This window comes from Carcharodon carcharias, chromosome 1 (assembly GCF_017639515.1).
Source record: "Carcharodon carcharias isolate sCarCar2 chromosome 1, sCarCar2.pri, whole genome shotgun sequence".
NCBI lineage: Eukaryota > Metazoa > Chordata > Chondrichthyes > Lamniformes > Lamnidae > Carcharodon > Carcharodon carcharias.
The window spans coordinates 226,516,445-226,743,481 of record NC_054467.1 but is presented as its reverse complement, the minus strand read 5'-3'; the positions used below and the strand labels follow the sequence as shown (position 1 = coordinate 226,743,481).

General features: G+C 43.3%; 3 protein-coding genes across 6 annotated transcripts; 1 reads left to right on the top strand and 2 right to left on the bottom strand.

The window, feature by feature from the left end:
* Positions 1-14,618: 14,618 nt before the first annotated feature.
* On the bottom strand, positions 14,619-72,098 carry nelfa (negative elongation factor complex member A). Its single transcript, XM_041199113.1, has 11 exons — positions 71,854-72,098; positions 35,349-35,520; positions 31,977-32,138; positions 30,655-30,744; positions 30,281-30,408; positions 29,157-29,226; positions 25,963-26,051; positions 25,287-25,398; positions 22,578-22,888; positions 21,094-21,193; positions 14,619-15,576 (listed from the first exon to the last, which is right to left on the bottom strand). The coding sequence occupies exons 1-11, from the start codon at positions 72,061-72,063 to the stop codon at positions 15,392-15,394; spliced, it is 1,629 nt and encodes a 542-aa protein (XP_041055047.1). The 5' UTR covers positions 72,064-72,098; the 3' UTR covers positions 14,619-15,391.
* On the top strand, positions 71,800-76,317 carry c1h4orf48 (chromosome 1 C4orf48 homolog). 4 transcript variants are annotated; one of them, XM_041199126.1, is made up of 4 exons: positions 71,800-71,877; positions 72,577-72,686; positions 74,599-74,687; positions 75,586-76,317. In XM_041199126.1, the coding sequence occupies exons 2-4, from the start codon at positions 72,590-72,592 to the stop codon at positions 75,655-75,657; spliced, it is 258 nt and encodes an 85-aa protein (XP_041055060.1). In that variant the 5' UTR covers positions 71,800-71,877; positions 72,577-72,589; the 3' UTR covers positions 75,658-76,317. The 4 variants fall into 4 exon arrangements, with proteins under 4 accessions (XP_041055060.1, XP_041055080.1, XP_041055071.1 ...); XM_041199146.1 differs by having other exon boundaries at positions 71,832-71,962; XM_041199137.1 differs by lacking the exon at positions 71,800-71,877 and adding an exon at positions 72,096-72,343.
* Positions 76,318-92,153: 15,836 nt separating this feature from the next.
* pstpip2 (proline-serine-threonine phosphatase interacting protein 2) lies at positions 92,154-225,869 on the bottom strand. The gene is made up of 15 exons (XM_041199672.1): positions 225,679-225,869; positions 195,535-195,635; positions 175,369-175,443; positions 168,098-168,132; positions 163,934-164,040; positions 138,682-138,744; positions 127,574-127,672; positions 120,248-120,293; positions 106,413-106,492; positions 100,389-100,487; positions 99,933-100,029; positions 99,359-99,431; positions 98,551-98,585; positions 97,688-97,750; positions 92,154-92,305 (listed from the first exon to the last, which is right to left on the bottom strand). The coding sequence occupies exons 1-14, from the start codon at positions 225,709-225,711 to the stop codon at positions 97,692-97,694; spliced, it is 1,002 nt and encodes a 333-aa protein (XP_041055606.1). The 5' UTR covers positions 225,712-225,869; the 3' UTR covers positions 92,154-92,305; positions 97,688-97,691.
* Between the last annotated feature and the right edge of the window lie 1,168 nt (positions 225,870-227,037).

The window sequence follows — 227,037 nt, the reverse complement described above, 5'->3', positions numbered from 1 at the left end:
CACAATGCTGGAAATACTCAGCAAGTCAGATGGCACCTGTGGAAAGGTCAAAAGAGTTAACATTTCCTGAAACATTAACTCCCTCTCCACAGACGCTGCCTGACCTGAGTATTACCAACAATTTCTGTTATTGTATAGTGATGTAAATGTGAAGTCACTCTCCTTAATTAGAACTGATTTAACATGAACCATCTGAGCCACAGTACAGAGTACCTTTGTTTGGAGGACTGGCCAAGCAAATGAGGAGATGGTGGTGTAATTGTAATGTCACTGGACTCTCAATCCAGAGACCCTAGCTAATGTTCTGAAGATAAAAGCAAAAACTGCGGATGTTGGATACTTACCTGGCAGAGGAGAGACCTTCATCGCGTTTCTGCCAGGGAAAGATCAACGAGCAATGGCTATAACCAGTCGAACTCCTTACTATGGGGTACCTAACACCATTCGAGTCATGGTGAAGGGCAGCGAGGAAGGAACAGTAATGGATCGGACCTTCTTCACCAGGAGGATCCTTTTCAAGCTGTGTGGTTTCGAGGCTGCAGAGATCTACTGCCTACAGGACTTCTCCAGCGCTGGATTTTTTGATGTGACGTTCAAGCAAGTGGCAGCTTGCGTCAAACTCCTGAAGGTGTTTGACGAGAAGAAAGACCTGCCAGAAATGAAGATCCTGACGGCAGAGCCGCTCTTTGCTCTGCCGTTGCAACGAGAACGGGTTGCGACGGTGCATCTTTACAACCCCTTCGTCCCTGTCGCTGACGTGCTCACCTTCCTTACCAGGTACTTCGATAAGGTTGGGAGCTGCACTGCGGTTAGAGATGATTTGGGGATCTGGACATGTAAACGCCAGGTTAAAGTCACGCTCAAGACCGACGGTAAGGGAGCCATCTTCCACCCTCCTTCCAGATTCGCTATCGGGGGAAGCTGTGGCTACCTTGTCTATTCTGGGCAACCCAAACTTTGTCGCTCATGTGGCAAGTCTGGTCATGTGGCAGCCAACTGCAGCGCCGTCCTCTGCAAGAACTGCAAACAGGAAGGGCACCAGACAAAGGACTGTAGACAGGCTAAGTGCTGCAACCTGTGTGGTGAGGCAAGTCACCTCTACAAGACCTGCCCCAAATGTTGCAGTACTTATGCACAGACAGCCAAAGCCAACGAGGGGGAAGCAGAAGAAATGCCTCGTGTCACTCCAACTACCAAGGCCCCCAGGGAGAACAACGGGACAAAGGAAGACACAGAGAAAGATAAGGTGGAGGAAAAGATTGGGGCAACAGACGGCCAATCAACAACACTGCCCCCTGAATCTCCCACTCCTCAATAGAGCGAATCAACGGAGGAGGAGGAGGAGGCAGCAGTGGGAAAGCAGCAGGGGGAGTGGCAGCTGGTGAAGAGAGCCAAAAGAAAGAAGGGGCTAAAAAGAAACTAAGCCACTTCCCAGACAGGAGGCAAGAGGCGTCTCCCATCCGACATGGATAACAAGAGCAGCAGCTCTTCGGACGAAGAAGGGCCAGGGCGTCGCCGACAGAAGAAGCGGTAAAACGCTAGGGAGTTGGAGGGTGAGACACCCGAGCTCCAGAGCATTGGAGACAATGAGGATACCAGCGCACCCCAAGTTTGCCCACAACCCGAAGAGGCCAGTGTTCCACAGCTCCATGAATCTGGGAACAGTGAGGCGCTCAGCGCACCCCAGCTCCGGGAAGCTGGGAGCAGCAATACCCCAGAGGGGGAGAGGATTGGAGAAGCTTCTCCAACAGAGGACATTTCAAACTCAGCTCTCTGCACAGACCCCCAGATGCCACCCGAGCAGAACACCACCAATGGGGAGGTTCAGGACGGTTTCCTCAGCCCATCCAAAGTGAAGCAATTTGAGCACACCACGGGCATGAAGGAGCAGACCAAAGGTCTGGAACTCTCAGAGACAACAGGTTTGGTAAGAGATTAAATGCTTTAAAATGGGTTTAAAGATTGTATCCATAAATGTGCGTAGCATTAAATCTACTACGCGATGTGTTGCGACCCTGGATTACCTTGCCAAGGTCAAAGCTGACCTGTTGTTTCTGCAGGAGTGTGCGATACCGCACCTCAGCTCCTACAGGCAATGGTCACGATGGTGGTCCCATGGGCCATCGATCTGGTCGGGAGGAAATGACTCTCGTTCCTCCGGCCTGGGGATTCTGCTGCGGGAAAACAGCTTCATCGTCTCCCAGGTTAAGGAGGTGGTGGGCGGGCGCCTCCTCGTAGCAGATGTAATGTATAAGAATGCTCCACTCCGGTTAATTAACGTCTACGCCCCGGCACAAGGGGCTGAGCAGCTGGAGGTTTTTCAGCAGTTCCCACTGCTGCTGGCAACCTCCAGGCCGGTCATTCTGGGCAGTGACTTCAACTAAATCATCGATGCGGCTGGTCGATCCGGCAGGGCTGACAGCAGATTGGATGCTACGTCCAGATCCCTGATGGAAACAGTTAAGGATGCCAAGCTGCACGACATCTTCAGCAACCCTGCAGATGGAGCGCAGCGTAGATACACCTGGTCGCGGCCTGACGGGTCCATCCGTTCCAGGATAGATTTCCTGTTTGTGTCCCGTGCATTCGCAGTCAGATCCACCGACGTCAAGCCGGTGTTCTTCTCTGACCACTGCCTCCTGCTGGCTGACTGTCACTTAGAGGAAGACCAGAGGGTTGGCAGGGGGGCATGGAAGCTAAACGTGCAACTGCTGACCCCAGAGAACATTGAGGAGCTCAAGAGGGATTACAAAGGTTGGAGAACCATGAAACCCCACTTTGAGTCACTGACACATTGGTGGGAAGCGATGAAGGGAAACATCAAGAGGTTTTTCATCCTCAACGGCACCCAGAAAGCTAGAAAGGAACAGAGGGAAATGTCCCGACTCCAGAAAAACATGCAGAATATGCTCCGGCTGCAGTCGATGGGGGTCGATGTCAAGGAGGAACTCCAAGAGGTGAAGAGCCAGCAAGCCTCGCTCTTTGCCTCGGAGGCCTCCAAGATCATCTTCCGTCCCAGAGTCCGCTCCGTGGAGCAGGATGAGACGTGCTCACGTTTCTTCTTCCAAAAGATACACAGAGAACTCTGTGATCAACAGCCTGAAGGAAGAAGACGGCTCAGTAAAGTCATCACAGTCCGACATTTTGAGGATCAGCAAATCCTTTTATGCCGGATTGTATGACGTGAAGTCCACAGACAGCACGGCCTCCTAGTCCTTCCTGTCCTCTATCACGGAGGTCTTAGACGACAGTACACGGGAGAGCCTGGACAAAGCGCTAACTCCTGATGAACTGACTGAGGCCCTTGAGTCCTTCGAAAAGAGTAAAACTCCCGGAAGCGACGGCTTGCCGGTGGAGTTGTATTCGGCTCTGTGGGACTGGATATGCCCGGACCTGCTAGAAATGTACGAGAGTATGCTCCTGGCCGGCAGTATGTCAGAATCCATGAGGAAAGGCGTTATCACCCTCAGCTACAAGCACAAGGGGGAAAAGGGAGGAAATTAGAAATTGGCGACCCATTTCACTGTAGAATGTGGACTATAAGATTCTGTCCAAGGTCATCGCCAATCAGGTCAAATCCGCTCTGGAATTAGTGATCCACCCTGACCAAACCTGCACTGTGCCGGGCAGGAAGATCTCTGACAGCCTCACACTGCTCAGGGATACAATTGCCTATGTACAGGACAGGGGTGTGAATACCTGCCTCATCAACCTGGATCAGGAGAAGGCCTTTGACAGAATATCGCACACCTACATGGTGGATGTGCTGTCCAAAATGGGGTTTGGGGAGGGAATTCGCAATTGGATCCAACTGCTCTACACTAACATCAGTCTCAATCAATGGGTGGGAATCAGATAGCTTTCCTATTAAATCTGGAGTCAGGCAGGGCTGTCCTCTCTCACCTGTTCTTTTCGTGTGTTGCATAGTACCCTTTGCTGAGTCCATCAGGAAGGATCCGGGCATAAGAGGAGTGACGATCCCAGGCAGTGGAGGCACTCAGGTCAAAGCCTCCCTGTACATGGAAGATGTCGTCGTCTTCTGCTCGGATCCGCTGTCAGTGCGCAGACTGATCCACATCTGCAACCAGTTTGAACTGGCCTCGGGAGCCAAGGTAAATCGTGGGAAGAGCGAGGCCATGTTCTTTGGGAACTGGGCTGACTGATCCTTTGTCCCCTTCACTGTCAGGGCTGATGGCCTGAAGGTGCTGGGGATATGGTTCGGAGGAACCAGGGAACCAGAAACTGGAAGGACCGAGTGTCTATGGTGAAAAGGAAACTGGGCATGTGGGACCGACGCTCCCTCTCCATTGCGGGTAAGAACCTGGTCATTAGGTGTGAGGCACTCTCGCTGTTGCTGTACGTGGCACAGGTCTGGCCCATTCCACACTCCTGTGTGGTGGCGATCACCCGAGCCATCTTCCGCTTTATCTGGAGGTCGAAAATGGATCGTGTCTGCAGGGACACGATGTACAAGCCTCTAGATAAAGGGGAAAAAAAATGTGCCCAACATCGCCCTCATAATGATGGCCACCTTTGTGTGCGGCTGCATCAAGCGGTACCTAGAACCTCAGTATGCAAACACCAAGTGTCACTACATGCTGAGGTTCTACCTGTCCCCAGTGTTGCGAAGGATGGGTCTGGCCACGCTGCCGTGGAACGCTCCAAGTAGTTGGACCGTGCAATACCACCTGTCCCTCGTGGGAAAATTTATGCAGAGAAACACCTTTGACCACAAGTCCATCAGGCAGTGGTCGGCACATAACGTCTTAAAGGCCCTGAGGGAAAAGGAGAGGGTGGATCCTGTGGGATGGTTCCCTGAGCAGACTGACAAAGAGATTTGGCAGAATGTCTCATCGCCAGAACTTTCCAACAAGCACCAAAACGTAGCTTGGCTGGTGGTGAGAAAGGCCCTCCCTGTAAGATCCTTCCTACACGCTAGGAGTCTCACCCCCTCGGCACTTTGCCCTCGAGGTGGCTGTGGTGGGGAAGAGACCGTTGTTCACCTCCTTGTAGATTGTGCCTTTGCGAAGAAGGTCTGGAGAGAGATGCAGTGGTTTCTGTTGAGGTTCATCCCGAGCAGTTCTGTGACACAGGACTCTGTGCTCTACGGGCTGTTCCCAGGGACACACACCGAAACAAACATCAACTCGGTGAAAGACGCTCTTTGGTCTGCCCAAAACTTGTTGGTCTTCCAGCGCAAAGAGTTGTCCCCGACCGAGTGTTGCAGACTGGCACATTCCAAGGTCCAGGACTACGTACTGAGGGACACAGTTAAGCTTGGGGCAGCCGCCACAAAGGCGCAATGGGGAGGGGTTGCTGCCTAAGACCTTTCTGCCACAGTGCACTGAGGGGCTGGGAACTGTTTAGAGCCCCTCAGGCTGTACAGCTTAAAATGAATGTCTGCCAATGATTGTAATATTCATTGTTTGTACTGATACACCTTGCGATTCATGTTGTAAAAATTGAACCTGATTGTATTTTTGTAATGGTGATTTTGAAATGGTTCGAAATGTTTTTGAAGATTTATGAATAAAGTATATTTTTGCAAAAAAAAGACTGGCCAAGCAAATGAGGAGATGGTGGTGTAATTGTAATGTCACTGGACTCTCAATCCAGAGACCCTAGCTAATGTTCTGAAGATAAAAGCAAAAACTGCGGATGTTGGAAATCTGAAACAAAAACAGAAATACCTGGAAAAACTCAGCAGGACTGACAGCATCTGGGGTGAGGAATACAGTTGACGTTTCGAGTCCGTATGACTCTTCATCACAACTAAGGAAATAGAGAAATGAGGTGAAATATAAGCTGGTTGAGGGGGGGTGGGACAGTTGGAGTTGGATAGGGGGCCAGTGATAGTTGGAGCCAAAAAAGAGTTTGCCAAAGATGTCACAGACAAAACGACAAAAGGGTGTTTACGGTGGATCCGAAGAACTTGGATTCATATCCCACCACGGCAGCTTGTGGAATTTACATTCAATTAATAAATCTGGAATTAAAAGCTAGTCTCAATAATGGTGATGGTGAAACCTTGTCAATTATCGTAAAAACCCACTAATGCCCTTTGCGGAAGGAAATCTGCTGTCTTTACCTGGTCTGGCCTACATGTCACTCCAAACCCACAGTAATGTGGTTGACTCTTAAATGCCCTCTGAAATGGTGTGGCAAGCCACTCAGTTCAAGAGCAATTAGGGATTGCAGAAATGCTGGCCTTGCCAGCCATGCCCACATGCCATGAAAGAATAAATTTTTAAAAATCACATGAATATTTACTATCTTCAGTATCAATGATGTAGAGTTGGGTTTTTTTCTCTCCCGAATTTTCTTTTAAACTTTCCTCATGAAGGCATCTGGGCATGTTCCACCCAGCATTAGATTAGCTGCATCTCCCCACAATTAAACATTGGGAAAACTAAAGCCATTATCTTTGACCCTACCGCAAACTCCATACGCCATTGGTTCCAAGACACTGTCTCAGGCTGAACCTAGGTATTTACAAACTTGACACCCTATTCATCCCCAACCTGAGCACCTGTCCCCTATCCTCTCCAACACCAAGACCACCTTCCTCTGTACCACTGTCCATCTCCAACCTAACCTGAGACCATCTGTTGCTGAAACCATTATAAATGTCTTTGTCATTCTAAACCTGACTATTCTAGTGCTTTCCTGACTGATTTGTCATGGTCCGTTAACTTCAGGTGCTCTATAAATTTCAGCTTATTTAAAGTCTCTCTCCTATTCTGCATCAGTTCCCTTGCCCTCATCCCCATCCCCATTGACCTACTTTGGTTCTTGGTCAACGGATGCCTCAAATTAAAATTCTCAACTTTGTGTTTAAATCCCTTTATGGCTTTGGCCCTTCCTACCTTTATAACCACCTAAAGCCCATCTCACTCTCCATTTCTCTGACTGGTCTCTCCTGCATTCCTTCACCCTGTGGCAGCTGAAGGCACAACGCCAAGGACCAACATTCTGAAATTCTCTTTCTAAAGCTCTCCACCTGGACCCTCTCCCATTGTAACATATACTTTGGTCACTTAATATCACTTCCTTTGGCTCAGCGATCGTTATTTTTTTTTCCTGAATACACTGCAGTGAAACAACTTGGGAAGTTTTATCACGTTGGAGGTGCTTATATAAACATAAGTAGTTAATTTTAAAATTGCTTTGCCTTGGGGAGGGGAAGAAACTTATTACTTACACTATAGATGATCATAGTTAAATTTATGTATTTCTGTCTAGCTTTTGGTTGAGTGATCACATCTTTGAAGCCATTGTACACAGGGAGCTTACGCAGCCAGATAAAAACAATGTCTTGCACCAAACTGATCCTGAACCAATATTGCAAGTTTAGTAGTTCTAAGCTTGAGAGAAATAAAACATAATCCTGATTGGTTCCATGTATAATTGACTGGCTGTTCTTTTTGAAATTTTAGAATTCTAGTACAGGCAACTCTGCCAGGATATTAAAATAGGCAGTTATGCTTGTGGTTAGATATCAGCACTAGTTTAGCATTCCTTAACCAAAGGAATAATGCGGTATACATAATCACAAAGTTATTAATAGCAAACTTTTAGCTGTTGAGCAGATGAATGACGTCATGCAGGACCTATCGATGAAAAACAAAATTTACAAACTTGATTTCTTTCAATTCAATTGTGTCCTCATTTTATAAACATCACACAGAAGCTGAATTCTCCCAATCCAGTTTGTGTTTTCCCTTTAAAACTATAGGACAAGTGGCCTATTTCATCCAGTTCCCTGTCTCTCTTTAATATGAGTCCAAGGTTTTTATACATCCTGTTTTCTGGATGATGTCCACAAAGCTGAAAGTTCTACACAGTCCCACCATTTCCCTTCAATCTCTTTAACCAACAGAAAAAGCAGCATTTCCTTCTAGCTGTCTGCTTTAACTCAATCAGGAGACTAAAGGGTCATATGTTCCCTGAATGATACTCTCAAGCTTTCTCCTTACCCAGCCTAGTTGTTCGCCTCTAGTTCCTGTTCATACCTAGACCGCTGATCATATGCCCAGGGGAAAAGACATAACTTCTAAAACCTTGGCAAACTTCTGGCAGTACACTAAGGATCAAAGGAAAGCTATGCCTTTCTTATACCCCACTGTTTGTGTGTTCAGAACCTATGGCGATCAGGGATCAATTACTCCCTACATGGTCAACTCCGTGAATCGGCAAAGGATGATGTCACCCTTCATGGGCCTATGAACTGTTTCAAATGCCCTTTTTGACTGTTATAAGACCTCTGAAGAGGCCTAACATTCCATGTGGTTGATAAGCATCAGCCAGGTGTAGCTTTACACTGTTTCTCACTCCCCTGACCACAATGATAACTGTGGAATCAGAAGCAGCTTCAAAATTCCCTTAGTGATAACTCTGTCAATGTCTTGATATTTATAGCTTTTTGTACCATTGGTATGTTTCCTGACCTCTTATAATTACAGGCGGTAGGTTTTTTTTATTACCTATATCCTATTTTAGGACATTTCATACTGAAGTGAATTGACCAGGTTTTCCTTGCTATGTTTTCACTCGCTTAATCGTTGCATTCCCACAAGGTTAAGTTTGCAAAATGGTCAATTTGACTTAATGTGTCATGCTTTATGTACATTCACGTAACAAAGGAGACATAACGGTAGTTATAGTATGCAGCCAAAAATTGATCAGTTCCATAATTTCAGGCTTTTCAGTCAATATTACACAATCAAATTTTTCCATTTGGCATTAGAAAGTTGGTCAGTGTAGACAAATAATTGTGACTTTCTCAATGCTGAATTTGCTTGAAATTTTAAACTTAAACTGAGGCTGTCTGCGTCATTGCTTTAGTAGACTGGAATGTGTATATATGAAGACATGAATCCAGTAGCTGAAAGTAATTACCAGACTCTGCTGATGATTTCCCACTTAGATTAGTGAAAGCTTACCAAGGTTGAGGATAGAAGGGAAACTGTTGCCAATTTGGAAAGTTGGGACTCATCCAGGATGGTCATCGGCATTTATAAATAAAAGCATGTAGTACAAAACCCAGGACATTGTGCTGAACATTGTGAAACACAAGTTTGGCTGCAGTTGGAGTCTTGTGTCCAAATCGTTGAGGGGGTGGGGCTTTAACAGAGAAAGGAGGTCAGTGCCACTGTGGGAGATGGATGAGGTACCTAGTATCACAGTTAGGTGCCCATCCATCAATGGTGAGCAGGGAGGTCCAGAGTGACCTCACATTGGCACACAAGCTGCTTGTCAGCTCTGCAGGCTCCTCTCAGTGCTCTCTGGATGATGGCAGCAGCTCCACTGCCGGTCTTAGTTCTTTCATTGGTGCTATGGCTTCTCTTCTGAAATGACAGGGGAGCATTGATTTGTACGCTCTATCTGCATTGCAGCCTGGCAAACCATCCCCTCTGGGGCACCTTCCAGGGCAATGTGAGGCATGGCTTTCGAACCTCGAGGCACTCAGGCCGAGCAGCCAGGTCTCACCCCCTGGGCCAGCACCAGTGTCAGTTGGCACTCAGACTCTAACATCCCTGAGTTCCATGGAGGGATGGCCAGCCCTTAACATTCCTCCACTCTGACCCCTGCCAACTCAGTACTCATCCCTGCTGAGCTGCACAATGTCGTGGCCACTGACCTCGGCTTCTACCTCCTTCCAGGCTTTTTTGGTCGGGTGCGGTGGCCTCCTCCTGCCATCCCTGGGTACTAGACTGTCCCGCCCAACACCGACCTCCTCCACAAGGACTGTGAAGCACTCATTTGAGAAACAAGGGGCCGAGTGCCCACCTGACTTACCCTCTAGCCTGACGTTGCCAGCCGCTAAGGCCAATGTTCAAATGAAATGGTTTCCTGGACAGACTCCAAAGATTTTCCCCTAGCAGCCTTCAGAGAGCTGCCTCTGCCAGTTTTAAAGCACCCACCGTGTTGTCATTGGACCTGGCGCCTGACAGGCTCCCGCCTGTTTGAGAAGACGTTTCACGCTGGGCAGACCTTAATCGGCACTCCAGCGTGAAATCACGTTTGCAACACAACAATGACCAGGAACGGATTCCATATCCACTTCCGCCCACTTGGCACGCACACCAAGTGTTCAGGCCCTCGTCTCAATATGAATTGTGGACATCGGTGGAATATGGTTACAGTCAATGGAAAGAAGATTCCATAAATACTAAGATAAAAGCAAAATACTGCAGATGCTGGAAATCTGAAACAAAACCAGAAAATGCTGGAAAAACTCAGCAGGTCCAGCAGCATCTGTGGAGAGGGAAACAGAGTTAATGTTTCAAGTCCATATAGCCCTCTCCAGAAGGGTCATACGGACTCCAAGTGTTAACTCTGTTTCTCTCTCCACGGATGCTGCTGGACCCGCTGAGTTTTTCCAGCATTTTCTGGTTTGATTCTAATTTGGTTTGATTAAATACTATTGGGTTAGAAGTTAAGATGGATGAGCAAATTACATAGGGGGCATCCTCCCCATACCTTATGTAACTACTACACCAGATAACATTGAACCACAATTACAGCTGCCTTGTATTCAAAGATTGAGAACAGCCCCAGAGTCTATCCATGTAACTGAAATCCCTCATCCTTGGAACGCTTTCACCAAATATTTTTTGTAATCTCTCCAAAGCCTTTAAGTATTTTCCAAAGTGCCGTGTCCAGATTTGGACACAAGACTCCAGCTGCAGCCAAACTTGTGTTTCACAAGGTTCAGCACAATGTCCTGGTTTTTGTACTACATGCTTTTATTTATAAATGCCGATGACCATCCTGGATGAGTCCCAACTTTCCAAATTGGCAAGTTTCCCTTCTACCCTTGAAACCTTGGTAAGCTTTCACTAATCTAAGTGGGAAATCATCAGCAGAGTCTGGTAATTACTTTCAGCTACTGGATTCATGTCTTCATATATACACATACCAGTCTACTAAAGCAATGACGCAGACAGCCTCAGTTTAAGTTTAAAATTTCAAGCAAATTCAGCATTGAGAAAGTCACAATTATTTGTCTACACTGACCAACTTTCTAATGCCAAATGGAAAAATTTAATTGTGTAATATTGACTGAAAAGCCTGAAATTATGGAACTGATCAACTTTTGGCTGCATACTATAACTACAGTTATGTCTCCTTTGTTACGTGAATGTACATAAAGCATGACACATTAAGTCAAATTGACCATTTTGCAAACTTAACCTTTGTGGGAATGCAACGATTAAGCGAGTGAAAACATAGCAAGGAAAACCTGGTGAATTCACTTCAGTATGAAATGTCCTAAAACAGGATATAGGTAATAAAAAAAACCTACCGCCTGTAATTATAAGAGGTCAGGAAACATACCAATGGTACAAAAAGCTATAAATATCAAGACACTGACAGAATTATCACTAAGGGAATTTTGAAGCTTCTTCTGATTCCACAGTTATCATTGTGGTCAGGGGAGTGAGAAACAGTGTAAAGCTACACCTGGCTGATGCTTATCAACCACATGGAATGCTAGGCCTCTTCAGGGGTCTTATAACAGTCAAAAAGGGCATTTGAAACAGTTCATAGGGACTTTGCCCATGAAGGGTGACATCATCCTTTGCCGATTCACGGAGTTGACCATGTAGGGAGTAATTGATCCCTGATCGCCATAGGTTCTGAACACACAAACAGTGGGGTATAAGAAAGGTATAGCTTTCCTTTGATCCTTAGTGTACTGCCAGAAGTTTGCCAAGGTTTTAGAAGTTATGTCTTTTCCCCTGAGCATATGATCAGCGGTCTAGATGTGAACAGGAACTAGAGGCGAACAACTAGGCTGGGTAAGAGAAAGCTTGAGAGTATCATTCAGGGAACATATGTCTCTTTAGTCTCCTGATTGAGTTAAAGCAGACAGCTAGAAGGAAATGCTGCTTTTTCTGTTGGTTAAAGAGATTGAAGGGAAATGGTGGGGACTGTGTAGAACTTTCAGCTTTGTGGACATCATCCAGAAAACAGGATGTATAAAAACCTTGGACTCATATTAAAGAGAGACAGGGAACGGGATGAAATAGGCCACTTGTCCTATAGTTTTAAAGGGAAAACACAAACTGGATTTGGGAGAATTCAGCTTCTGTGGGATATTTATAAAATGAGGACACAATTGAATTGAAAGAAATCAAGTTTGTAAATTTTGTTTTTCATTGATAGGTCCTGCATGACGTCATTCATCTGCTCATCAGCTATCAGTGTGCTATTAATAACTTTGTGATTATGTATACCGCATTATTCCTTTGGTTAAGGAATGCTAAACTAGTGCTGATATCTAACCACAAGCATAACTGCCTATTTTAATATCCTGGCAGAGTTGCCTGTACTAGAATTCTAAAATTTCAAAAAGAACAGCCAGTCAATTATACATGGAACCAATCAGGATTATGTTTTATTTCTCTCAAGCTTAGAACTACTAAACTTGCAATATTGGTTCAGGATCAGTTTGGTGCAAGACATTGTTTTTATCTGGCTGCGTAAGCTTCCTGTGTACAATGGCTTCAAAGAGGTGATCACTCAACCAAAAGCTAGACAGAAATACATAAATTTAACTATGATCATCTATAGTGTAAGTAATAAGTTTCTTCCCCTCCCCAAGGCAAAGCAATTTTAAAATTAACTACTTATGTTTATATAAGCACCTCCAACGTGATAAAACTTCCCAAGTTGTTTCACTGCAGTGTATTCAGGAAAAAAAAATAACGATCGCTGAGCCAAAGAAGATATTAGGTGACCAAAGTATATGTTACAGTGGGAGAGGGAACAGGTGGAGAGCTTTAGAAAGAGAATTTCAGAATGTTGGTCCTTGGCGTTGTGCCTTCAGCTGCCAAAGGGTGAAGGAATGCACGAGAGACCAGAGTCAGAGAAATGGAGAGTGAGATGGGCTTTAGGTGGTTATAAAGATAGGAAGGGCCAAAGCCATAAAGGGATTTAAACACAAAGTTGAGAATTTTAAATTTGAGGCATCTGTTGACCAGGAACCAAAGTAGGTCAATGGGGATGGGGATGAGGGCAAGGGAACTGATGCAGAATAGGACAGAGACGTGGATAATGGTTTCAGCAACAGATGGTCTCAGGTTAGGTTGGAGATGGACAGTGGTACAGGGGAAGGTGGTCTTGATGTTGGAGAGGATAGGGGACAGGTGCTCAGGTTGGGGATGAATAGGGTGTCAAGTTTGTAAATACCTAGGTACAGCCTGAGACAGTGTCTTGGAACCAATGGCGTATGGAGTTTGCAGTAGGATCAAAGATAATGGCTTTAGTGTTCCCAATGTTCAATTGTGGGGAGATGCAGCTTATCTAATGCTGGGTGGAACATGCCCAGATGCCTTCATGGAGAAAGTTTAAAAGAAAATTCGGGAGAGAAAAAAACCCAACTCTACATCGTTGATACTGAAGATAGTAAATATTCATGTGATTTTTAAAAATTTATTCTTTCATGGCATGTGGGCATGGCTGGCAAGGCCAGCATTTCTGCAATCCCTAATTGCTCTTGAACTGAGTGGCTTGCCACACCATTTCAGAGGGCATTTAAGAGTCAACCACATTACTGTGGGTTTGGAGTGACATGTAGGCCAGACCAGGTAAAGACAGCAGATTTCCTTCCGCAAAGGGCATTAGTGGGTTTTTACGATAATTGACAAGGTTTCACCATCACCATTGTTGAGACTAGTTTTTAATTCCAGATTTATTAATTGAATTTAAATTCCACAAGCTGCCGTGGTGGGATATGAATCCAAGTTCTTCAGATCCACCATCAACACCCCTTTGTCCTTTTGTCTGTGACATCTTTGGCAAACTCTTTTTTGGCTCTTTGGCTCCACCTATCACTGGCCCCCTATGCAGCTCCAACTGTCCCACGCCCCTCAACCAGCTTATATTTCACCACATTTCTATTTCCTTAGTTCTGACGAAGAGACATACAGACTCGAAACGTAAACTGTATTCCTCACCCCAGATGCTGTCAGGCCTGCTGAGTTTTTCCAGGTATTTCTGTTTTTGTTTCAGATTTCCATCATCTGCGGTATTTTGCTTTTATCTTCAGAACATTAGCTAGGGTCTCTGGATTGAGAGTCCAGTGACATTACAATTACACCACCATCTCCTCATTTGCTTGGCCAGTCCTCCAAACAAAGGTACTCTGTACTGTGGCTCAGATGGTTCATGTTAAATCAGTTCTAATTAAGGAGAGTGACTTCACATTTACATCACTATACAATAACAGAAATTGTTGGTAATACTCAGGTCAGGCAGCGTCTGTGGAGAGGGAGTTAATGTTTCAGGAAATGTTAACTCTTTTGACCTTTCCACAGGTGCCATCTGACTTGCTGAGTATTTCCAGCATTGTGTTCTCACTTCAGATTTCCAGCATTTTGCTTTTGTATTCAGAGCAGTTTGCACAGTTTCCATTAAATGATAACTGAATGAAGTCACAAGTTATTACAGTGGTTAAAGCAAAAATAGATGATTAAATTTCATTGCTGCTGTCTGCCACTCTGACACCAATGAACAAAGGTAACTCAGCTGCTTACTTGAAGAAAGAATTCTGAATGTATTAATTACGCATTGTATTTGCACATAATAAGTGAATCAATAAAATAATTGACTCCAGTTACAATGTAATTTTATTGTGCTTGGTACTGTACGTCCCTTAAGCTTTGACAGTTCAACCAGCTGCCTAAACACATGAAAACCAATTATGGCTGTGCATTCTTTAAACTGCACTTACTTTCCATAGAAAATCTAATTATTTTACATCTTACACTGTATGAGAGAGCACGCAAAAGAAAGAGTGAGAAACCTAGAATCTTTACAACTGTACAAAAAATAGAAAAATGTTGTTAAATCATGCTGCCTCTGCAACAAATACTTTACAAAACTCATAATATGACTTCGGGAAGGCATCAGATACCAGGAAATCGCCTGGCTTTCCAATGCTCTCCAGTTCAAACCCCGCTGTTAAAAGTGAACCAAATCTAAGCTGCTAAATGATCTCCACACAGTATTTCATAAATGACTAACCAACTCAAGGCTGTGGCCACGTGGTCCTCCTTTCAGCCGTAACTAAGGTCCACATGCTTTCCACAAATCAAAGAGTTTTCATGCTGGAGTTGTTGGTGTAGCTGGAGACTGGACCATCATTTAAAAAGACATTAACACCACAGGAGACAAAAAAAAACATCAATTGCAGGAAATCACTTCTCTATTCATCTCATCCCACTCTCTGGTGGCCCTAAATTCTGTGTCACAATCTGTTATATAGGTGCCCCCTGCGAATGTTTTAGAATTGTCTGTAAATACAATCATTGAAGCTCAGGTCAGTGGTAATCAGGATAACAACGTTGGATTTGGTCCACGAGTTCTTGGTCCTGGTGAACTCTCAGGACACATTTGTGATAGGCTTGTACTTCTTCAGTCTGGTCCATTGGCCTGTGGCATAGTTCATTTCAAAGACGGTGTCTACGAGCATTGTGGTGCTCCCCGTGCCATCTGCCTTTGGTAGAACTTCTGTATGTTCGCTCAGTTTGATTTGAATGATATCACCTTGCTCTGGACATGGATTCTCTGAAGGAATAAAATAACAATCAGTTTTGCACAATAAACCATTCTGAAGCAGAATATTAACAGAAGTAACAGTCAGAGTGTAGGTTTTCTCAATCACTTTGGCTATTTTCCTTCAATGTGAAACTAGAAGTACATTAAACTTTCTGCAATTTTTCCCCACCTTCCCCCCACCCAATTAATTTTCATCCATCTTGCTACAACTGTGGAAGGGGAAAATAAACATACATTTCATGTCCAACATTGATGGGAAGAAAAGTAGGATGAGCTATACCGAAAATTACAGATTACCTCAAATAGTTTGGGAAATAGAAAATAAGCCATGGATCTTGTTACCAATTACTACCCAGGAATCCTTGCCAGATTGTAGCGCATTCATAGGTTCACAAAGATATAATGTGGTCAAATATGATATCTCTCCAGCTGCAGGGGTTAAATGACTTGCTGGTACCAGCTAAGAACATGTACATAATGACAATCCAAGTCAGGTGCATAAATAGTCAGAAATCCCACATCTGTTATGGCACAGATGATGGTAAGCGCTGAGTTGTTCAAATCCCAAAGGGAACTTTGAAACAACTGCCACAACTTGTTTTGCAATTTGTATATATTTCGAGATGCGTGTCTTGAATTCAGTAGTAATAAGACCACCAAGTCTTATAGGTTTTTATAAAACTAGATTAAACATTTAAGAAAAATGATTTTTAAGCACATACATATGTCTACAAATTATGTATAACAACTTCTAAATCCCCTACTTAATCTGACTCCCAGTCACACTTTCATTAAGGCAACAGCAAGACATACAAATTTTAAAAGCCTAAAGCAAGGTGACACACAATACCCTCAACCAGTCGAATTCAAAGTAAGTTTTTTTTTAACTTCAGTTCTTTGAAGATAGCAGTTTGAGGCTTTTCACACCTGTTAGATCTTAGAATTCCTACCCTTACGCAAGCCTTCACTCCTTTATGCATATTTTCCCCTTTGAATGCAAGTTCCCATTGTTTCACTATGCCTTTCTGATCATAAAAATTTAGCATAGTACTCATTTTACCAGTAATCTTTGGGAAAAATAAGCACACTGTTTTCAAAGGAGGGGTGAAATGTGTTACATAGCCAGGTGAAGTTTAGAAACAATTTAGTCTAGTTTATTTAAAAATGCAAATATTCCTGAAACCTATGTTTCCCTACTTAACATTTCAAACCTAGCTCATCTTCTACCACATCAAAGCCTTCAGACCAACTGCCATTAATCCAATTAACTAATGAACACATGTGTGTACACAGACCACTATTTTACAATACATTCCAATAACATTGAGAATTATATATTCTTCATGACAGATCATTGTGTCACTTTTGCAGGCACTGGATATAACAAACCATTGAGTTAGTTGTTTTGCTCCCTACAGTGTAAAAGTGAACCCAACACCTTACTGGTGGGGGCGAGATTCTTTTGAGGGGATCAAACCAAGCACAATTGAAGATGATTACAATGCTCGAGCCATAGTAATTATAACAGAATAATATCGCCATGTTCCCTTCTCAAACATAGTTCTAACTCAACAGCGACTCTGTTCTCTGTACCTTTACTTCTCTCCCTGGCCTCTGACAATTACCTGTTCTCCTACTTGTCTTGTACTGGTGTCAGCCTGATCTTTGCACCTGAAGCCTCTAAATGTGACATTGTTTTTCCAACAGAACAAGGCCAGGGAGGATAAGATTGATCAGTTGTCAGCTTGAGTTTAGACTGGAATGGAACATAGCCAGTCAGACATGAGTGTTTTGTCACAACAGGCTAAATGATTTAAGAGCCAGGACATTGTCTAGATCTATAGTGGCTAAGATATGAGCTTATCTCATCATGAACATTTTGACTAAATTAATTTAAGGACATTAACAAGGATGATAGTAGCTAAACTAAGCACAGGTTATTTCAGTATTTTAGTTTTAACTGTTCTATTGCCAGCAAACTTAATTAAAATTGTATAAATACCATTTCTTCATAGGCTTTTGTTTGAACGTTTCTGACCTGTTCATCCTTACAATCGTTAACAGCCAGCCAACACTGAAGAATGGAATAAAACCAACCTTACTTCCTCTTCAATTTCCTCTGACTACATCCCTGCTTCTAATCCCACCTCTTGCTGTGTACTCACAATACCCTCTTGATCTTCCCCTCTCGGACGCTGAATGATCTGTGCTCAGCAAAGGACTCAGTTTTATCCCCTTACATCCGCACCTCAACTAATTTTGAGCTTGGCATTGTGTGAATTTTCCTTCTGTTACTTTCGCATCCATGCTCACTTCTTTGGCCGCCCCGCGACCAGCGGACCCTTTCACTCACCTCCAGTAATCCCCTTCCACCTGGACCCCTCCTTCTAGCCTCCTACCCCTGCTCTAGATCTTTGTATCAGGAACTGTTGGTGTGACATTGGTCATTTTAATTTCTCAGCTCCCCTCACTCACTCTAAGCTGTCTCCCTCTGAACTTGCTGCACTTCATTTTCAGGTCTAACCCTGACATTGTTATCAAATCCACTGACAAGGGTGCTGTTGTGTTCTGGCGTACCGACCTCTACCTTGCAGAGGCTGAGCGCCAACTCTCAGAAATCTCTTCCTACCTACCCCTGGATTATGACCCCATCATCAAACATCAAGCCATTGTTTCCAGGATTGTCATTGACCTCATCTCCTCTGGAGATCTTTGCTGTACAGCTTCCCACCTCATAGTCCTCCAGTCTGAAACATAATCTTTACAGTGCAGGAGGCATTCAGCCCATCGAATCAGCACTGGCTCTCTGAAAGAGCATTCTACTTCGTCTTATTCTAGTCATGCCTTATTCCCGTAACCCTGCACATTCTTTCTTTTCAGATAGCAATCCAATTCTCTTCTGAATACCTCGATAGAACCTAACTTCACCATCCTCGCAGGAAGTTTGCTTCAAACTCCAACCACCCTTTGGATGAAAAAAATTTTCCTCATCATTTTTACTCCTTTTGCCAATTATTTTAAATCTGTGCCCTCTAGTTCTTCATGCTCCATTGAGTGGGAACAGTTTCTCACTATTTACCCTGTCCATACCCAGCCCGCTTCTACCTCCTTCCCAATATCCACGCAGGTTTCCCATCATTTCAACTTGTCTTTGCACCATTGAACTTATTTCGACCTATCTCAATTCTATTTTTTTGCCCCTTGTCCAGTCTTTTCCACCTACACTCATGATTCAAAGAACAAAGAAAAGTACAGCACAGGAACAGGCCCTTTGGCCCTCCAAACCTGCACCAATCATATTGCTCTGACACCCCACGTCACTACAATAGTTTCCAATTTCCTGGCCCCAACTGCCTTCTCTTCACCAAGGACGTCCAATCTCTCTACAGTTCCACCCCCATCAGGTCGGTCAGAGGGCTCTCAGCTTCTTCCTTGAATGAAGGTGCAATCTGTCGCCATCCACCACTACCCTCATCTGCCTGGATGCACTTGGTCTCACATTGAATATCATGTTTTACTTCCCCTAAATAAAAGGTATTGCAATGGGTACCCACATGGGTCCTAGTTATGCCTGTCTTTTGTAGGGTATATGTAACATCCCTTGTTCCAGCCTTACTCAGGCTCCCTTCCCCAACTCTTTTTCTGCTACATTGATGACTGTATCGGTGACATTTTCTGCTCTCGCCTGGAACTGGAAAACTTAATTAACTTTGCTTCCAATTTCCGCCCTTTTCTCATCTTCACATGGTCCATCTCCAACAATTTCCTTCCTCGACTTCTCTTAATTCATTTCTTCATAGCTGTTGACTAATATTTGTTAAACCCACAGGTGACCATAGCTACCTACTAGACATCTTCACAACCTGCCTCCTTAGACGATTCCATTCATTCTCCCAGTTTCTCTGTTGCATTTGTGCCATGACAGCGCTTCTGATATGTCTTCCTTCTCCGTCAACCAAGGATTCCCCCGCAACACTGGTTGACAAAGCTCTCACAACTGTTTCCGGCCAAGTTCCTGCATTTCTTCTGTCACCTCTGCCCCTCACTGAGATAGGGGTCCCCTTGTCCTCACTTTCCACCCCAACAACCTCCACATTCAAAGAATCATCCTATGCCATTTGCAACATTTCCAGCATGATGCACCACCAAACACATCTCCCCTTTTCCCGTCAGCATTCTGAAGGGAAAGGACTGTCCCCACTTCAACACCCTGGTCCCCTTCCCACTGCACATTCCCTGCAACACCTGCCTTTTTACCTCCTCTCTCCTCACCGTCCAAGGCCCCAAATAGTCTTTCCAGCTGAAACACCAATTTCTTTACTTCTACTTCCTTCTATATATACTGCATTCGTTGTTCACAATGTGGTCTCCTCTACACTGGGGAGACCAAATGCAGATGGGGTGACCACTTTGCAGAACACCTCGACTTGGTCTGCAAATATGACCCCAAGCTTCCAGTTGCTTGCCATTTTAATTCACCACCTTGGTCTCATCTCACATTTCTGTCCTTGGCCTTCTCTAGTGTTCCAGTGAAGCACAACCCAAGTTCCAGGGACCACACCATCTTATTCGGCATTTTACAGTCTTCCGGACTCAACATTGAGTTCAACAATTTCAGACTATGAACTGCTCCCACTTTGATTCTGTCTTTTTGCCTTGTGCTGGCTTTGAATCTTGTTTTTCATGTTTTTGCTTTCAGGCAAGAGCTGTTCATTATTCTGGCATTTAGAAACACAGAAACTAGGAGCAGGAGTAGGACATTTGACCCTTCGAGCCTGCTCTGCCATTCGTTATGATCATGGCTGATCATCCAACTCAATAGCCTGCTCCTGCTTTCTCCTCATACCCTTGGATCCCTTTCGCTCCAAGAGCTATATTTAATCCTTCTTGAAAGCATACAATGTTTTGGTCTCAACTACTTTCTGTGGTGATGAATTCCACAGGCTCACTACTCTCTGGGTGAAGAAATTTCTCCTCATCTCCGTCCTAAATGGTCTACCCCATATCCTCAGACTGTGACCCCTGGTTCTGGGCTCCCCCACCATCGGGAACATCCTTCCTGCATCTACCCTGTCTAGTCCTGTTAGAATTTTATAGGTTTTCACTCACTCTGGACAAATGCTTTATCTTTATGACAACCATACCGCTCCCTTTGCTTTTTGTTCTAAGATATCTTTGTCATTTAATCTCTCCTGCCCTCAACCCTATCCCAGGCCTTCCCTTTTGTTCTTCCTCCCAGTCCCTCCCTTTGACTGCATATAACCCATCACATTTCTACCCTCCTTCAGTTCTGATGGAGAATCCTATTCGACTTGAAACATTAACTCTGTTTCTCTCACCACAAATGCTGCCAGACCTACTGAGTGTTTCTAGTACTTAATGTTTTTTATTTCAGATTTTGCAGTATTGCGTCTTTCCTGCTGTAGAAATGGAAACCTGGGTGGGGCCCATCAAACGTTACTGCAGCAGGAGTCATCATCTATGTGCAGGAAGTGGTGAGGATAGAAAGAAAAAGTTACAACATACCTCTTGACCCTGCCATAAACCCAAGTATAAGGGCCTTTTCTGGCCGGGTAACCTTGTTGGCAGTCTTGAACATTTCTTGGGCTGCATACATTTGGTCTCTCTATAACACACAAACAAAACAAACATTGATGAACATAACTGGAAAGAGCTAAAGCACAAGTCAACAAAATATTTAACAATAAGAAACAAAAAAAAAGATGGCGATCCATCTGGGTTGTCTTCTATCATCCTGGGACTCATAAATTGCAATAATGAAATTGTTGATTAATCACAGCAATCGATCTCTATCAATTAGTCTATAACAGGCCCAGACATGATACAAGGAAACCCAAGGAGAAATTGGGAAACCATAAACCCAAATGTCCAATTTGTTCCTTGTAAATATTCTATGTTTAACACATCATATCTCAAATTATTCATATAGTGCGTCCCAAAAGATCATTTTCTGAAAGCTACCTATCCAATATACATTTGTATGAATTAATACCAACTACTTCCACAATCTCGCTAGCAAGTCTGCTCCACAGATTGACCACACACTTACTGAAATAGTGGCCCTGATCTTGCTGGGGAGGGAGCAAGAGTACATGGTCACAGGGGTGGGGGGGGCGGAATCCTAGAACTCCTGAGGATGCCAAGGTCCTGTTGAATTTAATGGCTGAGCCTCATTAACATTTCTTTCTTCTATTTCCCATCCTGAGAAAGCCAAAAACAGGAGGCGATCTGATCCCTGGCAAGTGGGAGAGATCAGGGCCTGGTGGGGGTCTTCTCACACTCAAGACATCAAAGCAATGTAACACTCTTCATGTAAATGCATAAAATAGCTATGCTAAACTCTGACTCAATGATTATCATTCAACCGTCAAACATTTGTTAGGGTCCAGTAATCGGGAGGAGTGAAGGCAAGATCAGGGCTTTGGTGGGGGTGGACGAAAGATGGGAGTGGATGTAGGGTGTGGCGATTGTGGGAATTTGGTGGAGATCAGTGGGAGCTGAAGATCAGTCAGTCTCAGTAGTGAGAACAGGTGGCAATAGGCAGAAGGGAGGATGTAGGTTTGCTTGAGGGGCTCTGGAGAATACTCCTATGGGCCAGTGGCTCACAGGCAGTGCTCTTAGAAAGCTCACACCTTCTAAGGCTGGCTGCTTCCATCTCCAATTCACTGCAAGGTTTCCAGACCCCTGGGGAAGGAACAAATTTCTTTCCAGAGGAAGTGAAGCAAATTACCATTTGGCAACCTGGGGAATATTTCCAATAATCCTTGGAATACATTTTTCCCATTACTTGTCACAATACACAAAGTGGCAAGTTCAGCACTGCACAAATGTCCAACAGAAAGTCTAGACTGAAATGACTGCAGGGAGGCTTTAAAAAGGATATCTCTCAGTTGTTTTTCCCACTGGAATAGCAGCAATATCCTATGTGGAGACCAAACAATTAATTCATTCAATGCCTTCAAACGTTGCATACTGTACTTTCTACTTACTGTAAGGGAAAGACTCTTGCGAGGCTGCTGCTGTTGCTGCAGAGGTTGTGTCTGCTGCTGTTGGGTCTGCTGTTGCTGTTGGGTCTGCTGCTGAGGCTGGGTCTGTTGCTGTGTGGGTGTCGTTGCTGTTGTAGTCGTGACAGGTGCAGTACCTGGGGCAGTGGTGGTTGAGGTAGATGATGTAGTTGAGCTGCTATTGTAAATTGGTGGTCTTTGTTTGAACTGGCCAGGTAGACCGGAGGTAGGCACTGTTGACTCTTCTGGCAGTCTATTTGTCTGTAAAGCCTCCCGGACTGATCCAACAGTATTGGCTGCATAATAATCGCAATGGGGAGAAGAGGAGAAAAAAAACTTAGGTATAACACAAAGCTGCCATCTCCCAATAATCTCTTACTAATGTGCTACGAGCACTTCTAACCAAATTCCTTCTTTTATATTCTAATGTAACATAGTAACATTGAAACTAGGAGCAAGTAGTGGCCATTCGGCCCTTCTAGCCTGCTCCACCATTCAGAATGATCATGGCTGATCCTCTATCTCAACGCCATATTCCCGCTTTCTCTCCATACCCCTTGATGCCCCTAATATTCAAAAAATTATCAATTTCTTTCGTCAATATACTCAGTGACCCGGCCTCCACAGCCTTCTCTGTGGTAGAGAATTCCACAGGTTGACCATCTTCTGAGTGAAGAAATGCTTCCTCATTTCAGTCCAAAATGGCCTGCCCTGTATCCTGAGACTGTGGCCAGTGGTTCTAGACTCCCCAACCAGGGTAAACACCCTCCCTCCATCCAGTCTGTCTAGCCCTGTTAGAATTTTATATGTTTCAATCAGATCCCCTCTCATTCTTCTAAACTCTAGTGAATACAGGCCCAGTTGAACCAATCTCTGGGTTCTCCCTTATCTATTCTACTAGTTACTTCCTCAAAAAACTTTAGATTAGTTAAACACGATTTCCCATTCATAAACCCAAGTTGAGTTTGTCTAATCCTGTTAATGCTTTCCAAGTGTTCTATTACCACGTCTTTTATAATAGACTCTAGCATTTTCCCCACTACTGTTGTTAGGGTAACGGGTCTGTAATTCTGTTTTTTCTCTCCCTCCCTTTTTAAATAGTGGGGTTACATTTGCCACCCTCCAATCTGTAGAAACTGCTCCAGAGTCTATAAGAAGTCATAGAAAGGAATGTGATCCAACCGCTAGTCTTTTCATGTATTCTGCAGATTAAACATTTTATTTCATAATTTGTGCCTTCTATTTCCTCTTCATCATTTTATCGCCTGAAGTTGCAGGCATTTGCATAGAAGCTTGCAAAAAAACAAAAATAGGCAATTTGGTTCAATTGGTCCATGCTGGTGTTCATAGTCCACACAAGGCCCCTTTCACCTTACTTTGTTTCGTGCCATCGAAGTATCCAATTATTATTTCCTCCCTCATATAATTAAATACCTTCCCCTGAAAATGCATTTAGCTTTCACCACTCCATGTGAAGCAGAGTTTCACATCCATTATTCTCTGGGTAAAGAAGATCCCCTCCTATTTTCTTATTGGATTTATCAATGACTATTTCACATTCACAATCATTTGTTACGGACTGTGCACAAGTGGAAATGTCCTCTCCATGTCTAGCCTATTGAACCCTTTCTTCCGCTTGTTGGAAGAGCCTCAAATCTTTTCCACACCTTAAAGTCAGCTAAAATCAACTACTCAGTGGTATAGAGATGGAACCCACATTCTCCAATTGTCATGTATTACACTTAGCCTAATGCAGCTAATCCAAAGGATAACCCAGGTACAACTCCATGAACATTTGAACACAGACCATCAACTCCCTTAGTAATATTTCCCTACTATTATGTGGACAGCAATAAGATAGAGGCAGAAAGCAGAAAGGCTATTAAAAATTGAGATATGGTTGATCTTGAAATAAAATGCAACAAAGAGACATGCCCTAAATTGCAAAATTTTCTGCAGTTTACCTGTTCATATACTGTGTTGGGGCATGGTATTTTAAAAATATTAATTCTCAGGATGTAGGCATCACTGGCAAGGTCAGCATTTATTGCCCATCCCCAGTTGCCCTGAATACAACTGAGTGGTTTGCTAGGCCACTTCAGAGGGTAGTTACAAGTCAACAATGTTGGCGTGGGACTGAATGTTATGTACAAGCCCAGATGAGGCAAGGACATTAGTGAACCAGTAGTAATTTTAATGACAAATCTGACAGCTTCATAGCCACTTTCTCCAATTTTTTCTTTTAAAACAAAGACAAACTCCAATTTTCACATTCTCAAACTACTACGAATCACTTTGAATTCACCATCTGGATTATTAATCCAGACAACTCAATTGCTAGTTCAATAAAATGGTTGTGTATTAATTGTTCTTTAAATCAGCCTGTATGTCAGCTGCTGTTTTCTGTACAGCAAGATATTTTATTATCCACAAAATACGCAGAGCAAAACACTTGAGAATTAACCGCTAATGGGAAAAATTCCATCACTAATAGCAATTTTCTATCACCAATAAAATTAGACAAGCCTGTGAACAAATGGTTTCAATTACATTATGCTGCCTCAATCAGCCCACTGTGTTCCTTGTGCTATTTGTGAAACAAGTCAGCTTTTTTCTGAAAGTTTATGATGAATCCTTCTTGATAAAGTAATCAAATCAAAGATTGCCATTTCCTTCAAGTCACTTGGTATTTACCTTGTGGTGTTTCGGAGCTGGGAATGTAGGAAGATGATGGCACCATACTTGGTGTAGCAGGCAAATAACTAGTAGATGGTAGTGCATTATCATTATTCAAAGCACCAAGTTTCTGAAGGGGACACAAGGAAATATGAGAGAAAAACAACTCCAATCATTAAGGAGCACAAGCATTTATGAATGTGTGGTTGATTAAGAATTATGTTACTGTACATGGACATTTTCAAGGTCACAACCACTGAAATCAAATAGCAAGACAGGTCACCAAGGATCCTCCCAATTCTTTAATTTGCTAATCTTTGTCATTCAGCAATTAACTAGATTTGACATAAATTATACAGTAACAAGATATACTAACATTTAGCAGTGCCATAATATCTCAATGAACAAGCTATCCAAAATATTATAGCTCCGCTTGTCCCCAGAAAAAAGTGTTCAAACCCTCAGGCCGCCTATTTTGAATACCGTTAAAAATGACTTAATTTGTTTCCTCATAGCTGAAGTCTGCTCAGCAGTTCTAAACAGCATTAAGGAACTATGAAGTTATATTCTTAAATCAAATTGCTCATTGATATTTTAGAAATTATTCACTAACACAAGTGCGTCAATTAATTTCATGAACTAAAAACATCACAAGTTAGAATGATATTTCAATTCCATTGTGTGACCAATTTACCTGTGTAGAGACCAGTCCAACAGCATAATCTGGCGTGACACTATCAACAACTGTTTCTTCTTTGGCAGGTTTTTCTGCGACTTCAGCATCTATATTTAAAAATATATATTCAGTGAATTAACTTGTTCCAGAAGTGGATAATCTTAAAGTAAAATCACTTCTAAAGATTCAAATAAATATTTACAGCTTCTGAAACGATATACACTTAGTATACTGGGATTAGGCAAGTGTGAAAGTTAACCACTGTTGAAAAGGGAGTTAGCCATGCACATCAGCAGAATATCATTCACTGATATTTGGGAAGCAGGCAGGTTATTCTCAAGTCCCAAATGATGCGCATTTTCCTCTACTACATACAAGAGATTTTTGCGGCAGGGTGGGAGGAGGAATAAGGAGTTAGTATTTTATTCATTATGATGGATATCTGTGATAATGAGCAGACTTGTCTTTTGTAAGAATGTGAGTTAACACCACTCATGTATCTCAATGTACCTCGTCGTTTGTGGGATCAACGCATGGTGAATTAGAACAACTTTCAGTCCTGCTGAATAGGGACGCTTTGTGAAATAGGGCGAGATGAGGGAAGGTCAAACATTCACATCTTAAGGGTCTGGGGACATGTTGGTTTGGTCACTGTTCATTGTCCAAAGTGACTGGAGAGTTTTTTTTTATTCATTTACAGGGTGTGGGCATCGCTGGCTAAGCCAGAATTTATTGCCCATCCCTAATTGCTTAAGTAGACCATATAGCAATGGTAATTACAATATGCACTGCAGGAAATCACCAAGGTTTCTTAGATAACACCTTCCAAACCCACAACCGCTACCATTTAGAAGGACAAGGGCAGCAGACACATGGTAACACCACCAGCTGGAAGTTCCTCTCCAAGCCCCACACCATCCTGACTTGGAAATATATCACTGTTCCTTCACTGTTACTGGGTCAAAATCCTGGAACTCCCTCCCTGACAGCACTGTGGGTGTACCTACACCACATGGGTTGCAACGGTTCATGAAGACATTCTCAAGGGCAAATAGGATTGGGCAGTAAATACTGGCTTAACCAGCAATGCCCAATTTCCATGAAGGAATAAAAAAACGGAATCATCGTGAGAGATTAAGATGAACTTAAGTGGATCTTAGCTCCCGGTTATAAATCTGATGACTGATTGCGTATCTTTTTTTGATTATAGTTTAGACTTAATCTGCATGGAATGTAGAGATCAAGGGCAGAATTGGCATAAGTATTTTGTGCAAATCACTGTTTGTTGTAGTTATGCTGGAATGAAAGATGGTACTTCAGTTCTGAATTATTAACTCAATGAAGAATCACATCATCACATGGAATCATGTTGTATGATTTGAATAAGTACTCATGTTGGACTGTGTAACATGGGCTCATTAAAAATGAAAATTTGATTCTGCAGTTGTTACAACTGATGTCAGTCTATAAAGTAACAAAGCAAAATAGAACAGGAAAGCAGTCCTACATCTTTCATTTTGGCACTTAGGTATAGCATGGGTGGATGTAGAATGGAGCCTCCTCTACCATGTGTTACAATGGTTATAAATACAATTTTAAAAGGTACTCAGATGAATGTGTCATTTTTCAAAGCTAGTTTTTCTCAGCATGAGATTTGTTAGTTCAATGTAAAATTGTGTTAAAAGTATGAGCCTATGCAATTAAAGAACTTGGTTGAGATGCCCAAACTAATTTCAAGCAGGAAATTTACAGGAAGCAGAAAAGTGTTTGGATTGGATTTTAACCCAGAGACAAAAGAATAGTTTGCCATGCCACTACTTCACCTCTGATGCTACAGATTTTAAATGTGCAATCCTCCTACCTAGTATTTATGTGGAGCCTAATGTCACTCACGATGTCTCAAAATGCATCATGCGCAAGGAATTTGGAACGTGCTTAAAGGCTCATGCCAGGTATATCACACATAAAATTTGTCAGGGGAAATTGCAAAGACATTCTCATCAGTATTGGAAGATTTATGCGAACCTGGCATTGATTTCAGCTGCACCATCCAGTTACAGAATCAGTAAATCATATAGCATGTTTTGACAAAGGGACCCCAGATAAGTTCTGATAGAAGGAAAGTCCATATACTGAGGAGTACAACATTTTCCGAAAATGAAGGCTACCACATTTCCTCTGTGGATTTGAATTATATGATTATAACTTAATGAAATATCCCCACTCCATCATGAGGAGGTGGGGGGTGGGGGGAAGGGTGGAAAAACAAGAATCACAGAACAGGTGTTGGAAGACAATCGGGGGAAAAATGTGAAAGCAGGGCAGAAGAGACAGGTTTTGAGAAGGCATTTGAAAGGCATGAGGCATACAAATGTGGAGCAGGAGTAGGCCACTCCGCCCCTCAAGCCTGCTCCACCATTCAATGAGATCATGGTTGATCCGATTGTAACCTTCTGTTTATCCCCAATAATCTTTCACCCCTTGTTAATCAGGAGTCTATCTAGCTCTGCCTTAAAAATATTCAAAGACCCTGCTTCCACTACCTTTGAGGAAGAGAGCTTCAAACATCATAGGGCAAAGGGGCTTAGGAAGAGAGGTCCAGATTCTGAAGGTTCTGCCACTGGCATGGAAGTAAGTGGAGTCAGAGTAGCAGAGGATGAAAATTAATATGTAGTCTGAAAAACAAATTGCAGAGGTGAGGTACTACAACTTTAATACAAGGCCATGGAATGATTTGCAATCCTCAGTGAGGACAATGATATCAATCCAATGGAGGGCAAGAAGGTCAGTTGATCAGAGAGTAGCAATTACAACGAGACAGGTGTGAACGGTGGGCTGATGTGGGGCTTGAAGCGTGGCTTAGGGTCAAATAGATACCAAAAGTTATATCGTCTTGGATTTTTTAAGATGTCTGATTGGAAGTGACATTTTGCATGAAATAATTAAACATTTTTTTTTATTTTTAAAAAAGCCAACTTGTGTGCTGTTCTCCTGGGACAGGGCAACAGAATGATTCATTCATTTGCAGCCCTTGCATGACCTGTTGGCAGGCACTTAATGCCATAGCCCAGACATCTGTATAAGACTGAAATAGTGGGGGAAGACAGAACAGTGTCAGTTGAGACTGGAAGACAAGCTTTGCTTCCCACTCCAGTCTCTCTCACAGCACAGTTACAACTTAGCACTTTGCAGAAGAGTTAGATTTTACTAACCTAATGTCTTCCTTCTCCTTTTTGCTTCCCGACCAGCACCTACCATATCCAGCTCTGATATGTCCAGCAACTAGAACAGAACAGGAAGAGGGTAACGTTAATATTGCAGTAATGTTTGGGAATCTGGCCCTGGCAATTCATCCCAAATCATATAAAAATGTCAACATTTCTGACTGATAATCTTTTCTGAGTTCAGAAATCACTTTCTACATTGTTCAAGTGATAGAACCACTCACATTTGTTGGCAAGCATTGAAACCAGCCACCAAGTAACAAACGAGAGGCATTTCTCGTTTACCCATGTCCCAATTTATGAATGGCTGTAATTCAACACATTAACAGTAATGAGGTACCATGATTTTATTAGTTGAATGATTGCAATTTGCATGTTAAAGACAAAAAAAAAGAATGCAACTTCTAATAGCCATGACACTTTGTAGGATATAATTTCCTCGGGGACATATAAACAGATTAATACACATCAAATTGGCATTGATATGCATAGCGGCTTTAAATGAATGCTGTACTTTGTAGTCAAGACATGAAAATAAAATTAAAATTTTACCCACAACGTTTATAATTACAACAGGAACATTTTGTCATATTTGGAAACCTGGTAGCTGTTAGGGAGGAATGGATGGGACAGGGGTGTGGGTGGTGGTATGTGCTTAAGCACATTGATCTCAAAAAACAATATGTCAATCACTGTTCTTTTCAGTTATGATGGTAAAGCCCTAACGCTTTAAGCCATTTCAAGTGCAAGAAAAAAAAACACTTACTGAACACAAGAGACTGATTTTTCAAATAGAAATGAAAATTTGTGATTATTCCTGCAAGTATGGTAATATCAGTTGCTCAAAATTAATTCTTCCTGAAAAAAATTGAACCATTACATGGAGTAGTCCAAACAATGATTGATTAATGCTGTATAAAGATGGCAGCTCACCACCACCTTCTCATGGTCAATTAGGGATGGCGAATAAATGCTGGCCTAGCCAGGGACACCCACATCCCATGAACAAATATATTAAAAAAACGTACTTTAAAAGCCCAAAATACATGTCAAACTCATTAACAGAGACTAGAAACTGTTAAAAAAAAAACTCTGCAACTGACTAAACTTACCTTCACACCTCTCTCCTTGCGCATAGGTGTCCGGACAGCCATTGGTGTTCTGTTCGTTGATGGACTGAACACACTGGGAGTAGTCGGGCTCCGAAAGGGAGCTTGCTTTGGAATCCCTTTGAGGGGAGCTGCATAGCCAAATAGTTGTTATAAATACATGAAGCCATAAGTTCATTTTTAGAAAAAAAACAGCCTTTTTAGCTTAACTATTAAGTGCAAAATAAAGCATATTTTACAAAGGTGAAATGTTCAAACAAATACTCAACCTGAGGTAAGTGGCATCAAATTTTTACATTTTTCATCTACCATTTGATCAAGTCACATTATTGCATTGAAGATAATTGAACTGTATTCCAGTAACTATTAGTACATACTAGTGGTATCGAGTTTCTTAACCAAACCTCTCCCTTTGGCTAGAAAAGGCACTCCGGAGGTCTTTTTGAGCTGTTGTGCAGTTTCTGTTGCTGAAAAACAGTAAAATATATTTTATTGGAAATAATCTCCTAAAGGAGGTTAAACAGCAGAGATGGAGAGATGAGATCAGAGCAAATGAAAAACTCCTGAAAAATTAATCTAATCTCAAAAAACATCTTAGGCTGGTTATCGCTTGAATAACTTAAATGCGTCAACAAACTGAATCTGTAATTTTTGACAGAAGAAAAATGCAAAAATACTTTCTGTAAACAATGAAAACAAGACGCTACTCTGCCCCTTAACCTGAATGGTACATTACATGTGCTGTAAGTCAATGAAGCAGCATTTTCCATGCTGCTCTTTTAAAAAGAGAATAATTTTTTTCCCTAATTTTATTCACTTTTCTTCCTTCCCTTCCTGCCGATGTCATTCTTACTTGTGTACAGTACAGTAGGCACAGTCAGCTCCCCAGCACTGCGTCTAATTGGCCAATCTCCTTTTTGTTTATTTGCTCTTGGGATGTTGGTGATACATGCATAGTCATTACAGCACAGAAGGAGGCTATTCAGTCCATCAAGTCCATTTGTTGCTCATCCCCAGCTGCCCTGAAGACAAATTACCACCACAGTTTGGGCTGGAATCGTGTAGATTGTAGCAGGTCCCCATTTCCTGGAGGACATGGGTGAATCATTTGGGCTTTTACAAAAAGTTAGCAGCTTTTCACAGTCATTATTTTCTGGTGTTAACATACAAATGACCAAGTTTGCTGAATTCAATTTCACAACTTGCCCTGGTGGGAGTTGAACCACAAAACCTTGCGCCCAGCGTGAGCTTTAGGCAGTGAGACTTGGCAGATTATTTGAAGATGGTAGTCATCACACCAAAGCAGTATCATCTTCATCCAACATCCTCAGAAACCCATTTTCACCATAGGTTATGCATGGCAATTAGCAGCAAGTACCCTAATTGATTGTACCCCTCCACAGCTCAGCAGAGAGAATAAATCTTGAATCTTTTGGTTTACATAACTTAATTTTATATTGGGCATTGTGTGTAGACAATAGAGCATTAGAAGAGTATAGCTCATTTGTTTAACCAAAAAATATTCTTACAACCTTGTCTTTATTTTATCATAGCAATTTTTAAAATTTTATCTTCGTTTTGCTCCTCCCATTTATTTGATGTGTGGTGGGGGTGGGGGAGGCAGTTTATGCAGAGTTTCGAAATTGGATTGATTATCCAGAAATATTCCTGTAACAAATTGCAGTAATGAGTTGCTTACATTTTTGTAACAGTTCTGCTCTAAGTGTGGCACTTTTGGGTTTTCTTTTGAGTTGAAAATGCTTCACTGGGGGTGTGAGTGGTCCCACGAGGGTCGTCAGGGCATTTTTATTCAAATACTGGCACTCCAAAGGCAGCATAGCAGAGGCTTCACATTCATTAACTGATTAGAAAGAAAATGCACATTAAAGAAGAGACAAGACCCAGTGATGGTCAAAAACAACACACTTTGAATTGCAGTTCCTCATCTTCAAATATATGTTCAACTCCCTTTTAAAATAATTTATAAAGTCAGATTCCACCAATTTTTCCAGTACAACGTTCCAGTTTTCAGAAACTCAGTGGAAAATTTCTCCATTGCATCTCCGGATCTGTTGCCAAGATTTTGAATCTAAGCCTTCTATTATTGACCCACTCGCTAGAGAGAATTATTTTTTCTCTACCTATTCTATCAGATTGCTCATTATAACAAACAGGACTTAGGAGCAGGAGTATGCCATTCAGCCTTTCAAGTCTGCTCTACCATTTGATACATACTGACATATGAACATAAAAATTATGAGGAGTAGGCCACTCAGCCCCTCGAGCCTGCACCACTAATCAATAAGATCATGGCTAATCTGCTTGTGGTCTCAGCTCCACTTTCCTGTCTGCCCCTCATAATCCTTGACTCCCTGGTCTTTTTTTTTCATTCATGGGATGTAGGCTTCGCCGGCTGGGCCAGCAGTTATTGTCCATCCCTAGTTGCCCTTGAGAAGGTAGTGGTGAGCTGTCTTCTTGAACCGCTGCAGTCCATGTGGTGCAGGTACACCCACATTGCTGTTGGGGAGGGAGTGCCAGGATTTTGACCCAGCTACAGACAAGGAACAGCAATATATTTCCAAGTCAGGATGGTGAGTGACTTGAAGGGGAACCTCCAGCTGATGGTATTCCCATCTATCTGCTGCCCTTATCCTTCTAGGTGGTAGTGTTCGTGGGTTTGGAAGGTGCTGTCTAAGGAGCCTTGGTGAATTCCTGCAGTGCATCTTGTAGATGGTACACACTGCTGCTACTGTGCGTCGGTGGTGGAGGGAATGAATGTTTGCGGATGTGGTGCCAATCAAGCGGACTGCTTTGTCCTGGACGGTGTCAAGCTTCTTCAGTATTGTGGGAGCTGCACTCATCCAGGCAAGTGGGGAGTATTCCATCACATTGCTGTCTTGTGCCTTGTGGATGGCAAACAGGCTTTGGGGAGTCAGGAGGTGAGTTACTTGTCACACGAATCCTAGCCTCTGACCTGTTCTTGTAGAGACAGTATTTATATGGCTAGTCCAGTTCAGTTTCTAGTCAATGGTAATGCCCAGGGTGTTGATAGTGGGGGATTCAGTGATGGTAATGCCATTGAACACCAACGGGCAATGGTTGGATTCTCTCTTGTTGGAGACAGTCATTGCCTGACACTTGTGTGGTGCGAATGTTACTTGCCACTTGTTAGCCCAAGCCTGGATATTGTCCAGGTCTTGCTGCATTTGGACATGCTTCAGTGTCTGAGTCGTCGCGAATAGTGCTGAACATTGCGCAATCAGCGAATATCCCCACTCCTGGTCTTATTTTCGAAGGATGGTCGTTGATGAAGCAGCTGAAGATGGTTGGGCCCAGTACACTACCTGAGGAACTCCTGCAGTGATGTCCTGGAGCTGAGATGACTGACCTCCAACCACAACCATCTTCCTTTGCACTAGGTATGACTCCAATCATTGGAGAGTTTTCCCCCTGATTCCCATTGACTCCAATTTTGCTAGGGTCCCTTGATGCCATACTCGGTCAAATATCACCTTGATCTCAAGGGCAGTCACTCTCACCTCAGCTCAGGGAGTTCAGCTCTTTTGCCCATGTTTGAACCAAGGCTGTAATGAGGTCAGGAGCTGAGTAGCTCTGGCAGAACCCAGACTGGGCATCAGTGAGCAGGTTATTGCTAAGCAAGTGCCCCTTGATAGCACTGTTGATGACCCCTTCCATTACTGTACTGATGATTGAGAGTAGACTGATGGGGCGGTAATTGGCTGGGTTGGATTTGTCCTGCTTTTTGTGTACAGGATATACCTGGGCTATTTTCCACATATCCGGGTGGATGCCAGTGTTGTAGCTGTACTGGAACAGCTTGGCTAGGGGCGTGGCAAGTTCTGGAGCACAAGTCTTCAGTACTATTGCCAGAATATTGTCAGGAACCATAGCCTCCAGATGTTAGTAAGGAGGACTTTGCTGGGTCGACAGGGCTGAAATTGCCGTTGTAGCTTCTGGTGCCTAGGTCGATGCTGGATGGTCCGTCTGTTTCATTCCTGTTTTGTGGCTTTGTAACTGTTTGTTACAACTGAATGGCTTGCTAGGCCATTTCAGAGGGCATTTTAGAATCAACCACTTTGCTGTGGTCTATCAAAAATCTATCTAACTTGACCCAGCCTTCACTGCTTTCTGGGAAGAGAATTCCACATAATAACAACCCTCAAAAAAATTCTCCTTGTCTCTGCTTTAAAAAGGGAGACCTGCAGAGCTGCAGACCGGGATTCGGCTGGGTGGCTTATTTTTCAGCCTGCATAGACACGATGGGTCAAGTGGTCTTTTTTTGAGCCGTAAACTTTCTATATGATTCTATTTTTAAACTGTGTCCCCTAATTCTAGTGGCCCCACAAGAGGAAACATCCTCCAAGAGACCCAAGCAAGTCTCTTCAGGATTTTATATGTTTCAATAAGTATACCTCTCATTCTTCTAAACTATCTTGAAAACCTCTATTAGGTCACCACTTCTATAACTTTACACCCCAAAACATTTTAAGCAGCCAATGATAAGGCAGATCAATGTGATAAAACTGTACAGTGAAACCAAATGTTAATAATGCTAGTTCTAATTCGGCAGCTTTTGAGCAGTGCAATAGATCAGGTACAAGTGTTCCTATATTTAAAGTGCCATTCAAAATGATACGAGGTTTTGATAGAATAGATAGGGAGAATTGTGTCCACTGGTGGGCCAGTAACCAGAGGACATAGTTTCAAGATTATTGCCAAAAAATCTATAGTTAAGGCTGGAGGGGTGGTGAGAAATCTGGAGAATTTTAAAAATATATACAGCAAGTTATAAAAATCTGGAATGTACTGCCTGTAAGGAGTGAAAACAGATTAAATAGTAAATTATTGAAAGGGCATTGGATGTATACTTGAAAAGGAAAAAATTTGAACCAAACGCACTATGGCATCACTGCATGTTATTTTGTTTAAAAAATGTCCATCTAAAGCTTAAAACCATTTACTGCATTCTGACAGGCTCCTCTTTGGAAACAATTGTTTTGCTTTCCATTTTGGTAAATAATGGTCAAATTATGGGAATGTAGTAAGGTACCTTTTTCTCGGAGTTCCCCAAGAATTTCTTGCAGGTTCTGATTGTGTTCCTCAAGCTCAAGGTTGAGAGACCCAGTCTCAGGAAAGGTTTTTAGAATGTCTGCCACCATCTGAACCCAAGAGTCAGTATCCATTGCAGCAAGGTGAACAATTTCAGTCAGGGAACTTTTCATCTACAAAACAAGCAGAAAGAGACATGTAGTGACGAATAGTCAAACACAGAAACTAGACCACCCCGGGGCTCCAAGGAAAAATATTCTTAACATCAAAATAATTTTGAAACATTGACCAACTTGTGGATAGGTCTTATTGCAGGTTTCTCCCCCTCCTCCTTGTAAAGTTGCTGCGTCCTCATATCCTACAACTAGAAAACTGAGGCAAACTTGACCAGTAGGAAAATAAAGTTTACAGTAAATACAGAGACCAAGGCAATGGCTATTTGTCTGCTCTCAGCTGGCCCAAACAAAATAAACAAATTACATCTGAGAAAGCAGCAAAAGGCAGAAAACAGTATAATGAGTAAAAACCTTTTCAAATCAAGAAATAAATTCCTTCTCAAAAGGCTTACCTTCTTTCAGGTTGAAGAAAGATTTAGATTACGTTTTGATTAAATGCACTCCCACCACCGAATGTAGAGAAAAGTGTGGGTTTAGGGATCAGGAAGGGGAGCTTTAGTTTGGTGGGCTGAGGGGAAAAGGGACTTAATCTCAGTGACAAAATAGTCCACAAATTCCATGTGCTTGTTGTTGGACACAAGAGTGGAAGGAGTGGGGCTTAAGAAAACCATTGGTACTTCAGAAAGGAAGCTAGAGATTATCTTTGCTCAGTGGAATGATACTGGAGCAGTGAGCAGTTGGATAAAAGGAAAATGAGACCTAGTAGCAATTAATGTGGCCAAGCTAATTCTGGTTAAGGATGCCTAAATCAGCTGTGTGTCCAGATGTGCTCATCTGCATCCTTTGGACTTGAAGGAACAAAGCCAGGGAGGCAGTTAAGATTTTGCTGGGGATAAGGACCAAGTATGGGGGTGAGGGAATAGTTGAGCAGGCTGCAGCAGTGACCTCTGCTGGTAATTCTGTATTCGTACATGAGCCACACATCTAGCTTGTGAACTGGATATGTAGTAGGTTTACGCCGTCCAACTTATTATGTACTTACTATGAGGTGGGAGTGGCGCCGTGGTAAAGTCACTGGTCTAGTAGCCCAGAGGTGCAGGCTAATGCTTCACTACTGACCGAGCTGGCTAACTCCTAAAGGACATAGCTGCTAGACTGGGTGGGTCTGTGGCAGCTGGTGAGGGAACCGACAAGAGGCAAAAACCTATTTGACTTCAGCCTTACAAATCTACCTGTCACTGGTGCATATGTCCATGACAGTATTGGTAGGAGTAACCACCGCACAGTTCTTGTGGAGACAAAGTCCCACCTTCATATTGAGGATACCCTCCATCCTGTTGTGTGGCACTACCACCGTGCTAAATGCGATAGATTTCAAACAGATCTAGCAAATCAAAACTGGGCATCCAGGCAGTATGGGCCATCAGCAGCAGCAGAATTGTACTCAACCCAATCTGTAATTTCATGGCGCAGCATATCCCACTATTTACCAAAACATTCAAGCCAGGGGATCAACCCTAGTTCAAAGAAGAGTGCAGGAGGGTATGCCAAGAGCAGTGCCAGACATACCTGAAAATAAGGTGTGAACCTGGTGAAGCTACAACACAGGACTACTTGCAAGCCAAACAGTGGAAGCAGTATATGAAAGATAGAGCTAAGCAATCCCACAACCAACAGATCAGATCTAAGTTCTGCAGTCCTGAAAGATTTAGAAAATTGTGACTAATAAACAATTTCCTCACCAAGTTTTTTTTTTTAAACACCCTGGGGTGAAAGTCACCAGGTCTTGGAGACGTGCCTATCCTAAGTCTGACTATTTTCTCCATTACCCTTTGATGTTATGTGAGGTTCCCTTGTATCAGTAGAATTTTGTCCTCTGCTTCTGTATCCACAATGGATACAGAACACAGCTCTACTATTTTCCCTTTTTTCCCCCCCATTCATTCGGGGTTCTGGGCATCACTGGCAAGCCAGCATTTATTGTCCATCCCTATCTGTCCTTGAGAAAGTGGTGGTGAGCTGTCTTCTTGAACTGCTGCAGTGGTGTAGGTACACCGACAGTGCTATTATGGAGGGAGTTCCAGGATTTTGACCCAGCAACAATGAAGGAACGGTGATGTATTTCCAAGTCAAGATAGCGAGTGTGTTGGAGGGGAACTTCGAAGTGGTGGTGTTCCCATGGGTCTGCTACCCTTGTCCTTCAAGATGGTAGCAGTTGTGTGTTTGGAAGGTGCTGTCTAAGGAGTTCCTGCAGTGCATCTTGTAGATGTTACACACTGCTGCCACTGTGTGTCAGTGGTGGAGGGAGTGAATGTTTGTGGATGTGGTGCCAATCAAGTGGGCTGCCTTGCCCTGGATGGGGGTCAAGTTTTCTGAGCATTGTTGGACCTGCACTCATCCAGGCCAATGGAGAGTATTCCATCACACTCCTAGCTTGTAGATGGTGGGTAGGCTTTGAAGAGTCAGTGGTGTGTTACTCACCAGATTTCTTAGCTTCTGACATGCTCTTGAAGCCACAGTATTTAAATAGCATCTAGCATTCACGCCACACAAGTGCAGTCAATGACCATGTCCAACAAGAGAAAATCTAACCATCTCTCCTTGACATTCAATGACATTACCATCGCTGAATCCCCCACTATCAACATCCTAGGGATTACCCATTGACCAGGAACTGAACTGGACCAGCCACATAAATACCGTGGCCACAAGAGCAGGTCAGAGGCTAGGAATCCTGTGGTGAGTGACTCACCTCCTGACTCCCTAAAGCCTGTCCACCACCTACAAGGCACAAGTCAGGAGTGTGATGGAATACTTGCCTGGACGAGTGCAGCTCCAAAAACACTCAAGAAGCTTGACACCATCGGACAAAGCAGCCCGCTTGATTAGCGGCCCACCCACAAACATTCACTCACTCCATCACCGTCAACAGTGGCAGCAGGATGTACCATCCACAAGATGCACAGCAGAAACTCACCAAGGTTCCTTAGACAGCCCCTCCCAAACCCATGACTTCTACAATCTAGAAGGACAAGGGCAGCAGATAGATGGGAACACCACCACCTGGAAGTTCCCCTCCAAGTCACTCACAATCCTGACTTGGAAATATATCACTGTTTTTTCACTTGTCGCTGGGTCAAAATCCTGGAACATTTCCCCAACAGCACTGTGGGTGTACCTACACCACATGGGCTGCAGCGGTACAACAAAGCAGCTCACCACCAACTGGTGAAGTTTCACTGAAGGGCAATTAGGGATGGGCAATAAATGCTGGCTAGCCGGCAATGCCCACATCCTATAAATGAATAAAAAAGGACTAAGCCTGGATATTGCCCAGGTTGTTGCATTTGGGTATGGACAGCTTCAGTATGTGAGGAGTCATGAGAGGTGCTGCACAATCATCGGCAAATATCCCCGCTTCTGACTTTATGATGGAAGGTCATTGATGAAGAGCCGAAGATAGTTGGGCCTAGGAACTCCTGCAGTGATGTCCTGGATCTCAGATGACTGACCTCCAACAATCACAACCATCTTCCTTTGTGCTAGATATGACTCCAAGCAGCAGAGAGTTTTCTCCCTGATTCCCATTGACTCGTGTTGCTAGGGCTCCTTGATGCCATACTCAGTCAAATGATGTCAAAGGCAGTCACTTACACCTCACCTCTGGAGTTCAGCTCTTTTATCTATGCTTGAACCAAGGCTGTAATAAGGTCAGGAGCTGAGTAATCCTGGCAGAATCCAAACTGAGTGTCAGTGAGCAGGGTATATGCTAAGCAAGTGCTGCTTGATAGTATTGATGATGACCTCTTCCATCATTTTATTGACAATCGAAAGTTGAATGATGGGGCAGTAATTGACCGGGTTGGATTTGACTTGCTTTTCCTATACAGGACAGATCTAGGCAATGTTCCACATTGTTGGAAAGATGCCAGTGTTGTAACTGTACTGGATCAGCTTGGCTAGGGGCGTGGCAAGTTCTGGAACACTAGTCTTCAGTACAATTGTCAGGGCCCATAGCCTTTGCTGTATCCAGTGCCCTCAACCATTTATTGATATCACTTGGAGTGAATCGAATTGGCTGAAAACACATCTGTGATGCTGGGGGCCTTTGGAGGAGGCAGAGCTGGACCAGCTACTCAGCACTTCTGGCTTAATTTGGTTGCAAATGCTTCCACCTTGTCTTTTGCACTCATGTGCTGGGCTTCCCCCTCTGAGGATGGGGATATTTGTGGAACCTCCTCCCCCATTGAGTTGTTTCATTGACCACCACCATTCATGACTGGATGTGGCAGGACCATAAAGCTTAGATCTGATCTGTTGGTTGTGGACTCTTGCATTTGCACAAGCCTGTTTTTTAAGCCTGATAACTGTCATTTACTTCTTTCAAGTACAACCATTGCCAATTCAGGATACGTACTGGCCTTGCATTGTATCAAATACTTCCTGCCGTTGGGTTACTAATTAAATTGGCCTGCATTTTCATTCTTGTTTGTTGCCTCTTTGAGGGGATCACATGTCTTGGAGGGCAGTCAGGGACTGGTGTGGACATGGTGGGGACAGTATGTATATTGTCTGTCAGTGTTTGTATGTTTGTAATTCAAATCATTTTACTGTGGTTAATTTATTATTCCTTTTTTAAAAAAAATCTTTAAAACCTCGATTTCTGATTCAACCTTCGTACTCTCAAAACCCAATAACTCAATCATATTACGGCCACTATTTGCAGGACGGTCCCTTACTGTTATATTACTAAGCAGTTCTGGATTGTTACTCATGTCATACGTCCAGCTCCCTCGTCAGTGCGAAAACCTACTGCTCTGGAGAAACGTCCTGAATATATTCCAAAAATTCATTACTGTTACTATTTGAGCTGTTTTGCTTCTCCGAGTTTGTGAAAGTTAAAATTTCCCATAATAACCGTTGTTTTTTGCTACATGCTTTCCTGATCCATATTTATACATCCTTCAAATACATAGGAGATCTGTGGACAATTCCTATCAGAGTCATGTATTTGCTGTTCCATAATGATGCCTATTGTATTTACACTGCTTTTGAAAAAAACGTAATTTCTTATGATATATGGAAACAGACGGCATGTTTTGCAAAATCTGGCTGTTCTAGATATGTTACTGATGAAAAATGTTTGATGAGTCATTGGGTCTGTGTGTGTAAGTAGCTGCATGTAGTTTTTTTATAATTTTTCAAAATATAAACCACTAGTGGCCTTTCCATATGTCTCTACAACTTACGTCTCGTTGACAGACAGTAGTTTCCAAAGTCGCCAGTCTTCTAAGTATTCCAATCTTATTTTATTCCACATTAAAATGCTACAGGGATAATGTTCCATTGCAAATCCCAATATAATCCAATTCTTATGCAAATTCACAACTTTATGTAACTATCTACATTCCCTGTAGGCAGTGCCATGCAGTAATAACACTTTCCTCGTCATTTAACCCTGGATCCTGCAGACTACTGGCTGTACTGTTCTGAATATTTAGCCTGCATTCGCAGGCTCCCACTACTGGTGACTCTGTGGCATCATTTGCTTAGGTTCATGTGCTTTAAGGATTTTTGGCAGATTTCTAAAATACCTTTCCAATAGCTGATAGGCTGTTTGGCTCAGCTCCTGTTAGAGATATTGGCCCAAATATTGTTGGATCAGGGCATTATCTGGCATTGCACCATTAGTTAGACTTTATCCTGCCCCTTTCAGGTTAAATATTTGTGTCCTGTAATTTGTTGAGAACGCGTTTATAATGGTGTGCCAAGGGCAACAGGGCATCTGAGGCCTTAAGAGAACAAGAGGATCAATAACCATCTCCTTAAATAGTGAGATTTAAGAATTGGGGAAAAAATCGTAGGAATGACAGAGGAATGTGAATTAAAAGAAAAAAAAGACAGGACAAGAAAGTGAATGGAGAGGAAAAAAGGAGCCATAGAAAGGAAAAGCTAAAAAAAAACATTGAAATTCATTGCTAAAAAAAAGACATGCTGTCAAAGCTTTTCATCTTGCACTCATCAGGACTGATCACAAGATTACCAACAGTAAAGGGAACAACAATTTATACTGCATGAGAAGAGAGCACTGATTGGTCGGCAAGTAGACTCTTGATTGGTAGAAGCATTGCCATGGAGAATGCAGCAGAGAACAGTTAACTGCCAAGCTTTTGTTCAAATTCAAACCAAGCAGGTTGACTCTGATTAATCAAAGCATTGCCGCTGGGAATAAACTAAGGAATGACTGCCCCTAAGCTTTTGTTTAGTTGAAAATGGCACAATGCACGGACATGTTCCTTCTGTCTGCATAGGACAGGGCCTTCTCTGCTAATACCTGTGGCTTCTAGCAAGCTTAAATGAACCACGCTGCGAGCCTGACTGATAATCTTAAATTGGTTTTCAGTGTAATTCTTAGCGCAATCAGGATTGCTTAGAAAGTGTTGTCCAATCACGAAATCACATCTAATTTAATTGAATATATCTTATGACTATACTTGGCTATCGAATTCACGTGAGTAACACCAAAGGAGATTGACTGCACTGTAGCCTCTCCAGTCCGGAAATCTATTGTCTGAATTATTTTTTTTTTGAGTAAACCCAAGCAACTCATTGCAACGTTTTAGATCATTTAAGTATGATGCTTGGGAGTGGAAACATGGGAGATACAGTATTTTGGATAAGTAAAACAATGTTTATTGCTGCTTTATAATGTTTTACCACTGTTTTATATTTCAGGTAAATATTTACATTGACTGGCCCAAATTTTCTGATCAACTTTGGAACTGCTGTCTTTGACGATGATCAGTCAGAAAACCGCACACTTACCTGGTTTTCGTTCAGAGGGTCACAAGTCTTTGGAATTCTCTTCCTGAAAGGGCGGTGGAAGCAGAGTCTTTGAATATTTTTAAGGCAGAGGTGGGTAGATTCTTGGTAAACAAGAACGTGATAGGTTATCAGGGATGGGGGGGGGGGGGGAGGGGGCGGCATAGGAGAGGGTAGATGCGATGTAGATTTGAGGTTACTATTAGATCAGCCATGATCTTATTACATGGCGGAGCAGGCTTGAGGGGCTGAATGGCCTAGTCCTGCTCCTTGTTCGAACGGTTACGTTAAAAAGGATCTGACTTCCGATGCAGCAGCAAGAACCCATCCAGAAAGCAGCAAAGAAAATCAGTGCACAAGATACGCCTCCTTATTGCAGCAAGTTCAAATGACCAGGGTAAATGTTAGCAAACAGGTGAGTCCTGAATATTTGCGAACAGATGAGCGGGCAAATGGCGGCAGACCAGGTCTGGTCCAGGGGTGGGGGTGGGGGAGGGGTAGTGGTGGTTGCCAGGGTTAGTGCAGTCGCGAGGGAGAGTTGGGTCAGGTTGGGTGGGGTCAGTTTTGTAGTTACCCAGGATTTTTCAATCTCATTTCCTGGGTAGCTATTCAGGTAAATAAATCTGAACTGTCTGAAGTCTCAGACTCTAACACAGAGTTGATGGCTTTTGCGGAGGGTCCCAGGAAGCAGGGGAATTGCCCATCGGAACCTCAAACCTCCTGGGTAATTCTCACCTAGGCTTCCACAGGGTCACGACGCATGTCTTAGATCATACATTTGGTCTCCAACGAGCTGGAGACCTGAAGATCTGGGCCAGTTTTTTTTCCAGTTCTCAGACTTGTGGTTAGGCATTCAAATGTCATTCTATAATCCAGGAAATTCCAAAGTCCAGAAGTAATTTGGTCCCAAGCATTCCAGACTGGAGACGTTACAATGTATATCTTTTTAAGTTTCAAGATGCTGCTCCTAACAACAACCTTCTTTTCTGCCTCACTAACTTAATGAAAACTGGAAGCAATAAAGCTCTCTGCTGAAAGGAGCTTCACTGGGGGAAGAATTTTATGTTTGTAGGTTTGTTCCCTGCAATTTTACGCTGGGGTAGGCTAGACCTAGGCTGGCCCAGCTGCCCTTACCCCAGTTGAGGCCCTTACCGCCCAGCCTCTGTTTTCAGGCTGGCAGGTGCAGTTCAGGGCATAGTGAGGGGAGCCCAAAAAGCAACACTGTTCAAGCCTCGGGCTGGGGCAGGCAGTGGGGATTTGGGGGGGGGGGGGGTGTCTGCACCTCTGTCAATAGCCTCCTTTTAAAATTGGGCACCCACTACCCAACCCCCCTACCAGCAAAAAGGACCGGCCCCTGCAGATCCTTCCTCCCTGCCTGATCTCTCCACCAACACTCCTAACCCTTCTGTCCACCTCCTCGGACCTTACCTCCTCACCCAGCACTGAGACTCCCTAAATTTACCTGGTCCTGGGATTTAGGCTCTGGGGACTACTTGCAGTCCTAGTCCTGTCCACTGCAGCTTCTGGCGCTGCAGGAACTAGAGAGCTGCCCGCCAATCAGATTGGCCAACAGCTCTGAGGTGGGACTTCCTCCCAAGTTAGGGAGCAATGACCCACCTCGAGCCAATTAACTCTTGTTGGTGTATTAACTGGCTTTGGGGCAGGCAGTACCAGCGTGGATGTGTTCTCCGCTGACACCTTGGATGGCAGGAAAGCAAGTTCTCCGTCGTCCTAAAAATCTCGGCCTGAGTGAGAGTCTGACCAGTAATGCCTATGTCAGATCTGTCTTATTGGATCTCACTGTGGGCACCTAACAGCATAGAACATCGGTATGCCATTCATTACAAGGAAGGTCATGGATGAGCGAAGTCATGTCACATTCGTTACTTCTGAGCAACCACACATACAAACCTAATTACATTTTTGAAAGAAGATTCATAATTTTCTGTCAAAATACTCCCTATTTACAAGCAAATGCTACAGCAACTTTAGGTGAGAACAGATACAAGGTAAAAGAAGGAAATGCAAAAGTTACTGTCCAAAATGCACCACTCCACTGGTGGCTTTATGAAGACTGCATTTTGCCTTCTGCCTCATCATTGAATGATGTCATGTTTCTGTATTTGCATGGTGGTTACAAACTAAACTCACCACAGAAGGTTCAAGTCTTGCCATTTCAGCCCAAGTGCCCTTTTAACAATGGGAAAAATGTTAATTACTGTCAGGCAGCCTCTGGTACTGAAAATGACAAGCATGGAGTCACATTCCTTCAGGTTTTAGTGTTCGAGCTTTTAAAAATGTAACACTTTAAACAATAATAAACTTCCCATGTCCTTTATTTCTCTCTCTAAATCCAATCTTTCTTTCTCTCTTCTTTCTTGATCAGACATCAAGTACACCCGCTCTGCTTTATACTTCCTTCCTTGCTCTGTTAATTTCACAATTCTTCAATCCGATTTATTAAGGAGATGCTTGCCCTATTTACGGAGGTCCCGGATGCCCTGTTTTCCCCACTGTGCCATTATCAGCTGGCATATTCAGCCACTTGCCATGCAAATATGTAAAAGCATAGATGTGTAAGGGCAATCCTAACCAATGACAAAACTATTAGAATCCCTGCCAAGTCAAAATTTGGCTCATTATGGATAATGGAAACCTAGCTCAAGTTAAACTCAGACATGCACTTCGCAGCAGATAGAAGGAAAAAAAAAACAGGTTCATCTTTCATTAAGCACAGTTTATAAACTTAAAGCAAAGAAACAGAATAGATTAGATTATAATGTGATATCTATACTCATGATTATGAGACTACAGGAGCCAGCATAATTAATTGGAGGCAAATTAATTGAGGGATGAAAAAAATACTGAATAAAAGCAAGTGAATGCTGCAAAGTATTAAAGAATGGGTCTTCTAAATCACAGAATAGAAGGATTCTGGCTGTCTTTTATTTGCTTACAGTCAGTACCCATAGAGAAGACAAAAAAGACCCAGGTGGGTCAGAAAATGATGCAGCACAGAAGGCAGCCAATTGATTCATCGTGGCAATGATTGGTGCAGCAAAGTACGATCCAGGGGACAGAATAAATGCTAATCATATATTTCTTAATGTAGTATTGAAGTTGCCGAGAATAGATTCTATAACTAATAACCTATTAGTTACTAAGATAAGGCATCATCCAGAATCTTACAAAGTTGTCCCTATGCCAGAAATTCTATTTTCCCAAGGGGCACAATGCAAATGGGGAATTGGAAAGAGCCAAGAATGGAAGCTTGAAGCATTCCCATGGTAATCTAGTGGGGGGGGAGCAATAATTGTCACTAATCTGGTACAGAAATGATTGAATGTTTTTACCCTCAGTAAGTTGTGAGCAATTAACTATTTGATTAGCTTGTCAATGTTATGCGGCAGTTAACAAAAAAAACTCCTGGTACTAACCCCACTTTCTTTGGTTTACAGCTGCATCTCAAATTTTGGCAGGTGCTTTTTATATAAACAGAACATTGGCATTACTGGTTTCAGGTGTCTACTGAAACTCATTCAAACTATGCTGATTCCTGACAAAAGTATTGGAAATCTAAGTGGATGGTACAATCTGATGGGAGCTAAGGAAACAAAAATTTAGAATAAAGGTTTACAACAAATTTACATTCCTTTGTGGCACAAAAACCCAATAAGAAATGTAATCCAACCATGCCTAACAAGAGAAGTTAAAGATTGTATTAGATCAAAGGAAGAGGCTTATAAAGTTGCCAAAAAAGTAGTAAGCCTGAGGATTGGGAGCATTATAGAATTCAGCAAAGGAGGACCAAGACCAAGATATAAAGAAAGGGAAAATAGAATGCCAAAGTAAACTAGCAAGAAAGACAAATGTAGGCCCACTACAGGCAAAGATAGGAGAATTTATAATGGGAAATACTAAGGAATGGCAGAGAAGCTAAAATACTTTGCAGCTGTCTTTATGGAGGAAGATACAAAAAAACCCTTGAGGAATACCAGAGAACCAAAGGGTGAGCAAGAATGAGAAACTGAAAGAAATTAGTATTGGTAAGAGAGTGATACTGGAGAAATTAATGGGACTGAAAGTTGATAAATCCTCTGGATCTGATTATCTGCATCCCAGAATGTGGAATGAGGTGGCAGTCGAGAGAGTGAATGCATTGGTAATCATATTCCAAAATTCTAAAGATTTTGGATTGCTTCCTGCAGATTGGAAAGTAACAAATGTAACCCCATTATTCAAGAAAGGAGGGAGAGAGAGAACAGGGAACTACAGACCTGTTAGCCTGACATCAGTAGTAGAGAAAACGCTAGAATCTATTATAATGGATATGATAACTGGATACTTAGGAAAGAATGGGAGGAATGGGCAGTGTCAACGTGGATTTATGAAAGGGAAATAATGCTCGACAAACTTGTTGGGAGGTTTTGAGGATGTAACTGGCAGAATACACAAGGGGGAGTGGATTTGGTATATTTGGATTTTCAGAAGACTTTTAATAAGGTTTCACACAGGAGGTTAGTAAGCAAAATTAGATCACATGGAATCGGGGGCAACATATTGATATGGATGGAGAATTGGTTAACAGTTAGAAAACAGTAGGAATAAACGGATCATTCTCATGTTGGCAAGCTATGCCTAGTGGGGTACTGCAATGATCAGTGCTTGGGCCCTAGCTATTCACAATCTATATCAATGATTTGGATGTGGGGACCAAATGTAATATTTCCAAGTTTGCTGATGGCACCAAACTAGGTGGGGATGTGAGCTGTGAGGAGGATACAAAGAGGTATCAAAGGAAGTTGACAGGCTAAGTGAGTGCGCAAGAGGATGGCAGTTGGAATATAATCTGGATAAATGTGAAGTTATCTACTTTGGTAGGGAAAAACAGAAATGCAGAGTATTTCTTAAATGGTGAGAGATTGGAAAGTGTTGATGCCCAAAAGGGACTTGGGTGTCCTAGTTCATAAGTCACTAAAAGCGAACAAGATGATGCAGCAAGGATTTAGGAAGGCAAATGGTATGTTGGCCCTTATAGCAAGAGGATTTGAATACAGGAGTAAATAAGTCTTGTGGTTGTAAAGAACCTTGATGGGACAGCACCCAGAGTACTGTGCAGAGTTTTGGTCTCCTGACCCAAGGAAGGATACAGTTGCCATAGAGGGAGTGCAACAAAGGTTCACCAGATTGATCCCTGGAATGGCAGGATTGTCCTATGAGGAGACTGGACCTATGTTCTCTAGAGTTTAGAAGAGTGAGAGATGATCTCATTGAGCCATACAAAATTCATAAAGGGCTCAACAGAGTAGTTGCAGGAAGGATGTATACCCTGGCTGGGGGAACCTAGAACCAGGGGACACAGTCTTGAATAAGAGGTAGGCCATTTATAGATGAAGAGAATTTCTTCACTCAGAGTGTGGTGAATCTTTGGAATTCTGTACTCCAGAGGGCTGTGGAGGCTCAGTTGTTGAGTATACTCAAGACAGAGATTGTCAGATTTCTAGATATTAAAGATATCAAGGGATATGGGGATAGTGCAAGAAAATGGAAGATGTTCAGCCATGAACTAGTTGAATGGCAGAGCACACTCAAAGTGCCAATTGGCTTACTCCTGCTCCTATTTCCTATGTAATCACTCTAGATCACTGCAGGGTAAGGAAAAGATAATTACTGGCAATATTCATTTGCCATTGTGCTGAATTCTAGCTTTAACTTGTCATGACCAAAATAATAAGCAAATTCCAGCTCTTTTATCTCTTAAGAAACAAAGTTTGCTAAACAACTAACTCGTCCTTTACCACAACTAACTTGTCCTCTACGCTCATTATGCACTGTAAATTTGCTTTCACAAACTTTTTTATTTTAAGTATAAATAATTCTACTTATCCCTATATTTTTTAAGCTGAGTTTTCCTTCTTTGTTCAGCATTTTCCAGAATGGCTATGCAACTTGCTCCTTGGCCATAGCAGCTGGTTCCTACTTTCCTTTGCTTCCTCCTGGGAAGTGCTTAGATTTAATTTGCTGTCTCTAGATGACTCACTGCGAACTTCACCACGTGGAAAATCTCAGCTGTGAATTGGCAGCTCATTATTCTGCTGGGATATTATTACCATGATGAAAAGCACTCTTCAGTTTTCCCCAATTAGATGCTTGGATAGTTTGCAGTTATTGTGACTAATGCTAGTTTTTCAACTACAAACTGCCATTGGCTAGAGTGCTCTTATGGTTCGACTTCTGTCCAAAATTACCAAAGAGGACTGAATTATAATCACACATCAGATGTTATTTTGAATATACAGAAAATGCAGGCAGTATAAGATTAATTGACATATACTTAATTTCTGCCTAAAATATAGCGCAGCTGACACAATGAAACAAAAAATCTCTCCAATTTCAAAGTACAGTAAGTACTCTTTGCACAAAGTGTAGTTTCTGATATAATCATTTATCAAATACACTAAAATAATCATTTTTGACATTTCAGAGCAGGGGGAATATTTGCACATCACAGCAGTACAATTATAAAGGAGATTGAGCTGATCTCTAACACACCATAAATTAAACACAGAGGTTTGACTAAAAATATGTAAATATTTGGATTTAAACACATCTGTTGCGAGGCAACGGTTAACAGAAAGTTTAATTTGAATGATACGATCACCAAATGCATGCATAAAATCCAGAACAAGACACCAATTTTCCAAGTCCGCATTCCAAGCTCCGAAGCAGCACAGAAAGGATGGGTTCTCCCTCAATCTGATAAATTAAATAGGGGCACAAACATTATAATAAAAACAAAAAAACTGCGGATGCTGGAAATCCAAAACAAAAACAGAATTACCTGGAAAAACTCAGCAGGTCTGGCAGCATCGGCGGAGAAGAAAAGAGTTGACGTTTCGAGTCCTCATGACCCTTCGACAGACATTATACCCACTTTACTTGTCCCTGGCAGAGACTAGAGAGGAGGATTATATACATACATAGAATGGAACAGAAACGGGCTATTCGGCCAAACAAGCCCACCTCAGTCTTTATGCTCCACTCGAACCTCTTCTCATCTTTCCTCATCTAAATCTATCATTGTAGCCCTTTTATTCCCTTCTTCCCCAGATGCTTGTCTAGCTTCCCCTTAAATGCACCTATATTATTCACTTCAACCACTCCCTGTGGTAGCAAAGTTCCACATTCTCACCACTTTGAGTAAAGTTTCTTCTAAATTCCCCATTGGATTTTCGTGGTGTCTATCCTATACTTATGGCCTCTACTTATGCTCTCCCTCACAAGAGAAAACATTCCCTCTGTAGCCACTCTATCAAAACCTATCATTTTAAAGACCTCTATTAAGCCACCCATGAGCCTTCTTTTTTCATGAGAAAGGAGGTCCAACCTGAGCATCCTTTCCTGATATACAACCACATTTCTGGTATTATCCTTCTAATCTTCTCTGCACCCTCTAGGGTGCCTCTATATGCTTTTAATAATATGGCGACCTGAACTGCACGCAGGATCATTGCGTTGCATCAGCACCAAGGATAAATGATGAACCAGTAGACTGGGGCCCACAGAAATATTTCAGAACATCGTAGAATCTCTTCCAATCTTTGTGGTCTGCATATAACTGAAGTTTGTCTGCTTTCTGATTCAGTCAAGTGCCTTGCATCTCTCTTGAGCTTGCATTGGACAGTCCTGTGGGTGTTTCAGTTTCAGGCATCGTGCGATAGTGATGATTTTTGAGGTAAATGCAGTATCCTTCTTGAAGCCAGCTCCACAAGCATTCAGGCAAAGCTCCTGCAAAAATCAACATTGGTGGACTGGGTATTGTGTCCAGATGGTCGAAAAGCATCTTCTCCCACAAGGTCCAGTTTTCACAACTATCAAATGGTCAACATTCCAAGGGAGGACAAAAATGCTTCAAAGGACAGTCTGAAGGTCTCCTTGAAGTGTGGCAGCATTGACATTAATGACTGGGAGAAGCTTACTGTCAATCGTTCAAAATGGCAACAACTTGTCCATCAAAAGGGTTTGAATCACAACATCTCAATGATGAGCCAGAAAAGAAAAGGAAGCAAGCCCTACACTCTGGATCTTACTAACTTATGGGACATCTGTGATCTGAGGGTCAAGAATTGGCCTGTTCAGTTGCACGAAGACCCATGGCAGAAATTCAGGACCTTGAGTAGACATCATCCTCGAATCAAGGGACAGCTGCCACCGCTGTAACTGAAGGTCAATGCCTGCTCAAAAAGCTCACTGAATTCTTTCAGTCTATGTGGCAGCAAGGAACCATCCCACAAGAATATAAGATGCCATTTGTACAAGCAGAAAGGAACTCGCCAATCCTGCAACAATTATCTCACACCTCTCCATTGTTGGTAAATCCATTGCCAGAATCCTTCTGAACCATTTGGTGCAACATCTTGTCTAGGTTCTGCTGCCAGGGACACAGTGCTGTTTCAGAAAATGTTGAGGAACCACTGATATGGTGTTTTAAGTTAGACAGCTCTGGAAGAAATGCCAAGATCAGAACACAGACCTCCACACCTGACCAAGACCTTTGATACAGTCAGTCATGAGGGCCTTTGGGAGGTAATGGAGAAATTCGACTGCCCCGAGAGATTAATCACAGTAGTTTTACAGTTCCATGATGGCTTGCTCACACGTGTCCTGGATGATGGGGAGTGTTCTAAACCACACCCAGTCACTAATGGAGTTAAACAGGTCTGTGTGCAAGTGTCAAGCCTCTTCAGCATGTTTTTCTCTGTCATGCTTTCTGAGGCCTGCCATGATGGTAATCCTGGCACTGAAATCAAATATTGGATGGATGGGAAGCTATTCAATCTGAGACAACTCCAGACAAAGCCCAAGGTCTCCAAAGACATACCTTGTGATTTCCTGTTTGATGTGACTTTGCACTAGCTTCCAATTCAGAGTTGGACAGACAATGTAGCATGGATTGTTCTCCAATGCATACAACAACTTCAACTTGTGATCAGCATGAAGAAAACCAAAGGAACGTACCAGCCTGCTCTAGGAAAATCCTATCTTGACCCCAAGGTTTCAGTCCATGACCAGGATCTGTAAGCAGTGGATAAATTCACTTACTTTAGCAGCGCATACTCTCTCGAGCTGTCTATTGATGACAAGACACACACAAGAATGTAGCCTTTAGCAAACTTCGAACATCAGACTTGGGATGAAGAGGACTAAGTCCGTCAACCAAATCTGCTTCCACTACCTTCTCAGGCAGAACGTTCCAGATCCTAATAACATGCTGCGTAAAAATATTTTTCCTCTTCTTTTACCAATTACCTTAAATCAGTGTCCTCAGGTTCTCGACCCCTCCACCAACAGGACTAGTTTCTCCCTATTTATACTATCCAAATCCCTCGTGATTTTTAAAATGTCTATCAAATCAGACTTTTTTTATTCAGGTGCCTGTAAAATATTTTACTAATTTCTTTTATGTTCCTTGATAATTTACTTTCACTGTTCCTCTTTTGCCTTCTTGATTGTTTTTCTGATTTCTTCACCTTTGCTTATCATGCACTCCCGCACTGTCTACAAGCTTAACGTATGCCTCTTTCCTAGCCCTCAATTGTTCTCTTTATGGGCCGAAGGGCCTCTTCTGCACTGCATGATTCTGTGACAGCGATTGCAAACTTGAGAGTGTGCGAGCTGATAGGGCCAGGATTGACAAAAACAGTAAAAACTGAATTAATGGCTCTGTACCTGAATGCAATAAAACAGATGAATTGTCAGCTCAAATAGAAATTAATATGTATGACCCATTAGCCATTACAGAGACGTGGCTACAAGGAAACCAAAGCTGGGACCGGAGTATTCAAGGGTATGACACATTCAGGAAGGACAAAAAGCTGGGAAAGGAGGTGGGGTAGCTCTGTTAACTAAAGAGGGCATCAGTGCTGTAGTGAGAGAGGACCGTAGTTCTAAAGATCAAGACGGGGAATCAGTTTGGGTGGAACGAAGAAACTGCAAGGAGCAGAAAACATTGATGAGAGTTGTTTACAGGCCACCAAACAGCAAAGGTAATATTAATCACAGTATAAATCAGGAAATTAGAGGTGTGTGTAACAAGGGTAATGCAGTAATCTTAGGAGATTTCAATCTACATATAGACTGAGTAAACCTAATTAAAACTAATGCTATGGAGGATGAACTTTTGGGATATATGCAAGATGGTTTTCTAGAACAATATGTTGAGGAACCAACTAGGGAACAGGCTATTTTTGATTTAGAATTTAGTGCAATGATAAAGGACTATTAATAATCTTGTTGTAACAGGGTCTTTAGGAAAGAGTGACCATAATATGATGGAATTTTACATTAAGTTTGAAAATGGTAGAGTTCAATCAGAGACTAGGGTCTTAAATCTAAACAAAGGGAACTATGAAGGTATGAGGGGAAAATGGGCTGTGGTAGATTGGGAAACTATGTTAAAAGATATAACAGTCGACAGCAATGGCTAACATTTAAAGAACTAATACATAGTTTACAAGAAAAATACATTCCGTTAACGTAAAAAACCCAGCATGGAAAGTGTTCCAACCGTGGTTAATGAAAGAAATCAAGGATTACATTAGATCAAAGGATGAGGTGCATAAAGTTGCCAAAAAAGCCCCTGAGAATTGCGAGCATTTGAGAGTTCTGCAAAGGAAAAGATTAAGAAATGGAAAATAAAACGAGAGCAAACTAACGAGAAACACAAAAACAGACTGTAAAAGCTTCTATAGGTCAACCTGGCTACTTAATAAAATTATTATTTTTGCTTTAATAATGGACAATGCTTTACCCTGACTAGCCATGGCTCACACCAGAGGAATTTCTAACCTTCAGAAACCTGCAGGGACCTCATTATCTTTAGAGAGATGCTAATGCCCTCTGTGATACCAATGATCAAATTCCAAAGAAATGTACCCAGCCCCTTTACATAACCTCCCCCAAGCTGCCAGAACCTGCAATATTGCTGTGTGGAACTGAACTCAGCCATTTTATCATCTAACAGGTACAGCAGAAAGAGTTCTGTCCAGGTGAAGTGCCTGGTCCTCATCTACACTGAATTACTGGAACGTTGGAATTTCTATATCCGTGTCTTCAAGACTAATTCATCTCTACATGCCTTCTTCCATCGTGGAAGTCCTCGCTTCTGGAAAGATGGATCACCTTGCAACAATTTCAGCCTGCTAATGCCTGAAAGAATACATCACTGGACCTTTTGATTCTGGGCTCTGGACTCGTGTGAAACCATAGCTCTTATTTTTATCGTGGTCTTGCCCTATAACCCTTTCTTTCCCTCTCTTTTTATTGTATGAGTGCAAAAGGGACAGATGTTATGAAACCCCTTCCCACGTTTTGTGCGTATGTAAAATAAACCAACCCTCTTATTTTACCTTATTGCGAGTTTGTTGTGGGGTTACTAATGGAGGATTGGATCCCTCCAAACTGAAGGGTTGGGGAAAAAAAAGCCTCCACTTATAAAGGGGAAAAATCAGAAATGAAAAACACCTTTCTGTTTATGGACAGATATTGAGGGGGGGGGGGGGGGGTAGGAAATCAGGGCTGCTTACATTAATCCCACTCCTGTCCATAACAAGGTACATGTAAAAGAAAAGATTAGCAAAAACAAATATGAGCCCATTACAAACGGAGTCAGAGAATTTATAATGGGGAATTAAGGAAATGGCAGAGAAGCTAAACAAATACTTCATGGCTGTCTTCATGGAGGAAAATACTAAAAACCTCCCAGAAATAATGGAGAATCAAGGGACTAGTGTAAATGAGGAACTGCAAGATATTAACATCAGTGGAAATAAAAAGTACTAGAGAAATTAATGGGACATAAAGTAGATAAATCCTTTGTTGAAAGAGGAGGCTGTAGAAATAGCAGATGTATTGGTAGTCATCTTTCAAAATTCCACAGACTCGGGCGGTTCCTACAGATTGGAAGGTGGCAAATGTAACCCTAGTATTTAAGAAAGAAAGGAAGGAAGAGAGAAAATGGGGAACTACAAACCTGTTAGCCTGACATTAGTAGGGAAAATGCTAGAATCTATAATAAAGGATACGATAACTGGACGCTTGGAAAATAATGGTGAAATTGAACAGAGTCAACATGGATTTATGAAAAGGAAATCATGTTAATGAACCTGAAGTTTTTGAGGATGTAACTAGCAGAAAAGATGTGGGAACTGGTGGATGTGGTATATTTAGATTTTCAGAAAGCTTTTGATAAAGTCCCACACAAGAGGTTAGTAAACAAAATTAGAGCACATGGGATTGGGTGTAATATACTGGCATGGATTGACAACTTTTTTTAAAAAATTCACTCATGGGATGTGGGCATTGCTGGCTAGGCCAGCATTTATTGCCCATCCCTAACTGCCCTCGAGAAGCTGGTGTTTGCACCAGCTAAGTTTGCAGATGACACAAAACTAGATGGAAGTGAGAGTCATGAAGAGGAGGCAAAGACACTTCAAGGCAATTTGGAGAGGCTAAATGAGTCAGCAAATATTTGGCAGATGAAATATAATGTGGAGAAATATGAAGTTATTCACTTTGTCATTTGGTTGTATATTGAGTATTGCTGAAAAAAGACTGTCGAAGTTTTTCCTTTTGCACTCATCAGGAGAATCGCAAGAATACCAGTGACAGGGGAAGCAACAAATTGATACTGAATGAGAAGACAGTGCTGATTGATTGACAAGTGGACTGATTTGTAGAGGCTTTACCATGGATAATGCACCAGTTAATGGTGGCTGATGGTTAACTGCCAAGCATTGTTTGAAATTTAAACCTGGCAGCTTGACACTGATCAGTCAAGGCATTGTATTGAGGAATGAACCACCGAATGGCTATCACTTATTTTGTTTAGCTGAAACAGGCACAGCGTGTATACGTTCTTTCAATCTGCAAAGAACAGGGCACCGTGTATTAATAGGTGTAGCTTCCAGTACATGCAAACGTGCCAGACTGCGTGCACGACTGACAATCTTAAATTGGTTGTCTGTGTATTTTTTAGCACACTGAGGATTATTTAGCAAAGGCTGTCCTATCGCGGAATCACATCTAATGTTGGGCATGGTGTTTTGAGTTTTGCAAGCACGGGCTGGTTGAGTACGGTCTGTACCTTGCCCATTGCAAACAGTGGAAGGGATATGCTATTTGATACGATCCACCGGTCTTTGGGACTTTAGGCTTACATTCCTAGCATCAAACTGGCACTGAAATTCATATACCAGATTACTCATTTGTGTGATAGGTAGAACATCTTTTTGGCTTGACAGCAGCATCCTGTTAGTGGTGAATACACCTGGTGTTGCTACTGCATAGCTTCACCTGTTGCTCAAAAGTTTTGAGATACCTTGCCCTTCCAGGGTAATGTGAGGTAGACTGGGCAGCTTTTCAGAGCCGCAAGTGACAGCCTTAGGCCCGTTCAGCAGTTTGCGCCATATACAGAATCACAATTTTAACAGCACAGAAGGTCAGTTGGCCCATCGTGTCTGCACCAGCTGTCCATAGGACAGACCCGTTGCCCTGCCTTTTCCCCACACCCCTGCACATTATTTGAATAGAAACAAACATCTAATGCGCTCTTGAATGCCTCGATTGAACTTGCCTCCACCACACTTCCAGGCAGTGCATTCCAGATCTGAACCACTAGTTGTTGAGAGAGAAAGTTTTTTCTCACGTCACATTTGCTTCTTTTGCAAATCACTTTAAATCTGTGCCCTCTCGCTCTCGATCCTTTTATGAGAGGAAACAGCTTCTCCCTATCTATCCTGTCCAGTCCCCTCATGATCCTGAACACCTCTATCAAACCTCCTCTTAGCCTTCTTCTCTCCAAGGAGAGCAGTCTCAGCCTCCCCAATCTATCTTCGTAACTGAAGTTTCTCATCCCTGGAACCATTCTTGTAAACCTCTTCTGCACTCTCTCCAACGTGTTCACATCTTCCCTATAATGTGGTGCCCAGAACTGTACACAATACTCCGGCCAAGGTCTAACAAGCGTCTTATATAAATTCAGCATAACCTCCCTGCTCTTGTATTCTCTACCCCTATTAATAAAGCCCAGGATACTATATGCTTTAACTGCACTCTCTGTCTGTCCTGCCACCTTCAATAACCTATGCATATATACACCCAGGTCTTTCTGCTCCTGCGCCCCCTTCAAAATTTCACCCCTTATTTTATATTGTCTGTCCATGTTTTTCCTACCAAAATGCATCACCTCACGCTCCTCCGTATTGAACTTCTGCTGCCACCTGTCTGCCCACTCCACCAACTTGTTTATGTCCTTGTGAAGTTCCACACTGTCCTCCTTACAATTCACAACACTCCCAAGCTTCGTCTTACCTGCAAACTTTGAAATTGTCCCCTGCACACCAAGATCTAGATCATTAATATGTATCAGGAAAAGCAAGGGTCCCAATATCGACCCCTGTGGAACTCCACTATAAATGTTTCTCCAGCCCAAAAAATATCCATTGACCATTATTTTCTGCTTCCTATTTTTCAGCCAATTTTGAATCTATGTTGCTATTGTCCCTTTTATACCATGAGTAATAACTTTTCTCATAAGTCTGTTGTGTGGCATTGTATCAAATGCCTTTTGAAAATCCATGTACACCACATCAACAGCTTTACCCTCATCAATCTTTTCTGTTACCTCTTCAAAAGACTCCAGGAAATTAGTTAAACATGATTTCCCCTCTAGAAATCCAGGCTGACTCTTCCTCATCAACCCATATTTTTCCATGTGAATGCTAATTCTATCCCGAATAACTGTTTCTAGAATCTTGCCCACCACTGAAGGTAAACTGACTGGTCTGTAATTGCTGGGCTTATCTTTATAACCTTTTTTGAACAAGGGCACAATGTTTGCAATTCTCCAGTCCTCTGACACCTCACCTGAGTCTAGGGAAGACTGAAAAATTATGACTAGTGCCCCTGCAATTTCCACTCATTTCCTTCTATATCCTTAGATGCATCTCGCCCAGTCCCAGTGCTTTGTCAACTTTAAGTACCAATAGTCTATTCAACACTTCCTCCTTATCAATTTTGAACCCTTCCAGTTTCCTTATCTGTCACCATGACCTGCGTAGCATCTATCTCCTTGGTAAAGACAGATGCAAAGTATTCATTTTTCACATTCGTCCATGTGTAAATTCTCTTTTAGGTCCCCAATCGGCCCTACTCCTCCTTTTACTATTATATGCCTATAGAAGACTTTGGGTTTCCCCTTTATGTTGCCTGCCAGTCTTTTCTCATAATCCCTCTTTGCTTCTCTAATATGCTTTTACACCTCCCCATTGAACCTCCTGTGTTCCTCTTGGTTCTCAATTGTATTTTCTACCTGGCATTGGTATTCTTGTCCTGATGAGTGCAAAATGAAAAGCTTTGACAAAATGTCTTTTTTTTAAAGCAATTATGCACTTTGTTATGAAAAACAGAAATACAGAGTATTTCTTAAACGGTGAGAGGCTGGGAAGTGTTGAACTTCAAAAAGAGACTTGGGTGTGCTTGTTCATGAATCACTGAAAGCTAACATGGAGGTACAGCAAATGGTATGTTGACCTTTATTACAAAACGATTTGAGTCAAGGAGTAAAGATGTCTTACTGCAATTATTAGGGCCTTGGTCAGACTTCACCTGGAGTATTGTGGCAGTTTTGGTTTCCTTGCCTAAGGGAAGATGGACTTGCCGTGGAGGGAGTGCAATGAAGGTTCACTAAATTAATTCCTGGGATGGAGGGATTGTCCTAAGAGGAAAGATTAAAAAGGCTGTGCTTTTATTCTCTGGAGTTTAGAAGAATGAGTGGTGATCTCATTCAAACATACAAAATTCTTACAGGGCTCGACAAGGTAGATATAGGAAGAATGACCCAAACCTCCCTGTCGCTTGCCATTTTAACACTCCACCCTGCTCTCTTGCCCACATGTCTGTCCTTGGCTTGCTGCATTGTTCCAGTGAAGCCCAACGCAAACTGGAGGAACAACACCTCATCTTCCGACTAGGCACTTTACAGCCTTCCAGACTGAATATTGAATTCAACAACTTTAGGTCTTGAGCTCCCTCCTCCATCCCCACCCCCTTTCTGTTTCCCCCTTCCTTTTGTTTTTTCCAATAAATTATATAGATTTTTCTTTTCCCACCTATTTACATTATTTTTAAATATTTTTAAATCTTTTATGCTCCCCCCACCCCCACTAGAGCTATACCTTGAGTGCCCTACCATCCATTCTTAATTAGCACATTCGTTTAGATAATATCACCAACTTTAACACCTATGTGTTCTTTTGTTCTGTTGTTTGTGACATCTTTTGATGATCTGCTATCACTGCTTGTTTGTCCCTACAACCACACCAACCCCTCCACTTCTCTCTCTCTCTCCCCCCACCCAAACCCCCCCACACCTTAAACCAGCTTATATTTCACCCCTTTCTTGGACTCACTCAAGTTCTGTCGAAGGGTCATGAGGACTCGAAACATCAACTCTTTTCTCCTCCGCCGATGCTGCCAGACCTGCTGAGTTTTTCCAGGTAATTCTGTTTTTGTTTTAGATACAGGAAGGATGTTTCCCTTGGCTGCAGCATCTGGAACCAGGGGACACAGTCTCAGAATGAGGGGCAGGACACTTAGGATTGAGATGAGGAGGAATCTCTTCACTTGGAAGGTGGTGCATCTTTGGAATTCTTTGCTGCAGAGCATTGAGTATGCTCAAGACGGAGATCAATAAATTTCTTCAAATTAAAAACATCAAGGGATATGAGGATAGTGTAGGAAAATAGTGTTGAGGTAAAAGATCAGCCATGATCTCATTGAATAGCAGGGTGGGCTCAAAGGGCTGAATGGCCTACTTCTGCTCCTATTTCTTATGTTCTTATCAGGAGGCCATGGATCCCATCACATTGGTACAGCTCCTTCCTGTCCCAGTGTCCCATGAAAAGGAACCCCTCTTTTCCACACCAGCCTTTTAGCTACATCTTAATTTTCCTGCTCTTATGCCAATTTGCACATGGCTCAAGCAACAATCCACAGATTATTAGCCTCTAGGCCCTGCTTTTTAATTTAAAACTTAACTCTTGATACTCTCATCAGGACTCCCTCCCTGTTCTTATCTGTGTCATTTGTTCCAATATGGGCTATGACAACTGGTTTCATTACCTCCCTTTCCCTGTTTCTCTCCAGCTGCTATGAAATATCTATTATCCTGGTGTCAGGAAGGCAACACACCCATTGGGATCCTCATTTCTGGCTGCAAAGGATACTATCTATCCTCCTAATTATAAAGTCCCTTAGAACTAAACCATTCCTATTGTGTTCTTCTCCCTGCTACCCCAAATTCCTCTGAATAGTCTTCTGAGCCATGGTGCTTTGGTCTTCATTGTGGCTATCCTCCCTGCAGTCTTTCTCCTTGTCCTCAGTTAACCAGTACATCATACCTATTGAACAGGACCAGTGTGTCTGGGACCTCCCTGTTAACCTCTCCTAAATCCCCACTACCTGGCTCCCTTCCTTTTCTGAACCTGCATTCTCCTCTGGGGTGAGACTATATTCTGGATAAAACGGTCTAGAAATTCCCCCCCCCCCACCCTTCCCTGTATCAGAGCCTCTCCAACTTGCACTCCAGAGCCACAGAGTCAAGATGAAGACATCTCCTGCAGACATAAATAAAAACAGAAAATGCTGGAAAAACTCAGGTCTGACAGCAGCTGTGGAGAAACAGAATTAATGTTTCGAGTACTTTTGACCCTTCTTCAGAGCCAGTTCGGAACGTTAACTCTGTTTCTCTCTCCACAGCTGCTGTCAGACCCGCTGAGTTTTTCCAGCATTTTCTGTTTATATTTCAGATTTTCAGCATTTGCAGTAAATTACTTTTATCTGCTGTAGACGTGTTTGCTTGGGACAGCCAAGCTTTCATAAATTCCTACATTTTGCAGTCCAGGCATCCGAATATGCTTGAATGTCAAGCAACACTATAGTAGCCTAACTAATAAAACAAGAGAAGAAACACAACCTGGTGCCACAGAAGCAAAGTGGTTGTATTACATCTTGAAATTTATGCTACACAAGCACTCGACAACAGAAACAATAATTGATCAAAATCAATGGCTCATTAGCAACACTAGGAATTAAAGGCAACTTGCAACAGATCTGCAAAACTGAGTTCACTGTATGTGGGAGTAGAGAACAAGCAGTTGCTAGAGGCAGGAGTTCCGTTAAGTTGTACTCTCAATTACTAATTCACTGCAAGCTTATCTTGTCCTGGTCTAGTACAGCATTAACTGAGTCAACAGACGGATACAAACAAATCTTAAGAAATGAGGCCTACATAGGCTGAACATATGAAGACACAGAAATAGCACTGTTGCTCTTGGTCTGTCCAACAGTTCAACTGCCTTTAATGCCCTCATCCCTCAAGTCACTTCACTGTCTTCCAGCCCATTATTTCTCCCATGCAATACCCATTGCTCCACCTTTATTGTCACTTCTCTCCTCTTGATACTATACACTCACCAATTTCATCTCTCCCACAAGATCTGACTCATTTCTTCAATGTCCTGTCAACCCAAATCCTCACTACACAAGTGCCTCTTCAAGAAAGAGAATGAACGTGCAAGAGAGGGGGAGGCGAGTCTGCACGGAGGGTAGAGTGGGGGCAGGTGTGAGCATAGGCGAGGAGACGGAGAACACGGGAAAGAGAAAGATGAAAGAAAAAGGAAGGGGAAAGAGCACAAAAGCAAAAGGAAGATGAAGAGAGGGAGGAAGTGAGAGAAATTGAGATTTACTTCACACATCAGCACATGATATTCATTGGGGATTTACAAACACCTGCCCAAAAGCAATTTCCCTCACAACAGTAAACAACATTTAATTACCTTAGATGTGTTCAAGAGCAACAGCGTTGGAATAGACCTTGGATGTGCCTATTTGCAGAACTGAGATCTTGTGGGTTCATAGTGGCAGACTAGTTAGACTTGGTCCCAACTAGAACACCATAGTACTAAATGGTATACTCTAAGCTTTAAACGTATCCTGCAGTTTACCTCAGCCGTACCAAATTGGTTTAACTGGAGATCCATTCACCAACTATATTAGTGAATGTGGAACAAAAACAGAATTACCTGGAAAAACTCAGCAGGTCTGGCAGCATCGGCGGAGAAGATGCTGCCAGACCTGCTGAGTTTTTCCAGGTAATTCTGTTTTTGTTTTGGATTTCCAGCATCCGCAGTTTTTTTGTTTTTATCTTAGTGAATGTGGAGTCCACAAATAAATATTTAACCTGCACCCCAAGGTTATGAATGCACAGGGATGGTTATAAAGTGAGGGAATTGCTGAAGTTGTGTGCAGCCACAATGTAACTACATTGAAGATTCATATGGAATTTGCTACATATGACGGATGCCATTCTTCCCTCGATGAGACAATTGCTTTAAAAAAAAACATTGTCATGCAGCATTACATTCAAAAAACTTTACAAACTTTTCTACTGTAGCTTTACCATGTAATAGGGTGGAGTGAATTTTCTCTGCAATCATAACAATCAGACATGATAAAACTTCAGCTAGTCACTTTTAACACCACACTGGAGGTAAAAGCAGGCATTTGTTCGAGCCAAATGATAGAATCTTCTAGATTGTTTGTGCCTCTAGAGTTCTGGTTCTTGTAATTTAATTAATTTACAACAGACAATTGTGAGCAACTGCGAAGCAAATAATCTTGAAGGTAAATAACTCAATAGCTGCTAGAAACTCTTGGAATCATTCTAAGCCAACTGCATTCTACAGTGATATCAATGGCAATGGTGCAGTCCAGGAAGAGTTGCCAGAGAAACCTGCTGGATGAGTTGATTGTACACCAAGGTCCCAAGGCGGCCTCCCAATTTTGCTCCATGCTCCACTTTCATTAAAGAAGTCATCTGATTAAGTGGCACACACAAGAGAAAACAGACAACATACGTACTCCATGAAAGGTGTTAAAAATGGCAGCAATTAAGCCAAAAGAGGTCTAGGGGTATTAATAGACATGACAAGCAGTGAAGAGCAGTCAGTTAAACTGATAAGGTATTCAACTACATAGCCAGAACAGTAGAATATGAACCAAAGCAGGTAGTAAAACTTTTTTTTCCACAAACAGAACTGCCCCGGTAGACCGATCGTCTCAGCTTGCTCCTGCCCCACAGAACTCATTTCTCGTTATCTTGACTCCCTTCTCTCTCCCCTTGTCCAGTCCCTTCCTACCTACATCCGTGATTCCTCTGACACCTTACATCACATCAACAATTTCCAGTTCCCTGGCCCCAACCCCAACTTTTCACCATGGACGTCCAATCCCTCTACACATCCATCCCCCACCAGGATGGTCTGAGGGCCCTTAGCTTCTTCCTCGAACAGAGGCCCGAACAATCCCCATCCACCACTACTCTCCTCCATCTGGCTGAACTTGTTCTCACACTGAACAATTTCTCCTTCAACTCCTCTCACTTCCTCCAAGTAAAAGGTGTGGCTATGGGTACCCGCATGGGCCCCAGCTATGCCTGTGTCTTTATGGGGTATGTGGAACATTCCTTGTTCCAGTCCTACTCCGGCCCCCTTCCACAACTCTTTCTCCGGTACATTGATGATTACTTCGGTGCTGCTTCATGCTCTCGTCGGGACTTGGAAAAATTTATTAATTTTGCTTCCAATCTCCACCCCTCCATCATTTTCACGTGGTCCATCTCTGACACTTCCCTTCCCTTCCTTGACCTCTCTGTCTCAATCTCTGGTGATAGACTGTTCACCAATATCCATAACAAACCCACCGACTCCCACAGTTACCTCGACTACAGCTCCTCACACCCCGCTTCCTGTAAGGACTCCATCCCATTCTCTCAGTTCCTTCGCCTCCGTCGCATCTGTTCCGATGATGCTACCTTCAAAAACAGTTCCTCTGACATGTCCTCCTTCTTCCTTAACGAGGTTTTCCACCCACGGTCGTTGACAGGGCCCTCAACCGTGTCCGGCCCATCTCCCGCGCATCCGCCCTCACGCCTTCTCCTCCCTCCCAGAAACATGATAGGGTCCCCCTTGTCCTCACTTATCACCCCACCAGCCTCCGCATTCAAAGGATCATCCTCCGCCATTTCCGCCAACTCCAGCATGATGCCACCACCAAACACATCTTCCTTTCACCCCCACTGTCGGCATTCCATAGGGATCGCTCCCTCCGGGACACCCTGGTCCACTCCTCCATCATCCCCTACTCCTCAACCCCCTCCTATGGCACCACCCCATGCCCACGCAAAAGATGCAACACCTGCCCCTTCACTTCCTCTCTCCTCACCGTCCAAGGGCCCAAACACTCCTTTCAAGTGAAGCAACATTTCACTTGCATTTCCCCCAACTTAGTCTACTGCATTCGTTGCTCCCAATGTGGTCTCCTCTACATTGGAGAGACCAAACGTAAACTGGGCGACCGCTTTGCAGAACACCTGCGGTCTGTCCGCAAGAATGACCCAAACCTCCCTGTCGCTTGCCATTTTAACACTCCACCCTGCTCTCTTGCCCATATGTCTGTCCTTGGCTTGCTGCATTGTTCCAGTGAAGCCCAACGCAAACTGGAGGAACAACACCTCATCTTTCGACTAGGCACTTTACAGCCTTCCGGACTGAATATTGAATTCAACAACTTTAGGTCTTGAGCTCCCTCCTCCATCCCCACCCCCTTTCTGTTTCCCCCTTCCTTTTGTTTTTTTCCAATAATTTATATAGATTTTTCTTTTCCCACCTATTTCCATTATTTTTAAATATTTTTAAATCTTTTATGCTCTCCCTACCCCCACTAGAGCTATACCTTGAGTGCCCTACCATCCATTCTTAATTAGTACATTCGTTTAGATAATATCACCAACTTTAACACCTATGTGTTCTTTTGTTCTGTTGCTGGTGACATCTTTTGATGATCTGCTTCTATCACTGCTTGTTTGTCCCTACAACCACACCAACCCCCTCCACTTCTCTCTCTCTCTCCCCCCCACACACCTTAGCTTATATTTCACCCCTTTCTTGGATTCACTCAAGTTCTGTCGAAGGGTCATGAGGACTTGAAACGTCAACTCTTTTCTTCTCCGCCGATGCTGCCAGACCTGCTGAGTTTTTCCAGGTAATTCTGTTTTTGTTTTAGTAAAACTTTATAGTGCTTTTGCTGGACCACATCTTGAATACTGAAGGTTGTAGAGAGGACACTAGTCTCCACCGTCCTGGGTACGAGCTGTGAAAAATACTTTGAGACTTGGGCTTTTCAATGTAGAAACAAGGCACTGGAAAGATGATCTATGCAGACTGTTAAGGATATGGGGAAATTAAGTTGGGATATTCAAAATAAATTGCGGTAGTAGAATTTAGAAGACACAAGTTTATATCAGAAAAGAGCAATTTTAGGGCTGATGACAAAAGTTTTTTTTTCACCTCAAGAATAAATCAACATGTAGAATAAGCTTCCAAATTCAGTAGTGGGAGGAAATATCCTAGAGTGCTTTGTTACAAAGGCAGTGGAGAGGGGCGTTAGAACATCTCTGGATGGATCAATTAAAATGGGCTGGCTAGCATTTTTTCTATAATTGTGCAACCTTGATTCGTAACTGGGTCACTAGATCCAAACAGCACAATCACTGAATGGTTTTGTACATAACTACAAATCCAAATCCTCCCTTGAAATAAGGCCAGCCCACAATATTCCAATCCATTTAACTGGAAATCACTGCCAACTCCCCCTCCCCCACCAACACTAAATCTACCTGTGCATCACCCTTTCTACCTCCCACTTACACACTGACTTTGGTCTTGTTCTAACAAAGCTTAGCGAAAACATCAAGAATATTTATTTTTTCCCTTGGCATCCTGCAACCCTCTGACCTGAACACTGACTTAAGTTAAGCATAGACTTTAACTATAATCACCATTTTCAAATTCGTTTTAATTTTCCTGTCTGACATGTATTTTTTTCCTTCAACTCATTTTCTTACATTTCCCCAAGTTCCCGCTTTTTTGGCTATTTATACACCCCTTGTGTCTTTGTACATATCTTGAAGTTGTGATTTCACTCATGATTCCTCTTTGCTTTTGTGTATATTAATACGCCTGCCCTCTACCTAATTTTCAGTTTTGAAGAAAGGTCAGCATCGGAAATATTAACTTGTCTGCTCTCCCCTCAGAGGCTTCCAGCACTGGGAACACGAACAGGTGTAGGCCATTCACCAGCCCGATTCTGTTCCAATATTCAAACAGACCATAAATGATTAATATCTCAACTCTATTTACTTGTCTTTTCTCCAAACATTTCAAGGTAAAATTCCCTTTCAGACATCACCTTAGCTTGAGAGTTTTTCAGGCATCGTTCTTGTAACATTTCTTTGATTGATCTAATTTAACCATTTAATTATGCCTGGTCAGAAAATAAAAAACTCGACTATTTGTTAAAATTTTCCACAATTGCTTTTTCAATAATCCGCAGGGTTAACAGTTCCTCTTTTTGCAGTAATATGCAAATTAGATTAAAACTAGCCTGGTAATTACTTTTGAAATGAAGGATAGTACCTGATGAACACATATTTATGACATTATAATTAAGTATTGAGAAAGCATTGCATCATCAAATGTACGATCTTTTCCACGAGATGACAAATCAAAAGGCCTAACTGTTCAAACATATATTAAAAGTTCAACAGCAATGTGCCGTGTCCTGTCCAACAATTATACTGGTCAATTACCACCAAAAAAAATAAGGCCATACGATTATTCACTTGCTGTTTGTGGAACTTTGCTATTCATAAACTGGCTGCTCAGTTTGCCGACATGACAGTGACTACATCTCAAAGTACTCATTGGCTGTCAACTGCTTTGGGGTTTCATGAGCAACTGGAAAGACCCTATATAAATGCAAGTTCCATCTTTCTTAATACTACAATAAACATCATAACAGCTTACAAACAAGGTGGCCTCCCAAAAGATTAAAATAACGTTTTTCTCATTTCCGACTCCAATTCATCTCAATCTTGGTTGGTCTCACAATTTGTATCCCTTTGCGGAACATTTAATCATGTCAACTTTGGACCACATCATCACCAAGTTTGTGTAACCACACACTCCTTCCATCCAGGTTTACAAACCTAGTAAAGTGTTAATGCGCACACTTAAGCAGAAGCATGGCAGAGTTCTGTTTCATTTTCTAGTTTAATTCCTGAAAAAGAAAACTGACTTCCAAAATCAGTATTACTGAAAAATTAAAATTACCTGAATGAAATCCACAATTCTTTTCTCTACTTGCAATTTTGCAGTTACCTTAGCTTAATGTCACATATCTTTTAAAAATAACAAACTTGACCATAATTCTAATTGCTAGCCCCACATTTCAAAGGTACACTGACTAAATGCATTAAACTGGGGACTGTGGCAAAGCTCGGGTGGGAAGAAAAGGGAAATGCTAGGGGATTACATTTGCAGGATTTGTTACTGTTTCACTGATTTTATTTTGTTAGAAATGCTGTGAAAATCCTGCTCACGTTTTTGAACAAGGCAAATAACGAGAGGCCTTGCCTTACAGCATACAGTATCTACTGGCAAAGCAGGATCAGATAAGAGGACTTTGCCAGCTGCAGTGAATGCTAACATCAATTCTTCCAGTGTCAGCTCACCCACGCCACCCCCAAGCCAACTTTATAAAATTACCCTAAGACCAACAATTAACTGAGTCAGGGAACGGGGTTTATTATTAATTCTTGCGGGATTAATGAAGTGATAACCCCAGTAAAACCAGTAACATGACTTATTTGGTTTACAAAAAATCAACTTTGTTAAAGTTAAGGGAACCAGCAAGTAGAATTTTGTTTAGGTTTTTAAACTGTTGTGAATGCAATGTTTGGTGTTAGATATTTATCAATTGATGCAGCAATTTGTTTTTACAGTGTAAGACTAAGGAACTTAGAATCCTGGTGAAGGAACAAGAGCATCCAATCAAACTGAAAAAAATACAAAATGCAATCCTTCATACTTGGACATGGACTCACATCTACTGGTCCACCCTGGCTCAGAGTTAGCACTAGGAATAACGGTGAGACTATAAGTGCTCATTGTTGTCATAGTCCAAATCGGACAGCAACATCTGGCGCCCGGACACATGCAGCAAGACACAGAAATCTGGAAGTTGCCATCAGAGTTGACCTGTTCCTCCACAAGTTGTGCTAATAACAGTCTATTAGTGAGTGACTCAGAATTGAAATACACACAAAGGCGTGAATTTGCTATACTTAATTGCTAGATGTGCCAGAAAATGCCTGGCCATTCAAGTGCATATTAATTTTCAACAGCATGCCAAGGTTAATCACTGTCAAACAACCTCTCTTGCACTGAAAGTTAATTTTTTTAAAGTGTGGATTTGTATTCCTTGAGATTTTAGCTACTGTTGGAGATTTAATAAAATAGTTTCAAAAGATTTTTAAAAACTCTTAATCCCAGCTTCCTTTCTCACCCTATTTCATTTTGATTTTACATTGAATAAAATATTCTAATTTACACTCCAAAATTTAGATTTACAAAGGAAGATGGTTGTTGGAGGTCAATCATCTCAGTTCCAGGACATCACTTCAGGAGTTCCTCAGGATAGTGTCCCAGGGCAACCATCTTCAGCTGCTTCATCAATGACCTTCTATCCATCATAAGATCAGAAGTCGGGATGGTTGCTGATGATTGCAGTGTTCGGCATCATTTGCGACCCCTCAGATACTGAAGCAGGCCGTATCCGAATGCAGCAAGACCAGGACAATATCCAGGTTTGGGCTGATAAGTGGCAAGTAACATTCACGCCACACAAGTGCTAGGCAATGACCACTTCCAACAAGCAAGAATCTAACCATCACCCCTTGACATTCAATGGCATTACCATCGCTGAATCCCTGACTATCAACGTCCTGGTGGGGTTACCATTGACCAGAAACTGAACTGGACTGGCCATATAAATACTGTTGCTGCAAGAGCAGGTCAGACGCTAGGAATCCTGCGGCGAGTGATTCATCTCCTGGCTCTCCAAAGCCTGTCCACCATCTACAAGGCATAAGTCAGGAATCTGATGGAATACTCTCCACTTACCTCAATGAGTACAGCTCCAACAACACTCAAGAAGCTTGATACCATCCAGGACAAAGCAGCCTGCTTGATTGACACCACATCTGCAAACATTCATTCCCTCCACCACCGACGCACAATGGCAGCAGTCTGTACCATCTACAACATGCATTACAGGAACTCATCAAGGCTCCTTAGGCAGCACCTCCCAATCCCACATCCCGCATCTAGAAGGACAAGGACAGCAGATGCACAGGAACATCATCACTTGGATGTTTCCCTCCAAGCCACACACCATCCTGACTTGGAAATATATCGCCATTTCTTTATTATCGCTGGGCCAAAATCCTGGAACTCCCTCCCTACAAGCACTGTGGGTGGACCTACAGCACATGGACTGCAGTGATTCAAGAAGGCAGCTCACCACTACCTTCTCAAGGCCAATTAGGGTGGGAGATAAATGCTGGCCCAGCCAACGAAGCCCACATTCCATGAATAAATTAACAAAAGCCTGCATCACACTGAGGATCCTTCAATCTGATTGGTTGAAGAGAAAGGCTGTCATTTGCCTGCTTCATAGGTCCGAGGTGCTCTACAGAGGCTACCATGCTGTTTGGGACCTCTGATGACCGTAAGCTGCTGCTAAAAAGCCTACAAGTCTGTTGGCAGTTACAAGTATAATGACTGGCAATCACTGTTTGTTCAACATTGACCATAAAAATAACAGGGCCAGTGTGCTTGTGCCAAAGTTCTCGCTGAAGATCAAAAAACCATGAAACTAAAACACCACTTGTTGCCCCAACATCCTGTTCTCATAGATAAACCACAGACCTTTTCAAACAAGTGCGCTTTCAACGGAAAGGGGAGACAAAGGTAACAGAAGAAAGTAGTGTTACCTCTACAGTAGCAGTTGGCGCATTCCATGCTGTCTCATTCTAAAATATCAAGTGGAACTTTTCATTCAATTGATGCAAGTCTTATATCCCCAACATCGTTTGAAATGGCATTAGTGGCAAGTGCTGACAGGCCTAGCCATGTCTTACAAAAGACTGCATAATTGCTGATCTCTGGCATAGTGGGATTGTCCTATAGAGGAGAGATTGAGGAGACTGGGCCCGTATTCTCAAAAGTTTAGAAGAATGAGCGGAGATTTCATTGAAACAAACAAAATTCTTACAGGGCTTAATGGGGTAGATGCAGGAAGAACATTTCCCCTGGCCAGGGTGATGTCTAGAACCAGGGGACACAGTCTCAGAATAATGGGTAGAACTGAAAGAGGGGGAACTTCTTCACTCAGAGGGTGGTGAATCTTTGAAGTTCTCTACCCGAGGGGGCTGTGAAGGCTCAGTCCTTTAGTACATTCAAGGCAGAGATCGATAAATTTCTAGATAGTAAACATATCAAGGGATATGGGAATAGTGCAAGAAAATGGCATTGAGGTAGAAGATCAACCATGATCCAGCTAAATGGCGGAGCAGGCTCGAGGGGCAGAATGGCTTACTCCTGCTCCTTTATCCTGTGATATGGTAGGAGACAAGAACACAAGATATAGGAGCAAGGGGAGGCCACAAACCCCCTTAAGCATACTCCATCATTCAACAAGATCATGGCTGATCTTCTACCTGAACTCCACTTTCCCACCCCCATCCCCTCATCTTTTAAATTTCTCAGTGTCCATAAATCCATTGATATAAGCCTTGTATACACTCAATATAACCACCTCCTTCTGGGGTGGAAGACTCCAGAGATTCACAATCCTCTAAGTAAAGAAACCTCTTACCTCAGCCCTAAATAGCCATTCCATTATCCTGAGAATATTAACCCTAGTTCTAAACTCTCCAATCAAGGGAAGCAGCCTTTCAGCATCTACCCTGTGAAGTCCCTTAAGAATCTTACACGTTTCAAAGAGATCCCTTCTCATTCTTCTAAACTTCAGAGAACATATAGAAAAAAACAAAAAACTGCGGATGCCGGAAATCCAAAACAAAAACAGAATTACCTGGAAAAACTCAGATCTGGCAGCATCGGTGGAGAAGAAAAGAGTTGACGTTTCGAGTCCCCATGACCCTTCCACAGAACTGGGCATGGGGAGGTGCCATAGGTGGGGGTTGAGGAGTAGGGGGTGATGGAGGAGCCCACGCAAAAGATGCAACACCTGCCCCTTCACTTCCTCTCTCCTCACCGTCCAAGGGCCCAAACACTCCTTTCAAGTGAAGCAGCATTTCACTTGCATTTCCCCCAACTGAGTCTACTGGATTCGTTGCTCCCAATGCGGTCTCCTCTACATTGGAGAGACCAAACGTAAACTGAGCGACCGCTTTGCAGAACACCTGCGGTCTGTCCGCAAGAATGACCCAAACCTCCCTGTCGCTTGTCATTTTAACACTCCACCCTGCTCTCTTGCCCACATGTCTGTCCTTGGCTTGCTGCATTGTTCCAGTGAAGCCCAACGCAAACTGGAGGAACAGCACCTCATCTTCCGACTAGGCACTGTACAGCCTTCTGGACTGAATATTGAATTCAACAACTTTAGATCTTGAGCTCCCTCCTCCATCCGCACTCCCTTTCTGTTTCTTCTCCCTTCCTTTTGTTTTTTCCAATAATTTATATAGATTTTTCTCTTCCCACCTATTTCCATTATTTTTAAATCTTTTATGCCCCGCTAGTCTTTCCACCCCACCTCCACTAGAGCTGTACCTTGAGTGCCCTACCAGCCATTCTTAATTAGCACATTCGTTTAGATAATATCACTAACTTCAACACCTGTGTTCTTGTCTGTGACATGTTTTGATTATTTGCTCCTATCACTGCTTGCTTGTCCCTACAACCACACCAACCACCCGCCCCGCCAACACCTTAAACCAGCTTATATTTCACCCCTCCTTATATTCGCTCAGTTATGTGGACGGGTCATGGGGACTCGAAAGGTCAACTCTTTTCTTCTCCGCCGATGCTGCCAGACCTGCTGAGTTTTTCCAGGTAATTCTGTTTTTGTTTTGGATTTCCAGCATCCGCAGTTTTTTGTTTTTAAGCAATGTTATGCTATGCCAGCAAAGAAAATAAAATCCTCTTGTTCAATGTGTAAAAAAATAATGAAAAAAAATCTTGGCAAATAAAGTTTGGGAACCTCTATAAAGAATCGCTAAGACATAGCTGTCTTAAGATCACAATAAAAATTAAATTGATTTTACTGCTTAATGTTAAATGCCTCCTCAAAGACTGCATGCATTTACTTCGACAACTTTCCTTTCACTTATATATTAAACATAATAAAACTTTTTTGGACTGGATTCATCAGGTTCTACATTCACACACACGTCTAGCATGGAGAAGGGGCGGTTATATTTAGTGATTTGACCCCTATGTTTCATGTACTTCCTGGCGCGCTCGCCTCGGTTTCCCTTCCAGCCTCTGACACACGCACAGTGAGAGAGAACCAAAGGCGCCTCACCTCGTCTACTGTTCGCTTGGGAAGGTGCAGGATCCCCAACAGCAGTTTGAGCTTCACCGCCGACGAGAGACCGTGAAAACACACTCGGATGTTGTCCACGACGTCCTTAGTGAGCAGTGAGGCGATGCTGGGAGGCGCCCAGAGCTCATCCGCTGAGCCGAGCTTGTTGTGCAGCCACAAGCCTGTGTCGCTCTCCCTCATGGACGCCATCTTGAAGAAGGAGATTTGAATGGACGGGCATTAACCGGGACGACTAAAGCCTTTGCTGCAGACCACGCCCCCTCTCAGCCAGGCCACGCCCCCTCACGTCCAGGCCACGCCCTTCAGGCACAGGCCACGCCCCGTTCGAACCCGCTGCCTTCCTCTCCCCCGACCCCCCCAAGCCGAAAGCCCAACTCGTTGCGACAGCGTCTGTCCGTTAAAGTTTGATTCATCTAGCAGTGTGCCCGCCTCCTCGACCAGTCCGCTTCGCCAATTGGTTGGAGCCCAGGTTAATCATACTCATGCCACCCTCCCCCTCCAGTAGCGCCCGTCAAGTGAGGTTGAGGGAAGAAGCTGGAGTGGTTTTAAATTTATTTTTTTTTCGGTTGTAGCTTAGATTATTTTGAGGACAAGTTGTTTTTAAAATAAAAAAAAACGTTTTATTTGAAACAGTAGTTCATTTGATTGATAATAAAATAACGGTAATTTTTCTATCCCCTTCCCTCCCCCATTAACAAACAGGCTCGCCAGCGCGATGATGGCTGCTCCTTCGCTCTGTGTCTTCGCCCTGCTCAGTGTCGGGTTGTTAGCCGAAGCCAACAGCGAATCGGGGACTGTGATCCCGGCTGAAAGTAAGTCCCGCTCCCTCCCTTGTCCCAGAATCCCGGGAGTCAAGTCAATATTTTTGGGACACCATCACTTGTATCCTGTCATGATAGGGGTTGCCAACCCTCCCGGATTGGCCCTGGAGTCTCCCGGAATGGAAGGTCCCTCTCCAGGCACGCTGCTGGACCAGAGCCAGAGGAAAACTCTAGACGGCACGAAACAACATTGCATTTTCTTTAAAAAATTAACTATGAACGGGATGTTTGCTATTGTTTATTAAAATTGAGGGCATGGGGGTGGGGGTAAGAGGGCTGTTTGCCTAACGATGAAGAATCCTCCAGTTACCTAATGAGTTTATTTGCTTTCCAGTTGGCATGGGACGGTGGTGTGCTGCATGTGTTGGGCAGCCGATGGTAGGAGGATGTGTGGTGGTACCTTTAGGAAGATGCCCACCTATAGTTGGTAATCGTAGATACTATTGTGGTTATGGTACAGTACTGGATCAACAGTCTAGAAAGGTTAGTTAGAATTCCAGAGTGGCAGTTTGAGAGTTTGAATTCAGTCAAACAAATATCTAAAATATAAAATTAGCAGTTAAAGTAATAATGTGGTTGTCCGATGTCCTTCGGGGAAGGAAACCCAGTTTGTCGTCCTAGCAGGCCACTCAGTTGTATCAAATGAACAAGAGTTGGGTCCCACCAGTGTTGCCACATCCTGAGAATGAATGAACAAAACAGTTCTGTGAAAAGCCTCTACTGCCCCCTTTCCCCTTTCTCTCAGGGCACCTGGTGTCCGCTGTTCCTGTATCAGGACTGGCTCTACTCCTGGTAATTGTGACCTGCATGAATTGCCCCCTGTAAATTATGTTCTCGTAACTGTAAATCCTGCTCTTTCCCTTCATAAATGGCACTCTTTCTCCATGAATCCTGTTCTTTTCCTGTCCCTTTTAATTGTTTCCTATGTGTATTTTGTGGACACTTCGGTGAATAATTCTTTTCTTCTCCTTCAATCAATGTATTTCTGGCTTAATAGGGGTAATTGTTGACCAATCACAGTTGTGTTTCTTATTGAAGATGTGGACTGGCCTGTTTCATGCAATTTTAGTTAATTTGATTCGTCCTTTTGTGTGTATAGAGTAACCTGACTGGTCTGAATGAGACGGCATCAAATGCAAAACAAAAACAGAATTACCTGGAAATTCTGGTAAAACAAATTCCAGGTAATTCTGTTTTTGTTTTGGATTTCCAGCATCCGCAGTTTTTTGTTTTTATCTCGGCATCAAATGCAGCTACTCGCTACTTTAAACATCTTAAGCACCCAGAAAGGCTAGTTGATTTGAATTCATGAAAGTGTATTCCATATTTTATAAAATAGTGATTTATGAAAACGGACTGTTTTATCCAGTAGATAACTGGTCACAGGATGTTTGTGCTTTAACTCCCTTTGAGACTACGTTGAGTTGAATTAAAATGGATTACTCAGAGCATACATATATGCTTTCTAAAGGGTTGATTATAAAGTAGTTGCAATTTAATCAGTTGAAACAAGCCAGTTTATTTGTCTGTATTAGATTTCTTTACATTGTCTTAACCTGTCAACTCAGACAATAATAATTTGTTTTTATTTACATGGATTATAGTCCTAGATTGGAGTTGGGAATAGAAAAAATAAAGATTGAACCCCTGTCTACTTTGAATATGAACTATCCTAATCTGAGTTGAATTTTACAGTATGATTGCGGTTATTCTAATTTGTAAAGCAATAAATGCATATTAGTTTGGCTAGGGTAATCTGTAAAGTTGTTAGATCAAGGCACAGTATTTTTTTTCTAATTTGAAAAGACATGTAATCAAATTCTGCTGCAAATACCTGATGGCAAAGTGTTTTCGTTAATATTGTTTGGGTTTCATTTTAGCTGTTTTAATGTTTCTTCCACAGGTCGTCCCTGTGTTGACTGTCATGCTTTTGAATTCATGCAGAGAGCATTACAGGACTTGAAAAGGACTGCAAATAACCTAAACACTCGGGTAAGTATGCATTGCTCACTATAACAAGTTGATAAAATAAGTCAAAGCAATACAAATTAAAATAGCTATCGCTGGGAGTAATACAAAATGTATTCTTTGTTTTCTTTCATTGAAGACTATAGCAGTGTAGATGCCACAGGTTATTATAAATGAGGTACTGTTGTAAAATTATTAACTTTAAGAAAACATGGTGTTAATGTTCAGACGTGCTGAAAAATGTCTGATGCATTGCATTAGAACAATACACAAATTGATAGATAATTTTATTGCAGCACAATTCCATTAGATCATCTGAACAGCTTATATGTTGTTGCAATTGCAATAAGGTTAACTAAATTTGGGCAAACGATGAGGAGAGAATCCCTTTGACCATGTAAAAGGGCATTTTGCTTATAGTCCTGGAGATAGTGATAGATAATCATTAGGCCAAGCCACCTTAACTAGATTGTGTTTATGATCAAACAGAGACCAGCCTAGGTTTCTCATCTTTTTCATCAGTTTTCCTAGCTAGTGTGAGGAATCCACTCCAGAATAGTTTGGGGATGTTTCACCTTTTGATTTGGAACTTGTAAAAGATTATGATCAAAGATTACATGATGCTTTTGACTGATGCGGGGCAGTAATCTGAATTTCCTTCAAATATTCAAGCTGTATTTATTTAAATATTTCTTAGATTTTTTAAAGCTTCCAATTTAACGTTTTTGTATGCATATTAAAAAAAATTGCGACAACTACATATCGATATCATCCAAACTGTGGATAAATGCTCGGATTACAGTCAAATTGTAACATAGAGATATAAATAGATTCTTTTGGAGAGAAAGGAGTATTTACATGTTGTTTGTGTAAAATTTTGAAAGGCGGTTGCATGTCACATTGATATCATCTCTATTTACAGACTGACGATCTGCTGCTGCGAGTGGAAAAGCGAGCATTATGTGACTGCCTGCCTTCCAACCTGTTAGCCTGATGAATCAGAGATGGGCCATGATATTTTGCTCAGAGCCTGTTCCCATGAATCATATGACACACAAGTGAAATATGTTTCAAACGTTTGAGATGAGAACATGTTTTAGCTGGTGATATGCAAAGCTAACTATTTACAGTGAAATGTTAAATATATTTCAGAGGCCTTTTTTTAAATAAAGGCAAATAAATTATTTGATTTATGAAGCCACTGTGTTTTGGAATCCTTTTCCAAAACCACTTTGCCCTGGTACTGGTGTCCCTGTTTTCAAAAGCCTCCTAAAGACCTTTTTCTTTCACCATCCCTTCAATTTCTCCCTCCCTCCGCAATCAATACTTTCAAATCAACTCCAACCCCATCTTTCCAACTTGTCAAAAGGACAGATGTTTCAAGGCTCCTTAGCCTTATATCAATGTGACTCCTTTGTATTCAATTGTTGGCAAGTAGAATGTACCTTATTGTGTCTTTTGCTAAGATTTAAATATTTAGCTGTGGAAAATGTGGTATTGTGCAAGGTTGACAAGTAATTTTATTAACATTTATTTGATATATATGTATTGACGTGTTGATCCTAATAGTGTAACTTATTTAACAATTTGAATATGCAGTTACAGTTACTATTTTAACTGCCTGTATTGAATTAAAATTCTATTCATCAAAAAACTCAATTGTTTATTTTGTTGCATTTTTACAGTGCAAAATGGATTTGTGTGTGGCACGTTATTACTTTATTCCCGTTTCTAGTGTCATTCTGAGCACTTGTAGGGAGGATGTTTCCCCTGGTTGGGGAATCTAGAACCAGGGGCCACAATCTCAGGATACGGGGCAGGCCATTTAGGACTGAGATGAGGAAAAATTTCTTCACTCAGAGGGTGGTCAACGTGTGGAATTCTCTATCACAGAAGGCTGTGGAGGCCAGATCACTGAATATATTCAAGAAAGAAATTGATAAATATTTGGATATTAGGGGCATTAAGGGGTATGGAGAGAAAGCGGGAATATGGCGTCGAGATAGAGGATCAGTCATGATCATATTGAATGGCAGAGCAGGCTTGAAGGGCAGAATGAGCTACTCCTGCTCCTAGTTTCTATATTTGCTTCCTTCTCCCATCTCACCTGCTCTTTCCTGATCATAAGGCAGACTGACATCCTGCTTCTAGACAGTTTCTGCCCATGAAGTTGCTGGAAGTGGTCATATGATAACAGTAGGAGCTGAGCCTCTGGATGTCATTCCTTGTCTTCACAAATTCCTCTGTGTTCTTTTCAGCACCTTGTGGAATGACAAGTTAGTGTAAATCAGAGGTGCTTGGCAAACTTGTTTAAAATCTGCCCATCTACACACACCCTTTTGTTTATAAATTAATAATTTAGATTATGGTTTTAAAGATGTGCCAATTTGCTTACAAAATTGGAAAATACAGCGATAATGTGCTTGGAAATTACAAGCAATTTTCTTGCTTTTAATAATAAGTCTGTTTCAGGAGAGGAATCTAGGTTAATCAGGAAAGAAATTTTGGAATTGCATTATAGAGAATGCGTTGGCAGGCCTTGTATGATGATGGTTTGCATCATGGTGGTCAACTCTGTGTTCAGCATCGCCTTGTGTTGCTCAGGAGCCCCATTCGGGCATGGCATCCTCTGCTGCATTTGCTGCAGTGGAAGGCAGTGGGCTGCAGAGATGCAGGACTCGGTGGCCTGTTTCCTCAAGGCCCTCTTCACGACCAGCTGAGTTTTGTTGTTCCTGCTTGCCTCTTCCAATGCCCTTCCAAACAATCAGCCTCCAGAGGTCAAGGCTATCAGCAACTATCTCCCAGTTGTGAGTGTCAGTGTCTGCCATCTTCATATCTCGCTTGTAGATGTCTTTGTAGCAGAGGTATGGATGCCCAGGAGGTTGTGACCCAGTGGCCAGTTCACCATACAGAAGGTCATTCATCTGATAGATGTGGCCAAGCCAGCTTAATGTATGCTGATGGAATTTACACACTGCAGGATCTCCAAGTTGGTGACGTCGTCCTGCCAACAGATACCGAGGATTTGTCTGAGACAGCGAAGATGGAAACTGTTCAGCTTTTTCTGCCTATCATATGTTATTGAGCACTCGTTACTGTAGAGGAGTGTGGTGAGGAAGCAGGCTTGATGGACTCAGTTTGGTTTTCTCAGGTTGCTGTTTTTCCACATCTCACTCAGTTTGTACGTAATAGCTGCAGCTTTTACGATGTGTGTGATGCTTTCAGCATCAAGTGACAAACTAGTGATTGTGGAGCTTAGATACGTGAAGCTATCAACAATCTCCAGAGCCACATTGTCAATCACAGAATTGTTATGGCGCAGGAGGCCATTTGGCCAGCATGTTTGCATCAGCTCTCCAAGTGATCATTATGACTTAGTGCCATTCTCCTGCCTTTTCCCCGTACCCTTGCACATTGTTTCTATTCAAATAATCCAGTGCCCTCTTGAATGAACCTGCATCCACCATACTTCAGGCAGTGCATTCCAGAATCAATCCACTCGCTGTGTAAAAAAGTGCCCTCTCACATCACATTTGCTTCTTTTGCAAATCCCTTTAAATCTGTGCCCTCTTGTTCTTGATCCTTTTGCGATCGGGAACAGTTTCTCCCTATCTACTCTGTCCAGCCCCTTTAGAAATCTATGCTGGCTGTTCCTAATCAACCCACATTTTTCCATGTGACTACTACTTCTATCTAAACAATTGTATCAAGAAGCTTACCCACCATTGAAGTTAAATTGCTAGGCTTATCCTTACAACCTTCTTTGAACAAAGGCGTAATGAAAATGGTATGGCAACATCCTGCATCATGACATTTGTCTTCCTGATGCCGATGGTCAAACCAAACTCTTACAGGCATGAAAGAGTCTGTCCATTTGCTAGTGTGGAATTGTCAGTGTAGAACAACTCTCTGAGGAGGACTTGACACTTTTATCTTGGAGCTCAGGCAAGCAAGATTGATCAGCTTTCTGTCAGTTCTAGTACGTAAATAGACATCCGCTGTAGATGATGTGAAGGCATATGACAGCAGCAAAGAATATGCCAAAGATTGTCAGTGCCTGAACACAATCCTCTTTAACCCCACTATAGATCTCAAAGAGTTCCAACATGGCCTCCTCATTGCTGACCTTACCCATCATGTCATGGAAGGAGGAGATCACATTGAGCAGCTTCGAATTTTTTCCAGCTTAAATAGATCACCTCTACTCATATGGTCGAATGCCTTGGTGAGATCAGTGAAGGCAGTATATAATGGTCTCCTTTGTCATGGTATTTTATAGCTGCCAGACCAAGAAGAGCATATCAATTGTAGATCTTTCCAGTTCTGAAATGCACTGGCATTCAGGATGGAGGCATTCAACCAGGACCTGCAGTCTGACATGGGCAAACCCTGGATGCTCAACAGGGCAATGCCTCGCTAGTTGTTGCAATCACTACCGTCACCCTTGTTCTTGTATAGATTTGTCCTCCAGCTGAATAACTTTAAAATGTTGCCATATTATCATCTTAGCCCCTCACTTATCCCCAGCCTGTTGTGTCTCTTCATGTTGATTAGTTAGGGTTAGTCAGTCAGATGATATTATTTCCATCCATACCTCAATTGAGGTCAGTTGCCTCAGCTTGGAATTGGGGTCAAGTTTGAAATTCTTTCTGCTCTGTTTTGTTTGGGTCCTAGCATCAGGTTGATTTACCCACAGTCATCTGGGCAATTTTCTTTCAATTGAGGCATTCTACCTGACGCAGGCCCCTGGATAATGCTTTGGAGGAGGGAGAGAAAAGCTGGGTGTCACCTTGAGCTGGGAAGTAAGCGTGGGTGGGAGGAAAGGAGAGGTGGTCTTACCAAAATGATGCATATCTTTATATATGCAATTCATGGGTTCCATGATAAGCAATTAGTTCGTAAAGAGGATCAAGGCTTGGATTTAAACTGCTCATGGTGTCTAGCCAAGTTAATTTTAGTATCCACGTTAGTTTCCTGCATACCTAGGACAGAATGAGGCCTGATCAATTTTTAACAGCCATGATTTGTAGATCATGCTAGTTCCTGTGCATGCCAAAAGAGGATATTGAAAAAATTGGAGGGCTTGAGGCCGGCATCGGGTAGGCTACATGTGATGGGGTTAAAAACAAAAAAACTGCGGATGCTGGAAATCCAAAACAAAAATAAAAACAGAATTACCTGGAAAAACTCAGCAGGTCTGGCAGCATCGGCAGAGAAGAAAAGAGTTGACGTTTCGAGTCCTCATGACCCTTCGACAGAACTTGAGTTCGAGTCCAAGAAAGTCTTGGACTCGAACTCAAGTTCTGTCGAAGGGTCATGAGGACTCGAAACGTCAACTCTTTTCTTCTCTGCCGATGCTGCCAGACCTGCTGAGTTTTTCCAGGTAATTCTGTTTTTGTTTTTGTACATGTGATGGGGATTGGGTTCCTAAAGTGGGGGAATGGTGTCTCTCATTGGGAGAGTCTGGAGCAGGGAAGCCCTAAGCTTTCTCTGGGCAAACAAAGGAAAGAAAAACACTTGTATTTTTTTATCTCTTCTGGAGGTGATTCTTTTCTATCTGTGTTGGCTTGACAGGAAAGCTGCAGCCAAGTAGTCCACCCCCCACCTCCCCTCCCCGACCACTTAGTCGTGAATTTAAATTATGAAACGTATTGTAAATTTTTCTGGAAAATAATCAAAAAATGTATAAGTCTTTTCCTGCACTGTGGCCAGGCTATCACCCTGTGACCCTTATTTTTTAACCATCACCCTAGAAATTATGTTAACATTATATTATATATGCTTAACATACTCATGTGACATTATTCAGGATTTTAATAGAAATGCTAACAAAATAGGTTTATGTTTTTATTAAAATAACATAAAAGAATGTAACAAGGCTACTAAGCACTCTTACATTGATTTTGCAAAATAGTAACTTCTTGGCTCCAGCTTTATTGCACATGGCTTAAACCAACTTTGCATACACCAACATTCTCACTCACTGCTGGATTACACCCTTCAGATGGTGGACTGACTTCAATGGATTAAATTAGATACCTAATTACAACATCAGAACAGCTCTCCATATCATTAATGGAATATCTAAATACTTGAGACATTATTCCATGTCAAGTGGTGTTAGAATGGAATTTTGAGCCAACATTAATCAATATGCTCCTATTCTTCTTAAGTCACTCACACACAACTGCTAGTCAAAATTGAATTTTATTTCATAATTGCCTGCCTCAAATACAACCAAAGAATTTTACATCACAGGAGGCAGCCATTTGGCCTTATGTAGTTGTGGTGGTTCTTTGAAAGAGCTCTCCAATTTATATACCAGTCTATATTTTTTTCTTTTTCACTCTGTGTTACTTTTGTTTTAAATTGAGAATCGAGGTGAAGATCCAAAGCCCACAATGTAGGACACCACCAAAGCGAAAATAGAAGATAAATCAGTAAGACATAATAAAGTGACACGGGACTAGACTATGAGAGAAAAGACAGACCAAGGGAACTGGGTAAATAACCAAAATTTCCAGTTTTGAGGTTCAGGGAAAGATGAAGTGCCATTACATGTTATCACCTTCTTGTGGTTGGGAGCCCGTTCCCTCATGGGTGCAGCTATCTTGTATTGCATTGTCTTGGATTTAGGTAATGTAGTTGCATTGAAACTCTATATTTACATTTAATCTCCGTTGATATTGTGATTCAATTTATGTGTCATCTTAAAGTTAAACACAGAGATAAAAACAAAAAACTGTGGATGCTGGAAATCCAAAACAAAAGTAGAAATACCTGGAAAAACTCAGCAGGTCTGGCAGCATCGGCGGAGAAGAGCAAAGTTGATGTTTTGAGTCCTCATGACCCTTCAGCAGAACTAAGTAGAAACTTAACTTTCTACTTAGTTCTGTTGAAGGGTCATGAGGACTCGAAACGTCAACTTTGCTCCCTCCGTCGATGCTGCCAGACCTGCTGAGTTTTTCCAGGTATTTCTATTTTTGTTAAAGTTAAACACAGCCCACTGGAGAAGGGTAAGAAATTTTATGGTAGGACTGTCTCATTGTAAGGGATATGAAGCATAATAGTTATGTCACTGATGTAATAATCCAAAGACTGGACTAATAACCGATTAAAATGTATATTTTTTGGGAATAGAGGAGAAGTGTGGTGCATCATTATCATGTTAAACGCAAGAGCTATGTTACTTCAACATAAAGAGGTGAGAACATTAAAAGGTGCAAGTGGACTAAAATTAAGCATGAGCATAAGATCATTTTGAGCAGCAAATCACAGTAGAACTTGAACTTGCTTCCCAAAATGGATCTTTTGAAATTTTCAGGACTGAAATTAATAGATTTTTGAAAGATGTGGTTGACAAAAGTCTTTCAGGGAAGGCAACCAGTGACTCCTACATGATCTGGTCTACATGTGAATCCAGTCGCATGTTATATGGTTGACTTAATGCCCTCATGACAACAAATTCAACCTTGCTAGTGTTGTCCACGTCCTAAGACAAAATGGAAAACAAAATACTATAAATTAAACTGGGAGTAGGACAAGTATATGGTTTTAAAATACAGTGACTTCAAGAGGATATTCTTGTAACAAATGATCAACTTTTGGAATGGCAGTGATGAAAACCTTGTAATCACTTAAGAGACAGTTATGCAATGGGAAGAATGTGGGGCTGTTCGAGATGGATGACTTACCTTAGGTTGATGTGATCACAGAAAATCACAGAATTTTAATGGCACAGGAGGCCATTTGGCCCATCGTGTCTGCACCAGTTCTCCAAATGAGCATTATGACCTAGTGCCATTGCCCTGCCTTTTCCCCGTACCCTTGTTTCTATTCAAATAATCTTCTAATGTCCTCTTGAATGCCTCGATTGAACCTGCCTCCACCACACCACACTTGTATTGCATCGTTTTGGATCTAGGTAATGTAGTTGCATTGAAACTCTATATTTACATTTAATCTCCGTTGATATTGTGATTCAATTTATGTGTCAACTTAAAGTTAAACACAGAGATAAAAACAAAAAACTGTGGATGCTGGAAATCCAAAACAAAAATAGAAATACCTGGAAAAACTCAGCAGGTCTGGCAGCATTGGCGGAGAAGAGCAAAGTTGACGTTTTGAGTCCTCATGACTCTTCAACAGAACTAAGTAGTGCATTCCAGACCTGAACTCGTCATGTGAAAATGTTTTTTCTCACCTCACATTTGCTTCTTTTGCAAATTACTTTAAATCTGTGCTCTCTTGTCCTTGATCCTTTTACAAGTGGGAACAGCTTTTTCCTCTCTACTTTGTCCAGCCCCCTCATGATCTTGAACGTCTCTATCAAATTGCCTCTTAGCCTTCTTCTCTCCAAGGAGAGCAGTCCCAACCTCTCCAATCTATCGTCATAGCTGATGTTTCTCATTCCTGGAACTATTCTTGTAAACCTCTTCTGTACTCTCTCCAATGTGTTCACATCCTTCTTAAAGTGTGGTGCCCAGAACTGTACACAATATTCCAGCTGAGGGCTAATGAGGGTCTTATATAAATTCAACATAAACTCCTTGCCCTTGTACTCTATGCTCATGATAATATATGCTTTATTAACTGCTCTCTCTACCTGTACTGCCACCATCAATGATCTATGCACATATACACCCAGGTCTTTCTGCTCCTGCACCCCTTTCAAAATTTCATCCCTTATTTTATGTTGTCTGTTCATGTTCTTCCTACCAAAATGCGTCACCTCACACTTCTCCACGTTGAACTTCATCTGCCACCTATCTACCCACCCCACCAACTTGTCTCTGTCCTTTTGAAGTTCTACACTGTCCTCCTCACAGTTTACAACACTCCCAAGCTTCGGATCATCCACAAACTTTGAAACTGTTCCCTGCACACCAAGATCTAGATCACTAATATATATCAGGAAAAGGACAGGGTCCCAGTACTGACCCCTGGGGAACTCCACTACAAACCTTCCTACAGCCCGAAAAATATCCATTGACCATCTGCTTCCTATTTTGCAGCCAATTTTGCATCCATGTTGCGACTGTCCCTTTTATACCATGAGTAATAACTTTTCTCACAAGTCTGTTGTGTGGCACTGTATCAAATGCCTTTTGAAAGTCCATGTACACCACATGAACAGCATTACCCACATCAACCTTTTCTGTTAGCTTTTCAAAAAACTCCAGAATGTTAGTTAAACATGATTTCCCCTTTAGAAATCCATTCTGGCTCTTCCTTATCAACCCATATTTTTCCATGTGACTACTAATTCTATCCCGAATAGTTGTTTCTAGAATCTTGCCCACCACTGAAGTTAAACTGACTGGCCTGTAATTGCTGGGCTTATCCTTATAACCTTTTTTGAACAAGAGTGTAATGTTTGGAATTCTCCAGTCCTCTGGCACCTCCTCTGAGTCTAGGGAAGACTGAAAAATCATGGCTAGTGCCCCTGCAATTTCCACTCTCATTTCCTTCAATATCCTTGGATGCATCTCGTCCAGTCCCAGTGCTTTGTCAACTTTAAGTAACGATAGTCTATTCAACACTTCCTCCTTGTCAATTTTGAACCCTTCTAGTGACAGAGTTTCCTTGTCTGTCACCATGAACTGGTTAGCATCTACCTCCTTGGTAAAGACAGATGCAAAGTATTCATTTAATCCCTCAGCCATGGCCCCTTCATCCATGTGTAAATTCCCTTTTAGGTCCCTAATCTGCCCTAATCCTCCTTTTACCACCCTTTTACTATACATATGCCTACAGAAGACTTTGGGATTCCCCGTTATATTGGCTGCCAGTCTTTTCTCATAATCCCTCTTTGCTTCTTTAATATGCCTTTTCACCTCCCCTCTGATCATTCTGTATTCCTTTTGGTTCTCAATTGTATTTTCTACCTGACACTTGTCATAAGCACACTTTTTCCTCTTTATCTTAATTTCTATCTCCGTTTTCATCCATGGAGTTCTGGATTTGTTTGCCCTGCCTTTCCCTTTCAATGGAATGTATCTTTGACTGTGCCCAAACCAATTCTTTTTTGAAGGTATCCCATTGTTCAGCTACAGCTTTTCCCGCCAATCTTTCGTTCCAGTCTGTCTGGCCCAGCTCCATTCTTGTCCCATCGAAGTCAGCTCTCATCTAGTTAATTATTCTTATTCTGGATTGCCAATCATCGTTTTCTATCATCCATCCTAAAATGTACAATACAATGATCACTGTCTCCAAAGGTTCCCCCACTGACACTTGACCTTCTTGGCCCACCTCATTTCCAAGAACCAAGTCCAACAGTGCGTATTTTCTTGTTGGATTGGACACATACTACTGTAGAAAATTTTCCTGAACACAGTCTAGAGTTTTTGCCCCTCTCCACCCTTTACACTACTACTGTCCCAGTCTACATTCGGGTAATTAAAGTCCCCCATTATAACTACACTATAAAGCTTGCATCTCTCTGTAATTTCTCTGCAGATTTGTTCTTCTATGTCCTTTTCACTAGTTGCCAGTCTATAGACTACACCGAGCAATGTAATTGCATCCTTTTTGTTCCTTAGCTTTAGCCAAATTGATTTTGTCCTTGAACCCTCTGGGACATCCTCTTTCTCCAGCACTGCAATGCTCTCATTAACCAGTACCATCACCCCTCCTCCTTTCCTATCTCTTCTGAACACTTTGTACCTGGGAATATTTAACACCCAGTCCTGCCCTTCCTTGAGCCACGACATCATATTTCCGCATGGATTTTGTGCCTGTAACTCCCCAATCTTATTTACTATATTCTGTGCATTCACATACATGCATAGTAATCCTGATTTAGATTTTGTTACTTTCTCCCTAGTATTACCTATTAACTTACTATTCTCTCCACTAATGCTGTCTGTCCTTCCCAGTATTTTGTGCACCCTTCTTCTCTAATGTTCTCTCCTAGTTCTCACACCCCTGCTGAATTAGTTTAAAGCCCCACAAAGAACTCAGTCCCAGTCTTGTTCAGGTGCAACCTGTCTGCTTTGTACATCTCCCCCAGAGCCAGCCCCAGAGTCCCAGGAATCTAAAGCCTTCCCTCCTGCATCATCTTTCCAGCCACACATTCATCTGCCTTATCCTCCTAGTTCTGTACTCACTGGCACATGGCACTGGGAGTAATCCAAAGATTACTACATTAGAGGTCCTACTTGTTAATTTTATACCTAGCTCCCTAAATTCTGATTGCAGGACCACATCCCCCTTTCTACCTAAGTCATTGTACCAATGTGGACCCATGACCTCTGGCTGATCACCGTCCCCCAGAAGAATGTCCTGCAGCTGCTCTGATATCCTTGACCCTAGCACCATCGAGGCAACATACCATCCTGGAGTCATGTGTATGGCCACAGAAACACTTGTCTGTTCCCCTAACTAATGAATCCCCTATCACTATAGCTCTTCCTTTCTTCTTCCTCCCCTCTTGTACAGCCGAACCACTTGTGGTGCCACAAACTTGGCTCTGACTGCACTCCTCTAAAGAACCAGCGCCCTCACCAGTTTCCAAAATGGAATAGTGACTTGTGAGCGAGACCCCAGGGGACTCCTGCTCTAACAGCTGACTTCTCTTGGACTGCCCGGTGAATATTCACACATATTACAGGACACACACTGCACTTGACTGAGCTGCCCTGCCATGTCTTAACTCTACTTCCCTTACATGACATTAAATATAGCTACTTGTTTAAAAAATTACACTCTTCTAATTTACTCACCAACTTCTACTTACCAAGGCCACCAGTCTTCTTTCTGAGGAAAGGTAGAAAAGGAAAGGAGAACCTTCTCCCTCCTCACTGACCTCAGTCACCTCTGCTCTCAAACTCTCGCTGCTACTCGCGTTGTTTTTATAGCTCCTCTCGTACTTTCCTCTAGGTGCTGCTGACTGCATGTCCTAGGGTCCTCCTCTCGCACTCTCCTCTAGGTGCTGTTGACTTCCTGTCCCAGGGTCCGCCCCTTGCACTCTTCTCTAGCTGTTGCTGACTGCTTGTCCCAGGGTCCTCCTCTCGCACTCTTCTCTAGCTGCTGCTGACTGCCTGTCCCAGGGTCCTCCTCTAACACTCTCCTCTAGCTGCTGCTGACTGCCTGCCTTGAGTCTTCCTCTCACACTCTCCTCTCCTGATATCTGCACACAAATCTTTCTTAATTTGGCAAATGGTTTTTCATGGAGTTGGTGCCTTTTAAGCTACTGGAAATACCACTATTTAAAGATTTAAAGGATAGATCTTGACTGCATGATCATGTAAAATGGATGACAGTGAATCACTGACCCATTTTAAATCTCCCTTGTTTTAAGAGAGATGTAAAATGTGCTGCCAGTTCACAATCAGCCATTTTACACAATCACACAGTCAAGACCTAGACCCAAGAATCTATCAGTAAAGCACATGCAGCATTTTTCTTCAAAACTTTAATTTCATAATCTAAATTAAATACAAGCAGTTAATTATTTTGGTTACACAGTGCAGTATTATCTAGTAGCCAAGTCTCAAGCAAAAAAATAATTGGTATGTAGTAAAAATTACAATTGACTATCTAACAAAACCGTCCTATTTCTTTATTATAACATTTGCAAAATAAATAAAAAATATGCTTAGCCAGCAACTGTACCAAGAAAATAATGAAGGAACATTCATTGTAGTTGTAGTTCATGAGTTATTATTATTTGACTGTACCCTTTTACCCAGTCCAGCCTAATGGGGCTCCAGTGCCAGAATGCGCACTGGTTGACTCTTAATGCCCTTAAGGCAATAAATTGGGCAGTAAGAGTTGGGCAATAAATTGGGCCTTGTCAGTGTCACCCACTTGAGCTATAAACACCAGACCTGCCAGTGACACCCATGTTCTGAGAATGAATATTTAAAAAATGGCAGCCCTATTACTAGATGACAGTTAACATTCCAAACTCAAGAAGAAATGTCAAGTGTTTGTCCTGTGCCAAGAGTCCCTGGAGATTTAATGAGTAGTGTAGCATGTTGGAATTATGACAGTCCCAATATTCACTAGCTTATTCTTTGACGTAGCTCCTTGCATTTCTGAGAAACTTTGACCAACTGATTCGCTGTTCTGCTCTATTTTCTTATCAGCTGGGTCTTTTCTCCCTACCCCTAAAATTTGAAGAATTTTTCTCTGCAAAACAGAAAACTATGTAAATAAGTTGACTGTAGTTTAAAAAGTTTCACTTTCTTTTTAAATTAATCCCCAAAGACATCTCTAACTCTTTGCAACCGTCTATATTGCAGGGATAGGAGTACAGGCAGCAGTGCTGTCGCTATTTTTATGCCTATTCCATATCATTTCCCTCTTATTATATTCAATGATGCAGTGAAAAATAGTTTTGATCAGTTAGTAGCACTCGGGCTTCTCGAGGCAGTAGTATGTGAGCTCAAACCCCAACCCGGGGACTTGAACTCGTAACCCAGGCTAACACTCCAGTGTAGCACTGAGGGAGGTACTGCACTGTGGGAGTTGCCTTCTTTTGAGTGAGATGTTAAACTGAGGGCCTGTCTTCCCTCTTAGATCCCATGACCCTACTGGAAGAAGAATAGGGGAGTTTTCCCCAGTGTCCCCGACCAATATTTACCCCTTGACCAACATCACTACGATAGATTGTCTGGTCAACTATTTCATTGATTTTGGGGAAGCTTGCTGTGCAGAAATTGGCTACCACATACCCATATTACAACAGTGACTACACTTCCAAATAACTGTAAAGTACATTGGGACATCCGGAGGTTGTGAAAGGTGTTTCGTAAGTGCAAGTCTTTCCTTAAATTTATCCAGAAAAACTGCTGGAGCATCGTTTAAGCTGTGTGCTGTTTTTATGTTGTTAATACTTTGGAATCCATCCTGCAATGCGATTGGCAGTTCAAGAGCTCTGAGAGCAACAAAATACAGAGAATCCAATCATTGCCCCTTGATGTTCAATGGCATTACCATCACTGAAACCCCCACTATCAACATCCTGGGCATTACCATTGACCAGAAGCTGAACTGGACTAGTCATATAAATACTGTGGCTACAAGAGCAGGTCAGAGACTGGGAATCGCGCGATGAGTAACTCACCTTCTGACTCCCCAAAGCCTGTTCACCATCTACAAGGCACAAGTCAGGAGTGTGATGGAATACTCCCCGCTCGCCTGGATGAGTGCAGCTCCCATAATACTCAAGAATCCGGACACCATCCAGGACAAAGCAGCCTGCTTGATTGGCACCACATCCACAAACATTCACTCCCTCCACCACCGATACACAGTAGCAGCTGTGTGTGTACCATCTACAAGATACACTGCAGGAATTCACCAAGGCTCCTGAGACAGCACTTTCCAAACCCATGACCACTACCATCTAGAAGGACAAGGGCAGCAGATAGATGGGAACACCACCGCCTGGAAGTTCCCCTCGAAGTCACTCACTAGCCTGACTTGAAAATATATGGCCATTCCTTCAGTGTCATTGGGTCAAAATCCTGCAACTCCCTTCCTAACAGCACTGTGGGTGTACATACATAGACTGCAGTGGTTCAAGAAGGCAGCTCACCACCACCTTCTCAAGGACAGCTTGGGATGGGCAATAAATGCTGGCCCAGCCAGTGAAGCCAGTGGATGACCAGGGGTGGTGTGTTAAATTGAGCAGGCAAGTAGGAAGAAAGGGGGGTTACTATCTTAGGGGGGCTGCCCCATGATCCACAAAGGGTACCCCCTGAAGATAATACCCTCCTTTCTTCCCACCCTTTAAAAAAGATTAACCAAAAAAAAACAGCCTGGCCACTCCCACCCGACTGCCCAAGCCAAGCTTTTTATGGCATGGGGGCAGAGTATTATCGGGTCAATTGACTTGTTAACAAGCCCAATTGACCCTTGATTATTTATTTAAATGTGGCAGGTGGGCTGCTGATTTCGGCGCCCGACTAACCCAGCGCCCACCCAATATTATGGGGTGAGCTCAGGGGTGGGCGGGAAGGGGGTGGGATGGGCACCCGCACCCACCCTATTTTACATGCCCACCTGCCAAAAACACATCCACCAGTGGCACATAAAATGCAGCCCCAAGTCTGCTTTGTACCTTACTGATATTGGTTTCAGCATTCTTGTGGAGGCCAGACTGACACAAGTAGAGCAATATAAAATGGGAAAAATACACATTGGTATTACCTCATCAGCTAATCGGGAGCGTTGCTTCAACACCAGTATGGACTGGCTAGGCTGGGTTTCTGTTTCTGGGTAGTAATTCCTATCATTCATACGATCAGGAGCAGGACATTTAGCCGATCAAGCCTGTTCCTCCTTTCAGCTCAATCTTGGTGGATCTGCACTTCAACTTCATTTGTCCGTCTTTCCTCCATATCCCTCGATACCTCACAGAGGATGCAGAGGAGATTTACTAGAAAGGCACTGCCAATGATGGACTTCAGGCATGTGGTGAGACTAGAGGAGCTGGGATTATTCTCCTCAGACCTGTTTAAAATTATGAATGGTTTTGGTAGAGTACATAGAGAAAAACTCTTCACTAGCAGGAGGGTTAATAATCGGTGGGGAGATAAGATCTATTTTTCTGCAGCAAATTATGATCTGGAACTCACTGCCTAAAAGGATAGTGGAAGCAGATCCAACAATGACTTTCACAGAAGGGAACTAGATATATACTTGGAAAAAAAACATTGCTGGGCCAGAGAGAAACAACAGGGGTCTGGGCATAACTGGATAAATCTTGCAAAGGAATGGCATAGGTATGGTGGGCCTAATGGCCTCCTCCTGCTGTAAGATTCTATTAATTATACTTTTATTTTATTTGAAGATAACAGAACTCCTGCATCTGAGATCGTGATGATCTACTCCGAAGCCTTTTTTAAAAAAAATTTTCCCCTCTACCTTATTGATTTTCTCTCATAGCCTTGAAGAAGTGATCCTTCCTTGCTGGGGTGTGGGTTCACAGTGCGAGTTGTGATTAAGCAGATCATAAGGCTGTTCGTCCATGGACAGCATCGCAATTTGAGTTTAGATCCCCAGCTCATCAGTGCGATGCATGCACTTCTCAGAGGAGGTGCCCAGAGAGTCAGGAATTGTGCCCAACTCTTCTCTCCTGAGCCCAATGATGCTGAGGTCAATTACTGAAATCTCACCTGCTGTTCCAGGCTAAAAGCAGCTAGCTTGTCACTGACAAGAGCTTGAACCTGGGACTTCACTGGTCTGCATCGTTCCAGCTACTCTGGATAGCTGAGCAATAGGAGCCTTTTAAGGAAGAGGTTGAACACAATCAGAGATGACACCATTTCTCCATCCTATACATTCTGGGATGTGTGGCAGTCTAGTACTTATGGCAAAGGACTAGTAATCCAGAGGTCATGAGTTCCACCAAGTTGTGAAACTGAATTCAATAAATATGTTAATTCATGGGCAAGAATCAGGAAATAACCTTGAAAACCACTGTATTGTCTTGAAACCCAACATGTTCATTAACGTCTTTCAGAGAAGGGACCATACCATTCCTACCTGAGCTGATATGACTTCAGTCCCACAATATGTAGTTGACTCTGAAATGACCTAGTGAGCTGTAAGTGAGAATAAGTACAGGAAGGGAACTGGAAACATCAAAAAAGAAAGAAAAAGTAACCCAAGCCAGCCAGTGACAAGTGAATTAAGAAATGGAAACCAACAGTAACTAGAGGCAGAATTTTCCTCCCACTGGGGGGTGGGGGGGGGCATTGAAATGCAGGCATGCGGAGGCGCGCCTCTGGTCGGCGCCCCCAATTGGGGGCACGTCGCCATTTTACATGTGCGGGCAGCGTGACGTCCATTCAGAAGTGCTATGCACTCCCTGTGAAGGCGAGGTGGGGGAATCCCTAAACTCGAGAGTGCTCTCTTTCGCGCATGCGCATGAAAAAGCTCACTCATCTCCCTGAGGCTAAGTGCTGCCTCAGGGAGGTTGGCTCCACTGTAAAAAAATATTAAAATTAGAAAAAAAATTCCCTGACATGTCCCCTCATGTAACACTGTCACATGAGTTGGGACATGTCCATAACTTTTAAAAACACTTTAATTAAATTTTTAAAAAACATACATGAAACCTCATCCTGCCCGTGGATGAGTTTTCATGCTTTTTCTAATGCCCGCCAGGGCTCCTGGCCTGCCTGCCAACATTAAGGTTGGACGGGCAGGTCCTTTAATTACTTAAATGACTCTGTCAATGGCCTCAATTGTCTTTGCGCCTTTACCTCCATGCCACCTGAGACTAGCCAGCATCACAGATTGGAGATTTATTGGCTTCCTTCTTGTCTGTATGCCTCAGTTACTCAGACTTAACCAGCTGAGCCATCAGGTAAGCAGGTCTTTGTTGGGTTAACCATATGGTTTGACATGGGGGGAAAAAGATGAAACCAAAGTTGAAATCATAATTCCATCCTAGTGCTGATTGTGATCACAACAGGATTTGATATCATTGATATGTCAAGGTGACAGAGAGATATAAAAATGAAAATATATTAATCCTGGCAGCAACAGCTGTATTCCTTAAACAGGTAAGCTACAGTCTTCAAACGATCTTCCATTCCTTGATGAAGAGACTGTCCACTGCCCTAACTTTGCCGAGCATCCATTGGTATTTTTGCTGCCGAGATCTGATCTTCGAGATCTCCAATCTGTGGATACAAGTGATCAGGGTTGAATAACTTAAATTAGATGTTACATCTATAACTGGTAATGTTACACCACTAACATGGAATTTTGTTTGATTCTAGGAGGAACCACCACAAATTTCAGAGTTTGAACTGGTTGAAAGATTCGCCTATGGCTATACTGGAGATTAGCTGCATTTAAGGGTTAAATACATGAGGGATAAAGGAATAGATAATTATACTGATGGGCTGAGAGGAAGTCAGTTGAGAAGAGGCTCATGTGCAGTATAAACTAGTTGGAGTAAGTGGTCTGTTTCTGTGCTGTAAATTTACTAGATATGTTCCTGGGATGAGAAAGTTGTTCTGTGATGAGAGGCTAAGTAAATTGGGCCTATACTGTCTCAAGATGATCTTATTGAAGCATACAAGATACTGAAGGGGCTTGACATGGAGACGTTTTTTCCCCCTGGCTGGAGAATCTAGGCCATGGGGACACAGTCTCAAGATGTGGAGATGATCATTTAGGGCTAAGATGAGGACAAATTTATTTACTCAAAGGGTTGTGAATCTTTGATATTCTCTGTACGAGAGAGTTGTGGATGCTCCATCGTTGAATATATTTAAGGCTGGGGTAGACATATTTTTGGTTTCTCAGGGAATTAAAGCATATGAGGACTGAGCAGGAAAGTGGAGTTGAAGAAAAACACCAGCCATTATTGTACTGAATGGCGAGCAGGCTTGAGGAGCCACATGGTCTACTCCTGTTCCTATTTCTTTGTAAAAATTGGTTGTATTCTATGGCAGCACAAATGATGCTTTCTCAGGGATCCCTTGCAAATTTTAATTGATGCCCTGGGATTTCCTAATTTTACTGATAATAACGATAATAACTTATAATAAGAACAATAATAACTTAACACTTTCTTACCTCCAGACTTGACTACTCCAATGTTCTCCTGGCTGGACCCCCACACTACATAAACTTGAGCAAGTGGAAACATCTTTTCTACATCAACTCTATAAAACCCTTTCACAATCTTGAAGACACCTATCAGGTCATCCCCTTAGTATTTATTTTATTTGTTCATGGAATGTTGGTGCCCCTGGCTAGGTCAGCATTTATTGCCCATCCCTAATTGCCCTTGAGAAGGTGATGGTGAGCTACCTTCTGTAGTCTATGTGGTGTAGGTGCACCCACATTGCAGGTAGGGAGAGAGATCAAGGATTTTGACCTAACGACAGTGGAGGAATGGCTCCACTGAAGCCTGGAGGGGAACTTGTGCCCATGTTCCCATGCATCTGCTGCCCTTGTCCTATATGGTGGAGCCCACGGGTTTGAAAGCTGCTAACAAATGAGTCTTGGCAAATTGCTGCAGTGCTTCTTGTATATGGTTCACACTGCTGCCACTGTGCATTGATGGTTGAGGGAGTGAATGTTCATTGTGGTCGATGGGGATGCCAATCAAGCAGGTTGCTTTATCCTGAATGGTGTCAAGCTTCTTGAGTTTTGTTGGAGCTGCACTCATCCAGACAAGTGGGAAGTATTCCATCACACTCCTGACTTGTGCTTTGAACATGGTGGGCAGGCTTGGGGAAGTCAGAGGGTGAGTTACTCTCAGCAGAATTCCCAGCCTCTGACCTTCTTTTGTAGCCACAATAGTATTCGCATTGCTAGAGAAAAGAGCCCCAAGACTGTTCAGCCTTTCCTGATAATTACACCCTTTCAGTTCTCATATTCTAGTAAACATTTCTGCGCCTTCTCCAGTGCCTCTATATCCTTTTTATAAGTGCAGAACAGAACTGTGCATAATACCCCAAGAGATAGTACTATGAAAAAATGGGATGGATTAGGCAGATCTCACAGTTAGTTCCAAGATCTTAAGATAATTATAACTGAACTGCAAAGTGTAACATAATGTACAAACAACTTGCATCAGGAAGGATCCGGGCATAAGAGGAGTGACGATCCCAGGTAGTGGAGGCACTCAGATCAAAGTCTCCCTGTATATGGATGATGTCGCCGTTTTCTGCTCGGATCCGCTGTCAGTGCACAGACTTATCCACATCTGCGACCAGCTTGAACTGGCCTTGGGAGCCAAGGTAAATCGTGGGAAGAGTGAGGCCATGTTCTTTGGGAACTGGGCTGACCGATCCTTTGTCCCCTTCACTGTCAGGGCTGATGGCCTGAAGGTGCTGGGGATATGGTTCGGAGGGACCAGGGCATGCGTTAGAAACTGGAAGGAGCGAGTGTCTATGGTGAAAAGGAAACTGGGCATGTGGGAGCGACGCTCCCTCTCCATTGCGGGTAAGAACCTGGTCATTAGGTGTGAGGCACTCTCGCTGTTGCTGTACGTGGCGCAGGTCTGGTCCATTCCACACTCGTGTGTGGTGGCGATCACCCGAGCCATCTTCCGCTTTATCTGGAGGTCGAAAATGGATCGTGTCCACAGGGACACGATGTACAAGCCTCTAGATAAAGGGGGAAAAAACGTGCCCAACATCGCCCTCATACTGATGGCCACCTTTGTGTGCGGCTGCATCAAGCGGTGCGTAGACCCTCAGTATGCAAACACCAAGTGTCACTACATGCTGAGGTTCTACCTGTCCCCGGTGTTGCGAAGGATGGGTCTGGCCACGATGCCACGGAACGCTCCAAGTAGTTGGACCGTGCCGTACCACCTGTCCCTCGTGGGAAAATTTATGCAGAGAAACACCTTTGACCACAAGTCCATCAGGCAGTGGTCGGCACGTAACGTCTTAAAGGCCCTGAGGGAAAAGGAGAGGGTGGATCCTGTGGGATGGTTCCCTGAGCAGACTGACAAAGTCATTTGGCAGAATGCCTCATCACCAGAACTTTCCAACAAACACCAAGATGTAGCTTGGCTGGTGGTGAGAAAGGCCCTCCCTGTAAGATCCTTCCTACATGCCAGGAGTCTCACCCCCTCTGCACGTTGCCCTCGAGGTGGCTGTGGTGGGGAAGGGACCATTGTTCACCTCCTTGTAAATTGTGTCTTTGCGAAGAAGGTCTGGAGAGAGATGCAGTGGTTTCTGTTGAGGTTCATCTCGAGCAGTTCTGTGACACAGGACTCTGTGCTCTACGGGCTGTTTCCAGGGACACACACCGAGACAAACATCAACTGCAGCTGGAGGATCATCAACTCGGTGAAAGACGCTCTTTGGTCTGCCCGAAACTTGGTTTTCCAGCGCAAAGAGTTGTCCCCGACCGAGTGTTGCAGACTGGCACATTCCAAGGTCCAGGACTACGTGCTGAGGGACACAGTTAAGCTTGGGGCAGCCGCCGCAAAGGCGCAATGGGGAAGGTTCGCTGCCTAAGACCTTTCTGCCACAGTGCACTGGGGGGCTGGGAACTGTAAAGAGCCCCTCAGGCTGTACAGATTAAAATGAATGTCTGCCAATGAATGTAATATTCATTGTTTGTTCTGATACACCTTGTGATTCATGTTGTAAAAGTTGAACCTGATTGTATTTTTGTAATGGTGATTTGAAATGGTTCAAAATGTTTTTGAAGATTTATGAATAAAGTATATTTTTGCAAAAAAAAAAGTATGAACAACTTGCAAATGAAGACAGCTACTCAAAGTTCCAAAAAGTATACCCTTAAATAGCTACAAGGCAAAGAAATGTATCTGATGAGGTGGCAAAGTACAGTGACAACTGATATCCAAAGTAAGGAAGAGAAAGTCAGCAAAGCAATAGAAATGGTGACATCTGGCTTTAAATGGTACAGGTGATGACTTAAACAAGTTAGTTTTAGTGACAATTAGAAAGAAAGAAAGACTTGCATTTCTATCATGCCTTTTATGACCTCAGGATGCCTCGAAATGCTTTACATCCAATGAAGTAATTATGAATTGTAGTTTTTGTTGTAATATAGGAAATGTAGCAGCCAATCTGTACCTAGCAAAATCCTACAAATGTCAATGAGATAATAACAGATAATCTCTTTAGGTATTGTTGGAGGTGATCACTAAATTCAATGACATTCAAGGGCAATAAATTAAGAAATAACCTATAGATTTGTTGAATAAGTTAAGGTCAAAAGATACATAGGTCCATCTTTGGTTAGCTTCTAGTGCTTGCAGCAGGGGAGAAGAGAACAGAAAAAATCCTCCGCATGCAACTCCCTCCCTAACAGCACTGTGGGTGTACCTACACCGCATGGCCTGCAGTGGTTCAAGAAGGCAGGACACCACCACCTTCTCTAGGGCAATTAATGCTGGCCTAGCCAGCAATGCCCACATCCTGTGAAAGAATAACAACCAACAGAAGCATTAGGTCATTTCTGATACTTCCAATTTCAATTCTTCAAAGAATCTACTGGCCAGCCAGTAAATGTAAATTACTTGGATTTTCAAAAGGCACGTAATAAAGTTCCTTGTAAGGCATTTAAATGAGATTAGGGCTCATCGAATTAATATTTAATGAACTAGCTGAATAGAAACTTCCTTGATATTAGAAAACGAGAGGTAAAAATGGAAAAGCTCATTGTACGGGCAATTAATAATGCAGTGCTATCCAATGGAAAATGATGATTAGCCACAGATCTGGCAACGCTATTATAACCACATTCCAGGTGTACTTAATAAGCATCTACTACCATTCAGTGTGAATCTTTGTGGTCTTTTTCGCCAAAGCTTGGAATTCTGAAATGAATTCAACAGACACAAAGCATCTTAATGCAGCTTGCAGGTTTATAGTCCAGCGGTTACGAGTGGTACTTTGATGTCAGAAAGACTGCTGTGAGTGTTGCTGTGCACAATGTAACAGACCGATACCCACTGCCAATGACATGTCCATTCGGAGCTGTGAGTTAATGGTTGTCCTTGCTTTCTTCTGCTGGCCTGCAGAGGTCATTCCAGTTGGCCAAACTGTGCCCGCTGACAGCTCTTCTCTCGGTGATCAGAGATGTTGATGTTTCCATGGTGTTCAAGTCTGACGTTTTCACTTGCACACTCTGCTTTTTGGATTACCATTTTGCCAAAAAGGTTAAAGCACATACCATGAGAATGTGATTGTTGAGATCACATGCCCAAAACGGTGTCTCTAAATTAGTTATTTACTACCCAAAATACAACAAGCCACATCTGGATTCCCACTTAGCTGCACGTGGCTTGTGACTAATGTATTGGACAACATGACTGATGGTGTTCCACAGATTCTGTTCTAGGCCCATGCTTGATTCCTATTGAGTGATTCCTGCTGGTAAAGTATGGGTCAGATAGGGATTAATCTCTGCTGATCCCCTCATTTAACAGGCTGTTGATGCTCATGGTTTAGACTCACACATTAAGAATAACCATTTGGGAGACCAGAAAGAAACAATGGTTACTACCATAGGAAAGAGAGAAAAAAATCAGAGAAAACAGGAACATTTGAAGAACTTACACTGCTAGTGGTGCCGAATAAATCTGTAATCATTTTCTCCAACTGTAGCATATTGTGGCTCATCTGCAGTGAGAGAATAAACAAAGAAGCCAGTGGATCATTTCCTGTCTGAGAAGATACATAAAGCAACAACTGAAGGCAAAATCTGTTGTCTCACAAATAAAAGCAAATTACTGCAGATGCTGGAAATGTGAAATAAACAAAAAGCACATAGCAGGTCAGGCAGCATTTGTGGAGAGAGAAAAACCATTGATATTTCAGCTGGATGACCTGTAACATTGTCTCTCTCCAAGGATGGTGACCATGCGAGTATTCAAAGCATATTCTGATTTTACTTGCAGCCTCTTAATTAATTACTTTTCTCTTTATCCCTTTAAGAAGTACTGAAACAACACCAGGCCATGCTTCCGTGAAATTGAAATGGCACAGCTGAGAGTGTGGTGTCAAAACTAGAATCGTAAAGAATACTGTTGAAAAATTGTTAACGTAATACACAACTGACAGCATGAGACTACCGGAAACAACTCTTGCTGTGGACACTTATGTGATCAAATCATTCTAGCAGGTTTTGTCAACTTCTTATTCCCGTGGGTGGAATGCTTTGATTGCTAACAGATCTCTTGGGTTCTCAGTGCATCTTTTTCCTGCTTAAAATCTACAGCAGAACTGATAACACACGCTTTTGTAAAGCCAAAGACCATCCATTGCCTCACCATACCTGCAATATAAACCCCATTTTCGAAATAATAAAGTATAAGGGTGAGGCCTAAAAACAGCTCACAGAGAACCGAATTAATGTCTAAATACCTTTGATTGCTTTGTCTCTAATATAATTTATTAATTGTGTAGGGATAGCTACTTACATGCTGAATTGTCAGGACTTGGCGGAGGCATACGTCTGAAGAAAAGAAAGGAAGACTAAGTTATTTCTTTCCCACAAACACAAAATAACTTTGGAATAAACAGCCAATTATATCAATCCATTGTTACGATATTAATTAATTAGATCTCATCATGACTGAATTATGAAATGAAGGCTACACCTCTATGTATGTTGCTCTCTGTTCCTTTACCAAAACTTGCAACTAAGCTTTCATTTTCTGCGTTTTGGATCAACTTCCCACCATCACAGATCCTGCACCAACTTCCCACCATCGCAGATCCTGCACCAACTTCCCACCATCGCAGATCCTGCACCAACTTCCCACCATCGCAGATCCTGCACCAACTTCCCACCATCGCAGATCCTGCACCAACTTCCCACCATCGCAGATCCTGCACCAACTTCCCACCATCGCAGATCCTGCACCAACTTCCCACCATCGCAGATCCTGCACCAACTTCCCACCATCGCAGATCCTGCACTAACTTCACACCATTACAGATCCTGCACCGTCAATTGAAAATTATTTTCCCAAACCTTGGTCAGTTTGCAGTTTGAAAGCGAGATAGGATGAGATATATATTCAATTCCAAGGAGATTTTGTACTCTAAACAATACGTCCAAAGCTCTCACTTTTGACACTCATTTCATTTATGAGGTGAGAGTCTGATTTTATGAGGTTTCCTTCCTCCCATCTTAGGATATACAGACTGAGGAACCTAATCAGAGGGAATAAGCAATGCTGAAGTGTGGAGCTCTTTTCTTTACTTGCTATTTATAGCTCTCACCTTGGGTTGACTGGAGCCCGGTTCGGAGGTGGCCCTCTCTGCCCAGTGTAGTAATTCTCATATGGAATGGAGGCTGAATAAAACAAATGGAATAAAATACAGCTCATTATTAAAATCCAAAAAATAATGTTATCTTTCCCCACTTGCTTACAGAAGTGCTTTCTGGAAAACCCTATTTCAAACAGTCTTGCTCTCATATCTGCTTCCAGGCCTCTGTCAACATCAATCAACAGACCAGACATTGTGGGTGAATCTCCACTTTTTGTTCCCTCTCTGTGGAGGATACACGGCTTAGAACAGAGACTTGCAGCCTGTAACCTTAGCCAAAGTGATGGGTTCATCCATAAATACCTGAATCTGACCAAAAGGTTCAGCGATTCATCTTGGACCAACTGGATTGGGGTAGGGGGGTGGTGGTGGTTGGGGGGGTGGGGGTGGTGGGGGGGTGGTGTTTGGAATCAGCAATTGGTTTTATTATACAAGCTAAGCCTGGAGTGTGCTCAACAGTTTTCACAAACTCTAACAGGAATGCATAGTATCTATTATGAGGTGTTGTACCACGGCCTCTTGCTACCTGGTGGAGTGTCACCAGTCCTTTTCAAGTCTATGAAGAATTCAAGGTCTTTCTGTATGTTACACTGTTCCAGCACCTTTCGTATTTCTTCATACATCTAAAGGATGAAGCAAAAAGATGAAGGAGGATCAGAAGAAAAAAATAGATTGGTCTGAATTCCAAGCTGAAAACACACCAACATAATCATCTTGCTGGCATGTCATTTATCGCCACTTATAGGATTCATTCTGACCCTTTCTCGCTTCCTCCCACCTTGCAGCCAAGGATCTAACAGCAGCATGAAGGCAAGTCTCCTGAAAAGTTTATAGCAACATGCTTTTCAAGGAGTAAGTCAGCTGTCTGTCTTTTCATTAAGGTGGGCAAGAAATTATGCATCTCATGCGGGTGAGGAATTTTAAAAATAAAGACAGAGCAAAGAAAGGATCTGAAATGGATGAGAAAGCAATAACATCTTACCTCATCACTGGCCACGCACTCCTGGGAGAGCTGATTGGCATGTACCCACATGGCATTACGCATGGTATGTATTCGCTCGCAGTCCTGCATCTCAAGAAACTGCAATCAGAATAAATTGTACGTTTTTAAAAAAAGTCATCAGTCTCCATCTTTCCACCAGACACCATCCTAATGGTTTCTGGGCTGATATTTTCAAACAGATGTAAACTCACTCCCGTATCTGACTGAGTTTCATATTCATCAAGTACTAGTCCGCCGCAGCACTCAGAATTCCTCTGAAAGTTCCCGGTTTCAATTTTCATCCACAAGCTTTATCAGGTTGGTTAGAATTTCAAATATACAGCAACTGATGGACAAGAGACCTGTCACATCTCAAATCGCCACATTTTTATGTTTTCGGACTAGGTATGTGCATGGGTTCAGCATCAACGGTCCTCCCGTAAGGGTATCGCGTGCCCCACAATACAGGCTGCACCCTCTGCTGTTCAATTTTTAGGTAAATATAACATGGTCAGGAATAAGTTAGAACACTAGACCAAGCGCACCTACTTTTGAAATATATCACATGCCAACACATAATTCTCTTCATTTCAAAAAGGGACTGGATACACACTCTAACCTCATTGAGACATGATAACAACACCATCCTTAACATAGTAATACATCCCAAAGTGCTTCACAGAGTCAAAAAAGCTATGGCCAATATTTTTGATGTCAATGTGAATGGGACTTTTATCCTAACATTGATTTCGCTTACTGCAATCATGGCTTGTCTGATTGAGATAGAATCTACATTCCGAGCTGAAATGCCAGGGGTTTTTTCTCATACAGGGTTCGGATCTGCAGTGCATCTTGCGAGCCATGATAAGAGTGTGGGAGGATTGTAGGTCCTCAACATCATCTCACCCCTAAACCTCAGCTTTCATCCCCTCAATCCCCCTGCCAGCCATTGCCCCCCCCACTCAGATCACTCATGCCAGCCCATGACCCTTCCTTTCCCCCCAGGTTCCCCATGCCACCTTCATGTGTTCTCAGATCCCCACGCCAACCCACTTTCCCTCCATGCCCCCTCAGAACCCCATACTACCTGCATTCCCCATCATGATGCTGACATTTCCTCCATGGCCACTCCCCCAGTATCCACCGTGTACAATCCTCAGAAACCATGCAATAGCAATGGAAATTCTCTTAAACTGTCGAAAAAGATTCAACCAGTGACAATCTAATAAAACTCTAATTCAATTGCTGCCATTGATAATGCAAAAAAAAGACTTCTACATAGGAAAAAAGTTAACCCTTTAAGTGGTCATTAACAACCATGTACTCTGAAATCATATCAAAGGCAGAGTAAGTTATTATAACCTAGTAAAACTGCAATGTCACTCCAGTGAGCAGCAGTGTCAATTTGGAATTCAGCCAAGCATTAATAATGGCCTCAGCAATCAAAATCCAAAGTCTGAAACTGAAAGAACAGATGGGGCAGCATTTTCCCATTGGCAAGCAGGGGGCAGAGCCCACTCGCCGACACATAAAATGACACGCGGTGTGTCCTGATGTCACTGGGCGTCATTTAGATTGTCAGTTCGGTGGGCACACAGCTGACTCAGTTGCATGCTCGCCGAACTGTCAAAGGCCTATTAAGGCCTGTTAAAAACTAATTAACTCAATTTAATGAGCTGCCCGTTCAACCTTAAGGTTGACGGGCAGGCGAAGAGCCCAGGCAGCTTTTGCATTTTTCATGAAACCTCATCCATGGGCGGGATAAGATTTCATGAGCTGTTTTAAAATCTAATAAAAATTTATAAATTTATTCTTTGATATGTCCCGGCTCATGTGATAGTGTCATATGAGGGGACATGTTTTAAAAGTTTAAAAATCCTTTATTTTAAAGGTTAAGACTGAAAGACTGAAGCTCTCTGTACTTTTTTGTGTGCATGCGCGAAAGAGCACAGGGAACCACTCAGGGATCCCTTTCCGCCCGCATAGGGAGCGTACAGCGCTTCCGGGTGTGCATCACGCTGGGCGGGCCTTAATTGCACCCCCCCACCCCCCATTCCTGGCCATGATGTCTTCTCCATTTCAAAGCAGGTTGCCTGTCAATCATTAAAGGAGAGCAGGTGCTTGTTTTTTAAAAAAAAAAAACATTTCAAAACAAAGGGAATGCTTTCCTGCTGTCAGAGTTGCCTGTATATATAAAGACCAGCACTAAACATTACAAGGATGGTTTCTATATTTCTGAATGCATTATGGCCATTTTTCCAAAGGAAAAAAATACTATAATGCATGTCAACACTAACACAATGGTTGTCATTGTAATGGTCAACTTAACCTTTGCAGGATAAAGCCCTATGATGAATCACTGCTTTAAAAACACACCTACACTACAATACAGCATCTAATGGTGACATTCAAAGGTATGAAAGCATTTTAGAATGTTGCTGACACCTCACCAGGCTTCCTCCAGTGACCATGAACTCTCAAGAAGGCTTGTTTTTTTTTAGGGTTTAACAAACTTGTGCCAGCACACGAAAATAGTGCACGGGAGGAAATACAATTTTCCTCTGATCCTTGAAATGCAGACCTCGACTTTGGAAGGGATGAGTTTGTGTTTTGTACCCAAGGCCTTCCTGACCCATCAAAAGACCACATGAAAACAGCACGGGGTTAGGAAGGCAGAGAAAAATTGCTTCTTCAGTTAAAAAGAAACTAAGATCAGCATTTCACGACCTGATTCGCATTTCTCTTGTGATACAAAAATCCGGCCCAATTTTACCATCATTGCTAAAGGTCGGGCTATCAGCATCAAGTTCATTCTGCGCAAAGGCCAGTTAGCCATCATTTTTTCTGTTGATTAGTATTTCCCAGAACCCAGTGTTCCCAATGGGGGAAATCCCATCGAATGTCTCTGGGAGGACAAAAAAGCTGAATTCCAATGATGAAAAGAAATCGCAGATTTGTAGGGTGCTATCGAAGGAACATTCATAAGTTCCTGCAGTGCCTCTTGTATATAGTGCACATTGCTGCCACTGTGCACCTGAAGTGGAGGAAGTGAATGTTTAAATTGGTGGATGGGGTGTCGATCAAACAGGCTGTTGAAATTCTTGAGTGTTGTTGGAGCTGCACTCATTCGGGCAAGTGCAGAGTATTCCATCAGACTCCTGACTTGTGGATGTAGACAGGCTTAGTGAATCAGGAAGGCGAGTTACTCGCTGCAGAATTCCCAGCCTCTGGCATCCTTTTGTAGCCACAGTGTTTATATAGCTAGTCAAATTCAGTTTCTGGTCAATGGTAACCCCCAGGATGTTGAGAGTGGGAGGATTTAGTGATGGTAATGCCATTGAATGTCAAGAGGCGATGGTTAGATTCTCCCTCGGAGATGGTCATTGTCTGGCATTTGTGTGGCGCAAATGTTACTTGCCACTTTTCAGCCTAAGCCTGAATGTTGTCCAGGTCTTGCTGCATATGAACGTGGACTGCTTCAGTATTTGAGGAGTCTTGAATGGTGCTGAGCATCGTGCAATCATTTGTGAACATCCCCGCTTCTGATCCTATGATAAAAGGATGAAGGATCTGAAGATGGTTGGGCCAAGGACACTACCTGAGGAACTCCTGCAGTAATATCCCAAGATTGAAATGATTGACCTCCAACGGTCACAACCATCTTCTTTTGCGCCATGTATGACTCCAGTCAGTGGAGGATTTTCCTCCGATTCTCATTTACTTCAATTTTACTAGAGCCCTTTGATGCCACAGTCTGTCAGATACTACCTTGATGTTAAGGGCAGTCACTCTCACCTCATCTCTCAAATTCAGCTCTCTTATGCCCATGTCTGGGACCAAAACTGTATTGAGGTTTGGGGCAAAAAGACCCCGCTGGAACCCATAGTGGGCATCCATGAACATTTCCAGTATTTTCTGTTTTTAAAATGAGATTTCCAACATTTGTAGTTTTTTTTCTTTTCACTCTGCTACTTTACAAATAGCTTTGGTTCCATTGAGAACCTCCTGGTGTCACTACTGAGCTTATCCACAGCACCACCACGATGTGCTTTCCTATAGCCCTTATCATCAACCACTATCATATTCACAATCAACAACTACTTATATTTACACAGTTCTTTTCACATAATTGAATATTCTAACATGTATAAAGATCTTGGTAAGCCCTCAGGGGGAGGATTGTGTGCTGTTTTGAGCCCCATAGTATAGAAAGAAAGCTGATGCAATATATTGGGTATATTCACTGGTATGCTGCCAAGTATGAGGAACCAGCACGGTAGTCCCTCAATTCTGATGTGAACAACCGGTTACTCCAGGCTGTTGCTACTGTGTGGACAGGTTTATCAAAATCCATCTGGTTTAAATATTGCAATGAAGTGACTGATTTGAAAACTGGGGCTTTTTTCATTTGAACAATGCAGATTACAGGTGGATAAGGGAGGAGTGCTCCAATGTCCGAGGAGCTGTCTTTTGGATGAGATGTTAAATCTTCCCTCTCGGGTGGATGTAAGAGTTTGGGGAAAAGCAGGGGAGTTGTCCCTGATCAATATTTATCACTCAACCAACAGTACTAAAAAAAGCAGCCGATTTAGTCATTTATCAACTTGTTGTGCACGAATTAAGAGTTACAGTTCCTACATTACAACAGTGACAGTATTCAAGAGTACTTCATTGTTCCAAAATGCTTCATAGCCATTCTAAAATCATGAAAGACTCCATATTAAATGCAAATTATTTCTTTAAGTGTTTGAAATTACTCTGCATCTGGCCAATCCCACTTTATAGCTACATGTAAGAATAGGTCAGATAGGTAAGCTAATGAAGAGATATGGCCATAGGGCAGGCACACAGGGCTATGTGGAGGATAAACACTGACATTGATTAATGGGACTGGATGCCATGATTAGTTATTGCAGCTCTACGTTATCAATGAAATTGTTTTATTCTGTGTGGCCCAGTTATTTGAATGCACAGTACCTTTAAATTTGCCACAGACATCTTAAAGGGGAGAACTTGTGAGTGGCCCAAGCTGCAACCTTTAGGATTGCTTTGTGGATGTGCACAGCTTACAGGGAGGATCATAAATTATATGTGTGTAAGAGAAAGGATGGCAGAATTATTAGAGTTGACCAAAAGTTTGGTCAAAAAATTCTGAAGGAGCCAACACTTGAAGCGCTAATTCATTTATCCCTCAGTTGCTAACTGGCCGGCTGAGTGGAGATGGAGGTGGGTCTCATAGAACAGGTGAGGGTGGGAGGAAAAGCTGCATTAGGACTTCCACACACAAAGTTGCCATTCTTGATTGGGGTCAGTAGGCACAGAACCGAGTCACATTAATGGAGACCAGAGAGCAAGATAGGAAAGGGGGACAGCGAGCGAGAGGTGGGGGGGAGAAAGGGAGGCGGGGAGAACGAAAGTGAGGCAAGGGAGGGTGAGAGAAGTGCAGGGAAAATGAGAGGGAAAGGAGAGGAGGGCAAGAGGGAGGCAGGAAGAGAGCGAGAGGGAGGAGGGAGAGAGCGAGAGGGAGGAGGGGGAGAGCAAGAGGGAGGGGGAGAGCAAGAGGGAGGAGGGAGGGAGCACGAGGGGAAGGATTGGGAGAGCGCGAGATGGAGGCGGAACGAGAGCCAAAGGGAGGTGGGAGATGTGTGGAGGAGATGGAGGGAGCCTGAAGCAGATTGCTAATTGCTGGCTGCTATTTTCAAGTACGATGTATGAAGAAGTGGCTTCCCGTCATTCAATATTTAAAAATAAAAATAAATCAGGTTCTTAAATCACAAACTCGTTGTATCTTCAGAATGGTTGGCGAAGAATGTCTTAAAAGCAACAAATATTCAGCATCATAAGCAAAATGAAGAAATGTAACGTACATTTTCCCCTTTGCTATATCCTATAGTCAACAACAGCCACCCAAACTCGGAGTTTAGGTTAACTTAAACCTATTTCACAAAGGTCTCTCGTGGATCCACTGGCCTGCCTATCATGGAAAGGTATTTGATATCATCTTGGTATGTATTTGCTACCTACCTCACAGGTCTTGATGTGCTCAGTTTGCCATTCTTCCTGGATCTTCTCCAGAGTGGAAACATTATGTTGGTACAATCGATCTGTGAGGGTGAAAAACAAAATTTCAGTCAGGGTGAAGCATTGAGGAGATTAAATTTATAACTCAGGCCACTGATCTTCTATGTCTGGGAATTCCAAGTCTGCCATCTGAAGAAGCATCATGTTAAATTAATGAGGGCGAGTCCTTGAACAGATGGGCATGAATGACAATCTGACTGTGCCCCAGTGTGTAATAAAAAAAACCTCTCAGATTCTACATGCCAATGGGACCCTCGTCAGTCAACTAAGAATCCAGAGCAACTTCACGAAAGCTAATTTTTTTTTTAAATGATGGGTAGAAAAACACCAACAATGATGTGGCAGAAATTACGATACCTAATAGCACCAGAAGGGGCACTGGAGGAAGAATGCTTTACACTGTGGCTGGGATTTTCCGTGCCCGCTGGCGTTGGGCGTGTTCAGTGGCGTAAGCAGAGAATATGGAGTGATCGGTTTCACGACAGCGTGAAACCAGTTCGCAATTATCCAGCCAATGGTGGGCTGCATTGTAATACATCAGCATATCATTATTAGGCCTGCCCACCAGACTCATCTGCCCTGCACCCCAGCTGGATCGTCCGGCCACGTCGATGGGAAAACATGCTGACGTGTTTCACAACAGCACATGAGCTATAAGCAGTTGGTGAACTGCACTTCGCTTGGGACTTCAAGGTTTGTTTGCCTACCTTGCTTTGGTCAGCACTCGCAGTCATCAGCGCCAGGCTTCACAGACAGCACCACATCATTTTCAGGGGGGGTCTCATGGCAGGTCTCTACCTACCAAATTGGCCATCTGTGAGTACCTTTTCAATGGCTGCAGGGCTAGGGCTTGCTTGGTGAAGGGGGAGGTAGCCTCAGGCAAGGGAAAAGGCTGCAGGACGAGGGCTGTACTGGGGAGGAGGGTATCCAGGGTGTTTGTGGGGGCACATGTGCAAGTGGCCTCAAGATGGTGAGGACTGAAGAGGCAATCTCCAGAGGAGATGAGGCCAGATGGACATGTGAAGGTGTTAGTGTGAGAATGGGTGGTAAGGTCTCTTGAGCTGACAGCGAGTGAGCCGCCAGTGAATGTGTGATGGGCTTGAGAGTGAGAGTGATGAGATGGTTGCCATACCCTGGCTGCACGGATGAGATTATTCATCCTCTATCTGCATTGGATGGCCAACCTCTTCTGTGCAACATTGACACTGATCCCCACTACCATCGCCTACCGAGCTGGTGTGGTAATGTAGCTGCCCCTCCTGCGGCCAGAGTGGGGGTAGAAGACATCACGCAGGTCTCCACGGCATCCAAAGGGCGCTCACGGGCTACAGTCTTCTTGCTTTTTGGGACCATTTCTTCTTTGCTGGAACCCTGGGCTGGAAGCACTGAGTGCGGCTGTACTTTAAATGTGGTGCCTGGCGTGATGAAGTGGTGTTGTGACAGCGTGCCCGCCATGGAAACGGTGTTTCCCTACCTACACCACTTTCTGGGGAAGAGTGTTCCAAAGATTCATGACCCAGAATGACAGAGTGCAGAAGAGGCCCTTCAGCCCATCGCATCTGCACCAACACATGAGAAACACCTGACCTACCTACCTAATCCCATTTACCAGCACTTGGCCCATAGCCTTGAATGTTATGACACACCAAGGTACTTTTTAAAGGATGTGAGGCAACTCGCCTCCACCACCTTCCAGGCAGTGCATTCCAGATTGTCACCACCCTCTGGGTAAAAAAGTTTTTCCTCACATCCCCCCTAACCTCCTGCCCCTCACCCTGAGAGAAGAAGTTTCCTCTCATCTCTTTTTAAACTGTGTCCCCTAGTCCTAGTATCTCCCACAAGGAGAAATATCTTTTCAATATCCATGAGATCCATGTGAAGATTGAGAGGTGATCTCATTGAAACATACAAGATCCTGAGGGGATTTGATGAGTGAAATGCCACAGGGATCTGTGCTGGGGCCTCAACTATTTACAATTTATATTAATGACTTGGATGAAGGCACCGAATGTATGGTCGCTAAATTTGCTAAGATAGGTAGGAGCCTAAGTTGCGAAGGGGACACAAGGAGCCTGCGAAGAGATATAGGCAGGTTAAATGAGTGGGCAAAAATTTGGCAGATGGAGTATAATGTAGAAAAATGTGAACTTGCCCACTTTATCAGGAAGAATAGAAAAGCACCATATTATTTAAAAGGAGAAAGATTGCCGAATTCTGAGATACAGAGGGATCTAGGTGTCTTAGGCTGAAACAGACAAGATTTAATTTTTTGTGGTGAGCTTAATTCATCTTTGCTGCACAAATACAACAACTTCAGACTGATCAATATGTTTCAACGATGAGGCAGGCAACAAGATGCCATTCTTGTGAAGCTAACAGCGAATTGGCTGGCAAACTATGGCTACTCGCATTAACCGCATATCTGCCCCTCACTTTAAGTTACTATAGTATTTGCACATAAATCAGAGCAAGTGCCATGAGCCACACTGCTATTTTGACATCAAATTATGGTCCAACGTGCTTGTTTTTTTTTTACTTTTATTCATTGCTTGTCTCCAGAAAACAAAGAATTGTACCTTTTCAGCATAGTGATCAAAACAGAAAATGATTGGAAAGAGACTAAAGACATAGTGCAAGGAGGCAACATTTTCTTCCGGGCAAATGAACGTTGGGGATCCTGCAAAATAGGCAGTGCCAATAAACAAGCCATTTTGATTCATTCAGCAGTCATAAAAGCAACTTTACTTGAATGCGCTAACACGCGAAGGACCTGAATGCACCACAAATCAAATGTAAATTATTGCTCATATGGAAAATCCAGCTCCTTGAGAGCTCAGCTGAGTCATACAAAGCAGAAAGGTCAGAGAGTCAATCCCTTGTCTGTAGCTGATCTCAGCAGGACCATTGATGAAAGGAACCTGGGAAATAGGAGGGGGAGAAAACGATCAACTTTCCACCCCTAATCACTATTCAACCATCTCTGGGGACATAACTCTTTGTCTTGTGATTTATTGCCCCATTCAGGTGCCATTTAGCGAATGATTTAGGCTGTGATTTGAACTTGTGGATGTAGCACCAATAAGATGAAGATAAATTTACTGTCCACACATGCAGGCCAATAACCAAGTTATAGCCCAGGTTGAAAGGGTCCCTGGGATGCGCTACTCCAGTGCTTCCCAAACCTTTTCCACCATTACGCCATTTTATATACATACGAACATACCAATTAGGAGCAGTAGGTCACTCGGCCCTTCAAGCCTGCTCCGCCATTCAATAAGATTATGGCTGATCTGATTGTAATCTCAATTTACCTTCTTGCTCATCAAGAATTTATTTACCTCTGCCTTAAAAATATTCAAAGACTCTGCTTCCACTGCCTTTTGAGGAAGAGAGTTCCAAAGACTCTCAATCCTTTGAAAGAGAAAAATTCTCCTCAACTCTGTCTTAAATGGGTAACCCCTTACTTTCAAACAGTGACCTAGTTCTAGATTCTCCCACAAGAGGAAACACCCTTTCCACATCCCCCCTGTCAAGACCCTTCAGGATCTTATATGTTTCAATCAAGTCTTACTCTTCTAAACTCCAGTGAATACAAGCCTAGTCTGTCCAACCTTTTGTCATAAGACAACCCACCCATTCCTGGTATTAATCTGGTAAACCTTCCCTGAACTGTTTCCAATGTTGTTACATCCTTCCTTAAATAAGGTGACCAATATTGTACACAGTACTCCAAATGTGGTCTCACCAATGCCCTGTATAATTGAAGCATAACCTCCCTACTTATGTATTCAATTCCCCTCACAATAAACAATAACATTCTATTAGCTTTCCTAATTACCTGCTGTACCTGCATACTAACCTTCTGTGATTCACACACAAGGGCAGCCAGATCCCTTTGAATCTCAGAGTTCTGCAATCTCTAGCCATTCAGATAATATGCTTTTTTATCCTTCCTGCCAAAATTGAAAATTTCACATTTTTCCACATAATACTCATTTGCCAGATTTTTGCCTACACTCACTTAACCTATCTATATCCTTTTGTAGCCTCCTTATGTCCTCTTCACAAATTACTTTCCCCCCTATCTTTGTGTCATCAGCAAATTTAGTAACCATATGCTTGAAAAATTGGTGCCACTCCAGAGTGAGAGCTGGGTGTAAAGTGTATATTGTGGCACTTTATCAAAGGCCTTTTATGGCTTCGGTTCTGTCAAGTTGGTTGAAGTTAGCCAGCTGCCATTTATTATGTTTCTCTTCCATTCTGTTTCCAGTTATTTATTCCATTTGCTTTCCAATCTTTTAAGGTCAGGCTAATGAATCATAGCTTTATAAATATGGAAATATCTTGAACATGGGATAGGACATTTGCTCATTCCCAGCCTGTCTGACGCCCCATAGCCACACTAAAGTCAGAGTAAACGCAATATGTGTTTTCATTGCCAGTATCTGTTCCGATTTTGGAAAAAAAAAGGTCCAAGCATTCTTGTGCTTACTATCATATGTACTTAAATGTTCAGCTCCCCAGCTGTACCTCAGGATACAAATTGATATCTTGCCTTAAATGTTTTGATAGGGGGCGGGAGACAAAGCGGATAACAAATTGATTTAATACAAACATATGAATTAGGAGGAGAAGGTTATTCAGCCCCTCGAGCCTGCTCCGCCATTTGATATGATCATGGCTGATCTGATTGTGGCCTCAAGTCTACTTCCCAGTCTACCCTGTGAGCCCTTTGACTCCGTTGTCAGTTAAGAATCTATTGACCTTAGCCCTAAAAATATTCAATGACCCACCGTCCACTGCTCTCTGGGGAAGAGAATTCTACAGACGAATGAGTCACTGAGAGAAAAGATTTCACCTCATCACAGTCTTAAGTGAAAGATCTCTTATTTTTAAACTGTGTCCCCTAGTTCTAGTCTCTCCCACAAGGGGAAACATCTTTTCAGCATCCACCCTGTCAAGTCCCCTCAAGATCTTATCTGTGTCAAAAAGATCACCTCTCAATCTTCTAAACTCCAATGGATACAGGCCCAGCTTGTTCAACCTTTCCTCTTAAGATAACACCCCCACCCCCCACACAACCCAGCTATCTGTCAAGTGAACCTTCTCTGCTCTGCTTCGAATGCAATAGTATACATTCTTAAATAAAGAGACAAAAGCTGTATACAGTACAGGTCCCATAATGGTGGGAGGCTGTAATGTACTGGTATTGTCATTGTGTGACTGGTAATCCAGAGACCCAGGGTAATGCTCTGAGGACCCAGGTTCAAATCCCATCAAATTCAATAAAATATCTGGAATTAAAAGTCTAATTGTCTGGTTTAAACCATCTGGTTTACTAATGCCCTTTAGGGAAGGAAATCTGCAGTAATGTGGTTGTCCTCTGAAATGGCCCAGCAGGCCATTTAGTAGTATCAATTCAATAAGGAATGAAACCCGACATGGACCTTGTCATCTGAAACAACAGCAGCAAACTCAGCCCTGTCAACCCTGCAAAGTCCTCCTTACTAACATCTGTGGGCTAGTGCCAAAATTGGGAGAGCTGTCTCACAGACTAGTCAAGCAACAGCCTGACATAGTCACACTCGGAACCCCATCTTACAGATCATGTCCCAGACACCACCAGCAGGATAGACCCAGAAGAGGTGGTGGGACAGTTGTCCTGCCCTGCGGCAGGAGGAGGTTGCCCAGGGAGACCTCAACATCAACACCGGACCCCATGAAGCCTCATGTCATCAGGTCAAACATGGACAGGGAAACCTCCTTGAGTCAGTGCTCCTCCATGTTTAACACCACTAGGAGGAAGCACTGAGGGTGGCAAAGGTGCAGAACGTACTCTGGGTGGGGAACTTCAATGTCCATCACCAAGGCCAGAATATTATGTCCTGCAGGCGGACGCGCACCTGACCGGTCCGGCCGTGAAATAGAAAGAGATATCTGGGGACTGTTTTTTTTTATGAAGTTTGCTTTCAGGTGCTTGATTGTGCCACATGGACATATTTTGCAGAATTTTTGATATTTCATTTATTCTGTGGAGGTCTGCAGCTCCCAGCCTTCAGGGAGCTCACTGGAAGCGCTCACCAGCACCTGCGATGATGTTGACGCCCACCCCCTACTGGCAGTGCTGAGCCTTTCTCAGCCCGTGTTTCACGCTGGCTGGCTGTTAATTGGCCAGCCAGCGTGAAATCGCGGTCGGGGGCCCGTTTCCCGTCCACTCCCGGGCCGGCCGATCACACGCGCCCGATGAGCGAGAAACTCAGGCACAAGATTGCTCAGCAGCACCGCCACAGACTGAGCTGGCCATGTCTTAAAGGACATACCTGCTAAACCAGGTCTGCGGCAGGTAGTGAGGGAACCAACAAAAGGGAGAAACATACTTGACCTCATCCTCACCAAACTGCCTGCCGCAGAACATCTGTACAGTCCTTCTGGAGATGAAGTCCATCTTCACATTGAGGATACCTGCCATCGTGTTGTGTGGCACTACCACGGTGCTAAATGGGATAGATTTTGAGCAGATCTAGCAACTCATGACTGGGCAATCATGAGGCACTGTGGGCCATCAGCAGCAGCAGAATTATACTCAAACATAATCTAATCTCATGGCCTGGCATATCCACCACTCAACCATTACCACCAAGACAAGGAATCAACCCTGGTTCAATGAAGAATGCAGGAGGGCATGCCAGGAGCAGCACCAGGCATGCCTGAGGTGTCAACCTGGTGAAGCTACAACACAGGACTACTTGTAGCCAAACAGCATAAGCAGGTGATCGACAAAGCTAAGCGATTCCACAACCAATGGATCAGATCTAAGCTCTGCAGTCCTGCTGCATCCAGTTGTGAATGGTGATGGACAATTAAACAACTCACTGGAGGAGGCGGCTTCACAAATATCCCCATACTCAATGACGCGGGAGCCCAGCACATCAGCATAAAAGATAAGGCTGTAGCATTTGCAATAACCTTCAGCCAGAAGTGCTGAGTGGATGATCCATCTTGGCCTCATCCGGAGATCCCCAGAATCACAGATGCCAGACTTCAACCAATTCAACTCACTCTATGTGCTTTTGGAGAGGCAATTGTGTGCAAATCTATATACAATAGAGCGGAAGGTACTGGCCACAGACAGCAAGTAACATTTCCTTTGAAGCAAAAGATGATGTAGATAAGGACACAATCTTTGTCACACATTTCCCAAGCAACAGCTACAATATCAACATGTAAAATGGTCAGATTTTCAGTGCCGACAGGGTCTATTTCTAACAATGTGAATATTTATTTTATTGATGAGAGATGTGGAAAATCCAGCCTTGTAGGAAATCCATGATCAGAATCGTGGCTTCATAGTTAAAAGATAAATCCGATTTTTGCAAAGCCTGATAAAAATGCAGAATTAACTGTGTTAAACCCTACACTGTCAGTTCAAGGCCTGGTCACCAATTATCCAATTGAACAAAAGCACCCTCCCCCGCACTTTGCAACAATGCCTGTGATTTGTCACTACACTAGAATGTAATGGTTCAAAATCCCATTTTTAACAGAGTTTTTAACAGAGCCTGATGGGATTAACTGTGTGAAGCCCTGCTCTGTCTGACATTTTTAAACTGCCTAAAGTCAAGCTCAGTTTTTTAGCAATAATGAAGCGAGTCTGGCAGTCAAAAACTCAAAAAAAATGAAGGTGAGGCAAGAAGGCAAAGTAAGCAAAAAGAGTTTGTCATCTTACTTTAAAAAGCTTGAGGTATTGAATACTGGACATTCATCAAAAAGCATGAGTGATGAAAGGTCTGAATTATCTGATCATTTGCCGAGTATGGAGATACCACAACGACTACAAAAGTTAAACAAGAGGACTCTGAAGTGACAATGGAACTACAAAATATTGGTAATTTTTGTCAAAGTAAGGGAAGAATCCTACCCTGAAGACACTGCATTATGACCAAACTCAGTTTCATTGGATATGACTGAATATTTCTTACTAAATAAACCAGAAAATGTAGGTAATATGAAAAATTTGAGGAAAGAGTATGAGGTTGGAGGCTGAAAGTTAATTAGAAGCCTTCATGAGTCCCATTTTCTAAGGAGAAAGAAAAATCGCACTACAGAAACGAGAACTTGATTCATTTTTTCGCAAACCACTAAGGCAGTCTTCTGTTACGTTTGTAAGTTATTGCCTGACCCTCGTAAAGGAAAACAAACATTCATCGTCAGGCACCCTAACTGGAGAAATGTTGGAAGAGATGTTGCTGATCATGAAACTTCCAAAGCTCATATTAATGCTGCGTGTAAGTTCGCACAAAGGTGTATATTATCTGGAAGAACTGATTCTGTGTTATTGGCTCAGTTTGAAAAGGAGTGTTCTGGTTGGGAGAAGGTGCTGAGACCTGTTGTTGCCACGGTCAAACTGCTGTCTTCTATGAGATGACTTCTAAGATGACATGATGAGCCATTATTGTCAAATTGAAAAGGTAACTTTTTTTTAGCCTTTCTTGAACATCTTACTGAATTTGACGATTTTCTCAAAGAACGTTTGAAAAGTTATCCGTATTGTGGCCAAGGGAAGACCAGCTTTTTAAATGCACCAGATCTACGATGAATTCATCACTGAAATGGCAGAGCAGCTCAGAAACCAACTCACTGGTGAAGTAAAGGATGCCAAGTACTATTCCATAACAGTTGATTCAACACCAGATGACAGTCATGTAGACCAAAAAAAAAATCCTAATTGGGATGGATGAATCTTTTAAAAAAAAAAGTTGCTAGACAATGTTTTTACTAGCTGTACAGGTCGTTTACAACATTTAATTAAAAAGACCTAACAAGAGAACTGACCATTCAAAATGCTTCTATATGCATAGCCACATAGTTTTCACTTGCTTATAGATCATAAAAAGCACATATAAAATTAACTCTGAAAAAAAAAGTGGATTTCCAAATTCCTGTGGTACCAGTTTTCTGTAACCATTTGGCCTTGCCATCTTGGAGCTGTCTGTGCTGCTGTGATGTCATCACCTGATGCTATCCATCCATCTCAGTTTCTCATCAGCAAGTTCCATGTTTGCTCGTCTCATGTCGCAATATTTACCATCATTCAGAAGTGGGGTAAACTTGGATTTCAACAAGGCAATTATTTATACAGGCATGTTGTTACAAGTGAAGAAGCAGTGATCAATTTGTGTATTTTCTTGGCTTTGGCCATCGGGTTGTGGAGAGGGAGCCCCACTAACTGCAAATCTGCCACTGGTCAGCAGAATGGATTCCTAGCTGGCTTCGAGATAGAAGGTAGAGAGTGGAAGTAAAGGGTAGTTATTCAGAGAGGCAGAAAGTAGGAAATGGTGTTTCACAATGATCAGTGCTGGGACCATTGCTGTTCACAATTTACATGAGCAATTTGGACTTTGGAATAAAAAATGCAATTCCTAAATTTGCAGATGTCACCAAATGGCCGGGGGGTGGGGTTGATGGTGGTGGACAGTCAATAATGAGGACGACTGCAGCAACTTACAGAAGAACATTAATAAACTTGCAGAATGGGCAACTAATTGACGAATGAAGTTCAACACAGATAAATGTGAGGTAGTACACTTTGGTAGAATAGGGAGGTCACTTATTACTTAGAAGGTGCATGTCTAGGTGGGGTAGAGGAACAAAGTGCAAAAACATGAATCACTAAAAGTTGCACCACAGATTATCAAGGCCATATAAAAAACAACAAGCCAAACATTATGCTTTATTTACAGAGGGATAGAATTGAAACGTAGTGGAGTTACGCTAAACCTGTATCGAACCTTGGTTAGATCACACCTAGGAGTACTGTGTGCAATTCTGGTTGCCATATTATTAAAATGATATAGATGCGCTGGAGAAGGTGCAGAGAAGATTTACAAGGATAATACCAGAAATTCATGGGTACACATATCAGGAAAAGATTGACGGGCTGGATCTCTCTTCTCTTGAAAAAAGGCAGCTGAGGGTTTTTAAAATGTGGGGGAGAGGATAACTAGAGGCCATAAGTTTAAAATAGCCACCAAGAAATCCAATCGGGAATTTAGAAGTAACTTCTTCACTCAAAGAGTGGTGAGAATGTGAAACATGTTAGCACAGGGAGTGGTTGAAGTGAATAGTATAGATAGATATAAAAAGCTAGACAAGCTTTTGAGAGAGAAGGGAATAGATGGTTACGATGGCAGATTTGGATGAGAAATGATGCGTGAAGGCTTGAGCGGAGCAGAAACACTGGCATGGACTGGTTGGGCTGAATGGCCTTTTTCAGTGTCATGTATCATATGTTTTCTTCGTCTTCAGATAGCATACTCAATTATTCAAGAGTTGCAGAACCACAGCTTATGCCAATTTTTCAGTGAGGCAGACCTGAGCTAGAACAGGAATCGAACCCCATGCTGTTGACATTATTCTAAACCACATGCTAGCCATCTAGCCAACTGAGCTAATCAGTCTTCCATATTTCATGTAACCCTATGTAAATGTCAGAATATGCACACAGAAACAGGAAACTCCAATTGCTCCAGGACAGATACAGCAATGAAAAATGTACAAAATAATTATGTGTATATATGTGCTGGTTGAACTGTCTTTACAGAGGATATTACAGTAACAACAGATACCCAAAATGATGAAAAGTGATTCCTGCATATTAACAAATTACCCTAAATGGGGACAATACTTTAAAGTGGAAGGAAGGTTAGAAGGGTGAGGAAACCTTTGTTTGCAAGTAGGATGTCACTTGAGGGGCATATTCCACCTTGCTAGGCTGCTGCAGGAACACCACTAGTGGTGTTACAAAGTGCGGCTCCGTAGTAAACAGCCGAGTGGGAGGGAAGGAGAAGGCCATGACTTTTCATTGAGTCTTTCCAGAGCTGCTCAAGCCTGGGAATCTACTCTACAGCCCTAAAAGATCTGTACTGTGTTGTCAAATAGCTATGCAGCGGCTTTCTGAATTCTGAAGCTAGCAACTTAGCAGAGAGGGCAAATTGACTTGAGGGATAAGGTTTTGGGAAGAAAATTGGTGTTTAAAAATAAAATCAATCAGGATTGGCCTGAGGCTAATGCTTTGCTTTATAAAATAAATAGGTTCAGCCTATTGGCTGTTCACACCCTGGTTCATCATTTCCCATTAATTGTTATTTGAGTTTTGAACAGTATAGTCCGTCTTCGGGGTTGGTTTCCCACCAATCAGGTTTTAAAACACTGAATTAAACAGAAAGACGATGTGCCTGTGAACAAAAAGACTTAACTGCCCATGTGCAATATGATTCAAAGGGCCCCATTTTATATTTGCAATCAGACCATCCCACACACATCTGCATCCTCTTTTGAAATGCCTAGTCATTTTAGACTGCGCTCCAGTGGCTACTCTATTTGTAGCAAGTGCAGATGGATTCACAGTGGCTGTTTCGTTGGTTCAGTCTCAATGAGCACACCCATAGGGACTCTCAACCTATTTCTTTCACTTCCTAGTGTGATGACAGAGGGTGGCTTCAATTATTAAATGGGCTGGATTTTACGGAGTGCAATATTCCTTGCACACCTCCACCCCACCAAATGAAAAGTCAGCTGGGAGCCCGCCCACAAAAAGGCCGGGTGCCCCACAGCCATATTATGCTTGGTGGAGCGTAACTGTTTTAAGGTGAGATTTCTGTCCTCATCTGAGGAGACCGCTGCCATCATTCAGGTAGCCTGCAGTTCTGTAGTCATGGCAGTGCCAAGTTCAAGCAATGGCCACTGCAAGAGGTTATGCAGGCCGGAATTAAAGCAAGTCCGGGTTATCAGCAGGGCCTGGCTGGCAGGACCCAGCGAGAGGGTTGGTGGTGGTTCTGGTGCCAGGTTTGAGAGGCTAGGATTGAGAGGGTTAATGGGAAGGTATGACCTTGTGGGGGGGGTGCCTCTGATGTGCAGAAGGAACCATTCCCCCCACCACCGAAGGAGCAAAGGAGGTCCCCCCATCTTGCCCAGCAGCAGCCAGCGCAGTGAAAGCTGCCAGGCTTCTTGCTTGGCCTGGGCCTTTGCCTCCCGTGGGTAAAATAGCAGCGGATGTGGAATGATGCCCTTAAGTGGCCACTTATGGTCCTCGACAGGCCCAAGGATGGGCAGGCTGCATGACGCCTCCTCACCCACTGTAAAATGGGAGACAGGTCTGGGGTGGGCGGGAAGGTCACATAGCATTTTATGAGGAGCCCCCGCACCCCCACCCCCTCACCCCACCCCAGCGGAGAGCCATAAAATGCAGCCCAATGGCTCTGTATACAATATGTGAGGTGCGGAGGCAGTTGCACTCTGTTAGTGAGCGAAACACACACCAATTTGAGAGGAACTCCACTCGTTCTTGATCTGAGCCATGTCAACCAGGGAGGGAGTGAGCAGAGACTGCAGTATCTTCCTACCAGGGGAAGAAAATGTCAAGAGTGCAATGCCTGGGTGATGTCCTTTACCACTATGTGGGCTGGCAGGGACAGAGAAGCAGAAAATGTACCTACCATCCCTGCTGAATGTTTAAATAAATATAAAGGAAGGACTTATTCTGCAATAAAATTAAAAGAAATAAAATATTGTGGCACCAGACCTCCCAGCCCAGTCAAAGTGAGCCATTCAAAACAAGACAGACCCAGGCTCGATCCTCACTCTGTTCTCAATTAGCTGATCACACTCGGGCAGTGGTAGAAATACTGCAATTGGCATCAATTAGGGAGGGCAGGATTGGCCAAGGTTCTTGATTGCTATCCAATTGCTGAAGGTTCCCATTGATGAATGTTAGGTAAGATGATGATGGGACAGTGATACATGGTAAAGAGAGAAGGTGGCATAGTGGTAATGTCACTGGACTAGTAATCGAGAGACCCAAGCTAATGCTCTGGGGACATGGGTTCAAATCCCTCCACAGCGTCTGGTGGAATTTCAATTAATAAATCTGGATTACAAAACTGATCTCAGTAATGGTGACCATGAAACTATTATCGATTGTTGTAAAAACCCATCTGGTTCACTAATGTTTTTTAGGGAAGGAAATCTGCCATCCTTATCTGGGCCAAGACGCAGCCACCTTGACTGCCCTCTGAAATGTTACGTTCAAGGGCAATTAAGGATGGACAACAAATGCGAGCTTTGTCAGCGACTCCTCCAACCCATGAAACAATAGTAATATAGGCTGCTTACACTCAATGTTAAGGATCACACATGAAGGATGATCACTCCACTTGCAAAAGGTCAAACATTTACGCAACGAGGAATCGATGCCTTCAGGAGGGGGAAAGAAATTTGGGTAGAAATAACAACACTGAGCTTCAGTGTAACCATTGGCATTGGAATGCTGCAAATGGGTCCTTTTTGGTCAACTGACTTCACCAATACATAAGCCAGTGGCCAGCCCCTCTACTGTAATTAATTGACCAATGCTGTAATTACATAGAATGTATAGCAAAGAAACTGGCCATTCAGCCTAACTAGCCCATGCTAGTTTTTATGCTCTACACAAGCCTCCTTTCATCCTACCTCCATATCCTTCTATTCTTCATCAATGAAACATTAGGAGGAATATTTACAGGAAGAATGTGTGGTACTGAATGCAAACGATTTAATGGTAAGCAGCTGTGTTTATTTATTTATTTTAAACGTGACAAGAGAAAAGCAAGGTCACGTTTAATCCAAGGGACATATACCTAATGAGCGATACTTGGTGTGAATGGCTTACCACTCACAATGTAATGTGGTTTCCCCCCCATCCCCTCCCATCACTGGAATCATTTTACTGGTGATTCACTCACCGGCATCTTCAGCACTATGTTTACTCTGGTTTGCCTTTGTCTGCAACTGGAAAACATAATATTGCCAGATGAAATGAGAAGACAACAGCACAATCAAAGAGCGCACATTAAACCATTCTCATGCCAATCCTCTCATCAGAATCTCAGTCATGGGGTTGGTATGGATAGCAATAGCACTGAGCAGAAAGGAGGAGCCATTTTCTTTCCTCCCTTCCTTTCCACCTAAGTCATTGGCTGGCTTTCAATGTCACTGGATGTACTTCAATGTCAGTGTGGCACCCCATCAGTAATTCACTGCCTAGACTGTTGTGCTCACATCTCTGGAGTTGGTCTTAAAGCTTTGACTCAGAGGAGGGCTGCACTGTTGGAGCTGCCATTTTTTGGATGAGATGTTAAACCCAGGCTCCATTCACACTCTCGGGTGGATGTAAAAGATCCCAGGGCACGATTTCAAAGAAGAGCTGGAAGGGTGTGCTGGCCAATATTTATCCCTCAATCAACATCATAAAAAGCAGATTATCTGGTCATTAACCTTGCTGGCTCTGGGAGCTTGCTGTGTACCAATTGACTATCGTACTTCCTAGAACATTTCAGAAGTACCTGACTGACTCTAAAGCACTTTGAGAACTGCTGAGGCAGTGAAAAGCGCTGTACAAACACAAGTTCTTCCTTATTTCTTATGAGGTTAAACGTGAACATCATCAGGTGTTTGGAGAAAAACAGAACAAAGGAGAAGAGAGCTGTAAAGATAGAACTGGGAGGAAATGAGGCTGTAAAGTCTGTCCCTTTTACCAATCAAAATTAAATCTTTTACTTTAAAACTTCAAGGTCCAAATTGGGAAGGGACATTGGTCCTTATTTTTATATAGAAAATGTCACTGTTGCTGTGGTCTAAATTGCACTGCTGCTGTGAAGCATTACTGCTCCTCCTAGGTGAACAAGTAAAATAAAACACACTACATCGACACAGCACTCACAGCCCAGTGTACTCCATTGACATAGCACTCAGCCCAGTGTACTCCATCAATGCAGCACTCACAGCCCAGTGCACACCAACGACACAGCACTCACAACCCAGCGTATTCCATCGACACAGCACTCACAGCCCAGTGCACACCATCAACACAGCACTCACAGCCCAGTGCACACCATCGACACAGCACTCACAGCCCAGTGTACTGCATCGACACAGCACTCACAACCCAGCATACTCCATCAACGCAGCACTCACAGCCCAGTGTACTCCATCAATGCAGCACTCACAGCCCAGTGTACTCCATCAATGCAGCACTCACAGCCTAGTGTACTCCATCAATACAACATTCACCACCCAGTGAGTGCAGCTGACTAACTGAGTGAAGACTTTGAAGAGAGGGAATTTTAAGTGTTAATTTTGTTCTTAATTTTGCTCTCAAAATCTAATCTAGCCTGTAATTAGCAGTAAATGGAAAGTACTGTGCAAACAGGCTAAGTTATGCCTTGCAGGTTTAGACAGGATAAACTCACTCTCAGCTGTAGGAGCTCAGTAGTTAATTAGCTAACTGGTTGAATATGGTTATCGTAGCCCCAGTTCAGCTTACTATCAATTCAGGATTCTTTAGTGTAGCCTTGGTAAACAGAGCGCAGCTAACTAACAGTGAAGATTTGGAGTTTGGTGAGAGGGGTGTTAGGGGGAGAAGTTGTTGTTCATTTCCTCTTTCTGTCTTTCTCACCCTATAGGAATTGGTTCTTGCTCTACTACAGGGAAAGAAACTAGCTGTTTGGTGAGTATCTGGTAAGTTCTACTCTATCCCTGTGGTTTAAAATAGTACATAAATTTGTGGTAATAAAATATATAAGAAAGCAACATAAATAAGTGATTAATATAATTAAGTCATTATTTAAAACACATTAAGGATGGCAGGACAGTTGATGTGTCAAGGTTGAAGCATGTGGGACCTCCTGGAAAATATTGTGATCCAGAGCAAACACGTCTGCAGTAAAGATTTGCGGCCTGAGGAACTTTGGCTCAGAGTCACTGGGTTGGAGGCTGAGCTGCAGACTCCGTGACACATCAGGGAGGGAGAAAGTTACCTGGATGCTTTATACCAAGAGGCAGTCACAGCACTTAGGATAGGGTCTTCTGATTTGGTCAGTGGCCAGGGACAGGAGGGTGTGACTGTGAGTGAGGCAGGTAAGGGGACACAGGGTGCAGGAGTGTGAGCCTCTGCAGTTGTCCAGTAGGTTTGATGTTCTCTCAGCTTGTTCAGATGAGAGCAGGGGCTGTAGGGTGGATAAGCAAACTGACCATGGCACTGTGGTACAGGAAGCCATCCAAGTGGGGACAGTAAAAAGGAATGTAGTGGTAGTAGGGGACAGTATAGTGAGGAGGATTGACACTGTTCTCTGCAGCAAAGAGCGAGAGTCCAGGCAGCTTTGTTGCCTGCCTGGTGCCAGGGTTTGGGACATCTGCTCAGGGCTGGACAGGATCCAGTGGTCATGGTCCATTTAAATACCACAACAAAGGCAGGGTGAGTACGGGGGCTCTGCATAGTCAGTATGATGAGCCTAGGCACCAAATTAAGAAGCTGAACCTCAAAGGTAATAATTTCTGAATTATTACCTGAGCCATGTGCAAATTGGCATAGGACAAATAAGGTTAGAGAAATGAATGTGCAGCTCAAAGACTGGTGTGGGAGAAGTGGGTTCCAATTTGTGGGGCACTGACACCAGTATTGGGGAAAGTGGGATCTGGACCATTGGGGTGGTCTACACCTGAACTCTGCTGGGGTTGGTATTCTTGCGAGCCATATAACTGTAGAAGTAGAGAGGGTTTTAAACTGAACGGAGGGGGCAATCTACCCTGTCTAGTCCTGTTAGAATTTTATAGGTTTCTTTGAGATCCCCCCCCTTCATTCTTCTGAACTCCAACGAATATAATCCTAATCGACTCAATCTCTCCTCATATGTCAGCACCGCCATTCCAGGAATCAGTCGGGTAAACCTTCACCGCACTCCCTCTATAGCAACTACATCCTTCCTCACATAAGGAGACCAAAACTACACACAATATTCCAAGTGTGGTCTCACCCTGTATAATTGCAATAAGACATCTCTACTGCTGTACTCAAATCCTCTCGTTATGAAGGCCAACATACTATTTGCCACCTTTACCGCCTGCTGCACCTGCATGCTTACTTTCAGCGACTGGTGTATGAGGACACCCAGGTCTCTTTGCACATTCCCCTCTCTCAATTTATAGCCATTCAGATAATAATCTGCCTTCCTGTTTTTGCTACCAAAATGAATAACCTCATATACCAGCATGTGTGCAGGAAGTGTCTCTAGCTGTAGCTGCTGGAAGCCTGGGTTTTGGAGCTGGAGCGGCAGCTGGGGACACTGTGGAGCATCCGCAAGGCGGAGAGTATCATGGATAGCATGCATAAAGAGGTGGTCACACCGCAGGTTAAGAGTCCACAGGCAGGAAGGGAATGGGTGACCACCAGGCAGAGCAAGAGGATTAGGCAGGCAGTGCAGGAATCTCCTGTGGCTATTCCCCTACAAAACAGATATACCACTTTGGATCCTGTTGAGGGGAATGGCCTCTCAGGGGAAAGCAGCAACAGCCAAGTTCGTTGCACCACGGTTGGCTCTGCTGCATAGGGGAGGAGTAAAACATGTGGGAATGCAATAGTTACAGGGGATTCAATTGTAGGGGGAATAGATAGGACATTCTGAAGGGGTAGGGTGAACACAGTGGTTGTGGTACACACTGGTACAAACGACATATGTTGAAAAAAAAGGGATGAGGTTCTAAAAACAGAATATGGGAGTTAGGAAGTAAGGTGGAAAGTAGGATCTCAAATTTAGTGATCTCAGGATTACTACCAGTGCCAAGTGCTAGTCAGAGTAGAAATAGCAGGATATATCGGATGAATACGTGGCTGAAGAGATGGCGTGCGGGGGAGGGTTTCAGATTCCTGGGACATTGGGACCAGTTCTGGGGGAGGTGGGACCAGTGCAAACTGGACGGGTTACGCCTGGGCAGGACTGGGACAAAAGACAGAAAGGGGAATAAGAAAAGTGATAGGCAGAGAAATAAGCAGAGAAATTAAGGGCAAGGATCAAACGGGGCCTCAGTGAAAAATAGTGGGAACGGGACAAGGTAATGTTAAAAAGACAAGCCTTAAGGCTTTGTGCCTTAATGTGAGGAGCATTCGCAATAAAGTGGATGAATTAACCGTGCAAATAGATGTAAACAGGTATGATATTGTCGGGATTACAGAGACATGGCTGCAGAGTGACCAGGGATGGGAACTGAACATCAAGGGAAATTCAGTGTTTAGGAAGGACAGACAAAAAGGAAAAGGTGGTGGAGTTGCATTGCTGGTTAAAGAGGAAATTAACACAATAGTGAGGAAAGATAGTGATGATGTGGAATCTGTATGGGTAGAGCTGGGAGAGGCAAAAAACATTAGTGGGGTTTGTATATAGACCCCCAAACTGTAGTGGTGATGTTGGGAATAGCATTAAACAGGAAATTAGAGACGCATGCAACAAAGGAACATTGGTAATTATGGGTGACTTTAATCTGCATATAGATTGGGCAAATCACATTAGTAACAATACCATAGAGGAGGAATTCCTGGAGTGTATACGGGATGGTTTTCTGAACCAATACGTTGAGGAACCAACTAGAGAACAGGCCATCCTAGACTGGGTATTGTGTAATGAGAAAGGAATAGTTGGCAATCTAGTTGTGCGAGGCCTCTTGGGGATAAGCGACCATAATATGATAGAATTCTTCATCAAGATGGAGAGTATTTGATTCTGAGACTAGGGTCCTGAATCTTAATAGGAAACTACGATGGGACGCGAGTTGGCTATGATGGATTGGGAAATGTTACTTAAAGGGACGACAGTGGATACGCAATGGCAAACGTTCAAAGAGCGCATGGGTGAACTGCAACAATTGTTTATTCCTGTCTGGTGCAAAAGTAAAACAGGAAAAATGGCCAAACCATGGCTTACAAGGGAGATTAGAGATAGTATTAGATCCAAGGAACAGGCATACAAATTGGCCAAAACAAATAACTGACCTGAGGATTGGGAGCACTTTAGAATTCAGCAAGCACTGGCATTTAGAGTAAGAGGCAACTTAATTGAAACCTTCAAGATCCTGAGGGGTCATGACAGGGTGGACACGGAGAGGATGTTTCCTCTTGTCAGAGAATCTAAAACTAGGGGTCACTGTTTAAAAACAAAGGGTTGCTCATTTAAGTAGTATTCAGATGAACACTTGAAACACCATAGCATGCAGGGCTATGGGCCAAGTGCTGGAGAATGGGATTAGAATAGATAGGTGCTTGATGACTGGCATAGAAATGATACACCGAAGGGCCTGTTTCTGTGCTGTATAACTCTGACTCTATGACTCTAAGACAGAGATGAGGAGAAATTTTTGAAACTCTCTTCTACAAAAGGTGGTGGAAGTAGAGCCTTTGAATATTTTTAAGGCAGAGTTAGATAGATTCTTGATTGATAGGGATGTGAAGGGTTATCATCCCAGGCAGGAATATGGAGTTGAGGTTACATTCAGATCAGCAATGATCTTATTGAATGGCACAGCAAGCTTGAGGGGCCGAGTGACTTACTCCTGCTCCTAATTCGTAATACAGCGCTCACAGCCCAGTGTACTGTTATGGCACAGTGGATGGTAAATGCTGAGCTGTTCAAATCCCAGCGGGAAACTTGAAACAACTGCCACAACTATTTTACAATTTGTATTTATTTTGAGATGCATGCCTTGAATTCAGTAGTACGAGGCCACCAAGTCTTAGGTTTCTTACCAAATTAAATTAAACCTTTATTAATTTTTTAAGAATGATCTTACGCACATACATAGGTTTACAAATTACTACTATGATAACTCCTAGCTCCCCAAGTTAATCTAACTCCCGGTTACACCTCTATCAAGGCAACAGTAAAACACAGATTTTAAAAGACACAGGCAAAGCAACACGATACCCTGAACAGTCGAATTCAAAGTGAGTTTTCTTTATTTCAATTCTTGTAGACAGCAACTTGAGGCTTAGAGGCTGGAGGCTTTTCACACTTATTAGATCTTGGAACTCATTTTTCTTACACAAAATCTCATCTCCTCCCATTGTCCCAATATGCCTTTTCAACTCTACTTTTCTAATAATAAAAATCATTCATAGTACTAATTTTATCAGTAAGCTTTGGAAAAAATAAACACACACTTTGGCTTCTTCTGGCTAAGTGTAACATTTCACCACCTCTTTTGAAATTCAAATTATTCTGGTTTATCTAAAAATGCAAATTTTCCCTTTACACCTTACATTCTAAAACTTCAGCCATGCTTACCTACTTAACATTTCAAACCTAGCTTCTCTTCTTGATATGGCAAAGCTTTCAGACCAGCTGTCTTTAATTTAATTAAGTCCCCCCCACCACCAAACCAACCCCCCCAACACACACACACACACACACACACACACACACACACACACACACACACACACACACACACACACACACACACACACACACACACACACACACACACACACACACACACACACACACACACACACACACTATTCCTACCATACAATAAATTCCAATAACATTATGAAAATTATTTTATTTTCCTGACATGTATGTTATTAATACAGCACTCACAACCCAGTGTGCTCCATCAACACAGCACTCACAACCCAGTGCGCTCCAACAACACAGCACTCACAACCCCAGTGCGCTCCATCAACACAGCACTCACAACCCAGTGCGCTCCATCAACACAGCGCACTCACAGCCCAGTGCGCTCCATCAACACAGCGCACTCACAGCCCAGTGCGCTGCTTCAACACAGCGCACTCACAGCCCAGTGCGCTGCATCAACACAGCGCACTCACAGCCCAGTGCGCTCCATCAACACAGCGCACTCACAGCCCAGTGTACTCCCTACATGTCTCTCACGTTACAAACATTCTGAATAGCTGTCTCTGCTCCAGTTCATTTGGAATAATGTAGTGAAGTATGCCTGAGTGTCTAGGACACTGTGGAAAAGTGATGCTAGGTGATCATGATGGGAGTTTCAGTGTTTCTTCATCATAGAACCTCTTTCTTTGGTTCTGTAACCTGCTCTTTTGCTGACCATTATGGTAGTCAGATGGGGCCTAAGTGATGCACTGATGTTCAAACTTTACCTTAAGCAAAGTAAAATAATTTATGGGATGGAACAGAAACAGAATAGTATCAGAAATGTTAGTAGATAAGCAACAGAGCAGAACATTTTAAAGAGCTATTGTGAGGAATTCTTACTTTCTCTTGCTGTTTGGAATTGCTGATCCCAGAAATTCGATTCAGCATCTGTTCAACCTCATCCTTTTCTTTACATTTTTGCTCGTAAGTCTTCTTGGACTAGAGTAAATACAAAAGAATGAACAATAATTCACAAAACAGAGATTCCAAAGGAAGGTTCTAACCCTGATCCATTTACCCCAGTATCTTTCTGCAACCAGTTACATTTTCTCCTACTAATGTGGGTGATATCATGTTAGGCAGGGAAGTCAATCCCTTTATAAGAGGGTGTTATGTCGTGAGAGAGATGCAAACCCACTATTATGGGTTTCCTTGCTGGGCAGCATAATGGGGGTTTCATTTTTCTAGTGAAAGAAGTGCAACTACATTGGGTGTAATGCCAGCCACTGGGCGATTTCCTCTAATGGAGCTAACAATATCAGTCAGTGAGGAACAATCCCACTATAACAGGTACCATATCAGTCAGTGAGGAACAATCCTACTATAACAGGTACAATATCAGGCAGTGAGGAACAATCCCACTATAACAGGTACAATATCAGTCAGTAAGGAACAATCCCACTGTGACAGGCACAATATCAGTCAGTGAGGAACAATCCCGCTGTGACAGGTATAATGTCAGTTCAATCAGTGAAGAACAATCCCACTGAAGTGGGAAATTGGGCCTGAACTTTCCTGCGGGCAGTGGGATCCCAACATCAGGACCATATGTGGGTCCTGAGCCCATGCATATGCTCGCTGCACCTACTGGAACAACTTTACATGAAATGACCTCTTACTTGGTCACCCTCCATGTTTGCCGTCCAATTACAAATAGAAGGCGGATCAGAGAAATGGGAGACTGCAGCAACATCCCCTGTGCAACCAGATACATTGAAAGCTGACATCACACAGACTAGGCAGATTTCAAATTTGGACAATGCTGGTCCTGGCAATGCCTGCATCGTCATCACCTGAAAAAAGAAATGTGAAGCAGCAAGGTGGGTCCTGCAGCAGTGTTATTGAAAAGGGCCAAGCACCCTGTCTGTGGTTGAGTTAAAATTTATGGAACTTTTTCCACTGGAAAGCATCTGAAACTACCCTGGAGCTTTTCAGTGCATCTTCCAGTGAGTGATGTTGCACCCTCACAGGGATAACAGAAGAGCAGTTGAATTGTCCACACAAAAGGCTGCAACAGGATGAGGGGGTGGGGGTTGGTGTGTGGGAGGGGAAGCAGTGGCAGTGCCTCTGGGTCTGCAGCATGACAGGAAACTGGTGCACAGGTTACAGAGACAGCAAGGTCTGCAAGATGTCCTCTGTCCAGTTGGAGCTGGATTCTTCCATGTTGCTCAACATTGACACAAGGCTAAAACAAAAACAGAATTACCTGGAAAAACTCAGCAGGTCTGGCAGCATCGGTGGAGAAGAAAAGAGCTGACGTTTCGAGTCCTCATGACCCTTCGACAGAACTTGAGTTCGAGTCCAAGAAAGAGTTGAAATATAAGCTGGTTTAAGGTGTGTGTGTGGGGGACGGAGAGAGAGAGAGAGAGAGAGAGACAGGTGGAGTGGGGGAGTGGTTGTAGGGACAAACAAGCAGTGATAGAAGCAGATCATCAAAAGATGTCAACAACAATAGTACAAAAGAACACATAGGTGTTAAAGTTAAAGTTGGTGATATTATCTAAACGAATGTGCTAATTAAGAATGGATGATAGGGCACTCAAGGTATAGCTCTAGTGGTGGTGGGGAGAGCATAAAAGATGTAAAAAAAAAAATAAATTTTTTTTTTATAATGGAAATAGGTGGGAAAAGGAAAATCTATATAATTTATTGGAAAAAAAAGAAAAGGAAGGGGGAAACAGAAAGGGGGTGGGGATGGGGGAGGGAGCTCAAGACCTAAAGTTGTTGAATTCAATATTCAGTCCGGATGGCTGTAAAGTGCCTAGTCGGAAGATGAGGTGTTGTTCCTCCAGTTTGCGTTGGGCTTCACTGGAACAATGCAGCAAGCCAAGGACAGACATGTGGGCAAGAGAGCAGGGTGGAGTGTTAAAATGGCAAGCGACAGGGAGGTTTGGGTCATTCTTGCGGACAGACCGCAGGTGTTCCGCAAAGCGGTCGCCCAGTTTACGTTTGGTCTCTCCAATGTAGAGGAGACCACATTGGGAGTAACGAATGCAGTAGACTAAGTTGGGGGAAATGCAAGTGAAATGCTGCTTCACTTGAAAGGAGTGTTTGGGCCCTTGGACGAGGAGAGAGGAAGTGAAGGGGCAGGTGTTGCATCTTTTGCGTGGACATGGGGTGGTGCCATAGGAGGGGGTTGAGGAGTAGGGGGTGATGGAGGAGTGGACCAGGGTGTCCCGGAGGGAGCGATCCCTACGGAATGCCGATAGGGGGGGGTGAAGGGAAGATGTGTTTGGTGGTGGCATCATGCTGGAGTTGGCGGAAATGGCGGAGGATGATCCTTTGAATGCGGAGGCTGGTGGGGTGATAAGTGAGGACAAGGGGGACCCTATCATGTTTCTGGGAGGGGGGAGAAGACGTGAGGGCGGATGCGCGGGAGATGGGCCGGACACGGTTGAGGGCCCTGTCAACGACCGTGGGTGGAAAACCTCGGTTAAGGAAGAAGGAGGACATGTCAGAGGAACTGTTTTTGAAGATAGCATCATCGGAACAGATGCGACGGAGGCGAAGGAACTGAGAGAATGGGATGGAGTCCTTACAGGAAGCGGGGTGTGAGGAGCTATAGTCGAGATAGCTGTGGGAGTCGGTGGGTTTATAATGGATATTGGTGGACAGTCTATCACCAGAGATTGAGACAGAGAGGTCAAGGAAGGGAAGGGAAGTGTCAGAGATGGACCACGTGAAAATGATGGAGGGGTGGAGATTGGAAGCAAAATTAATAAATTTTTCCAAGTACCGACGAGAGCATGAAGCGGCAACGAAGTAATTATCGATGTACCGGAGAAAGAGTTGTGGAAGGGGGCCGGAGTAGGACTGGAACAAGGAATGTTCCACATACCCCATAAAGAGACAGGCATAGCTGGGGCCCATGCGGGTACCCATAGCCACACCTTTTATTTGGAGGAAGTGAGAGGAGTTGAAGGAGAAATTGTTCAGCGTGAGAACAAGTTCAGCCAGACGGAGGAGAGTAGTGGTGGATGGGGATTGTTCGGGCCTCTGTTCGAGGAAGAAGCTAAGGGCCCTCAGGCCATCCTGGTGGGGGATGGAGGTGTAGAGGGATTGGACGTCCATGGTGAAGAGGAAGCGGTTGGGGCCAGGGAACTGGAAATTGTTGATGTGACGTAAGGTGTCAGAGGAATCACGGATGTAGGTGGGAAGGGACTGGACAAGGGGAGAGAGAAGGGAGTCAAGATAACGAGAAATGAGTTCTGTGGGGCAGGAGCAAGCTGAGACGATCGGTCTACCGGGGCAGTTCTGTTTGTGGATTTTGGGTAGGAGATAGAAGCGGGCCGTCCGAGGTTGGGCGACTATCAGGTTGGAAGCTGTGGGAGGGAGATCCCCAGAGGAGATGAGGTCAGTGTCAGTCCTGGAAACAATGGCTTGATGTTCAGTGGTGGGGTCATGGTCCAGGGAGAGGTAGGAGGAAGTGTCTGCGAGTTGACGCTCAGCCTCTGCGAGGTAGAGGTCAGTGCGCCAGACAACAACAGCACCACCCTTGTCAGCGGGTTTGATGACAATGTCAGGGTTGGACCTGAGAGAATGGAGTGCAGTAAGTTCAGAGAGAGACAGGTTAGAATGGGTGAGAGGAGCAGAGAAATTGAGACGACTAATGTCGCGCCGACAGTTCTCAATGAAAAGATCAAGAGAAGGTAAGAATCCAAAGGGAGGGGTCCAGGTGGAGGGAGAATATTGGAGATGGGTAAAAGGATCCGTTGAACTGGGAGAGGACTCCTGCCCAAAGAAGTGAGCCCGGAGTTGAAGACGGCGGAAGAAGAGTTCAGCATCATGCCGAGCCCGAAATTCATTGAGGCGAGGGCGTAAGGGTATGAAACTAAGTCCTTTGCTGAGCACTGAACGTTCAGCATCGGAGAGGGGAAGGTCAGGGGGTATAGTGAATACACGGCTGGGGTTGGGATTGGAAGATGGGGTGGGGACGGAGGGACAGGCAGGGGTGGAGGGTCCTAGATGGGTGTTGGTGTCGGTGAGTTGTTGGAGCTTGCATTCCTTAGCACTTGAGAGAAAGAGAAAAAGTTTCTTGTTGAGGCGTCAGATGAGCCGAAGGATAAAATGAAACTGGGGGCACGCGCAGCTTTGAAAAAGGGTACGGCGGTGCTGCTGGAGGGAGAGGTCGAGTGTGTTGATATGGCAGTGCATGGCACTGAGTGTGGATTTCAGAATGTGACGGGAACAGCAGTCTGAGAAACGTTTTATGTCCCGGAGACACCTGTAATCCTGGGTGGGTTCGAAACATGAGGGGTGGAATTTCAGTTGAAATCCACGTGGGGTAAGTCGGAGATGGAGACAGTCACTGAGAAAGGAGATGTGGCTGTGAAAGCGGGTTTTAGTAAACACCTTGTCAAACACCAGGAGGGAAATGGAAAGCAAGGAAGGTGAGCAGGGCAAAAGAGAGGAACGGAAATCTTGTCGCAGAAAAGAACAGAACTTCTTCAAGGAGGTAGGCATTTCTTGAAGAGCAGTGGCAGTCAATTAAACACAGAGATAAAAACAAAAGCATCCGCAGTTTTTTTGTTTTTATATCTATTGACACAAGGCTGTTTGGTATATCTACCAGTGCATCCAGCATCTTAGGACGTTATTTAATGTAGGTGATAGGGATCGCCTGCTGGCTGCAGTGCAGGTGAGAGCCCTGCATCGCCTCTTTTCGTAAGGGCCCACCTGATCGAGTGCCACTCAGGCACTTGACAGGCCAGCGGCGGGTCTTCCCTGGGATCAAGGACTCCCAGGGCGGAAGTCCCACCTGCCAAGAGCTGCCGGCCAATCAGAGGGTGGCAGTTCGATTGAATGGCAGCACCAGTGGGGAGGCCGTGGCTGCTGACAGGACAACACCCACCTGAGGCCTAGGATCATCGCTGGACCCAAAGCCACAGATGAGTGATGATAGGAGGGACTTCATGGGTTGGGGGTCGTGGGGAGCAGTTGATGGGGAGAATGGCAGCAAAGGCAGGGCGTAGCTCTCAGCCCTTCCTGATGGCAGGTTCCTCAGGCACCGAGTACCTATGAACAAGGGACCCTACCCCCACCCCAGGAGCCTGTTAGCAACCCTGCATGGGTTTACTTCTTGTTTCCACTTGACGAGCCGCTCTACCCACCACTGGGTTAATACCAGTGGCGGTAGGATGAGACCCTTAAGTGGCATTAATCGCAGCGAGATGGGAAGGCTGTCCACTGGCCTTCCTGCCATGGACTTAATCAAGGTGGAGGTGGCCACCTGATCAAACTCACCACAGGGGAGAGCATTAAATTCCACCCTTGGCGTACACGACCTTCAGCATTCTCCTGCATTCTGCCCTATTGAAGTCCTCGCCTGAGGCTCTGGCAGCCGTACTTGTCTGCTACATCAGCCTCTGGTGAACTGGCATGTCATGAAGCTATAATAATTTTCAGAATATTTATCTGGTTTATTGTAAAGTAGGTTTAAGGGGATAAATAGTTAGGTCTGTGTGTGTGTGTGATTTAATTACATTTTGTAGCCAAGCAGACTGCAAGTTCAAGTTATCAAAAGAAGTAAGGTGCAGAAGTGTCTTTAACATGATAATGAGTAAACATGGTTGGGGTTTTAGCAGGTAAGGTGTAAAGGGAATTTTCATTTTTAGATAGATGAATGGAGATTTGGTTTTCAAAGGGATCTGTATGTTTACAAATAGCCAGACAAGGAAGCTAAGGAATGTTTATTTTTCTCAAGGGTTACTGACAATATATAGTGGCAACATGAAAGGATTTATATTACGCGAAAGATAAAGTTCCAAAGACTTGGAAACAATAGAATTTACATATTAAAAAGCAGAGAAGCATATATGAAGGAGAGTGAGGCTGTGTGTCAGGGCAAAGCATTGTAAGATCTAATAGAAGTGTGAGAAGCCTCCAGCATTTGTGCATAAACCTGCCGTCTACAGAAACTGAAGCTGGAGAGAGCCATTTTGCATTCCACTATTCAGGGTATTGTGTTAATTTGCTGGATCTGTTTAAAATCTAAAATCTATTTTTGGACAACTGCCTTAACGTGGGTGTAACTGGGAGCCAGGTTAATTAGGGATTTTAGGAGTTGTTATTATAATAATTTGTACTTCTATGTATGTGCTTGAAATCCCTTTTGTTAATAAATATGTTAATTTAGTTTTTTAAAAGATCTCTAAAGTCCTGGTGAACTTATTACTTCTGAATTCAGGGCACACATCTCAAAATAAATACAAATTGCAGAACTGTTGTGATAGTGCGATCAAGTTTCCCTCGTGGATTTGATCTGCACATCATCTGCCACGTCATAACAAGCAAACAAATCATCCTTCGCCCTGACCTGCTCTGGTCCACTTGTTCCTCACCATGTGCTGACTCAAATTCTATTCTACCTTCCAAGGTTAAGTGCAATGCCAGTGTCTGAGCTGATGCCTGTGAGTGCCAGATCAATCAGTACCTGGATCTGCAACTAAATTGCTGTAAGCTGCAGGGCTATGGGCCGGGTGCAGGAAGCTGGGATTAGAAAGGGCACCTGGGTGTCCTCGGGCTGGCATGGACATGATGGGCCGAATGGCCTCCTTCTGTGCTGTAACTTTTCTATGGTTCTATGGTTCTAATGAATGCCCTCTTCATCACTGTACTGTTAGTCTTCTCCCTTCCTCTTTTGGCTGCTATGGCTGTGCAGGTGACAGCTCATGGCTGCCTGAAATTAGGAAATCAGAGAGGCAAGGTTCTTGCAATGAATGGGGTTTGGGGATGGGTGCAAAAGGTCCATGGGTTGCACCATCTGCAGCTTACTCGTCATTCCAGGGAGCAGGAAAAGAATGAGCTGGGAGTTGAGAAGGGGCAAAAGGCAGGAACATGCCATCACCCTCAATGTTCTCAGCAACAGTGGATGTTGTGGGCCCTTTCGCAGCCGGCCCCATAATGCAGAGAACCATCTCCTCCACTGAGCTCTGGAGATACAGGCATCCTTGTTAATTTCATTCTGCCCTGCTCTCTTCCATTGTGTGCCATCTTGTCCTGCAAGAGACCATGTTGGTGGCACTGTTTGGGTGTTCTACCTGCATTAGCTGAACAGCATGTGGAGGCAGTGAGAGATGGATGCGAGGCTGGCAGCACTGGCAGGTGCGAGGGCGAGGTGGAGCATCTGGATGTTACCCATGAGTCCTGGGTGCCACAGTGTGCTGCTGTCGGGAGAGTGAGGAGCATCTTAAGCAATGTGAGGGGCTGGTGTTGTGGTGGGTAGATATTGTCACATGAAGATGCCTGCCTTGACATGAGATCAAAAGATTTCTTGTGGCACTGCTGCCAGGTTCTCAGACCCAGACTCCAAGTGATGACCTTCCTGGACCCGCTCCTATTCCTTTCTGAGGATGAGCTTTGAGGGTCTCCTAGCCAACAGCGTCTCCCCCCGCACCCGCACAGAACCATGCCATCAAGCCAGTGCCACACCGGTCAGTCTGAATTCCTCCATCTGTCCCGGTGTTCAATTTGTAATAATTTCCATTGCAGAAATCTTCCCTTTAAGAGGCATTCTGCCTTTTAAGAAAATGCAGGCTACCTGTACCACATGGTGTCTAGTTATGCACCTGGTGCCTGCTCCTGTGTGCAGAGCTTGCTGGCAGCATTCGAGCAAGAAGACCAGTGCTAAAGGTGCAAGAACATGGATAATTATCCATCAATCAATCAGTCCAATGAGGTGGGAAAACAAATTTTGTGCCTTATCCATCTCCATTTGAAGAGGGGTGGGAATGCTGTAAATTGTGGCATTATAGGAGGTTTGACAATGGTATCTTGCTTCTCTGGCATCAGGGTAACGGATATCACTAAACAAATCACAAGCAGGAGAAAGGGGAAGTCATGGTCTGTGTTAGGACCAATGAGCTAGGTAAGAAAAGGATTGAGGTCCTTCATGAAGAGTTTTAGGAACTAGTAAAATGATTAAAGAACAAGGCCTCTAAGGCAGTAATCTTTAGATTATGACCAGTGTCACTTGGTAGTGAGTACATAAACAGGAAGAAAGTGCACGTGAATGTGTGGTTGTAGAAATGGTGCAGTGAGAGCCTCAGCTTCCTTGGGCATCGAGACCATTTCTGGGGCAAGGGGGTCCTATACAAGCCTGGCAGGTTTTATGTGAATAGGACTGGGACCAATGGCCTTGCAGGGAGGCTAACTAATGCTGTGGGGGGAAGATTAAAACTAACTTGGAAGGAGGTGAGGGGAGGGGCACCAGGACATCCTCCTCGGATATCGGTGCCAGAAGACTGGAGGATTGCAAATGTTGCACCCTTGTTCAAAAAAGGTGAGGGGGGTAAATCTAATAGCAACAGGCCTAACCGTTTAATCTCAGTGCCGGCTGGGAAAACTACCAAGGACCATTGTTAAGGTCAAGCATAATAAGGGCCAGCCAACACAGGTTTAAAAGAAATCTGACTAACCTGATCAAATTCTTTGACAAAGCAACAGAGAGGGTTGTTGAAGGTAGTGAAGCACATGTCATACATATGAACTTTGATAAATAGAGTCACATGGTATCAAAGGAATGGTGTTAACTCGGATACCTAATTGGCTAAGGGATAGGGGGCAGAAGCTGGTGATGAATGGATGTTTTTCTGACTGGAGAGAAGGATGCAATGGGGTCGATGATAGGGCAATTACTTTTCCTGTTTATCTACAAATGTCATGGACTTGGGTATAGGGAGTACAAGTTTTAAGTCTGTGGATGAGACAAAACTTAGCAACATGGTAAATGTGGGACAGGGTGATAGACTTAAAAGCCACAGACACTATTATAATTGGCAGCTGCAATTTAAAACAAATAAGTGTGAAATGGTGCACTTTGGAAGAAACAATGTGAAGAGGCAGTTTAATCTAAATGGTTAAAACAAAAAAACTGCGGATGCTGGAAATCCAAAACAAAAACAGAATTACCTGGAAAAACTCAGCAGGTCTGGCAGCATCAGCGGAGAAGAAAAGAGTTGACGTTTCGAGTCCTCATGACCCTTCTAAATGGTATTGTTTTGAAGGGGGGGTGATGCGAAGAAGAGGAACCTCAGGGTACATATTTACGAATCCTTAAAGTTGACAGTTAAGAATGCATATGGGTTGTTTGGCTTTGTAAATGAAAAGCACTGAATACAAAAGGAGGAAGTTATGCTAAATCTTTACACATTTCTGGTTAGGCCTCAGTTGGAGTATTGTATACAATTCTGGACCACATTTTAGGAAGGATGTCAAGGCCTCAGAGGAAATTTATCAGCAAAATTGAGAAGCTTCAGTCATGCGGAGAGATTGGAAAAGCTGGGATTGTTCTCCTTAAAGAGAGGGTTAAGGGAAGACCTAATAGAACTATTCTAAGTGGGGTTTTGATACAACAAGTAGGGACAAAATTGTTTTCTTTGGCGAGTACCATATAATATTTGAGTAATGGTCGATCTTGTGTCGAAGTCGACTCCAACTTTTATTCAAAAATCCAAAGTCTTTCTACTTACCACCCACTCACTGCTGAAGTCAAACTCACCTGGTGCAAACCTACTCATTGATGGAATCATAGAATAGCACACCATTGAAGGCGATTGTTCAGCTCCCTGTGTCTGTGCACATCAACATGTGATATAAGGCTACCACCTCACTGGTGTGTGCTGCGTTCCCATCAATCCTGCCCTCTAATACGGCAATATGGTATCAAGAAGGAACAGCAGATGCACAGCCCAGCTCAAAGTTGTCTGCAGAGCTGAGAAATAATTGTGCAGCAAGTATAGATTTCAAGATATTGGAGAAGAATGTTAGAGATTGGAGAAAGCTCTTGAGATGCCTAAGAATAAATGTGCAAAAACAGTGGAAAGCCTAGCATGTGGCCACAGTTGAAAAATCAAGTTGCAAAATGCGTCAATGAAAATGCCGGAATGAACTCTCAATTTCTCGCGGATACATCTGAACCTTCGCCCTGAAATAAGCAAGAAGTTTGGGCATTATAGATTTCAGAGTCAGCTCTGAATGATACCAGGTTCATGAAGAAAAACAATTTTATCCTGCAACAGAAGATCAAGATTTCACAGTGTTTCCCAGCAGAACTTGATGACAGGCTCTATCGCATTTCAGAGGTTTATAATTAACCATCGACAAAAGAAGAGATACAGATTGGCCTGTAATGAGAATGTGAGTGAGACTCCCATGCATTTTGACATGTCAGCCAGTCAAAATAGTGAGCAAAGCTGGACAGAAAACAATGTTTGTGAAGGTGACTGGCAATGAAAAAAATTGAATGAAATAGTTTAAATTTGTACATATGACATTGGTTTTTGATGAATTTAGTGTGCACAAATTAATGTCTGTCTTCACAGAGTTAATTATTCATTTATTTACAAATAAAGATTCAATAATAAAAATACTTTTTGGCTCCTTTTGCACAACTTTTGGAGGCGAGGTTGGTGGGAATGGTCTCTGACCTGGCAATTCTACGATAAAGTGACAATGAAAGAGGGTGGATTTCAGCCCCTCAAAAATATGACTCCTGTACAAGTTGGCCCCCTGCATTAAGGCTGAAAATTTAGTCTTGGAAACTCGACTTTTACATAAGTATATACAATAGGTTGGTAACCAAAAAGGCCATTGATTTAAAATAATTGTCAAAAATACTAGAGGGGAAATTGAGGAGAAGTTATTACACACAGTGGGTTATGATAATTCAGAATGCACTGCCTGAAATGTTGGAGGAATCAGATTCCACAGGAACTTTTGAAAGTCAACTGAACATATATTTGACGACAGCAAATTTGCAAGTTAATTTGCCCTATTTTCAAGCCTTCCCTTCCAACAGACTACACGCGAAACAGACTCGTCCCAATTTATTTAACGTTGGAATGTAGTGAATAACCATGTGTTAAAAAACTTCCAAAAAAAAATACAGTAAACCATAGTCTAGCACCAGTCATTTAAGGGAAGACAAGAAACTAAAATAAAACTCTTACATCCACAGTTTTCTTGAAGAATGCTGTCTTCTGCTTGTGCAAATTTTCCATACAATGTTCGATCTGAAAAGAGGCAAGAAATAGGATAACTTGGAGGAAAGTTGGGGGATTTCCCATTCTATTCATTAATTTTGAACATTTAGAAGATCTGATAGTACTCTCCAGCATTGATCCCACTGGAATCTATAGAGTCAGTGGCAGGACACCTAATTAGCAAGCGGTCAGCGATTCCATGCATACTGGTCCCAGGCTGCTGGGGGATTACTTCAACGTCAAATGAAAATTTCAATGCTTTTATCTTCCTCAAATCTTTCACAATCCTAATTATTTGTCATACCTCCTATTTACATATAGTCAACAAATTTTAAGATCATGCTCCCCATGCTCAAACCTGAAAGAAGCAGTTCAGAGAAGGTTCTTGGGAAGATTCCTATCATGAAAGGGCTGTCTTATGAGGAAAAGATTCAGCAGATTGAACCCTATACTCAATGGAGTTTAGACGAATGAGAAGTGATCTTATTTAAATGTAAAATTTTGAGAAGCCTTCACAGGATAGATAGAGAGGACGTTTCCCCTCGTGGGGGAATCTAGAACTAGGAGGCACAGTTTAAAAATAAGGGGCTTCCCATTTAAGACAGAGAAGAGAAGACATTTCTTCTCCCAGTCATGAGACTTTGGAATTCTCTTCCACAGGCAGCAGTGGAGCCTGGGCCATTAGGCAGATTTTTGATCTACAAGGGAGTCAAGGGTTAAGGGCGGCAGACAAAAAAGTGGAGTTAAGGCCACAATCAGATCAACCATGACCTTATTGGATGGCGGAGCAGGCTCGATGGGCCAAATGGCCTTCTCATGCTTCTATTTCTTATGATCTTATGAACCAACTTTATATGCCAAAAACAAAAATGGTCCCGTCTATCCAAGGTACACCACTGTCAACCCTTTGCCAAACTAAGCAACACCCATTTATCCAAAAGCTTTGTTTTTTGCCTATCATTCAACATTTTATCCATTCTGCTATAGTTCTTTTTAGGCCAGATGTCTGAACTTCTATAGCCTTTATAAATAATTGTCTAATTTGTCAGCTTTGAAATCTGAAGAGTCCCAAGTTTTCTAACATTCCCTCATAACTCAATGCTCTGATACTAAGGACTTACTCAAGGCCCTTCTCTGCAAATTCACAAGGGCTTATTTTTACTTTGTGAACGACAGTGAGAATGAGAGTTTGTGTACCAAATCCCAGTGATCCCAATCCCACTCTAACACCCTGTTGCATCTGGCACCCTGTTGCAGTGTGTTCCCTTAACATCATCCTTCACCACTACTGCATCAGCTCAATACCTGCTGAAACCGCTAGTCTTTGCTTTTGTTACTTCTAGACTCAGCTATTCCAATGCTCTTTTGGCCTGTCTTCCACTTTTGCACCATCCATAAGCAAGAGCAGATCCAATACTCTACTGCCCATATCGTAATTCACACCAATTCCTGTTCGTCCATCATTCCTGTCCTCAGGGGCCTTGAAATTCTCATCCTTTTCAATTCCCTCCAATGGCTTCTCCTTGCAACTCTGTAACCTCTTACAGCCTTACAAATCTTTGAAAGTTCAATGCTACTCCAATTCAAGCCTCTTGCGGATCCCTGATTCTCATCACTCCACCACTGGCAGCTGTGTCTTAGAGGTTTGTAGTTTTAAGCTCTGGAAATCCCTCCCTAAATGACTCCTCCTCTCTCGAAGACATATCCAAAACCATAACTCATTGACGAAGCTTTTGGTCCCCTGTCCGAGCTCTGTGGTTCGGTGTCAATCTTTGATAGAAAATGTTCCTAGGAGGTGCTTTGGGATGTTTAACCACCTTAAAGGTGTTATATAAACTCAATTGTTGTTGTGTGGCATTATATATGACACCCAGAAAAATAAGCTCATGTGAAATACAAAAGAGGAGAAACGTTGCTGCCCATGACCTTTTTTTAAAATTCATTCATGGAATGAGGGTTCGTTGGCTAGGCCAAAATTTATTGCCCATCCCTAATTGAGAAGATGGTGGTGAGCTGCCTTCTTGAACCGTTGCAATCCCTGTAGTGTGGGTACACCCTCAGTGCTGTTAGGAAGGGAGTTCCAGGATTTTGACCCAGCAACAGTGAAGAAATGGCAATATATTTCCAAGTCAGGATGGTGAGTGACTTGGACAAGAACTTCCAGGTGGTGGTGTTCCCATCTATCTGCTGCCCTTGTCCTTCAAGGCGGTAGTGGTCATGGGTTTGGAAGGTGCGAAGGAGCCTTGGTGAATTCCCGCAGTGCATCTTGTAGACGGTACACACCGCTGCCACTGTGCTTTGGTGGTGGAGGGAGTGAATGTTTGTGGATGTGGTGCCAATCAAGCAGGCTGCTTTGTCCTGGATAGTGTCAAGCTGGATAGTGTTGTTGGAGCTGCACTCCTCCAGGCAAGTGGGGAGTATTCCGTCACACTCCTGATTTGTGCCTTATAGATGGTGGACAGGCTTTGGGGAATCAAAAGGCAATTTATTCGCCACAGGATTCCTCTGGCTGCTCTTGTAGCCACAGTATTCATATGGCTGGTCTAGTTTAGTTTACGATCAATAGTAACACCCAGGATGTTGATAGTGGAATATTCTGCGATGGTAATACTATTGAATGTCAAAGGGTGATGGTTAGATCCTCTTTGTTGCAGATGGTCATTGCCTGGCACTTGTGTGGCACGAATGTTACTTGCCACTTGTCAGCCCAAGCCTGGATATTGTCCAGGTCTTGCTGCATTTGCGCATGGACTGCTTCAGTATTTAAGAAGTCGTGAATGGTGCTGAACATTGTGCAATCATCAGCGAACATCCCCGCTTCTGACCTTATGATGGAAGAAAGGTCAATGGTGAAGCAGCTGAAGATGGCTGGGCCTAGGACACTGCCCTGAGGAACTCCTACAGTGATGTCCTGGAACTGAGATGATTGACCTCTAACAAGCATAACCATCTTCCTTTGTGCTAGGTATGGCTCCAACCAGCGGTAGAGTTTTCCCCGATTCCCATTGACTCCAGTTTTGCTCAGGCTCCTTGATGCCACACTCGCTTAAATGATGCCTTGAAGTCACTCTCACCTCATCCCTGGAGTTCAGCTCTATTGTCCATGTTTGAACCAAGGCTAAAATGAGGTCAGGAACACAGTGGCCCTGGTGGAACTCAAACTGGGTGTCAGTGAGCAGGTTATTGCTAAGCAAGTGCCGTTTGATAGTACTGCTGATGACACCTTCCATTACTTTACTGATCGAGAGTTGACTGATGGGGTGGTAATTGGCCAGCTTGGATTTGTCCTGCTTTTTGTGTACAGAACATACCTGGGCAATTTAGCACATAGCTGGGTAGATGCCAGTGTTGTAGCTGTACTGGAACAGCTTGGCAAGTTCTTGAGCACAAGTCCTCAGTACTATTGCCGGAATGTTGTCAGGACCCATATCCTTTGCAGTATCCAGTGCCTTCAGTCATTTCTTGATATTATGTGGAGTGAATTGAATTGGCTGAAGACTGGCATCGGCAATGCTGGAGATTCCAGAAGAAGCTGAGATGGAGCATACACTTGACATTTCTGGCTGAAGGTTGTTGCAAATACTTCAGCCTTATTTATTAATTTATTAATTCATGGAATGTGGGCTTCGCTGGCTGGGCCAGCACTTATTGCCCATTCCTAGTTGCCCTTGAGAAGACAGTGGTGAGCTGCCTTCTTGAACCATTGCAATCCCTGTAGTGTGGGTACACCACTGTGCTGTTAGGTAGGGAGTTCCAGGATTTTGACCCAGTGACAGTGAAGGAACAGCGATATATTTCCAAGTCAGGATGGAGTGTGACTTGAAGGGGAAATTTCAGGTGGCAGTGTTCTTTTGCACTGATGTGCTGGGCTCCCTATCATTGAGGATGGGAATATTTGTGGAGCCTCCTCCTCCAGTGAGTTGTTTAATTGTCCACCACCATTCACAACTGGATGTAGCAGGACTGCAGAGCTTGGATCTGATCTGTTTTTTGTGGAATCGCTTAGCTCTGTTTATCCACTTGCTGATTACGTTGTTTGGTAAACAAGTGGTCCTGTGTTGTAGCTTCACCAGGTTGACACCTCATTTTTAGGTGTGCCTGGTGCTGCTCCTGGCATGCCCTCCTGCACTGTCCATTGAACTAGGGTTGATCTTCTGGCTTGGTGGTAATGGTAAAGGGGGGGGAATATGCCAGGCCACGTGGTTACGGATTGTGTTCGAATAAAATTCTGCTGCTGCTGATGGCCCACAGTGCCCCATGGATGCCCAGTCTTGAGTTATTAGATCTATTCAAAATCTATCCAATTTAGCACGGTGGTAGTGCCACACAACACGATGGAGGGTATCCTCAATGTAAAGACCGAACTTCGTCTCCACAATGACTGTGCGGTGGTCACTCCTAACAATGCTATCAAGGAGGGATTCAGCTGCTACAGGTAGATTGGTGAGGATGAGGCCAAGTAGGTTTTTCCCTCTTGTTGGTTCCCTCACCACCTGCTGCAGGCCCAGTCTAGCAGCTATGTCCTTTAGGACTCAGCCAGCTCGGTCTGTATTGGTGCTACTGAGCCACTCTTGGTGATGGACATTGAAGTCCCCACTTGAGTACATTCTGCACCCTTGCCATCCTCAGTGCTTCCTCCAAGCAGTGTTCAACATGGTGGAGCACAGATTCAGCAGCTGAGGAGGGGATGGTATGTGGCAATCAGCAGGAGGTTTCCTTTCTCATGTTTGACCTATGCCATAAGACTTCATAGGGTCCGGAGTCGATGTTGAGGACTCCCAGGGTCTGTCCTTCTGGTGGGACAGGATACGGTGATGGTGATGGTGGCATCTGGGACATTATCTGTAAGGTATGATTCCATGAGTATGACCATGTCAGGCTGTTGCTGATGTTAGTAAGGAGGACTTTGCAGGGTTGACAGGGCCGAGTTTGCTGTTGTCGTTTCCATGCCTTGGTCAATGCTGGGTGGTCCATCTGATTTCATTCCTTTTAGCAGTTTGATATAACAGAGTGGCTTGCTAGGCTATTTCAGAGGGCAGTTAGGAGTCAACCACACTGCTGTGAGGCTGGAGTCACACAAAGGCCAGACCAAGGATGACAGATTTCCTTCCCTAAAGGGCATTCATAAACCAGATAGGTTTTTACGACAATCAATATTGGTTTTTATCGTCATCATTAGGCTTTTAATTCCTGAATTTTTATTAATTTCAAATTCCACCATGGTGGGATTTGAACCCTGGTCCCCAGAGTATTACCCTGGGCTTCAGGATTATCAGTCCAATATCAATACCACTACTGCACCACCTCCCCCACAGCCTTCTTCCTCTATCTGCCATCTGGATGAGATAACAAATAGTCTAGGGGCATTCTCCCTTCCTTCAAACTGTTCTCAGTGAGAAAGAGCAGAACGAGGGCAAGGGAAAGGAGAGGGGAAGGGAACTGAATTCCTGGCACCATGATTAGTAGCAAGAATGGACTCGAACTCAAGTTCTGTCGAAGGGTCATGAGGACTCGAAACGTCAACTCTTTTCTTCTCCGCCGATGCTGCCAGACCTGCTGAGTTTTTCCAGGTAATTCTGTTTTTGTTGTGAGTAGCAAGAATAATCCTGAATGTGTCAATTGTACATTAATTGTGCTTATTTGTATGCAGGTCCTGGGCATTAACTGGCCATTCACTTGGGTGCCCTATAAATGGGCACAGAGGCTATTTGGTTCGGAGGCTTATGCTTGTACACGAGAACACAAGAATTGTATTACTTAACTCTGTAAATAAATATAGAGGCATGCAAAGATTGGCTCCAGGGCTGTCCTTAACCAGCTTACTCTCTAGAGTAAAACTGAGCGCAAACAAGACACAGTGTTCGAGTTCTGGTCCATCAGATCCCAATTGAGCTCCATAGAGAAGGCTAAGAAAGACTTCCAGGTGGAAGTTTTTAATTATATGATAATGAGAGCACCTAGTTTGGGAGGCTGGTAAACAGACCTAAAGTAATTTTAATTCAAAGGGTGGCCTGTGTTTCTTTAATAAGATCAGAGTTGAAAGTGGGAAAATCGTAAACAATGGGTAGCCCCTTCCTGACTTTCTTGGTGGAGATGGGTCTCTACAGTTGCCTTCATAAAGGGTTTAAATTATTCATATGGCAAAGGGAGGTTTGGGAATGGGAGATAATTAGTTTAGATCTCTATCCGGGACATCCCAGGAGTGCCCTGTTGCCGTGGGGATAAATTGCAGAGAGGTACCTTTTTACTTGGCTTTTATCTGTGTGATTTCTCACAGAAGCATTCAGTTGGAGCCTGAGTCAAGCAGAAGAGAAATCTGCCAGGAGCTATAAACCAGTAGAAAAGGGCTATTGGAAACCAGGGGAGTTTTCTGATTTTAGAGTCACTGAGCAAGAAAGCATTGAGGTCCATGCTTGAGCTGGGGTGTCCACTATCATGAGGACTGCCTAGCCAGATGCTAGTGAAAGGATCCAAAGAAATCTCATCAGAGAATAGCAGGAATATTAAGGAGAATCAAAGTGAGAGCTGTGGCACACCTAGGTTTGGTCCTAGGAGAAGTGAAGGAACCCTCAAGATCCTGTAAAGTATAGGAGAACTCTTGGGCAGAAATAACAGTAGAACGGGGTAGTGTCTATTCCTATCCGGAGGATGAGGCCGTCAGTTGTTTGTCCTTATTGCCCATCCCTAATTGCCCTTGAGAAGGTGGTGGTGAGCTGCCTTCTTGAACCGCTGCAGTCCAAGTGGTACAGGTACAGGCAATCAGGAGGCAGTGGCATAGTGGTAATGTCAATTCAAGTAATAATGTCAATAAAATAACCCAGAGTCCCGGGATAATGTTCTGGGTACCAGGGCTCGAATCCCACCATGGCAGATGGTGAAATTTGAATTAAATGAAAATCTGTAATTAAAAATCTAATGATAACCATGAAACCATTGTCGATTGTCATAAAAACCCAGTCCGTCTGGTTCACTAATGCTCTTCAGAGAAGGAATCTGTCATTCTTACCTGCCCTGGCCTACATGTGACTCCAGACCCACGGCATGGCTATCAGTTGTATAATACCACTAAAAAATTAACACCAACACAAAATAGCCCAATTAAAAAACTTTTAGCATCATAAAAGAAAAAGACATAAAAAGGCCATTGTTTCCTGCACTTTTTGCCCCTTACAGAATGAGGCTGGGGAAAAAATAATAGGGAACCAGGAAATGGTAGAGGAGTTGAATAAATACTTTGCATCAGTCTTCATGGTAGAAGACACTAATAGCATTCCAAAAATCCTAAATAATCAAGGGGCAAAGGGGAGGGGAGGAAATAAATACAATAACTATCACTAGAGAAAAAGAACTGGGGAAACTAATAGGGCTAAAGGCCAATAAGTCCCCTGCACCTGATTGGTTGCATCCTAGGATATTAAAGGAAGTAGCTACAGAGATAGTGGATGCACTGGTAGTAATCTTCCAAAAATCCCTAGATTCTGGAAAAGTCCCAGAGAATGGACAGCAGCCAATATAACACCCTTATTCAAAAAGGGAGGGAGACAAAAAACAGGTAAATATAGGCCAGTTAGCTTAACATCCATCATTGGGAAAATGTTAGAGTCTATTAGGATGTAATAGTTGAGCACTTAGAAATACATAATCTAATCAAGCAGAGTCAGCATAGCTTCATGAAGGGGAAATCATGCCTAACAAATTTATTAGAATTCTTTGAGGAGGTAACAAGCCGAATAGATAAAGGGGAACCAGTAGATGTAATTTATTTGGATTTCCAAAAGGCGTTCGATAAGGTGCCGCACATAATGCAACTTAATAAGATAAGAGCCCACGGTGTTGGGGCTTTAATATTAGCATGAATAAAGAGAGGATTGGCTAATTAATAGAAGTCAGGAGAGTTGGGATAAGGGGGGCATTTTTGGAATGGCAACCTGTAACTAGTGGAGTGCCACAGGGATCAGTGCTGGGGCCTCAATTATTTACAATATATATTAATGACTTAGATGAGGGAAGTGAATGTACGATCACCAAATTTGCGGATGACACAAACGTAACTGGGAAGGCAAGTGGTGTGGATGATACAAGAGAGGGATATAGACAGGTTAAGTGAGTGAGCAAAAACTTGGCAGATGGAATATAATGTGGGAAAATGTGAGGTTATGCACTTTGGCAGGAAAAATAGAGGAGCTGAATGTTATTTAAATGGAGAAAGGCTGCAGATAACTACACACAGGAGGATTGGGGAGTCCTTGTGCATGAATCCCATTCAAAAAGCTAACATACAAGTTCAACAGGTAGTAGGGAAGGCAAATGGAATGTTGGCCTTTATTTCAATGGGAATGGAGTATAGAAATAGGGAAATCTTGCTAAAACTATACAAGGCACTAGTTAGACCACATCTAGAATACTGTGAACAGTTTTGGTTTCCTTATCTAAGGAGAGATATACTGGGATTGGAGGCAGTCCAGAGAAGGTTCACCAGGCTGATTCTGGGTCTGGAGGGATTTTCTTATGAGGAGAGGTTGAGTAAGTTGGGCCTGTACTCATTGGAGCTTAGAAGAATGAGAGGCGACCTTCTTGAAACATATAAGATTCTTAGGGGGCTTAACAGGGTAGATGCTGAGAGGTTGTTTCCCCTTGTGGGAGAGTCTAGGACCAGAGGGCATCATCTCAGACTAAGGGGTCGCCCATTTAAGACAGAGATGAGGAGGAATTTCTTCTCTCAGATAGTAGTGAATCTGTGGAATTCTTTACCGCAGAAGGCTGTAGAGGCTGGGTCATTAAATATATTCAAGGCTGAGATAGACAGGTTTTTAATCAGTAAGGGAATCGAGGGTTAAGGGGAAAAGGTAGGAAAGTGGAGCTGAGGATTATCAGATCAGCCATGCTCTCATTGAATGGCGGACCAGACTCGATGAGCTGAATGCCATACTTCTGCTCCTACGTCTTATGGTTTCTATAAAACAGAGTGTAAATTGCAGTCAATACATTATCCATTATATTGTAAGATCACTGAAACATCCCAGGTGTCTCTGGCAACAAAGAGGGAAACCAAGAAGAATACATTTAATGCACCTAATGTAATTTAATGCTGAAGAAAATATCAAATTGCTGAAAGAAACAATTTAACAGCATATTCCCCATTGATGGCACCACAGTATTTTGGAGCAAATTGTAAACTAAATGAGTAACCAAACTGCATGCTTGATTTTGCTTGAGCTGTGTTTCCTCCTTCCTGTCGAATGCCCGGAGCAATGTGCAACTTCCTTGTTAGAATGAGTCATTTTATCTAAAAATCCCTGCTCTGTTTCTGTATTACTTTAGATGATGTTTTGTGCCCAAGGTTTCCGTGCTCCAAACCAACATCAGGAGCTCAATTTTCAGTATGATATACTTTATGGCTTTGTCAGGCAATTATACACAACTTGGTCGTTCATATTTTGCAACCAGCTCTTGCTTCTTTGATTTGGCCGTATGCAATATCCGGACAGCCACGTCTAAAAGACTTGAACCTCAAGCACTGCAAACAACAATCCTATGCACAAATGAGAATATTTTGAATGAAAAGTGACATATTCTATTGGGCGCATGGCTCTTGGTTTCACTTCCAAGTTTAAAAATGGCAAACCTTTTCAGTAAATTAGCACCAACCAATTCAGCTGCAATAATGCGATATTTCTATCCACACAAGTAGGCTTTGTTAACAGAAAAATTACACTTTGCATTGACTGATAAATATTTTATTTTAAATTGAAACCAACCACACTTACAAATGCCCAGCATGGAGCATATAATAGGGGAGCAAAGTACTGTAGGTGCTGGAAATCTGAAACATGAACAGAAAATGCTAGAGAAACTCAGCAGGCCAGGGAAAATCTGTGGAGAGAGAAACAGAGTCAATGCTTCAGGTCCACGTTCTGCACTAGCTCTGACGAAGGGTCACTGACCTATATTTCTCTCTGCACAGATGCCACCAGACGTGTTACATATTTCCAACACTTCCTATTTCAATTAGAGCAAAAATAACCCTTTTTGCCAGCCCTCCTCTGTCATCAAGAAATCAGCAGAACCAGTTTGGCTCATTAAACATGATTTTTTTTAAAAAAGAGTTAAAGTATGAAGAGATAAATAAACATCAAAGCAACAAATGAATCTTTTTTAAAAAATAAGTTATTAATAATAATGACCATTAAAAAGTGCCAAGGAGGCACTAACTAACTAATAAACCTTTTTTTGCCTTTTCACTTAAGAAGCAGGGCTGGAGAGAGACAGATGAGGCTCCAAGTCCTTGTCACCAGGGAAATGGATGGGGTCCAGGGCCAGCTAAAGAATTGGGTTTAACTAACACCAACCTTGCATTCTCCCAGCTAGCCTCAGTGGATTTCATACGCAAGTAGGGGTTGGAAATTGGAAGCAGGTTACCTTTCAACCTGGATTTTCCTCCACATCTGGCCTGGTGTGTGGATAGGTTTTTGGAGAGGGAAGGGGGAAGGTTGTGTGTGTGTGTGTGTTTGTGTCTGGCTTGCTCCTAGACCCAGGGCTCTCTCTCTCTCTCTCTTGCACTCACACACACACACTCTCTCTCTCTCTCTAGCACTCACACACACGCTCTCACACACAAACGATGACGGACTTGGAGGCAGAGTCAGGAAGAGAAACTTGAGAAGTTTGGGCTTCTTCACTAAAGCTGCAAAGCATGTGTGAGTGGGTGAATGTGTGTGAGACAGTGAGCGAGTGAGTGAGAGACTGAGAGTGGCTGAGTGTGTGTGAGAGAGTGCTTTCTATTTGAGAGTGCTCAAATGCTCCCTCTCCCCTCTCTCACTCACATGCTGCATCTCTCTTGTTCTTTGCTCCGCTCATTTCCTTGCAGTCTGTTCTCCTACTTGGCCAGCATGGTGCTTATGTCAGGACCATTCACTGCTTTTCTCTCTACGTGAAAAGACCCACATCATCTTCTGCTCTGGTGGGTAACAGTGACTTCGATTGGGGTTCAGCCTATCATTAGCTGATGGCCTGAGGTTCCCAGAATCAGGGGTTTCCTCCCCATGCAGTCTCTCCAACACCCAGAAGATCAGCAATACAAATTTCTTGCCAAACTGCATCCCAAACCCTCCCTTCTACCCCCTATCCGGTGACAACCCCATGACTATCGCTGCTAGAACTATGTGGAGCAGAGTCAGGAGGAAAACCAGGAATCGGAGGCAAGGCCCGAGAGAGAGGGGTGCGCTGCCACTGGTGCACCAGTTGGGCAGGTCTCCCTGGAGGCAGCCAATTAGGATTCTGTTAGGTATAGCCTGTGGATATGGTGATCTTCCGCCTGTGTAGAGCAGCAGTGCTGCCAGTAAAGCAAAAGCTGCAAGTTTTGCCAGGGGTCCCCGAGGGCACATGATAGTCACTGAACCCCTGGGGCGTGAGGTGGCCACCTGAGAAAGGGGGCTGGTGCTGTCTGAGCCCAGGCCACCTGAAGACACGGGCCCAGCTGATTAGTACCATCTGCACCCCCCATTCCCAGCCCTGATGCGCACTTGAGGGAAATAATTTTGCAGGGCTACGGGACAGAACAGGGGATGGGAACTGATTGGATTGCTCTATAGTGAGTCAACATGGACTTGATGGGCCAATTGCCCTCCTTCTGTGCTGTCATGCCTCTATGAGCAGGATTTTCATCAAGGAGAGCTGTGTTAACATTGTCTGCTGACCTAAGTGGATTAGCATTCTTGAAGGTCAGCCATGCATTCATAATGAGGTCATCTAGAAAAACAGATGTCTGGCCATCTGTTCAAATTGCTTTTGTGGATACAGTTGCCAGATGGCCTCATTATAAATGCTTGACTGAGCTCCAAGAATGACTAATTCACTTAGCTCAGCAGGCAAGTTGACCAGGGCCAGGGAGAAAAATTGTGAGCCCTGGTGCTTCTCCTGTTTCTGGGCCCCTTATTCCACCACTGCCACCTCCCCCCACCCCCCCCCGCCCCCCCCCCCCCCCCCCCCCCCCCCATCCCCCCCACCCCCAGTCTTCTTCCTCAATCATGCATGTTATTTCTTTCCCCCTTTCAAGATTCACCGATCAATTTTCTGTAATGCAAGCTCTTCATGCTCAAACATAGCTTCCATTTATTTCAAATGTTTGCTATTTTTAGTCATCTATCACTGATATCATAATACTGTGGCTCAGTTTTTATGACAAGGAGTGAATTCTCTGTGCAAATCCTTTTTTTAAAGAAGTGTATCTAGGAAACTAATTGGACTGAAAATTCACAGAATATAAAAAACACAAACTGCAATTGGGAAAATTTTATTTGAAACAAAATTTAGATTTTAGGCATCAGATCAATGTTACTCATTTATTGATGCCATGATCTGCCTACTCTGCATACTCTGGGAAACATTAAGCGTGTGCCACTAACCCCTTTACTAATATGGCATCTGGCACACTTTGCATCAGAAGTGTGTGCAGGGGCCACAAACTCCATTTTGGAATTTTAAGGGACCTTATAGCACCCAAAGATCCAACCTCGTCCCCAGCACCTGGTCCTTCTGTTTCTGAATCTTGCTAAGTGCAACAAAAGGGTGTACTCTAGTAGCTAAAAATCACTTTTGCAAAGTTGTGAAAGGCCCTTTACAAATGCAAGGTTGTTTCTATTTAAAACTTATACAAACCACACTTGGACACAAAAGTAAGATGAGGGTCTAACAGATAATATAAACAGGGTGTCAACTTTTAAACCAATCACATCAACAAGGAACTTAACTGAACAACTGTATTACTTCTGGGAAAAATAACCTGAAAACCAGCTATACTTAGGACATGGCTTGGAAAAGAATGCCTCTGTATCTATGAACGTTTACTCATTGTTATTTGGATTATCTATACCACATCCTTACAATTAGAGTCCTGTATCATTGCCAAGAATTGGCATTACCTCACTCTCATTAACTGTCTCACCTGTTGCAGTTTCTTGCGCTCCTCCAATGTCGGCTTCTGTCAAGAGCCCTTGTGTTGCACTTTGGGTCCTGTGGTCCTTTAGTAGGCAGGGGAGGGTGAGAGTGCGGCCAAGGGTGGACTACATCACCTAGAACGCACCGTGGCAAAATAAATGGCCGCATGGCCTTGGGCTGTTACTCCAAGACAGCCGGATCTCGAGCGCTGGAACTTTGTAGTGGGTGTTTCAGATTCAGAGGAGTCTTCGATCATAGAATGATAAGCACAGAAGGAAGCCATTCAGCCCACCGTGCCTGTGCTGCTGGCTCTTTGAAAGGGCTATCAAATTAAGCCCCACTCTCCTTTGCTCCTCCCTGCAACTTTTACTCCCATTCAAGTATTTGTCCAATTCTCCCTTTTTTGAAAGTTATATGCTTTCCAGGCTTGCATTCAATGTCTTGGATGCCTTACCTTTGACTGCCTGGGATACTCCTTGCGGATGATGTTGACCACTGGGATCTGGCTGGTGGATAACAGAAATTCCAGCTGCAGCAGGTCCTCTCCCACCGCCCCCAACCCGGGTGTTCTGGGGTGAAGGTGTTGGGGGGTGGGAGGTGCAGTTCAGGAGGCACGGAATCCTTGTACCACCACCATGTGGCAAAAGCTCTCCAGGAAGGACTGTCGGTCTTGACAGGAAGAAGACGACATACCAAAGATGAGCAACTCCCCCAGCTCCACCTCCATGCCCATGACCAGCTCGACAGACAGGTTGTAAGATAGGTCAGCTGCCCGGGCATTTAGTTGCCACATGATGCAGAACAGAACATCACAGGCTGTGCCTGATGACTCTGGCCCAGGGAGGGAGGATCTGGCAGGGCTGAAGGTGGCTCCAGGAGGCAAGTATGCTGCCCAGCAGCAGCAGCATGCTGCAAAGTGGGCATAAGAAAACCCCGGGGAGCAAGTGCCTACTCTGCAACACTCTCATCATCTCACAACAACCTTGCTGGAAACAATAACAAAAGCAAAAAGCACTGCAATTAGATGAATAAAAACTTCAGCCCCCCAAAAAATACAAAATGGCTGCAAATACAAAAGCCTGCTTTTGAGCGCTATAAGAAATTCCAAAAGAGAAAAATGGCTTTGGTTGTGTTGGATTTGCATGAGAGGCTGCAGTTGGCAAAACTGGTTGAGGCTTTGTAATCGTGTGCTCACACACAAGGCGTGAGGCAGCCACTTGAGATACGAGGCAAGGTGCTGCTACTAATGGCCACGGCAAAAGCTCCAAGTTGAGCCCGGGCCCACCAAGGGCACCTTGTGGACCCACCTCAAACATTGACACAGCTGTACTGCAGCCTACTCCTGCTCCTGATTCATATGTTTGTATAGACAGGAGTGCAAGCTTTGTTTGATTAACATCTTTACCACTCAAAATAAGTTATTCTTTCTTTGACATGGTTTTTCAATGCCCGTTGTTTATTTATACAAGATTAAGAGGTGTAAAGTCAACAATATATTTTTATTATTGATTCTATGAATGTCAGCTTTATGAGAAGGCAAGAGGAGTAATGTTGTTCAAAGTGAATGTTGAGTTGCTGTTTTTTGTTTGGTTTCTGACTTGGGACTAGAGTTCTCCCATAGTCCATGACTCCTCTCAGAGGCCACAAACCACGTCCCCTAACAAAACGGACTCGACGTCACCAAAATGGCAGTTGGTCAAATACATTTACCTGCTTTTGACCTTTGCAGTGGATGTGCTGTACATCGGCCTTAGGAAACTATTACAATTAAGGGGTACGGAAGGATGATAAGGGTTAGAAAACCCAAATAAAGTTGGTCAGAAAGAACAAAACAGAGGGCAGGGGTTCAAGGCAGTTTATCTGAGTGGTTAGAAGTCCAAAGTGATGTCCTACAAGGTTCATTTCTGGGGCCATTTCTGTTCACTGTGTATGTATCAATGATTTAGGCTTAGAGCGGTGGTATTAAATTTTACAAGTTGTATCAAAATAGGAAGTATAGTTAATTATTTTTAAAACCAAAGGAATCTGCAAAGGGATTGTGATGGGGGAGCTAAAAGTGGCAGTTGGAACTGAATGTCAGTAAGTTTAGGTGATACAATTTGAAATAAGTACAGTAATTATACTCTTGAATGAAAGGAGGCTTGGGGTTGTATAATAGCAGAGGAATTTAGGCAATATTCAATGAATAGTAAAAAGCAGCATCTCAGGTTGCTAAAGCTGTTAAAGAAAGTTAATAAAATACTGGGCTTTAACTTGAGACTTAGAACATAAAAACCAAAAGGTAATGATGAATCTATATAAAAACTTAATAAGACTTTAATTAGGAGTACCATGTGCAGTGCTGGGCTCCACAAATTATAGGAGAGATATTGAGGCTTTAAAGAGGGTGCAGTGAGGAATGTCCATGTGCAATGTCTATGAAGAAATCTAGTTAAAATTAAACATTTGAATAGTTTGTGCTTTTTTCATTAAAACATTGCATATTGTAAGAACATAAGAAATAGGAGCAGAAGTAGATCATGTAGCTCCTTGAGCCTGCTCTACCATTCAGTATGATCATGGCTGATCTTTTGCCTCAACTTTACTTTCCTATCTACTCTCCACATCTCTTGATTTCCTGAGAGGTCAAAAATCTATTTTGGGGAAATATGATAGAAGTGTATAAAATTATGAAGGATGGGATATGGTGGATGGATGCACATTGTTTCCAGTTATTGAATGGAAAAGAATGAGGGGCCATAGAATCAAGATTAAATACGAGAGATTGAGAGCACAAGAGAAACCTCTTTACTTTAAAGTGGGAGACTGTGGAATTCACTTCTAGGATTAATGGTTAAGGCAGAAACTATATCAACATCAGATTGAATAGATAGGAGGAGAATAACAGGTTGGAAGGATTTGGAAACTTGGGGGATGGATTTTATCAAGCCCACAAGTGCGGAAAACATAGCATGTAGGGTGACTACATTAGGATGCGAAATTTCAATTTCCCAACGGCAGGTTGATCTGCAAAGATAAAGTCAGCAATGTGTTTGTGTGTGCCAGGCCTCACGCTGGCTTGTGGCAGGTTCATGCTTGTAATACATTTGCATGCTATGAATGCTCATTAGCATAAAGCTTTTTTTGATTAAAGTCTTACCTTCAGCGGCAATCGAGAATCTCGTCATACCTGCTTCATGTTTGTTTAAAGGTGGCGTACACCACTTTATGCAGTTATGTCTGAGGTCAGCTGCTTTCAGCCCTGTTGACCTCTGCGGCACTGGGGAGGGGAGCAGCTGAATGGAGGCTCAGGACCAGGCAAGGGTGTGTCAGTAGTGGTGGGGGAGGAATGTGGAGAGAAGTTGGGGGCATGGAGGAGTGGAAGAGGGGTCCAAGGGAGGATAGAGAGTGGGATCTGGATCATAGAGAAGTGAAGTAGGAGGGTCCTGGCATCCTGGATGTGGTGAGGACAGTCAGTCAGGGGGTATGAAAATTGGAGGCCTAAAGGGCAATATCAGTACTGTCCAAATGTGTGTCCATCTTAGGCTACTGGCTGGCAGAGTCCTTATACAGGGCTTTCACTTACAACATTTCAATTATCCCTGCTGAGAGTGATCTTGGACAATGTCCTTCACAATAGAAGGGAGTGTCAGCTCAGCCTGCAAGCTCAGCCATGTCCCACAGAGTGGCGAGTACAACCATGAATATTCAATAGAGGGAACAATAAAAAAAACACTATTTCTTCCCCAATAAAGGAAATGTTCCTAACTCCCCGTTACCATCAATGTGTGCCAACCATGAGGCCTGCCAGTTTCAACAAAAAACAATGATGCACATATGAATAAAGTGAAACCAATGTAATGTGAAATATTTCTCACTGAAATTTAGTTTTGCAAAACATCTGTGCCACCTTTGAACTCTCAAGTCTTGTGTTAATGGCAATGCAAATGGGCAGGAGAGGTTTGGCCCTGATGTAGATCCTGCTTGTTTTACTAAAAGGTTCTTTTATAGCCTACCCATAACTGCAGCATTGCCTACTGATGGCAGATTTCACCACTGAAAGCTTCCCTCATCGCGAAATTGCACGCCTCCCGTACATGTCACTGGCACTTTAAATCTTAATTGTAATTGCATGGGAAATGGAAAACGGCAGAAGAGTGGAAGTGGCACACACTTCCGGTTCCGCTGTCGGAAAATTACGCTTATGATGATTTACTGGCTCACAATTTTCTGTCGCAAGGAACTCGCTGTTATTTATGTACAAATGGTATAACTTCAAATGAGTGGCAGATGCATGAGTAAAGAAATGCAAACGTCGCTGTGCTAGTTATACCACTCCACCTTTAACTTCACAATTACGACATTTTGCTATCTGCCTCACCACTGAACAGCACTGAATGCTATGAAGTTGCTGTATTTGGAGATTTACATAGAGAAGAACTAAACTATAGAAAGTTAAATTGTGTCCAGAATAAGTACACTTTTAACAGTGTGATAAGTGTTAATTATTGCCATTCAACCTTTGTGGCACTGAAAATTAATTTTTACAAATGCAGTGTCTCATTCCTTCAGGTTTTAAATGTTGTTGTAGGTGTTAAAGAAAATGCCTTCCCTTTTTTTCTCTTAATCCAAACTTTCTTTCCACTTTATTTTTCTTTCTGTATATTGAATTTACCCACTTCAATTTACACTTACTTCTCCTTGCTCACTTTATTTCACATTCCTTTGATCTTATTAATTAAGAAGATATACAGTCGCTTACCCTGTTATTTCAGGTTCCAAAAACTCTGGACTGAATTTTACTTTCCCCCATGGGTAGATTGGCAGGTGGGCAGTGGCCATAAAACTGGCACAATGCTATGGGCACTGATTTCAACGCCTACCTGTCCCACTGCAAAATTAGGCTCAGTGGGGTGGGGGGAAACACGGGTAGCTGCTGATCCATGGGCAAATTGAAACAGTTAAGTGGCAAATTAATGGCCACTTAGGGGCTTCTTCCCAGCCCTGCTGCAATTTTTTCCTGTGGTGGACGGAGGCCAGTGCCAAATGGGAAGCCTGGCACTTCTCAGGCTGGTGGCATACAAGGGACCGGGGGGTTACATCCTTCATGGGCCTGCTGGGTCTATCAGAGGTCACACCAAGGTCTCCTCCCCCCCCCATCCCTCCCAAAGTTCCCCTGCCCCCTGACCTGACCACCCAGCACCCCTGCTCCACCCTCAGTGACAGCCTGCATTGACAATTGACTGCATTCCCAGCAGTGATCCCCGCTCCCTTGGGCACTGCTGGGACCAAAGAGCTGACGGCCATTTGATTGACTAATATTGGGGGGGTGGGGGGAAACTGCCAGAGCGGGGGCAGGTTCACATCCAACATTTACACCAGCGTGGCAGGGACACAGATGCAGCAAATAATTCCACCCTGTTTCCCTTATTGCGCCATTATCAGCTAGCACTTTCGGCAACTTGTCATACAAAAAAAAAGTAAAAATCTGAACATGCTAGGGCTAGTCTAACTAATGGCTGATGAAAGTAGAGTCCCTTACAGCATATCATGACTGTGATTTATTAGACCGAACGGAAGGTAAACTTTGACATGGACTAATTGGGCCAAATATCCATGTATTTCAATGCAAAAACAGAATTACCTGGAAAAACTCAGCAGGTCTGGCAGCATCGGCGGAGAAGAAAAGAGTTGACGTTTCGAGTCCTCGTGACCCTTCGACAGAACTTGAGTTCGAGTCCAAGAAAAAATATTTCAACTTTTTCTAGGACTCGAACTCAAGTTCTGTCGAAGGGTCACGAGGACTCGAAACGTCAACTCTTTTCTTCTCTGCCGATGCTGCCAGACCTGCTGAGTTTTTCCAGGTAATTCTGTTTTTGTTTTGGATTTCCAGCATCTGCAGTTCTTTTGTTTTTATCCATGTATTTCAATGGTTTAGCAGAGGATACTGCACTGGTATAGCTCTGGAGGATTTTCACCCTGATCTCAGTTTTGCTAGTTTATTAGTGCAATTCACACCTTGACATCAAGGCAATTACTCTGACCTTTCCCCCCGGCATTGAGCCTACACCTGTGCGAAGTGTGTGAAGCCAAGTAGCTCTGGCAGGACCAGGCAGGCTGTGTGAGGGGATGGTCTACAAAGGCGCTTCAGATGAATCTTGTGTCACTTTGATGTTAACCTGGAGAGGCTGATAGGATGGAATCTGGCTGAATTAGATTTGTCGCATCTGTAGTAATTCGTTATGTTGTCAGTGTCATAGCTGCACTGGGATAACCTAGCTCAAACTGCAGCCAGTTCTGATGCAGAGATTCTCAGTCTCCAGTTGTTGGTTCTCGAGGCCTCTAGCCTTCATGTGCACAGACATCCCTTACTGTCACCTTTTCTCTCACTACCCTCTACTTTTCTGATGTTTGAACAAATTTTCATGCTTTTCACAAGACAATGTTAAGTTTAAAAAAAAATTGTGTTTACTAAACACCAAGACAATACAATGCATTAAATGTTGTGCCCGGTCACAGAGTAGTTGGATGTGGGTCTTCAATGCAAGAGAGAAAGAGAAAGAGAAAGAGAGAGAGAGAGAGAGAGAGAGAGAGACAGAGAGACGGGTAGAGAGAGGAACAGGAAATGAGGAGAGAAAATAAGCAGCAAAGCCCTGAGGAAGGCATTGGCTGAGGTTTCCATAGGTCTTTACGATACTCTGCTCATCCATCCTGAAATATCAATGACTTTCCCACGCTACCCCAAAAACTACCAACAGGCTTTCCTCAGTGGACCCAGAGTGGGGGTGAACAGCTGGACAATCACCAGGAACACAGACCCCCACCAGCATTTGTGTGCAGCAGGGAAGTGGAGGCAGCTGTAGGCTACTTTACCCAACTTAGTCCTGCTTTCTGACCCAATTTTGGGCGTGTGGTTGGAAATTCGGACCTTTTTAATCTTTTAGAATGAGAGTTGTGGCAAAAATGAAGCTGTTTGTCTAGTTTAATTAGGTAGCCTCTTTAATTCAGCCGCAGTATGTATATTATAAACTAGCAGCACCTGGAATTCCATCCCAGCTTAACTTAATACAAATAAGGCCAAGCTATATAGTTCAAACACAACTAACTGTGTGGTATGTTCAATACTAGAAATGTAATCCAAGCACGTGAAAAAAAAGCCTAGTTTACCATAAGGAACATACAAATTAGGAGGAGCAGGCCACTCAGCGTCTCAAGCTTGCTCCGCCAATCAATAAAATCATGGCTGATCTGATTTTAACCTCATATTCCTGCCTATCCCCAATAATCTTTCACCTCCTTGCTTATCAAGAATCTATTCACCTCTGCCTTAAAAATATTCAAGGACTCTGCCTCACCCACCTTTTGAGGAAGAGCGTTCCAAAGTCTCTCAACCCTCAGAGAAAAAAAAATGTTCTTCATCTCTGTCCCAAATGGGTGACCCCTTATTTTGAAACAGAGACCCCGAGTTCCAGATTTTCCCACAAAAGGAAATGTCCTTCTCACATCCTACCTGTCAAATCCCCTCAGGGTCTTATATGTTTCAATCAAGTCGCTTCTCACTCTTCTAAACTCCAGTAGATACAAGTCTTGCCTATCCAGCCTTTCCTCATAAGATAACCTCCCCATTCAAGTTATTAATCTAGTAAACCTTCTCTGAACTGCTTCTAATACATTTTCATCTTTCCTTAAAATAAGGAGAGACAGTACTCCAAGTGTGGTCTCGCCAATGCCCTGTATAACTGAAGCATAACCTTCCTATACTTGTATTCAATTCCCCTCACGATGAACGATAACATTATTTTAGCTTTGCTAATTACTTGCTGCACCTACATATTTATCTTTTGCGATTCATATCCCTCTGCACCTCAGAGCTCTGCAATCTCTTATCGTTTAGATAATATGCCTCTTTTAATCGTCTTGCCAAAATGTACAACCTCACATTTTCCTACATTATCCTCCATTTGCCAGATCTTTGACCACTTACCTAACCTATCTATGTCCTTTTGTAGTCTCACTACATCCTCTTCACAACTTATTTTCCTACCTACCTTCATGTCATCAGTAACTTCAGCAACCATACCATCGGTCCTTTCATCCAAATCATTTACATAAATCGTAAAGAGTTGAGGCCCCTGCACTACCTCTGTAGCATACCACTCATCCTGCCAACCAGAAAATGAGCCATTTATGCCTACTTTTGTTTCCTGTTAGGTAGCCAATCTTCTATCCATGCTACCGCCCCCCCCACACCATGAGCTTTTATTTTCTGCAATAACCTTCGATGAGGAACCCTATCAAATGCCTTCTGAAAATCTAAGTACAGTACATCCAATGGTTCCCCTTTATCCACAGCACCTGTTACTTCTTCAAAGAACTCCAATAAATTGGTTAAACATGATTTCCCTTTCATAAAGCCATGCTGACTCTGCCTGATTACCTTGAATTTTTCTAAGTGCCTTGTTATAACATTTTTAATAATAGCTTCTAACATTTTCCCTATGACAGATGTTAAGCTAACTGGCCTATTGCTTCCTGCTTTCTGTCTCCCTCACTTTTTGAATAAAGGAATTACATTAGGAATTACATTAACTATTTTCCAATCTAATGGAACCTTCCGCAAATCTAGTGAATTTTGGAAACTATCTATCAACTATCTCACTTGCCACTACTTTTAAGACCCTAGAATGAAACCCACCAGGACCAGGGGAACTTGTCAACCCACAGTTCCAACAGTTGCTGAGTACCACTTCCCTGGTGATTGTAATTTTCTTTAGTTCCTCCCTCCCTTAAAGTTCCTCCCTCTCTCCCAATTCCTGATTTACAGCTATTTCTGTATCCTCTATATTGAAGACTGATGCAAAATACCTATTCAATTCATGCCATCATCTTATTTTCCATTATTAATTCTCCAGGCTTACTTTCTATTGGACCAATGCTCACCTTATTAACTCTTCTTTTAAATATCTATAGATAGCTTTCTCTCATACTCTAATTTTTCCCGCTTTTTTAATATTTTAGTCATTCTCTGTTGTTTTTTTATATTCTGTCCAATCTTCTGACCTGCCACCCACCTTTGCACAAATGGATGCTTTTTCTTTATGTTTGATACTATCTTTAACTTTTTTAGTTAACCACTGATAGTGAATCCTCCCCTTGGAATTTTTCTTTCTTATTGGAAGGTATATATTCTGTGTGTTCTGAAATATCCTCTTAAATGCCCATCACTGCATCTCTAATGACTTATCTCTTAATCTAAATTGCCAGTTCACTTTCTCTATTTCTGCGTTCATGTCCTCCTAATTGCCCTTATTTAATACTAGTGTTTCTCTCCCTCAAACTGAATGTAAAATTCAATTATATTATGATCACTGCTACCTAGGGGTGTCTTCAATATGACATCATTAATTAATCCTATCGCATTGCAAAATACCAGGTCCAGTGTAGCCCACTCTCTGATTGGCTCCAGAACATGCTGATTTAAATTATCCCGAAAACATTCTATGAATTCATCATCTATGCTACCATTGCCCATGGTTGTTCCGGTCCAAATGTATATTAAAATCCCTCATGATAATTGCCATACCTTTCTGACAAGCTCCCACTATTTCTCCTTTGATACCCAGTCCTACAGTGTGATCACTGTTAGGGGGCCTGTACACCACTCCCAAAAGTGACTTGTTGCCTTTATCGTTCCTCATCTCTACCCAAACCGCTTCTATACCCTTAGGCCATCCTTCTCTATTGTGTTAATGTCATCTTTAATTAACAGAGCCACCCCTCCACCTTTTCCTAACTTCCTAAAAGTCACAAAGTCTTCAATGTTCAGGTCCCAATCTATCCTATCTTGTAGCCATGTCTCTGTAATGGCTCTTAGATCACATTTACTTATTTCTCTTTGCACTATTAGTTCATCTGTTTTGTTTTGAATGCTACATGCATTCAGATACAGAGCTGCGTGAGAGGAGAGGCAGTCGGGAGATTGAAAACAGCGCGAGAGGAGAGGCAGTCGGGAGATTGAAAACAGCGCGAGAGGAGAGGCAGTCGGGAGATTGAAAACAGCGTGAGAGGAGAGGCAGTCGGGAGATTGAAAACAGCGTGAGAGGAGAGGCAGTCGGAAGATTGAAAACAGCGGGAGAGGAGAGGCAGTCAGGAGATTGAAAACAGCGTGAGAGGAGAGGCAGTCGGGAGATTGAAAACAGCGTGAGAGGAGAGGCAGTCAGGAGATTGAAAACAGCGTGAGAGGAGAGGCAGTCGGGAGATTGAAAACAGCGTGAGAGGAGAGGCAGTCGGGAGATTGAAAACAGCATGAGAGGAGAGACTTTCGGGAGATTTAAAACAAAGAAGCAGTTTGATTGGAGAAGATATTAGCTGTCTGGTGAGTATTTAGTAAGTGGCTAAAGTTTATTCCCTTCCTAGGATTTAAAATAGTGTAGACACTGTACTTTTGTAAGTTGACTGGCTGGTAAGTGCTTAGTTTTAGGGACAGTGTGTTAGTATCCAGTTTAGGACACAGGAGTCAAGGTAGTACCATAAGTAAAATAGAACTAAAACTTTAAAATTAAAATAATTAAAGTAAACACCTAAAACACATACCTGTGTAGTTAAGAAAAGTGTAACTTTAAGTTGTCAGTGCCACGAGCATTTAATAAGCACAGTAAATTGCTGCATACATAGAAATTATTCTGTTAATTAATATAATAATTTGATTACATGAACTAAATAACATAAGTAACAACAGGAGGACAGGTGTTATGCTGCAACTGTGGAATGTGGGCGCTTTTGGTTGCTAAGGTGATCCAGGATAAACACATCGGCAGAAAGTGTAGGCAGCTAGAGGAATTCTGGATCAGGATTGTCAATCTGGAAGATGAACTGCAGATACTGTGCAACATACAGGAGGGTAAGAAATACCTGGACATTTTGTTCCAGAAGACGGTCATGCCTCTTAGAATGGGGTCACCTGCTTTGGTCAGCAGTGAGGGACAGGAGGATGTGACCATCAGTGAGGCAGGTAAAGGGACCAAGCAAACAGTAATGGAGAAGCCTCAGATTTTGCAATTGTCAAACAGGATTGAAGTGCTCACAACCTGTGTGGATGAAAGAAAGGTGGATGAGCAGGCCATCCACAGCACCATGGTACAGGAAGCTGTTCAAATGGGGGGAGCAAACAGGAATGTAGTGGCACTAGGGGACAGGGGACAGAATAGTGCGGGGGATTGACACTGTTCTCTGCAGCAGCAGGCTGTGTTGCCTGCCCAGTGCCAGGGTTCGGGACATCTACTCAAGGCTGGAGAGGAACTTGCAGCAGGAGGGAGAGAATCTAGTCATCGTGGTCCATGTAAGTACCAACAATATAGATGGTACAAGGAAAGAGGTTTTGCATAGTCAGTATGAGGAACTAGGTACCAAATTAAGAAGCAGAACCTCAAAGGTAATAATCTCTGGATTATTATCTGAACTACGTGCAAATTGGCAAAGGACAAATAAGATTAGAGAGCTGAATGCGAGGCTCAAAGACTGATGTGGGAGAAGTGGGTTCCAGTTTGTGGGGCACTGGCACCAATATTGGGGAAAGTGGGGGCTGTACCTTTGGGACCGTCTATATCTGAACCGTACTGGGACGAATGTTCTTGCGAATCGCATAACTAGGGAAGTAGAAAGGGTTTTAAACTAAATCGTGGGGACAAGGGATCAAGTATGGGAAGATGTGGTAAATTAAAGAGTAGAGACAAGGTAAGAGAGGAATTTGGGAAATGATTAACAGACCATTGCAGGAAGGGGTGGAAAGTACAAGTCTAAGAGTAAACCAACAGATAAGGCTAGATGCTACAAAAATAATAAAAAGGACAAAATTTAAGATTGGTAATTCTAAAATCAACTGTAAATACGTGTTTAAAATCATGGTTATCTATCGATCATTCAATAAATGCATTGGGTTCTTAAAGCCCTGTTGTTGGAGTTACTTGAGAGTTTTTGAAGAGGAGAATCTTTTGGATACATAAACTGCATCTGATAGCTAACGCAATCCAAGGAGAGAGTTTCTGTTCATTACCCTGTGTGTACTAGCAAAAACTTGCCTAGATATTAGAAGCAGTACAGATACTCATGAGGCCATAGTAAGCCAAGATTAACTTCGGATATTAGTCTAAAGCAAGAAGATCAGAGTAACTAGGTTTAAAAAGGCAAGAAAAAAAAAAACAAATATAGCAGTCTTTTCAAGAGAAGGCAGGGAAGAGGGAAAGGAAACAGAAGAGAGTGAGTAGGACAATGATCATAATTTTAAATAGACACATGACCAGATCACCTTTTTCCTCTGATCTTTTTGCTTTTCCCGGAATTCCTCCAGTTTTTTCATCTCTTCCCGTAAGCTGCCTGCCAGCTGGATATGCAACAGTCCCACATTCTCCATCTCTGGAAGGAATGAAGCAATCACAAAATTAATAGCTCTCCAGTACTATGCTTGTGAACCATTCCCAGGTGTTTCTGATGTTATTGTTTTAGGATCAGGCAGAAAGTTGCCCTCCAAACCACTCACCATCCTGACTTTGAAATATATCGCCATTCCTTCAGTGTCACTGGGTCAAAATCCTGGAACTCCCTCCCTAACAGCACTGTGGGTGTACCCACACCACATGGACTGCAGCGGTTCAAGAAGGCGGCTCATCACCACCTTGTTAAGGTCAATTAGGCAAGGCAACAAATGCTGGCCTAGGCACTAATGCCCACATCCCATGATTGAATAAAAAAAGGTAATTGGCAAAAAACTAGTGGCAACATAAAGGAAAAAAAATACACTGAGTGAATGCAGTGCCTGAAAGTGTGGTGTAAGCAGATTCAATAATAACTTGCAGAAGGGAATAAGATAAATACTTGAAAAAGAAAGATTTGAAGAGCTAAGGGGAAAGAGCAGGAGAGTGGAACTAAGTGGATAACTTTTTCAAAGAGCGGGCATAGTCACGATGGACCGAATGGCCTCCTCCCATAGTTTCTGTGATTCTATGGTGCTTTAACATTAGATTAACGTTAGATTGTAAAAGAGCAGCTCTCTGTGTTTACATAGCTAAACCATGAAGGGATATTGCAGACTGACACTTACGGCAAACCAAATCAAAAGGAGAGAAGCAAAGACACAAGAAGCAAAGAATGTAAGTGGGACAGAGATACAGAGGAAGAATTACACGGTAATTTTTTTTAGATTCATTTATGGGATGTGAGTGGCGCTGAATATGGCCAGCATTTATTGCCCATCCCTAGTTGCCCTTGAAAAGGTGATGGTGAGCTGCCTTCTTGAACCGCTGCAGTCCATGTGGTGTAGGTACACCCACAGTGCTGTTAGGGAGGGAGTTCTAGGGTTTTGACCCAGTGACAATGAAGGAACAGCGATGCCAGAATGGTGTGGGGCTTGGAGGGGAATTTCCAGGTGGTGGTGTCCTCATGTGTCTGCTGCTCTTGTCCCTCTAGAGAGTAGCAGTCATGGGTTTGGAAGTGCTGCCCTAAGAAGCCTTCGTGAGTTTCTGCAGTACATCTTGTAGATGGTACACACTGCTGCTACTTGCGGAAGGAGTGAATGTTTGTGGATGTGGTGCCAATCAAGTAGGCTGCTTTGTCCTGGATGGTGTCAAGCTTCTGAGTGCTGTTGGAGCAGCACTCATCCAAGCAAGTGGAGTAGTCTATCACATTCCTGACTTGTGCTTTGTACATGGTGGGCAGGCTTTGGGGAGTCTGGAGGTGAGTTACTCACCACAGGATTCCTAGCCTCTGACCTGCTCTTGTAGCCACTGTATTTATATGGCTAGTCCAGTTCAGTTTCTGGTCAATGGTAACACCCCCAGATGTTGATAGTGGGGGATTCAGTGACGGTAATGCCATTGAATGTCAAGGCGCAATGGTCAGATTCTCCCTTGTTTGAGATGGTCATTGCCTCGCACTTCTGTGGCACGAATGTTAGTTGCCATTTGTCAGCTGAAGCCTGGATATTGTCCAGGTCTTGCTGCATTTGGACATGGACTGAAGCAGTTCATCTCCAAAATACAAAACAGATTTAGGCTATTAAGCCCAACCCATCGGTGTTGGTAATCCTCCTCCACAAAGCAGTATAACTAACGAGTCTGCTAGGGTTGCCACCTCCAGTTAAAGTACTTCTGGGCCAGGATTCCAGCCTGACACTCAAAGAATCGGTGGAGAATGCTTGATCACCATATTGGGAGAGTGGAGGTGATGGCACACCCATGATTACAACTGATCAATATTTGCTGATACTTTATTTTCGTCATCTGTGCACTGGGTACAATGAAATTACGCTTAACTGAATGGCCATGTAGTCCTGAAACCAGAAAGTTTGCTGATACTGCTTCATTGAGCCTTCGCATATTCATGTTTCAACAAAGCTCATTAGGAGTTTTGAGCTAATGCTGCCCAGCTGTCATGTATATTCCAGTAACATCAATACATAGCAACTAAGCCATGCTCTGCCTAAACTGGACGCACACAAAGGGCTGACTTACAGACAGCTTTAATCTTCAACTGATTATCTGACCTGTGCTATCAGCTTGCTCACCTCTGCAAAAGCAGACCAGGGGCTGGATGGAGCTGGGGAACCGGCATCCTGCCCAGCAGGGCTACATTTCAGTCCCACCTGCCTCCGTTACAAGCTTCTATGAGGGCCAAAAATGCAGCCTTCTGTATTGGATGTCCCAGGTTTGTTGGGACAGTACCAGTTTTTCATTAAACGTCCTGGTGTTCTGACCATTTCCTCAAAACGGTTCAAATGTCCCAGTTTTCAGCTTCCCAATTTACTCTGCAGGAGCAGAGCGAGTTCAAATTAAATTTAGGTTTGCACATGCATCCTTTATCTACAACTTTACTCCACAGTCAACAATTTGTGTCTGCTTTGCCTTACAGTTAGCACAGCTTGTGTCTGCGCAAAATGATGTGATCAGGGCAGCCACTATCCTGCAGGATGTCTTTGATGTGCCCTATTTCTGCCTCAAGCTTGCATGGTGAGCAAATGGCTTGGGCCTTGGTTGCTGATAAGACCAATTTTGTAGCACATGGAACTGTAAGAATCCAAATGTGTGTTTTGACCAGTGAAGGTAGGCTTGAAGTAGACCATGGTAGAGAACCCCCTGGCAGATTTCTCAACTAGTTCGTCAAGTAAAGGGAGTTTCATTTGACTGCTCCATTTCAAAGGTGAATTTGAACGCAGGATGGAGCCCATGTATGGAAATTATTACATGCAGCTGTGGATTTAAATTCTGTGAATGTATCATTGGTCTTTCTGGAAACCATGTAAATAGGGCCCAAGCCATTTGCTCACCATGCAAGCTTGATGGCTGAAATAGGGTGTGGGATGATGACCACCATGATCAGATAATTTTGTGCTGTGTATCACACAAACTCACGAATGGGCCTAAGGTCCTCACTTTCGGCCCTGAAAAGTACTCGGTCTACCTCAAATTATCCTGGGAGGGCAAGGTATCTCACAGGTGAAGCTAGCTGTTTCACGCTGCTACTATGCAGTAACAACACGAGTGGTATTCAGCACTAGCAGGATGCTGCCGTCAAGGCAAAAAGACAATCTGCCTATCGCACAAATGAGTAATGTGGTATGTGAATTTCAGTGCCAGTTTGATGCTAGGTATGAAGGTTGTACGTCCAAAAGACTGGTGAATCGTATCAAACAGCATGTTCCAGCCACTGTTCGCAACAGACAAGGTACAGACTGTACCCAACCAGCCTGTGCTTGTAAACCTCAAAACACAGTGTCCAACACTAGATGTGATTCAGCGATTAGATAACATTTGCTAAATAATCCTCAGTGTGCTAAAAATTATGCTGACAACCAATTTAAGATTGTCAGTCAGGCTCACAGTGTGGCACATTTGCGTGGACTGGAAGCCACATATAATAATACACAGGGCCCTATTCTTTGCAGTCAGAAAGAACATGTACACACATTGCTCCTGTTTCAGCTAAACAAAATAAGTGACAGCTATTCGCTGACTCATTCCTGAGGGCAATGCCTTGGCCAATCACGGTCAAGCTGCCTGGTTTAAATTTCAAACAGTCACCATCACTGGTGCATTCTCCAAGGGAAAACCATCTACCAATCAGAGTCCACTTGCCAATCAATCTGCACTCTTCTCATACAGTATAACTTGTTGTTTTCCCCTTATATTGGTGCTCTTGCAAAATGTCCTGATAAGTGCACGATGAAAAGCTTCAACATGTCTCTTTTTTTCAACCATACTCTCTTTTGTAATTGTAGCTCTTCATAGTAATAAACTGGTACTGTTGCCTTTCTACAGTATTATCTCATTGGAGTTTCAGAGTGTACACAATGGGAGCTAACACAATCTCAGAATCCAAACTAAAACAGCTCTCAGATACTGCTCAAAGCAACATTAGCAGAAGACTGGAGCCAGTTCACCAGCTTCTCACTCAGGGCTTAGAAAAGGTAAATACTTACGTTGCTTAAATACATCAAACGCTCTCTTCAATGTACTAGAGGGGAGAAAAAGAAGACTGAGTGAACAGCTAGAATTATATGATATGATAGGTGCAGAGGCAGTGATCAACAGTCATTGAAATATATGATTAAACCCATGCTCCTTAGAGCATCAAATGTTGTTCTTTGACCTGTAGATATGATCATTCAATTAATTATAAAATTCCCTTTATATGAGTAGAGGGTTAGACTAAGCTGTGCCCTCATTAGGACTAATCTGAAAGTGCAACAAGCCTTTTTCGCATTTGCAATGGCTGTATACATCAGATAGTATTTTGTTCTTAGGATTTATTCCCCATTTGTTAGCTGGGTTGAGAAAGTAGTAGTAGGGACCACTTCAGAGGATATTAAGAGTCAACAAAATATTGCGGGATTGGGTTCTATTTAGGCCAGTCCAGTGGCAAGGAATGACATTAAGGAACCAATTCTGCTTGCTAACAATCACAAATGCTTTTAATCCACAGATTACTTGATTTACTGAGTTTAGTTTCACAACCTGCCATCATGACATTTGAACTCTTGATCTTCGGATTAATGGTCCAGTTAATTGGTAATTAAAACCCACAATTTGTGAGGCAGCAATAGAGAAAGAAGTTATGACAGAAGCTGTCACATTATCATTATGTCCACCAAGACAAGGAAGCTGGTACCTTTACCTACAGTGTGGCCTATAATCTCAATTCATATTATTTAATTGACTCTGTATGCCTTCTGAAGGCCTAGTAGCCATTCAGTTGTACAATTACCAATAAACCAACTCAATTACCACTTTTTCCAACCAGTCATAATATGGGAGAATGTTACAGACAAAAACAATGTTAGGGAAGCTATGAAGTGCGGTAAGCACTTTAGTCTGCCCTAGATGTGCTGGAAGCCAATAACTGAAATGAAATGCAAATGCGCAGATAATTTTTAAAAATTCATTCACGGGATATGGACTTCGCTGGCTTGTTGCCCATCCTTAGTTGGCCTTGAGAAGGTGGTGGTGAGCTACCTTCTCAAACTACTGCAGTCCATGTGATGTAGGTACACCCACAGTGCTGTTAGGAAGGGAGTTTCAGGATCTTGACCCAGCGACAGTGAAGAATTGACGATATATTTCCAAGTCAGGATGGTGAGTGACTTGGAAGGGAACTTCCAGGTGGTGGTGTTCCCATCTATCTGCTACCCTTGTCCTTCTAGATGGTAATTATTGTGGGTTTGGAAAGTGCTGTGAAAGGAGCCTTGGTGAAATTCCTGCAGTGCATCTTATAGATGGTGTACACCGCGGCTACTGTGCGTCAGTGGTGGAGGGAGCGAATGGTTGTGGATGTGGAGCCACTCAAGTGGGCTGCTGTGTCCTAGATGATGTTAAACCTCTTGAGTATTGTGGGACCTGCACTCATCCAGGCAAGTGGGGAGTATTCCACCACACTCCTGACTTGTGCCTTGTAGATGATGGACAAGCTTTGGGGAGTCTGGATGTGAGTTACTTGTCACATTATTCCTAGCATCTGATCCATTCTTGTACCACAGTATTTAAATGGCTAATCCAGTTCAGTTTCTGGTCAATGGTAACGCCAGAATGTAGATAGTGGGAGGGTCAGAGATGGCAATGCCACTGACGTCCAGGGATGATAGCTAGATTCTCTCTTTTTGGAGATAGTAATTGCCTGGCACTTGAGTGATGCGAATGTTACTTGCCACTTGTCAGCCCAGGCCTGGTTATTGTCCAGGTCTTGCTGCATTTGCAGATGAACTGCTTCAGTACCTGAGGAGTTGCGAATGGTGCTGACCATTGTGCAATCATCATCGAACGTCCCCACTTCAGACCTTATGATGGATTGAAGGTTGTTGATGAAGCAGCTGAAGATGGCTGGGCTGAGGATACTACCCAGAGGAACTCCTGCAGTGATGTTCTGAAGTTGAGATGACTGACCTCCAACAACCACAACCATCTTCCTTTGTGCTAGGTATGAATCCAACCAGTGGAGAGTTTTCCCCCTGATTCCCATTGATTCCAGTTTTGCTAGGGTTCCTTGATGCCACTCTGTCAAATGCTGCCTTGATGTCAAGGGCACTTACTGTCACCTCACGTTGGGAGTTCAGTTCTTTTGTCCATATTTGAACAAAGGCTGTAATGAGGTCAGGAGCTGAGTGGCCCTGGCAGAACCCAAACTAGGTGTCAGTGAGAAAGTTATTGCTAAACAAGTGCTGCTTGATAGCACTGTTGATGACCCCTTCCATTACTTTACTGATGATCGGGAGTAAACTGATGGGATGGTAATTAGCCAGGTTGGATTTGTCCTGCTTTCTGTGTACAGGACGTTTTCAGTACTATTTCTAGAATATTGCCAGGGCTTATAGCCTTTGCAGTATCCAGTACTTTACATCGTTTCTTGATATCACGTGGAGTGAACCGAATTGGCTGAAGACTGGCATCTGTGATACTGGGGACCTCCAGAGGAGGCTGAGACGGATCATCCACTCGGCACTTCTAGCTGAAGATTATAGCAAATGCTTCAACCTTATCTTTTGCACTGATGTGCTGGGTCCCCCCATCATTGAGGATGGGGATATTTGTGGAGCCTCCTCCTCCAGTGAGTTGTTTAATTGTCCACTACCATTCATGACTGGATGTGGCAGGACTGCAGAGCTTAGATCTAATCTGTTGGTTGTGGCATCACTTAGCTTTGTCTATCACTTGTTGCTTTGTTGTTTGGCTACAAGTAGTCCTGTGTTATGGTCCTAGGTTGATAGCTCATTTCGAGGTGCTGCTCCTGGCATGCCCTCCTGCACTCTTCATTGAACCAGGGTTGATTGTTTGGCTTGCTGGCAATTGTAGAGCGGGGGATATGCCGGGTCATGAGGTTAAAGATTGTGTTTGAGTACAATTCTGCTGCTGCTGATGGCCCACAGCGCCTCATCGATGCCCAATCCTGCTAGATTTGTTCAACATCTCTCATTTAGCACAATGTGAGGATGGGATCACGTCTCCACAATGACTGTGCGGTGGTCACTCCTCCCGATACTGTCATGGACAGATGCATCTGCGGCAGGCAGGTTGGTGAGGATGAGGTCAAATATGTTTTTCCCTCGTTAGCTGCTGGACTGGGCCTGCGGCAGTGGGAACTATGTCCTTTAGGACTCGGCCAGCTCGGTCAGTATTGATGCTACCAGGCCAAAGACTGCAGAAGGCTGCAGCACAGAGAGATTTGGGAGTCCTTGTGCATGAATCACAAAGAGCTAACATTCAAGTTCAACAGATAATAGGGAAGACAAATGGAATGCTGGCCTTTATTTCAAAAAGAATGGAGTATAAAAATAGGGAAATCTTGCTAAAACAATGCAAGGCACTAGGATAGACCACACCTAGAATACTGTGAACAATTTTGGTCCCCTTAACTAAGGAAAGATATACTGGCATTGGAGGCAGTCCAGAGAACGTTCATTCGGTTGATCCCGGGTATGGAGGGATTTTCTTATGAGCAGAGGTCGAGTAGTTGGGCCTGGACTCATTGGAGTTTAGAAGAATGAGAGGCGATCTTATTGAAACATAAAAGATTCTTAGGGGCTTGACAGGGTAGATGCTGAGAGGTTGTTTCCCCTTGTGGGGGGGGTGGGGTCTAGGACCATATGGCAGTAAGAGGACGCCCATTTAAGACAGAGATGAGGAGGAATTTCTTCTCTCAATGGGTAGTCAATCTGTGGAATTCTTTACCACAGAGGATGGTAGAGGCTGAGTCCTCAAGTATATTCAAGGCTGATATAGACAGATTTTTTAAATCAAGGGTTATGGGGAAAAGGCAGGAAAGTGGAGTTGAGGATTATTAGATCAGCCATGATCTCACTGAATGACAGAGCAGATGAGCCAAATGGCCTACTTCTGCTCCTACATCTTATGGTCATCTTGGTGATGGACAGTGAAGCCCCCCCATGCGGAATACATTCTGCACCCTTGTCACCCTCAGTGCTTCCTTCCTCCAAGTGGTGTTCAACATGCAGGGGCACTGATTCATCAGCTGAGAGAGGACAGTACATGGTAATCAGCAGGAGGTTTCCTTGCCCATGTTTGACCTGGTGCCATGAGACTTCATGAGATCTGGAGTCAATGTTGAGGACTCCCAATGCAACTCCAGTATCCCACTGTGCCGCTACCTCTGCTGGGTATGTCCTGTCCTACCGGCAGCACAGGAATGGTGATGGATGTTGATGTTCTGTAAGATATGATTCCGTGATGATGACTGTGTCAGGCTGTTTGCTTGATTAGTCTGAGAGACTAGTAAGGAGGGCTTTGCCGTTGTTGTTTCCAGCGCCTAGATCGATGCCGGGTAGTCCGTCTGGTATCGTTCCTTTTTTGAGACTTTGTAGCAGTTTTGATACAACTGACTGGCTTGCTAGGCCATTTCAGAGGGCCATTTAAGAGTCAGCCACATTGCTGTGACACCTGGAGTCACATGTATACCAGACCAGGTAAGGATGGCAAAACCAGATGGGTTTTTATGACAATCTGCAATAGCTTCATGGTCATTATTAATTTTTATTGAATTCAAATTTCATGGCAGGGGACCCGGGTCCCCAAAGCATTATCTTTTCTCTGGTTTACTAGTCCAGTGACAATGCCACTACGCCATGACCCCCCCCCCACCCCCCCTCCTCAAACAATGTAGAGGGAGCTATGAATTGCATCTTTTTGTTGCCCATCCCTAATCGTCCTTGAACTGAGTAGCTTGCAAGTTAATTTCAGAGAGCAGTTAAGATTCAACCACATTGCTGTGGGTCTGGAGTCACATTTAGGCCAGACTGGGTAAGGGAGGCAGATTTCCTTCCCTAAAAGGACAATAGTGATCCAGATGGGTTTTTGCAACAATCAATCATAGTTGTCATGGTCACCATTACTGAGACTAGCTTTATGTTCGCGATTTTACTAATTGAAGTTAAATTCCACCAGCTGCCATAGTAGATTTGAACCCATGTCCCCAAAGTATTCCATTAGAGCACAGGAGATTCACCAGGATGATGCCTGGAATGAAACATTTAAGTTATGAAGAGAGGTTGGATAGACTTGGGTTGTTTTCGTTGGAGCAGAGAAGACTGAGGTGCTACCTGATCAAGGTGTACAAGATTATGAGGGGCATGGACAGGGTGGATAGGGAGCAGCTGTTCCCCTTTGTTGAAGGGTCAGTCATGAGAGGGCATAAGTTCAAGGCGAGGGGCAGGAGATTTAGCGGGGATGCGAGGGAAAACTTTTTTACCCAGAGGGTGGTGACGGTCTGGAATGCGCTGCCTGGGAGGGTGGTGGAGGCGGGTTACCTCACATCCTTTAAAAAGTACCTGGATGAGCACCTGGTACGTCATAACATTCAAGGCTATGGGCCAAGTGCTGGTGAATGGGATTAGGTAGGTAGGTCAGGTGTTTCTCACATGTCGGTGCAGACTCGATGGGCCGAAGAGCCCCTTCTGCACGCTGTGATTCTGACTAGTTTGGAAAATAGTGAATGTAACTCCTTTATTCAAAAAGGGAGGGAGACAGAAAACAGGAAACTACAGGTCAGTTAGCAAGTAACTTGGAAAAATTCAGGGCAATCAGGCAGAGACAACATGGTTTTGTCAAAGGGAAATCACATTTAACCAATTTATTGGAGTTCTTTGAAGAAGTAACATGTGCTGTGGATGTGCTGTATTTAGATTTCCAGGAGGCATTTGATAAGGTGCCATGCCAAAGTTTGTTGCAAAAAAAAATAAAAGCTCATGGTGTAGGGGGTAACATACTAGCATGGATAGAAGACTGGCTAGCTAACAGGAAATAGAGAGTAGGCATAAATGGGTCTTTTTCTGGTTGGGAAGAAGTAATGAGTGGTGCGTCACAGGGATCAGTGCTGGGACCTCAACTTTTTACAATTTATATAAATTACTTGGATGAAGGTGTTGAAAGTATGGTTGCTAAGTTTGCTCAAAGATAGGCAGGATAATAAGATGTGAAGAGGACACAAGGAGGCTACAGAGGATATAGGTAAGTTAAGTGAGTGGGCAAAGATCTGGCAAATGGAGTATAGTGGAGGAAAGAGTGAAATTGTCCATTTTGGCAGGAAAAATAAAAAAGTAAATTGCCTAAATGGTGAGTTCTGCAGAGCTCTGAGATTCAGAGGGATCTAGCGGTCTTAGTGTATCAATCGCAAAAGACTAGTATGCAGGCACAGCAAGTAATTAGGAAAGCTAATAGAATGGTATCATGTTTTGCGAGGGGAATTGAACACAAAAGTAGGGAGGTTATAGTTATCATATAGCTTCAGTTATACAGGACATTGGTGAAACCACATCTGGAGTACTGTGAACAGTATTGGCTTCCTTATTTCAAGAAGAGTATAAATATGCTGGAAACAGTTCAGAGAATGTTTACCAGACTAATACCTGGAATGGTTGGGATGTCTTACGAGGAAAAGCTCGACAGGCTAGGCTTGTATCCACTGGAATTAAGAAGAGTAAGAGACAACTTGATTGAAACACAAAATCCTGAGTGGTCTTGGGCCAATGTGGAGAGGATGTTTCCTCTTGTGGGAGAATCTAGAACTAGGGGTCACTGTTTAAAAATAAGGGGTCACCCATTTAGCACAGAGATGTTTCAGCACAGACAGAAATATTTTCTCTTGGAGGGTTTTGAGTCTTTGGAACTCTCTTCCTCAAAAGGCGATGGAAGCAGAGTCATTGAATATTTTTAAGGCAGAGGCAGATAGGTTCTTGATAAGCAAGGGGGTGAAAGTTATCGGGGGTAGGCGGGGATGTGGAGTTGAGGTTACAATAGGATCAGCCGTGATCTCATTAATTGGTGGAGCAGACTTGAAGATCCCAGTGGCCTACTCCTGCCCCTAATTCCTATGTTCGTATTAGCCTGGGCCACTGGATTACTAATCACGTTCCCACTTCACAACCATTTCCCCCATACCATCTGCCACATACCATGCCTGTTATCAGACCGTAATAGAAGAGAATTCCCTCATCTCCCATCACATCGAGGAAACAAAGAATGTGATGCAGACACTGACATTGGGTTCAGACAGGGTTCTAATCTCCTTCCTTTCTCTTGCAGCTTTTCCCATGTTATCATGGAGTCACCACAGTGCTGTGGTGTCATGTCAACCATTATTTTTGGGGGGGATTTGGCAGGTGATTTACAGGGTTTTAAACTCCATCAGATAATACTTCATAACTTTAAGCAGAAAAATTCATCTTAACAATACACTTATGGAACTTACTTCAGTTCATTCTGTCCACACACTTTCTTTGATAATGACACCAAATCCTTCCCGTATTTCTCCTCGATGGAAGCCCTGGTTCACAGAAATACATATCATTATTTCAGTAGAAGACGCACCATGTCCTTTCTGGGTAGTGGTCTTAGTCATCAGTTATACCAGACAAACAGCTTTCTTTTTCCACTTTACATCAACTCATGGAATGCATATGTCTGTTAGTAAAACCTCTAGGATCTATGAACCCTTTCATTATGTGTACACACCCACTCAGGCGTATAAACTCACATGGTCTTGTTAAGTTAACTATGAGGTCTGTTTATATCAAAGAGATAATTAGACTGCTAGTGAGGTTAGCTCTAATTCAGAAGTTACTGGACACAGTTAACATAAATAAATCAACATAAAGAGCCATCAACTGCTCGGGGAAATTAAAATCTATTAACTGCCCTTTAATTTTCATGATATTTGCCAAAATATTTGTGACTGAGATTAGCTATCAAAGGCTTTGTCCACTGGGAAGTTGGAGAGGTGGCGGTAGCAGGGTGTGGGGGCATGTTGGGAAGGAAGATTTAACAGTGCAGCCAGCCAGAGAGCTAGAGGGAGCACAGAGGAAGAAAACTGTTTTCATGTCACAGAATGATGATGCACAGGAAACCATTTGACCCATCGTGCATACGAACATACGAATTAGGAGCAAGAGCAGGCCCATCGGCCCCTCTAGCCTTGGCTGATCTGATTGCGGCCTCAACTCCACATTCCTGCATATCCCCAGAAACCTTTGACTCCCTTGTAAGTCAAAAATCTATCTGCCTCTGCCTCAAAAATATTCAGTGACACTACCTCCACTGCTCTCTGAAGAGGAGGTCCAAAGGCTCACAACTTTGAGAAAAAATTTCTCCTCATCTCTGTCATCTCTCAATCTTCCAAACATCCAATGGATACAGGCCCAGCCTGTCCAACCTCTCCTTGTAAGATAACCTCCCATTCCGGGCATCAGTCAAGTAAACCTTCTCTGAACTGCTTCGAACACATTTATATCCTTTCTTAAATAAGGAGGCCAGAACTATACACAGTACTCTAGATGTGGTCTTGCCAATGCCCTGTAGAGCTGTAGCAAAACATCCCTATTTTTAAATTCCATTCCCCTGCCTGTGCCTTTCCCAGCTCTTTGAAATTGCTATGCAATTTGCCTAATTCCTATTCTCTTTTGAAAGTCACTTTTGAATATGTGTCCACCCCTCTTTCAGGCAGTGCATTCCAAATCTTATCAACTCACTGCAAGAAAAAGCCACCTCATCTCACCTCTGTTCTTTTGCCAATTATCTGAAGTCAGTAATTCCTGGTTATTGCCTCTTCTGCCACAGGAAATAGTTTCACCTTAGTCACTTCATCAAAACCATTCATGATTTTGAACACCTCTATCAAATCTCCCCTTAATCATCTCTGCTGTAAGGTGAAAAACTCCAGCTTCTGCAATCTCTACATGTAACTGAAGACTCACATCCCTGGTACTATTATGTTTTAGCAAAGTACAGATTGGAATACAGTTTCATGGACACTAAGTGCTCCGATGACTTGTCCAGATGGCTAGTCTTCATCTGTGAATGAAAATGGATGCATTGAAAAGATGTAATTAGGTCAACATTTTGTTGATCACATCCTGCTGAATGATTTTTTAATACCCAATTTATATCAAAGGCTTATGACTGTAGGACTTTACAAGCTGGTTACATTTTAAAATATCTCTTTTAACAAGATAAAACAGAATGTTTTGGACAGGGAGACGGTGGTCATACTAAACTTCTGCCTGGAGACAGGCCCATGTGATCTGATTGTCATGGGGAAGATAACCCAAATTGAAAACTATTGAACATCAAGTAACAGTTTTCACAACTTGCTTTCTGGAGGGGCGGGGGGGGGGGGGGGGGGGGGGGGGAAGAGAGAGGTAGAGGGCGAGTCCGAGGGCGAGCATGAGCGAGAGAGAGCGAGCGAGAGCGAGCGAGAGCGAGCGAGAGCGAGCGAGAGCGAGCGAGAGCGAGAGAGAGCGAGAGAGAGCGAGAGCGAGAGCGAGCGAGAGCGAGAGCGAGCGAGAGAGAGCGAGAGAGAGCGAGAGAGAGCGAGAGAGAGCGAGAGAGAGCGAGAGAGAGCGAGAGAGAGCGAGAGAGAGCGAGAGAGAGCGAGAGAGAGCGAGAGAGAGCAGGGTCTGCTCTGCCAATCAATCAGTGAGATCCTGGCTGATCTGATAATCCTCAACTCCACTTTCCTGCCTTTTCCTCATAACCCTGGGTTCCCTTACTGATCAAAAATCTACTATGTCAGCCTTGAATATACTTAAAGTCCCAGCCTCTACAGCCCTCTGCAGTAAAGAATTCCATAGATTAACTGGGTTTTGCCAGGGCCAGTCAGCTCCTGACCTCAATACAGCCTTGGTTCAAACATGGACAAAAGAGCTGAACTCCAGTTGTGAGGCGAGAGCGACTGCCCTTGACATCAATGCAGAATTTGACAGAGTGTGGCATCAAAGAACCCTAGCAAAATTGGAGTCAATGGGAATCAGGGGTAAACTCTCCACTGGTTGGAGTCATACCTAGCACAAAGGAAGATGGTTGTGGTTGTTGGAGGTTAGTCATCACAACTTCAGAACATCACTGCAGGAGTTCCTCTGGGTAATGTCCTTTGCCCAACCATCTTCAGCTGCTTCATCAATGACCTTCAATCCATCATATGGTCAGAAGTGGGGAAGTTCGCTGATGATTGCACAATGTTCGGCAACATTCGTGACTCCTCACATACTGAAGCAATCCGTGTCCAAATGCATCTAGGCCCGGGCAATATCCAGGCTTGGGCTGACAAATGGCAAGTAACATGCATGCCACACAAGTGTCTGGCAATGACCATCTCCAACAAGAGAGAATCCAACCATTGCCCCTTGATGTTCAATGGCATTACCATCACTGAATCCCCCACTATCAACATCCTGGGGGTTATCATTGACCAGAAATTGAACTGGACTAGCCATATAAATACTGCGGCTACAAGAGCAGGTCAGAGGCTAGGAATCCTGCAACAGGTAACTCACCTCCTGACTCCTCAGAGCCTGTCCACCATCTACAAGCACAAGTCAGGATTATGATGGAATACTCTCCACTTGCCTGGATGAGTGCAACTCCCACAACACTCAAGAAGTTTGACACCATCCAGGACAAAGCAGCCCACTTGATTGGCACCCCATCCACAAACATTCACTCCCTCCACTGCCAACGCACAGTTGTAGCAGTCTGTAGCATCTACAAGATGCACTGCTGGAATTCACCTTCAACAGCACCTTCCAAATCCACAACCACTACCACCTAGAAGGACCTAGAAGGACAAGGGTAGCAGATAGATGGGAGCACCAGCACTTAGAAGTTCCCCTCCAAGTCACTCACCATCCTGACTTGGAAATATATTGCCATTCCTTCACTGTCGCTGGGTCAAATTCCTGGAACTCCCTTCCTAACAGCACTGTGGGTGTACCTACACCACATAGACTGTAGCGGTTCAAGAAGACAGCTCACCACTGCCTTCTCAAGGGCAACTAGGGATGCGCAATAAATGCTAGCCCAGCCAGTGCAGCCCACATCCTGTGAATGAATAATAAAAAAAACTTAAACCCATTCCTCCCTCAGCCATCTTTGAGCCACACATTTAACTCCTTGACTTTATTTACCCTATGCCAGTTTGCCCGTGGTTCAGGTAGTAATCCCAAGATTATTACCTTAGAGGTTTTGCCTTTTTATTTAGCTCCTAACTGGTCAACTCCTTTCAGCAGAATCTCCATTGGAGACAGAGAGACAGACAGACAAAGGAATTACCGTTGTGTAGAGAAGTAGCAGCTCCTGCTGTGAAAAGTTGGGTGAACTGCTTTTGTGTTAACAACTAAGCAGAATGCTCGTAAAAGGTGGTTTTCTGTTCAAAAGGAAGTGGACAGGACTCACGGGACTTTGAGATTTTAGGAACAAGGAGTCGCTGAGCTGGGCCTTGCTGTGGGAAGTCAGGTTTTAGAAAACTCTGGCTAAGTGGAATGAATTTTGAAGGATACTGGACGATTTGACCTGTGTGGCAGGGAGAAGAAATTAATTTGAGCCTTAATTTTGTATTGTTACACATCTGCAAGAAGTGTATAATAAGTGGTTTATTTTGATTGTGTTCATTAGTTGATGTGGAAGTAACTTTTTAAAGTTTGCTGCATTAGTTGCCTATTAAGTAATGTTTGATCAATGTTGACTTCAGTTTGCTTGTTACAGTAAAAGTCTTAAATGTGAAACGCTGTCCTTCAGTTATTTTCATTGGCCGTTGGGAACTTCGTCTCTTTTTTGAAGTGATTGGTCTCCATTATCTATGGGAACCGTAACACTATTAGGTTAAAAAAAGAAAGAACCTGCATTCATTTTGGACATCCATCGCCTCAGAATATCTCAAAATACTTCATAGCCAATTAAATACTTTCAAACTCTATTCACTGTTGCAATGAAGGCAACACAGCAGGCAAGTAGAACATTGCAAGATTCCACAAACAACAATGAGAAGACCAGACCATCTGTTTTTGGCAGTGTTGATTGAGGGATAGATATTGGCCAGGACAATGGTGGGAACCTCTCTGTTCTTCAGATAGTGCAACAGGGCCTTTTACATCTACTTCAAATGACAGACATGGGGCTGAAATTTCCCCCCATCGGGGGGGGGGGAGTTGATGGGCGGGCACGTACGGGCGCGTTTCCGATCAGTGCCCCCAATCGGAGGCTGGCTGCCATTTTACATGGGCGGGCCAATTACGACCCGCCCAGCATGATGTCCGCACGGAAGCGCTATGCACTCCCTGTTCGGGCGGCTGCGGGGGAGGAGTCCCAAAACAGAGTGTGTGCTCTTTCACACATGCGTACGAAAAAGCGCACTCATCTCCCTGAGGCTAAGTGCTGTCTCAGGGAGATCGGCTCTAAATGTAAAAAAAGACAAAAATAGAAAAATAAAATTTCCCTTGCATGTCCCCTCATGTGACATGTCCATAACTTTTACAAAATCTTTATTAAAATTTTTTAAAGCCTACATGAAACCTCATCCCGACCGTGGATGAGATTTTATGTTTTTTCTAATTCCCGCCAGGGCTCCTGGCCTGCCCGCCAACCTTAAGATTGGATGGGCAGGTTTTTTAATTACTTAATTGACCTTGTCAATGGCCTCAAATGGCCATTGACAGGTCGGCAGGCGCGCAGCTGATTTGGCTGTGCTCTGAAAATTTAAATTGGGCGTGGTGATGTCGGGAGCTCCCCTCCGATGCCACCGCACGTCATTTTACGCGTCGGTGAGCGGGCCCTGCCCCCGCTCGCCGACTCGTAAAATTCTGCCCATAGTGACAGTTTAATATCCCATCCAGAAGAGATTGCCTGCAAAAGTGTGGTGCTCCCTCAGTACTGCCTTGAGATGTCAGCCCAGATTATGTGCTCGAATCTCAGGAAGAAGACTTGAACTCATGATTTTCTACTTCACAGCTATGACCACAGGACTAACAGCCATTGCACAGAAGTGCAGTCATGTTTCACTGTTACTTTAGAAACATCTCAAAAGTATTTAACAATTAACCATCCATCATTGTGAAGTGTTACAACTATTCAGCAGGCAATGCAGCAGCCATTTTGCACACAGCAGGATCCCACAAACAGCAACAAGATGAATGGTTTTTTTAGGTGGAATATTGGCCAGGACACCATTTCGGGTGAACAGTTCTGTTCACGCATTACTGGAAGTTTCATCTTAGGATCTTATGCATCCTTGCGATGAAGTACAGTAGCTATGAGGATAGATTGGAGATTGGGACTGTTTTCCTTGGAGAAAAGAAGGCTGAGGGGGGACTTGATAGAGGTATTCAAGATTCTGAGGGGTATGGACAGGGTAAATAGGGAGAAACTGTTCCCACTCAAGAGAACATCAAGAACTAAAGGGCATAGATTCAAAATAATTGGCAAAGGAGTAGAAGTGATGGAAGGAAAAGTTTTTTCACCCAGAGGGTGGTTGGAGTCTGGAACGATCTTCTTGTGAGGGTGGTGGAGGCAGGTTCGATTGAGATATTCAAAAGGGAATTGGATTGCTACCTGAAAAGAAGCAATGTCCAAGGTTATGGGGATAAGGCAGGGGAGTGTGACTAGGTAGAATGCTTTCTCAGAGAGCCAATGCAGACTTGATGGGCTGAATGGTCTCCTTCTGCATTGTAAAAATTCTGTGACCTCCTGTCTCCACCACCCTTGTCCGTTCCAGTCCAGCCCAGCCCAGTTAAACTGTCTTTCCTGCCTCACAAACTCCAATATGTTCAAGGAAAATGGGGTGAAAAGACACACAATCTCTTTTAATGCCCCAGTGGTTCATCCCCTGGGTTGCTCACAGCAGTGTCTGGGAGATTAATCTTTAATTCCTGGAAACTCCAGGAGAATTGTGGAGGGCTGGCAACTCCAAACACTAGAAGAACTTCCCTGCTCTCCTTCGAAAGAGTTTCACAGTAAATGTTATATGAAACACAGACACAAGACTGGAGATCTTGGCATTAAAACACGGTAAATAATACGAGGCTTAACAGATGAAAATTCTATGGGCAAAAGGAAGAAGGGATCCCACTGAAATGACGACAGTTATGCAATAAAATAGACCACAAACAATAAACCCAATAGCTGAAGATACCTGCAACATTCTAACAAAAAGACAATTAACTAACGGGAAGGCCTCTGCGACTTTGGTAGATTTGTTGACGGTGTGACTGGGTTTTCATTTTAATCAGTGGTTAGACTTCCTGCTAACCCCCAGCCCGTATTCCCCATGGCCACCACCCCCCACTTCCCCTGACAGCAGTCAGAAAGTTACCCAATGATTCACGTTCAAAGTGTTTCACCATCTCGGCCAGCCAGCGACCACATAATCACGATGCTGCAGTATGAACGGGAAAATGCAACAACTTTATTCCTCTTCTGCATTTACTGCAGATTGTTTCACTCTATTATGACTTCTAACTGCAAATTCCTTCCACTTCACACCCCACCCTTCCCCTCCCCCCTGCCTCAGCCCCATTTTACCAGCGACACAGTTTCTTGTTTGTGACTAGGAAGGTTAAAGGGCAAAGATCCACAAATATCATTTCCAGCTTTGATCTCAGGACCAGCTAGAATTTAGAAAATCCAGAAACCAATGTCGGGAAGGCAAACAAGTTTGTAGCAATCTTTTAAGCCACTCCTGTGCTGGGAGCAACGTAGGGGAAAGGCACATTCATTTTTCAACCCTAGTTGCTTCGCCCATGATTACAACTGATCGATATTTGCAGATACTTTATTTTCTCCATCTGTAAACTGGATAATATGAAATTATGCTGAACTGAATGGCCACGTTGTTCTGAAACCAGGAAGTTTGCTGATACTGCTTCATCAACCCTTGCTTCACATCTTCATGTTTCAAAACAGCTCATTAGGAGTTTTGAGCCAAAGCTGCCCAGCTGTCACACATGCTCCAGTAACACGAACACTTAGCAACTGAGCCGTGCTCTGCCTAAACCGGAAGCACACAACGGACTGATTTAGAGACAGCTTTAATCTTCATCTGATTATCTGACCTGTGCTATCAGTTTGCTAAATTTCTTTTGCACCCACTTTGTGGCCAGGCATTAAGCAGAAGTCCTTCCTACAAGTGAGGCAGCCAAAACTGTACATCCTTTTGTAACTGCAGCCTTGTCAATGATTTGTATTGGTTTAGGATCATCTCTTTACTTCTGTACACTAAGGTCCCATATATAAAACATAGGACCCCATAAATATTTTTCTTGTACAGCTTTATCAAACGGCCCTCCCGCCACAGGAAACAGCAGAGGGATTCAGCTGAATAACAAAACCAGTAGTCTCTTTGGGTCTTGAAGCAGAGCGTCAGGGTTGACTGAAGTAGAGCACTCCTCAACCAGAACACATTCAGTCAGTGGTGATTGAGGCACCTGACTAGGGAGAAAAAATGCCTTCATTTGCCAAAAAAGATACGTTCCCTGTGTAAAATTTATCAATGTGGCTCAGTTGGTAGCAGTATTGAGGGAGTGCAGCACTGTCAGTGTGCCATCTTTCAGATGAGCTGTTAAACCGAGGACCTATCTGCCCCCTTGGGTGAACGTGAAAGAATCGATAGCACTATTCAGAGGTGAGTTATCCCATCCGTCTTCGTCAATATTTATCCCTCAATCAGTGCAGGGCGCGGGGAGACTTCATTTGAAAGAGGCCACGGGGAGCAGGGAGATTTCATTAGGCTTGTAATGGATATTGGTGGACAGTCTATCACCAGAAATTGAGACAGAGAGGTCAAGGAAGGGAAGGGAAGTGTCAGAGATGAACCATGTGAAAATGATGGAGGGGTGGAAATTGAAAGCAAAATTAATAAATTTTTCCAGGTCCAGACGAGAGCATGAAGCAGCACCGAAGTAATGGGTCCCAGCTATGCCTGTCTCTTTATGGGGTATGTGGAACATTCCTTGTTCCAGTCCTACTCCGGCCCCCTCCCACAACTCTTTCTCCAGTACATTGATTATTACTTCGGTGCTGCTTCATGCTCTCATCTGGACCTGGAAAAATTTATTAATTTTGCTTCCAATTTCCACCCCTCCATCATTTTCACATGGTTCATCTCTGACACTTCCCTTCCCTTCCTTGACCTCTCTGTCTCAATTTCTGGTGATTGACTGTCCACCAATATCCATTACAAGCCTAATGAAATCTCCCCGCTCCCCGTGCCCTCTTTCAAATGCAGTCTTCCCGCGCCCTGCCCTGATTGAGGGATAAATATTGACGAAGACGGATGGGATAACTCACCTCTGAATAGTGCTACTGATTCTGAGTTATCCCAGCTGTCTTCATCAATATTTATCCCTCAATCAGCGCAGGGCGCGGGGAGACTTCATTTGAAAGAGGGCACGGGGAGCGGGGAGATTTCATTAGGCTTGTAATGAATATTGGTGGACAGTCTATCACCAGAAATTGAGACAGAGAGGTCAAGGAAGGGAAGGGAAGTGTCAGAGATGGACCATGTGAAAATGATGGAGGGGTGGAAATTGGAAGCAAAATTAATAAATTTTTCCAGGTCCAGATGAGAGCATGAAGCAGCACCGAAGTAATCATCAATGTACCAGAGAAAGAGTTGTGGGAGGGGGCCGGAGTAGGACTGGAACAAGGAATGTTCCACATACCCCATAAAGAGACAGGCATAGCTGAGGCCCATTACTTCGGTGCTGCTTCATGCTCTCGTCTGCATCTGGAAAAATTTATTAATTTTGCTTCCAATTTCCACCCCTCCATCATTTTCACATGGTCCATCTCTGACACTTCCCTTCCCTTCCTTGACCTCTCTGTCTCAATTTCTGGTGATAGACTGTCCACCAATATCCATTACAAGCCTACCGACTCCCACAGCTACCTCGACTACAGCTCCTCACACCCCGCTTCCTGTAAGGATTCCATCCCATTCTCTCAGTTCCTTCGCCTCCGTCGCATCTGTTCTGATGATGCCACTTTCAAAAACAGTTCCTCTGACATGTCCTCCTTCTTCCTTAACCGAGGTTTTCCACCCACAGTGGTTGACAGGGCCCTCAACCGTGTCCGGCCATCTCCCGTGCATCCGCCTTCTCACCTTCTTCTCCCTCCCAGAAACATGATAGAGTCCCCCTTGTCCTCAATTATCACCCCACCAGCCTCCGCATTCAGAGGATCATCCTCCGCCATTTCCGCCAACTCCAGCATGATGCCACCACCAAACACATCTTCCCTTCATCCCACCTGGCAGCATTCCGCAGGGATCATTCCCTCCAGGACATCCTGGTCCACTCCTCCATCACCCCCTACGCCTCAACCCCCTCCCAAGGCACCTTCCCATGCAACCGCAGAGGGTGCAACACCTGCACCTTTACTTCCCCTCTCCTCACCGTCCAAGGGCCCAAACACTCCTTTCAGTTGAAGCAGCATTTCACTTGCACTTCCCTCAATTTAGTCTACTGCATTCGTTGTTCCCAATGTGGTTTCCTCTACATTGGAGACACCAACCGCAGACTGGGTGACCGCTTTGCAGAACACCTTCGGTCTGTCCGCAAGCATTACCCAGACCTCCCTGTCGCTTGCCATTTCAACACTCCACCCTGCTCTCACGCCCACATGTCCATCCTTGGCTTGCTGCATTGTTCCAGTGAAGCTCAATGCAAACTGGAGGAACAGCACCTCATCTTCTGACTAGGCACTTTACAGCCTTCCAGACTGAATATTGAGTTCAACAATTTTAGATCATGAACTTTCTCCTCCATCCCCATCCCCTCTCTGATTCCCCCCCTTTTTTTCCCAATAATTTCTATAGATTTTTCTTTTCCCACCTACTTCCAATATTTTTAAATGTATTTCCATCCATTGTTTTATCTCAACCTTTTAGCCTTTTTTTGATTCCTTCCCCCCACACCCACTAGGGCTATCTGTACCTTACTTGTCCTGCTTTCTACCCTTAATTAGCACATTCCTTAGATAATATCACCACCTTCAACACCTCTTTGCCCTTTTGTCTGTGACATCTTTTGGTTATCTCCACCTATCACTGGCCCTCTATCCAGCTCTACTTGCCCCACCCCCCCCTTAAAGCAGCTTATATTTCACCTCTTTTCTATTTTTACTTAGTTCTGTTGAAGGGTCATTCGGACTCGAAATGTTAACTGTGTTCCTCTCCGCAGATGCTGCCAGACCTGCTGAGTTTTTCCAGGTATTTTTGTTTTTGTCTTCAAGGTAATAATCTTGGGATTTCTACCCAAGCCACGGGCAAATTGGCATAGGGTAAATAAAGTCAAGGAGTTAAATGCATGGCTCAAAGATTGGTGTGGGAGGAATGGATTTCAGTTCATGGGACACTGGCACCAGTACTGGGGTAGAAGGGAACTGTTCCAGTGGGACACGCTTCACTTGAACTGTGCTGGGACCAGTGTCCTGGCAAATCAAATAACTAGGGCTGTAGACAGGGCTTTAAACCAAATAGAGGAGAGGAGGGTTCAGGACAGTGGATACGTAGGCTTACAAAGCAAAGGGATATGGCAGCTTTGCAGGGCACCTACTTAGGTAATGAAACCGAGACTGTGACAGGAAGGGGCAGAGTGTACGGACATAAAAAAAGAGCAGCAAATGGGATCAATGGGGGGAAAAATGGTAAAAAGGCAAAACTTATGGCTCTTTACTTAAATGCATGTAGCATTTGGAGCACAATAAATCAATTAACGGCACAAATAGAGGTTAATACGATCTTATATCCATTATGGAGACATGGTTATAAGGAGATCAAAGTTGAGAACTAAATATTCAGAGGTAGGTGACTTTTTGAAAGGACAATCAGGCGGAAAGTGTGATGGGGTAGCTTTGTTAATATGAGATGGAATAAGTACGATTGCAAGAAATGACCCTGGATCGGAAGATGGGTGGAGGTAAGGAATAACAAGTGGAAGAAGACACTGGTGTCCTGAACCCACTGTCTTGAATCCTCCCCTCCTCTATTTGGTTTAAAGCCCTGTCTACAGCCCTAGTTATTTGATTTGCCAGGACACTGGTCCCAGCACAGTTCAAGTGAAGCGTGTCCCATGGAACAGTTCCCTTCTACCCCAGTACTGGTGCCAGTGTCCCATGAACTGAAATCCATTCCTCCCACACCAATCTTTGAGCCATGCATTTAACTCCTTGACTTTATTTACCCTATGCCAATTTGCCTGTGGCTTGGGTAGAAATCCCAAGATTATTACCTTGGAGACAAAAACAAAAACAAAAATACCTGGAAAAACTCAGCAGGTCTGGCAGCAGCTGTGGAGAGGAGCACAGTTAACATTTCGAGTCCGAATGACCCTTCAACAGAACTAAGTAAAAATAGAAAAGAGGTGAAATATAAGCTGCTTTAAGGGGGGGTGGGACAAGTAGAGCTGGATAGAGGGCCAGTGATAGGTGGAGATAACCAAAAGATGTCACAGACAAAAGGACAAAGAGGTGTTGAAGGTGGTGATATTATCTAAGGAATGTGCTAATTAAGGGTAGAAAGCAGGACAAGTAAGGTACAGATAGCCCAAATGGGGGTGGGGGGAAGGAATCAAAAAAAGGCTAAAAGGTTGAGATAAAACAATGGATGGAAATACATTTAAAAATATTGGAAGTAGGTGGGAAAAGAAAAATCTATAGAAATAGCAAGCAGTGACCATAACATGGTAGAATTTAGCATTTCAGTTTGAGTGTGAGAAACGTGGGTCAGAAACAACTGTGCTAAACTTGAATAAGGGTAATTACAAAGGAACGAGTTGGCTGAAGTGGACTGGAAAAGGAGTTTAGCAGAAAAGGCGGTTGATGAACAATAGCAGACTTTTAAGGAAATAGCTCATGACTCACAAGATTTATCCCAGTGAGGAAGACTGGTTCTAGGAGGGGGATAAGCCAACCATGGTTGACCAAGGAAGTTAAGGATAGTATCAAACTGAAAGAAAAAACATACAACATAGCAAAGATTAGCGGTAAGCCAGAGGATTGGGAAAGTTTTAAAAACCAACAAAAGATGACTTAATAAATAATAAGGAGGGAGAAAATAAACTTTTTAAGGGTAAACTAGCAAGTAATATAAAATTGGACATGAAGAGCTTATTTAAATATATCAAAAGGAAGAGAAATGCTAAACTGAACATATGCCCCTTAGAGAATGAGGCTGGGGAAATAATAATGGGGAATCAGGAAATGGCAAAGTGGTTGAATAAATACTTTGCATCAGTCTTCACAGAAGACGACACTAGTAGCATTCCAAAAACACTGAATAATGAAGGGGCAAAAATGGGGGAGGCGGGGGGAGGAAATAAAAAACAATAACTATCACTAGAGAAAAAATACTAGGGAAACTAATGGAGCTAAAGGCTGATAAGTACCCTGGACCTGATTAGTTGCATCCTAGGATATTAAAGGAAGCAGCTACAGAGATAGTGGATGCACTGGTAGTAATCTTCCAAGAATCCTTAGATTCTGGAAAAGTCCCAGGGGATTGGAAAACTGCCAATTTAACACTCTTATTCAGATAGGGAGGAGACAAAAAACAGGTCATTGTAGACCAGGCAGCTTAACATCAGTCATTGGGAAAATGTTAGATTCTATTATAAAGGATGTGATAGCAGAGCATTTAGGAATACATAATATAAGCAAACAGAGTCAGCAAGGCTTCATGAGGCAGAAATCATGCCTGACAAATTTATTAGAATTCTTTGAAGAAATAACAAGCAGGATAGATAAAGGAGAACCAGTAGATGTAATATATTTGGATTTCCAAAAGGCATTCAGTGAGGTACCGCACATAAGGCTACTTAATAAGGCAAGAGCCCATAGTGTTGCGGGTAGTATATTAACATGGATACAGGATTGGCTAACTAATAGAAGACAGAGGGTAGTAGTGGAAGGGTGCTTTTCTGAATGGAGAACTGTGACTAGTGGAGCTCCACAGGGATCAGTGCTGGGACCTTTGCTGTTTGTAGTATACATAAATGATTTGGAGGAAAATGTAGCTGGGCTAATTAGTAAGTTTGCAGACGACACTAAGGTTGGAGGAGTTGCAGATAGTGAAGAGGGTTGTCAAAGAATACAATGGGATATAGATCGGTTGGAGACTTGGGCGGAGAAATGGCAGATGGAGTTTAATCGAGGCAATGCATTTTGGAAGGTCTAATACAGACAGGAATTATACAGTAAATGGCCAGAACCTTTAAGTGCATTGACGGGCAGAGGGATCTGGGTGTACAGGTCCACATGTCACTGAAAGTGACAACGCAGGTGGATAAGGTAGTCAGGAAGGCGTATGGCATGCTTGTCTTCATTGGCAGGGGTATTGAGCATAAAAGCTGGGAAGTCATGCTGCAGCTGTATAGAACCTTGGTTAGGCCACACTTGGAATATTGCGTGCAATTCTGGTCGCCACATTACCAGAAGGATATGGAGTCATTGGAGAGGGTGCAGACGAGGTTTACCAGAATGCTATAAAAACAAAAAAACTGCGGATGCTGGAAATCCAAAACAAAAACAGAATTACCTGGAAAAACTGAGCAGGTCTGGCAGCATCGGCGGAGAAGAAAAGAGTTGACGTTTCGAGTTCTCATGACCCTTCGACAGAACTTGAGTTCGAGTCCAAGAAAGAATTGAAATATAAGCTGGTTTCCATTATTACCAGAATGCTGCCTGGTCTGGAGATTATTAGCTATGAGGAGAGGTTGGAGAAACTCGGATTGTTCTCACTAGAGCAACGGAGATTGAGGGGCGACTTGATAGAAGTTTACAAAATTATGAGTGGCATGGACAGGGTAGATAGTCAGAAGCTTTTTCCCAGGGTGGAAGAGTCAATTACTAGGGGACATAGATTTAAGGTGAGAGGAGAAAACTATAGAGGAGATGTGCGGGGCAAGTTTTTTATGCAAAGGGTAGTGAGTGTCTGGAATTCGCTGCCAGAGGAGGTGGTGGAAGCAGGTACGATAGTGGTGTTTAAGAGGCAGCTTGACAAATACATGAATAGGATGGGAATAGAGGGATACGGACCCCAGAAGTGCAAAATGTTTTAATTGATGGGCAATATGATCGGCGCAGGCTTGGAGGGCCGAAGGGCCTGTTCCTGTGGTGTACTTTTCTTTGTTCTAGAGCGTTGGGATAATGGGGGCATTTTCAGGACAGCATCCTGCAACTAGTGGAGTGCCACAGGGATCAGTGCTAGAGCCTCAATTATTTACAATATATATTAATGACTGGACAAGGGAAGTGAAGGTATGATCACCAAGTTTGCAAATGACACAAAAATCGGTGGGAAGGCAGGCGGTGAGGATGACATAAAGAGTCTACAGAGGGATATGGACAGTTCAAGTGAGTGGGCAAAAACCTGGCAGATGGAATATAATGTAGGAAAATGTGAGGTTATGCACTTTGGCAGGAAGAATAGAGGAGCTGAATATAATTACATGGAGAAAGACTGCAGGAAGCTACAGCACAAAGGGATTGGGGGTCCAAGCGTATGAATCACAAAATTGAGGTTCAACAGGTAATAGGGAAGGCAAATGGAACGTTGGCCTTTTTTTCAAACAGAATGGAGTATAATAATAGGGAAGTCTTGCTAAAACTATACAAGAAACTAGTTAGACCGCACCTAGAATACTGTGAACAATTTTGATCCCCTTATCTAAGGGGAAATATACTGGCAGTGGAGGCAGTCCAGAGAAGGTTCACTAGGTTGATCCCGGGAATGGAGGGATTTTTTTTATGAGGAGAGATTGAGTAGGTTGAGCCTGTACTCATTGGAGTTTAGAAGAATGAGAGGTGATCTTATTGAAACATATAAGATTCTTAGGGAGCTTGACAGGGTGGATGCTGAGAGGTTGCTTCCCCTTGTGGGAGAGTCTGGGACCAGAGAGCATAATCTCAGAGTAAGGGGTCGCCCATTTAAGACAGAGATAAGGAGGAATTTCTTCTCTCAGAGGGTAATGGATCTGTGGAATTCTTTACCGCATAGGGTTGTAGAGGCTGGGTCATTAAGGATATTCAAGGCTGAGATAGACAGATTTTTAATCAGTAAGGGAATCGAGGGTTATGGGGAAAAGGCAGGAAAGTGGAATTGAGGATTATCAGATCAGCCATGATCTCATTGAATGGCGGAGCAGGTTCGATGGGCTGAATGGCCTACTTCTGCTCTTACATCTTATGGTAAACAACATCACAAAAACAGATCATTTGATCCTTATCGCATTGCTGTTTACGAGAGCCAGATGTGTACAAATTGACTGCAGTTCCCCAATTACAACAGTGACCGCACTTAGAAAATAATTCATCAGCTGAAAAGGATACCGAGACATGCTGTAGGCATAAAAGGCTCTATATGAATGCAAGTCTTTCTTTTTTATTGGCAATGCCAGAAGCAGGAAATGGTAGTGGTGTGGATCAAAATGGGAGCCTCAGGCACAGTGAGAAGAACTGGACAACTACTATGTACAGACAAAGGTTTGGTGGGATTAGGTGGTTTTTCTTTAAACTCCTTACCATAGCAACATGCTTAATTGTAATGAACAAATAAAAAGCAGAAAATCCACCAAGGCGGCCAACTCTCCTTCAGGTTTCTCTTTTTAAATCTGAGTGCTTTAAAAAACCTCTGTTAACTCAAAGTATTTTGTTTCTGTCTGTATTTCTGATTTTTGGAGGATATGACTACTTCTCGACAGGAAGGCAGTGTGCTTCCTTATTGAAAGAAGCTCTGGCAACAACTCTCGCACAAAAGCAAAATACTGCGGATTCTGGAAACCTGAGACAAAAACAGAAAGCACTGGAAATACTCAGCAGGTCCGGCAGTATCTGTGGATAGAGAAACAAAGTTAACACTTCAGCTCAATGATCTTTCATTGGAATTGGAAGAGGTCAAGAGGTAAGGCAGGTTTTTAAGCAAGTAAAAAGATTTAGGAAAGGTTGGGGGGAAGGGGACAAAGGAAAATATAAATGGGAAGACCTGTAATAAGATGGAAGGCAGAGGAGGGGTTAAATGGAAAAGGAGATGCTAATGCCTTGCACCATCAGCCATTTTGTCATTCATTCTCTCCTGTCTTCCACCCCTCATTCCTTTTTCCTCCCCCTTCCCTCTGTATTTGTTTAAAACTTGCTATATCTCTAACCTTTTCCCAGAGCTGATGAAGGGTCACCACCCCGAAATGTTAAGTGCTTTTCTCTCCGCAGATGCCAGCTAACCTCCTGAGGATCCCCAGCATTTTCTATATTTATTTCAGGTTTTGTACAGATTCAGCTCCTGAAATAGCCATTGGCAACCAGGTCTGTCACTTCCACAGAATGTAAGGCCTGTTTCCTGTTGAGTAATGTTCATTCATCAGAAGATGCTATGTCTGGTTTTATACAGTTTATCTTTCCTCATTTCCTGCAGGCAGTGAGTCGTGCTGGAGCCTGATGGTATCATTACCCGTAACTCTGCTGATACCTCAACCATGTGGTCAATTTGCATGGGCGACTCTCAAGACAGCAAAATATTTGATCATGAGGGAATTGCAGCTGAGCCTGACCCCATCTTCAGCCTGCTGTATGCACTCTTCTAGCCAAAAGGATACTGAGGCTAACTATAGTGTCCTTATTGCTGCTTCATCGGAGACCAAACGTTTGAGTAGAGACCAGGCATCAATCAGGAGGCTATTACATACCAAAAGTATGTGTTTGTGGAACATTGATTAAGAACTTAACTATGATTTAGTCCACCATCAGATACTGAATCAGTCCATGTCCAAATGCAGCAAGACCTGGACAATATCTAGACTTGGGCTGACAAGTGGAAGTAACATTCGCACCACACAAGTGTCAGGCAATGACCATCTTCAACAAGAGAGAATCCAACCATCACCCCTTGATGTTCAATGGCATTACCATCACTGAATCCCCACTATCAACATCCTGGGAGTTAAAATGACATAAACTGAACTGGACTAGCCACATAAATACTGTGACGACAAGAGCAGGTCAGAGGCTGGGAATCGTGCGATAAGTAACTCACCTCCTGACTCCCCAAAGTCTGTCCACCATCTACAAGGCACAATTCAGGAGTGTGATGGAATACTCCCCACTTGCCTGGATGAGTGCAGCTCCCACAACACTGAAGAAGCTGGACAGCATCCAGGAGAAAGCAGCCCACTTGATTGGCACCACATCCACAAACATTCACTCTCTCCACCACCAATGCACAGTAGCAGCAGTGTGTACCATCTACAAGATGCACTGCAGGAATCTACCAAGGCTCCTTAGACAGTACCTTCCAAACCAACAACTATTACTGCCTTGAAGGACAAGGGCAGCAGATAGATAGGAACACCACCACCTGGATGTTTCCTTCCAAGTAACTCACCATTCTGACTTGGAAATATATCGTCGTTCCTTCAAAATTCTGGAACACCCTTCCTAACAGCACTGTGGGTGTACCTACATCACATAGACTGCAGCCATTCAAGAAGGTAGCTCACCATCACCTTCTCAAGGGCAACTAGGGACGGGCAATAAATGCTGGCCCAGCAAGCGAAGCCCACATCCCGTGAATGAATAAAAAAAACCCATAGTATCATAGATATTTACAGAACAGAAGGGGCCATTGTGCTCTATGAGTCTGTGCTGGGTCTTCCCGCGAGTAATTCCAGACCAACACTCTACTGCACTGTTGTCACTAAGTCGACCGCACAATTTCCTCAGCTTAAAATATTTAACTGTGTCTCCTTTAAACAATACAATGGTCTCCCCCCCCGCCCCACCGTCAGCATCCTTCAAGACTTTTCGTTATCTCGGGACATCCTAAAGTGCTTTTCAATTAAATACTTTTGAAGTGCAGTGACAAAGCTTTCCATAATCTGACACCTCTCTGCATGAGGTTTCCTCAATTTGAGTGAGGATTTGAAATTAGTGATGCTACATTACTGGCTCCCCTGCCGAGTGAATAGTTTTTCCTTATGTAATCCATCAAGACAGGGAAATGGTGGTGTAGTAACAATGTCACAAGACATCCAGAGGCCCAAACTAATGCTCTGGGAACATGGGTTCAAATCCCATCATGGCAGCTGGTGAACTTAAATTCAAGTAATAAATCTGAAATATAAAAACACTAGTCTCAGTAACGGTGACCGTGACAACTATCATCGATTGTCATAGAAACCCATCTGGTTCACTCATTTCCTTTAGGGTGGGAAATCTGCCACCCTTACCTGGTCTGGCCTACATGTGACTCCAGATCCACTGCAATGTGGTTGACTCTTAAATGCCCTCTGAAATGGCCTAAAAAGCCACTCAATTCAAGGGCAATTAGGGATGGGCAACAGATGCTGAAATTGCCAGCAGCACCTACATCCCAGGAAAGAATAAAGAAAGACCCTTCATAGATTTAAAAACCTCCAGTAAATGTTCTCTTAGCTTTCTATGCTGAAGTGAAATTAGTTTTTAAGATGTCAGTGTCAGCTCAGTAGCAACACTCACCTCTGAGATGGAAGGTTAGGGGTCTGAATCCCACTCTAGTGACTTATCACAAAACTTATCTAGGCTGCAGTGCTGAGGAAGAGGATTTCTTCCTGGCTAGATTTTGCTAAGCACATTGCCTGCCATCAAAGTATTATGGGACCATATCAATGTCATTTTGCATTTATTTATTTACGGGATGTGGGCGCCAATCGAGCAGACTCTTTTGTCCTGGACAGTGTCAAGCTTATTGAGCATTGTGGGAGCTGCACTCGCAGGCAGGTGGAGAGTTATTCCATCACACTCTTGGCTTGTGCCTGGTAGATGGTGGGCAGGCTTTGGGGAGTCAGGAAGTGAGTTACTTGCTGCAGGATCCCTAGCCTCTGACCTGCTCTTGTAGCCACAGTATTTATATGGCTAGTCCAGTTCAATTTCTGGTCATTAGTAACCCCCAGGATGTTGATAGTGGGGGATTCAGTGATGGTAATGTTATTGAATGTCAAGGGAAGATGGTTAGATTCTCTCTTGTTGCAGGTGATCATTGTCTGGCACTTGTGTGGCACAAATGTTACTTGCCACTTATCAGCCCAAGTCTGGATATTGTCCAGGTCTTGTTGCATTTGGACATGGTCTGCTTCAGTATCTGAGGAGTCACAAGTGATGCTGAAATTGTGCAATCATCAGCGAACATCCCCACTTCTGATCTTATGATGGAAGGAAGGTCATTGATTTAGCAGCTGAGTATGATTGGGCCTAGGACACTACCCTGAGGAACTCCTGCTGTGATGTCCTGGAACTGAGACGACTGACCTCCAACAACCACAACCATCTTCCTTTGTGCTAGGTATGACTCTAACAACCACAGAGTTTTCCCCCTGATTTGCATATATTCATGAGGATCAGAGCTGAGTCAGATGGGCACCTGTTTAAGATGGCAGTAGGCTGGAATCAGTCGGGAACAGGTCAATAAATCTTTGCATAGTCATTCCCACAGCAGAGGATGGTTCACAATCCTACCCAGACTCTTACTGTCCTGTGTACCCTTCACCCACCACACCATCAAGTGTTCTTGAAGATCCTTGGCCAGGCTGTAGAACTAAAGAAGTTATAAATCGCAATAAAATTCTCATACCTCTGTTTAATAAACTCCTCTAACTCTTTACATGTTTTTCGCCCATCGTTCATGTGCTGGATCAGATTATCATATCCAATGGCGCTGGTTATGTCTGTACTCTAGAAGTAGAAAGAAATGTAAATACCACGAGTTTGAAGAAAAAATGACTGAAATGAGCAATTCGTATTTACAAGGAACAGCATTTTTAAAAATCAAAACAATTGAAAGGGTTGAAATTGTAATTCTTCCCCCAAATTAGCCCACCCTCTGTGTTACAGGCTCTGGACCATCACATGCCAATGGTTACAGAAACAGATGTTGCTCCATGAATAGCTGACAGGAAGAGCAGTTCTGCACTGACAGGTTTCCCCCACTATCAAGTCGTTCTTGAGAGAAACATTTTTAGGATTGAATAAATATACGGCTAAGGATTTATGGGGGTGTTGCTATAGAGTGACGGTTACTTGCTCAGTAATGCTGAAACAGGGCAGAAGGCTGTCTGGTAGGTCAAGTGGTTGTGTTGGTGAATATTTGATACGTCTCTTCATTCAGCTTTCACTCAGAAGGTTAAATGCAGGGGAAGGATTGACAATAGAGCAGAGAGGTCTGCAGGAGCAGCAGGCTTGTTAGCTCAAGTTTTTATTTATATCTATTATACCATTCTACTATGTACACAGATCAGTAAATACATGAACCTAGTTTTTGTGAAAAACAACAAAGTGGTTAACTCAAAACAAAAACAAAAACAGAATTACCTGGAAAAACTCAGCAGGTCTGGCAGCATCGGCGGAGAAGAAAAGAGTTGACGTTTCGAGTCCTCATGACCCTTCAAACCTGTCGAAGGGTCATGAGGACTGGAAACGTCAACTCTTTTCTTCTCCGCTGATGCTGCCAGACCTGCTGAGTTTTTCCAGGTAATTCTGTTTTTGTTTTTGTTTTGGATTTCCAGCATCCGCAGTTTTTTTGTTTTTATCAAAGTGGTTAACTCCTCTGACAAGCTGCAAGTGGTTTCCTTAACTGCTCACTGGAGTTAGCTAATCTGTTAATTTCTGAAAAGAGGACACATTTTGTTGAAGCTTTTCACCTTGTACTCACCAGGACAATTTGCAAGAATACTAATGTAAGGGAAAACAACAAATTTATACTGAATGAGAAGACAGGTCCATCACTTTCGGCCCTGAGAAGTGCCCAGTCTGCCTCAGGTTACCCCGGAAGAGCAACAGGTGAAGCGAGCTGTTTCACGCTGCTACTAGGCAGTAGCAACATGAGTGGTATTCACCACTAACACATAAATGAGTAATGAATTTCAGTACCAGTGCGATGCTAGGAATGTAGGTCATACATCCCAAAGACTGGTGAATCGTATCAAACAGCATGTCCCTCCTGTTGTTCTCAACAGATAAGGTGCAGTCTATGTTTGCAAAACTCAAAACAGCGTCCAACAGTAGATGTGTTTCCATGATTAGACGGCATTTACTAAATAATCCTCAGTGTGCTAAAAAGTTACACTGACAATGATCTGAAGATTGTCGAGCACACAGTGTGACACAATTTGCATGTACTGGAGGCTCCATATATGAATACACAGGGCCCTGTTTATCTCAATGTACACTGGCTGCCTTATATTAAAAAGAAGCTGGTGCAAAACCCCACAGAGAGAGAGTAAGATTTTATAGTTAAAAACAAATTCTGTTGACTAGCTGTCGATGCCAATCACATTTTAATGAGTGAGAATATAAGAACATAAAGAAACAGAGCTGGAATAGGCAACTTGGCCCTTCTGCCATTCAGTAAGATCATGTCTGATCAGAGGCTACTTTTTCATTCTCACTAACTCCTTTATCAGGCGATGCAGTCATGTCGTAACTGTGTGTGTGTTGAATTTTTTTTTTCCAGAGTTTCCCATTTAGACAAGATAAGTACTAAACAAAGGCAGCTCTATAATACATAGCAGCTCATCCAATCTCATAACAAGGATTAATCAAATCAAAATAGTATGCCAATCATTTGTCAATGCTAGATTAAAAACTCTTTTTGCAAAGTAAAGCCTTTATTTGGCAACACATGGCTTGTGCAAGAGATTCAAACAAAGCAGAACAGAAAGTACATATGGAAAGTAGTTTTGATTGAAATGATAGTTTGCATTATAAGCAAACATAACAAATACTTTTAAGCTAATATTGATTTTCCCTTTGTTTGCTTTTTATTACTGTCAAGATTGTGAACCAATGCATTTGTATAAAATGACCAAAGTGCTTTCAGCATTTCTATTTCAGCTCTTCATGCAGTTAGTATGGACTTCATCCTGTACTACATGTACTAACAAGGAGAATATGCCCTTGTTTGATTATGTACATCATGCTTCAGTAATAGGCAGCAAGATGTCACCACCTATGAGCTAAGATTGCTTGCCCCACCATCTAACAAGTCTTTGTTCATCGCCCAGTTTACAATAAAAACTAAATCAGATTCATCAAAAATTCCAATTATTTGAAGCAATGAAACAGAAACCAGACAGACGAAAACAGGTTGGGTAACCTAGTAAAAGACAAAATTAATCTCCATGGTTCTCTTCTCATTGCCACCACTCCCATCCCCGCCCACCGCCCCCCACCCCATTCACTGCCACACCACTACCACACAACATTAAAATGCAGTGGATCTTTTATCTTTTCTTTACCGGTCCCTGTCCTCAGTACAGAATGTCCTCTGGACATGCTCCTGACCGCCGTTCTGGGTTACCAGTCGCCTCCATCCTCGTTCTTTTCTGTTCTTTATCCCCAAGACCTCCACCCAGTCAAAAGGAGTATGTCAAAGGTCAACTCAAATTGGTCATCAGGGGCCCGGAGAATGTGGACTGTTCGAGTTGAACGGGTCATCATCTAAGATAATTGCTCTAATCCCTCCAATGACAGCTTCCCCACATCCTGCTGTTACTGCTCCTCCAATCACAGGGTCTGTCTCTGGAGGAGCAGCAAGAGTGGGAGGGAGGGAACCTGACACTGAAGGAGCTGGAGCAGGAGCATGGAAGAGACAGGATTTGTGATTGGAGCAGTAGCTTCTCACAGATTCTGTCTCACACTTTCGCTCACTGTTTCTCCAATTGAACTTGTAGCAACTGAAAGTACAGCCTCTCCTGCTGTCTATCAGGGGTTACCTGATGTTCTGGGAGGCTCTGACCAATGAGCCCTAAGCACAGGCAATCTGGGGTGGTGGAACTTCCTGACAAGGGTCCTGATCGAGAATATAGCACCGGAGAAGCTCTCTGAAATAAAGTTTATCTGTTTCTTGTTGAAACCTGTCCACTCCATCGAGTCATTACAAAACTGCATGTTACTTCTTAGTTCCCTGCGTCTTTAATTCTTCATCCCCACGCTGGAGAAGCCATGATGTATAGAACGGGGACAACCTTTCTTGAAGTTGTCACCCTGTCTTTATTTTTTCATGAACTACTGGTGGCACCTCTGGGGTGAATTTTCTGGCTGCCCCCGTTTATCTTGAACTGTGGCTTTACCTCACATCACTAAAAATAAATATATATTTAATTCATTAATTAATTAATAAAATGTATTCAGTGGTTTAAGAACTGATCCAGGGTACAAAACTGATGACAGTTATCATGCACAGGAGATAACTGTTTTCTCCCTGCCAATTTTGTTTGGAGTTAAATATTTCAGCATGGTACCAGATGGAGAATGGAATAGGTCTCCACTTACTGTCCTGATGTCACCAACAAGCACTCCTTAGAGATATGTTACATTTGGAGTGAAGATTCATCCAAACTGTCACACCAAACTCCCCATGGTTTTATATATAAACCCTGAAGTTGTAAGAGAATTTGAGGTCAATGGCAGCAGGGGCTTTCACTCAATTCAAGGATGACATATATTCAGGGTCATGCATTTTTGCCATGGCTCTTCCTGTGACTGAACAGGCTGATTCTCAACCCACAGATCTTTGGGCACATAAGGCAGGAGATCCCACGAGGTAGTGTGATCCAGAATTCAGGACTTGCTTCCTTTTAGTTTCTCTGCTGTTGATCAATCATTAAAACATTTGGACTCAAAGCATGATGCAGCTTGATGGACAAATTATCACCATTTTGAATGATTGGTTCTAAGCTCCTCCAAGTCATTAATGTCAATGCTGCTGCATTTCAAGGAGAGCTTCAGTGTCTTTGAAGCATTTTCTGTACCCTCCTCTGACATATTGGCCATGAGAGTTGAGAGACCACGATCTGGCCAGGAGGGACGCTTTTCGACCATCCAGACACACTGAAGTTGATTTTACAGGAGTTTTGCTTGAATGTTTGTGGAATTGGCCTCAAGAAGGACACTAACATTTGTTCAATCGTCCTCCCATTGAAACTGGAGAATGAGGTGGAGGTATTGCTGATGGAATTTCTCTAGCACTCTTAGGTGTCAGTAATACACAGGCCAGGTCTCACTGCAATACAGGAGTGTGGTAACAACAACTGCTCTGTACACGAGGACTTTTGTTAACTTGTGGAGGCCGCTGTTGTTAAACACTTGCTGCCGTGGTTTGTAGAAGACTAAGCTGGCACAGCTGAATCTGGTGAAAAGTGGGCAATGACTTACATGATCTACAGTTTGAAGATGAATGTATATTTATGGTGGTCACTTTAGTTTTGACACAAAGGAAACTGAGATTAAAGAGTTTTCCATTTAGATCGTATTAATATTTGCACCCAGGGGGGTTCGATCTGTGAGGTTGTAAATGATATGGGGGCTATCACACAGCCTTGCTTGACTCTGGCTGGATTTTGAAGGTGACTGTTTGAGATCTCCCACTCAAGACAATTGCAGTCATGTCATCGTGGAACAGTTGCAAGATTGTGAAGAAGTTTCTTGGACATCCAAATCTTTGGAACCCAATCCTGAACCTCATGATTTACTGAAACAAATGCTTTGGTAAGTTCGATCAATGCAATGAAGGGTTCCTGGTGGTTTCTCAACATTTTTCTTGGGTATGCCTGGCAATAAAGACCATGTCAGAGGTTCCTCTAGAAGGTCTAAAGCTACACCGTGTCTCCGGAAGGATTTCCTCAGCCGCAGAAAGTAGGCGATTCAGGAGAATGCATGTCATGACTTTCACTGCTATGGACAAACCTTGATAGTTTCCACAACATAATTTATCTCCCTTCTTGACTATAGTTGAGGTGAGGGGAGTGACTGCCCTTGACATCAAGGCAGCATGTGACCGAGTGTGGCATCAAGAGGCCCTAGCAAAACTGGAGTCAATGGGAATCAGGGGGGGACCTCTCCGCTGGTTGGAGCCATATGTAGCACATAGGAAGATGGTTGTGGTTGTTGGGGGTCAGTCATCTCAGCTCCAGGACATCACCGCAGGAGTTCCTCAGGGTAGTGTCCTCAGCCCAAACATCTTCAGCTGTTTCATCAGTGACCTTCCTTCCATCATAAAGTCAGAAGTGGGGATGTTCGCTGATGATTCCACAATGTTCAACACCATTCGCGACTCCTCAGATACTGAAGCAGTCCATGTCCAAACGCAGCAAGACCTGGACAATTTCCAGGCTTGGGTTGACAAGTGAAAATTAAGATTTGTGCCACACAAGTGTCAGGCAATGACCATCTCCAACAAGAGAGAATCCAACCATAGCCCCTTGGTGTTAAATGGCATTACCATCACTGAATCCCCCACTATCAATATCCTGGGGGGTTACCATCGACCAGAAACTGAACTGGCCACAAAAACACTGTGGCTACAAGAGCAGTTCAGAGGTTAGGAATCCTGCGATAAGTAACTCACCTCCTGACTCCCCAAAGCCTGTCCACCATCTACAAGGCACAAGTCAGGGAATACTCCCCACTTGCCTGGATGAGTGCAGCTCCCACAGCTCTCAAGAAGCTGGACACCATCCAGGACAAAGCCGCCCGCTTGATTGGCACCACATCCACAAACATTCACTCCCTCCATCACTGATGCACAGTAGCAGTACCTACATAACCACAGCATAGTAGCAGCATGAAATAGTTTGCTTAACAAATTTTTGCCTTTCCAGGGTAATTTGAGCTGGACTGGCACTTTTCAGGTTTGAAAGTGGCAGCCTTTGGCCCAAAACTGAGGGGATACAACAAAACCTGCAGCCCTGATGTTATTCCAGCTGAGATCTTCAAAGCTGGTGGGCTTTTATACTGCATGAGAAGAGACCATTAATTGGTTAGCAAGTGGACTCTGATTGGTAGGAGGCGTTGCCATAGAGAATGCACCAGGGAAGAATTTTGTTTAAATTCAAACCAGGGAGGTCGACTCTGATTGTTCAAGGCATTGAACCAGGGAAGGGTTGCCCCCCAAGCTTCTACTTAGCTGAAAAAGGCACAATGCTTGGACATGCTCCTTCTGTCTACAAAGGACAGGTAGCTTCTAGCACGAGTAAGTGAGCCATGCTGCAAGCCTGACTGATAATCTTAAATTGGTTGTCAGTGTACTTCTTACCACAATCAAGATTGCTTAGCAAGTGTTGTCTAATCACAGAACCACATCTAATACTGTTTTGAGTTTTGCAAGCATGGGCTGGTTGGGATATGCTGGCCCTGGAGAGGGTCCAGAGGAAGTTCACGAGAATGATTCCAGGAATGAAAGGCTTAACATATGAGGAACATTGGAGTTTAGAAGGATGAGGGGGGATCTGATTGAAACTTACAGAATACCGAAAGTCCTGGATAGAGTGGACGTGGCAAGATGTTTCCATTAGTAGGAGAAACTAGGACCCGAGGGCACAGCCTCAGAGTAAAGGGAAGACCTTTTAGAACAGAGATGAGAAGCTTCTTTAGCCAGAGAGTGGTGAATCTATGGAATTCTTTGCCACAGAAGGCTGTGGAGGCCAGGTCATTAAGACAGAGATAAATAGGTTCTTGATTGGTAAGGGGATCAAAGGTTACGGGGGGGAATGGGGTTGAGAAACTTATCAGCCATGATTGAATGGCAGAGCAGACTCGATGGGCCAAATGGCCTAATTTTTGCTCCTGTGTCTTATGGTCTTATGGTACAGTCAGTACTTTGCCTGCTGCAAGCAGCCAAAGGGACATGCGTTTGCAACAAGCAAAGTGCTCAATGCACCACATCTCCCATCACTTACCCATCATAAATCAGGACTCATTTGGACACTTTACCTCCATGCCCACACACTTACCAATGTTGCTAGCCTCAAACCCACTTCTCGCAAGCACATCATCCAAATATCCTTCCCTCCCTCTTGCAGGAAAAAAGTTGCGCATAACAAGAGGAAGCAGCAGAAAACCAGTGGGGACAGGCACACCTGAATCTCCTGAGCCCTTTGGAGGAGACAGAGCTCCTCATTATAAGGTCGGCAATGACTGAAGTCATTCATTTCTGGCATGGATAAGAATATTCAAGAAGAAGGTACGTTCTCATCTTATGCATCATCTTAAGTCCCAGCCTACCTGATGGTGCAGATGATGCAACTGCAGATTGTGCTCGATTCCAACTCCCTCAATTCCGTAATCTCAATCCATCTTTCCTGCATTTTCCCTTTCAGGTGCTCAAGAACTGCCACCTGGCCAGGTACTGCAGCCTTATTGGAGAGAGTGCCAGCGAGGGCAGATGTTTGGTGAAGAAGCACTTTCACTTGATCTGACAGTAGTAACGGTCAGCTCTGAGACTGGCACAGCCCGTATTTAGGGGGCTATATAGACGTGAGATCTGCATTGTGTTGAGTCATTGGGCACAATGAGGCTACAGCCAAGCCAGAAGGATAGGCTAGTGCTTGTGTCAGCCCCAAGGAAGGCAGTGTCACAGATGAGTTCTGCTGCAGAAAAATCAGATGATTCAATGGGATAGTATAAGTGATGATGACCATGCTCGGTGTGTTGACAGACCTGCCAGACAAGCTGTTGTCACTCTCCCGGATCATGGAGGAGTCCAGCTCCAACTTTAAATAGGGCTTTATGCAGAGCCTGGAGTCCTTTCCAGCCTGGAAGTGGTGGCCAACTCCATGAAAGCACTTGCAAATGTGGCCATAATGCAACATCTGATGGCCTCAACTTCCACTGCAACAAAAGCAAAGCCTCAGAGCTGTAGGGGAACTCAAGGAAATCAAGCAATGTGGATAAAGAGGGACCTGTAGATGTAGTGTATTTAGATTTCAAAAAGGCATTTAACAACATGCCACATCAAAGGTTACAAGGCAAAACAAGAGCTCGTGATGTAGGAAGTATCATATCAGCATGGATGGAGGATTGGTTAGCTAACAGGAAAGAGACGGTGGGCATAAATGGATCATTTTTAGGGTGGAAAGCTGTACCTAGTGGAGTGCCACAAGGATCAGTGCTCGGACCCCAACTATTTACAATTTATATCAATGACTTGGATTAAGAGACCGAATGTATGGTTGCTAAATTTGCTGATGATTCAAAGGTAGCTAGGAAAATAAGTGGTGAAGAGGATATAAAGGAGTCTGCAAAGGGATATAGGCAGATTAAGTGAGTAGTCAAAAATTTGGCAGATGGAGTAAAATGTCAGAAAATGAGAACTTGTCCACTTTGGCAGGGAGAATAGAAAAGCAGCATATTAGTCAGATGGAGAAAGATTGCAGAACTCTGAAGTACAGAAAGTTCTGGGTGTCCTGGTGCATGAATCACAATGTTTGTATGCAGATACAGCAAGAAATTATCTTTGTCCTTTGGACCCCTTTGTCCTTCTGTCCATAACATCTCTGGCAATCTCTCCTTTGCCTCCACCTACCTCTGGCTGTCTATCCAGCTTCACCTGCTCCACCCCCCTTAAACAGTATAAATTTCATCACAATTTTACTTCTCTTTAGCTCTGCAACGTTAACTGTTTTTTTTTCATCCACAGATGCTGTTAGACCTGCTGGGTTTTTCCAGCATTTTCTGTTTTTGATTAGGAAGGCAAATGGAATGTTGCCATTTATTCCAAGGGGAATGGACCATTAAAATAGGAATGTTTTGCTACTGCTGTACAGGGTGTTAGTGAGACCGCATCTGGAGCACTGTGTACAGTTTTGGTCTTCTTAGTTAAGAAACGATATAAAAGCGTTAGAAGCAGTTCAGAGAAGATTCACTCGAATGATGCATGGGATGGCAGGGGATTAGCTTACAAGGAAAGGTTGGACAGGCTGGGTTGGAGTTTAGAAGAATGAGAGGTAATCTTATTAAAACATATAAGATCCTGAGGGGACTTGACGGGGTGGATACTGAAAGGATGTTCCCCCTTGTAGGAGAGACGAGAACTAGGGAACATAGTTTAAAAATAAAGGAAGGTGAGAAGAAAGTTTTTCTTTCAGAGGGTCGCGAATCCTTGGAATTCATTTCCCCAGAGATCGGTGGGGGCAGGGTCATTGAATATTTTAAAGGCAGAGTCAAAGAGTCACGGGGGTGGGGAGAATGTGCAGTTGAGTTCATAATCAGATCAGCCATGATCCTATTGAATGCTGGAGTAGACTTGAGGGGCTGAATGGCCTGCTCCTGATTCATATCTTCCTACAAACATGAGGGATCGAGGGAGGGATCGCGAGGGAGGGATCGCGAGGGAGCGAGGCCGAGAGCGCGAGAGAGCGAGAGAGCGATGGTACACGGGACAGTAAGAGTCTGGGTAGGATTGTGAACCATCCTCTGCTGTGGGAATGACTATGCAAAGATTTATTGACCTGTTCCCGACTGATTCCAGCCTACTGCCATCTTAAACAGGTGCCCATCTGACTCAGCTCTGATCCTCATGAATATATGCAAATCAGGGGGGAAACTCTGTGGTTGTTAGAGTCATACCTAGCACAAAGGAAGATGGTTGTGGTTGTTGGAGGTCAGTCGTCTCAGTTCCAGGACATCACAGCAGGAGTTCCTCAGGGTAGTGTCCTAGGCCCAATCTTACTCAGCTGCTAAATCAATGACCTTCCTTCCATCATAAGGTCAGAAGTGGGGATGTTCGCTGATGATTGCACAATTTCAGCATCACTTGCAACTCCTCCGATACTGAAGCAGTCCATGTCCAAATGCAAAAAGGCCTGGACAATATCCAGACTTGGGTTGATAAGTGGCAAGTAACATTTGTGCCACACAAGTGCCAGACAATGATCACCTGCAACAAGAGAGAATCTAACCATCTTCCCTTGACATTCAATGACATTACCATCACTGAATCCCCCACTATCAACATCCTGGGGGTTACCAATGACCAGAAATTGAACTGGACTAGCTATATAAATACTGTGTCAGAGACTAGGAATCCTGCAGCAAGTAACTCACTTCCTGACTCCCCAAAGCCTGCCCACCATCTACAAGGCACAAGTCAAGAGTGTGATAGAATACCTTCCACTTGCCTGGATGAGTCTCCTCTGGGGGTCCCCAGCATCACAGATGCCAGTTTTCAATCTGATTCACTCCACATGATATCAAGAAACAGCTGAAGGCTGCAAAGGCTATGGGCCATGACAACATTCCAGCAATAGGACTGAAGGCTTGTGCTCCAGAACTTGCTGCGTCCCTAGCCAAGCTGTTCCAGTAGAACTACAACATTGGCACCTACTCAGCTATATGGAAAATTGCCCAGGTATGTCCTGTACACAAAAAGCAGGACAAATCCAACCCAACCTATTACCACTATCAGTCTACTCTTGATCATCAGTAAAGTGATGGAAGGGGACATCAACAGTGCTATTGAGCGGAACTTGCTTAGCAACAACCTGCACACCGACGCTTAGTTTGGGTTCCAGCAGTGCCACTCAGCTCCTGACCTCATTACTGCCTTGGTTCAAATATGGACAAAAGAACTGAACTCCAGAAGTGATATGACAGTGACTACCCTTGACATCAAGGCAGCATTTGATCAAATATGTCATCAAGGAGCCCTAGCAAAACTGGAGTCAATGGGAATCAGGGGAAAATTCTCCGCTGGGTGGAGTCATACCTAGCACAAAGGAAGATGGTTGTGGTTGTTGCAGGTCCATCATCTCAGTTCCAGGATTTCACTGCAGGAGTTCCTCAGGGTAGTGTCTTAGGCCCAACCACCTTTCAGCTGCTTCATCAATAACCTTCCTTCCATCGTAAGGTCAAAAGTGGGGATGTTCGCTGATGATTGCACAATGTTCAGCACTGTTCGCAACTCTTCAGATATTGAAGCAGTCCATGTCCAAATGCAGCAAGACCTGGACAATATCCAAGTGGTAAGTAACATTAGCGCCACACAAGTGTCAGGCAATGAACATCTCCAACGAGAGAGAATCTAACCATCACCCCTTGACATTCAATGGCATTACCATCACTGAATCCCCCATTATCAACATCCTAGGGTTACCATTGACCAGAAACTGGACTAGCCATATAAATACTGTGGCTACAAGAATAAGTCAGAGGCTAGGAATCCTGTGGCAAGTAGCTCAACTCCTGACTCCCCAAAGCCTGTCCACCATCTACAAGGCACAAGTCAGGAATGTGATGGAATACTCCCCATTTGCCTAGATGAGTGCAGCTTCAGCAACACTCAAGAAGCTTGACACCATCCAGGACAAAACAGACTGATTGGCACCACATCCATAAACACTCAATCCCTCCACCACTGATGCACAGTAGCTGCCATTTGTACCATCTGCAAGATGCGCTGCAGGAATTCACCAAGGTTCTTTAGGCAGCACCTTTCAAACCTACGACCTCTACCATCTAGAAGGACAAGGGCAGCAGATAGATGGGAACACCACCACCAAGTCCCCCTCCAAGTCACTCACTATCCTGACTTGGAACTATATCAACCTTCTTCACTGTCGCTGGGTCAAAGCCCTGGAACTCCCACCCTAACAGCACTGTAGGTGTACCTACACCACATGGACTGCAGCGGTTCAACAAAGCACCTTCTCAAGGGCAGTTACTGATGGACAATAAATGCTGGTCCAGCCAGTGAAGCCCAAATCTCAAGAACAAAAAAGAGTGCAACTCCAACAACACTCAAGAAGCTCGATACCATCCAGGACAAAGCAGCCTGCTTGATCAACAACCCATGCATGACCTTAAACATTCAGTCTCTCCACCACAAGTGCAGTGACCTCTGTGTGTACCATATACAAGATGCACTACAGCAACTCACTAATGTTCACTTAACAGTACCTTCCTCAACTATACTGTCGTTCCTTCATTATCACGGGGTCAAAAAACCTGGAATTCCCTCCCTAACAGCACTGTATTGCAACAGTGCAAGAAGGCAGCTCACCACCAACTTCTTAAGGCTGTGCAATAAAAGCTGGTCTTGCCAGCAACTTGCATATCCCTTAAATGAATAAAAAAAGATTCAAAGCTCAATTTGTCCAGCCACTCCAGAGCCCCAATCAAAACAGTAGAATACAAGTTCGGGGAGATCGATACAATGCTCTGGCCAGGCTAAGGGCTTGAATGAATTTCTTGGTGAACTAATAGTGCCTGTTAATTCAGGCAAAATGTTGTCTCATCAAGTTGGCCAAGATGAATCAGTATAGTAATGAAGAGGTGAAAAGTTTTGAAAGAGCTTGGAATTGTGAGGACAGGGAGAGAGAAAGGCAAGGGTAGATCTGGCAAGAAAAGAGCTGGGTTAAAAAAAAGTCTTCAAGGAAGTACATATCAGCTTAAGCCTGACTTATCACAGAATCACACAGTGCAGAAGAGGCCCTTTGGCCCATCGAATCTGCACCGACACGTGAGAAACACCTGACCTTCCTATCTAATCCCATTTACCAGCACTTGGCCCATAGCTTTGAATTTTATGACACCAAGTGCTCATTAAGGTACTTTTTAAAGGATGTGAGGCAACCCGCCTCCACCACCCTCCCAGGCAGCGTATTCCAGATCATCACCACCCTCTGGGTAAAAAAGTTTTTCCTCACATCCCCCCAAACCTCCTGCCCCTCACCTTGAACTTATGTCCACTCATGACTGACCCTTCAACTAAAGGGAACAGCTGTTCCCTATCCACCCTGTCCATGCCCCTCATAATCTTGTACACCTCGATCAGGTCGCCCCTCAGTCTTCTCTGCTCCAACAAAAACAACCCAAGTCTATCCAACCTTTCTTCATAACTTGAATGTTTCATCCCAGGCAACATCCTGGTGAATCTCCTCTGCACCCCCTCCAGTGCAATCACATTCGTCCTATAATGTGGCGACTAGAACTGCACACAGTACTCCAGCTGTGACCTAACCAATGTTCTATACAACTCCACATGACCTCCTTACTTTTGTAATTTATGCCTCAATTGATAAAGGCAAGTGAACCCTGTGCCTTTTTCACCACCTCACTAACATGCTTCTCCACCTTCAGAGATCTATGGACACGCACGCCAAGGTCCCTTTGATCCTCAGAACTTCCTAGTGTCGTGCCGATCATTGAATACTTCCTTGTCAAATTACTCTGTCCAAAGTGTATAACCTCACACTTTTCAGGGTTAAATTCCATCTGCCACTTATCTGCCCATTTGACCATCCCGTCTATCACAAACTACAATTCATTCAGGTGCCAGATCCCTTTATCAAAAACAAAAGAGTCAATAAAACAAGGTGGTTATTATTCCTCAATCCAACAAACTAAAGGAAGTAATGCAGGCCTAATGGGAAGGCTGCCAAATTTCATTACACAACCCAAAGTGGATGTGTTTCTAAATTTTGCTTTTATGTGATTGGATATGCTTCTCAATAAACTCAATTAAATGTTTACAGATGGAAATTCCGTTCTACCCAACAGCTGCAGCTCCAATTACATTTTTAGAACATTTCAAGTGTTGGTTTGCGTTGTAATCATTTTGTTCTGTTTTTTTCCCTTACTTTCTGTAAAACTGATTCCTTTCAGCAACTGGTAAAACCAATTCGGAACTCCATGCTTGAATCTCTCCAGTCAGGTTTCCGCTCATGCCACATTACCAAAATGGCTCTAATCAAAGTCGCAAATGACATCCTATGTGACTGTGCAAAACTTAAAATATCCATCCACATCCTGTCTGCAGACTCTGGCACGATTGACCATGCCATCCCTTTCCAACGCACCTCCACTGTCATCCAGTTGGATGGGACTGTTCCCACCTAGTTTCATTCTTATCTATCTAATCGTAGCCAGAGTATCACTTGCTATGGCTTCTCTTCCAGCTTCCACACCATTACCGTCTGCACTCCTCCAATTCTGGTCTCTTGAGAATTCCTGATTTGTGAATTGCTCCAGCTTTAGCGACTGCACCTTCAGCTGCCGAGACACAAAGCACTAAGATTTCCTTCATAAACCTCTCCACCTCTCTTCCTCCTTTAAGATAGTCCATAATACCTACCTCTTTGACTGAGTTTTTCCTCATCTGTCCCAATATATGTGGCTTCGTGCCAACTTTTGTTTGATAATGCTACCATGAAGCCTCTCAGGACATTTTACTACATTAAAGATGCTGTATAAAAAAAGTTGTTGTTGGCCCCCAAGGCAATGTTAGGACTAAGATTTGGAAACCAGAAGTATAGTAGACTTCTTTCTAATTTTGAGATAAATATTAGATGAAGGCTAGAAAAAGGCGCTTGTACAGTGAAAATTTTCTGCTTCCTGTTATTTCTGGCACTCCTTTATAAATCTGATAGCTTTCAAAGATATGTTTCAAAGCAGCCAAATTTCACTGTCTATTGTACGGGAAATTTAATAATCTGGATAGTCTAGATCCTTCCTGTTGGATTAATTTCAAATTCCTTGACAGGTGTTTAGCCAATATCTAGTGCTTTGTAACGTGCTTCAATCCAACCCTTATACCGCATCATAGCTAAAGACATACCAACATACAAAGATGGCAGGCAGCTGATCCATCAAGCCAAAATCAAACCACTGAGCCCACCATCATCTCAGATGTGATCATGTTGAAGAGCGGGTAGGAAACTGGTCAGGTGCGTCACGATAAAGTTGAAGACAGAGATTTAGGGGTGGACAATAAATGCTGGCCTTGCCCGTGATACCACATCCAGTGAGTGAATGACAAAAAATGAACCATAACAGAGCAGACCATTTACACTAGACAGAGTAGCCAGTCTCATCAGATTCAATGCTCAGGATTACTTTGTACTATATGGAGTCCAGAACCAATAGGTGAATTTTACCTACAACCTGTTAAACATGTTCAATGTGGCATAATAATAGACATTGTAGAGCACTACAGCTGCTAATGCTGAAATGCAAGATTAAACCTTTCCTGAACATTCTCACGTTCTTTGCAGACATTTCACAACTTATTTATTGCAATATAGCTTAGATGTGATTACCAGCCCAAGAACCTTTCAAAATTTTAACTGATGAGAGTTGCAACATTTACGTTGGGCAGCTGGCTGGTCAATACCACAACTCACATTTCTTTACATAGGTACTGGTTCAGCACCCAAGAATGCTATTTGGCCATCAAACGTACAACTGGGTCTATGTGGTGAGGTAATTGATGCTCACAACTGCCAGGTGATTGGCTCTTTTGGCCTTTGTGCACGGTAAGTGAATCTATACATTGATGACACTACAGTCAGACAGAGCCAGAAAATTTGTTTCTGAAGTCACTGCTTTAGGGCATGGGGATGTATCTGGCAACCACGGATACATAACGGGTGACAGAATAATACAGGACATTAAAAACCTGTAGATCCAATAGTGCAGCACATTCCCTGGGAACAGCTCATAATCTTTAAAGCACCCGAGTGGCTCCGCACTATTAGAGGACACGTTGGCCCCATTGTAATTTCGAGGCAGGTCATATCACAGTATCACAGAATCTTTATAGTGTAGGAGGCCATTTGACCCATTGGGTCTGCACTGGCTCTCTGAAAGAGTACTCTATCTAGTCCCACTGCCCTGCCTTATCCCTGTAACTTTGCACATTCTCTCTTTTCGGATAGCAATCCAATACCTTTTTGAATACCTCGATTGAACCTGCAAACCTCTCCAAATTCTGCTCAGCTGGACTCAGATGTTGAACCCCTATGGGCTATCATTGAGAAGGAGAATGCTGGTGCTGAAACAACAACTAAGCCAGGTACTGAAAGACATGCCATGCACACTCTCCACAACAGCAGAGAGGATGAAGGGGCCCGACTCAATGCTAGCAGATGGATAGTGCAGGGAATTACGAAGATGGCCATAAGGAGAGAGGGGCCACCTTCATGGAGGTTTAAGCAAGGTCCTCAAATGAATCCGTGCACCATCCTGACCTGGAAACATACCACCATGCTGTCATCATCACTGGGGGGTCAAAATCCAGGAACACGCCAGCAAACAGCACTGTGGGTGTGCCTACATCAGATGGACTGTAGTGGTACAAGGCATTGGCTCACCATCACCTCCCCAAGGGCAATTAAGGGCTGGGCAACATATGCTGGCCACTGCCAATGAAACCCACTTCCCATGAATGAATAAAACAAAATTCAGCTTGCAGAGACACTACTCTTCCCTGAGGTTAAGGAAGTTGTGCCTCTGTCTGCACACTCGTTGATGTAGGTAGAGCCTTTTTTTGAGCTTGGCCCCTCTCTCCTCTCCACCTCCTTCATCCCACCACAGCACATCATCGCTTTCTCTTGATGTAGTGTGATAAACATTCATTGGATTTCCCTTCATGCTGCTCCTCTGTTTGATAGCATCCAAACTTCTCCAAAATCTTATGCTGGCAAGGCCTATGCTAAACATTTGCCAGAAGGGACTGACAAAGCAACTGTAAGAACTGAGCAGCTAGTGACAACAGAAAGCCTAGAGCTTAAAGACCCCCATGAATTGTATCCAATGTGCATCCCTTTTTCACCGACAAGTTTCCTGAACTCCGTGAAACCCGTTCTGGAGGCATTAAATTCGATGTGTTTGCATGCAGTTATGAGGTTAATTCGTGTCTTAATTAATCACTCATGATAGTGCAGGCTTCAGTGAGCTAGTTACTCGCACGCAGCCAAACAGGCCTCAGTTAAACAGGCACACAGTCAGTGCATTAGGGCTGGGTTGCGAACGTGCTTCAAGTTTCCCCATGTTAAGTGTATGCCCAACCCCCCCTGTTCTTGCCTGTTAAAATACATCCCATCCCCATACCATTGTCAGAGCAGGTAAATACTAGTTTTTTTTTAAATGGACAAAAATTGATAAATGATATTTATACTACTTCCAGATTGCCCGTCCCAGGGATTGACATTCCTAGACTTGTTCTCAGACTCTGGTGAACATCTTGGCTTGATGTGTTAGTGTTAATCAGGAGATAACAAGTCAGAAGCTTGTTTTACATTGAGCTGCCAATTCACTGCCACCCATTTTGCACAAAGCCAAGGTCTACAGCTGAGTGAGACTCTCTATAATTCTTCAGCTCTGTTTGGGCAGGAAATTTTTTAGGCTTGACTGCATGTTAATAACAGAGAACTAAGTAGACAGTGACATACGTTTAAAAGCCTAGGCTAGCACACAATTGTCTCCTTTGCTTCACCTTTACCTATTTTATTTGAAACAATAGGTGTGGCATCACATTCTCCCAGTACCACAAAACAATGAGCAGCTCCAGGGCAAATGCTCTCTTCCGCAACGGGCATTACTGACACAAAAACTAGTTCAAACAAACTAAAAACACAGACACGAGTTAGAATACAATTTTGCCCTAACTGGCAACTCCAACACAATGATCTGCTTCAAAAATTACATAATCTCTTCTGCAAATGCCTATTTACTCTTATAACGCTGAGGCGAGGTTTTTTAAAAATATTTATCCAGACAACCACAGCAGGTTTGGTTTGCTTAAAACTGCAGAGGATAAGGCCCTGCTTGCAACATGTTGCTGATCATTGCTACTAGCCCTGTAATAGCCAGTCAGTCCATGCTCTCGATTACCTTCAGAATCTCACATTCTCTTCAATATCAAATAGCACTTAAACCTACCCCAAAAAAATTTCTTGCCATCACTCCACCAACTTTCTTTCTATATAATTAGCCATAGGTTAATCAGGTGGTGCAGATTTATATTTCTAAAAGCTGACATCATTTTTTGTTAAAAAGCTTGCCTGTCAACCATTCCTGCCAAGTTGAGAGTCATTTAGACATGCAATTTGAAAGAATGCTGATAAAGAATGTGCTGATCAGCAGATCTCACTCATGGCACTAACATACATGTAAGCCTACAGTGTTATATTCATTGAGTCATATCTTCAGAGAGTGCCAAACACTAATAAAAAACCTGGAACCCTCCATAATAAAAATAAATTTAATTCAGTCGCCATGAAACAAGACACATTGTATTTTGATTGGATAAAATTGGCTAAATTAAAGTTACTCAGATTGGTAGAAAGTGGTCCTTCACAAGGATCAGTGCAGGGACCATTGTTATTCATAATTTACATGAATAATTTGAATTTAGGAATAAGAAACTGAATAGCAAAAGTTACAAAAGTTACAAGCTGATAGATCTAGCTAACACTAAAGAAGAAAGCAACAAAATAAAAGCAGGCGGTAGAAAACTTGCAGCCTGGACAGTTAAGTAGCAAATGAACTTTAACAGAGAAAAATGTGAGGCGATGGCCTTTGGAAAAAAACCAGAAACCTCTCAGAAAATTTTTTAAAAATTGAATGGGGTAGAAGAGCAAAGGGATCTAGGGATACAAGTGGACAAATCATGAAAAGCACCATTGCAAGGCAGCAAAGGAATCTAAGATACAAAGCACTGAGATTTATTTCTGTGGAAAGGAAATCATGTTTGTCTAATTTATTGGAGTTATTTGAGGAAGTAACAAGCAACGTAGATTGTGCGTGTGCTTTACTTAGATTTCCAGAAGGCAGGGGGCCACATCAAAGGTTACCAGGCAAAATAAGAGCCCATGATGTAGGGGCAACGTATTAGCATGGATAGGGAATTGGCTAGCTAAAAGGAAACAGAGAGTAGGCATAAATGAGTCTTTTTTGGGTTCGCAAGATGTGATGAGTGGAGTGCCACAAGGATCATTGCTGAGACCCCCAACTATTTATAACTTATATTAATGACTTGGCTGAAAGGACCAAATGTATGGTTGCTAAATTTGCTAATAACACAAAGATAGGTAGGAAAGGAAGTTATGAGGAGGACATAAGGAGCCTACAAATGGAAATAGAGAGGTTAAGTGAGCAAGCAAAAATTTGGTCGATGGAGTACAACGTGGGAAAATGTGAATGTGTTCACGTTGGCAGGAAGAATAGAAAGGCAGCATATTATTTAATTGGAGAGAGATGTACCCTGAGGTACAGAGAGATCTGGGTGTCCTGGTCCATGAATCTCAAAAAATTAGTATGCAGGTACTGCGAGTGATTAGGAAGGCAAATGGAATTTAGTCATTTATTGCAAGAGAAATGGAATATAAAAGTAGGGATGCCTTGCCACTGTTGCAAAGGTGTTGGTGAGACCACATCTGGAATACTGTGTAGAGTTCTGGTCTCCTTATTTAAAAAAGGATATAAATGCATTATAGGCAGTTCAGAGAAGGTTCACTCAGACGATACCTGGGACAGGAGGTGGGGACAGGGGGTTATCTTATGAGGAAAGGTTGGAGAGGCTGGACCTGTATCCATTGGAGTTTAGAAGAATGAGAGGTGATCTTATTGAAACATACAAGATCCTGAGGAGACTTGACAGGGTGGATGCTGAAAGGGTGTTTCCCCTTGTGGGAAAGACTAGAACTAGGGAACACAGTTTAAAAATATGGGGTCTCCTAATTAAGACGGAGATGAGAAGAATTTTTCCCTCTCAGAGGGCCATGAGTCTTTGGAACTCTCTTCCCCAGAGAGCAGTGGAGGCAGGGTCAGTGAATTGTTTTAAGGGAGAGGTAGATTGACTCCATTGTTAGTCAAGAATCTAAGGTTATCGGGGTAGGTGGAACGTGGAGTTGAGGCCACAATCAGACCAGCCATGATCTTACAGCATGTTGGAGGGGTTGAATGGCCTACTCCTGCTCCTAATTCATATGTTCGTACTTAGGGTATGGAAATCAAACGTACTGAAGTTATGTTAATTTTGCAATCAGTAATGTGCACACTTCTAGTTTCCATATTATAAAAGGGGCATAAAAATACTGGAGTACGCACAAACATTCTCTTTTTTACAAGAACCGGAAGATTACAGCTATTGGAAAACATCAAACAGGTCTAGTAGTTTTCTTTAGAAAAGAGAAAACTTCAAGGTGACCTGATAGAAGTCATTATGAATGGGTCAGACAGATTAGATATGTAGAGAATGTTTCCACTTCTGAGAGAATATATTTATGGCCCCTGGTTTGATAAGAAAGCTACTAATAAAAACAATAAGGAAATAAGGAGAAATTCTTTTACTCAGATAGTGGTTAGAATGTGGAACTCACTAGCACAGGAAGTGGTTGATGCAAATAGCTTAGATGTTTTCAAAAGGAAACTAGATGATCACAATAGGAAAGCAAGCAGAGGGATACGCTGAAATGCTGAGATGAGGGAAATAGGATGGGGGAAAACTCGTGTGGAGTAACACCAGCACAGTCTAGGTAGGCTGAATGATCTGTTTCCTTGCTATACATTCAATCAAATTTGATGATGTTTCAGCTAATTTAATAGTCTTCACGTTGTTCCTAACTAAAATTAGCCCAAATTCTAATAATTGTATACTTCTTCCATAGACTAATCTTAAAGCATCCCATTTGTTTAATATTGTCCAACTCACAAAGTGGTCTCCATGCGACACACTCCGACCCCAGCGTCACTCTCAGTGACGCACTCTGGACTGTCAGTGACCCTCAATGGAAGGAACTCTGGCTTTTTGCAATACCTTCCCAGAACTGTCACATTTTCCTCATTGAGGGGTGAGCCTCTGGCACATATTTGGAGTGTGACAGAGCTTACTATTTTGGATGCAATATCTGGCACTGCTTAAAAGCTAAGTGCACCTTTGGCCTAGACATTGTTGCATAAGCGTTACAACTTGTATAACATTGCATTGCAGCAATAGCATGTCAGAACACTAAGGTTTCCTGAAGCAGCAGTTATTCTGGGAGAAATAAGGCACAGGATGGTTCCTAATCCTTAATGCACCAATCCCACATGGTTGGCATCCAGAGTGCTCAGTGGTACTCCATACCAACGCTGTTCTAACTATTTAGAAGGCCTAACTTCAAACGCAAATGAAAACTGCAAACCTGACAACATTATCCAGGATGAAATACCTGCCATTACCACATGATGAATAGGAGGGTGCAATGAACATGCCTTTACACTCAGGCAACTTCAGCCCCAAGCAGTTCCCCAGAAGCAGCCATCACTTTTATTCTGGTCACTTAGAAAGCCCTGAGAAGGATCACAAGATTAGGATGTAGGGCACACAAAATATATGCCACTACATTCAATCTACAGCACAGAAATAGGTCACTCAGCCCAACCAGTCTGTGCTGTTGTTTATGCTCCAACCAAACCTCCGACCACCCTAGTTCATCTGACCTATCAGAACCCCATCCACCACTTTCCACAAACATTCACTCCCTCCAACCCTAACACACAGTGGCAGCAGTGTGTAGCATCTACAAGATGCACTGCAGCAACTCACCAGGGCTCCCTAGACAGCACCTTCCAAACACACAACCTCTACCACCTAGAAGGACAAAAGCAACAGATGCATAGGAACACCACCACCTGCAAGTTCCCCTCCCCCAGCCACATACCATTCTGACTTGGAAATATATCGCCATTCCTTCACTTTCACTGGGTCAAAATCCTGGAACTCCCTCCCTAACAGCACTGTGGATGTACCTACACCACATGGACTGCAGCAGTTCAAGAAGGCAGCTCACCACCACCTTCTCAAGGGCAATTAGGGATGGGCAATAAATGCTGGCCTAGCCAGCGATGCCCAAGTCCTGTAAATGAATACATTTTAAAAATCCTCACACTACCAAAAGAAACTTCAAAGGAAATAACATTAAGCGCACATCACGAGTACAAAGGGAACTTGTCGAGTTGCTTTCTTACTACTTTGTCTAGAGATTTTCTTTCTGCTGATGTCAGCAAATACATTCTTTTTTGTTACACTAGTTGGAGCATGAAATAATGCTCTTGGGCCATCCTGAACACAAACTCCAGCATTAATTTCACATTGACCTGCCAAACAGTAGCTTGCAGTCAGAGTACTTTAAGGTGTTCTAAGGACACCCTGAGGCTTTAACATATAAATGAAAGTTTGTTGCATTGTTTATTTAAAAAAATGTAGTATTTAACTCTGCAGCTTGGAATTATTGGTTCCTGGAGTAGTGTGAAAGTTGGTCTACTTTGCAGGCCACTTTACAGATCTCCTCTTGTTCAAGGTTCTTCTTGTTCCTCTGCACTCTTGGAAGCACTTTATTTACATCAGCTTCACTACGATACAAAAGCAGTTTCAAAAAATCCAACTAAATAAAAAGCCTGTGTCCTTTTATCTGCTGCTTTCTGCATACAGATTACTTTTAATGCTGCTGTGAATGGGCCAAAGCAATACTTGGCGATGGGTCCACTGAAAGGTCAGGATATATCTCAGAGCTCCTCAAAAGGCTGCTCATTTGCTTGCTGGATGCATGTGAAATGAAGTTCTCCCGCAGGAGATACAGGAACAAATTATGAGAGTATTAAGCCTGATCAGAAAATCATGAGGTGGGGTAGGGAAGTTGTTAGAGGGAACCAGGTAAGAATACCGGACACCCAATTCTCGATCCCTAAACCCCACTGTCAGGAACAGTCCCACCAGTCAGAAAGTCAACCATTATCATTTTTGCCTTATTCCTTTCCAACTCTGTAGGACAAACAAACAAAATTATATTTATATAACACCTCATTGTGCCCTTAAGACATCCTAAAGTATTCTGCAACCAATGATTGTTTTTTGGGCATGTGCTGTATTGTATATTTTCCCCCCACCTTCCTTTAAGCACATCCACTCCTTGGCCATAGGATGGATAGATGACCAGTTAGCACCACTGGCCCAACGCGGCCACTGAGCAATGTTCATTTCCTGATCTGTTCTTCCGTGAAGAGTGAAATCATTTCAGCACCTATCACTGCCTGCCACCCATTGATACCACGCCTCCCCCTATCCTCACACTCCCACTGTGCATAAACCTTCAATTCTCAAACAAAGATTAGGAAGGAACATGGGAAGACAGGGTCACAAACAGGCCTTTCGTCACAATGAGCTCAGAACTTTCAGAACTTAGAGTTGAAGTCTAATTGATATGGTGATACCTTCTGGATGGGACATTAAGGCAAGGCTCCGTCTTCCTGCTCAGACCAAAATAAAAGATTCCACGACACTATTCAAAGGAGAGCATGTAATTTCGCAACAAAAACACCTGGAAAAACTCAGCAGGTCTGATAGTATCTGTGGAGAGGAATACAGTTGACGTTTCAAGTCCGTATGACTCTTCATCAGTTCTGATGAAGAGTCATACAGACTCGAAACGTCAACTGTATTCCTCTCCACAGATACTGTCAGACCTGCTGAGTTTGTCCAGGTATTTTTGTTTTTGTTTCAGATTTCCAGCATCCGCAGTATTTTGCTTTTATCTTAATGCAAATACTCAAATTTGATTCCTCGACCAACGAGACTAAAAATAATTTATTTGGTCATTAGCTTTTGGCTGCTTGTGGGACCCTGCTGTCGGCTAATTGACTGCTGCATTTTCCTACAATACAATAGTGACCGTTTCAACAAAAAAGTACTTAATGAGCTGTAGAGTAGTTTGGAATGCCTTGAGGTTGTGAAAAGAAACTTTATAAAGTTCTCCCTCTCTTTTTGTGTGAAGTGCTTCCTGATATTTATCCTGGACTTGCCTTTTGACCCCAGGTCCCATAGTAGATTTAATTTCCAGTAACAATCTGGATAAATATTTTCTACTGGGACATTACCTTAATGTGCTCTATAAGTCTGCTCAAGATTAAAGATCACAATACCACTTAAACAGATTTATTTTTACAAAAATGAAAAAAACAATAGTATAGAATTTACTGGTCAAGAATCACACGAAGCAGAACATACAAACATATGAATTAGGAAAAGAAGCCAATCTGCCCCTCGAGCCTGCTCCACCATTCAATAAGATCATGGCTGATCTGATGCTGGCCCCAACTCCACATTACGCCTCCTACCAATAACCTTTGACAACCTTGTTAGTCAAGAAACTATCGACCTCAGCCTTAAAAATATTCAATGACCCTGCCTCCACCGCTCTCTGGGGAAGAGAGTTCCAAAGACTCACGACCCTCAGAGAAAAAATTTCTTCTCAACTCCATCTTAGAATCGTAAACCCATTATTTTTAAACTTGGGTATTGCTGAAAAAATATATATTTTTGTCAAAGCTTTGTGGTCGTGCATTCATCAGGATATTTCGCAAGAATACCAAATGTAAAGGGAACAACAATTTTTCCAATATGAGAAGAGAGAGTGCTGATTAGTTGGCAAGTGGACTCCGATTGCTGGATGCATTGCCACGGAGAATGTACCAGTTGATGGAGACAGACAGTTAACTGGCAAGCATTGTTTGAAATTTAAACCAGGTATCTTGACTCTGACTGGTCAAGGCATTGCTCAGAGGAATGAACCAGCAAATGGCTGTCACCTATTTTGTTTAGCTGAAATAGGTGCCATGTGTGTACATGTTCTTCCTGTTTGCAAAGAACAGGGCCCTGTGTATTAATATATATGACTTACAGTACACGCAAACGCGCCACACTACATGAATCAGTATTCACTAAACTTATGAACTCGGCAACTTGGGCAGTTGAGCTCAGTTTTAATGACACTATGTATGCCTAAATAGATGGTGTTGTCATGGAATCGCCTCTCGGCCCAGTTCTTGCAAACAACTTTGTTGGGTTCCATGAGAAACCTGTCTTCAATGGAATGACACCTAACCTCCTATCCCTCGCGCATTTCGGAGATGTGGATGATACGTTTGCTATATTTAAATCTGCAGCTGCATGTAATAATTTCCATACATGTCTTAATGTGCTCCATCCTGCGTTCAAATTCACCTTTGAAACGGAGCAGTCAAATGAACGCCCTTTACTTGATGTACTAGTTGATAACTCTGCTAGGGGGCTCTCTATCAGGGTTTACCGCAAGCATACCTTCACTGGTCATTATACGTGTTGGGATTCTTACAGTTCCACGTGCCTTTTTGGCAACCTCATAAATAGGGCCTGAGCCATTTGCTCATCATGCAAGCTTGATGCGAAATAGGGCACATCAGAGGCATCCTTGCTGGCTACCCTGATCAGATAATTTTGCACTGTACATCATGCAAACTCATGAATTGGCCTAAGGCCCTCACTGTCAGCCCTGAAAAGTGCCCAGGCTACCTCACCTTGCCCTTCTAGGGTAATCTAACTCAAAAATTTGAGCAACAGGTGAAGCTAGCTGCTTCACACTGCTACTACACAGTCGCAATACAAGTGGTATTTGCCAGTAAGTGAATGCTGCCGTCAAGCCATAATGACGGTCTGCCTATCAACAAATGAGTAATGTGGTATATGAATTTCAGTGCCAGTGTGATGCTAGGTATCTAGGCCATATGTCCAAAGACTGGCAAGGTACAGACTGTACCCAACGAGTCCATGCTGGCAAAACTCAAAACAGTGTCCAACATTAGACGTGATTCGCGATTGGCCAACATTTGCTAAGTAATCCTCAGTGTGATAAGAATTATGACAGAAACCAATTTAAGTTTGTCAGTTGGGCTCATACTGTGCCGCATGTGTGTGCACTGGAAGCTACATAAATTAATACACAGGGCCCTGTTATTTGCAGACAGAAAGAACATGTACACACATTGCACCTACTTCAGCTAAACAAAATAAATGGCAGCCATTTGCTGGGTCATTCCTCAGGGCAATGCCTTGACCAGAGTCAAGTTTCCTATTTTAAATTTCAAACAGTGATTGGCAGTTAACTGTCAGTTACCATCAACTGTGCATTCTCCGTGGAATGCCTCTACCAACCAGAGTCCACTTGCCAACTAGTCAGCACTCTCTTCTCAGAGCATAAACTGTTGTTCCCTTTACATTTGGTATTCTTGCAAATTGTCCTGGTGAAAAGCTTTGACAAAAAGGTCTCTTATTTCAGCAATACCCAAGTTCTGTACTACCAAATGATTACCTTTTTTAAACTGTGTCCCCTAGTTCTAGTCCTTCCCAAAAGGGGAAACATCCTTTCAGCATCCACCCTTCAAGTCCCCTCAGGATCATATATGTTTCAATAAGATCACCTCTCATTCTTCTAAACTCCAATGGAATCAGGCCCAGCCTGTCCAACCTCTCTTCGTAAGATAACCTCCCATCCCAGAAATAAAGTCGATCTTCTCCACTAAATTGCAATAACAATTGATTTTAACCCAACCTCAAAAAGTGCCCTCTATGGCACATCTGATAATTCTGTATGTTTAAGGAGGGGATACTCTGAAAGTGTCACCTGCTACCATATTAAAATTAAATTCAATGCTTCCCAGGCTAGATTTTGCTGAAGACTCTGAATGCATCTACTAAAATTATCATTGGATTCAACTAGGCTAACCTAAAAGATAGATTCCAGAGATAAAAGGACAGCATATACTGAGCTGTCAATGACCTGATATTGTAGCTGAACTCCCCCAAGAATGGTTTTGAGCAATGTGTCCCGCCATGATACCATGACTGACAGGGAAAAACCCAGAGCCGATCCGCACCACGTTTTCATTTGGAAGCAGCCATAGGTTGAGGGCATTACCAATCACAGCAACAATTTATATAGCAGCTTTAACATAACAATCCCAAACCACCGCCAATTGAGATGCTTCACAGGAGCATCCTAAAGCAAAGTTTGGCACGGAGCCACAAAAGATGTTAGGTCAGATGACCAAAAGCTTGTTCAAACAAGTAATTTTGAAGGAGCACCTTAAAGGAGGAAAGTGAGGTGGGGAAGCGGAGAGGTTTTGGGGAGGTCTGGAGTGGGGGCTGCTGTGCCTAGGCAGCTGAAGGCATAGCTACCAATGGTGGACCGATTGAAATCGGTGATGTTCAGGAGTCTAGAATTAGGTGAGCACAGATATTCCAGAGGGTTGTGGAGCTGGGACAGATTACAAAGATAAGGACAGATTTGAAAACAATGCTGCTCAGTCTAGAAATATCAAGAACGGTAAAAAGAGGAACAAAAGGTGTGGTAGTGTGATGGTGTGGGTGGGCAGGGCTTTCACAGATTTAAAATTGATTCCCAACACAACATCCCTAAGACAACAACACTTCAATTGCTGTTAAAATTTTGATCTGCAGTGGACATTTTATCTCCCATAACATAAATTCCCTGAATACAGTTTTCTAACTTGAAGATATACAGTGGTGTTGTCACTGAATTGCAAGTTTCGTCATAGCACCTATCTGCTTTGATGAGCAGAAGAAAGTCTCTTCATCATAGTACTGTCCCTTTCACCATAGAAAACTGAATGCATCTGGAAGGTTTACAGTCTTACAAACATAGGAGCATACAAATATTTTTTATTCATTCAGGGCATGTGGGCTTCACTGGCTAGGACAGCATTTATTGCCCATCCCTAGCTGCCCTTGAGAAGGTGGTGGTGAGCTGCCTTTTTGAACCGCTGCAGTCCATGTGGTATAGCACCCACCGTGCTGTTAGGAAGGGAATTCCAGGATTTTGACCCAGTGACAGTGAAGGAGCAGCGATACATTTCCAAGTCAGGATGGTGAATGACTTGGATAGGAACTTCTAGGCGGTGGTGTTCCCATCTATCTGCTGCCCTTGTCCTTCTAGATGGTAGTGGTTGTGAGTTTGGAAGGAGCCTTGGTAAATTTCTGCAGTGCATCTTGTAGATGGTACACACTGCTGCTACTGTGCATCAGTGGCCAAGGGAGTGAATGTTTGTGGATGTGGTGCCAATCAAGCAGGCTGCTTTGTCCTGGATAGTGTCAAGCTTCTTGGTTGTTGTGGACATCCAGGCAAGTGGGGAGTATTCCATCTTATTCCTGACTTGTGCCTTGTAGGTGGTGGACGGGCTTTGGGGAGTCAGGAAGTGAGTTTCTCGTTGCACGATTCCTAGCCTCTGACCTGCTCTTGTAGCCACAGTATTTATATGGCTAGTCCAGTTCAGTTTCTGGTCAATGGTAACCCCCAAAATGTTGATCGTGAGGGATTCAGTGATGGTAATGCCATTGAACATCAAGGAGTGATGGTTGGATTCTCCCTTGTTGAAGATGGTCATTGCCTGACACTTGTGTGGCACGAATGTTACTTGCCACTTGTCAGCCCAAGCCGGGATATTGCCCAGGTCTTGCTGCATTTGGACACGGACTATTCAGTATCTGGAGTCACGAGTGGTGCTGAACATTATGCAATCATCAGCGAACATCCCACTTCTGACCTTATGACGGAAGGAAAGTCATTGATGAAGCAGCTGAAGATGGTTGGGCTGAAGACACGAGGAGCAGAAGTAAGCTATTCAGCCACTCAAGCCCTGCTCCACCATTCAATAAGATTATGGCTGATCTAACTGTGACCTCAACTCCACATTCTATCTGCCCCTAACAAGCTTTGATTCCCTTGTTAGTCGAGAATCTATCTACCTCTGCCTTAAAAGTTTTCAATGACCCTGCCTCCGATGTTCTCTGGAGAAGAGAGTTCCAAAGATTCACAACCCTCAGAAAAAATTTATTTTCATCTCCATCTTAAATGGGAGACCCTTTATTTTTAAACTGTGTCCCCTATTTCTAGTCTCTCTCACAAGGGAAAACATCTTTCAGCATCCACCCTGTCAAGTCCCCTCAGGATCTTATGTTTCAATAAGGTCACCTCTCATTCTTCTAAACTCCAATGGATACAGGCTCAGTCTATCCAACCTTTCCTCATAAGATAACAACCCCCCAACCCAAAAATCAGTCAAGTGAACTTTCTCTGAACTGCTTCTAATGTATTTATATCTTTTCTTGAATATGAAAACCAAACTGTACACAGTACTCTAGATTTGCTCTTACCACACCCTGTCTTGGAGCCATTTCACAAATATTTCCTCATAGTGAAACCTTCAATTTAAGATAACCCAACACTGACACAAGGCACGTTCCAGAGGCACATTAAATTACAATTTATATGGAGGAGGAAGCACATTTCAGCAGGTTCAACCTCCAGTTCCTCCCACCTCGGCTTTAGGGTACTTGCTAATTTGAGGTTTTTGCCTCCGTGAATCTGCTCAGAAGGAACAATTGGAGAAAAATCTCTGCTTGTCACAGCACCCAACTCTTTTATTTGAACTGGAGCCTTACATTTTTTCCAGTATAACCTAGTGACCTCATAATAAACCAGGAAAATGCTGGAAATATTCAGTAGTCAAGCAGCTGCCCTTACATCAGCTATGGCAAAGGGTCATTAACTCTGTTCCTCCACAGTTACTGCCAGTCTGAGTATTTCCTGCATTTTCCCTGTTCTTTTTTATTTCAGGTTCCCAGTATCAACAGTATTTTACTTTCGTAATTGCCCTTTCTCGTATTGGGCAACATGCTCAGTTAAAAAAAACATCTTCCAGACACCAATCCTAAATATACCTTTTGACAGATCGCCCCCACATCCTGCAGTTTAAAAAAAATCAAATTTACACTACCTACATCCTACTATTTACAAACAAACAAGTGACGATCGAACAGTTGTCATTCAGTGGAATCTACAATTAAAGAATAAAATGTTGAAAGCATTTGACTAGTCGGGCAGCATCTTGGGGAGGGGGTTACCTTTGAGGCGCTAAACTTCACACCTGAGCTAGGTGGCTTCGGGTTTTTTTTTTGCCTCGGATTTCCAGCATCTGCAGCATTATATTTTTCGCCACAGTGAGCAAGAACAGCCCGTGGATTCATTCCAAAAAAAAAGAGGCAATCGTCTTAGGTGCTGATTAAATGGAATCACAGAACGAAACGACACCTCGGCAGGATGTACCAACCCCAAGGATGAAGCTGCTCTTTCTGACCTTCGGAGGGGGAAAATAAAACACACTCGTGCTACACACCTACAGACCACAGATATACGGAAACTGTCGAGTAAAAACGTTCCTTCAAGCCCCTGCAAATAGGTGAGAAATACTGGGGTGTCCCCGCACCCCTCTTCACTCATGGGGCCACCGCGTTAACAGCCTCTGGACAGACCTCCCTCCCTTTGCTCCCACACAAGTTCCAGCCACTCACCCAGAAGTTATCCCTGAAGCGCGGCTCTCTCATGTTGAAGTTAAATGCCAAGCCTCTGTGCGCCAACACTGCCCCGAAATCACTTGTCGCTCGAGCAGCCTTGCCCTAACCCCTGCCGGCAGGTTCGGCAAGCACTGCTGTCTTGAACGCGATCTGCCGGCTCTGACTGACAATATTCCTTTCAGCCGCTTAACTCCCTGACCCCAAAAAACACACGGAGGCAATTGGATTCCTCTGGGTCCTAATGCCTGCCTTAACTCCACCGCCGCGCAGTGGGGCAAAGAGCGCAGTGGGTTGTCATTCATCCACGTGGTGTTATTTTTATTTGAGTTGGGACATTGCTTATTAAAGTGAAGGATCTCAGTGGCGAGCAATGGAATAACTGAATATTGAATTCAACAACTTTAGGTCGTTAGCTCCCTCCCCCATCCCCACCCCCTTTCTGTTTCCCCCTTCTTTTTTTTTCCAATAAATTATAAAGATTTTCCTTTTCCCACCTATTTCCATTATTAAAAAAAAAACCCACTAGAGCTATACCTTGAGTGCCCTACCATCCATTCTTAATTAGCACATTCGTTTAGATAATATCACCAACTTTAACTTTAACACCTATGTGTTCTATTGTACTACTGTCGTTGACATCTTTTGATGATCTGCTTCTATCACTGCTTGTTTGTCCCTACAACCACACCAACCCCCTCCACCTCTGTCTCTCTATCTCTCCGCCCCCCCCACACACACCTTAAACCAGCTTATATTTCAGCTCTTTCCTGGACTCGAACTCAAGTTCTGTCGAAGGGTCATGAGGACTCGAAACGTCAACTCTTTTCTTCTCCGCCGATGCTGCCAGACCTGCTGAGTTTTTCCAGGTAATTCTGTTTTTGTAATGGAATAAGTTTCTACATAAGAAATAGAAACAGGAGTAGACCATTCAGGCAGCTCCACCATTCAATAAGATCATGGCTGATCTTGTGTTTCGATTTCCACATTCCCATCTGACCCCGATAACCTTTGATTCCCTTGCCTAACAAGAATCTATCTACCTCTGCTTTAAAAATATTCAATGACACCCACCTCCACCACCTTCTGAGGCAGAGAATTCCAAAGTCATACAACCCTCTGAGAGAAAAAAAGCTCTCCTCACCTCTGTCCTAAAAGGACGACCCCTAATTTTAAAACAGTGCCCCCTAGTTCTGGACTCACCCACGATACGAAACATCCTTTCAACGTTAACCTTGCCAAGGCCGTTCAGAATCTTGTATACTTCAATCAAATCACCCCTCACTCTTCTAAACTCCAGTGGAAGCAAGCTTCTGTTTTAGGCAGTTGGTGTGCTGGCATTGGGTGCTCCAAGGTAAT

What these genes read in the sequence shown, in the direction of transcription:
- nelfa (XM_041199113.1), bottom strand. Translation starts at nt 72,063, where the DNA reads ATGGCGTCCATGAGGGAGAGCGACACAGGCTTGTGGCTGCACAACAAG. An exon ending in CCAAGCGAACAGTAGACGAG is followed by an intron (nt 35,521 to 71,853) that starts GTGAGGCGCCTT and finishes CTTGTTTTGTAG; the next exon opens with ATGAAAAGTTCCCTGACTGA. An exon ending in AAGGAGAAGGAAGACATTAG is followed by an intron (nt 26,052 to 29,156) that starts GTTAGTAAAATC and finishes TTTTAAATATAG; the next exon opens with ATGCTGAAGTCGCAGAAAAA.
- pstpip2 (XM_041199672.1), bottom strand. Translation starts at nt 225,711, where the DNA reads ATGAGAGAGCCGCGCTTCAGGGATAACTTCTGG. An exon ending in GCTTCAGGGATAACTTCTGG is followed by an intron (nt 195,636 to 225,678) that starts GTGAGTGGCTGG and finishes TTCTACTTCTAG; the next exon opens with AGTACAGACATAACCAGCGC. An exon ending in GAGGAGTTTATTAAACAGAG is followed by an intron (nt 175,444 to 195,534) that starts GTATGAGAATTT and finishes TCTGTGAACCAG; the next exon opens with GGCTTCCATCGAGGAGAAAT.
- c1h4orf48 (XM_041199126.1), top strand. Translation starts at nt 72,590, where the DNA reads ATGATGGCTGCTCCTTCGCTCTGTGTCTTCGCCCTGCTCAGTGTCGGG. An exon ending in GACTGTGATCCCGGCTGAAA is followed by an intron (nt 72,687 to 74,598) that starts GTAAGTCCCGCT and finishes TTTCTTCCACAG; the next exon opens with GTCGTCCCTGTGTTGACTGT. An exon ending in CAAATAACCTAAACACTCGG is followed by an intron (nt 74,688 to 75,585) that starts GTAAGTATGCAT and finishes CTCTATTTACAG; the next exon opens with ACTGACGATCTGCTGCTGCG.